The sequence below is a fragment of the Sus scrofa genome, chromosome 14 (assembly GCF_054392235.1).
Source record: "Sus scrofa isolate SSC_HxYL_T2T_F1_AM1 chromosome 14, Sscrofa_HxYL_maternal_Yorkshire_Landrace_v2.0, whole genome shotgun sequence".
In the NCBI taxonomy this organism is placed as follows: domain Eukaryota; kingdom Metazoa; phylum Chordata; class Mammalia; order Artiodactyla; family Suidae; genus Sus; species Sus scrofa.
In genome coordinates, this window is record NC_139396.1 from 14,773,577 (window position 1) to 15,061,934 (window position 288,358).

The following is a 288,358-nucleotide window of genomic DNA, read 5'->3' on the forward strand; positions in this document are numbered from 1 at the left end:
TTTCCTTCTGTTGGTGCTGGGGGTAATTTCATAGGAATTTCTTTACTAGTTTGAGCAGGGGAAGAAATTCATGAGTAGACCAGAAGAAGCAGAATTATTGTAGAATGGATTCTGGCAATCTCTACACAGGACTACTGTTATTTTATCAACATGTGATAAAATAAGGTTATATTTTATTGAAATGACTCTCTCCAGCATTGACAGCCACAACTACAGGGAAACTTAAGTTTTAATCCTACGATGGGTGGAGGAAAAAACGTCAAGCAGAGACCTGCCTTCTCCCACAAGAATAAGAGATCATAATAAAGGCGTTCATTCCTTCTATTCCAGCAGCAAGATTTAAACCCTGCATTTGGAAACAGAGCATGGAAACAGATACTCCTGTTGGCGCAAAGTTACACAATTTTTTTTGAATGGCTGCATCGAAGGCATATGGAACCTCCCAGGCCAGGGACTGAATTCCAGCCGGAGCTGCAACCCCATGTCTTGCAGCAAGCCAGATCCTTTAACCCACTGCACCAGGCCAGGAATCAAACTGGTGCCTCTGCTTCGATTAGTTAGATTCTAAACCCACCTTGTCACAGCAGGAACTCCTACATACTTTCTTTTCATTTTTTCATGTTTCATTTCTTTTTTGGCTGTCCTGAAGGCAAATGGAGTTTCTGGGCCAGGGATCAGATCCAAGCCACAGTTGTGACCTGTGCTACTGGTGTGGCAACATTGGATCTTTAACCCACTGTGCCGGGTCAGGGATCAAACCTTTGTCCTGGTCCTGCAGAGATGCCACCAATCCCATTGTGCTTTTTAAATGCCAACTTTTCTACATTTCACACCAGTAAAGCTGCACTTAAATTGATGTTACTTATAATTGTCATGAGATGAGTGATGTAGCTCCACAGTTTATTACTGCATCTCCAATTCCTAGAAATGTCACTTCATTGAAATGCCCAGTAAACGACTGACTTGTATTACTTTAACGATTCTCCTATTAATACTCTTAGAATTGATTTCCAGTTTGGAAGTATTACTACAGTGAGAAGTGAATTACTATAATATCCTCTTTTTTATGTTTTTATTTTCTTTTGCTAACATGTTCTCAACTTTAGAAATTCTTCTCTGAATGGTTTCACAGATGCGAACTTCAGGACAGAGGTGGAAGAGTGAGAGTCTACTGCTGCAGAAGAAACAGAAGGACAGATTCCTTTTTTTGGCCCTTTTGTCTCTTAGGGCCACACCCACTGCATATGGAGGTTCCCAGGTTAGGGGTCCAACTGGAACTGTAGCCACCGGCCTATGCCAGAGCCACAGCAATGCAGGATCTGAGCTGTGTCTGCAACCTACACCACTCTCATGGCAATGCTGGATCCTTTAGCCCACTGAGTGAGGTGAGGGATCGAACCCACATCCTCATGGATGCTAGTCGGATTCACTAACTACTGAGCCATGACAGGAACTCCAGGACAGGTTCCTTTTGAGGTAACATGATACCATGAATAAATTAGTACATTTGTCACCTTTTAAAATTACAATGGCTAGCCTCATGGGGAAATTGGAAGAGATGAATATCTACTTCCTAAAATATCTTGGCCTCCTTCAATTTAGTTTCCTGAATGAGGTGGTGAGTCAGATGAGCTCTGAAGTCCATTTGAGCTCAAGGTTTTTATTCTTCTTGACCTGATAGTGCCAGGGAAGGTGGCAGCATTTCAGGGCTGATGCAGGCGCACTGGGTTTATGGAAGCCAAGATGATAAGCCTCACATGAGCTCCATGGGATGAGGTTCTGCTCTCAGGACATGCTGGCAGCCACCCCCACTTAGGACATAACCTGAATTTTAATGACTGAAGACATAGGTACCCTGTGGATATTTTCATAAATGCCAAAGTTCACACATTGTGGCTGATTGACTATAATGGCTAATAAACTTCAACAGAGTTTTTGCAAGGAACTGTATCTTATGATGAACACCATACTAGATGCTGATTGTCTGTTATTATTAATGGTATCTTCCTGAAATGTATTATGAATATTTATTTAGTCATGAACTATTCATAATTCATGGGATATCATATATGTTTGTAATCTTTGTGATATTCTTTCCTCCCAGAACAAAAAGTTAACTCTGTGTCAAAGAAGCCTTGCTTTGATAAGATTTCTGTGGAAATAGTCAATATTGATGTTCCTCCAGCAGATGTATTTTCACCAACTTATCTTCTATTATTAAAAATTTCTTCTATTATGAAAAATATTTTATATTGATATACAAGTGTGTGCACCCATGGGTTTCAGCTTTCAGCAGTGACCTAAGTTTGTGTTGATTCTCTTGTGTTATGTCAAAGAACTCCAAGCCATTATTAGTATTTTACTTCATTTTAAAGTAAAAGTGGGAGCTCCTCTTGTGCCTCTGTGTGTTAAGAACCCAACATAGTGTCCATGAGTCCCTGGCCTCGCTCAGTGGGTTAAGGATCCAGCATTACCTCAAGTTGTGGCATAGGTTACAGGTGTGGCTCTGATGTGGCATTGCTGTAGCTGTGGTGTAGGCTGGCTGCTGCAGCTCTGATTCGACCCCTAGCCTGGAAACTTCCATATGCCACAGGTTGGGTCCTAAAAAGAAAAAAAAGTAATAATAAATAAATTAAAAATAAAAATAAAATGATGGTGTTTGTTATGAAGTGTCAGGTTGTTTTAGGGATGATGATGTGCTACCAAACCATCTTTCAACATTAACAGCTTAAAAGAATGCTCATAGATATATTTCTTCAAGTCAATCTTTGAGAAATCAGATTTCCCCATAAACACAGAGCTTTGACATTCTAGTATATAATATAATTTATTTAATTCTACTTTCATACTTGAAATAATCACGAGGGTTGGTAGATGCTGCATTTCTGAAACCCTGACATTAATTTAAGGAACTCAGCTGAAAAGATAAGGTTTCAGAAAATTGCAAGTGATGTAATGTTAACAGTTCATAGGACTCTGATACAGATCACCAGTTTGCATTCTCCTCCAATAGAAAAACTCACCACATTTCATCTTCCTCATGACTACAGGTGTTGAAGAGTAATCATGTTAAGGAAATGTCTATTCAAGTCTTTCGCCAATTTTTTAAGTAAGAGTTGCTTTTTGTTGTTGAATTATACAAGTTATTTCTACATTCTCTATATCAAACACTTCTCAGGGATGTGGTTTGCAAATATTTTCTTCTATTCTGTAGGTTATCTTTTTACTTTCTTGTTTATGCCATTTGCTGCACAAAAGTTTTTAATTTTGATGAAGATCAGTCTTTTTGTCTAAATAATATTAAGAGCTGATTTCTCATCAGAAACCATGGAGGCAGTAGTGTTGCAAGAAAATGGCATGTTAATGGATGGTCATGTCTTGGGTCTTGGGTAAATTTCTGGGAGAGGCTTCCAAGTGAGGGCTCGTGGCTTTGCGCAGGAGAGAAAAGAGCAAGCCATAGTAAAGAGGAAGTGAACTTATTTAGAAAGATACATATTCCATAGACAGAATGAGGACTTTCTCAGAAAGGGAGAGCTGGCTTGACATGTGGGGTTGTTAGTTTTTATGGTCTGGATAATGTTATGGGCTAACAAGTGGGAGGATTATTCCAATGATTTTGGGGAAGGGGTAGGCATTTCCAGGAATTGGGCCACTGCCCAGTTTTTTGGCCTCTAATGGTCAGCCTTGGAACTGCCATGGCACCTGTAAGTATGTCATTCAGCATGCTAATGTGTTACAATGAGCATGTAATGAGTTTCAAGATCTACTGGAAGTTGAATCTTCTACCATCTTTGGCCTAATAGGCTCTCACCACTTTTTGTCAATGTTCTAACCACTGTTCTTCTCAATGGCTGTCATTCTTTTAATGGTCGTGCCTTCCCCTCCCCTCCTGTTTCGGTAGGAGGATATATTCAAAGTTCTGAGAGAAAAATAAAAGTCAAATGAAGTATTCTATATCCAATAAAACTATCCTTCAAAGACAAAGGGGAAATGAACTTATTTTGAGCTCAACAAAAACAAATAATTCATTCGTTATAGACCTGCCTTACTAAAGGGGTGACATCAGTAAAAAATGTCAGATTAGATAGTTCCAGGGGCCTATCCCTCCATAGAAACACTGAAAAAAATCAAGCAAAAAATGTAAGAGTCACCATAGTCAGAATTGTTGAAAACGGAGGCTTACAGCAACAAAGAGAAAAATGAATCAAAAAAAGCCAACTTTAAAATGGTAGGAATGCATTGCAACATTGTTACTTGTCCTTGACCTGCACCATTCCCCACCCTTGGTAGCAGTCTTGAAGAAAGCAGCCTTCAACCTTTGTCCCTGGCTAAAGGGAGTAGAGAAGACCTTATTTACAGTGACTCATGTTTGTCTGCTTTGACCTGTCTTAGGTATCACCTGAAAGATTGATAGAAGGTGCTTGTCTGTTTAACATAATTTGGAATTTGCTCAGGCCAGAAAATTGGCTACACAGGTAGCATTCCTCAAAAAATTGTACAACAAATGAACAAAATACTGTAGCTTAGGGCAAAAGATATGGTTGAGAGATAATAATAAACCTGCCAAAAGCTTAGGGAAAGAGTTTCTCTGAGAAATTAGGGCATTCAAATGTACTTGTGTATGGTGGTACATTTATGTGTATAGACATGCATATAACCTAGGCATGACACATGCTCAGAAAGGACCTGAGAAGAGTCTGAGCCTTCCTTTCTGGCTGATCTCTAAGGTCAGCACAAACAGGAAGTGAAGGTGAAGGCAGAGTTGTAACTTGCCTGGCTAGGCAATAAAGGAGTGCCTAAATACAGAATCAATGTGAGAAAACCGGGAGAGATTTTTATTTTCCTTTTTTCATTTTTAGGCATTGGTGGACTTTTAGCTTCCTAAGAACTTTTCAAAGCCCCTGTGAATATTTTATCCCCCAGTTTTTTCTTTTATATTTTTTGGCTGGTCTATTGTCTGTCCCCACTAGTATTCCCTGCCTCAGGCAGCTGTAAATTTAAACAATAGCCTGTAATTTTTGAGACAAGTGCTCTCAAAGAAGCCTTTTGACAGTGGTTGAACTCTCACTAAGGTCAAATACATAGCCTTAAAGTAGGGGTTCCAAGGAATCATCAGTCAGATCAAATAATGGTAATTCTCTGGTAATGGAGCTTAGGAAAAACTCTAACCCTCGTTCTGCCCCCTCCTGGAGCTGGCAGCCTGCTAGTTTTCACTGTGATTGGGAGCTGTTAGTTTTCAAAGCTACCATGGATCTGGAGAGTGGAGGATGGGGCTGGTGCCAGTTAAAACACACCAAAACAAACTTATAAGCTTTTGCACAGCAGAGGAAACCATCAACAAAATGAAAAGGCAACCTAATGAATGGGAGAATATTTGCAAACCACATCAGAAAAGGGATTAATATTCCAAATACATAAAGAATTCATGCAACATTAGGAAGTAATGTGAAACAAGAAAAAAAACAAACTAGGCGTTCCCATTGTGCTCAGTGGTTAAAGAACCTGACTAGTACCCATGAGGATGTGGGTTCAATCCCTGGCCTGGATCATTGGGTTAAGGATCTGGCATTGCCATGACCTGTGGTGTAGGTCACAGAGGAGGCTCAGATCTGGCGTAGCTGTGGCTGTGGTGTAGGCTGGCAATTTACAGCACTGATTCAACTCTTAGGCTGGGAACCTCCATATGCCATGGGTGTGGCCCTAAAAAGCCAATAAAGAAAAACAAACAAAAAAAACAAAGAAACAAAAAACCCTCTGATTTTAAAATGGGCAGAGGACCTGAATAGACAGTTTTCCAAAGAATTCATACAACTGGTCAACAGAGGAAAAAGTGCTCAACATGATTAATCATCAGGGAAATGCTAATAAAAACCACAAAGGGATAGCACCTCGCACCTGTTAGAATGACTGTTATCAAGAAGACAAGAAATAAAAAATGTTGGTGAGGATGTGGAATAAAAGGAAAACTTGTACACTGCTGATGGGATTGTAAATTGGTACAGACCCCATGGGAAAAAAAGTAGAGTTCCTTGAACAATTAAAAATAGCACTACCATATGAACAAGCACAACAGAAAATGGGCAGAAGGTCTAAACAGACAATTCTCCAAAGAAGACATACAGATGGCCAACAACACACATGAAAAGATGTTCAACATCACTAATTCTTTGAGAAATGCAAATCAAAACTACTAAGAGGTACCACCTCACACCAGCCAGAATGGCCATCATCAAAAAGTCTACAAACAATACATGCTGGAGAGGGTGTGGAGAGAAGGAACCCTATTAGATTGTTGGTGGGAATGTAAATTGGTGCAACCACTCTGGAAAACATTATGGAGATTCCTCAAAAAACTAAAAATAGAACTACCATTTGATCCAGCAATCCCACTCCTGGGCATCTATCCAGAGAAAACCATGACTCAGAAAGATACATGTGGAGTTCCCTTCATAGCTCAGCAGAAATGAATCTGACTAGCATCCATGAGGATGCAGGTTCAATCCCTGGCCTTGGTCAGTGGCTTAAGGATCCAGTGTTGCCATGAGCTGTGGTGTAGGTTGCAGACGTGGCTCGAACCTGGCATTGCTGTGGCTGTGGTGTAGGCCAGCGGCTTTAGCTCTGATTGGACCCCTAGCCTGATAACCACCATATGCCTCTGGTGTAGTCCTAAAACACACACACACAAAAGACATATGTACTCCAATGTTCATTGCAGCACACTATATACAAAAACTAAGACATGGAAGTAACTGAAATGTCCATCGACAGAGGAGTGGATAAAGATGTGGTACATACATACGATGGACTATTACTCAGCCATAAAAAGGAATGCAATAATGGCATTTTCAGCAACATGGATGGACCTAGAAATTATCATGCTAACTGAAGTTAGTCAGACAGTGGGATACCAATATCATATGCTATTACTTCTATGTGGACTCTATAAAAAGCATACAGTGAACTTCTTAGCAGAACAGATTCTGACTCACCGACTTTGAAAAACTTATGGCTTCTAAAGGAGACAGGTTGGGGGAGGGGAGGGATGGGCTGGGGTTTGGGATGGAAATGCTGTAAAATTGGGTTGTGATGATCATTGTACAACTATAAATATTATAAAATCCTTTCAGTTACAATAACCAAAAAAAAAAGCTACCATATGATCCAGCAATCCCATTTCAGGGTGTTTATCTGAAGGAAATGAAACCACTATCTCAAAGAGATAGCTGCACCCCTGTGTTCATTGCAGCATTATTCACAGTAGCCAAGACATGAAAACAACCAAAGTTACACACACACACACACATGTACATACATTAAGTGTGTGTTTGTGTTTTTGGGACTGCACCAGAGGCATGTAGAGGTTACCAGGCTAGGTGTCAAATCAGAGCTGTAGTCACTGGCCTACACCATAGCCACAGCAATGCCAGATTCCAACCACGTCTGTGACCTACAACCTAGGAGATATATATTTGGTTTATATATATATATATATCTATCTAACATGATATATATATATATCATGCATGTGTATATATATCTATATGTAGAATGTTATGTGTGTGTGTGTGTGTGTGTAATGGTATATTATTTGGCCAAAAAAAAGAAGGAAATTCTGCCCTTTGCAACAACATAGATGGACCTCAAGGGCATTATGGTAAGTGAGGCAAATCAGATAAAGACAAATACTATATAATCTCACTTATATGTGGAGTGAAAAACAAACAGGAAAAGAAACCCAAAGCAACCCCCCCAAAAAAAAAACCTCATAGATGACAGAAGACAGATTGGTGGTTGCCTGAGGTGGACGGTGGAGGAAGTGGGTGAACACGGTCAAAAAGTACAAACTGGAAAGTTATAAAAATGCATAAGTCCTAGGAACGTAATTTACATCCTGTTGACTTAACAATATTCTATTGTATAATTGAAAGTGGTAAAAAGGGTAGATCTTAGAAGTTCTCATCATAAGAAAAAAATTGGGAGTTTCCGTCATGGCTCAGTGGGTTAGGAACCCGACATAGTGTCCGTGAGGATGCGGGTTCAGTCTCTGGCTTTGCTCAGTGGGTTGAGGATCTGGCATTGCCACAATCTGTGGCATAGGTTGCAGATGCAGCTCAGGTCTGCTATTGCTGTGGCTGTGGCGTAGGCTGTCAACTATAGCTCTGATTCAACTCCTAGCCTGGGAACTTCCATATGCCACAGGTGCAGCTCTAAAAAAGAAAAGAGAAAAAAAAATATAGCTATGTGTGCTGATGGATGTTAACTAAACTTACCGTGGTTATCATTTTGCAATATATGCATATATCAAAATGAATACACTATTATATGTAAGCTGTATCTCAATGTTGTAAAGACCTCCATAGCCCACCTTAAAGAATATAGAAATAACAATGAAAATTCAGGTAGCAAAGTTAACCTGGGAGGAAATTTACTGGTGGCCTCCAGCATGTCCCAAGAGGGAATATACAGCTGCCCACCAAACCAAATGTGTATATAGCCTTAGCCACAGCAATACGTACATATCTAAGCAGATCTAACTGTATGCTGCATCCTCATGAATATTAGTTGGGTTCAATTCCACTGTGCCACAATAGGAACGCCTATAATTTTTTTCCTTTTAACTTCATTATGAGCAAACACACATATAATTTTTTCCAGACCTCTTTAGTCAGGAGCAGAATAGCTGAACGATGTGGAATATTCATTCCTAATAGCAGGAAAGCACATTTTTCCCCCCTACCAGGAAAATTTTATTTTCTTTCTTTTTATTTATTTATTTGTTTGTTTGTTTATTTATTTATTTTTTAGGGCTGCACCCATGACATATGGAGGTTCCCAGGCTAGGGGTTGACTCAGAGCTGCAGCTGCAAATCTGTATCACAGCCACAGCAACATGGGATCTGAGCTGCATCTGTGACATATACCACAGCTCACAGCAATGCCAGATCCTTTAATCCACTGAGCAAGGTCAGGGATCCAACCCACATACTCATGAATACTAGTCAGGTTTGTTACCACTGATTCACAATGGGAACTCCTAACTTTCCTTTTTAAATTGAGGTATAATTGACCTATAACCTTATATTATTTTCAGATTAAAATATGATTCTATATTTGTATATATTATGAAATGATAACCACAATAAGTCTAGTAAATATCCATCCCCATACATAGCTACAATATTTTTAAGGACTATTTTTTTCTTTTTAGGGCCACACCCCCAGCATATGGAGGTTCCCAGGCTAGGGGTCTAATTGGAGCTGCAGCTGCTGGCTTATACCACAGCCACAGGAAAGCCAGATCTGAACCACATCTGTGAGCTCATGGCAATGCTGGATCCTTAACCCACTGAGTGAGGCTAGGGATCAACCCTGCAACCTCATGGATCCTGGTTGGATTCGTTTCCACAGCACCATGACAGGAACTCTAATAAGGGCAAGATCTACTCTCTTATCAATTTTCAAATATGCAATGCAGTATTAGTAACTGTAGTCACTAGGCTTATTACATACTCACAACTTATTTAATAACTTGAAGTTTATACTGTTTGATACATTTTACAAATTTCTCCACCCCAGCCCCTTGCCTCTGCCAACCACCAATATGTTCTCTGTATCTAACTCAGTTTGTGTGTGTATGTGTTGTTTTGTCTTGTTTTTAGACTCCACATATAAGTGACATTACATGGTATTTGTATTTCGCACTTAGCATAATGCCTTTAAGATTATACATACATATGTATATGTATGTATCACATTTTCTTCATCCACTGTTGATGGACACTTGTTTCCATGTTCTGGCAATTGGGAATAATGCTGCAATGAACATGGGGGTGCAGATGTCTCTTTGAAGCAATGACTTCATTTATTTCAGGTAAATATCCTGAAGTGGGATTGCTGGATCATATGGTAGTTCTATTTTTAGTTCTTTGAGGAACCTATGTACTGTTTTCTATAGTGGTTTTATGAATTTACATTCCTACCAACAGTGCACACGTGTTCCCTTTCTCCATATCATCGCCAACATTTGTTACTTAATTCTTTAATAAAAAATTTTTAATTGGAGTATAATTGTCCTACAACACTCTGTTAGTTCCAGGTGCATAACGTCGTGATTCAATATTTCTATACATTAGAAATGATTACCATGATAAACTAGCTACCATCTGTCACCATTCAAAGATAATACAATATAGTAACAATATTTCCCATGCTGTATATTTCAACACCATGACTCATGTATTTCGTAACTGAAAATGGGTGCATCTTAGTTTCATTCACCTATTGCACTCATCCCCTCCACACTCCCCTCTGGTAACCACCTATTTGGACTCTGTATCTATAACTCTGTTTATGTCTGTTCATTTATTTTTCAGGTAGTGTAACTGCACAGTATGTCTTCCTCTGTCTGGCTTATTTCACTTAACATAATACTCTCCAGGTCCATCTATGTTGTCACAAATGTCAAGATTTCCTTTTTGTGGCTAATAGTCCATTGTTTATATATATCACATCTTCTCTATCCGGTCATCTGTTGATGGACACTTTGGTTGTATCTATATTTTCGCTATGGTAAATAATGCTGCAGGGAACCCAAGGGTGCACATCTCTTTCCGAATTAGTGTTTTTTTTTTTCTTCTGAAAAATATCCTGAAGTGGGTTCGCTGGATTATTATGATAGTTCTATATTTAGTTTTTAAAGGAAACTCCATACTGTTTTCTATAGTTGTTTTACTGATCTACATTCCCACCAAGTGCACAGAGGTTCCCCTTTTTACACATTCTTGCCATTCTAATAGGTATAAGTTGACCTCTTGTGTGCGTTTTCTATTCCCCTACTAATTAATTACTGATGTTGAGAACTGTTCATGTATCTATTGATTATTGGCATTGGAAACTGTCTATTCAGGGCTTCCATCCATCTTTTAAATCAGATGACATTTTTTGCTATTGAGTAGTATGAGTTCCATTTATTTTGAATATTAACTCATCAGATAGATGGTTTGCAAATATTTTCTCCCATTATGTAGGCTGCCTTTTCATCTTGTCAGTCGTTCCTTTGGCTGTGCAAAAGCTGTTGAGTCCGATATAGTCCCATTTATTTATTTTTAGTTTTGTTGCCTTTGCTTTTGGTGTGCCAAGACCAATGGCAAGGAGCTTACCACCTATATTGTGGTTTCAGATCTTACTTCAAGTCTTTAATACATTTTGAGTTAAATTTATGTATGGTGTAAGATAGGAGTCTAGTTTCACTTTTTTTGCACAAGGCCATCTGGTCACCCAACACCATTTATTGAAGAGACTGTATGTTTTTAGCTCATTTATCATAAATTAATTGACTACACATGGGTGCGTTTAGCTATTTTGTTCCACTGGTATAAGTATGTGTTTTTATGCCAGTACCATATTGATTTGGTTACTAAACTTTTGTGATAAATTTTGAATTTATGTGAAAAGTGTCATTGGAATTTTGAGATGAGTGGTGTTGAATCTATAAATGGCTTTGGGTGGTATAGAAAAACTTAACAATTTTATTCTTTCTGACCATGAATATGGGATATATTTCCATTTTTTGTATCATTTTCCATTTCTTTCATCAATGACATATAATTTTCATTACATAGAAATTTCACCCCCTTGGTTAAATTTATTCCAAAGTATTTCACTGTTTTTGATGTTGTTGCAAAGAGGACTATATTCTTTGTATCTTTTTCAGATATTTGCTTTGTTTGCATATAGAAAAAAAGCTAAGTTCTGTATATTGATTTTGTATCCTGCAACTACATGTTGATTAGTTTTAACAAGTTTACTTGTTGGAGACCTTAGGATTTTCTATCTACAAGGTCATATCATGTGCAAACAGAGACAATCTTAACTTCCTGTCTAATGCAGATGTTTTTATTTCTTTTTTTATGCTTAATTGCTCTGGCGAGGATTTCTAGTACTATGTTAAATAGGAATGATAGGAGTGAGCATCCTTGTCCTGTTTCGAATCTTAGAGGAAGAACTGTAAACTTTCACCATTGAGGATGTTAGCTGAGGGCTTTTCATATACTGTCTTTATTACTTCTATACTCAGTTTGTGGAGAGTTTGTTTGGTCTTTTTAGGGCCACATCTGTGGCATATGAAAGTTCCCAGGCTAGGGGTCAAACTGGAGCTGTGGCTGCCAGCATACACCACAGCCACAGCAATGCAGGATCCGAGCTGCATCTGTGACCTACACCACAGCTCATGGCAACACCAGATACTTAGCCCACTGAGCAAGGCCAGGGAGTGAACTGGCATCCTCATGGATACTACTCAGGTTCATTACCACTGAGCCACAATAGGAACTCTGAAAAATAATATTTTTAAAAAAGAACAAACTACATCCAAAGTTAGCAGAGGGAAGGTACTAACAAAAATCAGAGCAGAATTAGGTAAAGTAGAGACCAGAACAACAATAGAAAAAAATTCAACAGCATATTAAAAGGAACATACACTGGGAGTTCCCATCATGGCTCAGTGGAAACAAATCCAACTAGGAGCCATGAGGTTGCAAGTTTGATCCCTGGCCTCGCTCATTGGTTTAAGGATCCATCATTGTCATGAGCTGTGGTGTAGGTCACAGACATGGCTTGGATCTGGCATTGCTGTGGCTGTGGCTGTCAGCTCTAGCTCTGATTAGCCTGGGAATCTCCATATGTCATGGGTGTGGCCATAAAAAGCACAAAAAAAAAAAAAAGGATCATACACCATGATCACACGGGATTTACCCCTGGGATGCAAGGTGGTTCACTATATGCAAATAAATAGATACAATACACCACACTAATAGAATGAAAGCTAAAAGTCCAATAATCATTGCACTAAGTGGGGGAAAAGCAACATCCTTTAACTGTAGCTACTATACTTTCATGACCACTACTCTCTCATGGCCATACACACACACATGAATATTCCTAATCTTTAAATATATACAGACCCCCAAACACTATTCATCATCCTTGCATTTCCAGAATACAACATTACCACTACAAGCCCCAAATATTTCCAAACATGAAAATCCCAGCATCCTGGGAAATCACTGTGAACGTTTCCAACAGCCCCAAACCCCATGAATTCATACATGCACTGACGGACATACCCAGTACATACACCTGGACACAAGGACAATTCTCCAACATATCATATATGAATACACATAAAACCCCTTGAAAGTCCCAAAGGACACATCTCAAACCTCCACACCCCTAAATATTCACATAGAACCATACCACATACCTCCAGTACAACTACAATTCTGCCACTCTTCTGCATACACATAACTCCATTACTACATTAATGCAAAAAAAATTTGCAGGTACAAAAATAACCTCCTAATGAAAAATGCAAATAGATACCATAGAAAATATTCATCCAATCTGCTATGCTCCTTGAATACACACAGAAACTCAACAAACATGTTTCTCACCACAAGCCCCAAATACACCCACAATTACCCAGCACACTACATATATGGAAACATACCACCGTGTACCCTCAAATGCACATAAAGCTTCACGTTGCCTATATATACGTAATCCCACATTCCTAAATAATTACAATGAAATAACTCCAGTCATCTTCCAAAATACAAATTCATAATAACCTCACACCACACAACCCACACAATCCATTCATCTGCACATATACAGCATATTACCAGTCCCATAAAATAGTCATAGACCTACCCTCACACACCCCAAACCACAAAATTCCTGAAAAACCACCATAAGAAACACATGCACTAATACACAATTCCCAGAGTTCCCATTGTGGCACAGTGATGAAAAGATGTTCAACATCACTCATCATTAGAGAAATGCAAATCAAAACCTCTATGAGGTATCACCTTACACCAGCCAAAATGGCCATCATCAAAAAGTCTACAAACAATAAGTGCTGGAGAGGGTGTGGAGAAAAAGGAACCCTAGTACACTGTTGGTGGGATTGTAAATTGGTGCAACCACTGGGGAAAGCAGTGCGGAGATTCCTCAGAAAATGAAAAATAGAACTACCATTTGGTCTAGCAATCCCACTCCTGGGCATCTATCTAGAGAAAACCATGACTCGCAAAGACACATGTACGCCAATGTTCATCGCAGCACTCTTTTCAATAGCCAAGACACGGAAACAACCTAAATGTCCATCGATAGAGGAGTGGATCAAGAAGAAGTGGTACATATACACAATGGAACATTACTCAGCCGTTAAAAGGAACTAAATACCATGGCCATCTGTATGTCTTCTTTGGAGAACTGTCTGTTTAGATCTTCTGCCCATTTTTTGATGGGGTTGTTTGTTTGTTTGTTTGTTTTGGTATGGAGCTGCAGAAAGTGTTTATACATTTTGGAGATGAAGCCCTTGTCAGTCTAGTCATTTCCGAAGATTTTCTCCCATTGTGTGGGTTGTCTTTAAGTTTTGTTTAGGGTTTCCTTCGCTGTGTAGAAAATTCTAAATTTCATTTAGTCCCATTTGTTTCATTTTGCTTTTACTGTCATTGCTCTAAGAGGTGGATCTGAGAAGATGTTGCTCTTGTTTATGTCAGAGAGTCTTTGGCCTAGTTTTATGGTGTCTGGTCTTCTATCTAGGTCTTGAATCCATTGGGAGTTTATTTTTGTGTATGGTGTTAGGGAGTGTTCTAATTTCATTCTTTTCCATGTGGCTGTCCAGTTTTCCCAGCACCACTTATTGAACAGGTTGTCTTTTCTCCATTGGGTATTCTTGCCTCCTTTGTCATTGAGTAGTTGGCTGTAGGTGCATGGGTTGAATTCTGGGCTTTGTATCCTTGTTCCACTGATCTATTTCTGTCTGTGTGCCGGTACCATATGGTTTTGATGATTGTTGCTTTGTAGTAGAGTCTGAAGTCCGGGAGCCTGATTCCTCCAGCTCCATTTTTCTTTTTCAGTATATCTTTGGCTATTCTGGGTCTTTTGTGCTTCCAAACAAACTTTAAAATATTTTGTTTGAGTTCTGTGAAAAATGTCCTTGGTAATTTGATAGGGACTGCATTGAATCTGTAGATTGCTTTGGGTAGTATAGTCATTTTGATAATTTTTTTTTTTTTGTCTTTTGTTGTTGTTGCTATTTCGTGGGCCGCTCCCACGGCATATGGAGGTTCCCGGGCTAGGGGTTGAATCGGAGCTGTAGCCACCGGCCTACGCCAGAGCCACAGCAACGTGGGATCTGAGCCGCGTCTGCAACCTACACCAAAGCTCACGGCAACACCGGATCGTTAACCCACTGAGCAAGGCCAGGGAGCAAACCTGCAACCTCATAGTTCCTAGTTGGATTCATTAACCACTGAGCTATGTCGGGAATGCCCTCATTTTGATAATATTGACTCTTCCAATCCAAGAACATGGTACGACGTTCCATCTATTTGTGTCATCTTTGATTTCTTTCATCAGTGTCTTATAGTTTTCAGAGGACAGGTCTTTTCTCTCTTTAGGTAGGTTTACTCCTAGGTATTTTATTCTTTTGGCTGTGATGGTAAATGGGATTGTTTCCCTAATTTCTCTTTCTGCTCTTTCATTGTTAGTGTATAGCAATGCCATCAATTTCTGTGTATTAATTTTGTATGCTGCGACTTTGTCAAATTCATGGATGAGCTCCAACAGTTTTCTGGTAGAGTCTTTAGGATTCTCTAGGCGTAGTATCATGTCACCTGCAAATAGCGATAGTTTTACTTCTTCCTTTCCAATTTGGATTCATTTTATTTTTATTTTTTTCCCTGATTGCTGTGGCTAGGACTTCCAAAACTATGTTGTTTGGCCTGGGGCTTCTCAGCACTGATGTGTGGGGCCAGATTTTCTCAAAATGGCCACTTGCAGAGAAACGCAGCTGCTGATGAACATTCCTGAGAGCTTTGCTTCCAATGCCCTTCCCCCAAAATGAACCACATTCAACCCTGTTTTCCCAGGAGGTCCTCCAAGAACTGCAGTCATGTTTGACCCAGATTACTATAGAGACTTTGCTTTGCCCTGGGACCCAGTGCATGAGAAAGTCTGGGTGTGCCTTTTAAGAATGGGGTCTCCATTTCCCCCAGTCCCATGGAGCTCCTGTGCACAAGCCCCCTGGCCTTCAATGCCAGATGCTCCAGGGGCTCTTTCTCCCAGTGCCAGATCCCCAGGCATGGGAGTTTGATGTGGGGCTCAGAACTCTCACTCTTGTAGGTGAGTCTCTGTGAACCAGTTACTTTCCTGTCTGTGGATCTTCCCACTGGGAGGTATGGGGTTGCATATATCCTGTAATCAACCCACCACCTCTTGATGTGTCCTCCTCTTTGTCTTCTGGAATAGGATATCTTTTTGAAAGTTTCTGGTCCATTTGGTTGAAAATTGCTCAGCATTTGGTTGTAAATTTTATTGTTTTTAGGAGAGAAATTGATCTCCAGTCCTTCTATTCAGCCATCTTATTTCTGTCTCCTACCCAGTTGATTCTTACCTAATGTATTTCTTGATTGTTATTGAACTCTTGCATCACTTGCCAATATATGCTAGGATATCTGTTTTTGTTTTTGATTTTTGGTGGCATGGCCAGTCCAAAGCATGTCTATGGCCAGAGAATGAACAGCCTGTCACAACTGTAACCAAAGCTACAGTAGTGACAACCATGGACCCTTAACAAGCTGAGCCAGGAGGAAACTCCAATTCTGTCATTTCTTGAGAGTATTAGACTACAAATCAATGCTTATTGTTAGATTCAGCAAAGTTGCCTCCATCACTGACAATAATATGCAGTTTGAACATGTGTTGATTGACATTTTTATGTTAAAATGGAAGACACTGGTGAAACTATGAGGATGTACAATAGATCTTTATTCATTTTCCACTCAATTTCCAGTGTCCTGAGCTATTTCTTGTGAACTGGATGAGCATTCTCAAACTGGAAAACCTTCCTTCTAGCTTTCATATGCTTTAGAATGCAAACACTAGACTGGCACCCGTTTAATCATTCACACATTTTATTCACCTGCCTCATGGTAGGGCCGGAAATCACTGAAGCCTTCATGCAACCTGCTCCACAGTGGTGCCAACAACCCTGGTGTAAACACTGCAAGGACACCGAGCTCCAGTTGGTGGTGGTGGGGGAGGGGCACAGGGCGGTGGTGAACTCACTGGGACAAGGCCACAAATAACCCACAGAGTGACTCAGAGTGCACAGCAGGACACCCAAGAGGTGAAAAGTCCCTTTTCCTTACTTCTGCCTTCAAATAATTGATTCTAAATGCTGCCATGATTGGCCCCGCCCCCAGCCGGGATGACCGTTGGAACCCCACCCTCCACGCTGGCACGTGTGTTACTGGCTTCCCAAGTGGTCAGGCCTCAACAGATGCTCTGAGCAGCTGGAGGACAGTGGTGCGCATGCGGGGAGCCCCGCCCCTAGTGGGTGTGCACATGCGTGCAGGGGTGGGGCCTTGCGGAGCTGTCCTTGGAGGTTGCTATGAAAGAGGAAAGCAACGGAGGATTGGGATCCCCTGGGAAGATTTTATGGCAAGGTCTTCTCAGAACTTTTGTGGTCCTCTCTTCTTAAAACTAGGGGTTGTGAGATGAGCCCCTGGGATTTTAAAGTTGCAAACGTGAAATCCATTCATTTAGATATGACCCTTGTGAAAGAGTTTTGGAGAGCACCAGCCTAAGCACAGTATCTTCAAACTGGGGCAAGTGCTTTCACGCCCTTTGGGCTGCAGTTTCTTGGGTTTCCTTAGTTTTTTTCTCCCCAGAAATAGTAGATGCTTTTTCCTAGCAAGCCTGATAGTTCCATTAAAGAACAATTCTAGTGAAGAATTTTAGACCTGAGAAACACCCTAAGAGCTACTGTCTCTTGGCTCCTCCATTCCTAGAGTTTTTCCAAATGAATTGATTCTGCTATAATATTTTTACTTAGTGAGTTTTTTTTAAATACGTGGGGGTTCTTCAATAGATGTGGATTCATAGATGTTGCCTTTGCAGGGTTTTTGTTGTAACTTTGAGCAAGTTTTGACAGTTTGGGTCAATTCCAGTTGACATAGCATTCCCAAATTTTATTCTCCCCTCCTACTTTTCAGGAATATATTACACAATTTCAGTTGGAAAAAAAAAATAGTAGTGGAATCAACGTACTGACTTGAGTTTGTTATACTTGCCAAAGAAATTTCAATCATCAGATTCTTTCACTGGTCATTCATTTCTACTGCATAGAATACCTCTGAAGATCCCTCACATCTAACACCACCAAAGGCTCTAAGCTCAGAGACTGAACATTCTACAAGACACAAACATTGTATCTCACCATACCGCTAATATTCCATGCTTGTGTAGAATATCATGTGTTTTCGGAGGTCTGTGATCCATATACAGATTTTTTTTTTCTCAGCAGTCAATACCACACCCCCAGTTTCTTGCAGGAATAGTCAGACATCATTGTCCAAAGGAGTTTTATCTATGCCCTTCTGTTGTCTGTCTCCCCAAGTTACATCTGGACTAATTTGATTATATCTGTGGTCTAGGATTTTGATATAGCACAAAAGTGATTATAGAATTGGAACTGGATAATTTTTCACAAGTTTTTGCAGGTTTTTATGTCAGTAGTCCAGAGAAGACTCATTGAAATTCTGTGTCAGAGCCATGAGTGAGAATCGTTTATTAACTACTGACTGACTAGACAAGAGGAGGAAGCAACAAGGAAACCTGCCTTTCTGGAGTGCCAGGGTACATTATTTTGCCACACTATTCCCCTAATATGAAGCTATTGGTTAATAATTTAAAGTTTTCCATGATAAATGCTCAAGCCATGAGAAATGTCTCCAAACTGTGTATTTTCTCAACACTTAGTTTGTTTTTTTTTAAAGTTCACCATGATTTGCCTTGAATTGCTCTCACCTCATCTTCTCAGCTAAGGTCAAGGTAGAGTACACAGAATAGTTACCAAAGAGAATGAAAGAGAGGAGTGTTGCAGTTCTCATTGTGGCTCAGAAGTTACGAACCTGACTAGTATCCACGAAGACTTGGGTTCAATCCCTGGCCTCTCTCAGTGGGTTAAGGATCCAGTGTTGCCCCAAGCTATGGTGTAGATCGCAGATGTGGCTTAGATCCAGCATTGTTTTGCTGTGCCTGTGGCATGGGCCAGCATCTGCAGCTCCAATGATTCAACCCTTAGCCTGGGAACTTCCATATGCTTAGGTTGCAGCCCTAAAAGAAGAGAGAGAGAGAGAGAGAGAGAGAGAGAGAGAGAGAGAGAGAGAGAGAGAGAGGAAGTACCTGTAAGAAGACAGTTCCGTACTGCAGACCACTAAATGCCTTGGAAATATTAAAATGGATAAACACTGTGTAAGTCACTCCCTTCAAGTGGCCAAGAAAACACTCTCTGAAAGTACCAAATATATACCATTTTCAAATTTAGAAAAAAAAAACCCTTAGAAATCACAAGTAAATTGGTCAGGAGTTTAGAAATGCCTTTCCTACACAACTGCTAGAAAGAAGAGGAAAGAACCTGGGCCTGGCTTCAAAATTCAATGCCTTTCTTCAATAGCCACCATTTTGCATGCAACTTTTTTTTTTTTTTTGCAAGGAGCAAGAAACATTTAGCAGACAGTAAAGCTTGAAATTCAAGAGATTTGCTTGGAATCCTCTGAAGTCTTCACCTCTCATCTCCCTTGACCAATTTCCTACCAATCTTCTTCTATGAAACACAAATACTCTTTCATTTTGACACATAAACCCAGTGCTGAATGATAGCTCTTCCAAATCCCATATCATCAAAAGAGGCTGAAGGTGTGTGTGTGTGTGTGTGTGTGTGTGTGTGTGTGTGTGTGTGTGCACAACTAGGGTGTCTTCTATTGGAGCCAAGTGGCACATTCAAGAATCTTTAATCCAGTTAAGGATTCTTACAATGAGTAATTAAATATTTAGTTTACTGTGCTATACTTTTTTTTGAAGAGTTGCCAGATAAAGTACGAGATCTAAGTTTAATAATAAATTTCAGATAAAAATGAAAAAATGTTCAGTAAAACTATGTCCAAAATATTGAATGGGAAATGATTATACTAAAACACAACATATTGTTTACCTGAAGTTCTAATTCATTTGGGTACTTACTATTTTAATTAAATACACCTGACCATTTTATTCTTTCCAAAACTTTTGATTTTAAGGGGTGTAGAAATTCTTGTTCTGGAAGTCTACTCCCATCTAGAAAGGAATCTCGTTAATGTAAGAAGAGAGTCATTGTAAACATCTGCAAATGTATTGAAAATATATTAAGTTTGAATCAAAGAAAACCCTGCATTTTAAAAAATGCAAATATATTGCATTCTAAATTCTTTGCATAACACATCTATGGAAGGATTTAAATAAACACTACTTCCCTGTGGGAAAGAGGACTGGGTGGACAGGGGAAAGAGGTGGGAGGACGCATGACTCAACACTGCATATTCCATTTTGCACAATTGGATTGTGATCCATGAGAAGGTATTATTAGTTTAAAATATTAAATTATTTACAGGGAAAAAGTTAAATATTTAACAATAATAATTTCTGGTCTTGGACTTGTGGGCTGCACAACCACGTTTTTGACACACTGGGGCTCTCCAGAACAAAGGAATATTAGGCTGGTCCTGCTGGATATTGGTTGGAGCACAAGGACTTCTTCACTAGGAATTATATACCTACAGCCATGAACATATTGGATCTGCTGAGAAGATCCTAATTTCAAATACTTTGTTCCATGGCACCATCACTACAGAAGTGTTTATCAGATGATAAATTGTGAATTTTGTTCAGAAAGTCTAGCCTCTGTTGAAGTAAGTTAAGAGCCAGATAGGAAGCAGAGTGGGTTGAGGGACAAAAAATTGGGTTGATGGATAAAGAAGTGAAAGGAAACATCAAGTCAAACCTTGGTGCTCTGACTCTGAAAACCAATTCATAGATTGCCTGAAGAGGCACTCAACAATTTATGAGTGATTTTTTTTCTATTTCTTTAATTTTGTATCTATATGAGTGATAGATGTTCACTAAATTTATTGTGATGATCATTTTATGATTGTATGTAAGTGAAATCATTAAGCTCTATGCCTTAAACTTTAAAAAAACTGAAAAAAGAGAGCTAATGGATTGAGTTTTTTCTTTTTTTTTTGTCTTTTGTTCTTGTTGTTGTTGTTGCTATTTCTTGGGCCACTCCCGCGGCATATGGAGGTTCGCAGGCTAGGGGTTAAATCGGAGCTGTAGCCGCTGGCCTACGCCAGAGCCACAGCAACGTGGGATCCGAGCCGTGTCTGCAACCTACACCCTTAACAAGAGGGGAAATTGGGTAGGGGGATACGCAAAGTCTTTGTATTATTTTGCAACTTACTCATACATCTAAAACTCTCCCAAAATAGAAGTTTGATTTAAATACAAACATAAACAAATGAATGAAGAAAAATGTACTGGAAATCATTGAAACGTCGCTTGTGATACGTGAACTTCATGGTATAGAAATAATTTTTCAATGGAATTATTTTAAAAGTTAATAGGGGAGTTTCCGGTGTGGCTCATGGTTAATGAATCCGACTGAGAATCATGAGGCTGCGGGTTCCATCCTTGGCCTTGCTCAGTGGGTTAAGGACCCGGTGTAGCGTGAGCCGTGGTGTAGGTCGCGGACGCGGCTCGGATCCCGCATTGCTGTGGCTCTGGTGTAGGCCAGCGGCTACAGGTCCAATTGGACCCCTAGCCTGGGAACCTCCATATGCCACGGGAGCGGCCCTAGAAATGGCGAAAAGACAAAAAAAAAAGTTAATAGGAAGGTCACGTGGGATCAAGGCTGGGTTGGGGCGGGGTCAAGGCGCGGTGGGGGCGGGGTCAAAGCCTTGGCCAGGGCGGGGGCAGGGTCCAGGCCCAGGGCTGAGTCAGGCCCGGTTCAGGCCCAGGTCCACAACACTGACAATGGTCTCAGAGGCGAGGCTTCCGCAAGTAGGAAGCCAGCCTGCGGGCCTCCTCTGGCTGCAGCTGGTGCTGCTGCCGCCATGGTCGCCCACCACCACCCTAAACCTGCGAGGGTCCTGCGCCGACCCCGGCCCAGCTCCTGCAGCCGTGCGAGTGGTGGAGGGTGGGCCTCTGACTCCGGAAGCACAGCCATTGGCCTGGGCAGCCACAGGTGCGTGGGGGCCTCTGTGTGGGGCTGAGAAGGTGGGCCTGCAGGGCCTGAGGGGGCTTGACTGTGACCAGGGCTTGGTGCCCAGGGTCACTGAACCTCTTCTTTTGTTTGCGGTCAGGTCCATCTAACCAGGCAGCCCAGAGACCACCTTAACACAGGTGGGTCACAGGACCCCTACTGAGGGGCCTCTGGGATGGAAACTGCCCCAGGACCCTTGTGGGGCTGTGCAAGTGGGCACTGGCAGGGTCCAGCCTGAGGCTGGGTGGAGGAAAGCCCAGGACTGCTGAGTGAGGAGCCCTGAGTCCCTGGGGCCCAGGCCCTAGAGCAGGATGCCTGCTCTAAGGGCCCTGGCCTCACCCCTGCCCTCAGGTGTGGGTCCTAGAACCATGGCTGTCTTCATTAGCCCACTCCCTCTTATTTATTTAATTTTTTGGCCACTGCATAGAGTGTTTTTTAATCAGTTAATTTCTTTTTTCCGCTGCTGGCTGCAGCTTAATGTGGGATTCCCAGTTCCTGGACCAGGCATTGAACCCTGGCCGTAGTGGTGAAAGCACCAAGTCCTAACCACTAGACCACCAGGGAACGCCCACCCCTCTTATTTATAAATGGAGAATCCTGAGTCAGAGGCAGGGAGGGAGTGACTTTCCCCAGGTTGATGCTGAAGCTCAGTCTCTGTGGACATGCTCTGAATTGAATCTCAGAGACAGAGTTGTGGGTGAAGTAGAAAAGAACAGCTTTATTGCTTTGCCAGGCAGAGGGGGCCACAGTGGGGTAACAGCCTCAAGGCTGTGTGCCCCCACCTCGAGGGCTGAGTGAGGTTCAAAGAGCAGGGCTTGATCAGCTTGTAGACTTTCTTCGGATTGGTGGGTGGTGAGGTACTTGGGAGTCAACCTCATCCACCTTCTGGTTCCACCTTGTTTGGGTCTATGTGCTTGTGTGCAGTATATAGGTAACTTCTTCCACCTGGTGGGGTTTCAGTATCTGCAAAACATTTCCAAGGACATGGCTCAGAATATTATCTGTAGTCCTTGAGGAGGAGCTAAATATTCTTACTCTGTTTAATCGTTAAAATATTATTTTGCTTTGCTTGACTATTTTCCTTTCTTCCTGCACTTTTCCACTTCTCCAGGTAAATGTACTCTGTGACTAAAGTTTTCTACAGACAAAAGGCAGGCAGAGGACATGGGTGGGGGTCTATTAGGGGAGGGCCTCATGGGGTCCTGCTAAGTTACACGGTCACACATCACCACAGACTCCTGCCTGCAGATCTGCTTCTCTAAGATACTGGGGCAAAGTGGAGGGGCACCGGCCCTTAGAAGCTATGATTTGAGTGCATAATGTTGGCAACTTCGGAGACCTTGAGTTGTTGTGGTGTGTTAGTTCAGGGAAATAAGGCCTGGCACATGGCCAGCCCTTGGCAGACTGCCTCAGTGATGTCCAGCTCAGCGGATATGCTGCCATGAGCTGTTGCCACCTTTGGTCACCCTTGGCATCTCACCACAGCCCTGGGCCTTCATGCTCAGAAAGCCTGCTCCATTGTGCTCTGCTGTCAAATTCTCAGTGGCAGCTGGTAAAGGCAGAGTCCAGGCAGCCGTGTCCTTTTGGCCAGGCCACTGGACACTTGCCCTTGGTTTTCCCATCTGTGAAGTGGAGGGGGCCTCCCTGGTAGTGGCATTTGGGGTCTCACCCATGTCTCTATTGTAGGTGGCAGGGGAGTCTCCACAGCGTGCGGGAAACCCAAGGTGATGTGGCGGATCTCTGGTGGTCAGGATGTGGTGGCTGGCCAGTGGCCATGGCAGGCCAGCCTGATGTACCAGGGCTTGCATGTCTGTGGATCTGTCCTCATCAACTCCCGCTGGCTGGTTTCTGCTGCCCACTGCTTTCTCAAGTGAGTCCTCTTTCCTAGGGTGCCAGCAGAGGCACTGGCAGGGGAGGAGATGGAGGGGATGAGGAGTGAGGGTGTCCCACCCCGGCTCCTCTGGGCTTTCCTCTGGGGCTGTCTGTGGCCCACAGGTCCATGTCATTCCTGCCTTTGACCTGTGTACATTCTACCTGGACTGTCCTCCTGGCTCCCTTTCCCAGACCCTCCCCAGACTCTGTCCTCAGCCCCTGGGCCTGTCTCCCAATACAGATGTGCCCCAGAAGAGTAGCAGTGTCCATTCTGGCTGCCATGCAGTGTGGACCAATCTCAGATCACAGTTTCTCAAGGTCCCCACATTTCCAGGTTTCTGAGTCTAGGCAGGGACATGGGACCTCATGTCTGGCAAGCAGCTGAATGGCTCTACTTTTTACTCTTGCAAAACTGTGTGCCCAGGAGGAATCATGGTCACTAGTGTGCATGTGGGAGATGTGGTGCCAGGCTGTGCGGGTGGGAGATGGGGCACCCTGGGAGAGTGATGTGGCTGCTCAGGAGTCTGACACACCTGGCCCTCCTGGGTCTGCTCAGTGACCAGCTTGTGAACAGATGAGGAGGCATCCCCAGGGAGGTGGAACATCACAGCCCAGGTCTGGGAGCTGGAGCTTTGGGAGCTCAGAATCTGATCAGCACCTACTCTACGGGAGCAGCTGTGTTCAGGGCAAATGCAAGGTTCTGTTTCCTACACTCAGTTGCTCTTTTACCTTACAGATCTTTGGCAAGTGCTTCTAACTGAGCAGAGAAACAGCTATTGGGCAGGAGGGTGGTTAAAGAAGGGAGGGGTCAGGAAAATTGTGGGGCCATAAGGTGGGTTGTAGGAGCCTTGGGAAGGTAAAAGTAGAGCTGGGATCAATCCAGAACATCTCCTGTAAACACTCCAAGGGCCTTCATTTGATGAGCCCAGCAAAGACCTTTCCAGCACAAGGATTCAATGCTCCTCTGATTCTTGGATATGGTGGAGAAACCATATGTCTGAGGTTGTAAGTAGAATATCAGTCTCAAGAAAGAAGTGCTCCTGAACTTTAGGAATGCAGAGACCAAGGCTGGCACCATGGGGGGGTGCAGGGGTCCAGGTGGATGTCAGCAGTTAGATGAATATGCAGGGGAAGAGACCTAGCCCACACTCAGGGATGATGGTGACAGCATGCTCTTCCTCCTCCAGAAAATCCCATGCTCCAGAGAACTACCGGGTCCTGTTAGGAAGCACGCAGCTGTTTGAACACACTCAGCACACCCTGGAGATGCCCGTGAGCCGGATTGTCATGCACCCAGACTTTGAGAAGCTTCATCCCTTCGGAAGTGACATAGCCATGTTGCAGCTGCTCTTTCCTGTGAACTTCACTTCCTACATCATCCCTGCCTGCCTCCCAGCCCCTGGCTTGCAGCTGCTTAATAATGCATCCTGCTGGATAACTGGCTGGGGGATGCTCAACGAGGAAAGTGAGGGGGTAGGGGAGAGGCTGGGATGGGAGGGCAGATAAGGGGGAAGCAGGGAGGAGGAAGAAGGGAAGGAGGACAGAGGAGGGGAGGAGGGAAGTAGGGGTGCCCAGGCAAAACAACCGCTGGACCTTGGTCCACTGTGCCTCATTTCCAGAGGACTGAACCATTCTGGTTCTAGTTCTGAAAGTGTGTGATTCTAAAATTCAGTGTTCCCTAAGTGCAAAGCTCTGAAAATCTGGGAATCTTTGACTGTTGGATGTTAAGAACTCAGGTTCTTGGAACCTGTCAGCTTCTTGATTTCAAGGCTTTAATCAGCTATAGATCTAAGATGGCTTGATTCAACTCAGAGGTCATGCTTGGGGCCTGGCCCCTTCTAGGCCACTGAGGAACCAAGATTTCCCATTGGAGGCACTTAGGAAAAATGGAAAGAAAACATATTTATGACTTCTGACCTGTGAGCCTCCAAGGTCAAGTTAGAATGACTACAACTTGAGTGTTTCACTCTTTGAACCTCACTTTGCTCTTCTCCCAACCCAGGTCAGCTGTCTACTTTGTGGGTGTATTAGGTGAACTGAGTAACAGAAAAAGTTTGTGTTTTTCTGAGATTGAAAGGGGAGAAATGCAGGCAAAAACTCATGAGTAAGAGTCTTTATTAAAGAAAAGAGTGTTTATGGTTTGGCACAAGCTTATGTGGCAGAGTTAGGGGGAAAAGAATGTGTATTTGCAATTATTTGTAAGGTTGTAATTTGGTAGGTGTTTCTCAGGATAGGAGATCAGGAGAGGCATTTTGATCAGAACTTGTCTTCACTGGGTGGGATGTGCCAGCATTGCTGGCCCTTCTCAATAGTGTATCAGTAACAATCCCCAACCACAGGACAGACAACCAGGTCCCCAGCATTGTCACATACACACACACACACACACACGCACAGTCTGGTTCTTCCTTGAGGACAGGGACTCTGTCTTTCTTGTTTTAATATCCCAGCCTATGCCCCAGGGCCTGGCAGCGGGGTAGGTGGCAATGCTGCCACCCTGGTCCTGTAGACCACCCGTTCTTGCATGGACCTCCAGACTGGTCTGCTAGCTCCCACCCTGTGTGCCCTACTTTAGTCTCCACATAACTGCCTGAGTGTTTGCTTTGAAGCAGGTGTTGTGCCAGTTCCCTGCTCTTTCTCCTCAGTGCCTTCTCATTTATGCTTAGAAAACTGTCCAAATGTCCCACCTTGGCTCTCAGGCCCTGTGCAATGTTGGCCCCCATTCCTCTCTGCTCAGCTCCTACTGCACCCTCACCCACGCCATCCCAGCCACCAGGCCCCTTCCTGCCTTGAATATCCTGAGGCTGTCCCCACCTCAGGACCTTTACCTTGGCTGTTTCCCCAGCCTCACAGGCTCTCCCTGCTAATCTGGGTGACTCATTTCTTTGATATACAACTCAGCTCCTCCTCTGAAGAGTTTTCCTTGATGTGAAACCTAAAACAGGCAATGCATAATGTCACATTTCCCTGTTGTATTTCCTTACCACACTTCTCAGAGCTAAATAATCCTACTTATTTACTTCACTTACCCTGTTTCCCCAACTAAAAATGTTCCCCTCTATCACTAGTGTCTAAACAATAGCTAACCTGAAGACAGATGAATAAATGAGTGATTGAATGAGAGGATGGATGGGGGATGGATAGGAGGGAAGATGAGTGCCTGGAGGGGAAGATGGTTGAGTGGGTGGGAAGAGGGATGGAGAGAGTGGATATATTGATTGATGGAGGGAGAATGGGGAGATAGATCCAAAGATGGATAGGCCAGCAGATAGATGGAAGGCTGAGTGGATGAATGGGGCATGAGACAAGATGGGTAGATGATGGACGGAGGAATTAGTGGAGGGAAGGAAAGGTAATGATTGACAAGTGGAAGTGGAAAGGATGGTTTGTGAGAGGGTAGGTGGGTTGGTGAATGGTTGCTAAGCATCAGTGATTGGCATGCATTGGTAGGATTTGCCTGGGTTGCTGAATGGTTGCTAAGCATCAGTGATTGGCATGCATTGGTAGGATTTGCCTTTTTTCTTTATGGACTACGAGTGGTGTGGTCTATTGCTATGAGAGAGGTGGTGGGAATAGGATGAGTTTGGAAACGTTTGAGAAACAGGGGAGGCCTTATTAGGCATAGGTAGAAGACTGATAGAGAGCTGAAAGCTCAGCTTTGCTGAGAAAACCCTATGATTCAGGGGTGGTGGTGAGCAGTAAGGCAGAAGAGCCTGTAGCTAAGCTCTAGCAAACTTCACTGACTTCCTTCTTATCCTCACAGCGCCTCTGCCCACACCCTTCCATCTCCAGGAGGCTAAGGTGGGCCTCATTGAGAACCAGTTCTGTAATCTGGTATATGGACACAGGCTCAGCAAGAACTTCTCCGTGTATGAGGAGATGCTGTGTGTTGGGGACTTCTCTACAGGAAAGGCCATCTGCCATGTGAGTGAGGTCATTTCCCTTCTTCCCTGGCCTGTTCTCATGGCCTCAGTTTCCATGGTGGGAGGCTGTGTTGCCTCCACTCTCTTTGTGGAGACCCCTGGTACCTTCTGTTTCATCCCTCTACCTATGTTCCCAGGCTCTATCTCTTGGTAGTGTCCCCCAGGCTAGCCCCTTCCTCAGCCCATTGCACAGGAGGACATCTACTACTGGCAGGACACTCCAGCAGCATCTATTTTCGAGGCATATTTTAAAACCCTTATTGAAATATACATACAGAAGAAGGCATTCATACTCTTTCCCTACGTGTGTAGTTGCATGAACTTTCACAGTGCTACACCCCAGGTGGCCAACACTCCTCTCCCCTTCTTGTCACCAACACTCAATGGAAACTCTCATCTTCACCTTAACACTTTATATTAGATTCTGAATTTTCCATAAGTAGAACTTATTTCCAGTTGTCAGATTTTCACGTCTTAACATTATGTTTGTGAGGTCCATCCACACTGTCACACGTAGGTATAGTTTGTTCAGCCTCATTGCCCTGCAAGACACTATCGTGTGAATTGAATTCGATGGGCAGTTCTGCTCTCGATGGATATTTTAGTAGCTTCCAAGTTTTTCATTTCATTTCACTTCCAGAGGTTTTCTATTTGATTTCACAGAAGCCGCTGAGGAGAACTGTTAGATTAAAAGCTATCTGCATGTTCAGCTTTGGCAGATGTTACCAAACATCTCCGGAGGGGTTGCACCAGTTCCACACATTCCAGCAGTGGCTGAGAGTTTACAAGCTCACCAACACTTGGCGCTTTCCATCCTTCCTAATGGTGATGATTTATTGTGGTTTGCATTTTCCTGATGACGGATGAAATATACTTCCGTACGTTTATTGCCGTTGAATATCTTCTTCCTAATTTACCTTCCGTTTTTTTCCCCCTGTGTCTTTTTCTTTAGGGGCTCTTGGTACATGTGTCTATTATGTACATTCCAGACATGAGTGTACTGTTGAATTGTGAAGATGTCTATCCACTCTCTGTAGTGTCCTATTTTAGAAGTGGGCAAACAGGCCCAAAGAGGGAAAGCACTCCCATAAAATAAGGAGGGCCTGCGTGTTCTGACTCCAAGCTTCACCTGGCCTCCAGGCCTTCACCACATCCCCTCAGGGCCCAGCACCCTGAGCTGGCATTGGGTGCCAAGCTCTTACACAGATGGCATCGTGGAGTGGAGGGCAGAGGGTGAGGGTTCTGGAGTTAGAGGCACTGCTCTGCCCTTGGGTGGTCTTTTCACCATCTGAGCCTGTGTCTTATTCACGGTGTAGGAGTCTGAGGCCTCCTTCATGGGATTGTTGAAAGGGTGGTGTAGGGGGTTGGATAGTGTCCCCTAAGTTTGTATCCATTTGGAATCTCAGGATGTGACCTTCTCTGGAAATAAGTCTTTGCAGCTGTGATTAGTTAAGGATCTTGAGATGTGACCATTGTAAATTTCAAGTGGGCCCTGTACCAATGACTTGTGTGAAGAGGGCTAGACACAGAGACACTTGCTTTCAGCCTTCCAGCTTCCAGAACCGTGAGAGGATACATTTGCATTGTTTTTATAGTTACCCAGTTTGTGGCACTATGCCTTGGCACCCCAGGAGATGCACACAGGAGGGACAAGATGACTGGGATTGTGACTTTGGCCTAGCCCATGAGAAGGCCACATGGATAGCTATCTTCATGGCAGGCCAGTGAGCTGCTGGTAGAAGGCAGACCCATATTTCTTGGTTCCCAGTTCTTAAACAGTAGTATAGATTTGTAGCTGCCTGGCCTGGTCTGGCCTCCTCACAGAGCCAGCTCCACCCAGAAGTGGAACAAGTGTTCAGCCCCCACCCTGCCCAGTCCACATCCGGCTGTCACCATGGACATCCCTTAGAGCCTTGTCCACCTCCCTTCTCCTGCAGGAATTATGCCAGTGGAGCTCAAGGCCAGAGCCTTGTGTCTGCTCACCTGCTGGATATTCGTAGTGCCCCTCGACCCCACCCTTCCTCTGGTTTCTCTCCTGAGCTGGACACTCGGGAGTCCCAGCAAATGACCCCCCTCCTGCCTCCCCTTTCACCTACCACCGCCTGACTGAGAGATTCCACCTAGATTCATCTTCTGCCATGTCACCTGCTCTGGACCCCACCCTCCAACCTGGGGCTCCCACCTCTCCCCACAAGGGCCCCTCCCTCTGCACAGGGGGTCCAGAAACAGGTCTGAGGAGAGAGAGCCTGCCAAGGCACTCAATGCTCAGACTGTGGGGCAAGACAGACCTGGTTCCATTGACTGGGATTGTGGCCTTAGCTAAGTCTCCTCACCCATGAAATGGAATTGCTCATGGCCTCCACTGAAGAAGGTTCCTATAGAAATGCAGCACTGTGCCTGGCATTCAGTAGGTACTTAACAAGTTTTGGCTTCCAGTCTCCTGACCTGGTTTGCCTCCCTCTCTCTGGATTGTACCTGGCTTAGGCCCAACGTCTTGCTGAAGGTGGAATTCACTGCTCTGGCCCTGCCCAACACAGACACACAGACACACACACACACACACACACACACACACACACACACACACATGCATGCACATGCATACACATGCAAGAGTGCACACGCAAGGTTTGCTTTGTATCTACAGTAGTGCAAACTGTAGCTCACGTTTCATGTGATACCTTAGATTTGGGGTTTCTCCCTTCTTCCCTTCCTTTCTTTCTTCCTTCCTTTTCCTTCCTTTCTTTTATTCCTGCCCTACCTGCAGCATATGGAAGTTCCCAGGCTAGGGGTTGAATGGAAGCTGCAGTTTCCAGCCCTTGCCACAGCCACAGCAATGCCAGATCTGAACCACTTCTAGGACCTATGTCACAGCTTGTGGCAATGCCAGATCCTTAACCCACTAGGCAAGGCCAGGGATTGAACCTGCATCCTCATTTGTACTAGTCAGGCTCTTAACCTGCTGAACCACAATGGGAACATCTCAATTTTTTAAAGACCTCCAGAGTCCACCTTAAAGAATATAGAAACAATAATGAAAAGTCAGGTAGTGCAGTTAACCTTGGAGGAAATTTATTGGTGTAGTCGCATCACCACCTCTCAACGGGCGCCCCCTGAGGCTATGAGAGCTGTACCGACATCTGCCCTAGAAAAGTGGATGCAGCAGAACAGATGGTCCCAGAGGAGGCTCTCTCCTGCCTTCTGAGAGCTCTCCAGGGGTCAGGAGGCTATTGGAGCCTGACTCAGAATCCGTCATCATTTCCGCAACTGCATGGGTCCCCTGTGTGAATCCCTGAGGGCTGCAGTGAACAGGGAAAGGCCTTCCACTGGCCTCACACAGCTGGGAGGGGGTCCACCGTGCAGAGGGCTGAGGCTACCCCAGGTGGGGACCACAGAGGGGAAGGGCTGAAGTAATGATGGCACGTTCCCAAGAAGGTGCCTTACTTGGAGCTGCTGTGACAAATCCCCTCCAAGTGAATGGCTAAACCCACGGAAATTTATCTTATATTTCTGGAGGTCAAAAGTCTAACATCAAGGTGTTGGCCAGGTGGGTTCCTTCAGGAGGCTTTCCTAGGGGAGAATGTTTTCTTGGTTTTCCCAGCTTTTTAGAGGCCACCCTCATTCCCTGGCTCACAGCATTTCCGTCCTCAAAGTGCAACACCTCTGCCTCTGCTTCCATCACATCTTCTGCTCTGACTCTGACCTCCTGCGTCTCTCTTTCCTTATGAGGATCTTGATTACATTGGACCACCCAGAGAATCCAGGAAAACCTTCTTAGCTCAAGATCCTCAACTCCATCACTGCTGCAGAGTCCCCTTTGCCACATGAGCTAATAGCCACAGGTTCCAGGGATGAGGATGGGCATCTCTGAGGGTTGTTTTTGGCCAGCCACACCATGTACCCTTCGCTCCCCTTCAACCTGCCACTTCCCCCACCCCGCCCTCTCAGCTGGAGATCTTGCTTGTTTCACTGAGAACCCCAAAAGCAGCCAATCAGACTAGAGTCATTCGTCCTGACAACCCTACACACCGTCTATCCCAGCGTCTTCCCTCTCTCCTCAGCCTCAAGTTCCATCCCTGCCATGGCCAGAGTCTCTCCTGCTCCATGTCCTCTGACGCCCCTTCCACGGCTCCTGTGTAAATGCGCACCATCTACTGCTCAGTTTCTTTACCTCCCTTCCCCCAAAGACTCCTCCCAACAGTCCTGAATCTAACCCACTCCACCTAGGAGTGTCCCCAGCTTGCTATCCAAAACCTCAAGGCCACCATCCCCAATAGCTTGTCTCACCAGAACCGCCTGTGGATCTGAGTCCTCCTCTCACTTGGCACTTAAGCAAGTCTCCCTCCTGTTTCCTGGGCCCAGGCACTCACCAGATGCTCTGCTCTATGCCTGGTCCCCTCCCCTCCCACCTCTAAATGCTGGGGCCCCAGGGCTCCATGCTCAGCCTGCTTCTATCCCTCTGCACTTCCCCCCATGGTTAATGACAGAGAGGCTCAGATTTGACAGGTCCTATAGGCAGCTTCAAACTATTGTTCCAAATCTGACTGTTCTTACCACCTGGCCCCTCTCCATCAGTAATCTCTCCTGTAGCTGCCTCCCAGCTGGTTCATTCTCCACACAGCACTGGACTGATCCAGGCACTAGACATGACCTAGACAGTTCTCCATGGGGATCAAATCCTACCCTCTGCCATAGGCCCTGAGACCCCTCGTCCCATATACTTTCCTCACTCCCCACATGTCACTGCTCTTCCTCCCACCCACCTGGCATACCCCTCCTTCCCTGGTCTGCACTTACTCCTCCCAGTGCTCCTGCTTCAGAAAGTTCAGTTGTTTCCCGCTTGGAAACTCTACCTTGTGTTTCCTAGTGCAAGAAGAGTAGCCTTTCACCTCCACTTGATGAAGTGCACTTTCCTTCCTGTCCTGACCCTCCCATGGCTTGTTTCCACATGTCACATCTGCCAATGGCAGGCTGGTTGGCTTATTGACAAAAGCACCACAAAGGAGGAGACCCTGTGCCCAGGGCAGAGGCTTCCTGGCTGCTTGCTGCACATGTTGGATGGGTAAGTGGAGGAGCAGCAAGCGTGACTAAGGCCCCTGCCCCTCTACCCCCAGCCACAAGGACCAGACCCTCCCTTTGGCTGATGACATGAGGAGATTTCCAACCAGATGGCCCTGCCCTGAGAGCATGAACTCTAGTAAGTCCCAGCAGATTTCTTTCTAACCCCCACCGACTCCCTGAGCAATAGAGGTTGCCTCCGCCAGGCCAGGGTATGGGCATCTTCTGAAATTGCTCAACCAAGGTGTTGAAAGTAAACCAAATGACTAAATGAATGAAAAATGAAGAGGGTCCAGGTAAGGGGTGTGCTGGTGCAGCCCAGGGTCTTGCAAGAGCTGAGGTCTGCAGGGGCTTGAGCTGGCCAGGCTCCACTCCCAGACCAACTCTCTTGGGCACTGTGGGTGTAGCTGTCCCTTCTCTTCCTTGGACAGTGCCTTGTCAGGGATATCCAGGCTGTCTCTGGGCACAGGCGTCCATATGATCATAGACTGAAACCTGTGATTGTCCTGAGGGTCAATCAGGAGCTTCCTAAATCATGATGCCATTGCCTCCCTGCATGGCTTAAACAGGCTGGTCTGCTGTGGGATGCTGGTGTTTGGACCTTCCCAGAAGTCCACCTGAGGGACCGTAGATGGCAGAGACTCCTCTGACCTAACTCAGTTGCTCACAGTAACTCCCCTCTCTTTCCTAGGGCGATTCCGGGGGGCCCCTCGTCTGTGACCTCCTCAGTTCATGGGTTCTGGTGGGGCTGGCCAGCTGGGGCTTGGACTGCCGACATCCCACCTACCCCAGCATCTTCACCAATGTCAGCTACTTCTCCCATTGGATTGACGAGATCCAGAAGTGCACACCCCTCCCTGAGCCCATGGCCCCTCCTCCTCACACCCAGGTTCCATCCCAGTCTCTGCAGGCTGCTGGCTCGCCTGGGCCTGGCACAGCCTTTGTGCCTTCAGAGACCTGGACCCTGCTGCTGTTTGTGCTCCGGGTCCCGTGGCAGGCCTGGTGCTGACCCGCCAAGCTCCTGTGCTACTGTCTCTGCCTCAGAGTCCAGTCTCTTCTCTGGAAACTGCGGTCCCTCCCCCCCCAGCTCCATCAGCTTTCCATGGCCCCATCTTGGCATTTCCGTCCAACAGTGGCCACCCCACAAACCAAGCCTGCAATCCCAAATAAACAAATGAAAGACTCCTCCTGCTCCTGCCTTGGGGCCCTACAGCCCCTCCTGACCTCCATCAGTACCTCTTCCATTGAGGTCCACTGTCTGACTCCATGGACAAGGAAACAGGCCCTGGCAGAGAAGCTGTCTCAGGAGGAAGGCAGGGGTGAGGATGCTGGTGGAGCCCAGCTGGGGACAGAGAGGGTGTCTTCACTTGCAGGCTCCATCCTGTGGTGGGAGTGTACAGGCCTTCAGAGAGAGTATATCAGTCAGCTCCAGCTGCCATCACAAATCCCACGGGCAATGGGGCTTAAACAACAAGAATGTATCAAGTAACTGTTGAGATCAAGATATGCACATGGTTGGTTTGCCCTGAGGCCTCTCTCCTTGGCTTCTAGATGCCCATCTTCTGCCTGTGCCCTCACATCAGCATCCCTCTGTGTGTTTCTGGGTCTAAATTTCCCCTTTTTATAGGGGCACCAGTCATATTGTATTAGGGGCCACCTTAGTGACCTCATTTTAGCTGTTTCTTTAAAAACTCTCCTCTAGGTGTTCCCGTTGTAGTGCAGCGGAAATGAACCTGACTAGTATCCATGAGCGTTCATGATTGATCCCTGGCCTCGCTCACTAAGTTAAGGATCCAGTGTTGCTGTGAGCTGTGGTGTAGGTCACAGACAAGACTTAGAACTGTCATTGCTGTGGCTGTGGCTGTGGCCTGCAGCTGCAGCTCTGATTTGACCCCAAGCCTCAGAACTGCCATATGCTGTACCTGCACCTCTTGAAAATGAGCAAGTTCCCCTAAAAAAAGGACCCTTAGCTACATCCGTGGACCATCCTTGCTCTCTCCTGCCTGCTGCTGAGTAGGAAAATGTTGGGGATCCAGAACTCCTCCAATGACTGGTGTGCTAGCAATAGCTTCTGTGACAGCAGGAAGCTCCTCCCCCCCAGGCAGAGGCGGTCAGGGGACCGTAGGTGATGGCTCTGTGCTCTGTGCCCCCTTTCAAACCCTTTGCATCCCTGCCATCTGAGGAAGGCAGGCAGTGCCTGGGAAATCACCCTGGTTACAGATGCGTCACTTGGCCTGTGTGGCAAGCGGTCACCTGTGAGCCAGAGGGCCCGAATCCCCTCTGGAACACACTGCTCCATACCCACCACTTAAAAATGCCCTTCAAACAAAGCACATTGGCTGCACAATTGTAACAGCTGTATCGTTAAGATATGATGTCTGTGATTTAGAAAAGGGTTACTCCTTGCCTTGTTCTTAGAGAAACATACCATGATTTGGTAAGGAGAAGAACCCAGACTAGGCGGCCCACAGCCTCTGTCAAGTGTGTTCCTTCAGCCAATGCTCTGGTTCCATGTTGAGGGTTTTGGGGTTGAGCCTTTCCCTGTTGTCAATGGGCAGGCTTCCCCTTGGTGTATATCATATACAAAGGTTGCCCAGCACCTGCCTCTATTTCAGACAAGCTCCAGTCATGCTGCCGCTGGAATTAGGAACCTCCTTTACCCACCCTGTGGACAGTGGTCATTTCTCTGATTCTGTGAGTGTATCATCCATTAAACCACTATTGATTTTATTTATTTATTTTTTGTCAAGTTAGGCTCCACCTACAGCACATAGATTCCCTGGCTAAGGGTCAAATGTGAGATACAGCTGATTCTATTGAATGAAATTTCTATTAATTTCTCTTTCATTCTTTTTCTTATTCTCTTTTTTGTGTGGGGGGGTGTACTCTCAACATATGGAAGTTCCCAGGCTAGGGGTGGAATTGGAGCTCCATCTGCTGGCCGATGCCACAGCTACAGCAATGCAGGATCAAACCTACATGACACCTACACCACAGCTCATGGCAGCACCGCATCCTTAACCCACTGAGCAAGGCCAGGGATTGTACCCATGTCCTCATGGATAGAAGTTGGGTTCATTACCTCAGAGCTGTGACAGGAACTCCCTCTATTTCATTCCTTTTATTGCTTGAAGAACATTAGTGTAATTACTCATTTACAGTCCAAGCACCTTAATGTTAATCTTAGACTTTTTTCAGTTTTGTTTTTGTTTTTTTTTTTTCCTTTTTGGGGGGCCACATTCATGGCATATGGAAGTTCTTTGGAACAATGCTGGATACCTAACCCTCTTCCCCACAGCAGGAAATCTATTCCTGGTCTTTTTAAAATCCTAGGTCTTGCTCTTCCTAAAGCTATTTGGATGTTGATGCCAGTAGGCTGGTGAGGTTAGCATCAGGAAGTTTGACAAGATGCAACACTCAGAGTTCCCATCACGGCTCACTGGAAACAAATATGAAACAAATCTCCACCTTGTGGATGTTGGTAATTTCTATGATTCTGTGAATGTATTGTCCATTAAACCACGGTTTGATTATTATATTGATTGATTGATTGTCATTTTAGGGCCACACCTGCAGCATATGGAAGATCCAGCCTAGGGGTCAAATCAGAGAATGCCAGATCCAAGCCACATCTGTGACTTACACCACAGCTCATGTTAACACTGGATCCTTTAACACATTGAATGAGGCCAGGGATTGAACCTGCATCCTCATGGACACCAATCAGATTCTTCATCTGCTGAGCCACATGGAATCTCCCTAAAATATTATTTGGTTATGGTCTGTTCAACTTTCATTTCTGCAATTTCTATTGCATTCAATTTTGTCTTTTCTTTTTTGGTCTTTTTATGGCCACACTCTTCAACATATGGAGGTTCATAGGCCAGGGGGCTAATCAGAGCTACAGCCACAGCAACACCAGATCTGAGCTGCTATGTGATCTACACCACAGCTCAAGCCAACGCAGTATCCTCAACCCACTGCGTGAGGCCAGGGATCAAGCCCGCATCCTTACAGATGCTGGTCAGATATGTTTCCGCTGAGCCACGATGGGAACTCCCAATTTTTTCTTTTTTTTTAAGGCTGTGTTGTGGCATATGAAAGTTTCTGGATAGGGGTCAAATCAGAGCTGCAGCTGCTGCACTATTCCACAGCCACAGAAAAGCAGGATCTGAGGTGTGTCTGACACCTACACCACAGCTGACAGCAGTGACAGAAACCAAACCTACTAAGCGATGCCAGAGATCAAACCCATGTCTCCATGGACACTAGTCAGGATTCTTACAGCTGAGCTACAACAGGAACTCCCATTATTTCATTTTTTATGGATTGAATAACATTAGTGAATTCCTCATGTACAGCCCCTGCACCTTGACATTAATTCTAGACTTTTCAGGGGTTTTGTTTTTGTTTCTTCTTTTTTGGGGGCTGCACCTGTGGCATATGGAAGTTCCCAGAGACAACCCTATATCCTTAACCCTCTTCACCACAACAGAAACACTACGCCTGGTCTAGTGAAAGTCCTAGGCATTGCTCACTTGAAAGCTACCAGGGGGTTGATGCCAGTGGGCTGGTGAGGGTGGGACCACTGAGCTTGACAAGATGAAATACTCCACCCAAGACATTAATAGGCCATGAAATTCCACTCCCCATTCCCTTTGCTTCATCCTCATTGGGACTATGAGGCATCTGCTTCCACCATATTGTACACTGCAGAAATCCAGCTGAGACTATTGGATGTTCTCCCACCCACAAGGCAGTGAAGCAGAAAGTCCCGTCCTGACAGACAAGCCTTTTCTTCTCTGGCTAAGCCACCCACACGGGACACCCTGGATGATTGGAGAATCACCCCAGCCTGTCATGTGGCCACTTCAGAGAGGCAGAGAGAAACTCTCTAGAGGTAAGGGCTGCCTCCAGCCTCCATTCTCATGACTGGTGAGTGTCCAGAGGGCGGAACGGCACAAAAGCAGCTCTCCATCTCCAGTTCCTCAGCAGCAGCCAGGCCTCCACACTGAGCCTGCTTTCTAGACTTGGCAGCTTCCAGGGGGCCTGAGCTGAGGCCCATTCTCTGGGGCACGGGGGTCTGGGAAGCTTGCTGGGCCCTCTGCCCTGCAGTGCAGACAAGACCCGAGGCAGGGACAGGGCTCTGTGGCAGCCCCCAGGGCAGCCGGCTGTGGTGAAGGCCCAAGAGGAAGGCCAGGCTGGGGAGCTCCTCCTCATCCTCACTGAACCCGTGACCCAGCCCTGGGGCTCCACTAAGAGGAGAGGCCTCCCTGAGAACCTTGCTGGCCCTGGGTCCTGATGGAGGGCCCGAGTGCTTGGTGCCCTGGCGAGGAAATGGCTGTGCAGTTCCAGCCTGAGGGGGCTCCTGATATCCTGGAGAGGGCACAGAGCCTTTGTGCCTGAACAGGCCCCTGTCTGTTTGGGGGTGCCTTAGATGGCCATGGAAATCCATCTGGGGTGTACAGGTTTCATCTCTGACCCTGGGCTGTGGGCCTTGCTCATTCCTCTGGGCATCTTGTTGGGCCACAGACTCTGAAGGTCTTGAGTCCATGTGGGGTGCCCTGTGATTGGGAGTGGCTGGCACCCCGTCGTCCTCCTCCAAGGCCAGGACTTGTGTCTGCACCAGCTGGTGGGAGAGAGGTGGACAGTGACTTCTCTGCACCCTCCAGGGAGAGCCGGGGCTTATGGGCAGGGGGAGGTGAGATGGGACTCACATCCACAGACAGACCCTGTGGCCCTCCTGCCTTCCTCCTGCACCTTCTCCCCAGCAGGGTCCTTGCCCTGTCCCAGGCTCCCCTCCTCCCCTTCCATTCCTCCTGGCCTGCACCCACCTGGGCAGCCTCCCGGGTGCAGGGCCTCTCTGTCAGGGGAGGGAGGGACAGAGCCTTCAGGGCCTCCTGCTCTAGGGCCCTCCCCGGCCCTGGCTGACCTGGGTCCTTTCCTCCTGGATTTCCAGGGTCACCTGGCTACCCCCCCTGCCCCCAGTCTCCCTAGTGTCAGTCCCTCACCTGGCCACCTCTTCAGGGGAGAGTCCTTCCTCCTGCTCCTCAGCAAGGCCTGAGAGATCCAGCTCTGGTTCTGGGGTAAGCAACTCTGGCAGGAATCATGGGTGAATGAACAACTCCACCTGGAATGGAAGGAAGAGGCTGTGAGCAGCCTTGGCAGGAGTGCCCTGGGAGGCGGGAAGGCCTGGGAGAAATGTGACTAGCAGAGGCCAATCCAGAGTCCCCCTCACAAAGGGGGAGCTTTCAAACTCCCATAGGTATTTTCTCCTCTCACATAAACACACACACACACACTCACAAGCAGGTGCACATGCAGACACATGGGCTCCAAAGCACAAACACATAGGCACCGACACAGACACAGAAAGGCCTCCAAAGAGAGAGAGAGACACACATGGACAACTTACACATCCACATATACACATCCTATGCACCAAAGTACACTCAGACACACAGGAAGACACACAGATGTCAGGGTCAAGGACCAGAGTATAAATCCCATTATCCTGGGCCAAAGCCAGAACTAGGGTGCTAAGAGCATCTCTCCCTGGAATCCTGGAGTCTCAGACTCCAGGCCCAGCCCACCTTGGTGTCAAAGTCCTCCTGGGAACACAGCTTGTCCACGTAGCTGAGGAGATACGGGTCTGGGAAGCAGCCGTCCTCGTCCTGTGGCAGCTCATATCCATCCTCTCGACATTCCGTATCTGACTCCCCTGTGGCTGAGGGGCCAGGACCCACCAGTGCCTGCGGGATGTCCCCATGCTCCCTGCGAGCCTCAGGGGGAATCTCCTTGGGGGCCCTGTTCTCCAGCAGCTGCCAGGCTCTGTGTGGCCTTGGGTGGGTGTGCTGGACCCTGAGGCCGTGATTCTTGGAGCACAGGCTGAGGCAGAGCAGGAGGAAGGGAAAGTGAGGGGACCCAGTGCCCAGATGCTGACCCCTGAGCAGGCACAGGGGAGGGCATGGTTGTGGGGCAATGGATATGCCTGTGGGCAGGGGGAGGAGCAGCTAGAGCCTCAGGTTTTGTGGGAGGTCAGATTCAAGTCAGGGACAGGTAAAAGTCAGGTGTGAGAACGTGTGGAACATCTAATGATCAAGGGTCTCCCCACCAGCACACTTGTTAGGCAGATTTCACAGGGGCCCCTTAGACAGGGAGGAGGGTGATGAGGTTCTAAATGGACCATGTCCACACCGCAGAGGGGAAAAGGGGGACTGAGACCCCTCGGGGGCTATCCCTGTTGAAAGACCAATGCCCCCTTGAGGGAAAAGGACCAATCTGGGAACAGGGACCAGGCCTAGGCCTCTCTTACCTGTGCCTTGACGTCCAGCAGGAAGGTGATTCACAGACTGAGTGCCCATTTTGCGGGATGTGGGTTCCTGAGGAGCCAGCTTTGGTGGAGCTGGAGGAGGCATGCCCTGTGCCCGCGTTCTGCAGGACACGTTCCCCATCCTGATCTCATCCTCTGCCTCAAATTGCAGGAACCTGGGGGGTGTTGAGGGACAGGCCCCAGTGAGAAAACCACCTGGGCTCTGGAGCCCACCCAGGGCAGCAGGACCGAGGGGGTGAGGAGAGGGTGTCCTTGGGACTGTCAGGGCCCTGTGAGGTGCTGTCGCAGCAGGGAGCTGCTCTGGTGCAGGTCCAAGATCTGGGCCTCCTCCTGCCTGACCAGCCCTGGAGCTGGAGGGCATGGCCCAGCAGAGACCCAGGTCAATCTCTGGGACCAGGCTTAGGGACACCTGGTGGGCGGTGTGGACCCCTGCTCATGTGCCCCCGGACCTTGTCTGACCCAAACAATGGAGATGGCCAGTGGTCTGGTCAGGCACGTATCCCCACAGAGCCCTTGCCCAAACCCAGAACCTGGGGCTGGGAGTGAGAGTGCGGGAAAGCACGCATGAGACAGGGCCCAGCACAGGCTGGAGTGGGGATCCTACCCTTAGAGGTGAGGCATCTCTTGCCACTGAGAGCTAGCTGCTCCTTTGGAAACTAGGATATTCACATGCAGAAATGTCAGGGAGGGCCAGAGACCCGTGGGCTTCCCCAGGGATGGCCAGTTGCCCATTCCAGCCACTGCTGATGAGGAGAGGCCTACCACATGCTAGGTCAGTGATGGCCAGGCACCCAGCATGAAGGGGTGCCAGGCTGCCGGGTGGAGTCCTCACCCCTGCACAGCCCCCATGCCTTCAGGGGACCCCCTCCTGGGCTGCCGTGCTCCCCAAGGCCATCCTGAGGCCTCCCCACATCAGCATCACGCAGTACAGAGATCCTGGGACAGACAGACTGGAAGAGCCAAGCTCTCCAGGTGGCAGAGGGGATTCTGGAGGCCAATAGGATTTGGGGATTCAGGGAACAGGAGGTGTCAGGTGCCAGCCTCCTCTTGCATCCTCTCTGATTGCTAGCACCAGAGCCAGATCCTGCCCTGGGGCCTGCCCATCACCCACCACCCACCCCACCATGTCGCCCATGGCCCAGGACCCTGACTCACTTTGCTGCCATTTCATAAAAGGCCATCCTCTCAACGGTGCTCATGTGCTGCCATTCCTGCATGGCCTGCCGCATGCCCTCCTCCAGCGTCATGGTGGGCTTCAGGCGAGCCAGGGTGCAAAGCACTGGGCTGTAAGCCCTCAGGGTCAGTCTCTTGGTACAGCCCAGCCCCCAACTGCCCAACCCCACCCAGCTCCAAGGCCTCCATGGGCCCCACCCCTGCCAAACCCAGGCTCAAGAGGGGGAGACGAGGGTGTCTGGAGAGCAAACGCAAGCCTTCCTGGTGTCTGGTGCCACCACCTCCCACTCACCAGAGGATGCTTGTACACTCCCAGGCTATAGCTGGGACACTGTGTGGCGGGGAGCAGGTTGCCATCTCATATAAAATGCAGCCCCATCAATGAGGGAGGGAAGGCACCAGTCTACCTGCTAACAGGTCTGAGAATTCCAAGGATTCTTCTGCCGAGGTCTCTGCACTAGATGGCCTAGTCCCCCTTTTCGGAGGGACCTCAGGTCTAGGAGGGATGTTCCTGCCAGGCTCACAGCTCTAGGAGGATAGACCCTTGCCCTTAGGACAGCTCGACCACCTCCCCGTTCACACTGGAAGTCTTCAGAACAACAAGGACCGGGCATGCAGAAAGCTCCGTCCTGGGCCTGAATGTCCTAAGCCTTATCTGAAGTGATTCCCACTGGCTGCCAGAGGCCCAGGTCCATGTTGAAAGGAGGTAGCACCAGAGAAGCAGGTCCCATTCAAACTCTGGCTCCTCACATCCGAGCAGGACCCTCTCGGACTGCTCTCCTGCACTCAATGTTATCATGGCAGTGCAGAAAGTGAGACAACGGGTCTTGCATGGTGGTGGTAGCTGAGCTAAGGCACGGACGGGATGTCATGGACTGGACGTGGGACACATCTGAGTGCAGACGTGCCTCCTCATAGCATGGACATTGCTGTCAACCCTCCTTCTCTCGAGGTGAAAGGATGCCTGGAAACCTAAGCAGGGAGTCCATGCCAAGGTCCTGTATATGCGAAGGCTCCAGCTGAGCTAATGAGGGTCTGAGAGGTCACTTACATGAGAAAGCAGGAGAGAGCTTCCGCATCGGGGCTCTGGGGCAGGTGGCTGCGGGCCAGGGACTTGAAGCGCTGCCAGCGTCGGAAGTTCTGATAGACGCTCTTATGGTGAGAGGCGTCCTCCTGAGGGCCCGTGTGCTGGGAGGCATGCAGGCTGCCTGCCCCAGAGGTGCCATGTGGCCACGGCCCAGAGCTCCCTGGGGGCAGGATGAAGGCCATCTGGACAGCTGGCGGTGCAGCTTGAGGAGGAAGGCCTGGGGCCAAGCCTCCCTTGCCAGCCTGAGCTGCTGCAATAGCTGGGGCAGCCACCCCACTGTCCCCCACAGGGCTTGCTATGCAAAGGGGTGCAGGACACAAAGCACTCCCCATGAGGGCACTGGAAGCATTCCCATTGAGGGGGGCCTGAGGGCGCCCAAAGGCCTGAGACTGGTGGGGCAACGCTGACCTCCCTCCTGACCAGACTGGGACAGGGATGTTGCCAAGCCCTGGGGCAATGGGGCCATGGTCAGCAGGAGTCACCCGAGGTGTCATGGGGTGAGGTGGCTGCAATAGGGTGCTTCCATGCAGGAGTAATGGGGCCATGGGCGGTGGCAGGTGCTGCTCCCAAGCCTGCTGGGGTTGGGAGCCAGGAGTGGGGGGAGGATAGGAGCGTGAGGCCCCAGGGGTCATGACCACATCCGTGCCCAGCAGTAGAGATGCTGTGGAGAGAAAGGAAAGGGTTGAATGGAAGAGGAGAATGGGCGACATGGACGGAAGCTCTCTGGGGACTCAGAGGGCACACCTCAGTGGGAGAGGGCATTTGGCCCGAGGAACCTGTGTGTTGTGCAGATGTCGTGGCGGGATTTTCACGGTCTTCATCACCGCACCAAGTTGCCTGCCCCTGTCTACCGAGAAATGCTCAGCTCAGCAGCAGGGATTGGAGAGCCTCCCTGAGGAGCTCCCTGACACCTCGTCCTCACAGGCTGTCCCCACGTCCTGGACCTGAGAGGCCATCTACTCAGAGCATGCCCCTCAGCAAGGTCACTGGCAGGTAAGGGCCTTCTCCAAGGTCCTTCCAGGCACCGTGAGGCCTTTGATGGACCTCCACAGTCTAAAATCGAAGGGCCTCATATCCTCCTTAACCCTTCCTCTCGGGATGCTCAGCACACATCTGTTCTGTCTTTCATTCCTGACCTCACACAACACCTCTCAAAGGCTGCGAAGATCACTCTGCACACAGAACCCTTAGACAAACGCAGAGCAGCCCCACCAAGCATGCACCTGCCTCTCCGAACCACTCAGAGTGGACACTTCACGGGGGCTAAGGTGTGCCACCCCATCCCGATGGCCCTGAATCCCTCCCACCATGCAGTTCTGCTCCTCAGAGAGAAGTCTGAGAAGCTGGTGTGTGTCCCCTGCATTTTTGCCATTTCCCATCCAGGGTTGGCTCCCGAAGAGGAGCACGGGTCCAGGGCGGCTCATGTGACTTGGGTCATGGGAGTAGAGGCTGCCTGGGGTCCTTCCCCTTCCAGCTCCCAATAATGGAAAGTGAGGACAACCTGAGAAGCAGGCAGGAGTCAGGTGCCATTGTGAGAAAACCGCCCATTCAGGAGAACGAGGTACATACCACGAGGCACCGAATTGACCTCCACAGGTGTTCTAGGAGGTTTCAGAGTAGCAGACTAGATCATCTTCCTGCTTCTGTGCTACACTGCTTCACCACCCCACTTTACAAAGGAAGCAGCCTTCATAGGCATTCCACCTCCACCAGCCTCTCTCCACATGCAGTAGTAGTGACTTGAAATAGGAACACACACTTCATCTCAAAGTCAGGCCTCAGCTTCTGCCGTGAGACACCTGACATGCTGCGCCATGTCTGCAGAGACGTATTTCCACAAAAGGGAAACCAATACAGAACACCTCAGGCCCACGAGTCCTAGCTTGGGTGAAGTCACCTGGTTGCCCATCCCTTGTGGAATCCAAGGCCACAGTTACCTGACCTGAGAAGTGAGTTCTGGGCGGGATGGAGGGAAACGTTCTGGGCCGTGGCAGCGAGAGTCACATCCTGCCCAGCTCAGAGCAGACCCTTTCCTGAGCATGTGGCCACAGACAACACCCACCAGCACTGAATCATTTTCTGACTATACCCTCCCATTCCACGCCCCCATTAGCCAGAGTATGCTCCAGTTCCAACCCCTTAGAGAGGTCTGGTGAGGCGAGCTTCAGATGCCTGAGGACCACAAGGCGGGGCTAGGCTTTCCCCATGACCCACCCAGGGCCAGCCACAGGACACTGGCTCCACACATGTTCCAAGTGGCTTGTCTCCCTTCTAGAAACCGCCAACCTGCCTGCTGCCATCCTGCCTCCCCAGCCAGAGCAAGGCCTCTTGAACCACCTCCAAGCAGCTGTCCTCCCCAGGGCAGCCTCAGGTTTCTACAGGCTCCCCAGCTGAGATGTCCCTGGGGTGCAGTGCTCTCGCCTTCCTCTCCTTCAGTCCAACTCCATGTCCACAGTGAAGGGTCCCAACGGAAACCCAGGGTTTTGAGGGAGGCACTTTCTCTTGGAAAACAGCCCCTGTGTAGAGGCTTACGGCCTTCTGAAGCCATTCCCACAGGCATGGGCCTGGACCACCATGGGCTGGTAGCATCAAGAGCAGGACCTTACTAATGTTTCTTTGTGCCGAAAGACCCAGTCTATCAACCATTTGTCACACAGCCTACTGTCCAAGACCAGAAATCTTTACTACTTTTTCCTGTATTATTACATTGCTGGTAAATATTTTATGTTTTACCTTTTAAATCATTTAATGTAACATTTGAACAAATCATACTTCTCAGGGATCACAATCCACTTGTGCAAAGAAGAATATTTATATAATATATAGCAGAAAGGATTCTTTCCACTAGAAATCAGTGTTAACTGTTTCACTAAAATGTTTTTAGAGCTGTTTTTTGCAAGTAAAATTGAATGCAATCCACGTTTATTTTTTTACATAGTATATATCTTTTATTTTTTATTTTTTTCATTGTTTTATATATTTGTAAAAGTCTTTATTGTCCAGCTTAAGGGAGGACAGCTGGTGTTTCAGACCTGATTCTGCCTTTGTTATTATTATTTTTTAATAGTTATTTCCCCAATACAATTTTTTTTCTACTGTACAGCCTGGTGACACAGTTACACATACATGTACACATTCTATTTTCACACATTATCCTGCTCCATCATAAGTGACTAGACATAGTTCCCAGTGCAGCACAGCAGGTTCTCATTGCTAATCCATTCCAAAGGCAATAGTTAGTATCTATTAACCCAAGCTCCCCAACCACCCCATCATTTTCATTTAAAAAAATATTTCTTTCTTCCTGGTTGAAAATTAAAATATTCACAGAGAACTACATCTTAGACTTGTGATGGAGCATGATGGATGGAACTAGAGACTCTCATTCTGAGTGAAGAAAGTCCGAAAGAGAAAGCCCAATACCATATGATATCACTTATATCTGAAATCTGATATATAGCACAAAGGAACCTTTCCACAGAAAAGAGAATCATGGACTTGGAGAATAGACTTGTGGTTGCCACGGGGAGGGGAAGGGAGTGGGAGGGACTGGGAGCTTGGGGTAAATAGATGCAGAACTTTGCCTTAAAGAACTAAAGGTCCTAGAGATCAGTTTTTCCCCTTCTTATTTATTTGTCCTTTTGGGGGCCACACCTGCTGCATATGGAAGTTCCTAGGCTAGGAGTCACATCAGACCGGCAGCTTCATGCCTATGCCACAGCCACAGCAATGTGGGTATTCAACATGGACAGCTGGTTGGTAGGTAGGTTGCACCTGTTTGTATTCATGGTTTGGATGTGTATAGAGTTGGAGTGTTACCAGCTAGGGTTCTTGGCCTTCCTTAATCAAGAGCAATTGATAAGATGCCAGAAGAGAAAATCAGGAAGGCTTTATTCAGGACACCTGCTTCAGCAGAGAGGTGCAGAAGCAATCACCAGGTTGCCTTGTTCACCTGCTCACTGAGCAGGGGTGAGCTTGTTCCTTCTATGGGGTGAGCGTAGGGGCATGTCCAGGGGTTGGGCCAGGGGGGTGGCTGAGGTGGTTTTCCCTCCCCTTTAGTGGTGGTGCATGTAGGGGGTGTGCATGGTACCCTGCTTTTGCTCTCTGTTCTTCAGAAGTGGAAGTTTTTTTTTTTTTCTCACAATTTGTCCCAAATGAGCAAGCACATAGTTCTTTCTCATCCTTTATACTTTTGCTGTATTTCATTCTCCAGGAGATGTTTGTCCAGGTGCAACCACTGCAGCCCCTGCAGCCAAGGGTGCCAGGTCCCAACCTGTATCAGTAAGAGAGGCAGTTGGATATTCAAGGTATATAGGACTTTGTCTGTAAAACTTTAGACTATGTGTATATCTAGGTATGTAAATTTAGGTGGCCTGTTTCTACAGTTATCAGGCTGAGTGTAGAAATGTGCATGTGTGTCCAATACGTATATATTTACACACACACACACACACACACACGTGTGATGTCCTTTGCTTACATAACTGAGGTGAGAGTTGAGGATCCCACTCAGAGTGTAAGTGGATTGTGTGGATTCCATATTCATATGGAAAGGTGTGGACTTCACTGGAACTGGTTCATACTAGCTTGGGAGAGTCAGCTCTGTGTTTGGTAACATCAGGTTGGTAGTTTGAATTCTCTCGTGCTTGGAATATTTTTTTTAGACCATGTGGATACCATAAATGAAGTCTTACCTGACTTTCCTAGAGATAAGCATTTACCAGCACACTGCTCATCTGTGTCTGGATGTATGTATGTGTCAAGCAAGAATTTTCAGGCATCAGTTTATATGTACGTATGGGACATTTTATGTGAATTGTGAGTGGGGGATCTGGGGCTTCTATGTGTGTACTGACCCTTCATTCTGAATCACTGCATTGCTCCTGTCAGGTTGAGTCATTCTTTCGGGTCAAAGAATTCCCCCCTCCCCCAGTGCTGGTGACTTCCAGTGGAAATGATGCAGATGGATTTAGGGGCATCTGTACCTTAGGCGGGTGGACACGCCTTCAACATTTGTATGGTCCTAGAATCTGGGGCCCTAGAAGGGTGAGCCTGGTGGACAGATGGCCATGTAGAGCAGATCCTTCACAGGTGTGTGGTTGGCATGACAAGCAGCAGTCAGGAAGTCATGGGGATTCATGGATAAGTGATAAGGTGGGCAAGTGCTCTCTCAGGAAAATCCCCTGAGAATCCGTTGGGCAGTCACAGGTGTTTCTGGCTCTTCTGTGGCACAGCTGGTAGGCAAGGACACCCTGCACATGCAGTCCAGGTGGTTCAAGTCTCTAGAGCCATGTGTCCCTGTGCCCAGTTGCCCCAGTGTGGTGGGAACTACTGTTGGTCAGGCTGGTAAGCTGTATCAATAATTCTCCACCAACCTATCTGTATGGAATCCTAGGTCCTCAGGGATAGGCAGCACCTCAGGGATCAGTGAGCTGACAAGGACAAAGGTGGGGAGGCATTGTCTCTAAGGGAGGCTTGAGGAGTGAGGCCTGGAGAGCCTGGGGAGTCCTACTCTGAGGAGATATGGCTTCAATATTCCCAAACCCTTTAGACATGGTCATTGTTCTTTTCTGAAGGTTCAGGATTCTTCTGGCAGTGGGAAGATCATCCCAGTCTCGTGGTTCTCAGATCGGATGACTTGAGCCTTTTTTCCTGCTATTCTACCTCCAACTGCAAACCCATCAGGGAGGCCCATGATCACTGTGTCCACTAGCTGACCCTACAGCCACCTCCTGCCTCCCCTGGATCCATCTGTTTTGACGCAGCCCATGGATTCCATGCTGGGAACTGCTCGTGAGAGCTATAGCTCTCCATTTGGCTTGGAATGAGTTTTCAGTCCCCATTCTTTGGGATTTGCTGGTTCAGCCTTTTCCCCAGTCCAAGAGTCCCTGGAGTTGGTGGTGGAGCATCCCAGGCCTTCTTGTGCATCTGCATCTCTAGGTGCAGTGCTCAGAGGGAAGTTCATAGCAACACAGGCCTTCCTCGACAGAGAAGAAAAATCTCAAATTGAAAACTGAACCCACCACCTAAATGAATTAGATAAAGAAGAACAGACAAAACCTAAAGTCAGCAGAAGGAAGGTAATCATAAAGATCTAAGAGGAAATCAATAAAGTAGAGATTCAAAAAACAATAGAAAAAATCCATCAAACCAAGAGCTGGCTCTTTGAAAAGATAAACAAAATAGACAAACCTCTGGCTAGACTCACCAAGAAGAGGAGAGGGAAGAAACCCAAATAAACAAAATGAAAAAGGAGAAGTCACAACTGATGCTACAGAAATACAAAAAAAACATAGACTACTATCAATAATTATATGCCAACAAATTCAACAACCTAGAAGAAATGGACATCTTTCTAGAGACTTACAGCCTGCCAAAACTGAATCAAGAAGAAATAGATCAACTGAACAGACGGATCACTAGAAATGAAATTGACTATGTCATAAAAACATCCCCTACAAATAAAAGTCCAGGACCATATGGCTTCACAGGAGAATTCTACCAAACACACAAAGAGGAAATCCTACCCTTCCTCCTTAAATGTTCCCAAAAGGTTGAAGAAGAAGAAACACTCCCAAAGACATTCTGTGATGCTACCGACATGCTAATTCCAAAAACAGACAAAGATGCCTCCAAAAAAGAAAATTATCAGCCAATATCCTTGCTGGATACAGATGCAAAAATTCTCAACAAAATTTTAGCTAACCAAATCCAGCAACATATCAAAAAGATCGTACACCATGACCAGGTGGAATTCATCCCAGGTTCACAAGGACCGTTCAATATACACAAATCAAACAATGTCATACACCACATTAATAAAAGTCAGAAACCACATGATCATCTCAATAGATGCAGAAAAAGCATTTGACAAAGTCCAACATCCATTCATGATCAAAACTCTTACCAATGTGGGTCTAGAGGGAACATTCCTTAACATAATCAAAGCCATTTATGACAAACCCACAGCAAACATAATAGTCAATGGAGAAAAACTGAAAGCCTTCCCACTAAATCTGGAACAAGACACAGATGCCCACTCCCACCACCACTGTTATCATAGTGCTGGAAGTCCTAGCCACAGCAAGCAGACAAACAAAAGAAACAAAAGGCATCCGAATAGGAAGAGAAGTGGTAAAACTGTCACTGTATGCAGAGGACATGATACTATATATAGAAAGCCCCAAGAACTCAACCCAAAAACTACCTGAACTGCTCAACAAATTCAGCAAAGTAGCAGGATATAAGATTAACATTCAGATATCACTCGCATTTCTGTATACTAACAGTGAAATAGTAGAAAAGGAATACAAAAATATGATACCTTTTAAAGCTGCACCCCAAAAAAGTCAATCATCTGACCAAGGTGGTGAAAGACTTATATGCTGAGAACTATGAAACATTAAACAAGGAAATTAAGAAGATGTAAAGAAATGGAAAGACATTCCATGCTTCTGGATTGGAAGAATTAATATTGTAAAAATGGCCATACTACCCAAAGCAATCTACAGATTCAATGCAATCCCTATCCAGTTACCCACACCATTTTTCAGAGAACTAGAACAAACTATCCCAAAATCTATATGGAACCACAAAAGACCCAGAATTGCCAAAGCAATTCTGAGGAACAAAAACCAAGCAGGAGGCATAACTCTTCCAGGCTTCAGGCAATATTACAAAGCCACAGTCATCTAGACAGTGTGGTACTGGTATCAAAACAGACAGACAGACCAATGGAACAGAAGAGAGAACTCAGAAATAAACCCAAACACCTACGGGCAATTAATCTTTGACAAATGAGGCAAGAACATAAAATGGGGAAAAGACAGTCTTTTCAGCAAGTACTTCTGGGAAACCTGGACAGCTGCATGCAAATCAACAAAATTAGAACATACCCTCACACTATGCACCGAAATAAACTCAAAATGGCTGAAAGACTTAAATGTAAGAGAAGACACCATCAAACTCCTGGAAGAGAATATAGACAACACAATCTCTGACATCAACCTTACAAATGTTTCTCAGGTCCGTCTCCCAAAGCAACAGAAATCAAAGCAAAAGTAAACCAATGGGACCTAATCAGCAAGCTTCTGCACAGCAAAGGAAACAAAAAGGCAACTTACAGAATGGGCGAAAATAGTTTCAAATGATGCAACTGACAAGGGCCTCATCTCTAAAATAGACAAACAACTTATGCACCTCAACAGCAAAAAAACCCAACAACCCAATGGAAAAATGGGCAAAAGACCTGAAGAGACATTTCTCCAAGGAAGATATACAGATGGCCAAGAAGCACATGAAAGAATGATCAACATCGTTGATTATAAGAGAAATGCAAATCAAAACTACCATGTGATACCACCTCGCACCAGTCAGAGTGGCCATCATTCATAAGTCCACAAGTAACAAAGTCTGGAGGGGGTGTGGAGAAAAGGGAACCCTCCTGACCTGTTGGTGGGAATGAATGTAAGCTGGTACAGCCACTATGGAGAACCGTATGGAGGGAGATACCTTAGAAATCTATACCTAGAACTACCCTATGACCTGGCAATCCCACTCTCAGGCATATATCCAGACAAAACTTTCCTTGAAAAAGACACATGAACCCACATGTTCATTACAGCACTACTCACAATAGCCAAGACATGGAAACAGCCCAATTGTCCATTAACAAGTGATTGGAGTAGGAAGATGTGGTATATATACACAATGGAATCCTACTCAGCCATAAAAGAGAACAAAATAATGCCTTTTCCAGCAACATGGCTGGAACTAGAGGCTCTCATCCTGAGTGAAGTAAGTCAGAAAGAGAAAGGAAAATACCATGTGATATCACTTATATCTTGAATCTAATATATGGCACAAAGGAATCTTTCCATGGAAAAGAAAATCATGGACTTGGAGAATAGACTTGTGGTTGCCAAGGGGGAGGGGCAGGGAGTGGGATGGATGGCGTGCTTGGGTTAACAGATGCAGACTATTGCCTTTTCTTTTTTTTTTTGTCTTTTTGCTATTTCTTTGGGCCGCTCCCTCAGCATATGGAGGTTCTCAGGTTAGGGGTCGAATCAGAGCTGTAGCCACTGGCCTACACCAGAGCCACAGCAACGCGGGATCCGAGCCGCATCTGCAACCTACACCACAGCTCACGGCAATGTTGGATTGTTAACCCACTGAGGAAGGGCAGGGACTGAACCCGCAACCTCATTGTTCCTAGTCGGAGTCATTAACCATGGCGCCACGACGGGAACTCTGACTATTGCCTTTGGAATGGATTAGCAGTGACATCCTGCTGTGTTGCACTGGGAACTATGTCTGGTGACTTATGACAGAGGATGATAATGTGAGAAAAAAATGTATACATGTATGAGTAACTGGGTCGCCATGCAGTATAGTATAAAATTGACAGAACACTGTAAACCAGCTATACTGCTAAAACACAAAAATCATTATACAAACAAATATTTAAAAAGTAAAATAAAATAAAATAAAATAAAAATTTCTCTGAGGAAAAAGAAAAGAAAAGAATATCCTTGGTTACCAAAGGAGACAGGTTGGGAGGAGACAGCATGGGGCTTAGGGTTAGAAATGTTGTAAAATTAGGTTGTGATGATGGTTGTACAACTATAAATATAATAAAACTCAATGAATTAAAATATAAAATAATTAAAAACCATGTTTTAAAAAATATGAGAAGGCAGAATTTCATTATGCCCGTAACCACAATTCATTGTACTGACATTTTAGTGGGGATGGATAATGAATGGGGCAATCTGAGCCACTAGGCATCACTTGTACTAGGAGAAGCAGTAACTGGGACGTCCAAGTAAGTGATATTGGCACTCCAAAAAAAAAAAAAAAAAAGTAACTGAGTAAATCTGAAGATCTAATTGGGTTCATTAAAAGACTCATGTATCAGGGAGCATCCCACCTGGCAAACAGAGAGCTCCTCCAAGGGGTTACACACTATGAAAGTCTTTTATAGTAAGAAGGGTAGGACAAGGGGAAAATGACATCAATAGGAAAAAAAGACAAAGAAAGAAAAGTTCACTGGAGAAAAGTAAAAGTTCAGGTGATGTTGGCTTCTTATTGGCTACACTGTAGCATTTTTTTAATTGGGAGGGTTTGCTTTTGCATAAGAAGGCAGTCTTCCCTCCTCCTGCTGGGGTAGAAACCAAGTGAACTTCCTGTTTGGGAATGCAAGGTTCCTAGCTTCCTGCTGGGGTCAGTAATTGACATTCTCCTTTTAGGGTAATTACCATGAAGGGTAAGGTGTGAGAGCTCCCTCTACAGGCCTTCTCAACTCCAAGTTGAGTTAAGGTACCGTAAATTCATGTTCACAGCTCTCCTTGATCTTCAAAGATCAAGATCTTTCTCTGAAAGGGTCACTGATCAAAAGTCAGGTTTTCCAAATTCAGTAGTCCTCACCTCTCAGCGGCAGGAAGCCTCCATCCTGGGTAATGTGTCCCACATAGATGGGAAAGTGTACAGACCAGAAACCACTTAAGGCCACATTTGAGGAACAAGTAAGGACAGGAGGGAGAACTGTCAGGCATTTTGTAAGCATCACAGATCATCTCAAAGTGCTGTCACCTTTATAACCTTTCCAGGCCTCTGTCAGAACTGGATCCAACGTCTTGGTCAAAAGCATCCTGGCAATCATTTTAAACACTGACAGATCCTCCCTCTGACAACTGGCATGCTCTGGAAAGGGCACAGAGCTCTGCCTGAGGACATCTCCAACACTGACTAGGTCACCATGGGTAGAAACAGCATAACTAGCTTGGAAATCCCTTCTCAATTGTAAGCATAACTCATCAACACACAAGATTTGATTGGGATTGGTTTAGAGATATCATTAATCAGGACAGTGTCACAAAATGGGACAATATTACCTCATTGTCATAGTGCTTTCCTTGTTGAGATAAAAGTAGTAGTGTAGCAGGTCTGAGAGCATTGCAATGTTTAAGATATAGATGAGGTGGTGAGAGCACAAGGATCTCATAGGAAGTTAATCTACCTGCAGGAAAACACTGAGTCATTTCACAGTTAAGAAGACTGGAGAGTGTGTGGCATTTGCCAAGGCTTTCGCTAACTTTGCAGGTCTGGCTGTCACTTCAAGACAACGGAGACAGGCATGAGCAACAGAATCAAGTTGCATGCTACAACAGGCAGTAGGGCTACATTTACTACATGCTTCCATAACTCCCAGGGCCTAGTTATCCCTTTCCTGCACAAATAAAGTAAAATGCTTGAATAGTTGAATAACCCTAAGGCAGGTGGCTCTTGTAGCAGTAGTTTTCACTTTAGAAAAGCCTGCTCATGTTTATCTTCCCAAGGATGGGGTTAAGGAACTAGAACTTCAGTAAGTTCATAAAATTTGGAACCCAGAGTTTGCAATAACCAGCTAAATCTAGAAATCCACAATGCTGTCCCTCAGTTGTGAGCCTGGGAATGTCCTGTGTGAGCTTAATTCTTGTGGAAGTCAGCTGGATTCCTTTAGTGTTTAGATTATGCCCTATATAATGTCCAGTGTTCAGATAACTGAAATTTTCTCTATGTGCTCTTTTTCAGCTACCTATTGCAGCAAATAAAGGGAAGCTTTCATGCATGCCTCATAGAATTGTATAGTAGCAGAGTACACCATGAGATCATCTGCATCTTGTAAAATGGGTGATTTCTCAGGGAACTAGAAAACACTTAAAACGTTAGCTTTTTTCTTTTCCTTTTTAGGGCTGCACATGCCACACATGGAGATTCCCAGGCTAAGGATCTAATTGGAGCTACAGCTGCCAGCTTACACCACAGCAATGTTAGATCCAAGCTGCATCTGTGACCTATACCAGAACTCACAGCAATGCCAGATCCTTAACCTACTGAGTGAAGCCAGAAATTGAACCCACAACATCATGTTCCCTAGTCGGGTTTGTTTCTGCTGTGCCACAATGGGAACTCTATAGAAGGTACTTAAATCTTGGTGAGTTACTTGGGGGAAGAAAGAAGGGGCCTCAGGAAACACTTGAGGCAAAACCGTCTAGGTCTACTCCTGATTGTTCCAAGGAAAGACACATAGACATAGATATTGGCTGTTGGATCTACAGGGATGCTGAAGTCATTTGAACAAAAGTCTACAAAAGTAAACCATTTCAAGTCAGTTAAAACTTGTGGCAGAAGGGTGTCCAGTTTTGGAACAACTGGTAAATGGAGGATGACTACTTTATTAATAGCCCCCAGCTCCTGGGCAAACACCTATCCCATTAGGTTTCCAAATAGGCAAGACTGGCCTGTGGCAGGAACTCACACAGGACATGAGAAACCCCTGAGCAAATAAGCCTCCTACAATGAGTGTGAGGCCTTGTATTGCCTCAGGCTTTAACGGTTATGGAGGAAACTTAGGGAGAGGTTTAGCCACATCTATCTGAATTGTTATAGGTTCTGCATTTTTTATTCTTCCAATGTCAGGGTCAGAAGTAGCCCACACATTTTCAGACATCTCAATTCAATTAGAGAACTTTTGTTGAGCTTCTTCCTCTTTTATGTTCAGGACAGAGTATAAGGGATATAAATGATCAGGGTTGGGGATGATCAAGAAATTTTAAGGTGAGATCTCCATCACAGGGAAAACATAGTAGCCCTTTTACATTAGAAAGGAGATCTCTGTCACATAGATTAACTGGGCTATAGTGCATAGCAAAACAGAATAGTGGCTGAGATAAAAGTTCTCTCTGAACTTATTAGATACCCGCACTCTGGAAACATCCTTCTTACTCTGAGGGGTGTACTGTTTTATGAGGATGGAATTTAAAGTAGAAGGCACAGCTATGGTCGGGGTAGCATGTTAAGAGTTGGCTATGTTTACAGTTAGGCTTAGGGTTTCACGTAGATTTCAAATGAAAGAATGAGTGGGGTTTCAAGTACTGAGTATAGCTCTTGTATCAACTAAAATTGAGCCAGGTTTTCTATTAATTGTCGTTTTCCTTTCTTCTAGGTTGTTTCATGTAATTGCTGGTAATAGAACCTCTGGTGTTCTGTCAACTATGGTAAGGGTTGATGGGGGAGCCCTCACATTGAGGTAGGTATGAGAGTATCTCCTGTGAAGAGTCTGCACAAGACCTTTGAGGACAGCTTTTTTTTCCCAGTGGCTAGCTGATTACAAATGAAACACCAACGCTGGGTCACTGAAATGATCATGGACCCCTAGGAGGGGGTCATGGGCAAGGTGCAAGTATTCTTTTGTGTCTCTTCCCTTGGATCTGTTGGAGATATAAAGCTCATAGCTTGGTGGTTTTTGTTTGTGATCTTGCTGCCAGGTCCTTTACAAAATGCTCAACTAGCGTCAGGAGTTCAGGTAGGCCTATAGCCTCCCATCTTATTTTCTGTCTTTTCTGTATCAATCTGCTAATCTCAGAAGTTAATCGATTCATGAATAGGGAAGCTGAAGCAGGCCGAGTGGCCTTTTAATTGTATGGAATCCCAAATGCTATAAAATGAGATTCCACAAGGCTCCAAAGGCTGCCACAGATTCACCCTTCTTTGTGGCTATGATTGAATAGTTGACCTATGGGTGTGAACTGGGAAGATTTTAGGAATGGCTCATAAAATGTTAGTTGTTGGAGTTCCTGTCATGGCTCAGTGGTTAATGAATCCGACTAGGAACCAAATGAGGTTGCAGGTTTGATCCCTGGCCTTGTACAGTGGGTTAGGGATCCCGCATTGCCATGAGCTGTGGTGTAGGTTCCAGATGTGGGTCGGATCCCTCTGTTGCTGTGGCTGTGGCCAGTGCCTACAGCTCCAATTTGACCCCTAGCCTGGGAGCCTCCATAGGCCATGGGAGCGGCCCCAGAAATGGCAAAAAGACAAAAAAAGTTATTTGTTATTTTTCAAGCCTGTTCAGGTTGAGGCTCTTGAATATCATCCTAGAGGTCACTAACAGTTCACTGTATGGAATCCAGGGGCTGAGTCACAATAGAGGGGTCTATTTTGGGAAGGGAAGCAGGAGGCTGTAGGGTCAGCTGGTGGACACAGTGACCATATGGCTCCCTGTTGGGTTGATGGCTGGATGTGGAATAAAGAAAAATAGGGTCAGGTCATCTGATCTGAGAACCAAGATCTTGGGATGAACTTCCCGTAGATAGAAGTACCCTGAACCTTCAGAAAAGAACAGGGACCATGTCTAAAGGTTTGGGAATATCAGAGCCATATCTTCTCAGAGAAGGACTCCCCAGGCTCTCCAGGCCTCACTCCCAAGCGTCCCTTAGAGACAAGGCCTCCCCACCTTTGTCCTTGTCAGCTCACTGACCCTAGATGTCCTGCCTATCCCTGAGGACTTAGGTTTCCATAGAGATACAGTAGTGGAGAATTGTTCATACAGCTTACCAGCCTGACCTACAATACTTTCCAACACCCTTGGGCAGCTCTAGAGACTTGAACCATCTGGACCCCATGTGCACGGTGTCCTTGCTTACCAGCTGTGCCACAGAGGAGCCAGAAATCCCTGTGCTTGCTGAACTGAATCTCACGGGGTTTTCCTGGGAGAGCACTTGCCTACCTTATCTTTTATCCATGAATCCCCACAACTTGCTGACTGCTGCTTCTCATGCCAACCACACTCCTGTGAAGGTTCTGCTGTACAGGGTTAATGCCATCAGCCTCACCCTTCGAGGGCCCCAGATTCTAGGACCATACAATGCTGAAGATGTGTGCACCTGCCTAAGGTACAGACACCCCTAAATCCATTTGCATGATTTCCACTGGAATTCACCAGCATTTGGAGGAAGGAATTCTTTGACCCGAAAGAATGACTCAACCTGACAGGAGCAATGCAGTGATTCAGAAAGAAGGGCCAATGCACACATCAAAGGGCCCAACACCCTGGATGCCCCACTCACAATTCACATACAATGTCCTATATGACAGGAGAACTCACCTAAAACAGTCAACAATGAAACAGATCTCTTCTGTCAAACAGAGCTGGAGTTCAAAAGAGAAATAGTGAAAATACTGAAGGAATTAAGAGAAGATATGAACAGTAATGCAGATATCCTCAGAAAGGAACTAGAAAATATAAGGAGGAGCCAAGAAAAACTAGAACATTCATTTGCAGAGATGCAAACTGAACTAGGGGCAGTAAAAACCAGAATGAATAATGCAGAAAAACGAATCAGTGATATGGAAGATAGAATAATGGAAATCACTCAATCCGGTCAACAGACAGAAAACTGAATCAAAAAACTGGAAAGCAATATAAGAGACCTATGGGATAATATAAAGCAGGCCAATCTACGCATAATAGGAATTCCAGAAGGAGTAGAAAAAGATAAGGGGATGGAATATATATTTGAAGAAATTATCGCTGGAAACTTCCCAAATCTAAAGGATACTGGGTTCAAGATACAAGAAGCACAGAGGGCCCCAAACAAACTGAACCCAAACAGACCCACACCAAGACACATCATAATAAAAATGGCAAAAGTTAGTGATAAAGAGAGGATCCTAAAGGCAGCAAGAGAAAAACAGAATGTTACCTACAAGGGAACTACCATAAGAATATCAGCTGATTTCTCTACAGAAACTCTACAGGCCAGGAAGGAATGGCAAGAGATATTTAAAGTGCTAAAAGGAAAAAAATATGCAACCTAGAATACTCTATCCAGCAAGAATATCATTTAAAATAGAAGGGGAAATAAAAATTTTTTCCAACAAACAAAAACTTAAAGAATACAGCAACACAAACCCCAGGTTAAAGGAAATATTGAAAGGGCTTCTCTAAACCAAAAAGAAAGGTAGGAAAGGGAAGAAAAAAGAAAAGAAAAAAAAAGAAGAAGAAGAGGAAGAACTAGGACTGAGGAAACCGCAATCAGAGAGCAGTCACTCAAATAAGCCAGCATACAGATTTAATCATGAACATGCTTCAAACATAATAAAATTAAAAAGAAAAAAATAAAAAAGAGTCATCAAAACCATAAAATTTGGGCAAGGGATGTTAGGAAGTAAATAACCCTTTTTGTTTGTTTGTATGTTTCTCTTCTTAATTTTAATATAGTAATGAAGAGTTTGAACTTACAGGACCATCAGGCTAAAACACACAATTATGGGAAGGGGTTAGCATACTTAAAAAACAGGGCAACCACAAGCCAAAACCAAATATTGAATTTGTAAAAAAAAAAAAAATACACTCAAGCAGATAATAACAGGAGACCATCCATTCAAAAAAAAAAAAAAAGAAAGGAAGAATGGAGAACCATAGAATCAACTGGAACACGAGGTTCAAATGGCAATAAATAATCATCTATCAATTATCACCTTAAATGTCAATGGACTGAATGCCCCAATCAAAAGACACAGAATGGCTGAGTGGATAAAAAGGCAAAAACCTTCAATATGCTGCCTACAAGAAACTCACCTTAGGACAAAGGAGACATATAGATTGAAAGTGAAAGGGTGGGGAAAAATATTTCACGCCAATAGACATGACAGAAAAGCAGGAGTCGCAATGCTCATGTCAGACAAAATAGACTCTAAAACGAAAGACATAAAGAAAGACAAAGAAGGACACTACTTAATGATTAAGGGATCCATCCAAGGAGAGGATGTTACTATCATCAACATATATGCCCCAAATATAGGAGCACCCAGATACATACAACAAATATTAACAGACATAAAGGGAGATATTGATGAGACTACAATCATAGTATGAGACTTTAATACCCCCTCACATCAATGGACAGATCCTCTAGACAGAAAACCAATAAAGCAACAGAGATCCTAAAGGAAACAATAGAAACGTTAGACTTAATTGATATCTTCAGGACACTACATCCAAAAAAATCAGAATACACAATCTTCTCAAGTGCACATGGAACATTCTCAAGAATCGACCACATATTGGGACACAAAGCTAACCTCAACAAATTTAGGAACATAGAAATTATCTCAGGTATCTTCTCTGACCACAACACCATGAAATTAGAAATCAACCATGGGAAAAGAAATGAGGAAAAAACCTACTACATGGAGAGTAAACAACATGCTACTAAAAAACCAATGGGTCAATGAGGAAATCAAGAAGGAAATTAAAAACTACCTTGAAACAAATCATAATGAAGACACAACCTCTCAAAATCTATGGGATGCTGCGAAAGCAGTGCTCAGAGGGAAATTTATAGCAATACAGGCCTTTCTCAAAAAAGAAGAAAGATCCCAAATTGACAACTTAACTCTCCACCTAAATGAATTGGAAAAAGAAGAACAAAAAAGACCTAAAGTCAGCAGAAGGAAGGAAATTATAAAGATCAAAGAAGAAATCAATAAAATAGAGACTCAAAAAACAATAGAGACAATTAATAAACCCAAGAGCTGGTTCCTTGAAAAGGTGAACAAAATTGACAAACCCCTGGCCACACTCACTAAAAAGAGGAAAGAACCCAAATAACAAAAATTGTAATTGAAAAAGGAGAAATCACAACGGATACAGCAGAAATACAAAAAACCATAAGAGAATACTATGAACAACTGTATGGCAACAAGTTTGACAATCTGGAAGAAATGGACAATTTTCTAGAATCTTACAGCCTGCCAAAACGGAATCAAGTAGAAACAGACCAACTGAACAGACCAATCACTAGAAATGAAATTGAAGATGTCATAAAAACACTCCTTACAAATAAAAGTCCAGGGCCAGATGGCTTCACAGGCGAATTCTATCAAACATATAAAGAGGAATTGGTGCCCATCCTCCTTAAACTCTTTCAAAAGGTTGAAGAAGGAATACTCCCAAAGACATTCTATGAGGCCACCATCACCCTCATTCCAAAACCAGACAGAGATACCACCAAAAAAGAAAACTATCGCCCAATATCATTGATGAATATAGATGCAAAAATTCTCAACAAAATCTTAGCCAACCGAATCCAACAACATATCAAAAAAATTATACACCATGACCAGGTTCACAAGGATGGTTCAACATACGCAAATCAATCAACGTCATACACCACATTAACAAAAGAAAAGTCAAAAATCATATGATCATCTCAATAGACGCAGAAAAAGCATTTGACAAAGTTCAACATCCATTCATGATCAAGACCCTCGCCAAAGTGGGTATAGAGGGAACATTCCTGAATATCATCAAAGCCATTTATGATAAGCCCACAGCAAATATAATACTCAATGGGGAAAAACTGAAAGCCTTCTCACTCAAATCTGGAACAAGACAGGGATGCCCACTCTCACCAAAACATCGTTTTGGAAGTCTTAGCCACAGCAATTAGACAAACAAAAGAAATAAAAGGCATCCATATAGGAAGAGAAGAGATCAAACTGTCACTGTATGCAGATGACATGATACTATACATAGAAAACCCTAAGGACTCAACCCCAAAACTCCTTGAACTGATTAATAAATTCAGCAAAGTGGCAGGATATAAATTAACATTCAGAAGTCAGTTGCATTTCTGTATACCATAAAAAAAAACTTAAGAAAAGGAATACAAAAATATGATACCTTTTAAAATTGCACCTCACAAAATCAAATACCTCGGAATACACCTGACCAAGGAGGTAAAGGACCTATATGCCGAGAACTATAAAACTCTAATCAAAGAAATCAAAGAAGATGTAAAGAAATGGAAAGATATTCCATGTTCAAGGATTGGAAAAATCAATATTGTAAAAATGGCCATACTACCCAAAGCAATCTACATATTCAATGCAAAACCTATCAAATGACCCAGGACATTTTTCACAGAACTAGAACAAACAATCCAAATATTTATATGGAACCACAAAAGACCCAGAATCGCCAAAGCAATCCTGAGAAACAAAAACCAAGCAGGAGGCATAACTCTCCCAGACATCAAGAAATACTACAAAGCCAGAGTCATCAAAACAGTGTGGTACTGGTATCAAAACAGACAGACAGACCAATGGAACAGAAGAGAGAACCCGGAAATAAACCCTGACACCTATGGTCAATTAATCTTTGACAAGGGAGGCAAGAACATAAAATGGGAAAAGGAAAGTCTATTCAGCAAGCATTGCTGGGAAACCTGGACAGCTGCATGCAAAGCAATGAAACTAGAACACACCCTCACACCATGCACAAAAATAAACTCCAAATGGCTGAAAGACTTAAATATAAGACAGGACACCATCAAACTCCTAGAAGAAAACATAGGCAAAACACTCTCGGACATCAACATCATGAATATTTTCTCAGGTCAGTCTCCCAAAGCAATAGAAATTAGAGCAAAAATAAACCCATGGGACCTCATCAAACTGAAAAGCTTTTGCACAGCAAAGGAAACCCAAAAGAAAACAAAAAGACAACTTTCAGAATGGGAGAAAATAGTTTCCAATGATGCAACTGACAAGGGTTTAATCTCTAGAATATATGAGCAACTTATACAACCCAACAGCAAAAAAGCCAATCAATCAATGGAAAAATGGGCAAAAGACCTGAATAGACATTTCTCCAAAGAAAAAATGCTCAACATCGCTGATTATAAGAGAAATGCAAATCAAAACTACCATGAGATACCACCTCACACCAGTCAGAATGGCCATCATTAATAAATCCACAAATAACAAGTGCTGGAGGGGCTGTGGAGAAAAGGGAACGCTCCTGCACTGTTGGTGGGAATAGAAACTGGTACAGCCACTATGGAGAACAGTTTGGAGATACCTTAGAAATCTATACATAGAACTTCCATATGACCCCGCAATCCCACTCTTGGGCATCTATCCGGACAAAACTCTGCTTAAAAGAGACACATGCACCCGCATGTTCATTGCAGCACTATTCACAATAGCCAGGACATGGAAAGAACCCAAATGTCCATCGACAGATGATTGGATTGGGACGATGTGGTATACATACACAATGGAATACTATTCAGCCATAAAAAAGAATGACATAATGCCATTTGCAGCAACATGGATGGAACTAGAGGATCTCATACTGAGTGAAATGAGCCAGAAAGACAAAGACAAATACCATATGATATCACTTATAACTGGAATCTAATATCCAGCACAAATGAACATCTCCTCAGAAAAGAAAATCATGGACTTGGAGAAGAGACTTGTGGCTGCCTGATGGGAGGGGGAGGGAGTGGGAGGGATCGGAAGCTTGGGCTTATCAGACACAACTTAGAATAGATTTACAAGGAGATCCTGCTGAATAGCATTGAGAACTATGTCTAGATACTCATGTTGCAACAGAAGAAAGGGTGGGGGAGAAAATGTAATTGTAATGTATACATGTAAGGATAACCTGATTCCCTTGCTGTACAGTGGGAAAATAAAAAAAAATATTTAAAAAAAAAGAATATTATAAGAGACAAACAAGGTCATTACATAATGATCAAAGGATCAATCCAAGAAGCATGCATAGGGATGTTAAATACATATACACCCGAAAGATGGTTACCTCAAAACATAAGGCAACAGCTGTTAACCTGACCAAGGAGGTGAAAGACTTCCATGCTGAGAACTCTACAACTTCACTCAAGACACTTAAAGAGGATTCAAAGAAACAGAAAGATGTTCCACACTCCTGGATTGGAAGAATTAATATCATTTACATGACCCTCCTACCCAAATCAATCAACAGATTCAAGGCAATCCCTATCAAATTACCCATGCCATTTTTCACAGAACTAGAACAAACAATCCAAAAATTGATATGGATCCATAAAAGACTCAGAATTGCCAAAGCAATCCTGAGGAACACAAACCAAGCAGGAGGCATAACTCTCTCAGACTTCAGACAATATTACAAAGCTACAATCATCAAGACAGTGTGGTACTGGTACCAAAACAACATACACTCCAATGGAACAGAATACAGAACCCAGAAATAACCCCAGACAACTATGGTCAAACAATCTTTGACAAATGAGGCAAGAATACAAAATCAGAGAAAGATTGTCTCCTCCCCAAGTGGTATGGAGAAAGCAGAACAATTCCACGTAAATCAATGGAACTAGAACACACTCTCATACCATACACAAAAATAAACTCAAAATGGCTTAAAAACTTAAACATAAGATAAGACATCATAAAACTCCTGGAAGAGATCATAGGCGAAACATTCCCTGACATCAAACATTGAAAGGTTTTCTTAGGTCGGTCTCCCAAAGCAACAGAATGAAAAAACAAAAATAAACCAATGGGAGCTAATCAAGCCCACGAGCATTTGCACAGCAACGGAAACCTTAAAAAAAAAGCAAAAAGACAATCTATGCAATGGGAGAAAAGAGTTTCAAATAATGTAACTGACAAGAGCTTAATTTCCAAAACATACAAACAACTTATACAACTCAACAGCAAAAACAAAACAAACAAACAAACAAAACCCAGTTGAAAAATGAGGAGAAGGGGACTGGATTAAGATGGCAGGACAGAAGGAATGGAGTTCACCTGCTCTCTTCAAAACAACAAAATTACCACCAAATGCTGAACAACCTTCAACAAAATGGATTGGAAACTTTCAAAAAAGATATCCTACTTCAAGAAACAAAGAGGAAACCACATCAAGATGGTAGGAAGGCCTATTATGTGACATACACAAGCCCATGAGCATCATGTGGGCAGCACACAGACTGGAAAGGAACTGTGTCACAGAGACCCACCTATAGGAGCGAGAGTTCTGAGTCCCACATTGGATCCCCATACCTGGGGGTATGGCATTGGGAGAAAGAGCCCCCAGAGCATCTGGCATTGAGGGTAGTAGGGCTTCTGTGCTAAAGCTCCATGGGACTGGGGGAGACAGAAACCCCATTCTTGAAAGGTACACACAGGCTTTCATATCCACAGGGTCCCAGACAAAGTAGAGACTCCATGGGAATCTGGGGAGGCCTGACTGCAGTTCTTGGAGGATCTCCTGGGAAAACAGGGAGTGACTGTGGATCACTGCTGGGGAAGGACACTGGAAGCAAAAGTCTCAGGAGTGCTCACTGGCATGTGTTCCTCTAGAGGTGGCCATTTTGGGAAAATCCGGCCCCACCTATCAGCGCTGAGAAGCCCCAGGTCAAACAAGAATCCAGGTGAGATCACAGCCCCACCCATCAGTAAACAGGCTGCCTAAAGACACCCTAATCACACAACTGCCTCTAATCTCACCCAGAGCAAAGACCCATCCTCCAGAGGGATAAGAAGCAGCTCCACCTACCAGTGGGCAGGCACCAGTCCTTTCCATCAGAAAGCCTATAGCAAGCCCCCATATCAACTTCAGCCACAAAGGGTGCGGACTTCAGAAGAAAGAGGGGCTACCACATTGTTTTCTGGAAAAAGGAGACCACACCAAAAACCTATAAAAATGTAAAGGCAGAGAACCATAACCCAGATGGATAGAGAAAAACCCCAGAAAAACAGCTAAGTGATCTGGAGAGTATCAGCCTCCAGGAAAAAGACTTTAGACTGATGATCATAATGTGATGCAGGGCATTGGAAACAGATGGGAGGCAAAGACTGATAATTTACAGGAAACACTGAGCAAAGAAATACGAAATTTAAGACTGAAGCAAGCAGAGATGAAAAATACAATACCTGAAATATAAAATTCATTAGAAGCAGCCAACAACAGAATACATGAGGCAGAAGAATGAACAAGTGAGGTGGAGGACACACTATTGGAAATCACTGATGTGGAACAGAAAAACAAAAAAGATTGAATAGATTGGAAGACAGTCTAAGAGAACTCTAGGCCAACATTACATGCACCAACATCTGCATTATAGGGGTGCCAAAAGAAGAAGAGAGAGAGAAAAGGCCAGAGAACCTATTTGAAGAGATAATAGGCCAAAACTTCCCTACCATGGGGAAGGAATCACTCACTGAAATCTAGGAAGCACATTGAGTACCATATGAAATAAACCCAAGGAGGAACACCCCAAGACACATATTCATGAAACTGGACAAAATTAAAGACAAAGAGAACATATGGAAAGCATCTAGGGAAAACAAACACATAACATACATGGGAATCCTGAAAAGCTTTTCAGCTGATTTTTCAGCAGAAGCTCTGCAGGCCAGAAGGGAGTGGCACGATATACTTAACAAGATGAAAGGAAAAATCTCCAACCAAGATTACTCTACCCAGCAAGGCTTTCATTCTGATTTGAAGGAGAAATCAAAAGCTTTACAGAAAAACAACAGTTAAGAGCCTTCAGCACCACTAACCCAGATTTACAACAAATACTGAAAGAACTTCCTGAGGCAAAGAAAAGGCCACAACTAGAAACCAAAACACTACAAATGACAAGGATCACCAGTAAAGGCATAGACACAGTAAAGGCATAGACACAGTAAATGTAGGAAATCATCCACGCTTCAATATGCTACCAAAACCAGAAATTGGGAGAAGAGGAGGGTACAAATGCAGGACACTGGAGATGCACTTCCAATTAAGAGACCAACAACTTAAAACAATCAGAGAGAGAGAGACGCCTATCTCAAAACTTCAGGGTAACTACAGGACCAAAACCTACAATAGATACACACACAAATAAGAGCAATCAACTCAAATACAATGCTAAATGTATTCATCAATCCACAAAAGGAGAGAACAAGAGAAGAAGGGAAGAAAAAAGAGCAACAGCAACAAATCCAAAACAGTTAATGAAATGGCAATAAGAACATACAAATCAGTAAATAGCTTACATGTAAACGGACTAAATGCCCCAACCAAAAGATCTAGACTGGCTGAATGGATACAAAAACAAGACCCATACATATGCTGTCTTCAAGAGACCCACTTCACTTTCTAGGGACACATACAAATTGAAAATGAGAAGATGGAAGAAAATATTCCATGCAAATGGCAATCAAAAACACTGGAGTAATGATACTCATATCAGACAAAATAGGCCTTAAAATAAAGAATATGATAAGAGACAAAGATGGGCATTACATAATGATCAAAGGACCAATCCAGGATCACTTTAATATATAAGGCAACTGCTAACAACCTTAAAAGGAGAAATTAACAACAATACCATAGAGCAGGGGACTTTAACACCCCACTTACTGCAGTGGACAGATCATCCAGACAGAAAATCAACAATCAACAAGAAAACTCAGGCCCTAAATGAAGCATTACACCAGATGGAATTAATAGAGAGTTATAGGACATTCCATCCAAAAGCAGCAGAATACAATTCTCAAGTGCACACGGAATTTGCTCTAGGAATGATCACATTCTGGGCCACAAATCAAGCCTTGGTAACTTTAAGAAAATGGAAATCATATCCAGCATCTTTTTCCAAACACAACGCTATTCAACTTGAAATCAACAAGAAAAAAATTGCCAAAAACCACACACACACAAAGACATGGAGGCTAAACAACATGCTACCAAACAACCAATGGATCATCGAAGAAATCAAAGAGGAAATTCAAAAATACCTAGAAGGAAATGACAATGAAAATAAAACACTCCAAAAACTATGGGCTATAGCAAAAGCAGTTCTAAGAGGGAAGTTTATAGCAATACAAGCATACCTTAGGAAACAAGAGAAAGCTCAAATAAACAATCTAACTTCACATCTAAAGCAGCCTGAGAGAGTGTAACAGACAAGACCTAAAGATATAAGAAGGAAAGAAATAATAAAGATCAGAGCAGAAATGAATGAAATAGAAATGAAGAAAAACATAGAAAAGAGCAATAAAAATAAAAACTGGTTCTTTGAAAAGATCAACAAAATTGAAAAACCCTTAGTCAGACTTATCAAAAAAAAAAAAAGAGGACTCAAATCCATAAAATTAGAGATGAAAAAGGAGAAGTTACAAAGGACATCACAGAAATACAGAGGATCCTACGAGACTACTACATACCAATAAATCTATACCAATAAAAGGGAAATCCTAGAAGAAATGGACAAATTATTAGAAAACTACAATCTTCTAAGACTAAACCAAGATGAACTAGAAAAGACGAATGGACCAATCACAAGCACAGAAATTGAAACTGTGATTTAAAAAATTCCAAAAAATAAAAGTCTAGGACCAGATGGCTTCACAGGGAATTCGATCAAACATTTAGAGAAGAGATAACACCTATTCCTCTGAAACTATTCCAAAAACTTTCAGAGGAAGGAACGCTTCCAAACTCATTCTAGAAGTCCACCATCACCCTGATATCAAAACCAGACAAAGATGCCACAAAAAAAGAAAACTACTGGCCAATATCTCCAATGAATCTAGATGCAAAAATCCTCACCAAAATACTAGCAAACCAAATCCAACAGTACATTGAAAGGTTTGTACATTATGATCAAGTGGGATCTGTCCCAGCAATGCAAGGATTCTTCAATATCCACAAATCCAACAGTATGATACACCACATTAACAAACTGAAGAATAAAAACCATATCATCCTCTCCATAGGTGCAGAGAAAGACTTTCACAAAATGCAACACCCATAAAATCCCTTCAGACATGGGTACAGAAGGAACCTACCTCAACATTCTAAAGGGCATATATGACAAACACACAGCTAACATCATTGTGCATGGTAAAAAGCTGAAAGAATTCCCTCTGTGGTGAAGGATGTCTGCTCTCACCACTAATATTCAACATAGTTTTGGAAGTCTTGGGCATGGCAATCAGAGAAGAAAATGAAATAAAAGGAATCCAAATTGGAAAGGAAGAGGTACAACTCTATTTGCGGAGGCATGATACTATACCTAGAAAATCCTCAAGATGCTACCTGAAAACTGTTAGCATTCATTGATGAATTTGGAAAAGTCACAGAATACAAAATTAATACACAGAAATTCATGGCATTTCTATATACTAAGAATGAACGATCAGAAAGAGAAATTCAGGAAACAATCCCATCAACGTCACATCAATGAGAATGAAATTCATAGGAATAAACCTACCTAAAGAGACAAGAGACCTGTACTCTGAAGACTATAAGACACTGATGAAAGACATCAAAGGTCACACAAACAGATGAAAATACCATCTTTTTGGATTGGAAGAATCAATATTATCAAAATTACTGTACTACCCAAGGCAATCTGCAGATTCAATGCAATCCCTATCAAACTACCAAGGACAGTTTTTGTAGAACTAGAAGAAAATATCTAAAAGTTTGTTTGAAAGCATGAAAGACTCAGAATAGCCAGACATCCTGAGAAAGCAAAACAGAGCTGGAAGAATCAAGTTCCCTGACTTCAGATTATTCTACTAAGCATCAAAACCATATGGTACTGGCACCAAGACAGAAATGTACATCAGTGGAACAGGATAGAAAGCCCAGAATTAAACCCACATGCCTACAGTCAACTAATCCTATGGCAACAGAAGCGAGAACATACAATAGAGAAAAGACTGTACCTTCAATAAATGATGCCATGAAACCTGGACAGCCACATGGAAAAGAATGAAATCAGAATACTTCCTAACGCCACACACAACAATAAATGCAAAATGGATGAAAGACCTAAATAGAAGACGAGATAACATAAAACTCTTGAAGGAAAACATAGGCCAAACACTCTCTGATATAAACCAAAGCAATATCTTCTCATTATCCTAGAGTAATAACAATAAGAACAAAAAAATCAATGGGACTTAATTAAATTTAAAAGTTTCTGCACAGCAAAGGAAACCCTAAACAGAACAAAAAGACAACCCAAAGAATGGGAGAACATATTTGCAAATGAAGAGACTGACAAGGGGTTCATCTCCAAAATTTATAGTTACCCCTGCAGCTCAATTACAAACAAGAAAATAACCGCATCAAAAAATGGGCAGAAGACCTAAACCGACAATTCTCCAAAGAAGACATAACAGATGGCCAAAAAACACATGAAAAGATGTTCAACAGCACTAATTATTAGAGAAATGCAAATCAAAACTACTAGGGGAACTACTTTACACCACCCAGCATGGCCATCATTAAAAAGTTTACAAACTGGAAATGCTGAAGAGGGGTGGAGAAAATGGAACCCTTATCATACTTTTGGTGGGAATGCAAATTGGTGCAATACTATGGAAAAGAGTGTGGAGATTCCTCAGAACACTAAAAATAGAATTACCCTTGATCCAGCAATCCTACTCCTGGGCATCTCTCCAGAGAAAACATGACTTGAAAAGATACCTGTACTCCAATGTTCATTGCAGTACTAGGTACAATACCCAAGCCATGCAAACAACCTAAATGTCCATCGGCAGTGGAGGAGATAAAGAAGATGTGGTCCATATACACAATGGAATATTACCCAATCATACAAATGAATGATGGGAGTTCCCACAGTGGCCCAGTGGTCATGAATCTGGCTGGTATCCATGTAGATGCAGGTTTGAACCCAAGCCTTCTTCCATGAGTCAGGGAGCTGGCATTGCTGTCAAATGTGGTGTAGGTCATAGATGTGGCTGATGCCATGTTGCTTGGACTGTGGTGTAGACCAGCAGCTGCAGCTGTGGTTTCCCTAAATGGAAACTTCCATATGCCCTAGGTTTGGCCCTAAAATGCAAAAAAATAAAATAAAATAAATCATAAAGAATGAAATAGTGCCATTTACAGCAGCATGGATGGACCTAGAAATTATTGTTCTAAGTGAAGTTAGTCAGACAGTGAAAGACAAACATCATATGACATCACTTATAGGTGGAATCTAAAAAAGGGATTCAATGAATATCTTTGCAGAGCAGAAATAGACTAACAGCCTTTGGAAAACTAATGGTTTCCAAAGGAGACAAGTTGGGGAGTAGGTGGGGTGGGCTGGGTGTTTGGGATGGAAATGCTGTAAAATCAGGTTGTTATGTTTGCTGAAAAACTATAAATGTAATAAAATTCAATATAGCCCTGGGAACTATGTCTAGACACTTATGATGGAGAATAATGTGAGAAAAAAGATATATATGTAGGTGAGACTGGGCCACCTTGCCATAGAGTAAAAAATTGACAGAATCCTGAAAAACAGCTGTAATGGAAAAAAACATTATAATCTAAAATCAATGAATTAAAAATAATAAAAAAACAAACAAATGAATACATACATACATACATACATAAACTTAGAAGGTTTTGCACAGGAAAGGAGACCCTAAACAACAAAAAAAAGACAACCCATGGAATGGGAGAAAATATTTGCAAATGAAGCAACTGACAAGGGATTCATCTCCAAAATTTATAATCACCTCCAAAAAAATGGGCAGAAGACTTAGACAATTCTCCAAAGGAGACAGACAGATGGTCATAAAGCACAAGAAAAGATGTTTAACATCACTACTTATTAAAAAAAAATACAAATCAAGATACAATGAGGTAGTCCCTCATACCCACCAGGATGGTCATCATCAAAAAGTCTGCAATAAATAAGTGCTGTAGAGGATGTGGAGAAATGGGAACCCTCTTAACAGTGTTGGTGGGAATGAAAATTGATACAGCCACTGTGGAAAACACTATGATCATGTCTCAAAAAAACTGAAAACAGAATTATCATATGATCCAGAAATCCCACTCCTGGGCATCTATCCAGAGAAATCCATGACTTGAAAAGACCTAGGCACCCAAGTGTCCACTGAAGCACTTTACAATAGCCAAGATCTGGAAGCAACCTAAATGTCCATCAACAGAAGAATGGATAAAGAAGAGGTGGTACATAAACACCATGGGATATTAGCCATTAAAACGAAAGAACTAATAGCACTTGCAGCAACATGGACGGATATAGACAGTATCATGCTAAGTGAAGTTAGTAAGACAGTGAGACACCAATATCATATGCTATCACTTATATGTGGGATCTAAAAAAATATGGATACAACTTCTGTGTAGAACAGAAAATGACTCATAGACTTTGAAAAACTTTCCGTTACCAGGTGGGATTCACCCCAGGTTCACAAGGATGGTTCAACACACTCAAATCAAACAATGCCATGCACCACATTAACAAAAAAGTCAGAAACCACATGATCATCTCAAAAGATGCAGAAAAAGCATTTGACAAAGTCCAACATATATTCATGATCAAAACTCTTAATAAAGTGGGTCTAAGAGGGAAAAATCCTTAACATAAATAAAGCCATTTATGACAAACCCGCAGAAAATATAATACTCAATGGAGAAAAGCTGAAAGCCTTCCCATGAAAATATGGAGCAAGACACGGATGCCCACTCTCAGCACCAATGGTATTCAACATATTACTAGAAGTTCTATCCACAGCAAACACACAAACAAAAGAAATAAAAGCCATCCAAATAGGAAGAGTAGTGGCTAAAACTGTCAAGTGTAAAATAATCACAGTAAACCTAGTTAATACCCATTACCACAAAGAGTTACACATTTTCTTTCTGTGATAAGGACTTTTTTTTTTCCTTTTGGCTGTGCCTGTGACATGCAGAAGTTTCTGAGCCAGGGATTGAACCTGCGCCACAGCAGTGACCTGAGCCACAGCAATGATACCACTGGATCCTTAACCCACTCTCCACTAGGGCATCCAAGGACTCTTAAGATCCATTCTCTCAGCTACTCTCCAGCACACAACGTGGTATTAACTGCAGTCACCATGCTGTACATTACCGTCCATGATTTATTTATTTTATTTTACTATTATTATTTATTACTCATCTGTAATTGCACAATGACCATAATAATCCAATTTCACTGGATTTCCATCCACAGCCCAAGCACATCCCCCCACCCCCCAAACTGTCTCCTCCGGAGACCATTATTTTCTTTCTTTCATTTATCAATCTGCTAAAAGGGAAGCTGAAGCAGGCTGAGTGACCTTTTAAATGTATGGAACCCCAAATGCTACAAAACGAGATTCCACAGGCTCCAAAGGCTGCCACAGATTCACCCTTCTTTGTGACTATGATGGAATTGTCCACCTATCAGTGTGAGCAGGGAAGATGTTAGGAATGGCTTATAAAAAGTTACTATTTTGCAAGCCCATTCAGGTTGAGGCTCTTGAATATCATCCTAGAGGTCACTAACAGTTCACTGTATGGAATCCAGGGGCTGAGTCAAAATAGAGGGGTCTATTTTGGGAAGGGAAGCAGGAGGCTGTAGGGTCAGCTGGTGGACATGGTGAGCATATGGCTCCCTGTTGGGCTGATGGCTGGATGTGGAATAAAGAAAAATAGGGTCAGGTCATCTGAGAACCAAGGACCTGAGATGAACTCCCCATTGTTAGAAGCATCCTGAACCTTCAGAAAAGAACAGGGACCATGTCTAAAGGTTTGGGAATATCAGAGCCATATCTCCTCAGAGAAGGACTCCCCAGGCTCTCCAGGCCTCACTCCCCAAGCCTCCCTTAGAGACAAGGCCTCCCCACCTTTGTCCTTGTCAGCTCACTGACCCTAGAGGTCCTGCCTATCCCTGAGGACTTGGGTTTCCACAGAGATATGGTGGTGGAGAATTGCTCATACAGCTTACCAGCCTGACCAACAGTAGTTCCCACCACACTGGGGCAACTGGGCACAGGGACACATGGCTCTAGAGACTTGAACCATCTGGACCCCATGTGCACGGTGTCCTTGCATACCAGCTGTGCCACAGAAGAGCCAGGAATACCTGTGCTTGCCCAACTGATTCTCAGGGGGTTTTCCTGGGAGAACACTTGCTCACCTTACCTCTTATCCATGAATACCCATGACTTCCTGACTGCCGCTTGTCGGCCAACCACACACCTGAGAAGGTTCTGTGCTAGAGAGTGATCTGCAATCAGCCTCACCCTTCTAGGGCCCCAGATTCTAGGACCATACAAATGCTGAAGGTGTGTCCCTGCCTAAGGTACAGATACCCTAAATCCATCCACATGATTTCCACTGCAATTCACCAGCATTTGGAGGGAGGAATTCTTGACCCTAAAGATTGAATCAACCTGAGAGGAGCAATGCTGTGATTCAGAATGAAGGGCCAAGGCACACATAAAATGGCACATCGCCCAGGATGCCCCACTCACAATACAAATATAATGTGATATACACACACACCAATGATGCCTGAATATTCTGGCTTGCCACATAATTAAGTCATAACACACGGATGAGTGATATGCTCTAAATGCATTTTTGAAGCTCTTCAAGAAACTCAGGTGACATTTCAGATGTGATATCTGCATGGTATGAATATTCCAAACATGAGCAAACTCAAATTACAAAGCTGAGGTAACCGAACACAGAGCCGATTATCCCAAGCTAGTCTGAACCAGTTCCAGTGCCCTTTCATATATGCATGTGCACACAATCCACTTACACTCTGAGGAGGACCTCAACACCCACCAGGGGATGTAAGCAAAGGACATCACACATACGTATGTGTGTGTGTGTGTGTGTGTGTGTGTGTCTTCTGAGCACACATGTACCTTTTAATCCTCAGTGTGAATCACCATACAAACTGACCGCCTAAGTTTACATATCTCAATAGACACAAATTCTAAAGTTTTACAGACAAATTCCTACTCACCTGGAATTTTCCACTGCCTCTCCTACTGAGACAGGTTGGGACCTGGCACCCTTGGCTGCGGTGGCTGCGGTGGCTGCAGTGGCTGCAGGGAATGCACCTGGACAAACATCTCCTGGGGAACAAAATACAGCAAAAGTATAAACAATGAGAAAGAACTCTGCTTGCACATTGCGGACAAATCATGAGAAAAATACAACTGCCACTTCTGAAGAACAGAGAGCAAAAGCAGAGGACTATGCATGCCCCCTACATGCACCACACTAAAGGGGTGGGGTGGGCAAGCCCCCTCAGCCACCCCCCGGCCCAATCCCTGGACATGCCCCTATCCTCACCCCATAGAAGGAACTAGCTCACCGCTACTCAGTGAGAAGGTGAACGAGGGAACCTGGTGATTGCTTCAGTGCCTCTATGCTGAAGCAGGTGTCCTGAATAAAGCCTTCACTGGGTTTCTCCTCCAGCATCTCATCAACTGCTCTTGATTAAGGAAGGCCAAGAACTCTAGCTGGTAACACTCCAACTCTATACACATCCAAAACATGGGCCTGAATAAAACAGGTGCAACCTACCTACCAACCAGTTGTCCATGTGGAATACCTACATGTACAGGCTCACGAAAACCAGCAAGTCCTCAGTTGTCTCATGCATAGCCCGTATGCCATGCCATAGCCCTAAAACACAGCCAATCCAGGACTCCTGAACACACACACAGCCTACACCGTTTCTTGGTTTCCAAACACACAAACAGACTTCTCACACCTCTCAGAATACATACCACATAAGCTCCAGGAACTCAAATACACACACAGCCACAATTAGCCTACACTGACTAAGATACATATACAAATGTCAAACACCTATGGACACACACATCCAGATATTCCCAACCCTTGGACATACAGATGCCCCAAACACTAGGCGTGATGCCACCTCTTCAAAATACAACCACCCTCCTCCTCCCCCAACATAGACACCAAAGGGCACTCTAAGTGTATGTGTGTCAAATGTATGTATGTTTTTACCCTCCCCTGGATAGACACAGACAGACCATCTCTTAGTACCTATTAACAAACACATTAGCAACAAACACATAACACCTTAGCATTCTCCAAAGGAACATACTTTGCACACTCCTAACAACTCCAAGCCATGCGAACAAGACTTGGGCAGTCATGCACCTGGTGATAGACCTACAAACATGGATATGCAAGTAAGACCCATGGACATATCTCCAGAAAACCACATATGAAATGACTTCCATCTATCAAATGATAAGAGGAGCCAGCTCACACACCTGCATCTACTAACACATAACCATAGCCCATATTTCTCCTACACATCAATGCAAGTCTCCAACTCCCCTGAATAAACACAGAACCTCATCTCTCCATTAGAAACACACATACGAACTCCTGGAAGAGCACATAGGCAAAGCATTCTCTGACATCAACCTCATGAATATGTTCACAGGTCCTTCTCCAAAGGCAACATAAAGAAGAGCAAAAATAAACCAATGGGACCTAGTCAAACTCACAAGCTTTTGCACAGCAAAGGAAACCAGCAAGAAAACACAAAGACAACTTTCACAATGGGAGAAAATAGTTTCAAACAATGCCATGGACAAGGGCTTCATCTCTAGGATATACAAGCAACATATGCAACTCAACAGCAGAAAAGCCAACCACCCAATGGACAAATGGGCAAAAGACCTGAAGAGACATTGCACCAAGGAACATACACAGATGGCCAACAAGCACCTGAAGCAATGCTCAACATCCCTGATTATTAGAGAAGTGCAAACCAAAATGACCATGAGATACCACCTCACACCAGTCACAATGGCCATCATTCATCAGTCCACAAATCGCAAGTGCTGGAGGGGGTGTGGAGAAAAGGGAACCATCCTGCCCTGTTGGTGGGAATGTAAGCTGGTACAGCCACTATGGAGAACCACATGGAGGTACCTTAGACATCTATACCTAGAACTACCCTATGACCCCGCAATCCCACTCTTAAGCATACATCCGGACAAAACTTTCCTTGAAAAAGACACATGCACCTGCATGGTCATTACAGCTCTATTCACAATAGCCAAGACATGGGAACCAACCCAAATGTCCATCAACAGATTATTGGATTGGGAAGATGTGGTATACATACACAATGGAATCCTACTCAACCATAAAAAAGGACATGAGGCCATTTGTGTCACCATGAATGGAACTAGAGACTCTCATCCTCAGGGAAATAAGTCAGAAAGAGAAACACAAAGACCATAGGACATCACTTAAAACTAGAATCTAATATACAGCACAAATGAACATTTCCACAGAAGAGAAAATAATAGACTTGGAGAATGGACTTGTGGCTGCCCGGGGAGAGAGGGAGGGAGTGGGAGGGATTGGGAGCTTGGGGTTAACAGGTGCAAACTATTGATCTTGGAATGGATGTACAATGAGATCCTGCTGTGTGGCATTAAGAATTCTGTCTAGATACTTACACTGCCACACAACAATGCGATGAAAACCTGTGCATACATGTATGTGTAACTTGGTCACCATGCTGTACAGCGGAAAAAAAATAAATGAATAAATAAATAATAAATAACAAAGAAACACACATGTGCACTTCCCCAAATATTTAGGCCTAAAATATCCCTACTGAAAAATACAAGTGCATAGCCCCAGCAAATATGCTACCAAATGACCATGCCCCTTGAATACACACACAAACTCATACAAACAACTCCTCTCCACAAGCCCCAAATATACCCACAATTACCCAGGACACTACAAATATGGCAACATATAACCTCTATGCATTTGGTTCCAAATACACATATAATACATGCTCTGCATATACATAAAATCACACTCCCCCCCCAGCCTTCATGCAAATACAGAAGCACAGAAACACAGGACAGCCACCTATGGAATATTCACCAGTCTCATAAAAGTTTCAGACTTGCCCTAAACACATCAAAAGACACACACACAGCTCCTGAAAAACTGCTACACAGAAAAGCCAAGAAGCATACAACATGCTACAAATACACAAATAATCATCCTAAAGATAAGGATAGATTCGGACACTTAAAATACATGAAAAGTCCCACTGGGGGTGAAAGACAAGGTTTAACAGAGTTTGGGGAACTGGTGTAAGCTGAGGAGCACTCAAGGAATGGAACCCAGCTATGATCTACACTAACTTGAAGGAAGACCAGGGGCCTGTATGTGTCAGACATGCTGAAGCCACAAACCCCCATACTTAAAACATAGGACAACACATAGGAAGAGTAAATCCTGTTGCATGAAGTCATGGAGTTAGCAGTTCTTGAAAAGCAGCATTTTTTCACATACCCACGACAGAAATATAGATGACAGGGGACAAAACTAGGTAAATGGGGACATTAGCTGGAAACCTGAGATGAATTGCCATATTGTACATGTTACCACACTCCTGGTAATACACACAGGACTTCAATAGCATTGTTGACTGACCTGGTTAAGCCATGTAGGGGCAAAGTGAGGGACAAAAGATGTAAGCCTTGACATCTGCCCCCAAATGAGGAAGAAGGCAGACTTCTCCCTTCTCCTCTTTTCCTTGGATTATAGAAATGGAGCTCTCTTGGTTCTTGGGGCTGCTCTGCTCCCTTGCCAGCCTACTTCTCTCTCTCTCACAAGTGTCTTATGCTAAAAAACTCGCTCATTGCCTGCTGCTTTGTCTCAAGCTGAATTCATTCTGCAATGAGTCAGAAAAGCCTGAGCATCATGAGTCCTGACACTGGGAGAGAGGTTTTTCCTTAGAAGACAGTGGTTTTGAGGAGTTTGAGTCATTCTTTTGTGGCACAGAAGGTTAAGGATCCAACTTTGTCACTGCAGCCATCCAGATCGCTGCTGTGGCATTCAATCCTGGGCCTGGGAACCTCCACATGTGGCAGATAATATCAAAAAAAGGAAAAAAAATAATCATTGTGTTCCAGTCCACTCCTAACCTGGGATCCTGGGTTCAAGTGCCAAGCTACCGTGCAGGTTGATTCAAGTCCCACTCTCAATTTTGGCTGGGTTGAAGTCCCGGCCACAGAGTTTCACTACATTCCCCACATATACAACATAAATGGATTGTACACCCAAACGAACAGACCCCCGTAATGACCAAACATGGCCCTTATGCATAGGCAGATAATCCAAGTCCACCATTAGACACACAATCCCAAAACTCATGGGTGAAAACACCACGTGCCAAATATTCCCCTGAACACCAACTTACAAACACCTAAACACCAACTCCTTGAGTGTGCCTCTGTTACATCTCAAAACCCTTCAAATATAACACTCACCCTTAAAAACGTTCACCAAAACACAGGCATGAACTCCCCTTATACACACATATCCATAGACCTAACCAACCCAGATATCTGACCACCCACCAGACTCCCAACAACCTATTAAATATGTCTGAACCCCATCTAGGCTTGTGCATCATTCATGATTTACATCAGACTACAAAGAGATGGTGAGCACTACATTCAGGAAAGTTGTCCCCACCATGGACCCAAGCATGCCTTTTGAATATGAGCATTGACAGTAATTTTTATGTTCTGAAGGAGACACCAATGAAACTATGATCATGTACCTTGGCTCTTCACTGATTTTCCAGTGACCTGCGCTACTTCCTGGGAAGTGCATGAGGGTTTTCCAATTGGAAATGTTTCTGTCTAGCTTTGCTACTCTTGAGAACTGCATGCTGGATTGGCACACATTTGAATGGCCCACAAACTTTATGCACCTGCCTCTGGAGGCCCTGCAATCACTCAAGTCTTCATGCAGCCCGACCCACAGTGCTGCCAATAAACTGTGGTGAAACACTGCTCCGGACCTTAACTCCATGCTGGCATGAACCCACACAGAGGAGGGCCCAGATATCCTACAGAGTGTAAAAGAGTGCTGAGGGCTCACACCCAACACGTGAAAAGTCCCCATATGCCTTACCAGGACCTTCACAGAATTAAGCAGAAAGGCCACCATGACAGGCCCCACCCCCAGGCGGGCCACCCATTGGGAAACCACCCTCTGCCCTCATGCATGTGCTACTGGATTCCCAATCAGACCCGCCTCAACAGATGCTAGGAGCGGTTGGTGGAGGGTAGTCCCTGCACCTGACAGCCCTAGCCACTAGCGGACATGTGCATGCTTGCTGGCATGGGATGTGTGAATACCTAGCCCAGGAATTCTTTCAAGAGAGGAATATAATGGAGAATTGGCATCCTCTGGGGAGTTTTTTTGATATGTCTTCTCATTGCGATCTTTCTGACCTTCTCCTCTTCAACCTCTCTCTTGTGAGATGATCTCCCACATTCAAATTGCAAACTTGAAAACCGTCCATTTAGATATGATCCCCATGAAAGAGTTTGGAGAGCTCCAGCCTAAGCACGGTATCCTCAATTTGGGCCAAGGGCATTCTGCCCTTTGGGCTGCAGTTCCTTAGTTTTGCTTACTGTTTTTTCTAGAAATATTAGGTCCTTTTACCTAGCAAGCCTTAGGGTTCCATTAAAAAGAATTTCTAGCAATGAATTGTAGACATGGAAAACACTCTGAGAGAACTTTCTCCTGTTTCCATGCCTAGAGCTTTTCCAAATGCATTTATTCTACTCAAATGTTTTGCTCTCAGTGTAGTTAGTTAATGCATGGAAGTTTTTCAATAAAGGTTGATTCATAGGTGTTTCCTTTGTAAGGTTTTGGTTATCCTTGTGAAGTAAACTTGACAATCTTGGCCAATTACAGCACAGCAGGTACTTTGGGAACAATTGTACTCTCCCTCCCTACTTCTTTGACTACATCACAGAATTTCCGTTGGCAATCAACCAACCAACAAATAGGAGCAGATTCAACTTACTGACCTGACATTGTCATACTTTGCAAAGAAATGTGAACCATCAGGACCGTTCTCCGGTTAGCTGCAACGTTGGAGCATTTCTTCATCAACAGGATACCTCTCATGAGCCCTTACATCTAACAACACCCAGAGCTCCCAAGGGCACAGACTTGAAACGTCCACAAGACACAAACCTGGAATCTCTCAGTGCCTTTAAATTTCCATCAGCAAGTGGGAGATTACCTGTCTTCTGATGCTTGTGATCCATTTCCAGAGATGTTTCTCCTCAGCTGTCAGTGCCTGTCCTGAAGCTCTCTGCAGGAATAATCAGAGATAAGGGTCCAAAAGACATTGAGACACCCACATGCATGACTGGTTTTCCCTAATTACATTTCAGCTAATTTGATTATCTCTGCCTCTAGGATGTAGGGTTTTGAGGTAGTAAACAAAAATTGATTGCAGAATTGGGAATGTCACTTTTCCACAATGTGATTTTCTATCAGGGTCCCTGAGAAGATGCATTCAAATACTATATCAGAGCTATGAGTGAGGATCTTATAAATAATCAGTTGAATGGCTGAAAAAGGGGAGGAGACAACAAGAAGCCTGCCCTTCTTGAGAGCCTGGGTACAATGCTTGCCTCACCAATCCTCTCATATGAAGTTATTGGTTGAAAAACATTTAAAATTTTCATTATAAGAGCTCAAATACAGAGAAATATTTCCAAATTGTTTATTTTTTCAATCCCCCATCAAGAGGTACTTGATAGAAAGCTCACCATGATATTGCTTGAAATCCTCTCACCTCAGCTTCTCACTCTCTTTTGAGTCCATTTTTCTTTGCAAGGGCTAAGAAGCTTCTGAAGCATCTTCCCAAGTCTTTTTCTCAATGTGGGACACTCCTTATAAACCTCTCTTGCCTTCCCCGACACCCTAACATCAGTAGGAATTGTAGTGGTGCTACAGCAGAGAATGAATTTCACCTCCCAAGAGATTTGGTTGCAGTCCTATTAGGTTTCCACCCCTTATCTCCCTTGGCAAGTTTCCTAATTGTCCTCTCTTCTCACCACACAAAACATGACTACTCATTCATATCATTAGGAGAGTGATAAGGTGACATTAATTCCCAACATGAAAATAAGAGTCAGAGAACTGTTTTTCATTTGTCTCTGTTTTGTTTTCTAAGGGATGCAGATGGGACCCTGGGTAATGATGAGCCTAGATTCTCAAGAGGAAGGTTATGGGATGCAGACAGGAAATTCACAAGCTTATAAGCAGGGCTTGCAGGCCAGGTCTTAGATGGGATTGGCTTTGTCCAAAAGGAGAGTGGACATTGCTGGATAAAATACTGGCACTCTCTCAAGGTGCACATGCATTTCATGCGTAGTTGATTTTTTAAATCCTAGAAATACAAGGAGTTTCCAATGTGGCTCAGCAGAAACGAACCTGGCAAGTATCCATGAGGATGTGGGTTTGATCCCTGGCCTCCATCAGTGAAATAAGGATCTGGTGTTGCCTTGAGCTATGCTGTAGGTCACAGACACAGCTTGCATCCCACATTGCTGTGGGTGTGCATAGGCCTGCAGCCGTAGGTCCGATTTGACTCCTATTCTGGAACTCACATATGTTGCAGGTCTGGCCCTAAAAAGGAAAATAAATTAAAGACCAAAAAAAAAAAAAAACAGATCTCTGGGATATTTAGTACATTAACTTGTCTTCTTGTCCCTTATTTCTGTCCTTAACCCCACGAAGCACAAACACTCAATACTCTATCTGCCTCTTCCATTGACATTTCATCCTGCAGATTTGGGGTCCCTTTGTCATTTTATTTTGGGTTGGACCAAAATGCACATTTCAGTTTCTAGTCCAAGTTCTCATCCTCTCTAGAACTGCTCACTACTAAACGCCTAATATGTTACCCTTTTTGGCTAGTCTTGCCAGATAAATGCTGATTCAAAGTGAAAGGTAAATTTCAGATAAATAGGGAAAGAACTTTCAGTAAAGATATGTCCAAAATGTTGCATAGGACAGAGTTAAGGCTAAAGGCAGGCACTGTGTATAGGAAATGAAAAATTCAAATGGAGCTGGATATTTACTTTTGATATTGCCTGGGTTTGAACACTCAGTTCTTTCAGTTCCTTGAATTTCAAGAAAATGTAGAAACTCCCATAATAAAGGTTAGTCCAGTAACAGAGGAGCCACAATGGCAGTATGAAGGCGACAAAAATAATATACTCAGATATACGGAGACAAGATTTAATTTTCTATTTTTCCTTTTTACTTTTTTTCAAGATGAACTCTTACCTTATAATTGTTAAGTTTTCCATTGCAGTTGATTTACAATGCTTTGTCTATTTCAACTGTACAGCAAAAGGACCCTGTCATACAGACACACACATACACATACATATACACATATATTATACATATATAATTGCTTTCTCACATTATCCTCCACCATTTTGCATCCCTGTGCACATTTTAATTTTCAGAGACAAAGAAATAATTTTTGAAAAGGCAAATGGATTGCACTCAATGTTCCTTGCCCAAAAGATCTCTGAAAAGATGTGAATGAAACAGGTATCTCTGATCCCTGGTGGGAAAGAGGACTGAGTGGACAGGGGAAAGAGGGGGGAGGAGGACTCAACACTGCATATTCTATCTCGCACAAGTGGACTGTGATCCCTGAGAAGGGAGGATTTGTGGAGAATATTATATTCAATCATTAAAAAGGTAAAACATACAATACTTATCAGCAATGTCATAATACGGGAAACACGTCAGACTGATCTCTGGTCTTGGACACGTGGGCTGTGCAGCGGCTTTTTGGATAGGCTGGGCCTTTCCAGCACAAGGGAACATGAGGAAGGTGGGTCCTGCTGGATGCTGGTTGGCACACAAGACGGCTTCCTTAGGAAAGATGGACACACACCAATCACAAATGGTGGGTCTGCTGAGAGAAGCCAAACCATAAACATTGGGTTCCAGGTGGCCATGAAAACCCAAGTGGTTATCAGATGATAAATAGTAAAATTTGTTCAGAAAGTCTGGCCTCTGGGAAGGAAGCCAAGAGCCAGGAGGGAAGCTGAGCAGGTTGAAAGACAACAAACAAGTTGATGAATAACAAAGGGAAAGGGAACATCAAGACAAACCTTGGTGCTGTGACTCTGAAAACCAACACATACATTGCCTGACGAGGCACTCGACAATTGTCTGGCCCCTGCATAAGGTGGAAGAAACGTCTGGTTCTTGCCTCCCTGCAGAGGCCAGAATGGAATGGCACCCCACCCCCACCCAGGCTCACCTGCCCTCGGCCCCTCCCCCACTGCAGAATGACTGGAGGCCCGCATTCTACTGTTGAGATTCAAACTTGGGCTCCTTTACTTGCGTCCTGAGCATCTGTTGGGGCAGGTTCCTTGCTGGGTCCTGCTCTTGACTGTCCACGTTGAGGCCACCAGCCCGTGGTGGTCCAGGCCCATGCCTGTGGGAATGGCTTCAGAAGGCGGTAAGCCTCTAGACAGGGGCTGTTTTCCAAGAGAAAGGGCCTCCCTCAAATCCCTGGGTTTCCGTTGGGACCCTTCACTGTGGACATGGAGTTGGACTGAAGGAGAGGAAGGCGAGAGCATTGCACCCCAGCGAGATCTCACTTGGGGAGCCTAAGGTCGTATAGAAATCTGAGGCTGCCCTGGGGAGGACAGCTGCTTGGAGTTGGAAAATGAGAATCTGCTCTGGTTGGTGAGGCAGGATGGCAGCAGGCAGGTTCGCGGTTTCTAGAAGGGAGACAAGCCACTTGGAACATGTGTGTAGCCAGTGTCCTCTTGCTATTCAATTTTATAACAAAACTTACTAATTTCAACCAAAAGAGGTGAGTCGTTTGAAACGGGGAAAAGATTAAATTTTAGAAAATTTGTAAGAAATGACATCTTGTGGAGTTCCCACGGGGGTGCAGCAGGTGAAGGATGTGGCATTTCCACAGTTCCAGCTTAGGTGGGATTCAGTCCCTAGCCTGTTTCTCTATGCTGCAGTTACAGCCAAAAAAAAAAAAACCAGAAAACCTGACATTTCATTGTACTCATGCCTACAGAATCTAGGCAGAGAGGCTGTTTTCACAACTAGACAATTAATTGTTATTCCTAAGCCATTCATTCCTTAACAGTTCTAATCTTTTATATGTGTTAATCTCTCTTTAAGAAACATAAGAATCTTGCCAATACCTACGGTTTTATCAATGAACCCATTTTATCAACTGTCAGTGCCATGGCTATACATGTAAGAAATCTAAAATATATATGTGTGTATTGCATATCCCGAGTTTGCTATTTTTCTGTCTTTTGCTTCTTAGGGCCACACCTACAGCATAGGGGAGTTCCCAGGCTATGGGTCTAATCAGAGCTACAGCTGCTGATCACAGCCACAGCAATGAGGTATCCAAGCCATGTCTATGACCTACACCAGAGCTCACAGCAATGCCGGATCTCTGACCCATTTAGTGAGGCCAGGGATCAACCCTGCATCCTCGTGGATACCAGTCAGATTTGTTTCCACTGTGCCACAACAGGAATTCCTTGGGTTTGCTATTTTTCATATCACACTCTCCCTCCCTCAATCAATCCAATGGTGCTGGGGGGTGATCAGTCTTGACACAGACACCTTTCCTGGGTTCCCCTCACAGAGCCCTGTTCTGGACCCCATACCCACTTCAGCCACCCCTCTCTCCTCACTCCTTTCTGCAGTGAGCTGCTCTAGGCCCCACCGGACAGCTGCTAACATACTCTACATGGATGAAACATCGCAGTAGGTTATGTGACAGCAGGTTATCTGGTAGAGCTGCATGAACCAGAGGGACTCAACTCTTGGCCACGCTCAGGCTGCACACACCCCAAACACTTTGCTTCCTGATAGCAGTGACTTTCAAACAAGATTCTTACTCAAGTCCCAGAGAATAATGCAGACATGGGTGCTAGCTGCATGTACATTTCATAAGAAAGGACTTATGATCTTACAATAAATCTAACCACACATTATAAAATTCATCAACCAATAAATGAATCATCTCAGGGACATCTACAGTACAAATACTTTCATCTCAGTCTTTCAGAGGTTTCTTAAAATAGTTTTGGAATTTATTTGACCAGGGGGAAGGGTTGGTCAGGGGATTTAGAAAGAGCCCATCACACATTCCCCATCGGAAAACAATGTCCTGGAAGGCAGCAACAATGGCTTCCTGCCACCAGCACAAGAGCAACAAGACTAGGGTCAACTCTGCACCCCCTGAAAACATGCCCAGTAACTGGTAGAGAGTATTTATGCTCCAAAAATATGAGACTCCCTCCCCCAGTATGAGGATACTCCAAGAATCACTCACAGAGTCCCATCCTCTCAGTTTACAATAAAGAAACAATGGCTGGAAGAAGTGGAGTCATTGGACCAAGGTCACCCAGTAGCTTGGAGTCCAAGTAAATAAATTTATTTAGCAAACAAGGGTCTGGAAACCAGTGCAGTAAAGTCCTCATCATCAGAGTGACTTTATCATTCTTCAGCCAGCCAGACATATATTTGTTCTATTAAACTTTCACCACACAGCCTTGGCTTTAATAATGTCACATGCATTCCTCTTCTCTCCCCAGAAGAGTGATGCTCTTTGAGGCACAAGATTCCCTCCAAATTCCATGTTAACAGTCCAGGAGAGCCTGGCTCTGCTGGGTGAGGAAGGACCATCACCTGACTGAGTGCTGCTGGAGGCAGCAAGCCAGCTGAGCAATGCCTCAGGTCCTGAGTGGACTCACTGGGAAGGCTGGTCTTGGCACTCATCAGGGGCTGTCGCAGCAGCTGCATGTCTGTCATATCCACATTAGGTGTCCAGGGCTGATTGAGGGGCCAGAGTGTAGGAGGAGGCTGAGTTTTGGCTGTACTCTTAAGACCTAGGAGAGGTACAGGACAACACCCACACCCTCACTTCAACACTGGGAGAAAGCCTGAGACCAAAGTGAACCATGAAGGTCAAGGGTGGATGCTGCAGGAATAAGGGGATAAAGCTCTGTCTTCCTCATTGAGCACCCTTGCTGGGTAGATCTCTCCTCTGGGACTGTGACCCTCTCTCTAAACCAAACTGTCACCAGTCTGAGGTCTTATGTGAAGATGGATCTTCCACATATCAAATTAGGTTTTAGGCTTAACAAGTGTCTTCTTGGCACATACTTAGTGGGATGACATTAGTGATGGGGGCCAAAACCCTGCTGTAAGCCATGGTGCTCCATGGCCTGCAGGGTCCTTCGGTGGGGGAGAACTGTGGTCCAGTGACTGCAGGGGCCTACTTGCCATGGGCAGAGACCCAGGATGTCAGTCATCACATATGTGTTTCATCAGAGGGGTCACGTGCTTCATGGTAGGCGAACCAGGAAGGAGCATGTGCTAGGAGCTAGGATGCAAGGGCAAGGCTGTCTAACCTCAGTTACTGACCGCAGCTGCATTTTCCATGGGCCACATGCTGTTGGAACTAGACTTTGGTGCAAGCAAGTTTAGAGGGGTTCTCCATGGTGGGAGCTGTGTTCTCTCCTGATGGCACTCTGCCCATGCCAGCCTTGTGGTGTGAAGACAGAATGAGGATTGGGTGGGCTCAGTTTCTCAGCTGTGAAACCTGTATAAAAGGAGCTGAAACTCAGATATTCAGGCTTATGGACTGTCAGTGAGACTATGCTCCTTACCTCTGATCCTTTCCTTCTTCCTCATCCTACTTCTTCACCAGTGAGCCTGAAAAGTAGGCATGGATATAGGAATGGAGGATGGAGGCTCCAGCCCAGCAGCACAGTGGTGCTGACCAGTGAGGCATGGAAGTCCTCATGTGTTGCCGAGGCTCATCGTCCAGCATAGATGCAGGCAAAGCCCAGTGAAGATTTCAAAGTCAAGAGGAGAGTGTACTCAGAAGGCTGTGCCTGGACATCTCTGACTCTAGAATGAAGCTTCTCAGAGGCAGAGGGGAAACCAGTCAGTTGGTTAGAGAAAAGCCTTTAGCTCTGCCACTTAAACTAACAGACTTACAAATTACCTGACAGGCTTTGGGACAACACGAGGAAGCCTCAGAAGACTAGCGTCAACTTCCTAGCAAGTTTTGTTCTAACAAGAGGGGGAGGAATCCCTGTATTTTAGCAAATAGCTGGGAGAGGAGGAACGAGCTAAGTGAAAAGGCAGATGAGGCTGGCAGCCCCGGGCAATCTTCAAAAAATTCCTGGGAGATACCCAGGGGGAGCGAGGAAGCTGTTGATGGGAGGTTCTGTTCCTGGTGGGGGTGGGGGGGTTGCTGTTCTGCTGCAGAACTTGGAAAGCTGTGTCAAGCCATGGTGATTAATTTAGCTTGGCTTGGTCTTTCTCAGGTCGAGCATTTGACAGGCACCTGCAGAGCTCTCTCTGGACCCCAGAGAGCTCAGACTACAAATCATCATTACCAAAAGGTTCACAGCTTAGGTTAAGAAATGAGAAGGGACTAGGTCCATCTTCAGCAGATGAAGAAACCAGGAGGCACTCTTTTCTGCACAGAAGCCAAAGACAGCAGCCTTAAAATGTCTTGGGCCAGTTTGAAGAAGTATAGGGAAAAGAGCAATGGTTGTAAGGAAAGCAGGGCCCTCAATTTTGTTTGGAAGTTGCTTATTATAATTGCGGATTCCATCATCATCTGGGGTGTGGGAACCCTTGAGAATAGAAAAGGGGATTTCGGAAGTTTTAACGCACAGCCTATACATGGTGAAGAGATAGGAAATGCCATGAAACCTGAAGGTGCCACCAATGCAAGTTACACACTTGTTAGCTGACAGTGGGGCTTTGGATGCCATTTTTCAGGGTGAAAGGCAGTCTGTCTAAAGGGTAGAAGGTGTCCCTAGAACATAGAAACTCTGTGTCACAACCCATTGACCGGAGACAGCTTTTAATTGACCGTGGATGTTTGAGGCTAGAGTCTGGTGAATTTATGCACTTTTAATGGCAACTTGGAGGAGCTGAACCAGGACATGTGCTGCTCTTTTCTCTCTTTGACTCCTTGTCCATCGTCCTCCTCTACACACTGCAAGCCTTCTGCCATAGTCTGTAACTGGTGACAACCGTGCAGATTTAAACTGCAAGAGAAGCATCAGGCTCTGCAAACTCCGCATTTCCAAAATCGCTGTTTGGACTGTAAGCTGACCAAATAGGCACATTTAGGATTTGGGCTCCTGTTTCTGATCCAGAAATGCAGGCCTGGGAAAAGATGCTTCTCTATCTTGACACAAAGCTTTGTCTTGACAATTCATTGGAGCGTTGAGAAAATGGAACACAGAAGTCTGAGAGTTGGTGCAGCCCAATTTGGAAGCACGGGGAGGCTCCACATCCATTCCGGGGAAAATGAATTATGCTGCAGGTTCCAAAGAAGATCCTGACATTATCAGGAGCCGCTCTCACTAGGGCCCTCTGGTCAGGACCAGCCAGAGGAAGAAAAAGGAGGAGAGAAGAGATGCTTTTCAGGTATCTTAGGTCTTGAGTTGATGATGGGAGGGAGCTGGGTGAGAAATTTTACAAATTTATAACACATTGTTATGATCCCTCACCTCCTCAGCTCCTGTCTGCTTGACAAGGACAATACCCCTTCATGAAACTATGAAATAAAATGGTAAGTGGCCTCACAATGAAATTACCTGAAGCAATGGCCTGATATGTTACAGAGTGTTGGGAGCAACATTAAAAAGGCATTTGTAACTGGCCACCTCCATGGCTCCAAGTGGAAGCTGATGCAGGCCTTCTCAGTCCCAGGGCTTTTGTGAGAGTTGGCCCCTCATGACCACTCTTGGCAAGCCAGGCCTGGGACCCTGGGGACCCCACCTGGGAAAAATTCCTTTTAAAGAGTCACAGCCCCTCTAACATGGACATTCTAGCAAGAGTCACGTCTGGGCAGAGGGTCAGAGGCATTCGCACCTGGGAGAGGACGAAGGAGGAGCCCAGCACCAAAGGGGGCTGGAAGTTGGCAACTGTCCCCACAATAATCTAATTATTACTCTGCTCCTGTCCCCTCCTGAATAACTTTTTTATTGAAGTAGAGTTGATTTCCAATGTTGTGTGTCAGGTGTGCAGAAAAGTGATTCCATTATACCCCTGCATGTGTATATCTAGTCTTTTCCAGATTCGTTTCCATTACAGGTTCGTACAAGATGCTGATAGGTTGTCTATTTGATATTTAGTAGTGCTGATACCGTCCTCAATCTACCATAACTGGGCGCATCTGAATGACACCCAACGCCCCTCCTTCCTGAAGGCTTTCCTCTCAAGCTGGATGCCTGTCAAGATTCCTGCGCTGTGTGACAGCCCTCTCACTGCTGGCCCTGCAGTCAGCCCCTTCTCCACTTCCTCTAGCTGTCCTCTCACCTCATCACCATCCACCCCGCCTTATTCCCACCTCATTACCGACCTCCCACTTCATCACAGCTGTCACCATCCCATCGTCACCCTCCTCCTTCACCCCCATCCTCCCACCTCACCGCAGATCTCCTAACCACCCTCTCAGCTCAACTCCACCATCCTCCCACCTCATCTCCGTATTCCCACCTCTTCGATGTCCTCCCCACTTCATCACTGGCATCCTCCCACTTCACCACCACCCCCCCATCTCATCACCAACCTCCCATCTCATCACCATCCTCCCATCTCATCACCATCCTCCCCACCTCACCACCACCCTCACATCTCATCTCCGTCGTCCCCACCGCCCCCTCACTCCCTCAGCACCACCACCTGCTCCCCACTGGTTCTTCTGACGCCCTGGACGCCTCTGCCCCCCCCCCAGGCCTCCTTCTTCTCCTCAGCAGTTCAACTGTCACCTACAAAGCCCATTAACAATTCCCTGCTCATAAAAGTACAGTCTGGGAAATAAAGCAAAGTCTACCTTTTCTTTTCCTTTGTGCTTGGCCGGGTTTCAGTTGCTTGCAGGGTGCAGTGCAGAGACACCACGCCTGCACTGCAGACCCCAGTCAGGGAAGCAGCTGCGCCAGCCGTTAAAAAACGGTTCCTGAGGAAACTAAGAGCAACACCGCGATTCAAGATGGCAGCAGAATGTGAACTAGGCTGTGCCTGGGATTGGGTGTGAGCCGTGTGCCCCCGCCTCCCGCGGCCTGCCGAGGCCCCGCCCCCCCCCCAGGAAACAGCCTGCCAAGTCCCCGCTTCCCCCGCTCGGCCTGCAGAAGCCGCGACCCCCAGTCACATAGCCTGCCGAGGCCCCGCCCACCTGGCACATGGCCTGCCGAGGCCCCGCCTCCCTGGCACGTGGCCTGGTGAGGCCCCACCTGTCAGCGCGCGACCAGCCGAAGCCCCGCCTCCCCGCGCGTGACCTGCCGAGGCCCCGCCCCCCATGAAACGGTCTGCCAAGGCCCCGCCTCCCCTGCTTGGCCAGCAGAAGCCTCGCCACCCAGTCGCATCGCCTACCGAGGCCCCGCCCCCCTGGCACAGGGCCTGCGGAGGCTTCTCCTCCCTGGCACGCGGCCTGCGGAGGCCCCGCCTTCCCGCGCAGGGCTTGCAGGAGCCGTGCCCACCTGGCGCTTGGCCTGCTGAGGCCCCGCCCCCCCAGTACTTGGCCTGCCTAGGCCCCGCCTCCCCGCGCGGCCCGCAGAATCTGCTCCCCCAAGTCACATAGCCTGCGGAGGCCCCGCACCCCCGGCGCAGGGCCTGCCATACCCTGCCTCCCCGCGCGCGGCCTGCAGAAGCCTTGCCCACCTGGCACGTGGCCTGCCGAGGCCCTCCCCTCTTCTGCGCGAGTCCCGCAGAAGCCGCGCCCCCCAGTCACACAGCCTGCCGAGGCCCCGCCCCCCCGTACAAGGACTGCCAAGGCCCCGCCTCCCTGGCACGCGGTCTACCGAGGGTCCCCCTGTCAGCGCGCGGCCTGCCGAAGCCCCGCCTCCCCGCGCGCTGCCTGCCGAGGCCCCGCCCCCCCCACGTCATGGCCTGCCGAGGCCCTGCCTCCTCGCATGGCCTACCGAGGGGGTTCCCCCCCCCACCGCACAGGGCCTTTTTTTTTTTTTTGGCTTTTTAGGGCGGCAACCACAGCATATGGAGGTTCCCAGGCTAGGGGTTGAATCGGAGCTGTAGCTGCCAGCCTACACCACAGCCATGGCAGCATGGGATCTGAGCCACATCTGTGACCTACACCACAGCTCATGGCAATGCTGGATCCTTAACCCACTGATCAAACCTGCAAGCTCATGGTTCCTAGTTGTTTCCATTGCACCATGACGGGAAGTCCAGAAATTCAAACAATTAAAGTTAAAAATTGGAAAATATTTTAATCATTAAATTGTTAATGTTTTCTCTTTGTTCCTCCTTTGGAACGTGACATCTTTTCTTTTGTCCCAAGATATATGTATCAGATCTTCTGGCTACTGACTGACAACTAGGAGGTATATTTAGTTTTAGTCATTGATGATGGAAAACAACTGTTCACATGAAAGCTCTTCCAAACGTGGAGGGAGTCTTTGTGTGATGTTTTTATTTTTAGGCTAACTGTGCATTGATGTGCTTGAGAATTCTGGAATGCCAGTCTTGCTATATTTAGTTTTCAGTATCATATAGTGTTGTTCTGTCGGTTGCTTTTTATTCTTTTTGTCTTTTTAGGGCTGCACCTGCAGCATATGGAAGTTCCCAGGCTAGGGGTAGAATGAGAGCTGCAGCTGCCCCTCCACCACAGCCATAGCCACAGAAATGTGGGGTCCAAGCCTCATCTGCAACCTACACCACAGCTTACAGCAGTACTGGATCCTTAACCCACTGAGCGAGGCCAGGGATGAAACCCACATCCTCATGGTTCCTAGTCAGATTTGTTTCCACTGAGCCATGACAGGACCTCTATTCTTTCTGAATAATCTCTGTTCTCTGAGACATGAGCTGGTCACCAGTGCTGACCTCCTCCCAGTGATGGTCTTGCTGTTTAACCAGCAGGAATCAACTGTTGAATATTGATGTGAGGGGGAAGAAGGAAACTAGTGGAAGAACACTGGGATGTCATGATTGGACAAAGATCATGCTGGCACAATAGCACAAGATAGAAAAAGAACCGTAATTACCCCAGGTGGGAGAGAAAGTGCTGGGAAACACTGAAGTAGCAATTACAGTATTGATTCTTGGATGCCCTGTGCCATGGGCCTGCTGGCACCCGTGCTTTTTATTGTGCCATTCCAGCTTTCAGAATCCTGGGGGAGACCGTGGAATCAGTTGTTTCCATCTCTGCCAATGGCCATGACAGGGCACAGGCCTTGGCCAAGCCTGGCCCATGGTGGCGCTGCTGGGCACAGCCCTGGGAAAGAGGGTGTTCTGAGCAGGGCAGCTGCAGATGTGCAACAGAAACTGTTGACATCCACAAGCCCAAATTAGCTTCTTTGTAAAACTGGGTTCCCCAAAGACTGAACGAGATGCTCCACGTGGAAGTTCTCTGTGTGCAGCCCAAGCCCTGAGCATGACTCAGGTCCTAAGCATAGTTTGGGTCCCAATCAGGGGATGGTATTGGGTCCTGCCTGGGTCCCAATCAGGGGATGGTATTGGGACCTGCTTCCCTGTCCAGCCTTCCTCAGTTGAGCTGTAGGTAACCACTGAAGTGCTTCAGACAGACTGCACCAGCATCACACCCCACCCCACCCTCAGTGCTCCTGGTGATGGGGGGCCAGCCCCCAGGTGTCTCCCCACCCATGCTCAGACTCTGCTCTCCTCCATGAGACAGGACACACCTTCTCCTCTGTGGTGGAGTATTACCTCTGTGTCTCTTGGCTCCTGTACTCTGCTTCCTGTAAGGATGAGGATCAGACCCTTTTTGGCTGTATGTCCCCAGTGCACAGTGGGTGATGGGTGAACGAATGAAAATAGCATTTAGGAAATAAATGGGCCCTCCCTAAGTTGTTCCATTCATTGTGTTGTTGCCCAGGGCATGGAGGTCTGGTCAAGCCCTTTAGAGCCCATGGCTCTGGTGAATTTGGTGACCTACCCGTGACTGCAGCTGGTTGTCACCATGGATGAGCAGGGCCTGATCAAAGTATGGAAAGCAGAGAACAGGTGTGAGCAGGCCTCCTTCTGCCTGCCTAGCTCCTCGTCTGCATTGGAGGCCTGTGACATTCCAGAGGGCCCCCTCCTGCTGAGGAGTGACCCCACTCTCAGGAGCCTCTGCTCTTTCCCAGGGTCTGTGGACACTTGCATCAGACCTGCCGTGTTGGGTGGCATCTCAAGCCAGGCCTTCCATGTGGCAGACCAAGTGATCACCCTGTTTTGTTCTGTCCCCCTAGCTTCTTGCCTGCCGCAAGAGGGCAGACTCCTCGTCCCCCTTCAGCTCTAGCATGCTGGCGGCCTGCTGCTTGCCCAGTTTCTGCAGCCTCTTGCTCTCTCACAGTGAGGTCCAGCCTTATGGGCTGCCTGTGCTTCTTTTTTTTTTTTTTTTTTTTTTTTTTTTTTTTTTTTTTGCTTTTAGGGCCACATATGCAGCATTTGGAAGTTCCCAGGCTATGGGTAGAACAAGAGTTGCATCTCCTGGCCTACACAAAGCCACAGCAACACAGGATCCTAGCCACATCTGTGACCTACACCGCAGTTCACAGCAACGCTGGACTCTTTGTCCCATTAAGCAAGGCCAAGGATGAAAGCTGTGTCCTCATGGACACTAGTCAGGTTCGTTACCATTCAGCCATGGTGGGAACTCCTACCTGCACATTTTGTCTGCACACCCCAGCTTTTCTGTTTCCTGGTCTCCCTCAGAGTCTTTCCTCCTCTTGCAGTTCCTTCTCACTACTGCATGCTCCCCTTTTTCAAGTCTCAGTGAGGGCCCAACGTAACAGCTGTTCCTTTTTTTTTTTTCTTTCTTTTTAGGGCCACACCCACAGCATGTGGAGCTTCTCCAGGCTAGGGGTTGAATTGGAGCTACAGCTGCTGGCCTATGCCACAGCCACAGCAACTTTAGATCCTAGCTGTGTCTGGGACCTACACCACAGCTCATGGCAATGCCAGATCCTTAACCCACTGAGCAAGGCCAGAGGTCGAACCTGCAACCTCAAGGTTCCTAGTCAGATTCGTTTCCGCTGTGCCATGACAGGAACTCCAGTGTGAGGGCCCAACTTAAAGGAAAACTGAAGCATGTTGGACAGGATGCAGGCATTTGCCTGAGGTGATGAAGGCCTGTTGCGAGGACATTTGGTTGAGAGATGATTCTTAATCACTGGGAGGGAGCATTTGACTCCTGAGAAAGAGTGAAAGTGAGTGTGTGCTAGCAGATCAAGGAGTAGCCCTCACCTGGGGCAGCATAATCCTCTTAGAGGGAAGAGGTCTTTGAAAGTGTGGGCAAGCTGGCCTCCCAGACATCAGGATGGGCAGGCATCCAAGGACAGTTTCCTATGTGAACAGAACTAACTCTGTAAAGGACCTAAGCTCATAAACAAAAAAAGCAGGAGCTGATGACAGATTTTCTTTCTTTCTTTCTTTCTTTCTTTCTTTTTTTTTTTTTTTTTTTTTTTGTCTTTTTGCCATTTCTTGGGCCGCTCCTGTGGTATATGCTAGGTTCCCAGGCTAGGGGTCTAATTGGAGCTGTAGCCGTCAGCCTATGCCAGAGCCACAGCAACTCGGGATCTGAGCAGCGTCTGTGACCTACACCACAGCTCACGGCAACACTGGATCGTTAACCCACTGAGCAAGGGCAGGGATCGAACCCGCAACCTCATGGTTCCTAGTCAGATTCATTAACCACTGCGCCATGACGGGAACTCCCCTGATGACAGATTTGTTATAAACAATTCTGTCGTTGTTTAAAGGAGACTTTGGAATAATAAGTGTAAATAAAAAGCAACTGGGGAATACATGGTCTAGATGAAGAGGAAGTGCTGTGGTTCTCCCCTGGGAATGGCAGACCACACGAATCACACTTACTTGTTGGTGAAGGACAGTTAGAAAAATTAGAATATACATCAAGTCAGAGAGCCAAAAAGAGTGAAGTTTCTAAGCCAAGATTCCAAGTGCTGAACCTGACACTGGGGCTGCTTTTGCCCTGGAGGTGTTCACTCCAAGGCTAAGAGGCAGAGCAGAGCTTTGACAGACAAATAGACAAGGGTTGGGGCCCTGTGAATCATCTTACTTTGGGAGGGTTGTCATGTCTGAAAGGGAACAGTCCCTGTGTTGGCTGCAGCTGCCCAGTTACCAGGAGGGAGTAAATGGAAATCCTTTCTGGAAGAAGATAACATCACCCCAGGCTTCTCTTTTCCACACACACTTAAAGGTAAATAGGCACATGAGATAAGAATGTGAACTAGAACCTATAGCATCAACAGCAATGTCAGTAGAGCCCCAGGGGCTTCAGATACTGCAGTTAATAGACACAGACAACAGCACACCTGTGGTGGTTCTGATGCTCAGCGAGATACATTTCAAGAGAATTTAAAGCCATGAGAAATGGTATAACAGATTTGGAAAAGAACCAAGTAGAAAGAAATTCTCAAACCAAATAACAAAGGTTAGGCCTCAGTGGATGATTTAGCAGCACAGGGGACAGTTGACTCACAAAAAGCCTGGGGAGGGTCAGGGGAGCTCGTGGGCCACCAGGTGTGTTCTGTGTCTAAACTTGGGTGGTGACATAAATATTTACTTTGTGATCACTTACTGAGCTCTTGTGTTTAAGTTCTGTGTGGTTTTCCATGTGCATTCTCTGTATCACTTAAGGAGTTAAGAATTTAACAATTAAAGAACTGGAAGATAAAAGTATCAGGAGTGGTTAGTTGAAAGAGAGGCTGAGAGACAGAGACCAGTGCTTCTGAGACTTGAATGGGGTGTGAATCACCTGTGGATCTTGTTTGAGTGAAGGTTCTGATCCACTGGGTCCCTGGGGACATCCGAGATTCTGAGTTTTTTAGAAGCTTCTTCAGAATATTGATGCTATCAGGTTACAGACCTCACTTTCAGTGACAAGGCCATCAAGGATCCATGCAAAATTTTAGTATTTATTTATTTGATGTCTTAGGAGCAGGTGAGGCAGGGGGACATAAACATTTGAAGAGATGATGGTAGATGTTTTTCCGAAATGACCAAAGATGTTAATCCATGGAATCAAGAAGGCCCTGCAAACCCCCAGCAGGGGAAATAAAAATAAATCTGCAGCTAGACCTATCAGAGTGACCTGTGACAATGGAAACCTAAGAAAACTCTACCTAACCGTAGCCAGAGGAAATAAAACTACCTTCAGTGTAATACTAATGAGACTTCTTCAGGCAGAGGGAAAAGGATCACAGATAAAATTTCAGAGAAGCAGGAAGGATTGATGAGCAACGGCCATGATGAAGGAAACATGAGGAAATCTAAATTAATATCCACTGTATAAAATAGCAACAACAATGCCTTGTGGACTGTTAACTATATGCAGAAGTAAACTACGTGACTTTAGCATTTAGGTTTGGAGAAGGTTATGAGGAACTGAAAAGTCCAAGTTCCTTGAATTATCCGAGAAGATTAAATGAACAATTAGCAGTATCCTTTATAAGGCAGGCTACACACAGTAATCTCTCGTCTAACTCCCAGAAGACCAGTATATAGCATATAGCTTCTGAATCCTGAGAGGAAGATGAATGTGTCTTGTGGTGGGGCAGGATCCACCCAGACCCGAAATTTGCCTTGGTTATCAAGCCTGATGATGCCACACATGACCACGGGGTGTGAAAGGTTAATCTGTTCTTTAGAGAGCAGGGTGGGCTTCCAGGAGGCAGCTCTGGGAATGGCTGAGGGAGCAGGGAGGAGTTCCAGGTTCTGGTTTTCCCAGAGGTTTGGGGAGTGGGGCTTGAGGGAGGGTTCTCACTCCTGGGCCAGGATTTCCTGGTTTGAATTCTCTGCAGGTTCCCCTTATCAGCTTGCCCCTGGGGAAGAGAGAGGGATGGGCCTTAAAAGCTATCACTGTCAAATATTGAAAGTGGACTCCAACCCTTTATTATGACTCACTTCTGATGTTTGATGACTGAAAGCCTCATGTTTCATTTCCCTGAACCTGAACTTGTGTTGGTAAGCCACATGGTGCTCTGTGAGGCCTGGCATCTAAGGCTAGCAGATGGGGGCAGGTTCCCTTCAGTGACTTGCTCAAGAGGTCAGGGTTGTGTGTTTTTAAAGTGAAATGAGTTCCCATCATGGCACAGTGGAAAGGAATCTGACTAAGAACCATGGGGTTGTGGGTTTGATCCCTGGACCCACTCAGTGGGTTAATGACCTGGCATTGCCATGAGCTGTGGTGTAGTTTGCAGATGTGGCTCGGATCCCATGTTGCTGTGGCTATGGTGTCGACTGGCAGCTGTAGGTCTGATTAGACCCCCAGCCTGGAAACCTCCACATGCTGTGGGTGTGGCCCTAAAAAACAACATAGATAAATAAGAAACAGTAAAGTGAAGTGAGTGTCTTAATCCCTGTCAGTCAGGAGTTTAGGGTGCCTGGAATGTGCAGAGACAGATGTTAATGTTGTTTCTGTTTGGGGTGTCTGGGAGGCAAGAGGTCCTGAGGTCTTCATCCCAGAGGGGAAACCTTGGGTGAGTTTTGTTTCTGCACTTGCTGGCCGCATGGCCATACCACTGGCAATGGCCCAGGAGTGTGGACATGCACCTCCAGGGCTAGGAGTTGGCGGAGATGGAAGGCAAAGAGGACAACCTGAAGGTAAGCCATTTGTGTGGAGTGCTGGTTGTGTCCTTTGTGTGGGATCTGGGAAGCGCAGTGCTCTAGAAGTGCCCATGGCATAGGATGCTGGCAGTGCTGTACAGTGTGAGAATTCTCTTTCTCCATGTACTCATAGGGTGGCCTTCTCTAGTGTCATTGCCTGTGGCAAGGGTCTGAGGGTGGCAGGAAGCTACTTCCTTCTGGGAGAATGTGCCCCAGATGGCCAGGCTTGCCTGCATCCTGAAGAGGTCATTTCTGTCATAGCAGAGAGGCTTCTGTGGCTGTGCTGAGCCTGAGCCAGAGCCTCAGAATGTGGCCTTATTTGGAAATGGTACCTTTTCTTTGTACTTAATGATCTCAAGAGGAAATCATCTTGGATTTCGTTTGGGCCCTTAATCTCATGGGTGGTATCTTTGTAAGAAGAGGAGAGGACACAGAGATACACACTCAGAGAAGCCAGGCGCAGACAGAAACAACCCTGGATCTGCTGTTACAAGCCAAGGATAGCCCTAGAGCCATTAGAGGAAGGATGGCCCTGCTGGCTATTGATTTGAGGCTTCTGGCTTCTAGAACTGTGAGAGAATAAACTTTTGCTGACTTTTTTGGTTTGTTTTGCTTTATTTTTAGGGCCACACTGGCAGCATGTGGAAGTTTCCAGGCTAGGGGTCAAATCAGAGCTGTAGCTGCCAGCCTACACCACAACCACAGCAACCCGGGATCCAAGCTGCATCTGCGATCTACACCACAGCTCACGGCAACACCAGATCCTTAACCTGCTGAGGCCAGAGATCGAACCTATGTGCTCATGGTTACTCGTTGGGTTCATTCCTGCTGTGCCACAGTGGGAACTCCTAAATTTTTGCTTTTTTAAGCCACTGATTTTATTACTGCAGCCCTAGGAAACTAATATAAGACTCATCTAAAACAGAACACTTAGGAAGGGTGGAATTGAAAGGATGGGAAAATGAACTATTGCATTTGGGGTGGATAAGCAGTGAGATTCTGGTGTATAGCACAGTGAACTGCATCTAGACACTCACTTGTGATGGAAGCTGACAATGTGAAAAAAAAGAATTTGTGTGTGTGTGTGTATGACTGAGTCACTTTACAGCATAAATCAACAGAACAATGTAAATCAACTATAACAGAAAAATAAAACCTAAAGCAAAATAAATAAATAAATAAATAAATAGAAGGATGGGAAAATGGTGTGCCCTGGGGATGAGAACCAGAAGCAAGCTGACCCAGCTAGTAATGCTAGATGGGAGGGCTGGAAGGTCCTAGTCTTTCCTGGATATTAGGGGTCATCTCCAGATAATAATTAAGTCAACCTCCCAGGAAGATACAGCCATGCTACTTTAGGATGCACCTCAATATACGGCCGAAAAATATATTGAGTAAACGTGTGGAATTTCAGGAGAAGTGGTCAAAGCTTATAGCATCATGAGAAATTTCTGTTACCCAGCTAAAGAGAGATGACCTGGGTGGGCTCTAACTCCATGAGTGCTTTAAGGGCACAGGGTTTATTCTGGCTGGTAGCAGAAGACGAAGTCGGAGACTCAAAGGTCTGGGGGCCTTGTGTGAACCAGGTGCTGGCCACCATGCTGTGGGTGGGCCTGGGAGCAAGAACTGGCCCTGGCCCCAGCTGGCCAGGCAACCTCAGTTCTGCACCCACAGTGTCCTGAACTGCTAACAACCTGAAAAGGCCTCCAAATGCGTACCCAGCACCTTGACTCCTTGGCTCAGCTTTGTGAGTTTTCCCCTGTCCCAGGCATTATTTCGAAGATGTTCTCTGTGTATGTCAGTGGCTTATTTCAAGTTGAATTATATTTGTGAGCAAGGTCAGTGTCAAGTTTCTTTCTTTCTGCTTTTTTTTTTTAGTGCTGTACCCTTGCATATGGACATTCCCAGGCTAGGGATAGAATCAGAGCTGCAGCTGCCACCCTATGCCTCAACCACAGCAACACCAGATCCGTGCTACATCTGCAACCTACACCATAGCGCCCAGCAGTGCCAGATCCTTAATCCACTGAGCAGGGCCAGGGTTTGAATCCACATCCTCATGCATACTAGTCGGGTTCATGACCACTGAGCCACAAGGGAACTCCAGGGTTCCTTTTTATTTACAAATGGATATCCAGAATTTGTGGGAAAGACCATCCTTTCCTCATCGAATTACATCATCACCTTCATTTATGAAAATATCAGCTGTCTGTGTCACATGTATTATATGTTGAATGTGTGGGTCACTTTCCACTTATCTGTATGTCTGGCCTTATGACGGTCGCACAGGGTCTTGTTTCCTGCAAAGTATAGCTAAATTGTGACCTCCAGCATTTTTTTTGAAAATATATCCATTTCCCTAAAATTTTTCAAGACAGCTTGTCAATTTCTACAAAACTGCTTCCTGGGATTTTGGTTACTTTGAATCTATTGATTGATTTCAGGACAACCAATATCTTAAGAAGCAGTGAACATGGCATAAATGTCCGCATTTCTGTAGGTTTTCATCATCTGGTGCTGGATACTTTTTTGTGGGGTAATTTTCTTTGTCTTCTATAGAAATTGGTTTGCTCAGGCTTTTCTGTCTCCTAAGATCATTTTGATATGTTGTATTTTCCTAGGAAACTACCCAGTGTATCTAGGTTTTCAATTTTCTATGCACACAATTCTGTAGAATATTCTCTTGATAATTTTTCTTTAAATTCCCTCTGCTTAAAAAATTTTCCCCCGTGTTATTTCTTTTTGTGTATACGAACTTTCTCCCATTTTTTTTGTGATTATACTAATGTCTTGTCTGTTAAATATTGCTATTGATTACTAGTTTTATATCATTGTGACCAGAGGATATTGTTTTTATTAATTCACCATACATAAAGTTTAAAAAAAATTATTTCTTTTTATGGCTGCATGCCCAGCATATGTAAGCTCCTGGGCCAAGTGTTGAATATAAGCTGCAGCTGTAGCAATGCCTGATCCTTTAACCCACTGTGCAGGAATCACACCTGCACCTTTGCAGCAACCAGTCACATTCTTTCTTTTTTTTCTCTTTAGGGCCCCACCTATGGCATATGGAAGTTCCCAGGCTAGGGGTTGAATCAGAGCTCTAGCTGCCCGCATGCACCACGGCCACAGTAAGAGCAGATCTGGGCCACATTTGCGACCTGTATCACAGCTCATGGCAATGCCAGATCCTTAACCCACTGAGCGAGGCCAGGGATCGATCCCATGTCCTCATGGATACTAATTGGTTTCATTACTGCTGAGCCACAAGGGGAACTCCCATATTCTTCATCTTGTGCCAACCTTTATTCAGTTTTTCTAACTGTGTGTGCTTGTGAGGACTGTGCTCTCCATTATTAGGGTGCAGAGGTCCAAAGGTAGTCATTCTTTTTTTTTTTTTTTTTTTTTTTTGCCTTATTAAGATTGTACTTGCAGCATATGGAAGTTCCTGGGCTATGGGTCAAATCAGAGCTGCAGCTTCCAGCCTACACCACAGTCACAGCAATGCCAGATCCAAGCTGCATCTGTAAACTACACCACAGCTTGTGGCAATGCCAGATCCTTAACCCACTGAGCAAGGCCAGGGATCAAACCTGCAATGAATACTAGTTGGGTTCTTAACCCTCTGAGCCACAACAGAAACTCCTAGTCATTCTTAATTATGTTGTTTATGTCATATTTATTTACTTTTTATCTACTTGGCTTGTCTTAGGCTGAGAATTATATTATTCTTTATATATATATATATATATATATATATATATATATATATATATACTGTTTTTTGCTTTTTAGGGCCACACCCATGCCATATGGAGATTCCCAGGCTAGGGGCCTAATCAGAGCTGTAGCTGCTGGCATACACCACAGCCATAGCAATGTGGGATCCAAGCCACGACTGCAACCTACACCACAGCTCATGGCAACACTGGATCCTTCACCTACTGAGCAAGGCCAGAGTTCAAACCTGTGTCCTCATGGATGCTAGTCAGATTCGTTAACCACTGAGCCGTGATGGGAACTCCACCATATTATTATTATTATTTTAATAATATATTTAAACACATAATTTATTAATTATCAGTGAATTTCATTCCACTCTTTCTTGTATCTGCTCTGTAAATGTGATTGGGGTGTTTGATTCCTAGGTATGTCTAAGTATTATTACTTCATTGTGAATTACAGCTTTTAGCATGGCAAAGGGTCTTCACTTTTGTTTCATTTCCTACTTGGGGCCTGAATCCTGTATCTCTTCTGCTAATCAGGATCACTACTCATGTTTTCTAAGGCTTGGCATGTGCCTGGCACCTTTCCTCTCATATTCCACCACCTTTCCGCTTTGCCCTTTTTTTTTCCTTCCATGCCATATGGAAGTTCCCAGGCCAGGGGTCGAATTGGAGCTGCAGCTGCCAGCATATGCCATAGCCATAGCAACTCTGGCCCCGAGCCGCATCTGTGAACTACACCACAAGCTTAGTGCACCACTGGATCCTTAAACAAGGCCAGGGATGGAACCCACCTCCTCATGGATACTAGTCAGGTTCTTAACCTGCTGAGCCACAATGGGAACTCCCACCTTTCTGCTTTGATCCATTCTCTTGAATATAGATGTTTGTAGGTATCGTCATAGCTCAACTTTCCCAGGAGTTTATATACCCTTTCAGTACATGATTCAGGTTTTCTTTGACCTCCAGAAAGTTTCATTGTACATGGACTGTAAATGCCAGGCTGTTAATTATTTAACTTCTCCTCTCTAGGAGCTTCATTTATGCGTTTATTTGATCTTCCTCGCTTATCTTCTTGGACACTTTCTCTCTGATTCACTTTAGCTCTTTATTCAGTTTTTGTCCCCTGGCTTGCAGGCCACCTGTGCCGAGGGGGCACTCTACATGCTGACGGTGCCCCAGCTGCAGCTGCTCTCCAGGGTGAGCATGTTTCCCAACAGCCCCGCCAGTCTCCTTTGCTCTCCTGACTGGCCGTGGGTGTTTGCGTCAACCCCACATTCAGACTTGGGCCCAAAGGTCAGTAGTGGGGCTGTGTTCCTTGCCCACGGGACTTGGCTTTGTGCACTCAAGGTGGCAGGTCCTGTGCCCTAGGCTTGTAGGGTACATCTCGGGGGCAGCTTCGTGTGTAACACCAAGCCCCTTAGCCCATGGGGATGATGACGATGAGTGACGGTGGTGGCTGAGAGCAGTGGTGGCCTTCACGGGCCACCAGCTGACTTAACACAATGCTGGCTTCTCCCTGGAGCCTCTGCTGTTTCCATGCTGCCCTGTTGCCCACAGGTTGGAAGGGGTCAGCTCCCTGGCTAGAGAGGGCAGAGTTCAATATTGAAGGGGTTTGGGGCCTTAGAGACTTCTTGGTGGAAAGGCTCATGAGGTATTTGGTGGCCTGAGAACTGTCTTCAGCAAGAGTGAGGAAGAGAGGGTCCAGGCCGGGCATGGAGGAGATGCTGACAGTGCAGGTACAGCATCCATTACCTGGAGGCCTGCACGTAGCTGGCCCATGTGAGGGGCTGCATCTGCCAGCGATTCATGGGCTCAGAGATGTTCGTTCTGAGTGCCAGGGGTTGTATTTGAAAATTAGACTAGGGTGAAAAGCAGGCAGCTGGAGAAGATCTCTAAGATGTACTTGGGCTGGTGGCCAAGGAAGGACAGCAAGAGAGAGCAGTGGCAGAGCAGGACAGACTGGCGGTGCTGGAGCCTGTAGCCAGGGGAGGCTGGTGGTTGAAGAGGGCAGCCAGCAGAGAGAGGCCACAGGATCCATGGGCAGCACCGAGAAGCGGGTGTTTGGAAGCAGCCTGCAAGGAGATAGGAGAGGAATTACCGAGGAAGACATTGGAGGCAAAAGCAAGATGGTGACATGCAGCTGCTCAAAAACAGAAAATCCGTTTATTTGATTCACCCATCACATCGCCCTCCCTGGGACCAGTGTGCCACCATGTTCCCAGCAGGGCCACACTAGGGCTGGATTAACCTCACTTTGTGGTTGGTGTGGTCACGAAAGGAGGGTCCACAGGTGGCACAGGCCACTCCTGTAAGACCCAAGTAAGGTCATGGTGGTTGGGTCTGTGGGAGCGGTTTTCATAGTGCTCCCAGGTTGGAGAAGTCCCCTCCCTCACCGGTGAGGAGACGTGAGACGGTGTTGACATGTGGCAGTCTCTCCCCAGGTGTTCCACACTCACTCTTTGCTGTGTCCATCAGAGGATGAGCCTTCTGCCTCCCATCTGGCAGATGTCCAGGGCCTGTTGGGCCCCTGACAAGGCAGCCCGGCTAATGGTGATGCACAGAAATGACAATGGCATGCAGTTTGTTGTCACCACCTATAAGCTAGGGGCCAAGAAGTCCAGGGATCAAGTGGACTGTGGGTAAGGATCCCCGTATTAGGGCTGTCACCTCCATGCCTTATGATGCTTCAAGCACAGATTGCTCATGTTTCCTTTGGGGCACTTTTCTTTCCTCTCAGTGAATCATAGTGAGCCAACAAAGGTTTTCTTTTTTTTTTTTTCTTTTTGCTATTTCTTTGGGCCTCTCCCACGGCATATGGAGGTTCCCAGGCTAGGGGTCCAATCAGAGCTGTAGCCACTGTCCTACGCCAGAGCCACAGCAACGTGGGATCCGAGCCACGTCTGCAACCTACACCACAGCTCACAGCAACGCCGGATCGTTAACCCACTGAGCAAGGGCAGGGACCGAACCCGCAACCTCATGGTTCCTAGTCGGATTCGTTAACCACTGCGCCACGACGGGAACTCCAACAAAGGTTTTCTTGTTGGGATTTATGTAACGGCTGAGCAGTTGGGCGTGTGCTGTGTAGTGGACCCTGTGCCTGGCCCTGGGCCTCAGACGTCACCTACGGTCCACTCTCTCCCCTCTCCTGACTGGTCTCCCTGCTGCATTCATCCCTCTCTTTCACAACTAGGTCAGAGTCACTGTTCTCAGCACTGAGTGCACACAAAGGTGAATAAAAGCCACAACTCTCTCTTCCCTAATGAACTCCTCATCCAGTAGGAAAATAAGACCCACATCCATCTCCTTTTTTGTCTCCTCTATTTCCCAAACCCTGCATCCCTCTGATAGGCTTTCCCTGTGGTCCTTAGCATTTTTTCTTTTGTATTATGTTCATTTGTTTTCCTGTCATCATTTGACCATAAATTTTACTCTGAGCTTCCTGGCAGCCAAGGAAAAAAGGGATACAGGATGTGTAATGTAATCCTTTGTCTGATGTGAGAAAACACATGACTTCTTCAGAAGAGGTCATTTTATGTTCCTGGTGCTAAATTCCATAAGGAAATGATCAAATAAAAAAAATTTTTTTAACAAGTAACACTATACAGTATAAAAGTATCTTCACCAAGTTTTTGGCAGATGTCATAAAAGTCGTAGTTCTCATGTGGCCATTTCTTACATCATCCTGTCTTAGATGGGGAAGGGGAGAAAGCAGGGTAGAAGCCTCATCCTTGGGTCATTTCCACTGTCATGTCATCTTGGGCCTTCCCAGCCCCTGTACGGCATCGCAGTCAGTATCTCAGAGCCGGTGCCTGGGGGACTTAGGAGAACAAATGCATGGGTCAGGACTGAACACAGCTGTGACCACAAAGCCATTTCTTTTTCCACCATCTTAGGTGAGGCATGTCTGTTCTAGACCCGCAGCTGCTACTAAGAAATGACAGTCTGTGTGTCTTTATTTCAAAAAGGAGAACAGATCACAAGTTTCCTCCTGCCAGAGACCATGATGCCTCCTCACATCATGAAGGGCCACGGCTCTCAGGTGATCCTGCTGGTGTCCGGGTCAGAGCTGGTGCTCTTCACCATCCACGGCCTGCAGCTGGTGACCTTTCAGGACCACCAGAGGTCCATCACATCCATGGGGGTGGTGAGCGTGGCGCCCGCCCACCTGCCTGTGTCGAGGCTCTGAGCTTTGGAGCCCACGTCCCTGCCTCACTTGGTTTTTCATTTCAAGGACCAGAGTCAAGTCATCACCTGTTCCTTTGACCTCTCCTTGAGAGCGTATGTGTGGAACAAGGAAAAGAACTTTCCCATCCTCAAGAGCTGCTGTCATTGACTTGGTGGGTCCCACAGATGGGCCAGCTAAATGCTCTGATTTTTAAACTGTTACCTGAAAAAATGGCCTGCTGGCCTCCCAGCAGGACACTTTAAAGGATATCATTGGAAAGGATGTAAATGGGACTTGGGGTCTTAGCCCAGCCTGCCCCTCACTATCTGGGGACCTGAGGCAAATCACTGCTCAGATTCTCTTTCCTCTGTTTAAAAAGAGAGATCCCATGCTCTGTGTTATCACCTTGACTGTACAAAAACACCACCTGCAGTTAGCATCACCCACATTTCTCAAATGAAGCAGAGGCTGTTTTGCCCAAAGTCCCACAGGGATGCACAGTGAAACCCGGGGTGGGCCTCCATGAGCCCTACCGCCCAGCTGTTACCTCTCTCCATAACCCACCCAATCCCAGAGCCATTTACCAAACCCAGGTGGCAGTGGGACTCAGTGGGGATGAGATTGTAAAAGTTAGAATGCAGTTTTGTGTTGAGGTTTAAAATTAGAAATTTGTGATGACTTATGTTTTTTTCTTATCAGAATAAGTCCTGCAAAGTAAGGAAAGGGCTTCCAGATTTTATACTCCACCTGGGTATACAATCACTATGTTGTGTGGTGAGATCACTGACCTCATAGCCATGAGTTGTCACAAGGTATGTATGGGACAAGTTCAACCTCCTGTGACAAACATCTCACAGTATTAAATGAAAAAAATACAATGACTCAAAGTAAATTTTTTGGTCTTTTTGCCATTTCTAGGGCCACACCTGTGGCATATGGAGGTTCCCAGGCTAGGGGTCTAATTGGAGCTGTAGCCGCCGGCCTACACCAGAGCCATAGCAACGTGGGATCTGAGCCGCACCTGCAACCTACACCACAGCTCACAGCAACGCCGGATCCTTAACCCACTGAGAGAGGCCAGGGATCGAACCTGCAACCTCATGGTTCCTAGTCAGATTCATTTCTGTTGCAGCAGAATGGGAAATCCCTAAACATATCATTTTAAATCTCTTTAATTCAATAAGAAAAAGTCATACAAAGAATAGAAAATAGGTGGTGCTTCATAATACCAGAAATAAAAATGGCCAAAATGAAAATTTACTTAAAATCATTAATATTCAAGAAATTGTATTTTACCTCTCTATACACTCAGTTTGGCGAACATTGAAAACCTTTAGAGTTATGAGTGTTGGTGAGGCATATTGCAACAAGAACTCATTCAGCACTGGAGGTAATGCATATTAATCTGGCATTTGGAAAACAATTAGTTATAAAATGGTAATATTGGATATATTTGTATCACCACTCCTAGGAATCTTTGAGAAGCTCTTGTACGTGAGAATCATGACAGTATGAACAAGATTATTCATAGAAGCATGCATAGTAGTCCCGAATTGGAAACAACTCAAGTATTCTTAAGTAGTAAAATGGATAAATATGCTGCAGTGGAGTTAAGCAGTAGTGTGTATATACACCTACATATATAGAGTGGAAAATTACTCGGCCATAAAGAAAGAATGCAATCTCTTGTGATTTGGATGTGACATCATGGATGGACCTAGAGGATATTATGCTAAATGAAATAAGTCAGAGAAAGAAAAATGATGTATGATTTTGCTTATATGTGGAATCTAAAAAACAAAGCAAATGAAAATATGAACAACATAAAAACACTCCTAAATAAGGTGGTGGATTGAGTGAAACAGGTTAGGAGGATTAAGAGGTTTAACTTCTAGTTACAATATAAATGAGTGATGAGGATGAAATGTACAGCATGTGCAATATAGTCAGTAATATTGTAATTTGTATGGTGTCATATTGTAACTAGACTTATCATAGTAATCATCTTGTAATGTATAGAAATATTGAATCACTATGTTGTGTACCTGGAACTAAAATAATATTGTAGGAGTTCCCGTCGTGGCGCAGTGGTTAACAAATCCGACTAGGAACCATGAGGTTGCGGGTTCGGTCCCTGCCCTTGCTCAGTGGGTTAACGACCCGGCGTTGCCGTGAGCTGTGGTGTAGGTTGCAGACGCGGCTCGGATCCCGCGTTGCTGTGGCTCTGGCGTAGGCCGGTGGCTACAGCTCCGATTCGACCCCTAGCCTGGGAAACTCCATTTGCCGCGGGAGCAGCCCAAGAAATAGCAACAACAACAACAACAACAACAACAAAAAGACAAAAGACAAAAAAAAATAAAAAATAAATAAAATAAAATAATATTGTAGGTCGATTATGCTTCAGTTTAAAAAAAAACAAATTCTTTGAAATGATCAATAGCATTGATAAGCCTCTAGCCAGGCTGACTAAGAAAAAAAGAGAAAATACAAATTACTAAGATCCAAAATGAAAGAGGGACATTAATATAGATCCCATGGATTTTAAAAGGATAATTAAAGAATGCTATGAACAAACCTATGTCCACACATCTATTAATCTGGATTAAATGGAGTAATTCCTTGAAAGATACATCTGCCAAAACTCTTCCAAGAAGAAAAAGACTGAATAGGCCTTTATCTATTAAAGAAATTGAATCAATAATTAATAACCTTTCAAAACAGAAAACAGCAAGCCCACATAGGTTCACTGGTAAATTCAAACATTTAAGGAAGAAATTATGCCAATTCTATACAATCTCTTCAAGAAGACAGAAGCAGAGGGGACATCTCCTAACTCATTATCCAAGGCCAACATTACCTTAAAACCAAAACCAGATAGTCTTAAAGGAAAACTACGGACCAATATCTCTCATGAACACAAATGCAGAAATCTTCAACAAAATATTAGCAAATCGAAACTGAAAATGTATGAAGAGAATTTTACATGATAACCATGTGTGATTTATGCCAAGTCTGCAAGGTCAGTTTAACATTTGGAAATTCATTTAATGTAATCCATCACATTAATATGCTAAAGAAGAAAATTTAGGAGTTCCCATTTGGCTCGGGTTAAGAATGCAACATAGTGTCTGTGAGAATGTGAGTTCAACCCCTGGTTTTGCTCAATAGGTTAAGGATCTAGCATTGCTGTGGCTGTAGCTGTGGCATAGGCCCTCAGCTGCAGCTTAATTCAACCCCTAGCCTGGGAACTTCTATTTGCCACAGGTGTGGCCTTAAAAGAAAAAAAAAGAAAAATTGCATGATCATATCAACGGATACAGAAAAGTATCTGATAAAATCCAACACTCTTTTTTTTAAAGTTGATAAACATAATAAAATTAGTTTAATATTGTATATGCAGGTCATATTCTACTATTTGGCACCTAATATTATGAAGCAGGGTTTTGTGCCACATCATACAGTAATGTTTGGAAACATAATATTTAAAAACTGGGCAATTTCCTGCTTAATGTATCAACTATATTTTTGAACATTTGTTTCTTTTTTTTCTATGATAAATAACTCCGCATGGAAATTCTCATACGTCCTTATATCTTTGATTAACTCTCCAAATACCTCTTAGCAAACTAGAAATAGAGGGAATTTCACAACTTGATAAAGAACATCTACACAAAATCAACAGCTAACTCATACTTAATGGTCAGTTGCCTGAAGCTTTTCTACTCAGAGCAGGAATAAGGCAGATGTCCTCTCTCTCCACTCCTTTTCAAAATTATACCAGAAGTTCTAGATAATTCAGTAATATCAAAAAGGAAATAAAAGCTATATAGGATGGACAAGAAGAAGTAAAACTGTCTGTTCATTGATGACATGATTGTCTATATAGAAAATACAAAAGAATTAACAAAAAAAGTTCTGGGACTTTTTCTTATAGCAAGATCACAGGATACAAGTTTAATGTGCTAAAACTAACACTTTCTTTGTAGTAGCAATAAACAAGTAGAATTTGAAATTTAAAACACATTGCCATTTACATTAGCCTCAAGAAATCAAATACTTAGGTATAAATCTAACAAAATTCATTCAAGATCGATACAAGAAAAACTATAAAACTCTGATGAAAAAAATAAAGAACTAGGTAAATGTAGAGATATTTCATGTCCATGCATGGGAAACTCAATATTGGCAAGATGTTGGCCCTTTGAAACTTGATTTATAGATTCAATGCAGTCTCTTCGAAAATGCTGGCCTTATTTTGTGGATATTAACTAAGTGATTCTAAAGTTTATCCAGAATGGAAAAAGACCCAGAATAGCCAGTATTGAAGGAGGAGAGTAAAGTTGGAGGACTGACACTGCCTGACTTCAAGACTTATGATAAAGCTATAGTAATCAAGACCACGTGGTACTGGTGAAAGAACGGTCAAACAGATCATTGAAACAGAATAAAGAACCCAGAGAGAGACTCACGTAAGTGTAGTGAACTGATCTTGAAGAAATACAATGGAGAAAAGATGGTCTCTTCAACAAATAGTGCTAGAACAACTAGATAGCCATATATATCCTCGTATTTAAAAACATAAGAATCTAGGGATAGAACTTACACATTTAAAAAATATGATTGATTTATAATGTTCTGTCAATTTCTGCTGTACAGCAAAATAACCCAGTCACACACACACACACACACACACACATATATATATATATATATATATATATATATATATATATATATACACCTTCTTTTTCTCACATTATCCTCCATCATGTTCCATCACAAGTGATTAGATATATAGTTTTCTACGCTATACAGCAGGATCTCCTTGCTTATCCATTCCAAATGCAAGAGTTTTCATCTACTAACCTGAGATTCCCAATTCATCCCAGTCCCTCCCCAGCCCCACTACATACACTCTTCTGTCCTACATGTCCATGATCTTTTCTGTTTTGTAGATAGATAATTGCTGCCATATTTTAGACTCCACATGTAAGTTATATCATATGGGGTCTGTCTATCTCTTTATGACTTACTTCACTCAGTAGAAGAGTCTCTAGGTACATACATGTTGTTGCAAATGGCATTATTTGGTCCTTTTTATGGCTGAGTAGTATTCCATTGTATATATGCACCGCATCTTCCTAAACACCCATTCAGATGGGCAATTAGATTGTTTCCATGTCTTGGCTATTGTGAATAGTGCTGCCATGAGCATACAGGTGCATGTATCTTTTTCATTGAATTTTTTTTTGTCTGGATATATGCTCAGGAGTAGGTCATACTCAGGAGTAGTTCCATATTTAGTTTTCTGAGATATTACCTTATTGTTTTTTATACTGGTTTTACCTATTTACATTCTCATCAACAGTGTAGGAGGGTTCCCTTTTCTCCACATCCTCTCCAGCAGTTGTTATGTGTTGACTTGTTAATGATGGCCACTCTAACTGGCGGGAGGTGGTATCTCATTGTAGTTTTGATTTGCATTTCTCTAATAATTAGTGATGCTGAGCATTTTTTCTTGTGCCTGTTGGCCATCTATATGCCTTCTTTGGAGAAATGTCTTTTTAGGCCTTCTGCCCATTTTTCAATTGGGTTGTTTGTTTTTTTGCTATTGAATTGTATGAGTTGTTTGTATATTTTAGAGATTAAACCTTTGTCAGTTGAGTCCGTTGCAAAATTTTTCTCCCATTCTGTAGGTTGTCTTTTTTTAGAAATGATTTCCTTTGCTGTGCAGAAGCTTTTGAGTTTAATTAGGGCCCACTGGGTGTCATACAGTTTTTGTAGTATACTATATTCTTCTTCTTTTTACAATCCTTTAAAAATTTGTAAAAACTTTTTAAAATTATTTTAGCTTATGGCCTCTACAGAAGCAGTTGATGAGCAGGATTTGGCCTGTGAGTTATAGTATCCTGATCCCTGGACAAAAAATTTCAAAATTAATTGATATAAAAAAGAAAATTGAAATCAATCAAAAAACTCCAAATCCATTCATCATAAAAACTCTATTAGGAGTTCCCTCTGGCACAATGGGATTGGCAGCATCTCTGCAGTGCCAGGATGCTGGTTTGATCCTTGTCCGGCACAGTGGGTTAAAGAAGCTGGCATTGCCACAGCTCTGGTGTAGGTCGCAACTTTGGCTCAGATCTGATCCCTGGCCCGGGAATTCCATAAGCTGCAGGGTGCTACCCCCCAAAAAACCCCTCTAGTATATTAGGAATAGAAAGGAACTTCCTTAATAAATGGTACCTACAAAAAATCTATAATTAACATCAGGATTAGTATGAAAGGTTTCATATTTTACCCCAGGATCAAGAACAAAGCAAAGATATACATTTTTTTTAACATCATAGGCTGACTAGCCAGTATGATAAAGCAAGGGGAGAAAAAACCATATAGACTGGAACGGATGACATGATCATTAAAGTAGAAATCTCTAGAGTCTATTTTTAAAGGCTACTAGACTTAACAAGTGAATTTAGCATAGTTGCCTAATAAAAGGTCAACATATGGAGTTCCTGGTGTGGCACAACAGGGATCAGCAGCATCTTGGGAGAACTGGGTCGAGGTTCCATCTCCCGTTTGGCACAGTGGGTGAAGGATCTGGAATTGCTGCTGCTGTGACTTAGGTCACAACTCTGGCTTGGATCTGATCCCTGGCCCAGGAACTTCATATGCTGCAGGGTGGCCAGAAATGAAAAAGAAAAAGAAAAGGTCAACATACAAAAATTAAAATGCAATTTATACAATAGTAATGTATAAATCTGTCTTTAAAATACCTTTTATTTAAAAAAAGGAAATACTTTGATATAAACCTGAAAATGTGTGCAGGAGCTATATGCTTAAAAATAAAAAAAAAGCTAATAAAGAAGATCAAAAGACATCTAAAAATCAAAATAAATGGAGAGATATATTATGATCATGGATTGAAAAATTAAATATGGTTAAGATGCTAATTTTAAAAAAAGTGATCTATAGATTTAACACAACTCCAGTCAAAACCCCAGGATCACTCATTGTATATATTGACAACTTAATTTTAAATTCTATATAGAAAGTGAGAGGAACTTGAACAGCCAAAATAATTTTGAAAAGAAGAAAATCTGATTTTAAGACTTACTATAAAATCACAGTTATCAAGACAGTATGGTAATAGTAAGAGGTTAACCACACACAAACACATAGATCAAAGGAACAGGACAGATTGTAGGTGTGAATCCACACAAATGTAAGCTTTTTCATTGAGTACATTTACATAACATGAAATTCATCATTTTAACTCTTTTTTCTTTTTTAAGTCATTTTAGGGCCTCACCTGTGGAATATGGAGGTTCCCAAGTTACGGGTGAAATTATACCTATGGCTGCCAGCCTGCACCACAGCCATAGCAATTCAGAATTTGAGCCATGTCTACAACACCACAGCTCATGGCATTGCTGGATCCTTAACCCACTCAGCGAGGCCAGGGATCAAGCCTGTGTCCTCATGGATTCTAGTCAGATTCGTTTCTGCTGAGTCATGATGGGAATTCCTCATTATTTTAACCATTTTTAAGAGTACAGTTCAATGCTATCTTTGGTATTAAGGTCTGTAGTAATTTCCTCACTTTTGTTTCTTATTTTAATTGGAGTCTTTTCTCAAAGATTTGTCAATTTTGTTGCTCTTTGAAAATATCTTAGGTTCATTTATTTTCCCTCTTGTTTCTCTGTTCTTTATCTCCACTCTAATCTTCATTATTACCTTCCTTCTGCTAGATTTGAGTTTTTCCAAGTGCTTTAAGGTGCCAATTTAAGTGGCTAATTTGAGACTTTTTTTTTAATGTAGGAACATAGGCATTTAAAGCTACAAATTTCGGAGTTCCTGTCGTGGCGCAGTGGTTAACGAATCTGACTAGGAACCATGAGGCTGCAGGTTTGGTCCCTACCCTTGCTCAGTGAGCTGTGGTGTAGATTGCAGACGCGGCTTGGATCCCGCGTTGCTGTGGCTCTGGTATAGGCCCGTTGCTACAGCTCTGATTGGACCCCTAGCTTGGGAACCTCCATATGCTGCGGGAGTGGTCCAAGAAATGGCAAAAAGACAAAAAAAAAAAAAAAAAAAAGCTACAAATTTCCTTCTGAGCATATTTCACTGCATCACAAAAATTTTGGTACAGCATGTTTACGTTTCTTTCATTTGTGTCTTCTAATTTGTCTTGTGATCTTTCCTTTAGCCCACTGGTTGTTTAAGAGCATGTTACTGTGTGCATATTTGTGAATTTTCCAGTTTTCCTTCTGTTGGTGTTGGGGGTAATTTCATAGGAATGTCTTCACTAGTTTGAGCAGGGGAAGAAATTCATGAGTAGACCAGAAGAAGCAGAATTCTTGTAGAATGGATTCTGGCAATCTCTACACAGGACTACTGTTATTTTATCAACATGGGATAAAATAAGGTTATGTTTTATTGAAATGACTCTCTCCAGCATTGACAGCCACAACTACAGGGAAACTTAAGTTTTGATCTACGATGGGTGGAGGAAAAAACGTCAAGCAGAGACCTGCCTTCTCCCACAAGAATAAGAGATCATAATAAAGGCGTTCATTCCTTCTACTCCAGCAGCAAGATTTAAACCCTGCATTTGGAAACAGAGCATGGAAACAGATACTCCTGTTGGCACAGAGTTACACAATTTTTTTTAAATGGCTGCATCGAAGGCATATGGAAGTTCCCAGGCCAGGGACTGAATTCCAGCCACAGCTGCAACCCCATGCCTTGCAGCAAGCCAGATCCTTTAACCCACTGCACCAGGCCAGGAATTGAACTGGTGCCTCTGCTTCGATTAGTTAGATTCTAAACCCACCTTGTCACAGCAGGAACTCCTACATACTTTCTTTTCATTTTTTCATGTTTCATTTCTTTTTTGGCTGCCCTGAAGGCGTATGGAGTTTCTGGGCCAGGGATCAGATCCAAGCCACAGTTGTGACCTGTGCTACTGGTATGGCAACATTGGATCTTTAACCCACTGTGCCGGGCCAGGGATCAAACCTTTGTCCTGGCCCTGCAGAGATGCCACCAATCCCATTGTGCTTTTTAAATGCCAACTTTTCTACATTTCACACCAGTAAAACTGCACTTAAATTGATGTTACTTATAATGGTCATGAGATGAGTGATGTAGCTCCATAGTTTATTACTGCATCTCCAATTCCTAGAAATGTCACTTCATTGAAATGCCCAGTAAATGACTGACTTGTAGTAGTTTAACGATTCTCCTATTAATACTCTTAGAATTGATTTCCAGTTTGGAAGTACTACTACAGTGAGAAGTGAATTACTACAATATCCTCTTTTTTATGTTTTTATTTTCTTTTTCTAACATGGTCTCAACTTTAGAAATTCTTCTCTGAATGGTTTCACAGATGCGAACTTCAGGACAGAGGTGGAAGAGTGAGAGTCTACTGCTGCAGAAGAAACAGAAGGACAGATTCCTTTTTTTGGCCCTTTTGTCTCTTAGGGCCACACCCACTGCATATGGAGGTTCCCAGGTTAGGGGTCCAACTGGAACTGTAGCCACCGGCCTATGCCAGAGCCACAGCAATGCAGGATCTGAGCTGTGTCTGCAACCTACACCACTCTCATGGCAATGCTGGATCCTTTAGCCCACTGAGTGAGGTGAGGGATCGAACCCACATCCTCATGGATGCTAGTCGGATTCACTAACTACTGAGCCATGACAGGAACTCCAGGACAGGTTCCTTTTGAGGTAACATGATACCATGAATAAATTAGTACATTTGTCACCTTTTAAAATTACAATGGCTAGCCTCATGGGGAAATTGGAAGAGATGAATATCTACTTCCTAAAATATCTTGGCCTCCTTCAATTTAGTTTCCTGAATGAGGTGGTGAGTCAGATGAGCTCTGAAGTCCATTTGAGCTCAAGGTTTTTATTCTTCTTGACCTGATAGTGCCAGGGAAGGTGGCAGCATTTCAGGGCTGATGCAGGCGCACTGGGTTTATGGAAGCCAAGATGATAAGCCTCACATGAGCTCCATGGGATGAGGTTCTGCTCTCAGGACATGCTGGCAGCCACCCCCACTTAGGACATAACCTGAATTTTAATGACTGAAGACATAGGTACCCTGTGGATATTTTCATAAATGCCAAAGTTCACACATTGTGGCTGATTGACTATAATGGCTAATAAACTTCAACAGAGTTTTTGCAAGGAACTGTATCTTATGATGAACACCATACTAGATGCTGATTGTCTGTTATTATTAATGGTATCTTCCTGAAATGTATTATGAATATTTATTTAGTCATGAACTATTCATAATTCATGGAATATCATATATGTTTGTAATCTTTGTGATATTCTTTCCTCCCAGAACAAAAAGTTATCTCTGTGTCGAAGAAGCCTTGGTTTGATAAGATTTCTGTGGAAATAGTCAATATTGATGTTCCTCCAGCAGATGTATTTTCACCAACTTATCTTCTATTATTAAAAATTTCTTCTATTATGAAAAATATTTTATATTGATATACAAGTGTGTGCACCCATGGGTTTCAACTTTCAGCAGTGGCCTAAGTTTGTGTTGATTCTCTTGTTTTATACCAAGAACTCCAAGCCATTATTAGTATTTTACTTCATTTTAAAGTAAAAGTGGGAGCTCCTCTTGTGCCTCTGTGTTTTAAGAACCCAACATAGTGTCCATGAGTCCCTGGCCTCGCTCAGTGGGTTAAGGATCCAGCATTACCTCAAGCTGTGGCATAGGTTACAGGTGTGGCTCTGATGTGGCATTGCTGTAGCTGTGATGTAGGCTGGCTGCTGCAGCTCTGATTTGACCCCTAGCCTGGAAACTTCCATATGCCACAGGTTGGGTCCTAAAAAGAAAAAAAAGTAATAATAAATAAATTAAAAAATAAAAATAAAATGATGGTGTTTGTTGTGAGGCGTCAGGTTGTTTTAGGGATGATGATGTGCTACCAAATGATCTTTGCACATTAACAGCTTAAAAGAATGCTCATAGATATATTTCTTCAAGTCAATCTTTAAGAAATCAGATTTCCCCATAAACACAGAGCTTTGAAATTCTAGTATATAATATAATTTATTTAATTCTACTTTCATACTTGAAATAATCATGAGGGTTGGTAGATGCTGCATTTCTGAATCGCTGACATTAATTTAAGGAACTCAGCTGAAAAGATAAGGTTTCAGAAAATTGCAAGTGATGTAATGTTAACAGTTCATAGGACTCTGATACAGATCACCAGTTTGCATTCTCCTCCAATAGAAAAACTAACCACATTTCATCTTCCTCATGACTACAGGTGTTGAACAGTAATCATGTTAAGGAAATGTCTATTCAAGTTTTTTGCCAATTTTTTAAATGAGTTGCTTTTTGTTGTTGAATTATACAAGTTATTCCTACATTCTCTATATCAAACACTTCTCAGGGATGTGGTTTGCAAATATTTTCTTCTATTCTGTAGGTTATCTTTTTACTTTCTTGGTTATGCCATTTGCTGCACAAAAGTTTTTAATTTTGATGAAGATCAGTCTTTTTGTCTAAATAATATTGAGCTGATTTCTCATCAGAAACCATGGAGGCAGTAGTGTTGCAAGAAAATGTCATGTTAATGGATGGTCATGTCTTGGATCTTGGGTAAATTTCTGGGAGAGGCTTCCAAGTGAGGGCTCGTGGCTTTGTGCAGGAAAGAAAAGAGCAAGCCATAGTAAAGAGAAAGTGAACTTATTTAGAAAGATACATATTCCATAGACAGAATGAGGACTTTCTCAGAAAGGGAGAGCTGGCTTGACATGTGGGGTTGTTAGTTTTTATGGTCTGGATAATTTTATGGGCTAACAAGTGGGAGGATTATTCCAATGATTTTGGGGAAGGGGTAGGCATTTCCAGGAATTGGGCCACTGCCCAGTTTTTTGGTCTCTTATGGTCAGCCTTGGAACTGCCATGGCACCTGTAAGTATGTCATTCAGCATGCTAATGTGTTACAATGAGCATGTAATGAGTTTCAAGATCTACTGGAAGTTGAATCTTCTACCATCTTAGGCCTAATAGGCTCTCACCACTTTTTGTCAATGTTCTAACCACTGTTCTTCTCAATGGCTGTCATTCTTTTAATGGTCATGCCTTCCCCTCCCCTCCTGTTTCGGTAGGAGGATATATTCAAAGTTCTGAGAGAAAAATAAAAGTCAAATGAAGTATTCTATATCCAATAAAACTATCCTTCAAAGACAAAGGGGAAATGAACTTATTTTGAGCTCAACAAAAACAAATAATTCATTCGTTATAGACCTGCCTTACTAAAGGGGTGACATCAGTAAAAAATGTCAGATTAGATAGTTCCAGGGGCCTATCCCTCCATAGAAACACTGAAAAAAATCAAGCAAAAAATGTAAGAGTCACCATAGTCAGAATTGTTGAAAACGGAGGCTTACAGCAACAAAGAGAATAATGAATCAAAAAAATCCAACTTTAAAATGGTAGGAATGCATTGCAACATTTTTACTTGTACTTGACCTGCACCATTCCTCAGCCTTGGTAGCAGTCTTGAAGAAAGTAGCCTTCAACCCTTGTCCCCGGCTAAAGGGAGTAGAGAAGACCTTATTTACGGTGACTCATGTTTGTCTGTTTGACCTGTCTTAGGTATCACCTGAAAGATTGATAGAAGGTGCTTGTCTGTTTAACATAATTTGGAATTTGCTCAGGCCAGAAAATTGCCTACACAGGTAGCATTCCTCAAAAAATTGTACAACAAATGAACAAAATACTGTAGCTTAGGGCAAAAGATAAGGTTGAGAGATAATAACAAACCTGCCAAAAGCTTAGGGAAAGAGTTTCTCTGAGAAATTAGGGCATTCAAATGTACTTGTGTATGGTGGTACATTTATGTGTATAGACATGCATATAACCTAGGCATGACACATGCTCAGACAGGACTTGAGAAGAGTCTGAGCCTTCCTTTCTGGCTGATCTCTAAGGTCAGCACAAACAGGAAGTGAAGGTGAAGGCAGAGTTGTAACTTGCCTGGCTAGGCAATAAAGGAGTGCCTAAACACAGAATCAATGTAAGAAAACCGGGAGAGATTTTTATTTTCCTTTTTTCATTTTTAGGCATTGGTGGACTTTTAGCTTCCTAAGAACTTTTCAAAGCCCCTGTGAATATTTTATCCCCCAGTTTTTTCTTTTATATTATTTGGGTGGTCTATTGTCTGTCCCCACTAGTATTCCCTGCCTCAGGCAGCTGTAAATTTAAACAATTGCCTGTAATTTTTGAGACAAGTGCTCTCAAAGAAGCCTTTTGACAGTGGTTGAACTCTCGCTAAGGTCAAATACATAGCCTTAAAGTAGGGGTTCCAAGGAATCATCAGTCAGATCAAATAATGGTAATTCTCTGGTAATGGAGCTTAGGAAAAACTCTAACCCTCGTTCTGCCCCCTCCTGGAGCTGGCAGCCTGCTAGTTTTCACTGTGATTGGGAGCTGTTAGTTTTCAAAGCTGCCATGGATCTGGAGAGTGGAGGATGGGGCTGGTGCCAGTTAAAACACACCAAAACAAACTTATAAGCTTTTGCACAGCAGAGGAAACCATCAACAAAATGAAAAGGCAACCTAATGAATGGGAGAATATTTGCAAACCACATCAGAAAAGGGATTAATATTCCAAATACATAAAGAATTCATGCAACATTAGGAAGTAATGTCAAACAAGAAAAAAAACAAACTAGGCGTTCCCATTGTGCTCAGTGGTTAAAGAACCTGACTAGTACCCATGAGGATGTGGGTTCAATCCCTGGCCTGGATCATTGGGTTAAGGATCTGGCATTGCCATGACCTGTGGTGTAGGTCACAGATGAGGCTCAGATCTGGCGTAGCTGTGGCTGTGGTGTAGGCTGGCAATTTACAGCACTGATTCAACTCTTAGGCTGGGAACCTCCATATGCCATGGGTGTGGCCCTAAAAAGCCAATAAAGAAAAACAAACAAACAAACAAAAAAAAAACAAAGAAACAAAAAACCCTCTGATTTTAAAATGGGCAGAGGACCTGAATAGACAGTTTTCCAAAGAATTCATACAACTGGTCAACAGAGGAAAAAGTGCTCAACAAGATTAATCATCAGGGAAATGCAAATAAAAACCACAAAGGGATAGCACCTCGCACCTGTTAGAATGACTGTTATCAAGAAGACAAGAAATAAAAAATGTTGGTGAGGATGTGGAGTAAAAGGAAAACTTGTACACTGCTGATGGGAATGTAAATTGGTACAGACCCCATGGGAAAAAAGTAGAGTTCCTTGAACAATTAAAAATAGCACTACCATATGAACAAGCACACCAGAAAATGGGCAGAAGGTCTAAACAGACAATTCTCCAAAGAAGACATACAGATGGCCAACAACTCACATGAAAAGATGTTCAACATCACTAATTCTTTGAGAAATGCAAATCAAAACTACTAAGAGGTACCACCTCACACCAGCCAGAATGGCCATCATCAAAAAGTCTACAAACAATACATGCTGGAGAGGGTGTGGAGAGATGGAACCCTATTAGATTGCTGGTGGGAATGTAAATTGGTGCAACCACTCTGGAAAACATTATGGAGATTCCTCAAAAAACTAAAAATAGAACTACCATTTGATCCAGCAATCCCACTCCTGGGCATCTATCCAGAGAAAACCATGACTCAGAAAGATACATGTGGAGTTCCCTTCATAGCTCAGCAGAAATGAATCTGACTAGCATCCATGAGGATGCAGGTTCAATCCCTGGCCTTGGTCAGTGGCTTAAGGATCCAGTGTTGCCATGAGCTGTGGTGTAGGTTGCAGACGTGGCTCGAACCTGGCATTGCTGTGGCTGTGGTGTAGGCCAGCGGCTTTAGCTCTGATTGGACCCCTAGCCTGATAACCACCATATGCCTCTGGTGTGGTCCTAAAAAACACACACACAAAAGATATATGTACTCCAGTGTTCACTGCAGCACACTATATACAAAAGCTAAGACATGAAGTAACTGAAATGTCCATCGACAGAGGAGTGGATAAAGATGTGGTACATATTACTTAGCCATAAAAAGGAATGCAATAATGGCATTTTCAGCAACATGGATGGACCTAGAAATTATCATGCTAACTGAAATTAGTCAGACAGTGGGATACCAATATCATATGCTATTACTTCTATGTGGAATCTATAAAAAACATACAATGAACTTCTTAGCAGAACAGATACTGACTCACCAACTTTGAAAAACTTATGGCTTCTAAAGGAGACAGGTTGGGGGAGGGGAGGGATGGGCTGGGGTTTGGGATGGAAATGCTGTAAAACTGGGTTGTGATGATCATTGTACAACTATAAATATTATAAAATTCTTTCAGTTACAATAACCAAAAAAAAGCTACCATATGATCCAGCAATCCCATTTCAGGGTGTTTATCTGAAGGAAATGAAACCACTATCTCAAAGAGATAGCTGCACCCCTGTGTTCTTTTGCAGCATTATTCACAATAGCCAAGGCATGAAAACAACCATAGTTACACACACACACACACACACACGTACACACATTAAGTGTGTGTTTGTGTTTTTGGGACTGCACCAGAGGCATGTAGAGGTTACCAGGCTAGGTGTCAAATCAGAGCTGTAGTCACTGGCCTACACCATAGCCACAGCAATGCCAGATTCCAACCACGTCTGTGACCTACAACCTAGGAGATATATATTTGGTTTATATATATATCATGTATGTGTATATATATCTATATGTAGAATGTTATGTGTGTGTGTGTGTGTGTGTGTGTGTGTGTGTAATGGTATATTATTTGGCCAAAAAAAGAAGGAAATTCTGCCCTTTGCAACAACATAGATGGACCTCAAGGGCATTATGGTAAGTGAGGCAAATCAGATAAAGACAAATACTATATAATCTCACTTATATGTGGAGTGAAAAACAAACAGGAAAAAAATCCAAAGCAACCCCCCCAAAAAAAAACCTTATAGATGACAGAAGACAGATTGGTGGTTGCCTGAGGTGGACGGTGGAGGAAGTAGGTGAACACGGTCAAAAAGTACAAACTGGTAGCAACAACAACAACAACAACAAAAGACAAAAAGACAAAAAACAAAGTACAAACTGGAAAGTTATAAAAATGCATAAGTCCTAGGAACGTAATTTACATCATGTTGACAACAATATTCTATTGTATATTTGAAAGTGGTAAAAAGAGTAGATCTTAGAAGTTCTCATCATAAGAAAAAAATTGGGAGTTTCCGTCATGGCTCAGTGGGTTAGGAACCCGACATAGTGTCCGTGAGGATGCGGGTTCAATCTCTGGCTTTGCTCAGTGGGTTGAGGATCTGGCATTGCCACAATCTGTGGCATAGGTTGCAGATGCAGCTCAGGTCTGGTATTGCTGTGGCTGTGGCTGTGGCTGTGGCATAGGCTGTCAACTATAGCTCTTATTCAACTCCTAGCCTGGGAACTTCCATATGCCACAGGTGCAGCTCTAAAAAAGAAAAGAGAAAAAAAATATAGCTATGTGTGCTGATGGATGTTAACTAAACTTACTGTGGTTATCATTTTGCAATATATGCATATATCAAAATGAATACACTATTATATGTAAACTGTATCTCAATTTTTTAAAGACCTCCATAGCCCACCTTAAAGAATATAGAAACAACAATGAAAATTCAGGTAGCAAAGTTAACCTGGGAGGAAATTTACTGGTGGCCTCCAGCATGTCCCAAGAGGGAATATACAGCTGCCCACCAAACCAAATGTGTATATAGCCTTAGCCACAGCAATACGTACATATCTAAGCAGATCTAACTGTATGCTGCATCCTCATGAATATTAGTCGGGTTCAATTCCACTGTGCCACAATGGGAATGCCTATAATTTTTTTTCCTTTTAACTTCATTATGAGCAAACACACATATAATTTTTTCCAGACCTCTTTAGTCAGGAGCAGAATAGCTGAACGATGTAGAATATTCCTAACAGCAGGAAAGCACATTTTTCCCCCCTACCAGGAGAATTTTATTATCTTTCTTTTTATTTATTTATTTGTTTGTTTGTTTATTTATTTTTTAGGGCTGCACCCATGGCATATGGAGGTTCCCAGGCTAGGGGTTGACTCAGAGCTGCAGCTGCCAATCTGTATCACAGCCACAGCAACATGGGATCTGAGCTGCATCTGTGACATATACCACAGCTCACAGCAATGCCAGATCCTTTAATCCACTGAGCAAGGTCAGGGATCCAACCCACATACTCATGGATACTAGTCAGGTTTGTTACCACTGATTCACAATGGGAACTACTAACTTTCCTTTTTAAATTGAGGTATAATTGATCTATAACCTTATATTATTTTCAGATTAAAATATGATTCTACATTTGTATATACTGTGAAATGATAACCACAATAAGTCTAGTTAATATCCATTCCCATACATAGCTACAATATTTTTAAGGACTTTTTTTTTTCTTTTTAGGGCCACACCCCCAGCATATGGAGGTTCCCAGGCTAGGGGTCTAATTGGAGCTGCAGCTGCTGGCTTATACCACAGCCACAGGAAAGCCAGATCTGAACCACATCTGTGAGCTCATGGCAATGCTGGATCCTTAACCCACTGAGTGAGGCTAGGGATCAACCCTGCAACCTCATGGATCCTGGTTGGATTCGTTTCCACAGCACCATGACAGGAACTCTAATAAGGGCAAGATCTACTCTCTTATCAATTTTCAAATATGCAATACAGTATTAGTAACTGTAGTCACTAGGCTTATTACATACTCATAACTTATTTAATAACTTGAAGTTTATACTGTTTGATACATTTTACAAATTTCTCCACCCCAGCCCCTTGCCTCTGCCAACCACCAGTATGTTCTCTGTATCTATGAACTCAGTTTGTGTGTGTATGTGTTGTTTTGTCTTGTTTTTAGACTCCACATACAAGTGACATTACCTGGTATTTGTATTTCGCACTTAGCATAATGCCTTTAAGATTATACATATATATGTATATATATATGTACGTGTATGTATCACATTTTCTTCACCCATTGTTGATGGACACTTGTTTCCATGTTCTGGCAATTGGGAATAATGCTGCAATGAACATGGGGGTGCAGATGTCTCTTTGAAGCAATGACTTCATTTATTTCAGGTAAATATCCTGAAGTGGGATTGCTGGATCATATGGTAGTTCTATTTTTAGTTTTTTGAGGAACCTATATACTGTTTTCTATAGTGGTTTTATGAATTTACATTCCTACCAACAGTGCACACGTGTTCCCTTTCTCCACATCATCACCAACATTTGTTACTTATTTCTTTAATTAAAAATTTTTAATTGGAGTATAATTGTCCTACAACACTCTGTTAGTTCCAGGTGCATAATGTCGTGATTCAATATTTCTATACATTAGAAATGATTACCATGATAAACTAGCTACCATCTGTCACCATACAAAGATAATACAATATAGTAACAATATTTCCCATGCTGTATATTTCAACACCATGACTCATGTATTTCGTAACTGAAAGTGGGTACATTTTAGTTTCATTCACCTATTGCACTCATCCCCTCCACACTCCCCTCTGGTAACCACCTATTTGGACTCTGTATCTATAACTCTGCTTATGTCTGTTCATTTATTTTTCAGGTAGTGTAACTGCACAGTATGTCTTCCTCTGTCTGGCTTATTTCACTTAACATAATACTCTCCAGGTCCATCTATGTTGTCACAAATGTCAAGATTTCCTTTTTGTGGCTAATATTCCACTGTTTATATATATCACATCTTCTCTATCCAGTCATCTGTTGATGGACACTTTGGTTGTATCTATATTTTGGCTATGGTAAATAATGCTGCAGGGAACACAAGGGTGCACATGTCTTTCTGAATTAGTGTTTTTTTTTTTCTTCTGATAAATATCCTGAAGTGGGTTTGCTGGATTATTGTGATAGTTCTATATTTAGTTTTTAAAGGAAACTCCATACTGTTTTCTATAGTTGTTTTACTGATGTACATTCCCACCAAGTGCACAGAGGTTCCCCTTTTTACACATTCTTGCCATTCTAATAGGTATAAGTTGACCTCTTGTGTGCGTTTTCTATTCCCCTACTAATTAATTACTGATGTTGAGAACTGTTTATGTATCTATTGACTATTGGCATTGGAAAACTGTCTATTCAGGGCTTCCATCCATCTTTTAAATCAGATGACTTATTTTTTGCTATTGAGTAGTATGAGTTCCATTTATTTTGAATATTAACTCATCAGATAGATGGTTTGCAAATATTTTCTCCCATTACGTAGGCTGCCTTTTCATCTTGTCAGTCGTTCCTTTGGCTGTGCAAAAGCTTTTGAGTCTGATATAGTCCCATTTATTTATTTTTAGTTTTGTTGCCTTTGCTTTTGGTGTGCCAAGACCAATGGCAAGGAGCTTACCACCTATATTGTGGTTTCAGGTCTTACTTCAAGTCTTTAATACATTTTGAGTTAAATTTATGTATGGTGAAAGATAGGAGTCTAGTTTCATTTTTTTTTTTTTTTTGCACAAGGCCATCTGGTCACCCAACACCATTTATTGCAGAGACTGTATGTTTTTAGCCCATTTATCATAAATTAATTGACTACATATGGGTGCGTTTAGCTATTTTGTTCCACTGGTATAAGTATGTGTTTTTATGCCAGTACCATACTGTTTTGGTTACTAAACTTTTGTGATAAATTTTGAATGTATGTGAAAAGTGTCATTGGAATTTTGAGATGAGTGGTGTTGAATCTATAAATGGCTTTGGGTGGTATAGAAAAACTTAACAATTTTATTCTTTCTAACCATGAATATGGGATATATTTCCATTTTTTGTGTCATTTTCAATTTCTTTCATCAATGACATATAATTTTCATTACATAGAAATTTCACCCCCTTGGTTAAATTTATTCCAAAGTATTTCACTGTTTTTGATGTTGTTGTAAAGAGAACTATATTCTTTGTATCTTTTTCAGATGTTTGCTTTGTTTGTATGTAGAAAAAAAGCTAAGTTCTGTATATTGATTTTTGTATCCTGCAACTTCATGTTGATTAGTTTTAACAAGTTTACTTGTTGGAGACTTTAGGATTTTCTATCTACAAGGTCATATCATGTGCAAACAGAGACAATCTTAACTTCCTGTCTAATTCAGATGTTTTTATTTCTTTTTTTCTGCTTAATTGCTCTGGTGAGGATTTCTAGTACTATGTTAAATAGGAATGATAGGAGTGAGCATCCTTGTCTTGTTTCCAATCTTAGAGGAAGAACTGTAAACTTTCACCATTGAGAATGTTAGCTGAGGGCTTTTCATATACTGTCTTTATTACTTCTATACTCAGTTTGTGGAGAGTTTGTTTGGTCTTTTTAGGGCCACACCTGTGGCATATGACAGTTCCCAGGCTAGGGGTCAAACTGGAGCTGTGGCTGCCAGCCTACACCACAGCCACAGCAATGCAGGATCCGAACTGCATCTGTGACCTACACCACAGCTCATGGCAACACCAGATACTTAACCCACTGAGCAAGGCCAAGGATTGAACTGGCGTCCTCATGGATACTACTCAGGTTCATTACTGCTGAGCCACAATAGGAACTCTGAAAAATAATTTTTTTAAAAAGAACAAACTACATCCAAAGTTAGCAGAGGGAAGGTACTAACAAAAATCAGAGCAGAATTAGGTAAAGTAGAGACCAGAACAACAATAGGAAAAAAAATTCAACAGCATATTAAAAGGAACATACACCAGGAGTTCCCATCATGGCTCAGTGGAAACAAATCCGACTGGGAGCCATGAGGTTGCAAGTTTGATCCCTGGCCTCACTCAGTGGGTTAAGGATCCAGCATTGTCATGAGCTGTGGTGTAGGTCACAGACATGGCTTGGATCTGGCATTGCTGTGGCTGTGGCTGTCAGCTCTAGCTCTGATTAGCCTGGGAATCTCCATATGTCATGGGTGTGGCCATAAAAAACACACACACAAAAAAAAAGGATCATACACCATGATCACACGGGATTTACCCCTGGGATGCAAGGTGGTTCAATATATGCAAATAAATAGATACAATACACCACACTAATAGAATGAAAGCTAAAAGTCCAATAATCATTACACTAAGTGGGGAAAAAGTAACATCCTTTAACTGTAGCTACTATACTTTCATGACCACTACTCTTTCATGGCCATACACACACACATGAATATTCCTAATCTTTAAATATATACAGACCCCCAAACACTATTCATCATCCTTGCATTTCCAGAATACATTACCACTACAATCCCCAAATATTTCCAAACATGAAAATCCCAGCATCCTGGGAAACCACTGTGAACGTTTTCCAACAGCCCCAAACCCCGTGAATTCATACATGCACTGACGGACATACACATAAACCAGTACATACACCTGGACACAAGGACAATTCACCAACATATCATATATGAATACACATAAAACCCCTTGAAAGTCCCAAAGGACACATCTCAAACCTCCACACCCCTAAATATTCACATAGAACCATACCACATACCTCCAGTACAAATACAATTCTGCCACTCTTCTGCGTACACATAACTCCATTACTACATTAATGCAAAAAAAATTTCCAGGTACAAAAATAACCTCCTAATGAAAAATGCAAATAGATACCATAGAAAATATTCATCCAATCTGCTATGCTCCTTGAATACACACAGAAACTCAACAAACATGTTTCTCACCACAAGCCCCAAATATACCCACAATTACCCAGCACACTACATATATGGAAACCTACCACCGTGTACCCTCAAATGCACATAAAGCTTCACGTTGCCTATATATACATAATCCCACATTCCTAAATAATTACAATGAAATAACTCCAGTCATCTTCCAAAATACAAATTCATAATAACCTCACACCCAAAACCCACACAATCCATTCATCTGCACATATACAGCATATCACCAGTCCCATAAAATAGTCATAGACCTACCCTCACACACCCCATACCACAAAATTCCTGAAAAACCACCATAAGAAACACATGCACTAATACACAATTCCCAGAGTTCCCATTGTGGCACAGTGATGAAAAGATGTTCAACATCACTAATCACTAGAGAAATGCAAATCAAAACCTCTATGAGGTATCACCTTACACCAGCCAGAATGGCCATCATCAAAAAGTCTACAAACAATAAGTGCTGGAGAGGGTGTGGAGAAAAAGGAACCCTAGTACACTGTTGGTGGGATTGTAAATTGGTGCAACCACTGTGGAAAACAGGTTGGAGATTCCTCAGAAAATTAAAAATAGAACTACCATTTGGTCTGGCAATCCCACTCCTGGGCATCTATCCAGAAAAAACCATGACTCTCAAAGACACATGTACGCCAATGTTCATCGCAGCACTCTTTTCAATAGCCAAGACATGGAAACAACCTAAATGTCCATCGATAGAGGAGTGGATCCAGAAGAAGTGGTACAAATACACAATGGAATATTACTCAGCCATTAAAAGGAACTAAATACCATGGTCATCTGTATGTCTTCTTTGGAGCACTGTCTGTTTAGATCTTCTGCCCATTTTTTGATGGGGTTGTTTGTTTGTTTGTTTGTTTTTTGGTATGGAGCTGCAGAAGGTGTTTATACATTTTGGAGATGAAGCCCTTGTCAGTCGAGTCATTTCCCAAGATTTTCTCCCATTGTGTGGGTTGCCTTTAAATTTTGTTTAGGGTTTCCTTTGCTGTGCAGAAACTTCTAAATTTCATTTAGTCCCATTTGTTTCATTTTGTTTTTACTGTCATTGCTCTAAGAGGTGGATCTGAGAAGATGTTGCCCTTGTTTATGTCAGAGAGTCTTTGGCCTAGTTTTATGGTGTCTGGTCTTCTATCTAGGTCTTGAATCCATTGGGAGTTTATTTTTGTGTATGGTGTTAGGGAGTGTTCTAATTTCATTCTTTTCCATGTGGCTGTCCAGTTTTCCCAGCACCACTTATTGAACAGGCTGTCTTTTCTCCATTGGGTATTCTTGCCTCCTTTGTCATTGATTAGTTGGCTGTAGGTGCATGGGTTTAATTCTGGGCTTTGTATCCTTGTTGCACTGATCTATTTCTGTCTTTGTGCCAGTACCATATGGTTTGGATGATTGTTGCTTTGTAGTAGAGTCTGAAGTCTGGGAGCCTGATTCCTCCAGCTCCATTTTTCTTTTTCAGGATATCTTTGGCTATTCTGGGTCTTTTTTTTTTTGTGCTTCCAAACAAACTTTGAAATATTTTGTTTGAGTTCTGTGAAAAATGTCCTTGGTAATTTGATAGGGATTGCATTGAATCTGTAGATTGCTTTGGGTAGTATAGTCATTTTGATAATTTTTTTTTTTTGTCTTTTGTTGTTGTTGCTATTTCTTGGGCCGCTCCCGCGGCATATGGAGGTTCCCAGGCTAGGGGTTGACTCGGAGCTGTAGCCACCGGCCTACGCCAGAGCCACAGCAACATGGGATCTGAGTGGTGTCTGCAACCTACACCACAGCTCACGGCAACGCCGCATCTTTAACCCACTGAGCAAGGGGAGGGACTGAACCCGCAACCTCATGGTTCCTAGTCGGATTCGTTAACCACTGCACCACGACAGGAACTCCTCATTTTGATAATTTTTAAAAAATATTTTCTAGGGCTGCACCCACAGCATATGGAAGTTTCCACACTAGGGGTCTAATCAGAGCTATAGCTGCTGGCCTATGCTAGAGCCACAGCTACATGGAATCCAAGCATCTGGGACCTATGCCACAGCTTACAGCAATGCCGGATCTTTAACCCACTGAGCAAGGCCAGGGAACAAACCTGAAACCTCATGGTTCCTAGTTGGATTCATTAACCACTGAGCTATGTCGGGAATGCCCTCATTTTGATAATATTGACTCTTCCAATCCAAGAACATGGTACGACTTTCCATCTATTTGTGTCATCTTTGATTTCTTTCATCAGTGTCTTATAGTTTTCAGAGGACAGGTCTTTTGTCTCTTTAGGTAGGTTTACTCCTAGGTATTTTATTCTTTTGGCTGTGATGGTAAATGGGATTGTTTCCCTAATTTCTCTTTCTGCTCTTTCATTGTTAGTGTATAGCAATGCCGTTGATTTCTGTGTATTAATTTTGTATGCTGCGACTTTGCCAAATTCATGGATGAGCTCAACAGTTTTCTGGTAGAGTCTTTAGGATTCTCTAGGTATAGTATCATGTCATCTGCAAATAGCGATAGTTTTACTTCTTCCTTTCCAATTTGGATTCCTTTTATTTTTACTTTTTTCTCTGATTGCTGTGGCTAGGACTTCCAAAACTATGTTGTTTGGCCTGGGGCTTCTCAGCACTGATGTGTGGGGCCAGATTTTCTCAAAATGGCCACTTGCAGAGAAACGCAGCTGCTGATGAACATTCCTGAGAGCTTTGCTTCCAATGTCCTCCCCCCACAATGAGCCACATTCAACCCTGTTTTCTTAGGAGGTCCTCCAAGAACTGCAGTCATGTTTGACCCAGATTACTATAGAGACTTTGCTTTGCCCTGGGACCCAGTGCATGAGAAAGTCTGGGTGTGCCTTTTAAGAATGGGGTCTCCATTTCCCCCAGTCCCATGGAGCTCCTGTGCACAAGCCCCCTGGCCTTCAATGCCAGATGCTCCAGGGGCTCTTTCTCCCAGTGACAGATCCCCAGGCATGGGAGTTTGATGTGGGGCTCAGAACTCTCACTCTTGTAGGTGAGTCTCTGTGAACCAGTTACTTTCCTGTCTGTGGATCTTCCCACTGGGAGGTATGGGGTTGCATATATCCTGTAATCAACCCACCACCTCTTGATGTGTCCTCCTCTTGTCTTCTGGAGTAGGATATCTTTTTGAAAGTTTCTGGTCCATTTGGTTGAAAATTGCTCAGCATTTGGTTGTAAATTTTGTTGTTTTTAGGAGAGAAATTGATCTCCAGTCCTTCTATTCAGCCATCTTATTTGTCTCCTACCCAGTTGATTCTTACCTAAAGCATTTCTTGATTTTTATTGAACTCTTGCATCACTTGCCAATCTATGCTAGAATATCTGTTTTTGTTTTTGTTTTTTGGTGGCATGGCCAGTCCAAAGCATGTCTATGGCCAGAGAATGAACAGCCTGTCACAATTGTAACCAAAGCTACAGTAGTGACAACCATGGACCCTTAACAAGCTGAGCCAGGAGGAAACTCCAATTCTGTCATTTCTTGAGAGTATTAGACTACAAATCAATGCTTATTGTTATATTCAGCAAAGTTGCCCCCATCACTGACAATAATATGCAGTTTGAACATGTGTTGATTGACATTTTTATGTTAAAATGGAAGACACTGGTGAAACTATGAGGATGTACAATAGATCTTTATTCATTTTCCACTCAATTGCCAGTGTCCTGAGCTATTTCTTGTGAACTGGATGAGCATTCTCAAACTGGAAAACCTTCCTTCTAGCCTTCGTACGCTTTAAAATGCAAACACTAGACTGGCACCCATTTAATCGTTCACACATTTTATTCACCTGCCTCATGGTAGGCCCGGAAATCACTGAAGCCTTCATGCAACCTGCTCCACAGTGGTGCCAACAACCCTGGTGTAAACTCTGCAGGGACACCGAGCTCCAGTTTGTGGCGGTGCAGGAGGGGCACAGGGCGGTGGTGAACTCACTTGGACAAGGCCACAAATAACCCACAGAGTGACTAAGAGTGCACAGCAGGACACCCAAGAGGTGAAAAGTCCGTTTTCCTTACTTCTGCTTTCAAATAATTGATTCTAAAAGCTGCCATGATTGGCCCCGCCCCCAGCCGGGATGACCGTTGGAACCCCACCCTCCACGCTGGCACGTGTGTTACTGGCTTCCCAAGTGGTCAGGCCTCAACAGATGCTCTGAGCAGCTGGAGGACAGTGGTGCGCATGCGGGGAGCCCCGCCCCTAGTGGGTGTGCGCATGCGTGCAGGGGTGGGGCCTTGCGGAGCTGTCCTTGGAGGTTGCTATGAAAGAGGAAAGCAACGGAGGATTGGGATCCCCTGGGAAGATTTTATGGCAAGGTCTTCTCAGCACTTTTGTGGTCCTCTCTTCTTAAAACTAGGGGTTGTGAGATGAGCCCCTGGGATTTTAAAATTGCAAACGTGAAATCCACTCATTTAGATATGACCCTTGTGAAAGAGTTTTGGAGAGCACCAGCCTAAGCACAGTATCTTCAAACTGGGGCAAGTGCTTTCACGCCCTTTGGGCTGCAGTTTCTTGGGTTTCCTTAGTTTTTTTCTCCCCAGAAATAGTAGATGCTTTTTCCTAGCAAGCCTGATAGTTCCATTAAAGAACAATTCTAGTGAAGAATTTTAGACCTGAGAAACACTCTAAGAGCTACTGTCTCTTGGCTCCTCCATTCCTAGAGTTTTTCCAAATGAATTGATTCTGCTATAATGTTTTTACTTAGTGAGTTTTTTTTAAATACGTGGGGGTTCTTCAATAGATGTGGATTCATAGATGTTGCCTTTGCAGTGTTTTTGTTGTAACTTTGAGCAAGTTTTGACAGTTTGGGTCAATTCCAGTTGACATAGCATTCCCAAATTTTATTCTCCCCTCCTACTTTTCAGGAATATATTACACAATTTCAGTTGGAAAAAAAAATAGTAGTGGAATCAACGTACTGACTTGAGTTTGTTATACTTGCCAAAGAAATTTCAATCATCAGATTCTTTCACTGGTCATTCATTTCTACTGCATAGAATACCTCTGAAGATCCCTCACATCTAACACCACCAAAGGCTCTAAGCTCAGAGACTGAACATTCTACAAGACACAAACATTGTATCTCACCATACCGCTAATATTCCATGCTTGTGTAGAATATCATGTGTTTTCGGAGGTCTGTGATCCATATACAGATTTTTTTTTTTCTCAGCAGTCAATACCACACCCCCAGTTTCTTGCAGGAATAGTCAGACATCATTGTCCAAAGGAGTTTTATCTATGCCCTTCTGTTGTCTGTCTCCCCAAGTTACATCTGGACTAATTTGATTATATCTGTGGTCTAGGATTTTGATATAGCACAAAAGTGATTATAGAATTGGAACTGGATAATTTTTCACAAGTTTTTGCAGGTTTTTATGTCAGTAGTCCAGAGAAGACTCATTGAAATTCTGTGTCAGAGCCATGAGTGAGAATCGTTTATTAACTACTGACTGACTAGACAAGAGGAGGAAGCAACAAGGAAACCTGCCTTTCTGGAGTGCCAGGGTACATTATCTTGCCACACTATTCCCCTAATATGAAGCTATTGGTTAATAATTTAAAGTTTTCCATGATAAATGCTCAAGTCATGAGAAATGTCTCCAAACTGTGTATTTTTTCAACACTTAGTTTTTTTTTTTTTTTAAAGTTCACCATGATTTGCCTTGAATTGCTCTCACCTCATCTTCTCAGCTAAGGTCAAGGTAGAGTACACAGAATAGTTACCAAAGAGAATGAAAGAGAGAAGTGTTGCAGTTCTCATTGTGGCTCAGAAGTTACGAACCTGACTAGTATCCACGAAGACTTGGGTTCAATCCCTGGCCTCTCTCAGTGGGTTAAGGATCCAGTGTTGCCCCAAGCTATGGTGTAGATCGCAGATGTGGCTTAGATCCAGCATTGTTTTGCTGTGCCTGTGGCATGGGCCAGCATCTGCAGCTCCAATGATTCAACCCTTAGCCTGGGAACTTCCATATGCTGAGGTTGCAGCCCTAAAAGAAGAGAGAGGGAGGGAGGGAGAGAGAGAGAGAGAGAGAGAGAGAGAGAACCTGTAAGAAGACAGTTCTGTACTGCAGACCACTAAATGCCTTGGAAATATTAAAATGGATGAACACTGTGTAAGTCACTCCCTTCAAGTGGCCAAGAAAACACTCTCTGAAAGTACCAAACATAGACCATTTTCAAATTTAGAGTTAGAAAAAAAAACCCTTAGAAATCACAAGTAAATTGGTCAGGAGTTTAGAAATGCCTTTCCTACACAACTGCTAGAAAGAAGAGGAAAGAACCTGGGCCTGGCTTCAAAATTCAATGCCTTTCTTCAATAGCCACCATTTTGCATGCAACTTTTTTTTTTTTTTTGCAAGAAGCAAGAAACATTTAGCAGACAGTAAAGCTTGAAATTCAAGAGATTTGCTTGCAATCCTCTGAAGTCTTCACCTCTCATCTCCCTTGACCAATTTCCTACCAATCTTCTTCTATGAAACACAAATACTCTTTCATTTTGACACATAAACCCAGTGCTGAATGATAGCTCTTCCAAATCCCATATCATCAAAAGAGGCTGAAGGTGTGTGTGTGTGTGTGTGTGTGTGTGTGTGTGTGTGTGCAACTAGGGTGTCTTCTATTAGAGCCAAGTGGCACATTCAAGAATCTTTAATCCAGTTAAGGATTCTTACAATGAGTAATTAAAAATTTAGTTTACTGTGCTATACTTTTTTTTGAAGAGTTGCCAGATAAAGTACGAGATCTAAGTTTAATAATAAATTTCAGATAAAAATGAAAAAATGTTCAGTAAAACTATGTCCAAAATATTGAATGGGAAATGATTATACTAAAACACAACATATTGTTTACCTGAAGTTCTAATTCATTTGGGTACTTACTATTTTAATTAAATACACCTGACCATTTTATTCTTTCCAAAACTTTTGATTTTAAGGGGTGTAGAAATTCTTGTTCTGGAAGTCTACTCCCATCTAGAAAGGAATCTCGTTAATGAGAGTCTCGTTAACGAAGAGAGTCATTGTAAACATCTGCAAATGTATTGAAAATATATTAAGTTTTAATCAGAGAAAACCCTGCATTTTAAAAAATGCAAATATATTGCATTCTAAATTCTTTGCATAACACATCTATGGAAGGATTTAAATAAACACTAGTTCCCTGTGGGAAAGAGGACTGGGTGGACAGGGGAAAGAGGTGGGAGGACGCATGACTCAACACTGCATATTCCATTTTGCACAATTGGATTGTGATCCATGAGAAGGTATTATTAGTTTAAAATATTAAATTATTTACAGGGAAAAAGTTAAATATTTAACAATAATAATTTCTGGTTTTGGACTTGTGGGCTGCACAACCACGTTTTTGACACACTGGGGCTCTCCAGAACAAAGGAATATTAGGCTGGTCCTGCTGGATATTGGTTGGAGCACAAGGACTTCTTCACTAGGAATTATATACCTACAGCCATGAACATATTGGATCTGCTGAGAAGATCCTAATTTCAAATACTTTGTTCCATGGCACCATCACTACAGAAGTGTTTATCAGATGATAAATTGTGAATTTTGTTCAGAAAGTCTAGCCTCTGTTGAAGTAAGTTAAGAGCCAGATAGGAAGCAGAGTGGGTTGAGGGACAAAAAATTGGGTTGATGGATAAAGAAGTGAAAGGAAACATCAAGTCAAACCTTGGTGCTCTGACTCTGAAAACCAATTCATAGATTGCCTGAAGAGGCACTCAACAATTTATGAGTGATTTTTTTTCTATTTCTTTAATTTTGTATCTATATGAGTGATAGATGTTCACTAAATTTATTGTGATGATCATTTTATGATTGTATGTAAGTGAAATCATTAAGCTCTATGCCTTAAACTTTAAAAAAACTGAAAAAAGAGAGCTAATGGATTGAGTTTTTTCTTTTTTTTTGTCTTTTGTTCTTGTTGTTGTTGTTGCTATTTCTTGGGCCACTCCCGCGGCATATGGAGGTTCGCAGGCTAGGGGTTAAATCGGAGCTGTAGCCGCTGGCCTACGCCAGAGCCACAGCAACGTGGGATCCGAGCCGTGTCTGCAACCTACACCCTTAACAAGAGGGGAAATTGGGTAGGGGGATACGCAAAGTCTTTGTATTATTTTGCAACTTACTCATACATCTAAAACTCTCCCAAAATAGAAGATTGATTTAAATACAAACATAAACAAATGAGTGAAGAAAAATGTACTGGAAATCATTGAAACGTCGCTTGTGATACGTGAACTTCATGGTATAGAAATAATTTTTCAATGGAGTTATTTTAAAAGTTAATAGGGGAGTTTCCGGTGTGGCTCATGGTTAATGAATCCGACTGGGAATCATGAGGCTGCGGGTTCCATCCTTGGCCTTGCTCAGTGGGTTAAGGACCCGGTGTAGCGTGAGCCGTGGTGTAGGTCGAGGACGCGGCTCGGATCCCGCATTGCTGTGGCTCTGGTGTAGGCCAGCGGCTACAACTCCAATTGGACCCCTAGCCTGGGAACCTCCATATGCCACGGGAGCGGCCCTAGAAATGGCGAAAAGACAAAAAAAAAGTTAATAGGAAGGTCACGTGGGATCAAGGCTGGGTTGGGGCGGGGTCAAGGCGCGGTGGGGGCGGGGTCAAAGCCTTGGCCAGGGCGGGGGCAGGGTCCAGGCCCAGGGCTGAGTCAGGCCCGGTTCAGGCCCAGGTCCACAACACTGACAATGGTCTCAGAGGCGAGGCTTCCGCAAGTAGGAGGCCAGCCTGCCGCCCTCCTCTGGCTGCAGCTGGTGCTGCTGCCGCCATGGTCGCCCACCACCACCCTAAACCTGCGAGGGTCCTGCGCCGACCCCGGCCCAGCTCCTGCAGCCGTGCGAGTGGTGGAGGGTGGGCCTCTGACTCCGGAAGCACAGCCATTGGCCTGGGCAGCCACAGGTGCGTGGGGGCCTCTGTGTGGGGCTGAGAAGGTGGGCCTGCAGGGCCTGAGGGGGCTTGACTGTGACCAGGGCTTGGTGCCCAGGGTCACTGAACCTCTTCTTTTGTTTGCGGTCAGGTCCATCTAACCAGGCAGCCCAGAGACCACCTTAACACAGGTGGGTCACAGGACCCCTACTGAGGGGCCTCTGGGATGGAAACTGCCCCAGGACCCTTGTGGGGCTGTGCAAGTGGGCACTGGCAGGGTCCAGCCTGAGGCTGGGTGGAGGAAAGCCCAGGACTGCTGAGTGAGGAGCCCTGAGTCCCTGGGGCCCAGGCCCTAGAGCAGGATGCCTGCTCTAAGGGCCCTGGCCTCACCCCTGCCCTCAGGTGTGGGTCCTAGAACCATGGCTGTCTTCATTAGCCCACTCCCTCTTATTTATTTAATTTTTTGGCCACTGCATAGAGTGTTTTTTAATCAGTTAATTTCTTTTTTCCGCTGCTGGCTGCAGCTTAATGTGGGATTCCCAGTTCCTGGACCAGGCATTGAACCCTGGCCGTAGTGGTGAAAGCACCAAGTCCTAACCACTAGACCACCAGGGAACGCCCACCCCTCTTATTTATAAATGGAGAATCCTGAGTCAGAGGCAGGGAGGGAGTGACTTTCCCCAGGTTGATGCTGAAGCTCAGTCTCTGTGGACATGCTCTGAATTGAATCTCAGAGACAGAGTTGTGGGTGAAGTAGAAAAGAACAGCTTTATTGCTTTGCCAGGCAGAGGGGGCCACAGTGGGGTAACAGCCTCAAGGCTGTGTGCCCCCACCTCGAGGGCTGAGTGAGGTTCAAAGAGCAGGGCTTGATCAGCTTGTAGACTTTCTTCGGATTGGTGGGTGGTGAGGTACTTGGGAGTCAACCTCATCCACCTTCTGGTTCCACCTTGTTTGGGTCTATGTGCTTGTGTGCAGTATATAGGTAACTTCTTCCACCTGGTGGGGTTTCAGTATCTGCAAAACATTTCCAAGGACATGGCTCAGAATATTATCTGTAGTCCTTGAGGAGGAGCTAAATATTCTTACTCTGTTTAATCGTTAAAATATTATTTTGCTTTGCTTGACTATTTTCCTTTCTTCCTGCACTTTTCCACTTCTCCAGGTAAATGTACTCTGTGACTAAAGTTTTCTACAGACAAAAGGCAGGCAGAGGACATGGGTGGGGGTCTATTAGGGGAGGCCTCATGGGGTCCTGCTAAGTTACACGGTCACACATCACCCCAGACTCCTGCCTGCAGATCTGCTTCTCTAAGATACTGGGGCAAAGTGGAGGGGCACCGGCCCTTAGAAGCTATGATTTGAGTGCATAATGTTGGCAACTTCAGAGACCTTGAGTTGTTGTGGTGTGTTAGTTCAGGGAAATAAGGCCTGGCACATGGCCAGCCCTTGGCAGACTGCCTCAGTGATGTCCAGCTCAGCGGAGATGCTGCCATGAGCTGTTGCCACCTTTGGTCACCCTTGGCATCTCACCACAGCCCTGGGCCTTCATGCTCAGAAAGCCTGCTCCATTGTGCTCTGCTGTCAAATTCTCAGTGGCAGCTGGTAAAGGCAGAGTCCAGGCAGCCGTGTCATTTTGGCCAGGCCACTGGACACTTGCCCTTGGTTTTCCCATCTGTGAAGTGGAGGGGGCCTCCCTGGTAGTGGCATTTGGGGTCTCACCCATGTCTCTATTGTAGGTGGCAGGGGAGTCTCCACAGCGTGCAGGAAACCCAAGGTGATGTGGCGGATCTCTGGTGGTCAGGATGTGGTGGCTGGCCAGTGGCCATGGCAGGCCAGCCTGATGTACCAGGGCTTGCATGTCTGTGGAGCTGTCCTCATCAACTCCCACTGGCTGGTTTCTGCTGCCCACTGCTTTCTCAAGTGAGTCCTCTTTCCTAGGGTGCCAGCAGAGGCACTGGTAGGGGAGGAGATGGAGGGGATGAGGAGTGAGGGTGTCCCACCCCGGCTCCTCTGGGCTTTCCTCTGGGGCTGTCTGTGGCCCACAGGTCCATGTCATTCCTGCCTTTGACCTGTGTACATTCTACCTGGACTGTCCTCCTGGCTCCCTTTCCCAGACCCTCCCCAGACTCTGTCCTCAGCCCCTGGGCCTGTCTCCCAACACAGATGTGCCCCAGAAGAGTAGCAGTGTCCATTCTGGCTGCCATGCAGTGTGGACCAAGCTCAGATCACAGTTTCTCAAGGTCCCCACATTTCCAGGTTTCTGAGTCTAGGCAGGGACATGGGACCTCATGTCTGGCAAGCAGCTGAATGGCTCTACTTTTTACTCTTGCAAAACTGTGTGCCCAGGAGGAATCATGGTCACTAGTGTGCATGTGGGAGATGTGGTGCCAGGCTGTGCGGGTGGGAGATGGGGCACCCTGGGAGAGTGATGTGGCTGCTCAGGAGTCTGACACACCTGGCCCTCCTGGGTCTGCTCAGTGCCCAGCTTGTGAACAGATGAGGAGGCATCCCCAGGGAGTTGGAACATCACAGCCCAGGTCTGGGAGCTGGAGCTTTGGGAGCTCAGAATCTGATCAGCACCTACTCTACGGGAGCAGCTGTGTTCAGGGCAAATGCAAGGTTCTGTTTCCTACACTCAGTTGCTCTTTTACCTTACAGATCTTTGGCAAGTGCTTCTAACTGAGCAGAGAAACAGCTATTGGGCAGGAGGGTGGTTAAAGAAGGGAGGGGTCAGGAAAATTGTGGGGCCATAAGGTGGGTTGTAGGAGCCTTGGGAAGGTAAAAGTAGAGCTGGGATCAATCCAGAACATCTCCTGTAAACACTCCAAGGGCCTTCATTTGATGAGCCCAGCAAAGACCTTTCCAGCACAAGGATTCAATGCTCCTCTGATTCTTGGATATGGTGGAGAAACCATATGTCTGAGGTTGTAAGTAGAATATCAGTCTCAAGAAAGAAGTGCTCCTGAACTTTAGGAATGCAGAGACCAAGGCTGGCACCATGGGGGGGTGCAGGGGTCCAGGTGGATGTCAGCAGTTAGATGAATATGCAGGGGAAGAGACCTAGCCCACACTCAGGGATGATGGTGACAGCATGCTCTTCCTCCTCCAGAAAATCCCATGCTCCAGAGAACTACCGGGTCCTGTTAGGAAGCACGCAGCTGTTTGAACACACTCAGCACACCCTGGAGATGTCCGTGAGCCAGATTGTCATGCACCCAGACTTTGAGAAGCTTCATCCCTTCGGAAGTGACATAGCCATGTTGCAGCTGCTCTTTCCTGTGAACTTCACTTCCTACATCATCCCTGCCTGCCTCCCAGCCCCTGGCTTGCAGCTGCTTAGTAATGCATCCTGCTGGATAACTGGCTGGGGGATGCTCAACGAGGAAAGTGAGGGGGTAGGGGAGAGGCTGGATGGGAGGGCAGATAAGGGGGAAGCGAGGAGGAGGAAGAAGGGAAGGAGGACAGAGGAGGGGAGGAGGGAAGTAGGGGTGCCCAGGCAAAACAACTGCTGGACCTTGGTCCACTGTGCCTCATTTCCAGAGGACTGAACCATTCTGGTTCTAGTTCTGAAAGTGTGTGATTCTAAAATTCAGTGTTCCCTAAGTGCAAAGCTCTGAAAATCTGGGAATCTTTGACTGTTGGATGTTAAGAACTCAGGTTCTTGGAACCTGTCAGCTTCTTGATTTCAAGGCTTTAATCAACTATAGATCTAAGATGACTTGATTCAACTCAGAGGTCATGCTTGGGGCCTGGCCCCTTCTAGGCCACGGAGGAACCAAGATTTCCCATTGGAGGCACTTAGGAAAAATGGAAAGAAAACATTTTTATGACTTCTGACCTGTGAGCCTCCAAGGTCAAGTTAGAATGACTACAACTTAAGAGTGTTTCACTCTTTGAACCTCACTTTGCTCTTCTCCCAACCCAGGTCAGCTGTCTACTTTGTGGGTGTATTAGGTGAACTGAGTAACAGAAAAAGTTTGTGTTTTTCTGAGATTGAAAGGGAAGAAATGCAGGCAAAAACTCATGAGTAAGAGTCTTTATTAAAGAAAAGAGTGTTTATGGTTTGGCACAAGCTTATGTGGCAGAGTTAGGGGGAAAAGAATGTGTATTTGCAATTATTTGTAAGGTTGTAATTTGGTAGGTGTTTCTCAGGATAGGAGATCAGGAGAGGCATTTTGATCAGAACTTGTCTTCACTGGGTGGGATGTGCCAGCATTGCTGGCCCTTCTCAATAGTGTATCAGTAACAATCCCCAACCACAGGACAGACAACCAGGTCCCCAGCATTGTCACATACACACACACACACACACACACACACACACACACACGCACAGTCTGGTTCTTCCTTGAGGACAGGGACTCTGTCTTTCTTGTTTTAATATCCCAGCCTATGCCCCAGGGCCTGGCAGCGGGGTAGGTGGCAATGCTGCCACCCTGGTCCTGTAGACCACCCGTTCTTGCATGGACCTCCAGACTGGTCTGCTAGCTCCCACCCTGTGTGCCCTACTTTAGTCTCCACACAACTGCCTGAGTGTTTGCTTTGAAGCAGGTGTTGTGCCAGTTCCCTGCTCTTTCTCCTCAGTGCCTTCTCATTTATGCTTAGAAAACTGTCCAAATGTCCTACCTTGGCTCTCAGGCCCTGTGCAATGTTGGCCCCCATTCCTCTCTGCTCAGCTCCTACTGCACCCTCACCCACGCCATCCCAGCCACCAGGCCCCTTCCTGCCTTGAATATCCTGAGGCTGTCCCCACCTCAGGACCTTTACCTTGGCTGTTTCCCCAGCCTCACAGGCTCTCCCTGCTAATCTGGGTGACTCATTTCTTTGATATACAACTCAGCTCCTCCTCTGAAGAGTTTTCCTTGATGTGAAACCTAAAACAGGCAATGCATAATGTCACATTTCCCTGTTGTATTTCCTTACCACACTTCTCAGAGCTAAATAATCCTACTTATTTACTTCACTTACCCTGTTTCCCCAACTAAAAATGTTCCCCTCTATCACTAGTGTCTAAACAATAGCTAACCTGAAGACAGATGAATAAATGAGTGATTGAATGAGAGGATGGATGGGGGATGGATAGGAGGGAAGATGAGTGCCTGGAGGGGAAGATGGTTGAGTGGGTGGGAAGAGGGATGGAGAGAGTGGATATATTGATTGATGGAGGGAGAATGGGGAGATAGATCCAAAGATGGATAGGCCAGCAGATAGATGGAAGGCTGAGTGGATGAATGGGGCATGAGACAAGATGGGTAGATGATGGACGGAGGAATTAGTGGAGGGAAGGAAAGGTAATGATTGACAAGTGGAAGTGGAAAGGATGGTTTGTGAGAGGGTAGGTGGGTTGGTGAATGGTTGCTAAGCATCAGTGATTGGCATGCATTGGTAGGATTTGCCTGGGTTGGTGAATGGTTGCTAAGCATCAGTGATTGGCATGCATTGGTAGGATTTGCCTTTTTTCTTTATGGACTACGAGTGGTGTGGTCTATTGCTATGAGAGAGGTGGTGGGAATAGGATGAGTTTGGAAAAGTTTGAGAAACAGGGGAGGCCTTATTAGGCATAGGTAGAAGACTGATAGAGAGCTGAAAGCTCAGCTTTGCTGAGAAAACCCTATGATGCAGGGGTGGTGGTGAGCAGTAAGGCAGAAGAGCCTGTAGCTAAGCTCTAGCAAACTTCACTGACTTCCTTCTTATCCTCACAGCGCCTCTGCCCACACCCTTCCATCTCCAGGAGGCTAAGGTGGGCCTCATTGAGAACCAGTTCTGTAATCTGGTATATGGACACAGGCTCAGCAAGAACTTCTCCGTGTATGAGGAGATGCTGTGTGTTGGGGACTTCTCTACAGGAAAGGCCATCTGCCATGTAAGTGAGGTCATTTCCCTTCTTCCCTGGCCTGTTCTCAGGGCCTCAGTTTCCATGGTGGGAGGCTGTGTTGCCTCCACTCTCTTTGTGGAGACCCCTGGTACCTTCTGTTTCGTCCCTCTACCTATGTTCCCAGGCTCTATCTCTTGGTAGTGTCCCCCAGGCTAGCCCCTTCCTCAGCCCATTGCACAGGAGGACATCTACTACTGGCAGGACACTCCAGCAGCATCTATTCTGGAGGCATATTTTAAAACCCTTATTGAAATATACATACAGAAGAAGACATTCATACTCTTTCCCTAAGTGTGTAGTTGCATGAACTTTCACAGTGCTACACCCCAGGTGGCCAACACTCCTCTCCCCTTCTTGTCACCAACACTCAATGGAAACTCTCATCTTCACCTTAACACTTTATATTAGATTCTGAATTTTCCATAAGTAGAACTTATTTCCAGTTGTCAGATTTTCACGTCTTAACATTATGTTTGTGAGGTCCATCCACACTGTCACACGTAGGTATAGTTTGTTCAGCCTCATTGCCCTGCAAGACACTATCGTGTGAATTGAATTCGATGGGCAGTTCTGCTCTCGATGGATATTTTTGTAGCTTCCAAGTTTTTCATTTCATTTCACTTCCAGAGGTTTTCTATTTGATTTCACAGATTCCCCTGAGGAGAATTGTTAGATTAAAAGCTATCTGCATGTTCAGCTTTGGCAGATGTTACCAAACATCTCCGGAGGGGTTGCACCAGTTCCACACATTCCAGCAGTGGCTGAGAGTTTACAAGCTCACCAACACTTGGCGCTTTCCATCCTTCCTAATGGTGATGATTTATTGTGGTTTGCATTTTCCTGATGACGGATGAAATATACTTCCGTACGTTTACTGCCGTTGAATATCTTCTTCCTAATTTACCTTCCGTTTTTTTCCCCCTGTGTCTTTTTCTTTAGGGGCTCTTGGTACATGTGTCTATTATGTACATTCCAGACATGAGTGTACTGTTGAATTGTGAAGATGTCTATCCACTCTCTGTAGTGTCCTATTTTAGAAGTGGGCAAACAGGCCCAAAGAGGGAAAGCACTCCCATAAAATAAGGAGGGCCTGCGTGTTCTGACTCCAAGCTTCACCTGGCCTCCAGGCCTTCACCACATCCCCTCAGGGCCCAGCACCCTGAGCTGGCATTGGGTGCCAAGCTCTTACACAGATGGCATCGTGGAGTGGAGGGCAGAGGGTGAGGGTTCTGGAGTTAGAGGCACTGCTCTGCCCTTGGGTGTTCTTTTCACCATCTGAGCCTGTGTCCTATTCATGGTGTAGGAGTCTGAGGCCTCCTTCATGGGACTGTTGAAAGGGTGGTGTAGGGGGTTGGATAGTGTCCCCTAAATTCGTATCCATTTGGAATCTCAGGATGTGACCTTCTCTGGAAATAAGTCTTTGCAGCTGTGATTAGTTAAGGATCTTGAGATGTGACCATTGTAAATTTCAAGTGGGCCCTGTACCAATGACTTGTGTGAAGAGGGCTAGACACAGAGACACTTGCTTTCAGCCTTCCAGCTTCCAGAACCGTGAGAGGATACATTTGCATTGTTTTTATAGTTACCCAGTTTGTGGCACTATGCCTTGGCACCCCAGGAGATGCACACAGGAGGGACAAGATGACTGGGATTGTGACTTTGGCCTAGCCCATGAGAAGGCCACATGGATAGCTATCTTCATGGCAGGCCAGTGAGCTGCTGGTAGAAGGCAGACCCATATTTCTTGGTTCCCAGTTCTTAAACAGTAGTATAGATTTGTAGCTGCCTGGCCTGGTCTGGCCTCCTCACAGAGCCAGCTCCACCCAGAAGTGGAACAAGTGTTCAGCCCCCACCCTTCCCAGTCCACATCCGGCTGTCACCATGGACCTCCCTTACAGCCTTGTCCACCTCCCTTCTCCTGCAGGAATTATGCCAGTGGAGCTCAAGGCCAGAGCCTTGTGTCTGCTCACCTGCTGGATATTCATAGTGCCCCTCGACCCCACCCTTCCTCTGGTTTCTCTCCTGAGCTGGACACTCGGGAGTCCCAGCAAATGACCCCCCTCCTGCCTCCCCTTTCACCTACCACCGCCTGACTGAGAGATTCCACCTAGATTCATCTTCTGCCATGTCACCTGCTCTGGACCCCACCCTCCAACCTGGGGCTCCCACCTCTCCCCACAAGGGCCCCTCCCTCTGCACAGGGGGTCCAGAAACAGGTCTGAGGAGAGAGAGCCTGCCAAGGCACTCAATGCTCAGACTGTGGGGCAAGACAGACCTGGTTCCATTGACTTCGGTTGTGGCCTTAGCTAAGTTTCCTCACCCATGAAATGGAATTGCTCATGGCCTCCACTGAAGAAGGTTCCTATAGAAATGCAGCACTGTGCCTGGCATTCAGTAGGTACTTAACAAGTTTTGGCTTCCAGTCTCCTGACCTGGTTTGCCTCCCTCTCTCTGGATTGTACCTGGCTTAGACCCAACCTCTTGCTGAAGGTGGAATTCACTGCTCCGGCCCTGCCCAACACAGACACACACACACACACACACACACACACACACACACACACACATACATGCATGCACATGCATACACATGCAAGAGTGCACACGCAAGGTTTGCTTTGTATCTACAGTAGTGCAAACTGTAGCTCACGTTTCATGTGATACCTTAGATTTGGGGTTTCTCCCTTCTTCCCTTCCTTTCTTTCTTCCTTCCTTTTCCTTCCTTTCTTTTATTCCTGCCCTACCTGCAGCATATGGAAGTTCCCAGGCTAGGGGTTGAATGGAAGCTGCAGTTTCCAGCCCTTGCCACAGCCACAGCAATGCCAGATCTGAACCACTTCTAGGACCTATGTCACAGCTTGTGGCAATGCCAGATCCTTAACCCACTAGGCAAGGCCAGGGATTGAACCTGCATCCTCATTTGTACTAGTCAGGCTCTTAACCTGCTGAACCACAATGGGAACATCTCTTAATTTTTTAAAGACCTCCAGAGTCCACCTTAAAGAATATAGAAACAATAATGAAAAGTCAGGTAGCGCAGTTAACCTTGGAGGAAATTTATTCGTTTAGTCGCATCACCACCTCTCAAGGGGCGCCCCCTGAGGCTATGAGAGCTGTACCGACATCTGCCCTAGAAAAGTGGATGCAGCAGAACAGATGGTCCCAGAGGAGGCTCTCTCCTGCCTTCTGAGAGCTCTCCAGGGGTCAGGAGGCTATTGGAGCCTGACTCAGAATCCGTCATCATTTCCGCAACTGCATGGGTCCCCTGTGTGAATCCCTGAGGGCTGCAGTGAACAGGGAAAGGCCTTCCACTGGCCTCACACAGCTGGGAGGGGGTCCACCGTGCAGAGGGCTGAGGCCACCCCAGGTGGGGACCACAGAGGGGAAGGGCTGAAGTAATGATGGCACATTCCCAAGAAGGTGCCTTACTTGGAGCTGCTGTCACAAATCCCCTCCAAGTGAATGGCTAAACCCACGGAAATTTATCTTATATTTCTGGAGGTCAAAAGTCTAACATCAAGGTGTTGGCCAGGTGGGTTCCTTCAGGAGGCTTTCCTAGGGGAGAATGTTTTCTTGGTTTTCCCAGCTTTTTAGAGGCCACCCTCATTCCCTGGCTCACAGCATTTCCGTCCTCAAAGTGCAACACCTCTGCCTCTGCTTCCGTCACATCTTCTGCTCTGACTCTGACCTCCTGCGTCTCTCTTTCCTTATGAGGATCTTGATTACATTGGACCACCCAGAGAATCCAGGAAAACCTTCTTAGCTCAAGAGCCTCAACTCCATCACTGCTGCAGAGTCCCCTTTGCCACATGAGCTAATAGCCACAGGTTCCAGGGGTGAGGATGGGCATCTCTGAGGGGTGTTTTTGGCCAGCCACACCATGTACCCTTCGCTCTCCTTCAACCTGCCACTTCCCCCACCCCGCCCTCTCGGCTGGAGATCTTGCTTGTTTCACTGAGAACCCCAAAGCAGCCAATCAGACTAGAGTCATTCGTCCTGACAACCCTACACACCGTCTATCCCAGCGTCTTCCCTCTCTCCTCAGCCTCAAGTTCCATCCCTGCCATGCCCAGAGTCTCTCCTGCTCCATGTCCTCTGACGCCCCTTCCATGGCTCCTGTGTAAATGCGCACCATCTACTGCTCAGTTTCTTTACCTCCCTTCCCCCAAAGACTCCTCCCAACAGTCCTGAATCTAACCCACTCCACCTAGGAGTGTCCCCAGCTTGCTATCCAAAACCTCAAGGCCACCATCCCCAATAGCTTGTCTCACCAGAACCGCCTGTGGATCTGAGTCCTCCTCTCACTTGGCACTTAAGCAAGTCTCCCTCCTGTTTCCTGGGCCCAGGCACTCACCAGATGCTCTGCTCTATGCCTGGTCCCCTCCCCTCCCACCTCTAAATGCTGGGACCCCAGGGCTCCATGCTCAGCCTGCTTCTATCCCTCTGCACTTCCCCCCATGGTTAATGACAGAAAGGCTCAGATTTGACAGGTCCTATAGGCAGCTTCAAACTATTGTTCCAAATCTGACTGTTCTTACCACCTGGCCCCTCTCTATCAGTAATCACTACTGTAGCTGCCTCCCAGCTGGTTCATTCTCCACACAGCACTGGACTGATCCAGGCACTAGACATGACCTAGACAGTTCTCCATGGGGATCAAATCCTACCCTCTGCCATAGGCCCTGAGACCCCTCGTCCCATATACTTTCCTCACTCCCCACATGTCACTGCTCTTCCTCCCACCCACCTGGCATACCCCTCCTTCCCTGGTCTGCACTTACTCCTCCCAGTGCTCCTGCTTCAGAAAGTTCAGTTGTTTCCCGCTTGGAAACTCTACCTTGTGTTTCCTAGTGCAAGAAGAGTAGCCTTTCACCTCCACTTGATGAAGTGCCCTTCCCTTCCTGTCCTGACCCTCCCATGGCTTGTTTCCACATGTCACATCTGCCAATGGCAGGCCTGTTGGCTTATTTACAAAAGCACCACAAAGGAGGAGACCCTGTGCCCAGGGCAGAGGCTTCCTGGTTGCTTGCTGCACATGTTGGATGGGTAAGTGGAGGAGCAGCAAGCGTGACTATGGCCCCTGCCCCTCTACCCCCAGCCACAAGGACCAGACCCTCCCTTTGGCTGATGACATGAGGATATTTCCAACCAGATGGCCCTGCCCTGAGAGCATGAACTCTAGTAAGTCCCAGCAGATTTCTTTCTAACCCCCACCGACTCCCTGAGCAATACAGGTTGCCTCTGCCAGGCCAGGGTATGGGCATCTTCTGAAATTGCTCAACCAAGGTGTTGAAAGTAAACCAAATGACTAAATGAATGAAAAATGAAGAGGGTCCAGGTAAGGGGTGTGCTGGTGCAGCCCAGGGTCTTGCAAGAGCTGAGGTCGGCAGGGGCTTGAGCTGGCCAGACTCCACACCCAGACCAACTCTCTTGGGCACTGTGGGTGTAGCTGTCCCTTCTCTTCCTTGGACAGTGCCTTGTCAGGGATATCCAGGCTGTCTCTGGGCACAGGCGTCCATATGATCATAGATTGAAACCTGTGATTGTCCTGAGGTCAATCAGGGGCCTCCTAAAACATGATACCATTGCCTCCCTGCATGGCTTAAACAGGCTGGTCTGCTGTGGGATGCTGGTGTTTGGACCTTCCCAGAAGTCCACCTGAGGGACCGTAGATGGCAGAGACTCCTCTGACCTAACTCAGTTGCTCACAGTAACTCCCCTCTCTTTCCTAGGGCGATTCCGGGGGGCCCCTCGTCTGTGACCTCCTCAGTTCATGGGTTCTGGTGGGGCTGGCCAGCTGGGGCTTGGACTGCCGACATCCCACCTACCCCAGCATCTTCACCAATGTCAGCTACTTCTCCCATTGGATTGACGAGATCCAGAAGTGCACACCCCTCCCTGAGCCCATGGCCCCTCCTCCTCACACCCAGGTTCCATCCCAGTCTCTGCAGGCTGCTGGCTCGCCTGGGCCTGGCACAGCCTTTGTGCCTTCAGAGACCTGGACCCTGCTGCTGTTTGTGCTCTGGGTCCCGTGGCAGGCCTGGTGCTGACCCGCCAAGCTCCTGTGCTCCTGTCTCTGCCTCAGAGTCCAGTCTCTTCTCTGGAAACTGCGGCCCCTCCCCCCCCAGCTCCATCAGCTTTCCATGGCCCCATCTTGGCATTTCCGTCCAACAGTGGCCACCCCACAAACCAAGCCTGCAATCCCAAATAAACAAATGAAAGACTCCTCCTGCTCCTGCCTTGGGGCCCTACAGCCCCTCCTGACCTCCATCCGTACCTCTTCCATTGAGGTCCACTGTCTGACTCCCTGGACAAGGAAACAGGCCCTGGCAGAGAAGCTGTCTCAGGAGGAAGGCAGGGGTGAGGATGCTGGTGGAGCCCAGCTGGGGACAGAGAGGATGTCTTCACTTGCAGGCTCCATCCTGTGGTAGGAGTGTACAGGCTTTCAGAGAGAGTACATCAGTCAGCTCCAGCTGCCATCACAAATCCCATGGGCAATGGGGCTTAAACAACAAGAATGTATCAAGTAACTGTTGAGATCAAGATATGCGCATGGTTGGTTTGCCCTGAGGCCTCTCTCCTTGGCTTCTAGATGCCCATCTTCTGCCTGTGCCCTCACATCAGCATCCCTCTGTGTGTTTCTGGGTCTAAATTTCCCCTTTTTATAGAGGCACCAGTCGTATTGTATTAGGGGCCACCTTAGTGACCTCATTTTAGCTGTTTCTTTAAAAACTCTCCTCTAGGTGTTCCCGTTGTAGTGCAGCGGAAATGAACCTGACTAGTATCCATGAGCGTTCATGATTGATCCCTGGCCTCGCTCACTAAGTTAAGGATCCAGTGTTGCTGTGAGCTGTGGTGTAGGTCACAGACAAGACTTAGAACTGTCATTGCTGTGGCTGTGGTGTAGGCCTGCAGCTGCAGCTCTGATTTGACCCCGAGCCTCAGAACTGCCATATGCTGTACCTGCACCTCTTGAAAATGAGCAAGTTCCCCTAAAAAAAGGACCCTTAGCTACATCCGTGGACCATCCTTGCTCTCTCCTGCCTGCTGCTGAGTAGGAAAATGTTGGGGATCCAGAACTCCTCCAATGACTGGTGTGCTAGCAATAGCTTCTGTGACAGCAGGAAGCTCCTCCCCCCCAGGCAGAGGCGGTCAGGGGACCGTAGGTGATGGCTCTGTGCTCTGTGCTCCCCATTTCAAACCCTTTGTATCCCTGCCATCTGAGGAAGGAAGGCAGTGCCTGGGAAATCACCCTGGTTACAGATGTGTCACTTGGCCTGTCTGGCAAGAGGTCACCTGTGAGCCAGATGGCCCAAATCCTCTCTGGAACACACTGCTCCATACCCACCACTTAAAAATGCCCTTCAAACAAAGCACATTGGCTGCACAATTGTAAGAGCTGTATCGTTAAGATATGATGTCTGTGATTTAGAAAAGGGTTACTCCTTGCCTTGTTCTTAGAGAAACATACCATGATTTGGTAAGGAGAAGAACCCAGACTAGGCGGCCCACAGCCTCTGTCAAGTGTGTTCCTTCAGCCAATGCTCTGGTTCCATGTTGAGGGTTTTGGGGTTGAGCCTTTCCCTGTTGTCAATGGGCAGGCTTCCCCTTGGTGTATATCATATACAAAGGTTGCCCAGCACCTGCCTCTGTTTCAGACAAGCTCCAGTCATACTGCCGCTGGAATTAGGAACCTTCTTTACCCACCCTGTGGACAGTGGTCATTTCTCTGATTCTGTGAGTGTATCATCCATTAAACCACTATTGATTTTATTTATTTATTTTTTGTCAAGTTAGGCTCCACCTACAGCATATAGATTCCCTGGCTAAGGGTCAAATGTGAGCTACAGCTGATTCTATTGAATGAAATTTCTATTAATTTCTCTTTCATTCTTTTTCTTTTTCTTTTTTTTTGGGGGGGTGTACTCTCAACATATGGAAGTTCCCAGGCTAGGGGTGGGATTGGAGCTCCATCTGCTGGCCGATGCCACAGCTACAGCAATGCAGGATCAAACCTACATGACACCTACACCACAGCTCATGGCAACTTCGGATCCTTAACCCACTGAGCAAGGCCAGGGATCGTACCCATGTCCTCATGGATAGAAGTTGGGTTCATTACCTCAGAGCTGTGACAGGAACACTCTCTATGTCATTCCTTTTATGGCTTGAAGAACATTAGTGTAATTCCTCATTTACAGTCCAAGCACCTTAATGTTAATCTTAGACTTTTTTCGGTTTTATTTTTGTTTTGTTTTTTTTCCTTTTTTTTTTGGGCCACACTCGTGGCATATGGAAGTTCTTTGGAACAATGCTGGATACCTAACCCTCTTCCCCACAGCAGGAAATCTATTCCTGGTCTTTTTAAAATCCTAGGTCTTGCTCTTCCTAAAGCTATTTGGGTGTTGATGCCAGTAGGCTGGTGAGGTTAGCATCAGGAAGTTTGACAAGATGCAACACTCAGAGTTCCCATCACGGCTCACTGGAAACAAATACGAAACAAATCCCCACCTTGTGGATGTTGGTAATTTCTATGATTCTGTGAATGTATTGTCCATTAAACCACGGTTTGATTATTATATTGATTGACTGGTTGTCATTTTAGGGCCACACCTGCAGCATATGGAAGATCCAGGCTAGGGGTCAAATCAGAGAATGCCAGATCCAAGCCACATCTGTGACTTACATCACAGCTCATGTTAACACTGGATCCTTTAACACATTGAATGAGGCCAGGGATTGAACCTGCATCCTCATGGAAACCAATCAGATTCTTCATCTGCTGAGCCACATGGAATCTCCCTAAAATATTATTTGGTTATGGTCTGTTCAACTTTCATTTCTGCAATTTCTATTGCATTCAATTTTTTCTTGTCTTTTTTGGTCTTTTTATGGCCACACTCTTCAACATATGGAGGTTCATAGGCCAGGGGGCTAACCAGAGCTACAGCCACAGCAACACCAGATCTGAGCTGCTATGTGATCTACAGCACAGCTCAAGCCAACGCAGTATCCTCAACCCACTGCGTGAGGCCAGGGATCAAGCCCGCATCCTTACAGATGCTGGTCAGATATGTTTCCGCTGAGCCACGATGGGAACTCCCAATTTTTTCTTTTTTTTAAGGCTGTGTTGTGGCATATGAAAGTTTCTGGATAGGGGTCAAATCAGAGCTGCAGCTGCTGCACTATTCCACAGCCACAGCAAAGCAGGATCTGAGGTGTGTCTGACACCTACACCACAGCTGACAGCAATGACAGAAACCAAACCTACTAAGCGATGCCAGAGATCAAACCCATGTCTCCATGGACACTAGTCAGGATTCTTACAGCCGAGCTACAACAGGAACTCCCATTATTTCATTTTTTATGGATTGAATAACATTAGTGAATTCCTCATGTACAGTCCCTGCACCTTAACATTAATTCTAGACTTTTCAGGGGTTTTGTTTTTGTTTCTTCTTTTTTGGGGGCTGCACCTGTGGCATATGGAAGTTCCCAGAGACAACCCTATATCCTTAACCCTCTTCACCACAACAGGAACACTACGCCTGGTCTAGTGAAAGTCCTAGGCATTGCTCACTTGAAAGCTACCAGGGGGTTGATGCCAGTGGGCTGGTGAGGGTGGGACCACTGAGCTTGACAAGATGAAATACTCCACCCAAGACATTAATAGGCCATGAAATTCCACTCCCAATTCCCTTTGCTTCATCCTCATTGGGATTATGAGGCATCTGCTTTCACCATATTGTACACTGCAGAAATCCAGCTGAGACTATTGGATGTTCTCCCACCCACAAGGCAGTGAAGCACAACGTCCTGTCCTGACAGACAAGCCTCTTCTTGTCTGGCTAAGCCCCCCACACGGGACACCCTGGATGATTGGAGAATCACCCCAGCCTGTCATGTGGCCACTTCAGAGAGGCAGAGAGAAACTCTCTAGAGGTAAGGGATGCCTACAGCCTCCATTCCCATGACTGGTGAGTGTCCAGAGGGCTGAACGGCACAAAAGCAGCTCTCCATCCCCAGCTCCTCAGCAGCAGCCAGGCCTCCACACTGAGCCCGCTTTCTACACTTGGCAGCTTCCAGGGGGCCTGAGCTGAGGCCCATTCTCTGGGGCACGGGGGCCTGGGAAGCTTGCTGGGCCCTCTGGCCTGCAGTGCAGACAAGACCCGAGGCAGGGACAGGGCTCTGTGGCAGCCCCCAGGGCAGCCGGCTGTGGTGAAGGCCCAAGAGGAAGGCCAGGCTGGGGAGCTCCTCCTCATCCTCACTGAACCCGTGACCCAGCCCTGGGGCTCCACTAAGAGGAGAGGCCTCCCTGAGAACCTTGCTGGCCCTGGGTCCTGATGGAGGGCCTGAGCGCTTGGTGCCCTAGCGAGGACATGGCTGTGCTGTTCCAGCCTGAGGGGGCTCCTGATATCCTGGAGAGGGCACAGAGCCTTTGTGCCTGAACAGGCCCCTGTCTGTTTGGGGGTGCCTTAGATGGCCATGGAAATCCATCTGGGTTGTCCAGGTTTCATCTCTGACCCTGGGCTGTGGGCCTTGCTCGTTCCTCTGGGCATCTTGTTGGGCCACAGACTCTGAAGGTCTTGAGTCCAGGTGGGGTGCCCTGTGACTGGGGGTGACTGACACCCTGTCATCATCCTCCGAGGCCAGAACTTGTGTCTGCACCAGCTGGTGGGAGAGAGGTGGACAGTGAAAGCTCTGTACCCTCCAGGGAGAGCCGGGGCTTATGGGCAGGGGGAGGTGAGATGGGACTCACATCCACAGACAGAGCCTGTGGCCCTCCTGCCTTCCTCCTGTACCTTCTCCCCAGCAGGGTCCTTGCCCTGTCCCCAGCTCCCCTCCTCCCCTTCCATTCCTCCTGGCCTGCTCCTACCTGGGCAGCCTCACGGGTGCAGAGCCTCTCCGTCAGGGAAGGGAAGGACAGAGCCTTCAGGGCCTCCTGCTCTAGGGCCCTCCCCGGCCCTGGCTGACCTGGGTCCTTTCCTCCTGTATTTCCAGGGTCACCTGGGTTCCCCCCCTGCCCCCAGTCTCCCTAGTGTCAGTCCCTCCCCTGGCCACCTCTTCAGGGGAGAGTCCTTCCTCCTGCTGCAGCTCCTCAGCCAGGCCCGAGAGATCCAGCTCTGGTTCTGGGGAAAGCAACTCTGCCAGGAATCGGGGGTGAATGACTGCCTCCACCTGGAATGGAAGGAAGAGGCTGTGAGCAGCCTTGACAGGAGTGCCCTGGGAGGCGGGAAGGCCTGGGAGAAACGTGACTAGCAGAGGCCAAACCAGAGCCCCCCTCACAAAGGGGGAGCTTACAAACTCCCATAGGTATTGTCTACTCTCACATAAACACACACACACTCACAAGCAGGTGCACATGCAGACACATGGGCTTCAAAGCACCAACACATAGGCACCGACACAGACACACAAAGGCCTCCAAAGAGAGAAACACACACATGGACAACTTACACATCCACATATACACATCCTATGCACCAAAGTACACTCAGACACACAGGAAGACACACAGATATCAGGGTCAAGGACCAGAGCCTAAATCCCATTATCCTGGGCCAAAGCCAGAACTAGGGTGCTAAGAGCATCTCTCCCTGGAATCCTGGAGTCTCAGACTCCAGGCCCAGCCCACCTTGGTGTCAACGTCCTCCTGGGAACACAGCTTGTCCACGTAGCTGAGGAGATACGGGTCTGGGAAGCAGCCGTCCTCGACCTGTGGCAGCTCATATCCATCCTCTTGACATTCCATATCTGACTCCCCTGTGGCTGAGGGGCCAGGACCCACCAGTGCCTGCGGGATGTCCCCATGCTCCCTGCGAGCCTCAGGGGGAATCTCCTTGGGGGCCTTGTTCTCCAGCAGCTGCCAGGCTCTGCGTGGCCTTGGGTGGGTGTGCTGGACCCTGAGGCCGTGATTCCTTGGAGCACAGGCTGAGGCAGAGCAGGAGGAAGGGAAAGTGAGGGGACCCAGCGTCCAGATGCTGACCCCTGAGCAGGCACAGGGGAGGGCATTGTTGTGGGGCAATGGATATGCATGTGGGAAGGGGGAGGAGCAGCTAGAGCCTCAGGTTTTGTGGGAGGCCAGATTCAAGTCAGGGACAGGTAAAAGTCAGGTGTGAGAACGTGTGGAACATCTAATGATCAAGGATCTCCCCATCAGCACACTTGTTAGGCAGAGTTCACAGGGGCCCCTTAGATGGGGAGGAGGGTGATGAGGTTCTAAATGGAACAGGTCCACACCCCAGAGGGGAAAGTGGTGACTGAGACCCCTCGGGGGCTATCCGTGTTGAAAGACCAATGCCCCCTTGAGGGAAAAGGACCAATCTGGGAACAGGGACCATGCCTAGGCCTCTCTTACCTGTACCTTGACGTCCAGGGGGAAGGCGATTCACAGACTGAGTGCCCCTTTTGCGGGATGTGGGTTCCTGAGGAGCCAGCTTTGGTGGAGCTGGAGGAGGCATGCCCTGTGCCCACGTTGTGCAGGCCACGTTCCCCATCCTGATCTCATCCTCTGCCTCAAATTGCAGGAACCTGGGGGGTGTTGAGGGACAGGCCCCAGTGAGAAAACCACCTGGGCTCTGGAGCCCACCCAGGGCAGCAGGACCGAGGGGTTGAGGAGAGGGTGTCCTTGGGGCTGTCAGGGCCCTGTGAGGTGCTGTCAAAGCAGGGAGCTGCTCTGGTGCAGGTCCAAGATCTGGGCCTCCTCCTGCCTGACCAGCCCTGGAGCTGGAGGGCATGGCCCAGCAGAGACCCAGGTCAATCTCTGGGACCAGGCTTAGGGACACATGGTGGGCGGTGTGGGCCCCTGCTCATGTGCCCCCAGACCTTGTCTGACCCAAACAATGGAGATGGCCAGTGGCCTGGTCATGCATGTGTCCCCACAGAGCCCTTGCCCGAGCCCAGAACCTGGGTTTGGGAGTGAGAGTGCATGAAAGCACGCATGAGACAGGGCCCAGCACAGGCTGGAGTGGGGATCCTACCCTTAGAGGTGAGGCATCTCTTGCCACTGAGAGCTAGCTGCTCCTTTGGTTTTGTTTGGAAACTAGGAGATTCACATGCAGAAATGACAGGGAGGGCCAGAGACCCATGGGCTTCCCCAAGGATGGCCGGTTGCCCATTACAGCCACCGCTGATGAGGAGAGGCCGACCACACGCTAGGTCAGTGACGGCCAGGCACCCAGCATGAAGTGGTGCCAGGTTGATGGGTGGAGTCCTCACAACTGCACAGACCCCATGCCTTCAAGGGACCCCCTCCTGGGCTGCCGTGCTCCCCAAGGCCATCCTGAGGCCTCCCCACATCAGCATCACGGTAGGGCAGAGCTCCTGGGACAGGCAGGCTGGAAGAGCCAAGCTCTCCAGGTGGCAGAGGGGATTCTGGAGGCCAATAGGATTTGGGGATTCAGGGAACAGGAGGTGTCAGGTGCCAGCCTCCTCTTGCATCCTCTCTGATTGCTAGCACCAGAGCCAGATCCTGCCCTGGGGCCTGCCCATCACCCACCACCCACCCCACCATGTCCCCCATGTCCCAGGACCCTGACTCACTTTGCTGCCATTTCATAAAAGGCCATCCTCTCAACGGTGCTCATGTGCTGCCATTCCTGCATGGCCTGCCGCATGCCCTCCTCCAGCGTCATGGTGGGCTTCAGGCGAGCCAGGGTGCGAAGCACTGGGCTGTAAGCCCTCAGGGTCAGTCTCTTGGTACAGCCCAGCCCCCAACTGCCCAACCCCACCCAGCTCCAAGGCCTCCATTGGCCCCACCCCTGCCAAACCCAGGCTCAAGAGGGGGAGACGAGGGTGTCTGGAGAGCAAAGGCAAACCTTGCTGGTGCCTGGTGCCACCACCTCCCACTCACCAGAGGATGATTGTCCACTCCCTGGCTATAGCTGGGACACTCTGGCTGGGGGGGTTTGCCATCTCATATAAAATGCAGCCCCATCAATGCGGGAGGGCAAGCGCCAGTCTACCTGCTAACAGGTCTGAGAAGCCCAAGGATTCTTCTGCCCAGGTCTCTGCACTAGATGGCCTATTCCCCCTTTTCGGAGGGACCTCGGGTCTAGGAGGGATGTTCCTGCCAGGTTCACAGCTCTAGGAAGATAGACCCTTGCCCTTAGGACAGCTCGACCACCTCCCCGTTCACACTGGACTTCTTCAGAACAACAAGGACCGGGCATGCAGAAAGCTCTGTCCTGGGCCTGAATGTCCTAAGCCTTATCTGAAGTGATACCCACTGGCCGCCATAGGCCCAGGTCCATTTTGAAAGGAGGTAGCACCAGAGAAGCAGGTCCCATTCACACTCTGGCTCCTCACATCTGAGCAGGACCCTCTCGGACTGCTCTCCTGCACTCCATGTTATCATGGCAGTGCAGAAAGTGAGACAACTGGTCTTGCATGGTGGTGGTAGCTGAGCTAAGGCACGGACGGGATGTCATGCACTGGACGTGGGACACATCTGAGTGCAGACGTGCCTCCTCATAGCATAGACATTGCTGTCAACCCTCCTTCTCTCGAGGTGAAAGGATGCCTGGAAACCTAAGCAGGGAGTCCATGCCAAGGTCCTGTATATGCGAAGGCTCCAGCTGAGCTAATGAGGGCCTGAGAGGTCACTTACATGAGAAAGCAGGAGAGAGCTTCTGCATCGGGGCTCTGGGGCAGGTGGCTGCGGGCCAGGGACTTGAAGCGCTGCCAGCGTCGGAAGTTCTGATAGATGCTCTTATGGTGAGAGGCATCCTCCTGAGGGCCCGTGTGCTGGGAGGCATGCAGGCTGCCTGCCCCAGAGGCGCCATGTGGCCATGGCCCAGAGCTCCCTGGGGGAAGGATGAAGGCCATCTGGGCAGCTGGTGGTGCAGCTTGAGGAGGAAGGCCTGGGGCCAAGCCTCCCTTGCCAGCCTGAGCTGCTGCAATAGCTGGGGCAGCCACCCCACTGTCCCCCACAGGGCTTGCTCTGCAAAGGGGTGCAGGACACAAAGCACTCCCCATGAGGGCCCTGGAAGCATTCCCATTGAGGGGGGCCTGAGAGCGCCCAAAGGCCTGAGACTGGTGGGGCAATGCTGACCTCCCTCCTGACCAGACTGGGACAGGGATGTTGCCAAGCCCTGGGGCAATGGGGCCATGGTCAGCAGGAGTCACCCGAGGTGTCATGGGGTGAGATGGCTGCAATAGGGTGCTGCCAGGCAGGGGTAATGGGGCCATGGGTGGTGGCAGGTGCTGCTCCCAAGCTGGCTGGTGTTGGGAGCCAGGAGGGGGGGGATGACAGGAGCGTGAGGCCCCAGGGTGCATGACCACATCCGTGCCCAGCAGTGGAAATGCTGTGGAGAGAAAGGAAAGGGGTGAATGGAAGAGGAGAATGGGCGACATGGACGGAAGCTCTCTGGGGACTCAGAGGTCACACCTCAGTGGGAGAGGGCATTTGGCCCGAGGAAGCTGTGTGATGTGCAGATGTCGTGGCGGGATGTTCATGGTCTTGACTTCCCTGCCCCTGTCTACCGAGAAATGCTCAGCTCAGCAGCAGGGATTGGAGAGCCTCCCTGAGGAGCTCCCTGACACCTCGTGCTCACAGGCTGTCCCCACGTCCTGCACCTGAGAGGCCATCTACTCTGAGCATGCCCCTCAGCAAGGTCACTGGCAGGTAAGGGTCTTCTCCAAGGTCCTTCCAGGCACCATGAGGCCTTTGATGGACCTCCACTGTCTAAAGTCGAAGGGCCTCACATCCTCCTCAACCCTTCCTCTCGGGATGCTCAGCACACATCTGTTCTGTCATTCTTTCCTGACCTCACACAACACCTCTCAAAGGCTGCGAAGATCACTCTGCACACAGAACCCTTAGACAAACACAGAACAGCCCCACCAAGCATGCACCTGCCTCTCCGAACCACCCAGAGTGGACACTTCACGGGGGCTAAGGTGTGCCACCCCATCCCAATGGCCCTGAATCCCTCCCACCATGCAGTTCTGCTCCTCAGAGAGAAGTCTGAGAAGTCGGTGTGTGTCCCCTGCATGTTTGCCACTTCCCATCCAGGGTTGGCTTCCAAAGATGAGCACGGGCCCAGGGCGGCTCATCTGACATGGGTCATGGGAGTAGAGGCTGCCTGGGGTCCTTCCCCTTCCAGCTCCCAATAATGGAAAGTGAGGACAACCTGAGAAGCAGGCAGGAGTCAGGTGCCATTGTGAGAAAACCGCCCATTCAGGAGAAGGAGGTACATGCCACGAGGCACCGAATTGACCTCCACAGGTGTCCTAGGAGGTTTCAGAGTAGCAAACTAGATCATCTTCCTGCTTCTGTACTACACTGCTTCACCCCGCCACCTTTACAAAGGAAGCAGCCTTCATAGGCATTCCACCTGCACCAGCCTCTCTCCACATGCAGTAGTAGTGACTTGAAATAGGAACACACACTTCATCTCAAAGTCAGGCCTCAGCTTCTGCCGTGAGACACCTGACATGCTGCGCCATGTCTGCAGAGACGTATTTCCACAAAAGGGAAACCAATACAGAACACCTCAGGCCCACGAGTCCTAGCTTGGGTGAAGTCACCTGGTTGCCCATCCCTTGTGGAATCCAAGGCCACAGTTACCTGACCTGAGAAGTGAGTTCTGGGCGGGATGGAGGGAAACGTTCTGGGCGGTGGCAGCGAGAGTCACATCCTGCCCAGCTCAGAGCAGACCCTTTCCTGAGCATGTGGCCACAGACAACACCCACCAGCACTGAATCGTTTTCTGACTATACCCTCCCATTCCATGCCCCCATTAGCCAGAGTATGCTCCAGTCCCAATCCCTTAGAGAGGTCTGGTGAGGCGAACTTCAGATGCCTGAGGACCACAAGGCGGGGCTAGGCTTTCCCCATGACCCATCCAGGGCCAGCCACAGGATACTGGCTACACCCACGTTCCAAGGAGCTTGTCTCCCTTCTAGAAACCTCCAACCTGCCTGCTGCCATCCTGCCCCCCCAACCAGAGCAAGGCCTCTTGAACCACCTCCAAGCAGCTGTCCTCCCCAGGGCAGCCTCAGGTTTCTACAGGCTCCCCAGCTGAGATGTCCCTGGGGTGCAGTGCTCTCGCCTTCCTCTCCTTCAGTCCATCTCCATGTCCACAGTGAAGGGTCCCAACGGAAACCCAGGGATTTGAGGGAGGCCCTTTCTCTTGGAAAACAGCCCCTGCCTAGAGGCTTACCTCCTTCTGAAGCCATTCCCACAGGCATTGGCCTGGACCACCATGGGCTGGCAGCATCAAGAGCACGACCTTACTAATTTTCCTTTGTGCCAGAAACACCCAGTCTATCAACAATTCGTCACGCAGCATACTGTCCAAGACCAGAAATCTTTACTACTTTTTCCTGTATTATTATATTGCTGGTAAATATTTTATGTTTTACCTTTTAAATTATTTAATGTAACATTTTAAACAAATCATACTTCTCAGGGATCACAATCCACTTGTGCAAAGTAGAATATTTATATAATATATAGCAGAAAGGATTCTTTCCACCAGAAATCAGTGTTAACTGTTTCATTAACATCTTTTTAGAGCTGTTTTTTGCAAGTAAAGTTGAATGCAATCCATTTTTTTTAAAAAATAGTATATATCTTTTATTTTTTTATTTTTTTCATTGTTTTATATATTTGTAAACATTATTGTCCAGCTTAATGGAGGACAGCTTGTGTTTCAGATCTGATTCTGCCTTTGTTAGTATTATTTCTTAATAGTTATTTCCCCAATACAATTTTTTTTTTACTGTACAGCCTGGTGACACAGTTACACATACATGTACACATTCTATTTTCACACATTATCATGCTCCATCATAAGTGACTAGACATAGTTCCCAGTGCGACACAGCAGGATCTCATTGCTGATCCATTCCAAAGGCAATAGTTAGTATCTATTAACCCAAGCTCCCCAACCACCCCATCATTTTCATTTAAAAATTATTTCTTTCTTCCTGGTTGAAAATTAAAATATTCACAGAGAACTACATCTTAGACTTGTGATGGAGCATGATGGATGGAACTAGAGACTCTCATTCTGAGTGAAGAATGTCCGAAAGAGAAAGCCCAATACCATATGATATCACTTATATCTGAAATCTGATATAAAGCACAAAGGAAACTTTCCACAGAAAAGAGAATCATGGACTTGGAGAATAGACTTGTGGTTGCCACGGGGAGGGGAAGGGAGTGGGAGGGACTGGGAGCTTGGGGTAAATAGATGCAGAACTTTGCCTTAAAGAACCAAATGTCCTAGAGATCAGTTTTTCCCCTTCTTTTTATTTATTTGTCCTTTTGGGGGCCACACCTGCTGCATATGGAAGTTCCTAGGCTAGGAGTCACATCAGACCTGCAGCTTCATGCCTATGCCACAGCCACAGCAATGTGGGTATTCAACATGGACAGCTGGCTGGTAGGGAGGTTGCACATGTTTGTATTCATGGTTTGGATGTGTATAGAGTTGGAGTGTTACCAGCTAGGGTTCTTGGCCTTCCTTAATCAAGAGCAATTGATAAGATGCCAGAAGAGAAAATCAGGAAGGCTTTATTCAGGACATCTGCTTCAGCAGAGAGGTGCAGAAGCAATCACCACCTTCCCTTGGTCACCTGCTCACTGAGCAGGGGTGAGCTAGTTCCTTCTATGGGGTGAGCGTAGGGGCATGTCCAGGGGTTGGGCCAGGGGGGTGGCTGAGGTGGTTTTCCCACCCCTTTAGTGGTGGTGCATGTAGGGGGTGTGCATGGTACCCTGCTTTTGCTCTCTGTTCTTCAGAAGTGGAAGTTTTTTTTTTTCTCACAATTTGTCCCAAATGAGCAAGCACATAGTTCTTTTTCATCCTTTATACTTTTGCTGTATTTCATTCTCCAGGAGATGTTTGTCCAGGTGCAACCACTGCAGCCCCTGCAGCCAAGGGTGCCAGGTCCCAACCTGTATTAGTAAGAGAGGCAGTTGGATATTCAAGGTATATAGGACTTTGTCTGTAAAACTTTAGACTATGTGTATATCTAGGTATGTAAATTTAGGTGGCCTATTTGTAGAGTTATCAGGCTGAGTGTAGAAATGTGCATGTGTGTCCAATACGTATATATTTATACACACACACACACACACACACACACACACACACACACGTGTGATGTCCTTTGCTTACATAACTGAGGTGAGAGTTGAGGATCCCACTCAGAGTGTAAGTGGATTGTGTGGATTCCATATTCATATGGAAGGGTGTGGACTTCACTGGAACTGGTTCATACTAGCTTGGGAGAGTCAGCTCTGTGTTTGGTAACATCAGGTTGGTAGTTTGAATTTTCTCGTGCTTGGAATATTTAGACCATGTGGATACCATAAATGAAGTCTTACCTGACTTTCCTAGAGATAAGCATTTACCAGCACACTGCTCATCTGTGTCTGGATGTATGTATGTGTCAAGCATGAATTTTCAGGCATCAGTTTATATGTACGTATGGGACATTTTATGTGAATTATGAGTGGGGGATCAGGGGCTTGTATGTGTGTACTGACCCTTCATTCTGAATCACGGCATTGCTCCTGTCAGGTTGAGTCATTCTTTCGGGTCAAAGAATTCCCCCCTCCCCCAGTGCTGGTGACTTCCAGTGGAAACGATGCAGATGGATTTAGGGGCATCTGTACCTTAGGCGGGTGGACACGCCTTCAACATTTGTATGGTCCTAGAATCTGGGGCCCTAGAAGGGTGAGCCTGGTGGACAGATGGCCATGTAGAGCAGATCCTTCACAGGTGTGTGGTTGGCATGACAAGCAGCAGTCAGGAAGTCATGGGGATTCATGGATAAGTGATAAGGTGGGCAAGTGCTCTCTCAGGAAAATCCCCTGAGAATCCGTTGGGCAGTCACAGGTGTTTCTGGCTCTTCTGTGGCACAGCTGGTAGGCAAGGACACCCTGCACATGCAGTCCAGGTGGTTCAAGTCTCTAGAGCCATGTGTCCCTGTGCCCAGTTGCCCCAGGAGGGTGCAAACTATTGTGGGTCAGGCTGGTAAGCTGTATCAATAATTCTCCACCAACCTATCTGTATGGAAACCTAGGTCCTCAGGGATAGGCAGGACCTCAGGGATCAGTGAGCTGACAAGGACAAAGGTGGGGAGGCCTTGTCTCTAAGGGAGACTTGAGGAGTGAGGCCTGGAGAGCCTGGGGAGTCTTACTCTGAGGAGATATGGCTCCAATATTCCCAAACCCTTTAGACATGGTCATTGTTCTTTTCTGAAGGTTCAGGATTCTTCTGGCAGTGGGAAGATCATCCCAGTCTCACGGTTCTCAGATCGGATGACTTGAGCCTTTTTTCCTCCTATTCTACCTCCAACCGCAAACCCATCAAGGAGCCCCATGATCACTGTGTCCACCAGCTGACCCTACAGCCACCTCCTGCCTCCCCTGGACCCATCTGTTTTGACGCAGCCCATGGATTCCATGCTGGGAACTGCTCGTGAGAGCTATAGCTCTCCATTTGGCTTGGAATGAGTTTTCAGTCCCCATTCTTTGGGATTTGCTGGTTCAGCCTTTTCCCCAGTCCAAGAGTCCCTGGAGTTGGTGGTGGAGCATCCCAGGCCTTCTTGTGCATCTGCATCTCTAGGTGCAGTGCTCAGAGGGAAGTTCATAGCAACACAGGCCTTCCTCGACAGAGAAGAAAAATCTCAAATTGAAAACTGAACCCACCACCTAAATGAATTAGATAAAGAAGAACAAACAAAACCTAAAGTCAGCAGAAGGAAGGTAATCATAAAGATCAAAGAGGAAATCAATAAAGTAGAGATTCAAAAAACAATAGAAAAAATCCATCAAACCAAGAGCTGGCTCTTTGAAAAGATAAACAAAATAGACAAACCTCTGGCTAGACTCACCAAGAAGAGGAGAGGGAAAAAACCCAAATAAACAAAATGAAAAAGCGGAAGTCACAACTGATGCTACAGAAATACAAAAAAACATAGACTACTATCAATAATTATATGCCAACAAATTCAACAACCTAGACGAAATGGACATCTTTCTAGAGACTTACAGCCTGCCAAAACTGAATCAAGAAGAAATAGATCAACTGAACAGACAGATCAATAGAAATGAAATTGACTATGTCATAAAAACATCCCCTACAAATAAAAGTCCAGGACCATATGGCTTCACAGGAGAATTCTACCAAACACACAAAGAGGAAATCCTACCCTTCCTCCTTAAATGTTCCCAAAAGGTTGAAGAAGAAGAAACACTCCCAAAGACATTCTATGATGCCACCGACATGCTAATTCCAAAAACAGACAAAGATGCCACCAAAAAAGAAAACTATCAGCCAATATCCTTGCTGGATACAGATGCAAAAATTCTCAACAAAATTTTAGCTAACCAAATCCAGCAACATATCAAAAAATCGTACACCATGACCAGGTGGGATTCATCCCAGGTTCACAAGGACCGTTCAACATACACAAATCAAACAATGTCATACACCACATTAATAAAAGTCAGAAACCACATGATCATCTCAATAGATGCAGAAAAAGCATTTGACAAAGTCCAACATCCATTCATGATCAAAACTCTTACCAACGTGGGTCTAGAGGGAACATTCCTTAACATAATCAAAGCCATTTATGACAAACCCACAGCAAACATAATAGTCAATGGAGAAAAACTGAAAGCCTTCCCACTAAATCTGGAACAAGACACAGATGCCCACTCCCACCACCACTGTTATCATAGTGCTGGAAGTCCTAGCCACAGCAAGCAGACAAACAAAAGAAACAAAAGGCATCCGAATAGGAAGAGAAGTGGTAAAACTGTCACTGTATGCAGAGGACATGATACTATATATAGAAAGCCCCAAGAACTCAACCCAAAAACTACCTGAACTGCTCAACAAATTCAGCAAAGTAGCAGGATATAAGATTAACATTCAGATATCACTCGCATTTCTGTATACTAACAGTGAAATAGTAGAAAAGGAATACAAAAATATGATACCTTTTAAAGCTGCACCCCAAAAAAGTCAATCATCTGACCAAGGTGGTGAAAGACTTATATGCTGAGAACTATGAAACATTAAACAAGGAAATTAAGAAGATGTAAAGAAATGGAAAGACATTCCATGCTTCTGGATTGGAAGAATTAATATTGTAAAAATGGCCATACTACCCAAAGCAATCTACAGATTCAATGCAATCCCTATCCAGTTACCCACACCATTTTTCAGAGAACTAGAACAAACTATCCCAAAATCTATATGGAACCACAAAAGACCCAGAATTGCCAAAGCAATTCTGAAGAAAAAAAACCAAGCAGGAGGCATAACTCTTCCAGGCTTCAGGCAATATTACACAGCCACAGTCATCTAGACAGTGTGGTACTGGTATCAAAACAGACAGACAGACCAATGGAACAAAATAGAGAATCCAGAAATAAACCCAAACACCTATGGGCAATTAATCTTTGACAAATGAGGCAAGAACATAAAATGGGGAAAAGACAGTCTTTTCAGCAAGTACTGCTGGGAAACCTGGACAGCTGCATGCAAATCAACAAAATTAGAACATACCCTCACACTATTCACCGAAATAAACTCAAAATGGCTGAGAGACTTAAATGTAAGACAAGACACCATCAAACTCCTGGAAGAGAATATAGGCAACACATTCTCTGACATCAACCTTACAAATGTTTCTCAGGTCCGTCTCCCAAAGCAACAGAAATCAAAGCAAAAATAAACCAATGGGACCTAATCAACAAGCTTCTGCACAGCAAAGGAAACAAAAAGGCAACTTACGGAATGGGCGAAAATAGTTTCAAATGATGCAACTGACAAGGGCCTCATCTCTAAAATAGACAAACAACTTATGCAACTCAACAGCAAAAAAAACCAACAACCCAATGGAAAAATGGGCAAAAGACCTGAAGAGACATTTCTCCAAGGAAGATATACAGATGGCCAAGAAGCACATGAAACAATGATCAACATCGTTGATTATAAGAGAAATGCAAATCAAAACTACCATGTGATACCACCTCGCACCAGTCAGAGTGGCCATCATTCATAAGTCCACAAGTAACAAGTGCTGGAGGGGATGTGGAGAAAAGGGAACCCTCCTGCCCTGTTAGTGGGAATGAATGTAAGCTGGTACAGCCACTATGGAGAACCATATGGAGATACCTTAGAAATCTATACCTAAAACTACCCTATGACCTGGCAATCCCACTCTCAGGCATATATCCAGACAAAACTTTCCTTGAAAAAGACACATGAACCCACATGTTCATTACAGCACTACTCACAATAGCCAAGACATGGAAACAGCCCAATTGTCCATCAACAGGTGATTGGAGCAGGAAGATGTGGTATATATACACAATGGAATCCTACTCAGCCATAAAAGAGAACAAAATAATGCCTTTTGCAGCAACATGGCTGGAACTAGAGGCTCTCATCCTGAGTGAAGTAAGTCAGAAAGAGAAAGGAAAATACCATATGATATCACTTATGGCTTGAATCTAATATATGGCACAAAGGAATCTTTCCATGGAAAAGAAAATCATGGACTTGGAGAATAGACTTGTGGTTGCCAAGGGGGAGGGGCAGGGAGTGGGATGGATGGCGTGCTTGGGTTAACAGATGCAGACTATTGCCTTTTCTTTTTTTTTTTGTCTTTTTGCTATTTCTTTGGGCCGCTCCCTCAGCATATGGATGTTCTCAGGTTAGGGGTCGAATTGGAACTGTAGCCACTGGCCTACGCCAGAGCCACAGCAACACAGGATCTGAGCCACGTCTGCAACCTACACTACAGCTCATGGCAATGCCGGATCGTTAACCCACTGAGCAAGGGCAGGGACTGAACCCGCAACCTCATGGTTCCTAGTCGAATTCCTTAACCACAGCGCCACGACGGGAACTCTGACTATTGCCTTTGGAATGGATTAGCAATGACATCCTGCTGTGTTGCACTGGGAACTATGACTTATGACAGAGGATGATAATGTGAGAAAAAAGAACGTATACATGTATGAGTAACTGGGTCGCCATGCAGTATAGTATAAAATTGACAGAACACTGTAAACCAGCTATACTGCTAAAACACAAAAATCATTATACAAACAAATATTTAAAAAGTAAAATAAAATAAAATACACTAAAAATTTCTCTGAGGAAAAAGAAAAGAAAAGAATATCTCTTGGTTACCAAAGGAGACAGGTTGGGAGGAGACAGCATGGGGCTTAGGGTTAGAAATGTTGTAAAATTAGGTTGTGATGATGGTTGTACAACTATAAATATAATAAAACTCAATGAATTAAAATATAAAATAATTAAAAACCATGTTTTAAAAAATATGAGAAGGCAGAGTTTCATTACGCCCGTAACCACAATTCATTGTACTGACATTTTAGTGGGGATGGATAATGAATGGGGCAATCTGAGCCACTAGGCATCCACTTGTACTAGGAGAAGCAGTAACTGGGACGTCCAAGTCAGTGATATTGGCACTCCAAAAAAAAAAAAAAAAAGTAACTGAGTAAATCTGAAGATCTAATTGGGTTCATTAAAAGACTCATGAATCAGGGAGCATCCCACCTGGCAAACAGAGAGCTCCTCCAAGGGGTTACACACTATGAAAGTCTTTTATAGTAAGAAGGGTAGGACAAGGGGAAAATGACATCAATAGGAAAAAAAGACAAAGAAAGAAAAGTTGACTGGAGAAAAGTAAAAGTTCAGGCTTCTTATTGGCTACACTGTAGCATTTTTTTAATTGGGAGGGTTTGCTTTTGCATAAGAAGGCAGTCTTCCCTCCTGCTGGGGTAGAAACCAAGTGAACTTCCTGTTTGGGAATGCAAGGTTCCTAGCTTCCTGCTGGGGTCAGTAATTGACATTCTCCTTTTAGGGTAATTACCACAAAGGGTAAGGTGTGAGAGCTCCCTCTACAGGCCTTCTCAACTCCAAGTTGAGTTAAGGTACCCTAAATTCATGTTCACAGCTCTCCTTGATCTTCAAAGATCAAGATCTTTCTCTGAAAGGGTCACTGATCAAAAGTCAGGTTTTCCAAATTCAGTAGTCCTCACCTCTCAGCGGCAGGAAGCCTCTATCCTGGGTAATGTGTCCCACATAGATGAGAAAGTGTACAGACCAGAAACCACTTAAGGCCATGTTTGAGGAACAAGTAAGGACAGGAGGGAGAACTGTCAGGCATTTTGTAAGCATCACGGATCATCTCAAAGTGCTGTCACCTTTATAACCTTTCCAGGCCTCTGTCAGAACTGGACCCAACGTCTTGGTCAAAAGCATCCTGGCTATCCTTTTAAACACTGACAGATCCTCCCTCTGACAACTGGCATGCTCTGGAAAGGGCACAGAGCTCTGCCTGAGGACATCTCCAACACTGACTAGGTCATCATGGGTAGAAACAGCATAACTAGCTTGAAAATCCCTTCTCAATTGTAAGCATAACTCATCAACACACAAGATTTGATTGGGATTGGTTTAGAGATATCATTAATCAGGACAGTGTCACAAAATGGGACATTATTACCTCATTGTCATGGTGCTTTCCTTGTTGAGATAAAAGTAGTAGTGTAGCAGGACTGAGAGCATTGCAATGTTTAAGATATAGATGAGGTGGTGAGAGCACAAGGATCTCATAGGAAGTTAATCTACGTGCAGGAAAACACTGAGTCATTTCACAGTTAAGAAGACTGGAGAGTGTGTGGAATTTGCCAAGGCTTTCGGTAACTTTGCAGGTCTAGCTGTCACTTCAAGACAACGGAGACAGGCATGAGCAACAGAATCAAGTTGCATGCTACAACAGGCAGTAGGGCTATGTTTACTACATGCTTCCATAACTCCCAGGGTCTAGTTATCCCTTTCCTGCACAAATAAAGTAAAATGCTTGAACAGTTGAGTAACCCTAAGGCAGGTGGCTCTTGTAGCAGTAGTTTTCACTTTAGAAAAGCCTGCTCATGTTTATCTTCCCAAGGATGGGGTTAAGGAACTAGAACTTCAGTAAGTTCATAAAATTTGGAACCCAGAGTTTGCAATAACCAGCTAAATCTAGAAATCCACAATGCTGTCCCTCAGTTGTGAGCCTGGGAATGTCCTGTGTGAGCTTAATTCTTGTGGAAGTCAGCTGAATTCCTTTAGTGTTTAGATTATGCCCTATATAATGTCCAGTGTTGAGATAACTGAAATTTTCTCTATGTGCTCTTTTTCAGCTACCTATTGCAGCAAATAAAGGGAAGCTTTCATGCATGCCTCATAGAATTGTATAGTGGCAGAGTACACCATGAGATCATCTGCATCTTGTAAAATGGGTGATTTCTCAGGGAACTAGAAAACACTTAAAACGTTAGCTTTTTTCTTTTCCTTTTTAGGGCTGCACGTGCCACACATGGAGATTCCCAGGCTAAGGATCTAATTGGAGCTACAGCTGCCAGCTTACACCACAGCAATGTCAGATCCAAGCTGCATCTGTGACCTATACCAGAACTCACAGCAATGCCAGATCCTTAACCTACTGAGTGAAGCCAGAAATTGAACCCACAACATCATGTTCCCTAGTCGGGTTTGTTTCTGCTGTGCCACAATGGGAACTCTACAGAAGGTACTTAAATCTTGGTGAATTACTTGGGGGAAGAAAGAAGGGGCCTCAGGGAACACTTGAGGCAAAACTGTCCAGGTCTACTGCTGATGGTTCCAAGGAAAGGCACATAGACATAGATATTGGCTGTTGGGTCTACAGCGATGCTGAAGTCATTTGAACAAAAGTCTACAACAGTAAACCATTTCAAGTCAGTTAAAACTTGTGGCAGAAGGGTGTCCAGTTTTGGAACAACTGGTAAATGGAGGATAACTACTTTATTAATAGCCCCCAGCTCCTGGGCAAACACCTATCCCATTAGGTTTCCAAATAGGCAAGACTGGCATGTGGCAGGAACACACAGAGGACATGAGAAACCCCTGAGCAAATAAGCCTCCTACAATGAGTGTGAGGCCTTGTATTGCCTCAGGCTTTAATGGTTATGGAGGAAACTTAGGGAGAGGTTTGGCCACATCTATCTGAATTGTTATAGGTTCTGAATTTTTTATTCTTCCAATGTCAGGGTCAGAAGTAGCCCACGCATTTTCAGACATCTCAATTCAATTAGAGAACTTTTGTTGAGCTTCTTCCTCTTTTATGTTCAGGACAGAGTATAAGGGATATAAATGATCAGGGTTGGGGATGATCAAGAAATTTTAAGGTGAGATCTCCATCACAGGGAAAACATAGTAGCCCTTTTACATTAGAAAGGAGATCTCTGTCACATAGATTAACTGGGCTATAGTGCATAGCAAAACAGAATAGTGGCTGAGATAAAAGTTCTCTCTGAACTTATTAGATACCCGCACTCTGGAAACATCCTTCTTACTCTGAGGGGTGTACTGTTTTATGAGGATGGGATTTAAAGTAGAAGGCACAGCTATGGTCGGGGTAGCATGTTAAGAGTTAGCTATGTTTACAGTTAGGCTTAGGGTTTCACGTAGATTTCAAATGAAAGAATGAGTGGGGTTTCAAGTACTGAGTGTAGCTCTTGTATCAACTAAAATTGAGCCAGGTTTTCTATTAATTTTCATTTTCCTTTCTTCTAGGTTGTTTCAGGTAATTGCTGGTAATAGAACATCTGGTGTTCTGTCAACTATGATAAGGGTTGATGGGGGAGCCCTCACTTTGAGGTAGGTATGAGAGTATCTCCTGTGAAGAGTCTGCACAAGACCTTTAAGGACAGCTTTTTTTTCCCAGTGGCTAGCTGATTACAAATGAAACACCAACGCTGGGTCACTGAAATGATCATGGACCCCTAGGAGGGGGTCATGGGCAAGGTGCAAGTATTCTTTTGTGTCTCTTCCCTTGGATCTGTTGGAGATATAAAGCTCATAGCTTGGTGGTTTTTGGTTTGTGATCTTGCTGCCAGGTCCTTTACAAAATGCTCAACTAGCGTCAGGAGTTCAGGTAGGCCTATAGCCTCCCATCTTATTTTCTGTCTTTTCTGTATCAATCTGCTAATCTCAGAAGTTAATTGATTCATGAATAGGGAAGCTGAAGCAGGCCGAGTGGCCTTTTAACTGTATGGAACCCCAAATGCTATAAAATGAGATTCCACAAGGCTCCAAATGCTGCCACAGATTCACCCTTCTTTGTGGCTATGATTGAATAGTTGACCTATGGGTGTGAACTGGGAAGATTTTAGGAATGGCTCATAAAATGTTAGTTGTTGGAGTTCCTGTCATGGCTCAGTGGTTAATGAATCCAACTAGGAACCATGAGGTTGCAGGTTTGATCCCTGGACTTGTTCAGTGGGTTAGGGATCTGACATTGCCATGAGCTGTGGTGTAGGTTCCAGATGTGGGTCAGATCCCTGTGTTGCTGTGGCTGTGGCCAGTGCCTACAGCTCCAATTTGACCCCTGGCCTGGGAGCCTCCATAGGCCATGGGAGCGGCCCCAGAAATGGCAAAAAGACAAAAAAAGTTATTTGTTATTTTTCAAGCCCGTTCAGGTTGAGGCTCTTGAATATCATCCTAGAGGTCACTAACAGTTCATTGTATGGAATCCAGGGGCTGAGTCACAATAGAGGGGTCTATTTTGGGAAGGGAAGCAGGAGGCTGTAGGGTCAGCTGGTGGACACAGTGACCATATGCCTCCCTGTTGGGTTGATGGCTGGATGTGGAATAAAGAAAAATAGGGTCAGGTCATCTGATCTGAGAACCAAGATCTTGGGATGAACTTCCCATAGATAGAAGTACCCTGAACCTTCAGAAAAGAACAGGGACCATGTCTAAAGGTTTGGGAATATCAGAGCCATATCTTCTCAGAGAAGGACTCCCCAGGCTCTCCAGGCCTCACTCCTAAGCCTCCCTTATAGACAAGGCCTCCCCACCTTTGTCCTTGTCAGCTCACTGACCCTAGATGTCCTGCCTATCCCTGAGGACTTAGGTTTCCATAGAGATACAGTAGTGGAGAATTGTTCATACAGCTTACCAGCCTGACCTACAATACTTTCCAACACACTTGGGCAGCTCTAGAGACTTACACCATCTGGACCCCATGTGCATGGTGTCCTTGCTTACCAGCTGTGCCACAGAAGAGCCAGAAATACCTGTGCTTGCTGAACTGAATCTCATGGGGTTTTCCTGGGAGAGCACTTGCCTACCTTATCTTTTATCCATGAATCCCCACAACTTGCTGACTGCTGCTTCTCATGCCAACCACACTCCTGTGAAGGTTCTGCTGTACAGGGTTATCTGCCATCAGCCTCACCCTTCGAGGGCCCCAGATTCTAGGACCATACAATGCTGAAGGTGTGTCCACCTGCCTAAGGTACAGACACCCCTAAATCCATTTGCATGATTTCCACTGGAATTCACCAGCATTTGGAGGAAGGAATTCATTGACCTGAAAGAATGACTCAACCTGACAGGAGCAATGCTGTGATTCAGAAAGAAGGGCCAATGCACACATCAAAGGGCCCAACACTCTGGATGCCCCACTCACAATTTATATAAAATGTCCTATATGACAGGAGAACTCACCTAAAACAGTCAACAATGAAACAGATCCTTTCAGTCAGACAGAGCTGGAGTTCAAAAGAGAAATCGTGAAAATACTGAAGGAATTAAGAGAAGATATGAACAGTAATGCAGATACCCTCAGAAAGGAACTAGAAAATATAAGGAGGAGCCAAGAAAAACTAGAACATTCATTTGCAGAGATGCAAACTGAACTAGGGGCAGTAAAAACCAGAATGAATAATGCAGAAGAACGAATCAGTGATATGGAAGATAGAATAATGGAAATCACTCAATCTGGTCAACAGACAGAAAACCGAATCAAAAAACTGGAAAGCAATATAAGAGACCTATGGTATAATACAAAGTGGGCCAATCTACACATAATAGGAATTCCAGAAGGAGTAGAAAAAGATAAGGGAATGGAAAATATATTTGAAGAAATTATCACTGGAAACTTCCCAAATCTAAAGGATACTGGATTCAAGATACAAGAAGCACAGAGGGCCCCAAACAAACTGAACCCAAACAGACCCACACCAAGACACATCATAATAAAAATGGCAAAAGTTAGTGATAAAGAGAGGATCCTAAAGGCAGCAAGAGAAAAACAGAATGTTACCTACAAGGGAACCCCCATAAGAATATCAGCTGATTTCTCTACAGAAACTCTACAGGCCAGGAGGGAATGGCAAGAGATATTTAAAGTGCTCAAAGGAAAAAATATGCAACCTAGAATACTCTATCCAGCAAGAATATCATTTAAAATAGAAGGGGAAATAAAAATTTTTTCCAACAAACAAAAACTTAAAGAATACAGCAACACAAAACCCAGGTTAAAGGAAATATTGAAAGGGCTTCTCTAAACCAAAGAGAAAGGAAGGAAAGGGAAGAAAAAATAAAAGAAAAAAAAAAAGAAGAAGAAGAAGCGGAAGGACTAGGACTGAGGAAACCACAATCAGAGAGCAGTCACTCAAATAAGCCAGCATACAGATTTAATCATGAACATGCTTCAAACAAAATAAAATTAAAAAGAAAAAAATAAAAAAGAGTCATCAAAACCATAAAATGTGGGCAAGGGGTGTTAGGAAGTAAATAACACTTTTTGATTGTATGTTTCTCTTCTTAATTTTAATATAATAATGAAGAGTTTGAACTTACAGGACCATCAGGCTAAAACACACAATTATGGGAAGGGGTTAGCATACTTAAAAAACAGGGCAACCACAAGCCAAAACCAAATATTGCATTTGCAAAATATGAAAAAAAAATACACTCAAGCAGATAATAACAGGAGAACATCCAACCAAAAAAAAAAAAAAAAAAAAAAGAAAGGAAGAATGGAGAACCATAGAATCAACTGGAACACGAGGATCAAATGGCAATAAATAATCATCTATCAATTATCACCTTAAATGTCAATGGACTGAATGCCCCAATCAAAAGACACAGAGTGGCTGAGTGGATAAAAAGGCAAAAAACTTCAATATGCTGCCTACAAGAAACTCACCTTAGGACAAAGGATACATATAGATTGAAAGTGAAAGGGTGGGGAAAAGTACTTCATGCCAATAGACATGACAGAAAAGCAGGAGTCGCAACGCTCATATCAGACAAAATAGACTTTAAAACAAAAGACATAAAGAAAGACAAAGAAGGACACTGTTTAATGATTAAGGGATCCATCCAAGGAGAGGATGTTACTATCATCAACATATACGCCCCAAACATAGGAGCACCCAGATACATACAACAAATATTAACAGACATAAAGGGAGATATTGATGAGAATACAATCATAGTAGGAGTCCTAAATACCCCCCTCACATCAATGGACAGATCCTCTAGACAGAAAACCAATAAAGCAACAGAGATCCTAAAGGAAACAATAGAAAAGTTAGCCTTAATTGATATCTTCAGGACACTACATCCAAAAAAATCAGAATACACATTCTTCTCAAATGCTCATGGAACATTCTCAAGAATCAACCACATATTGGGACATAAATCGAATCTCAACAAATTTAGGAGCATAGAAATTATCTCAAGTATCTTCTCTGACCACAATGCCATGAAATTAGAAATCAACCACGGGAAAAGCAAAGAGAAAAAACCTACTACATGGAGACTAAACAACATGCTACTAAAAAACCAATGGGTCAATGAGGAAATCAAGAAGGAAATTAAAAACTACCTTGAAACAAATGATAATGAAGACACAACCTCTCAAAATCTATGGGATGCTGCGAAAGCAGTGCTCAGAGGGAAATTTATAGCAATACAGGCCTTTCTCAAAAAAGAAGAAGGATCCCAAATTGACAACTTAACCCTCCACCTAAGTGAATTAGAAGAAGAAGAACAAAAAAGACCTAAAGTCAGCAGAAGGAAGGAAATTATAAAGATCAAAGAAGAAATCAATAAAATAGAGGTTCAAAAAACAATAGAGAAAATTAATAAAACCAAGAGCTGGTTCTTTGAAAAGCTGAACAAAATTGACAAACCCCTGGCCAGACTCACTAAAAAGAGGAGAGAAAGAACCCAAATCACCAAAATTATACATGAAAAAGGAGAAATCACAACGGATTCAGCAGAAATACAAAAAACCATAAGAGAATATTATGAACAAGTATACGGCAACAAGTTTGACAATCTGCAAGAAATGGACACTTTTCTAGAATCTTACACCCTGCCAAAACGGAATCAAGAAGAAACAGACCAATTGAACAGACCGATCACAAGAAATGAAATTGAAGAGGTCATAAAATCACTCCCTACAAATAAAAGCCCAGGACCAGATGGCTTCACGGGTGAATTCTATCAAACATATAAAGAGGAATTGGTGCCCATCCTCCTTAAACTCTTTCAAAAGGTTGAAGAAGAAGGAATACTCCCAAAGACATTCGATGATGCCACCATCACCCTCATTCCAAAACCAGACAGAGATACTACCAAAAAAGTAAACTATCGCCCAATATCATTGATGAATATAGATGCAAAAATTCTCAACAAAATCTTAGCCAACCGAATCCAACAACATACCAAAAAAATTATACACCATGACCAGGTTGGGTTCATCCCAGGTTCAAAAGGATGGTTCGACCAACGCAAATCAATCAGCATTATACACCACATTAACAAAAAGAAAGTTAAAAATCATATGATCATCTCAATAGACGCAGAAAAAGCATTTGACAAAGTTCAACATCCATTCATGATCAAGACCCTCGCCAAAGTGGGTATAGAGGGAACATTCCTGAATATAATCAAAGCCATTTATGATAAACCCACAGCAAATATAATCCTCAATGGGGAAAAACTGAAAGCCTTCTCACTCAAGTCTGGAACAACACACAGATGCCCACTCTCACCACTGCTCTTCAACATCGTTTTGGAAGTCTTAGCCACAGAAATTAGACAAACAAAAGAAATCAAAGGCATCCATAGAGGAAGAGAAGAGATCAAACTGTCACTGTATGCAGATGACATGATTCTATACCTAGAAAACCCTAAGGACTCAACCCCAAAACTCCTTGAACTGATTAATAAATTCAGCAAAGGAGCAGGATATAAGATTAACATTCAGAAGTCAGTTGCATTTCTGTATACCAGCAATGAAACATTAGAAAAGGAATCCAAAAATACGATACCTTTTAACATTGTACCACACAAAATCAAATACCTCGGAATACACCTGACCAAAGAGGTAAAGGACCTATATGCCGAGAACTATAAAACCTTAATCAAAGAAATCAAAGAAGATGTAAAGAAATGGAAAGATATTCCATGTTCCTGGATTGGAAAAATCAATATTGTAAAAATGGCCATCCTACCCAAAGCAATCTACAGATTCAATGCAATCCCTATCCAATGACCCAGGACATTTTTCACAGAACTAGAACAAACAATCCAAACATTTATATGGAACCACAAAAGACCCAGAATCACCAAAGCAATCCTGAGAAACAAAAACCAAGCAGGAGGCATAATTCTCCCAGACTTCAAGAAATACTACAAAGCCACAGTCATCAAAACAGTGTGGTACTGGTACCAAAACAGACACACAGACCAATGGAACAGAATAGAGAACCCGGAAATAAACCCTGACACCTATGGTCAAGTAATCTTTGACAAGGGAGGCAAGAACATCAAATGGGAAAAGGAAAGTCTATTCAGCAATCATTGCTGGGAAACCTGGACAGCTGCATGCAAAGCAATGAAACTAGAACACACCCTCACACCATGCACAAAAATAAACTCCAAGTGGCTGAAAGACTTAAATATAAGACAGGACACCATCAAACTCCTAGAAGAAAAGATAGGCAAAACACTCTCTGACATCAACAGCATGAATATTTTCTCAGGGCAGTCTCCCAAAGCAATAGAAATTAGAGCAAAAATAAACCCATGGGACCTCATCAAACTGAAAAGCTTTTGCACAGCAAAGGAAACCCAAAAGAAAACAAAAAGACAACTTACAGAATGGGAGAACATAGTTTCCAATGATGCAACTGACAAGGGCTTAATCTCTAGAATATATAAGCAACTTATACAACTCAACAGCAAAAAAACCAATCAATCAATGGAAAAATGGGCAAAAGACCTGAATAGACTGTTCTCCAAAGAAGACACACAAATGGCCAACAAACACATGAAAAAATGCTCAACATCGGTGATTATAAGAGAAATGCAAATCAAAACTACCATGAGATACCACCTCACACCAGTCAGAATGGCCATCATTAATAAATCCACAAATAGCAAGTGCTGGAGAGGGTGTGGAGAAACGGGAAGCCTGCTGCACTGTTGGTGGGAATGTAAACTGGTATAGCCACTATGGAGATCAGTTTGGAGATACCTTAGAAATCTATACATAGAACTACCATATGACCCCGCAATCCCACTCTTGGGCATCTGTCTGGAAAAAACTCTACTTAAAATAGACACATGCACCCGCATGTTCATTGCAGCACTATTCACAATAGTTAGGACATGGAAACAATCCAAATGTCCATCGACAGATGATTGGATTCGGAGGATGTGGTATATATACACAATGGAATACTACTCAGCCATAAAAAAGGATGACATCATGCCATTTGCAGCAACATGGATGGAACTAGAGAATCTCATACTGAGTGAAATGAGCCAGAAAGATAAAGACAAATACCATATGATATCACTTATAACTGGAATCTAATATCCAGCACAAATGAACATCTCCTCAGAAGAGAAAATCATGGACTTGGAGAAGAGACTTGTGGTTGCCTGATGGGAGGGGGAGGGAGTGGGAGGGATCGGGAGCTTGGGCTTATCAGACACAACTTATAACAGATTTACAAGGAGATCCTGCTGAATAGCATTGAGAACTATGTCTAGATACTCATGTTGCAACAGAAGAAATGGTGGGGGAAAAACTGTAATTGTAATGTATATATGTAAGGATAACCTGACCCCCTTGCTGTACAGTGGGAATATAAAAAAATTATAAGAAAAAACATAAGAAACAAAAATGTAGACAATAAGAAAGATTAAAAATAATAATAATAATATTGAAAATCAATGTCCAAAAAAAAAAAATGTCCTATATGTACATACCAAGTGATGCCTGAATAGTCTGGCTTGACACATACTTCCAACTAAACACACAGATGAGTGGTATGCTGTAAATGCTTATATAAAGCTCTTTAAAAAGTCAGGTAAGACTTCATTTATGATATCTACATGGTATAAGTATTCCAAGCATGAGCATATTCAAACTACCAACTTGATGTAACTGAACACAGAGATGACTTCCCAAGCTATTATGAACTAGTTCTGCAACTACTAACAAATAACCACAGCCCATGTTTCTCATACCTATAAATGCAAGTCTCCAACTTCTCCGAATAAACACAGAAACTCATCTCTCCTTTAGAAACACACATACTCAATTCCCCAAATATTTAATCCTAAAATGTCCCTACTGAAAAATACAAGTGCATAGCCCCAGCAAATATTCCTCCAAATGACCATGCCCCTTGAATACACCCTCAAACTCATACACACAACTATTCTCCATGAGCCCCAAATGTACCCACAATTACCCAGGACCCCACAAATATGGCAGTGTATCACCCTATGCCTTTTGTTCCAAATACATATATAATACACTCTCTGCATATACAGAAAATCACACCCCCCCTTCCATCATGCAGAATATAGAAGTACAGAAACACAGCACACCTACCTATATAATATTCACCAGTCCCATAAAATAGTCAGACTTGCCCTGTACACATCAAAATACACATACGCAGCTCCTGAAAAATTACTACACAAAAAAGCAAATAACCACACAACATGCTGCAAATACACAAATAATCATCCTAACGTGAAGGATAGATTCAGATACTTAAAATAGATGAAAAGTCCCACTGGAGATTAAAGACAAGGTTTAAGTTTAGGAAACTGTTGTAAGCTAATGAGCACTCAAGAAAAGTAACCCAGCTGTGATTACAACGGCCTTCACAGAATTAATTCCAACCACAGACATGACCGGCCCTGCCCCCAGGAAGGCCACCCCTTGGGAAACTGCCCTCTGCCCTCGTGCATGTGCTACTGGCTTCTCAAGCAGACCAGCCTCAACAGACCCTAGGAGCAGTTGGAGGATGGTAGTCACTGCACCAGACAGCACCGCCACCGGTGGGCATGTGCATGCTTGCTGGCATGGGATGTGTGAATAGCTAGCCCAAGGCGTCCTGCAAGAGAGGAATATTATGGAGGATTGGCATCCCCTGGGGAGATTTCTTGCAATGTGTTCTCATTGGGATCATTTGTGGCCATCTCTGTTTAAAACTGTCTCTTGAGGATGAGATTAAGATGGCGGAATAGAAGGACTGGAGCTCAACTTCTCTCCTAAAAACAACAAAATTCACAACTAAAGACTGAGCACTCTTCACCAAAATGGATCAGAAACCTTAAAAAAGATACCCTACTCCAAAAGAAAAAGAGAAGGCCACATCAAGAGGTAGGAGGGGCAATTTCACGATATAAACAACCCCATACCTCCTGGGGGGGAACATCCACAGACTGGAAACTAACTGGTTCACAGAGACTCACCTACAGGAGTGAGAGTTCTGAGCCACACATCAAACCCTCACATGTGGGGGATCCAGCACAGGGAGAAAGAGCCCCAGAGCATCTGGCATTGAAGGCCAGTGGTGCTTGTGTGCAAGAGCTCCATGGGACTAGGGGAAATGGAGACCCCATTCTTAAAAGGCACACCCAGACTTTCACATACACTGAGTCCCAGGGCACAGCAAAGTCTCCAAGGGAATCTGGGTCAAACCTGACTGCAGTTCTTGGAGGACATCCTTGGAAAACAGGGGTGAACGTGGCTTGTTGTGAGGGAAGGACATTGAAAGCAAAGGCTCTTAGGAATATTCAGCAGCAGTGCCTTTCTCTGGAGGTGTCCATTTTGGGAAAATATGGCCACACCCATCAGCCAGCTGTTGAGAAGCCCCAGGGTGAACAACAACCCAGGTGGGATCACAGCCCCACCCCTCAGTAAACAGGCTACCTAAAGACCCCTCAGGCACACAGCTGCCTCCAATCTCATCAGTAAGCTAAGCCACACCCACCAGAGGGAGTAGAATCAGCTCCTCCTACTGGGGGCAGGCATCAGCCCCTCCCATCAGGAAGCCTACAGCAAGCCCCCATGCTGACTTCAGCCACAGGGGGGAAGACATCAGAAGTAAGAGAGGCTACAACTCTATTATCCATAAAAAGGTCACCACACCAAAAACATATAAAAATGAAAAGACAGAGAACTATAAGTTGGATGAGGGATTAAGGAAAACTCCAGAAAATCAGCTAAGTGAGGAGGAGATTCTTAGCCTCCAGGAAAAAGAGTTTAGAATGTTGTTGCTGAAGATAATGCAAGATATTGGGAATAAACTGGAGGCAAAGATGGATAACTTACAGGAAACACTGACCAAAGAGATACAAGATATACAGTTTAAACAAGAAGAGATGCAAAATACAATCACTGAAATTAAAAATTCACTAGAATCAGCTAACAGCAGAATACAGGAGGCAGAAGATGGAATAAGCGAGGTGGAGGACAGATTAGTGGAAATGATGGACACAGAACAGAAAAGAGAAAAAAGATTGAAAAGAAATGAAGAGAGTCTCAGAGAACTCTGGGACAACGTGAAATGCACCAACATCCGTATTATAGGGGTACCAGAAGGAGAAAGAGAGCAGGGGACAGAAAAAATATTTCGAGAGATAATAGCCGAAAACTTCCCTAACAGGGGGAAGGAATCACTCATTCACATCCAGGAAGCACAACGAGTACTATATAAAATATACCCAAGGAGGAATACACCAAGACACATACTAATCAAACTGACCAAAATTAAAGTCAAAGAGAAAATCTTGAAAGCATCTAGGGAAAAGAAGCAAATAACATACAAGGGAACCCCAATAAGGCTATCATCAGATTTTTCAGCAGAAACTCTTGCAGACCAGAAGGGAGTGGCATGATATACTCAATGTGATGAAAGGAAAAAACCTCTAACCAAGAATACTCTACCCAGCAAGGCTCTCATTCAGATTTGAAGGAGAAATCAAAACCTTCACAGATAAACAAAAGTTGAGAGAATTCAGCAACACTAAACCAGCCTTACAACAAATACTAAAGGAACTTCTTTAGGCAGAAAAGAACAAGAGAAGAAGGAAAGGAAAAAGAGCAGCAAAAACAAATCCAAAGTAATTAATAAAATGGCAATAAGAACATACATATCAATAATTACCTTAAATGTGAATGGACTAAAAGCCCCAACCAAAAGACATAGACTGGCTGAATAGATACAACAACAAGACCCATATATATGCTGTCCTCAAGAGACCCACTTCACTTCTAGGGACAAATACAAATTGAAAGTGAGAGGATGGAAGAAAATATTCCATGCAAACGGGGATCAAAAGAAAGCTGGAGTAGCAATACTCATATCAGACAAAATAGACTTTAAAGTAAAAAATATTTTAAGGGAAAAAGAAGGACATTACTTAATGATCAAAGGATCAATCCAAGAAGATGATATAACAATTTTAAATATCTATGCACCCAACAGTTTCACCACAATATATAAAGCAACCACTAACGACCTTAAAAGGAGAAATCGACAATAACTCAATCATAGTGGGGGACTTTAACACCCCACTTACAGCAATGGACAGAAAACCAGACAGAAAATCAATAAGGAAACACAGGCCCTGAATGAAGCATTAAACCAGATGGACTTAATAGATATTTATAGGACATTCCATCCAAAAGCAACAGATACACATTCTTCTCAAGTGCACATGGAACATTCTCTAAGATTGAGCACATCCTGGGCTACAAATCCAACCTCAGTAACTTTAAGAAAATTGAAATCATATCAAGCATCTTTTCCAACCACAATGCTATATGCCTGGAAATCAACAACAACAAAAAAACTGCAAAAAAACACAAACACGTGGAGACTCAACAACATGCTACTAAACAACCAATGGATTGCTGAAGAAATCAAAGAGGAAATTAAAAATTACCTAGCGAAGATATGACACTCCAAAACCTATGGGATGGAGCAAAAGCCGTTCTAAGAGGAAAGTTTATAGCAATACAAGCCCACCTCAGGAAACAAGAAAAAGCCCAAATAAACAAGCTAACTTTACATCTAAAGCAGCTCGAGAGAGAAGAACGGACAAGACCTAAAGTTAGTAGAAGGAAAGAAATCATAAAGATCAGAGCAGAAATCAATGAAAGAGAAACAAAACCATTGAAAAGATCAATGAAACGGAAAGCTGGTTCTTTGAAAAGGCCAACAAAATTGATAAACCCTTAGCCAGACTTATCAAGGCACAAAGAGAGAGGACTCAAATCAATAAAATTAGAAATGAAAAAGGAGAAGTAACAATGGGCATCACAGAAATACAAAGGAGCATAAGAGACTACTATATGCAACTATATGCCAATAAAACGGAAAACCTAGAAGAAATGGACAAATTCTTAGAAAAGTACAATCTTCCAAGACTAAACCACGATGAAATAGAAAAGATGAATGGATGAATCACAAGAACTGAAATTGAAACTGTGATTAATAAGCTTCCAACAAACAAAAGTCCCAGACCAGATGGCTTCATAGGCAAATTCTATCAAACATTGAGAAGAGCTAACACCGATCCTTCTGAAACTATTTCAAAAAATTGCAGAAGAAGGGATACTCCCAAACTCATTCTATGAGGCCACCATCACCCTGGTACCAAAACCAGACAAAGACTCCACAAAAAAAGAAAACTATATGCCAATTCCACTGATGAACGTCGATGCAAAAATCCTCAACAAAATCCTAGCAAACCACATCCAACAATACATTAAAAGGATTGTACATCATGATCAAGTGGGATTTATCTCAGGGATGCAAGGGTTCTTCAATATCTGCAAATCCATCCGTGTGATACACCACATGAACAAACTGAAGAATAAAAATCATATGATCCTCTCAATAGACGCAGAAAATGCCTTTGACAAAATCCAACTCCCATTTCTGATAAAATCCCTTCAGAAAGTGGGCATAACGGGAACTTACCTCAACATGATAAAGGCCATATAGGAGAAACCCACAGCGAACATCATTCTCAATGGTGAAAAGCTGAAAGAATTCCCGCTGAGATCAGGAGCAAGACAAGGATGTCCGCTCTCACCACTATCCTTCAACATAGTTCTAGAAATCCTAGCCACAGCAATCAGAGAAGTAAAAGAAATAAAAGGGATACAAATTGGAAAGGAAGAAGTAAAACTATCACTGTTTGCAGATGACATGATACTATACCTAGAGAATCCTGAAGACTCTACCAGAAAACTGTTAGAGCTCATCCATGAATTTGTCAAAGTCGCAGGATACAATATCAATACACAGGAATTGATGGCATTTCTACACACAAGCAATGAAAGAGCAGAAAGAAAAACTAGGCAAGCAATCCCGTTTACCATTGAATCCAAAAGAATAAAATACTTAGGAGTAAACCTACCTAAAGAGACAAAAGACCTGTACTCTGAAAATTATAAGACACTGATGAAAGAATTCAAAGATGACACAAATAAATGGAAAGATATACCATGCTTGTGGATTGGAAGAGTTAATATTATCCAAATGACTATACTACCCAAGGCAATCTACAGATTCAATGCAATCCCTATCAAATTACCAAGGACATTCTTCACAGAACTCAAACAAAATATTTTAAAGTTTGTTTGGAAGCACAAAAGACCCAGAATAGCCAAAGACATCCTGAAAAAGAAAAATGGAGCTGGAAGAATCAGGCTCCTGGACTTCAGACTATACTACAAGGCAAAAGTCGTCAAAACTGCATGGTACTGGTACAAGGACAGAAATATAGATCAGTGGAACAGGATAGAAAGCCCAGAATTCAACCCAAGCACCTACAGACAACTCATCTATGACAAAGGAGGCAAGAATAGACAAAGGAGAAAGGACAGCTTGTTCAATAAGTGGTGCTGTGAAAACTGGATAGCCACATGGAAAAGAATGAGATTAGAACACTCCCTAACACCATACACAAAAATAAACTCCCAATGGATTCAAGACCTAGATAGAAGACCAGACACTATCAAACTCCTAGAGGAAAACATAGGCCAAACACTCTCTGACATAAACGACAGCAACATCTTCTCAGATCCACCTATTGGAGTATTGACAATAAAAAGAAAAATAAACAAATGGGATCTAATCAAACTGAAAAGTTTCTGCACAGCAAAGGAAACCCTAAACAACACAAAAGGACAACCCACAGAATGGGAGAAAATCTTTGTGAATCAACTGACAAGGGATTAATCTCCAAAATTTATAAACAACTTCTGCAGATCCATACCAAAGAAACAAACAAGCTTATCAAAAAATGGGCAGAAGATCTAAACAGACAGTTCTCCAAAGAAGACATACATATGGCTAAGAAACACATGAGAAGATGTTCAATGTCACTCATTATTAGAGCGATGCAAATCAAAACCACTCTGAGGTACCACCTTACACCAGCCAGAATGGCCATCATCCAAAAGTCTACAAACAATAAGTGCTCGAGAGGGTATGGAGAAAAAGGAATACTAGTACACTGTTGGTGGGATTGTCAATTGGTGCAACCACTGTGGAAAGCAGTATGGAGATTCCTCAGAAAATGAAAAATACAACTCCCATTTGATCCAGCAATCCCACTCCAGGGCATCTATCCAGAGAAAACCATGACTCGCAAAGACACATGTACTCCAATGTTCATTGCAGCACTATTTACAATAGCCAAGACATGGAAACAACCTAAATGTCCATCAGCAGAGGAGTGGATCAAGAAGATGTGGTACATGTACACAATGGAATATTACTCAGCCATTAAAAGGAATGAAATACCAGCATTTTTAGCAACATGGATGGACCTAGAAACTATCATGCGAAGTGAAGTCAGCCATACAATGAGACACCAACATCCAATGCTTTCACTGACATGTGGAATCTGAAAAATGGACAGACTGAACTTCTTTGCAGAACAGATGCTGACTCACAGATATTAAAAAACTTACAGTCTCCAGAGGAGACAGTTTGGGGGGTGGGGGGATGTGCCTGGGCTGTGGGATGGAAATCCAGTGAAATCAGAGTGTTATGATCATTATACAACTACAGATGTGATAAATTCATTTGAGTAATAAAAAAATGGAGAAAAGATTGCAACACAGAAAAAAAAAGAAAACAGATTCTTTTCCATTATAAGATGTTGAGTATATAGCTCCCTGTGCTACACAATAGGTATTTGTTGTTTACCTATTTTATACATGTGTGTATATGTTACTCCCAAACTCCAGATTTATCTCTCCCCCACTATCCCCTTTGGTTTCCATAAGTTTGTTTTCTATACCAGTGAGTCTTTATCTGGTTTGTAAATCAATTCATTTGTATCATTAAAACAAAAAACAAAAACAAACAAAAAAATAAAACTGTCTCTTGAGAGATGAGCCCCCATGATAAAATTGCAAACATGAAACTCATGCATTTAGATATTATCCCCATGGAAGAGTTTGGAGAGCTCCAGCCTAAGCACGATATCCTCAAATTGGGCCAAGTACATTCAAGCCCTTTGGGCTGCAGTTCCTTAGGTTTCCTTACTGATGTTGTTGTTGTTGTTGTTGTTTTCCCTAGAAATAGAAGGTTCTTTTCCCTATCAAGCCTGAGGGGTCCATTAAAAAGAATGTCTAGCAATGAATTTTAGACATGGAAAACACTCTGAACAAAATTTCTCCTGGTTCCATGCCTAGAGTTTTTCCAAATGCATTTGTTCTCCTTGAATGTTTTTTTTTTCCTCAGGGTAGTTAGTTAATGCCTGGAGGTTTTTTAATAAAGGTGGATTCACAGGTGTTTCTTTTGTAAGGTTTTGGTTATTCTGGCTATGCTGGTGAACTAAACTTGACCCTCTTGGGCAATTACAAAACAGCAGGTACTTTGGGAACAATTTTACTCTCCCTCCCTACTTTTTTGACTACATCACAGAATTTCAGCTGGCAATCAACCTACAAATAAGTAGGAGCAGATTCACTGTACTGACCTGACATTGTAATGTGTGCTAAAGAAACCTGAACCCTCAGATCCCTTTTATGGTCAGTTGCAACATCAGAGCATTTCTTACTCCACAGGATACCTCTCAAGACCCTTACATCTAACAACATGAAAAGCCCCCAAGGGCACAGACTTGAAACGTCCACAAGACACAAACCTGGTATTTCTCTGTGTCCTTAATGTCCATGCAGAAGTGGAAGATTCACTGTCTCCTGATGCTAGTGATCCATTTCCAGAGATGTTTCTCCTCAGTTGCCACTGCCTGCCCTGAAGCTCCTGGCAGGAATAATCAGAGATCAGGGTCCAAAGGACATTGAAATACTCACTTCCATGACTGGTTTTCCCTAATTATATGTCAGCTAATTTGATTATCTCTGCCTCTAGGATGTAGAATTTTGATGTAGTAAAAAAATTGATTGTAGAATTGGGGATGTCACTTTTCCACCATGCATTTTATGCTATCATTGTCCCTGGGAAGACTCATCAAATACTATATCAGAGCTATGAGTGAGGATCTTGTAAGTGATTGATTGAATGGCTGAACAAGGGGAGGAAACAACAAGGAGCCTGCCCTTCTTGAGAGCCTGTGTAGAATGCTTGCCTCACCAATCCTCTCATATGAAGGTATTGGTTGAAAAACATCTAAATTTCTCATTATAAAAGCTCAAATACAGAGAAGTAGTTCCAAGTTATTTTTTTCAACCCCCCAGCAAGAGTTTCTTGATACAAATCTCACCATTATATTGCTGGAAATCCTCTCACCTCAGCTTTTCACCCTCTTCTGAGTCCATCTTCCTTTGCAAGGGGCAAGAAGCTTCTGAAGCATCCACACAAGTCTTTTTCTCATTGTGGAACAGTCCTTTAAACCTCTCTCTTTCCTTCCCCAACGCCCTAACATCAGTAGGAGTTGTAGTGGGGCTACAGCAGAGAATGAATTTGGCCTCCCAAGAGATTTGGTTGCAGTCCTATTAGATTTCACCCCTCATCTCCCTTGATGAGTTTCCTAAGAGTCCTCTCTTCTCACCACACAAAACATGAATACTCATTCATATCATTTGGATAGTGATAAGCTGACATTAATTCCCAACATGATAATAAGGCTGAGAGAACTTTTTCTTATTTGTGTCTCTGTTTTGTTTTCTAAGGGATGCTACCATGATTCCCATGCAGTCAGGACCATAGGTAATGATGAACCTAGATTCTAAAGTGGAAGGCTATGGGATGCAGACATGAAATTCACCAGCTTATAAGCAGGGCTTGCAGGCCAGGACTTAGATGGGATTGGCTTTGTCCAAAAGGAGAGGGGACATTGGTGGGTAAAATACTGGCACTGTGCCAAGGGAGTTGATTTTTTAAATCCTAGAAATACGAGGAGTTCCATTGTGGCTCAGCAGAAATGAACCTGACAAGTATCCACGAGGATGTGGGTAGGATCCCTGGCCTCCCTCAGTAGAATAAGGATCTGGTGTTGCTTGAGCTATGCAGTAGGTCACAGACACAGCTTACATCCCACATTGCTGTGGCTGTGTGTAGGCCTGCAGCTGAAGGTCTGATTTGACTCCTACTCTGGAACTTCCATATGCTGAAGGTCTGGCCCTAAAGAGAAAAATAAATAAAAAGAAGGGACTCCCCCCCCCACCACAGATCTCTAGGATATTTACTTCTTTAACATATGGAAAGAGAAGATTTGTCTCCTTGCCCCTTACTTCTGTCCTTAACCCCACTAAGCACAAATACTCGGTAGTATATCCTGGCTCTTCCATTTCCATTTCATCCAAAGAGCCTGCAGATTTTGGATCCTTTTGACAATTTATTTAGTGTTGGACCAAAAGGTACATGTCAGTCTCTACTCCCAGTTCTCATCCTCTCAAGAATTGCCCACAACTAATAGTCTAATGTGTTACCCTTTATGGCTAGTGTTCCAGATAAATGCCCATTCTGAGGGAAAGGTAAATTTCAGATAAATACGGAAAGTACTTGCAGTAAAGATATGTCTGAAATGTTGCACAGGGTATAGTTAAGGCTAAATTAATGCAGTATTTATGTGAAATGAAAAATTCAAATTTAGCTGGACATGTACTATTATTATTGCCTGCCTATGACCAACCTGATCTTTCAGTACGTTGAATTTCAATAACTGTAGAATTTCTGGTTATAAAAATTAGGCCAGAAATAAAGGAGCCAGGATATAAGGATGAAGACAACTTTAAATATACTCAAATATATCAGATTATATTTTAATTTTCTTTTTAATTTTAAAAGATAAACTATGTTGTTATTTACAGAATGACTTTTATTTTTTTTCCACTACAAGTGGTTTACACTGCTCATTCAAATTTCAATTGTTAACACTTAATTGTTTCCATCATACTTGATTTAAAATGCTTTGCTGTATTCTGGTGTAAAGTACCCCACTAAGAAGGATATATATTCGGTCTCTTACATTACCACAATCATTATCCATCACAATGGAAAATCCAGGGATACATATTTGGGATAGAGGATCTGTATGATAAAACGAAACAAGACCTACAACAATGCGGACACGTATTATACCCATGCATGGGAAGACACAACAGAGAAAATGGTCAAAATCCAACAGAAGTTTTTTTTTTTTTTTTGTCAACATGGACAAACCTATTCTAAAATGTATAAAGAAAAGATAAAGGAGCCAGAACATCAAACATAATTTTGAGAAAGCACATTAAAGTGGGAGGTGATTCGGCTTATGAGAACGCTCTATGGAGGGCAGCTTGGCATTGCTGGAGGGATAGAGGCAGACAGAGTTCAGTGTACAGAGAGAGAATGCATAAATAGATCCATAGCAATACACCAACCTGGGATGTTCTAATACAGAAGCTCAAGGGCAGTTGAATGGAATAGGGATAGGGTTTTTATCCCATACGAAAATGAACTCATCATGGAACATTCAGTGCAAATGTAAAATTTGTATAAATACAAACGATGCAACCTTTGCCACACCTAAGAAAAAACAATTGGAGCAAACCTCTGGGTCCTCGGGCTTGGCAAAGGGGTCTTCCACATGACAAGAAAAACAGTACCCCAAAAGGGAAGGAAAGAACAGAAAGTTGGACTTCATCAAAAGGAAAGAAAGGCCCTTCAAAACATACATGCACCCCAATGTCCACTGAAGCACCATTTCCAATAGCCAAGACAAGGGAGCAAGCTATATGTCCATCGGCCGAGGCATGGATAAAGAGGATGAGGTTCATATGTACGGGGGGACGTCACACAATCATACAAGAGAATGGAATCATGAACGCTGCAGCAGCAAGGATGGACCTGGAAATTATCATCCTAAGTGAAGGTAGACAGGGAAAGACAAACATCGTATGATACCACTTCTAAGTGGAACCAAAAGAGAGGACACAAATGAACATGTGCACGGAACAGAAACAGACTCCCAGCCTTGGAAAACCGGATGGGTCCCAAAGGAGCCAAGTCCACGGCAGGAGGGACTGGGGGTTTGGGACTGGCTTCTGCACACGGAGTACATGGAATGACCGGCCAACAGGAACCTGTGGTAGAGCCCAGGGAACTCTAGCCAACAGTTAGTGATAGTCGATATGGGCATAGAATCTGAGGGAGAAGGGGGGTGTGTGTATGTATGACCGAATCACTTTGCGACACAGCAGGAAATAGCACAACATGGTACCTCACTGTCCTTTCAATCAAGTTCCTAGGCTTGGCATCTGAACAATCTATCGATCGATCGGAGCTTTGGCAGCTCGCCTACACCACAGCCACAGCAATGCCACATCCAAGCCGGGTCTGAGACCTACACCACAGCTCATGGCCACATTGGATCCTTCCCTTCCTGAGCGAGGCCAGGGATCAAACCTGAACACTCATGGTTCCTTCTCGGGTTCAGTACCAGGGCACTACCACAGCAAGCCCTGCAGCAGAGTTTGTACAGAAAGAGCTGAAATCAGGTCACTAAGGTGGCCCCGAATACAATAGGATGGGTGCCCCTATACTAAGGGCAAATTTAGAAACTGAGTCCCACAGAGGGAGCTGATGTGAGGGTGCAGGCAGGAGATGAGCATCTGGAATCCAAGGAGAGAAGCCTTAGAGCCAAACCAGCTTGTTTATACCGGGATCTCAGAAGGCTGGGCACCAAAACGGTGAGTTGATACATTCTTGTTATTTAAGCCCCATTGTCCATGGGATTGGTGAGGGCAGCTAGAGCTGACCGATTCCATCCGAAGGCCTGGGCACTCCCAGGGCAGGAAGGAGTCTCAAGGGAAGACACCCTCTCTGTCCCCAGCTGGGCTCCACCAGCATCCCCACCCCTACCTTCCTCCTGGGACACTCTCCCTCTCATGTCCTCTCCCCTTGTCCAGGGAGTCAGATGGAGGACCCCAACAGAAGAAATTAGGATGGATGACAGCAGGGGCCGTAGGGCCCCAAGGCAGCAGCATGAGGAGACTTTCCTTTGGTTATTGGAGATTGCAGGCTTGGTTTGTGGGGTGGCCATGCTTGGACAGGAAGGCCAAAATGGGGCCCTCGAAAGCTGATGGAGCTGGTGGGGGAGGGATGGCTGTTTGCCAAATGGAGACTGGAGTCTGAGGCAGAGACAGGAGCACAGGAGCTCGGGGGGTCTGCACCAGGCCTGCTGCAGGACCTCTAGCATGAACAGCAGCAGGGACCAGTCTCTGGAGGCACAAAGCCTGTGCCAGGCCCAGGAGAGCCAGCAGCCTGCAGAGACTGCGATGGAGCCTGGGTGTGAGGAGGAGGGACCGTGGGCTCAGGGAGAGGCATGTGCTTCTGGATCTCATTGGTCCCATGGGAGAAGCAGGTGATATTGGTGAAGATGCTGGGCTAGGGGCCATGTCAGCCGTCTAAGCCCCAGAGGGCCATCCCCACGAGACACCCTGAAAAAGGGATGCGACCCCCTGGAATCACCCTAGGGAGGACAGGGGACTTAGGCTGCAAGCAACAGAGCTAGGTCAGAGGAGTCTCTGCCATGCATGGTCACTCAGTTGTACTTCTGGGAAGTTCCAAAGCCTGGCATCCCATGGCTGATGAGCCTGTGTAAGCCATGCAGGCAGGCACGGGCGTCCTGATGTAGGAAGCTCCTGACTGACCCTCAGGACAATCACAGGTTTCAATCTATCAGCAGATGGGCCTGTGTGCCTGCAGAACCCCTGGAGGTCCAGAAGAAGGCACTGTCCAAGGCCGAGAAGGGACATATGTCCCAACAGGGCCCAACAGAGCTGGTCTGGCAGTGGAGCCTGGCCAGCTCAAGCCCCTGAAGACCTCAGCTCTGGCAAGGCCCTGGGCTGCAAAAGCGCACCCCTAACTGGGACCCTCTTCCTTTCTCATTCCTTTAGACATCTGGTGTTCTCTCAAGGTTTTGGTTGAGCCTTTGCAGAAGATGCCCATACCGAGCCCTGGTGGAGGCAGCCGGTCTTGCTCAGGGGGTCAGTGGGGCTTAGAAACAGAGCGGCTGGGACTTCCTAGAGTTAGTGTGCTCAGGGCCGGGCCATCTGGTGGGAAATCTCCTCATGTCATCAGCCAAAGGGAGGATCTGGTCCTTGTGGCAGGGGCCATTGCCAGATTCCAGGGCACCACAACAGGGAGTCCTGCAATCGAGGTTTTAAAGCAACAACTACAGGAGAGTGATAGCAAGATACGGGAAGGACAGAGAGCCCCAAACAAGTTGAACCCAAACAGGCACGCAGCAAGACCTATTCTGATCAATATGGCCAAAGGTAAACAGAAAGGGAGGAAGCCAAAGGCAGCAAGAGAACAGCAAGGCATTCATGATGAGGGAACCCCAATAAGGTTATCAGCAGTTTTCTCTACAGAAACACTCCAGGCCAGAAGGGGGTGGCGAGACCCATTGAAAGCACTGAAAGAAAGAACAAATAGTCTGCCTCCTCCAAATACCCTATCCAGCAAGACTATCATTTCAAATCGAAGGGGAAATCACGAATTTCTCCAACAAACCAACACTGAAAGAGTACTGCAATAAAAAACCCATTCTGAAAGAAATACTCTAAGGCTTCTCCAACTCAAAAAAAGGAAAATAGAAAAAACCATTGGAAAGCAGTGACTTAGAGAAGCCAGTACACAGATCTAACCATGAAGATGTCAAAAACATAAAATGAAATAAACTACATCAAATCATACAATGAGGGCGAGGAATGGAAGAAAATGTAGATCCTTTGTCTTGTTTCAATGACGCGTTTGGTCCTATGTAACGGTCAGGCTAAAGTGAGCAGACAAACGAAGGGGTTAACATAATAACAAAACAGGGCAACCCCAAACCAAAAGCCAACACTACATTCAAAAATCGGAAAAGGAAAGGACTCCAGCAGAGAATCAACGGAACCCATCCACTCAAAGGAAAAGAAAGAAGAAAAGAGAAACATAGACTCAACGGGAAAACAAGGCTTCAAATGGCAATCAAGAAACATCTATCAATGCCCACCTGAATTGTTCCGGGACCGAATGCTCCCATCAAAAGACACAGAGTGCCAGATTGGGTACCAAAGCAAAAACCGTCAATCTGCTGCCTAGACAAGCTCACCCGAGGGCAAAGGACACGTATAGATTGAAAGGGAGGGGATGTGAAAAGATATTTCATGCCAATGGACAAGACAGGAGATCAGGAGTAGCGCTGCTCATATCCAACAAAATCGCCTTTAAAACGAAGGCCATCGAGAAAGGCAAAGAAGGACACTAGTTCACGGTTAAGGGATCCTTTCAAGAAGAGAATACCACACACTTATATCTGGAATCTAATATACGGCACAAATGAACCTTTCCACAGAAAAGCAACTCATGGACTTGCAGAATAGACTTGTGGTGGCCAAGGGGGAGGGAGTGGGGTGGATGGGGAGCTTGGGGTAATGCCTTCCCACTATTGCCTTGGGAATGGATTAGCAATGAGATCCTGCTGTGTAGCGCTGGGTACAATGTCTAGTCACGTTTGACGGAGCATGATAATGTGAGAACATAGAATGGCTACAGGTATGTGTAACGGGGTCACCATGTTGTACAGTAGAAAACAAGATTGTATCGGGGAAATAACAATTAAGAGCCAAAGAGGACGCGGTATATACACACAATGCAATACTCCTGCACCATCAAACAGAGCAACCTAATGCCATCTGCAGCAACATGGATGGAACGAGACCCTCTCATCCTGAGTGAAGGAAGTCCGAAAGAGAAGGATGACAACCATACGACATCACTCATATGAGGAGTCTCATATACAGCACAAAGGAACCTTTCCACCTAAAGGAACTCATGCACTTGGAGAATAGACTTGTGGTTGCCTAGAGCGAGGGGAGGGAGTGGGATGGATGGGGAGCTTGGGGTTATTGGATGCAAACGACTGCTTTTGGAAGGGATTAGCAAGGAGATCCTGCTGTGTAGCACTGAGAACGAGGTCGACTCACTTATGATGGAGCATGATAATGGCACAAAGACGAATTATACACGTATGGGGAACTGGGTCACAATGCTGGACAGTGGAAAAAATTGTCTCGGGGAAATAACAATCAAAAAACACCCAACAAACACCCCACTAGAGGCAGTCATCAAACCACAAGAGCTGAGAACAAGAGAGGATGGGAAAAGACCAACAAAACCCAATCTGACACAGCTAATAACATGGCCATAAGAACATACAGATCAAGAAGCACCTTCAATGGAAAGGCACAAAATGCCCCAACCGAAAGACATCGACTGGCTGCATGCATACACAAAGAAGACGCATCTCCCTCTCTCTGGGTCTAGATCGAGATCTCCATCTCATTCTCCATCTCGACCTCCATCTCGATCTCGATCCAGATAGGTAGAGGGATAGACAGATAGGTAGACCTGCTGTCTTCAAGAATCCCCCCTCATTTTTAGGGACATATACAAATTGAAAGTGAGAGGATGGAAGAAAATAGTTCTCGTGCGTGGGAATTAAAAGAGAGACGGAGTAGAAACACCCCCATCAGACAAAAGAGACCTTCAAATTAAGCATATTAATCAGACACAAAGAAGGTCATTACGTAACGGTCAAGGATCAATCCAAGGAGAGGAGATGGGAATTGGAAACCTATATGCACCCAATACAGGATCCCCGCAATGTAGAGGGCAACTGCTACAACCGTAAACGGAGAAATGGACACTAACACAGTCAGAGCAGGGGGCCTTCACACCCGACTCCCATCAACGCACGGGTCCTCCAGACATAAAATCAACAAGGGAACCCAGGCCTTCAATAATGCATTGGACCACAGGGCACTTCCTCCATATGTAGAGCGCTTTCCATCCCAATGAAGCAGGATACACACTCCTCTCAAGGGCACACCCGACATTCCCTAGGACAGATCACATGCTGCGTCACCAAGCAAGCCACTGTACAAGGAAGGAAATTGAAATCATATCCCACAGCTTGTATGAACCCAACGCTATGAGGCTCAAAATCAACCACCAAGAAAACAATGGCAGCAAACACCAACGCACGGAAACTCGACAACATGCTACTCAACAACCAAGGGAGTGCTGGAGAAACCAAAGAGGAAATTTGAAGATCCCAAGAAGCAAGTGACACCAAAGACATAACAATCCAAAGCCTATGGGACACAGCAAAGTCAGGTCGAAGAGGGACCTTTCCAGCAATACAAGCCTACCTCAGCCAACAAGGAAAACCACCAACAAACAACCTGGCCTTACGCCCAAAGCAACCAGAGAAAGACAAACACAAGGAAAGACATCCTAATGATCAGAGCAGAAAGGAAAGAGCAGCGAAGAAAACCATCGGAAAGATCAATGCAGCTACAACGGCTTCTTTGAATACATCCACCATATGGATAAACCCTTAGCCAGACTCATCAGGGAAAAAAGAGTGGACTCAAATCAATAACCATCAAAATGCACGCCAGCTTCCAATGGACATCCCAGAATACAGAGGATCAGAGGAGACTACTAAAAGCAACTATATGCCAAGAGAACAGACTTCCTAGACGAAAAGGACACCTTCCTAGCCAAGTACAATCTGCCAAGACTAAACTCCGATGACCTAGAAAAGATAACTGGGCTGATGCAAAGAACAGAAAATGACATTATGAGGAAAAAACTTCCAGCAGGCATTCCCGTCGGGGCTACATTGGAATGAACCTGACCCGTATAGGAGAGAAGGCAGGTGCAATCCCTGGATCCAGGATTGCCTTCAGATATGGAGCAGGTCCCAGATGCAGCTCGGATGTGGCCTTGCTGTGGCCGTGGCTGGCAGCTGCAGCTGCAGCGCCAATTCCACCATAGCCAGGGCATTTCCCAATGCCATGGGTCTGCCCTGAAAAGACAAGAAAAGGCCAACCCCCCACTCCACCCACTTCCCCACAAACAAAACTACAACACCTGAGGTCTTCACATGCACATACCCAACAGGGGCCTGAACACAAACACCGACCATTGGTACACAATGACTACCTCGTATACAGGCTCACTACCACCAGCTCCTACACAGTCATTTCACGCACAGCCCATAGGCAAGGCCACAGTCCTACAGGACTTCTAGGCCAGGATTCCAGAACACACACACATCGCCTATGAGATTTCTTTGTTTCCAAACACACACACCTACCTCTGACATCCCTCCAAATACATACTACAGAAGCCCCAGGACCTCAAATACACACACAGCCACAATCCGCCTACACGTACTAATACACATGTACACGTCTCAAACACCTATGGACACACACAGACAAATATTCCCAACCCTTGAACATACAGATGCCCCAAACACTACACATGGTGCCACCTCTCCAGAACACAACCGCCCTGCCCCTCCCCCAACATAGACACAAAAGGACACTGCACGTGTGTGGGTGTCAACAGCATATGTATTTCAGCCCTCACCCTCAATGAGGACACACCATCTCTTCTTACCTAGGATCTGTAGAAACACCTCGGCATTCTGCCAAGAAGCAACGTGGCACACTCCCAACACCTCCATACCATAGGAACACAACCTGGTCATTCATGCACCTGGTGATAGACACACAAACAAGTATTCACACGTAGGACACATGGACCTATCGCCAGCAAACCACATAGGAAATGACTTCCACATATCCAATGATCCTAGGACCCAGCTCATCCATCTGCAAACTCGTAACACATAACCACAGCACATATTTCTCACTCCAAGAAATGCACGTCTCCCACGCCCCTGTAGAAACACAGAACCTCATCTGTCCAGCAGACGCACACTTCCCCACGTCCCCACATATATAAGCCTAACATGTCCCTCCTGAAAACTACAAGTACACAGCCCCAGAAAATATGCCTTCAAATGCCCATGCCCCTGGAACACACACTCAAACACATTATACACACCACTCTCCAAAAGACCCAAGCAGACACGCAATTACTCAGTATACAACACAAGTGCAAACCTAACACCCTACGTCCTTTCCTCCAAACACGCATAAAACACACTCTCGGCATATCCATAAACCCACAGACCCCAAGGCTCCATCCAAGGGCATGCACTCTTCCAGCGTGCAGAATCCAGAAGCATACCAATACGGCATGCCCACCTATATAGCATTCACCTGTCCCAGAAGATAGGCCGACTCGCCCTCTACACATCAAAAGACACATGCACAGCTCCGGAACATGTGCTACACACAAAAAAGCAAAGAGCCATATGACAGGCCATGAACACACAAATAGTCATCCTAAAGAGAAGGATAGAGGAGGATCCTTAAAGAGCAGAAACCGCCCACTGGGGATGGGTTAAAGACAAGCTTTCAAGGGGTCTTTGAAATGGTCTAAAGCTGATGATCACTCAAGAAAAGGAACCCAGCCATGACTTACCCGACTTGAAGGAAGACCGCATGCATCGAAGTGCCAGACACGCTCAAGACAAAACCCCCAAGACTTCAAGCACAAGACAACAGATATGGAGGTCGAGTCCTGCTGCATGAAGTCAAGGAGAGAAGAGTCCTGGACAAGGAGCATTTCTGCACCTCACCCAGACAGAAACACAGGGGAGAGGGGACACGCCTAGGTAAAAGACGACAGGAGATGGAAACCTGAGATGAATTACACCAGTTGATATACGACCAAACTCCTGGGAATACACACCGATTTGAACAAGCACTGTGACAGCCCAGGGCACACCATCCATATAGGGCACAATGAGGAGCTGGAGATGGAAGCCTTGATATCCACCCCCAAATGAGGAAGAAGGCAGTCTTCTCCCCTCCCCACTGGGCCTTGCATTCTAGAAATGTAGCTCTCGTGGTTCTTGGGGCTGCTCTACCCCCTGGCCAGCTAACGAGTATCTCCCCCCAGGGTCTTATGCGCTGAAATTCACTCTTTACCTGGGGCTTTGCTTCATGCCAAATTCTTCCCGCCACGAAGCAGAAGAACCAGAGCTTCATCAAATCCTGACACCTGGTGAGGGGTCTGACAGTGCAAAGACAGTGGGGTTGAGCAGGTCGAGGTGTTCGTTTGTGGCACGGAAGGCTAAGGATTCTGAGTGTTCACTGCAGTGGTCCCGATTGCTGCTGTGGCACTCCATCCTAGGATGGGGAAACTCCACATGGGGCAGATGCCACCAAAAAGAAGAAGTCTGTGCGCTCGAATCCTCTCTGAACCTGGGATCCTGGCTTGAGGTGCCAAGCTGAGGGCAAGGTAGATTCCAGTCCCACTCTCAATTTTGGCTGGGGTCAAGTCCCAACCACGAAGTTTCACTACAGGCCCCAAAGGTACAAATACACGGATCGGCCCCTGGACTTCCCTAACATTGCCCTGAGGCCTAGGCAGATAATCCTACCACGTCCACCATGAGACACACAATCCCCAACTTCATGGCGGAAAACATCCATGAAAAATAGGCCCCTGAACACCAACTTACAAACACCTAAATGTCAGCTCCTGGACTATGCCTCTGTCACATCTCAGCACCCTCCAAAGACAAACGCTCACCCAAACACAGGCATGATCTCCCCTTACACACATATCCATAGACAAAACCCAACCAACCCTCACATTTGACACATTACCAGATTCACGACAACCAGGTGGCCTTGTACCAATGCCACCTAGGCTTGCAAATCCATCACGATTTACATCCGACTACAACTAGGTGGTCAGCACTACTTCATTCAGCAAGGCTGCCCCCAACAGAGACCCAAGCATGCCATTTGAACAGAAGTGCTGACTGACATTGGTATGTGAAAAAGGAAGACACCAGTGAAACTAGGAGCCTGGATGGTACATCTTCACTCCTTTTCCCGTGCCCTGAGCTACTTCTTGTGAACCCCATGAGGGTTTTCAAATTGGAAATTCTTCCTTCGAGCTTTCCTATGCTTTGGAACCGCGGGCACACTGGAATGCCACCCATTTTAATCACTCACACACTTTAGTCCCCTGCCTGCATAGGCCCCACAGTCCCTCAAGTCTCCCAGCAGCCTGATCCACAGTGCTGCTAAAAGCTGTGGTGGAAACACTGCTCCGGACCTGAGCTCCATGCGGGCATGAACCCACATGGAGGAGGGCACAAGGCGTCTGCAGTGTGCACAAGAGCACAGAGCGGTCACACCCAATGGCGGAACAGTCCCACATTCCTTAGCAGGGCTGTCATGGAATGAACGCTAAAGGCAACCATGACGGGCCCCACCCTCAGGCAGGCCACCCCTTGGGAAACCACCCTCTTTGCTCGAATGTGCGCTACTGACTACCCAAGCGGACCCTCCTCAACAGACACTAGGAACAGTTGGAGGACGGTAGTCTCTGTGCACAACAGCTCAGTCAGCAGGGGACAGGTGGGAAGAGGAGGGAGGGAAGGAAGCATCAGAAGAGCTGGCCCAGGAGCTCCCTACAAGACAGGAATGTCATGGAGGATTTGCATTCGCTGCAAAGCTCTCTGGGGTTGTCTTCCTGTCTTCTCCCTGGGAGCTTCTGTGGCCATCTCTTCTTAAACCCTATCTCTTGGGAGATGAGCCCGCATGGTCACACTGCATCGGCGAAACCCATGCATTTAGATAGGATCCCCATACAAGAGTTTGCAGAGATCCAGCCTAAGCACAGAATCCTCAAAGTGGGCCAAGGACATTCATGCCCTTTGGGCCACAGCACCTTAGGCTGTGTGGACTCTTTGGGTTGGGATTTGCTTGTCTAGAAAGAGAAGGGTCTTTCCCCTAGCAAATTGGATGGATCCATTAAAGAACCATTCTAGCACGCAGTTGGAGATCTGGGAACCTCTCTTCAGAGATGGTGCTCCTGTCGCCATGCCTAGAGAATTTCCAAATGCCTCGATTCTCCACACATGTTTGTTCTTCATGTCTTTCTTTAATACATGGAGCTTGTTCAATAAAGGTTGGTGCACAGGTGTGTCTCCTTTGTACCGTGCTGGTTGTCCTGGTTATGCTGGTGAGCTAAACTTGACCCTCTTGGCCAGTCACAAGACAGCAGGTACTTTGGGAACACTATTCCTCTCCCTCCCTACGTTTGGCACGGCATCATGGAAGTTCAGGTGGCCATCCACCCACAAAGAAGTAGGAGCAGATTCAACATACTCACCTGACTTGGGAATGCTCGCCAAAGAAACTTGAACCCTCAGATCCCTTTTCTTGTCCATGGCAACATCACAGCATTTCTTCCTCCACAGGACACCTCTCAAGACCCTTACATCTCTCTGATGACACCCAGAGCTCCCAAGGGCACAGACTTGAAACGTCCACAAGACACAAACCTGGGATCTCTCGGTGCCTTTCAATTTCCATGTTGGAGTGAAAGGTTCACTGTCTCCTGATGCTAGTGATCCATCTCCAGAGATGTTTCTCCTCAGCCGCCAGTGCCTGCCCCGAAGCTCTCTGCAGGAACAATCAGAGGTCATGGTCCAAAGGACGTTGAGACACCCACTTCCATGACTGGTTTCCCTAATTACAGTGCCGCTGATTTGACAACCTCGGCCTCTCTGATGTCGGGATGTAGGGTTCTGAGGTAGTATAAAATAATGAACAACAGAAGGAGTTCTTGTCATAGTGCATCAGAACCGAATCTGACTAGGAACCATGAAGTTGCGGGTTCCATCGCAGGCCTCGCCCGGTGGGTTAAGGATCAGGTGTTGATGTGAGCTGCGGTGTAGGTTGCCATCACGGCTGGGATCTGGCATTGCTGTGGCACTGGCATAGGCCAGGGGCCACAGCTCTGTTTGGACCCCTAGCCTGGGAATCTCCCGATGCCATGGATGCGGCCCTCAGAAGTCCAAAGTCAGTCAAAAATGATGGAAGAATCGGGAGCACATCGTTTCCACAGTGCAATTTTTGTATCAGTGTCCCTGAGAAGACTCATGCCAATAGGACATCTGGGGAGGGGGTGGGGTGGATTGGGAGATTGGGGTAAGTGATCCAAAGATTGGCTTTGCCAATTAGATCCTGCTGTGTAGCACTGGGAACTCTGTCTAGTCACTTGTGATGGAGCATGCTCATGTGTGAGACTAGAATGTGTACATGTGTGTATACCTGGGTCACTGTGCTCTACAGTAGCAAAACCATTGTCTTGGGGAGAAAAGCCCACAAATACTACGTCTGAGCTATGCGTGACAATCTTGTAACAAATTGCAGGAGTGGCTGAAGAAGGGGAGGAAGCAACAAGGATGCCTGGCCTTCCTGAATGCCTGGGTACAATGGGTGCCTCAGCAATCTTCTCATATGAAGGTCTTGTTTGAAAACCCTTGAAATGTTTCTTCAGTATAAAAGCTCCAATAGAGAGCCCTATTCCCATGGTGCTCAGTTCTGCAGTGCCCCATCCAGAATTTCCTCCTACACAGCTCACCATGGCATTGCAGGAGATACTCTCGCCTCAGCTTCTCACCCTCTTTGGAGTCCTTGTTCCTTTGCAAGGGGCAAGAAGCTTCGGAAGCACCCACACAAGTCCTTCTTCTCAATCTGCAACAATACTTTCAACCTCTCCTTCCTTGCCCAACACCCTAACAGCAGGAGTAATTTTAGTTCTGCTACTGCACAGAGGGAATCCTGCCTCCCAAGAGATTTGCTTGCAGTCCTAGGAGGTTTTCACCCCTCACCTCCCTTGATGATGTTCCCGAGACCTCGCCTCTCACCACACAAGACGGACATACGCATTCCTATCATTTGCATCGTGATAAGCTGACCTTAACTCCCAATCTGAACGTTTCTTCAGGTGTGTTTCCCTTTGGCTGTGTCAGGGATGCTACGTTGATTCCCATGCAGACAGCACCATAGGCAAGGACGAGCCTCGATGCTCAAGAGCAAGGGTATGGGATGCACACAGGAAATGCACCAGCTTTTAAGCAGGGCTTGCAGGGGAGGACTTTGATGCGAGTGGGTTTGGACACGTGGAGATTGGACATTGGTGGATAAAAAGCTGGCACTGTGTCAAAGGGCACACCCACATCACGGGCGGTCGATGTTTTCACACCTACAAAAGCCAGCAATTCCCATCATGGCTCAGCAGACATAAACCCCCCTAGGATCTGTGAGGATGCACACTCCATGCCAGCCTCCTTCAGTAGAATAAGGATCCGGGGTTGCCCTGAGCTGTGGTGTAGGTCCCAGGCGCAGCTTGGATCCCACATTGCTCTGGCTATGGGAGAGGCGCCTGCTTGTGCAGGTCCGATGTGACTCCTAGCCTAGGAACATCCACAGGCAGCACGTGTGTCCCCCAAAGGAGAAAGCAATTAAACCAAGAGACCCCCCACACACACATCTGGTTCTTTCACATAAGGAAAGAGAAGATTTTTTCTAATTCTCCCTTACTTCTGTCCTTAACCACATAAAGCTCAAAGACGCAATAGTATATCTTGGCTCTTCCATTGCCATTTCATCCAAAGAGCCTGCAGATTTGGGGTCCCTTTACCATTTTCTTTTGGGTTGGACCAAAAGGCACCTTTCGGTCTCCACTCCAAGTTCTCATCCCCTCAAGAACTGCCCACTCCCTGTAGCCTAATATGGTACCCTTATGGGCAAGTCTTGCCAGATGCATGCTGATTCCGAGGGAAAGGTAAACTTCAGATACACAGGGAAAGTACTTGCAGTAAAGATATGTCCAAAATGGTGCACGGGACACAGGTCAGGCTAAATGCAGGCACTGTGTATGGGAAATGAAAAACTCAAATGGACCTGCACATTTACTATTGTTATTGCCTGGCTTTGAGCACTCTGCCCTTTCAGCACATTGAATTTCAAGAGAATGGAGGAACTCCCATGTTAAAAATGCATCCAGTAACAGAGGAGCCACAATATCAGTAGGAAGGCAACAAAAGTAAAGACACTCAGGTCTACGGGGCTGCAATTTAATTTTCTAGTTTCCTTTTTTACTTTTTCTCAAGAGGAACTCTTTGATCTTACAAGAGGTTAGGTTTTCCACTGCAGTTGATTTACAATGTTTTGTCTACTTCTGCTGCGTAGCCAAAGGACCTTGTCGTACAGACAGAGGTATGTATATATGATATATGATACATATATATCTATACAGGATACATATGTAATCACTTTCTCACATTATCCCCCAACCTTTTCCATCACAAGTCCAAGATGGAGTTCCCTGTGCACATGGTACATTTCAACCTGAGACAAAGGAATACTACCTGCAAAGGCAAACGGATGGCATTCAAAGTTGCTTGCCCAAAAGATCTCTGAAAAGATGTGAATGAAACAGGTATCTCTGATCCTTGGTGGGAACGAGGACTGAGTGGACAGGGGGCAGAGGGGAGAGGAGGACTCAGGACTCCATATGCTATTCGGCACACGTGGACTGTGATCCCTGAGAGGGGAGGATTGTTGAAAATGTTACATTCAAACATTTAACAGGGAAAAGCTCCAAGACTTACCAGCAATGTCATCATACGGGAAACACGTCAGACTGATCTCTGGTCTTGGACACGTGGGCTGTGCAGCAGCTTTTTGGATAGGCTGGGCCTTTACAGCACAAGGGAACATGAGGAAGGTGGGTCCTGCTGGATGCTGGTTGGCACACAAGGACGGCTTCCTTAGGAAAGACGGACACACACCAATCACAAATGGTGGGTCTGCTGAGAGAAGCCAAACCATAAACACTGGGTTCCAGGTGGCCATGAAAACCCAAGTGGTTATCAGATGATAAAAGGTGAATTTTGTTCAGAAAGTCTGGCCTCTGGGGAAGGAAGCCAAGAGCCAGGACGGAAGCTGAGGGGGTTGAAAGACAACAAACAAGTTGATGAATAACAAAGGGAAAGGGAACAACAAGACAAACCTTGGTTCTGTGACTCTGAAAACCAACACATACATTGTCTGACGAGGCACTGGACAATTGTCTGGCCCCTGCATAAGGTGGAAGAAACGTCTGGTTCTTGCCTCCCTGCAGAGGCCAGCATGGAATGGCACCCCACCACCACCCCCACCCAGGCTCACTGCCCTCGGCCCCTCCCCCACTGCAGAATGACTGGAGGCCCGCATTCTACTGTTGAGATTCAAACTTGGGCTCCTTTACTTGCGTCCTGAGCATCTGTTGGGGCAGGTCCCTCGCTGGGTCCTGCTCTTGACTGTCCACGTTGAGGCCACCAGCCCGTGGTGATCCCGGCCCATGCCTGTGGGAATGGCTTCAGAAGGCGGTAAGCCCCTAGGCAGGGGCTGTTTTCCAAGAGAAAGGGCCTCCCTCAAATCCCTGGGTTTCCGTTGGGACCCTTCACTGTGGACATGGAGTTGGACGGAAGGAGAGGAAGGCGAGAGCACTGCACCCCAGGGACATCTCAGCTGGGGAGCCTGTAGAAACCTGAGGCTGCCCTGGGGAGGACAGCTGCTTGGAGGTGGTTCAAGAGGCCTTGCTCTGGTTGGGGGGGCAGGATGGCAGCAGGCAGGTTGGCGGTTTCTAGAAGGGAGACAAGCCACTTGGAACGTGTGTGTAGCCAGTGTCCTGTGGCTGGCCCTGGGTGGGTCATGGGGAAAGCCTAGCCCCGAATTGTGGTCCTCAGGCATCTGAAGCTCGCCTCACCAGACCTCTCTAAGGGATTGGAACTGGAGCATACTCTGGCTAATGGGGGCGTGGAATGGGAGGGTATAGTCAGAAAACGATTCAGTGCTGGTGGGTGTTGTCTGTGACCACATGCTCAGGAAAGGGTCTGCTCTGAGCTGGGCAGGATGTGACTCTCACTGCCATGGCCCAGAACGTTTCCCTCCATCCCGCCCAGAACTCACTTCTCAGGTCAGGCAACTGTGGCCTTGGATTCCACAAGGGATGAGAACCAGGTGACTTCACCCAAGCTAGGACTCGTGGGCCTGAGGTGTTCTGTATTGGTTTCCCTTTTTTGGAAATACGTCTCGTAGACATGGCGCAGCGTGTCAGGTGGCTCACGGCAGAATTGAGGCCTGGCTTTGAGATGAAGAGTGTGTTCCTATTTCAAGTCACTACTGCTAGATCTGGAGAGAGGCTGGTGGAGGTGGAATGCCTATGAAGGCTGCTTCCTTTGTAAAGGGGGGGGGGTGACGCAGTGTAGCACAGAAGCAGGAAGATGATCTAGTCTGCTACTCTGAAACCTCCTAGGACACCTGTGGAGGTCAATTCGGTGCCTCGTGGCATGTACCTCCTGCTCCTGAATGGGCGGTTTTCTCACAATGGCACCTGACTCCTGCCTGCTTCTCAGTTTGTCCTCAATTTCCACTATTGGGAGCTGGAAAGGGAAGGACCCCAGGCAGCCTCCACTCCCATGACCCATATCACATCAGCCGCCCTGGGCCCCTGCTCATCTTCAGAAGCCAACCCTGGATGGGAAGTGGCAAAAATGCAGGGGACACACACTGACTCCTCAGACTTCTCTCTGAGGAGCAGAACTGCATGGTGGGAGGGATTCAGGGCCATCGGGATGGGGTGGCACAATTTAGCCCCCGTGAAGTGTCCACTCTGGGTGGTTCGGAGAGGCAGGTGCATGCTTGGTGGGGCTGTTCTGTGTTTGTCTAAGGGTTCTGTGTGCAGAGCGATCTTCTCAGCCTTTGAGAGGTGTTGTGTGAGGTCAAGAAAAAAGACAGAACAGATGTGTGCTGAGCATCCAGAGAGGAAGAGTGGAGGAGGAGGTGAGGCCCTTCGACTTGAGACAGTGGAGGTCCATCAAAGGCCTCACGGTGCCAGGAAGGAACTTGGAGAAGGCCCTTACCTGCCAGTGACCTTGTTGAGGGGCATGCTCAGAGTAGACGGCCTCTCAGGTGCAGGACGTGGGGACAGCCTGTGAGGATGAGGTGTCAGGGAGCTCCTCAGGGAGGCTCTCCAATCCCTGCTGCTGAGCTGAGCATTTCTCCGTAGACAGGGGCAGGTAACTTGGTGTGGGGGATCAAGGTCACCAGGGAAGTCATTCTCAACCGCAGGTCAGACCATGAAAATCCCTCCACGACATCTGCACAACACACAGGTTCCTCGGGCCAAATGCCCTCTCCCACTGAGGTGTGCCCTCTGAGTCCCCAGAGAGCTTCCGTCCATGTCGCCCATTCTCCTCTTCCATTCACCCCTTTCCTTTCTCTCCACAGCATTTCCACTGTTGAGCACGGATGTGGTCATGCACCCTGGGGCCTCACGCTCCTATCCTCCCCTCACTTCTGGCTCCCAACACCAGCCAGCTTGGGAGCAGCACCTGCCACCACCCATGGCCCCATTACTCCTGCCTGGCAGCACCCTATTGCAGCCAGCTCACCCCATGACACCTCGGGTGACTCCTGCTGACCATGGCCCCATTGCCCCAGGGCTTGGCAACATCCCTGTCCCAGTCTGGTCAGGAGGGAGGTCAGCATTGCCCCACCAGTCTCAGGCCTTTGGGTGCCCTCAGGCCCCCCTCAATGGGAATGCTTCCAGGGCCCTCATGGGGAGTGCTTTGTGTCCTGCACCCCTTTGCATAGCAAGCCCTGCGGGGGACAGTGGGGTGGCCTCCCCAGCTATTGCAGTAGCTCAGGCTGGCAAGGGAGGCTTGGCCCCAGGCCTTCCTCCTCAAGCTGCACCACCAGCTGCCCAGATGGCCTTCATCCTGCCCCCAGCGAGCTCTGGGCCGTGGCCACATGGCACCTCTGGGGCAGGCAGCCTGCATGCCTCCCAGCACACGGGCCCTCAGGAGGACGCCTCTCACCATAAGAGCGTCTATCTGAACTTCCGACGCTGGCAGCGCTTCAAGTCCCTGGCCCGCAGCCACCTGCCCCAGAGCCCCGATGCGGAAGCTCTCTCCTGCTTTCTCATGTAAGTGACCTCTCAGGCCCTCATTAGCTCAGCTGGAGCCTTCACATATACAGGACCTTGGCATGGCCTCCCTGCTTAGGTTTCCAGGCATCCTTTCACCTCGAAAGAAGGAGGGTTGACAGCAATGTCCATGCTATGAGGAGGCACGTCTGCACTCAGATGTGTCCCACGTCCAGTCCATGACATCCCGTCCGTGCCTTAGCTCAGCTACCACCACCATGCAAGACCAGTTGTCTCACTTTCTGCACTGCCATGATAACATTGAGTGCAGGAGAGCAGTCCGAGAGGGTCCTGCTCAGATGTGAGGAGTCAGAGGAGCCAGAGTTTGAATGGGACCTGCTTCTCTGGTGCTACCTCCTTTCAACATGGACCTGGGCCTATGGCAGCCAGTGGGTATCACTTCAGATAAGGCTTAGGACATTCAGGCCCAGGACAGAGCTTTCTGCATGCCCGGTCCTTGTTGTTCTGAAGAAGTCCAGTGTGAACAGGGAGGTGGTCGAGCTGTCCTAAGGGCAAGGGTCTATACTCCTAGAGCTGTGAACCTGGCAGGAACATCCCTCCTAGACCCGAGGTCCCTCCGAAAAGGGGGACTAGGCCATGTAGTGCAGAGACCTGGGCACAAGAATACTTGGGCTTCTCAGACCTGTTACCAGGAAGACTGGCGCCTGACTTCCTTATTGAGGGGGCTGCATTTTATATGAGATGGCAACCCGCCCCCAGCCAGAGTGTCCCAGCTATAGCCAGGGAGTGGACAAGCATCCTCTGGTGAGTGGGAGGTGGTGGCACCAGGCACCAGGAAGTCTTGCCTTTGCTCTCCAGACACCCTCGTCTCCCCCTCTTGAGCGTGGGTTTGGCAGGGGTGGGGCCCATGGAGGCCTTGGAGCTGGGTGCGGTTGGGCAGTTGGGGGCTGGGCTGTACCAAGAGACTGACCCTGAGGGCTTACAGCCCAGTGCTTCGCACCCTGGCTCACCTGAAGCCCACCATGACGCTGGAGGAGGGCATGCGGCAGGCCATGCAGGAATGGCAGCACATGAGCACCGTTGAGAGGATGGCCTTTTATGAAATGGCAGCAAAGTGAGTCAGGGTCCTGGGCCATGGGGGACATGGTGGGGTGGGTGGTGGGTGATGGGCAGCCCCCAGGGCAGGATCTGGCTATGGTGCTAGCAATCAGAGAGAATGCAAGAGGAGGCTGGCACCTGACACCTCCTGTTCCCTGAATCCCCAACCCCTATTGGCCTCCAGAATCCCCTCTGCCACCTGGAGAGCTTGGCTCTTCCAGCCTGCCTGTCCCAGGAGCTCTGCCCTACCGGGATGCTGATGTGGGGAGGTCTCAGGATGGCCTTGGGGAGCACGGCAGCCCAGGTGGGCGTCCCCTGAAGGCATGGGGGCTGTGCAGGGGTGAGGACTCCACCCGGCAGCCTGGCACCCCTTCATGCTGGGTGCCTGGCCATCATTGACCTAGTGTGTCCTAGGCCTCTCCTTATCAGCGGTGGCTGGAATGGGCAACCGGCCATCCTTGGGGAAGCCCATGGTTCTCTGGCCCTCGCTGTCATTTCTGCATGTGGATCTCCTAGTTTCCAAACAAAACCAAAGGAGCAGCTAGCTCTCAGTGGCAAGAGATGCCTCACCTCTAAGGGTAGGATCCCCACTCCAGCCTCTGCTGGGCCCTGTCTCATGCGTGCTTTCCCTCACTCTCACTCCAAAAACCCAGGTTCTGGGTTCGGGCAAGGGCTCTGTGGGGACACGTGCCTGACCAGACCACTGGCCATCTCCACTGTTTGGGTCAGATAAGGTCAGGGGGCACATGAGCAGGGGCCCCCACCACCCACCATGTGTCCCTAAGCCTGGTCCCAGAGATTGACCTGGGTCTCTGCTGTGCCATGCCCTCCAGCTCCAGGGATGGTCAGGCAGGAGGAGGCCCAGATCTTGGACCTGCACCAGAGCAGCTCCCTGCTGTGACAGCACCTCACAGGGCCCTGAGAGCCCCAAGGACACCCTCTCCTCACCCCCTCGGTCCTGCTGCCCTGGGTGGGCTCCAGAGCCCAGGTGGTTTTCTCAATGGGGCCTGTCCCTCAACACCCCCCAGGTTCATGCAATTTGAGGCAGAGGATGAGATCAGGATGGGGAACGTGGCCTGCACAACGTGGGCACAGGGCATGCCTCCTCCAGCTCCAACAAAGCCTGCTCCTCAGGAACCCACATCCCGCAAAAGGGGCACTCAGTCTGTGAATCGCCTTCCCCCTGGACGTCAAGGCACAGGTAAGAGAGGCCTAGGCATGGTCCCTGTTCCCAGATTGGTACTTTTCCCTCAAGGGGGCATTGGACTTTCAACACGGATAGCCCCCGAGGGGGTCTCAGTCCCCCTTTTCCCCTCTGCGGTGTGGACCTGTTCCATTTAGAACCTCATCACCCTCCTCCCTGTCTAAGTGGCCCCTGTGAAATCTGCCTAGCAAGTGTGCTGGTGGGGAGACCCTTGATCATTAGATGTTCCACACGTTCTCACACCTGACTTTTACCTGTCCCTGACTTGAATCTGGCCTCCCACAAAACCTGAGGCTCTGGCTGCTCCTCCCCCTTCCCACAGGCATATCCATTGCCCCACAACAATGCCCTCCCCTGTGCCTGGTCAGGGTCAGCATCTGGGCGCTGGGTCCCCTCACTTTCCCTTCCTCCTGCTCTGCCTCCTACTGTGCTCCAAGGAAACACGGCCCCAGGGTCCAGCACACCCACCCAAGGCCACGCAGAGCCTGGCAGCTGCTGGAGAACAAGGCCCCCAAGGAGATTCCCCCTGAGGCTCGCAGGGAGCATGGGGACCTCCCGCAGGCACTGGTGGGTCCTGGCCCCTCAGCCACAGGGGAGTCAGATATGGAATGTCAAGAGGATGGATATGAGCTGCCACAGGACGAGGACGGCTGCTTCCCAGACCCGGATCTCCTCAGCTACGTGGACAAGCTGTGTTCCCAGGAGGACTTTGACACCAAGGTGGGCTGGGCCTGGAGTCTGAGACTCCAGGATTCCAGGGAGAGATGCTCTTAGCACCCTAGTTCTGGCTTTGGCCCAGGATAATGGGATTTATGCTCTGGTCCTTGACTCTGATATCTGTGTGTCTTCCTGTGTGTCTGAGTGTACTTTGGTGCATAGGATGTGTATATGTGGATGTGTAAGTTGTACATGTGTGTGTGTGTGTCTCTCTCTGGAGGCCTTTGTGTGTCTGTGTCAGTGCCTATGTGTTGGTGCTTTGGAGCCCATGTGTCTGCATGTGCACCTGCTTGTGAGTGTGTGTGTGTGTTTATGTGAGAGTAGACAATACCTATGGGAGTTTGAAAGCTCCCCCTTAGTGAGGGGGTCTCTGGATTGGCCTCTGCTAGTCACATTTCCCCCAGGCCTTCCCGACTCCCAGGGCACTCCTGCAAAGGCTGCTCACAGCCTCTTCCTTCCATTCCAGGTGGAGGCAGTCATTCACCCCCGATTCCTGGCAGAGTTGCTTTCCCCAGAACCAGAGCTGGATCTCTCGGGCCTGGCTGAGGAGCTGGAGCAGGAGGAAGGACTCTCCCCTGAAGAGGTGGCCATGGGAGGGACTGACACTAGGGAGACTGGGGGCACGGGGGGAACCCAGGTGACCCTGGAAATACAGGAGGAAAGGACCCAGGTCAGCCAGGGCCGGGGAGGGCCCTAGAGCAGGAGGCCCTGAAGGCTCTGTCCCTCCCTCCCCTGACGGAGAGGCCCTGCACCCGGGAGGCTGCCCAGGTGGGTGCAGGGCAGGAGGAATGGAAGGGGAGGAGGGGAGCTGGGGACAGGGCAAGGACCCTGCTGGGGAGAAGGTGCAGGAGGAAGGCAGGAGGGCCACAGGCTCTGTCTGTGGATGTGAGTCCCATCTCACCTCCCCCTGCCCATAAGCCCCGGCTCTCCCTGGAGGGTACAGAGCTTTCACTGTCCGCCTCTCTCCCACCAGCTGGTGCAGACACAAGTTCTGGCCTCGGAGGAGGATGACGGGGTGCCAGCCACTCCCAATCACAGGGCACCCCACCTGGACTCAAGACCTTCAGAGTCTGTGGCCCGACAAGATGCCCAGAGGAACGAGCAAGGCCCACAGCCCGGGGTCAGAGATGAAACCTGTACACCCCAGATGGATTTCCATGGCCATCTAAGGCACCACCAAACAGACAGGGCCCTGTTCAGGCACAAAGGCTCTGTGCCCTCTCCAGGACATCAGGAGCCCCCTCAGGCTGGAACTGCACAGCCATGTCCTCACCAGGGCACAAACCGCTCGGGCCCTCCATCAGGACCCAGGGCCAGCAAGGGTCTCAGGGAGGCCTCTCCTCTTAGTGGAGCCCCAGGGCTGGGTCACGGGTTCAGTGAGGATGAGGAGGAGCTCCCCAGCCTGGCCTTCCTCTTGGGCCTTCACCACAGCCTGCTGCCCTGGGGGCTGCCACAGAGCCCTGTCCCTGCCTCGGGTCTTGTCTTCACTGCAGGGCAGAAGGCCCAGGAAGCTTCCCAGGCCCCCTTTCCCCAGAGAATGGGCCTCAGCTCAGGCCCCCTGGAAGCTGCCAAGTCTAGAAAGCCGGCTTGGTGTGGAGGCCTGGCTGCTGCTGAGGACCTGGTCAGGCCTAGGGCTGACCTGCGAGGCTCTGGGAGGCACACGCTGACTCTGTGGCTGGTTGACCCTTCCCAGCCAAAAAGGAGCAGGTGTGACCCATGTGTCACATGGAGAAAGAGGATGCGGCACTGCAGCCATTAGGGAAGAGTGGGCCAGCCTTCCAAGGCCAGTCCAACAGGGCAGCCCCCATGGAAGCCTTGGGCACCTCCAGGTCATAGCAACCATCCTGGCTGCCATAGGGGTGGGGAGGAAGGACAGAATGACCAGAGCCAGGAGGGGGTGGGGGTGGGTGGGGTTAGGTGGTGGGGACTTGGGTCTGGGTGTGTGTGGGTGGGCACAGTAGCTCCTTTGCGATGGGGGATGTAAAACATGGATAAAATCACTCTGTTGTGAAATGCACTTGGTCCACTGTCATCTTACATGTGCCTGTGTCCTCAGAGATGGGTCCTCTGAGGACAGAGAGGGGATCTGAGAGGGACGAAGCATGTGTGAGATCCCAGGCAGTCTGGATCCACAGGTGAATGACTAAGTCTTTCCTCCACAGAGACAAGGATGCCCAGGCTGCTCCTGGGAGCACACAGCTCTCACTAGCCCCAGGGACAGCCTCATCATCCCTGTCTATCCAGCCTGCTGGGCTAGGGGGCTTCTGGGTCATCGGTTCCATGCTCTGCATCCCTGAACATTCTGGGGATGGAGAGCTGCTTTTGTGCCATTCAGCCCTCTGGACACTCACTAGTCGTGAGAATGGAGGCTGGAGGCAGCCCTTACCTCTAGAGAGTTTCTCTCTGCCTCTCTGAAGTGGCCAGATGACAGGCTGGGGTGATCCTCCACTCCTCCAGGGGGTCCCGTGGGGGTGGGCTGTCCAGAGAGGAAAAGGCTTGGCTGTAGGGACAGGACTTTCTTCTTCAGTGCCTTGTGGGTGGGGGACCATCCTATCGTCTTGGTGGGATTATTGCCATGTGCTAAATGGTGGAGGCAGCGGCCTCTTAGTCCCGGTGAGGACAAAACAAAGGAGGGAGTGAGTGACTTTAATCTCATGGCCTGTTAATGGCTTGGGGGGAGGTTCCATCATGTGAAGCTCAGTGGTCCCAACCTCACCAGCCCACTGGCATCCACCCCCAGGGAGCTTTTGATACAAGAAGACCTGGGACTTTACGTGATCAGGGATACGTTTTGGATTGGGGTGAGGAGGGTGAAGGATTTTGGGTTGTCCCTGGGAACGTCTGTGTGCCACAGGGGCAGCCACCACTTACAAAATAAAAAACAAGCCAACAAAAAAAGGAAAAAGAAAAATGCCCCAAATGCAAAAATCTAGGATTCATGCCAAGGTGCAGGCACACTGAAAGTGAGCCATTCACTCATGCTTTTCAATCCATTACAACATGAAAGAGCAGGAGTTCGTGTGGCTCGGCTCTAAGGACACTGATTAGGATCCATGCGGACGGGGTATGAGACATGGCATGGCTTACTGGGCTAAGGTTCTGGCATTGCCGTCAGCTGTGGTGTAGGTATGAGACATGCCTCAGATCCTGTATTGCTGTGGCTGTGCCATAGGCCAGCAGGTGCAGCTCGGATTCGACCCCTGGCCTGGAACAGCCCACAGGCCCCAATGCAGCCGACTCAAAATGGAAAAGAAAAGAATGCAATAGAATTTGCAGAAAGGAAAGATGTACAGACCATCACCAAATAGTATTTTAGGGAGATCCCATTATGGCTCAGAAGATGAAGAATCTGACTGCTATCCATGAGTACGTGGGTTTGAGCCCTGGCCTTGTGCAGTGGGTTAAGGAATCCAGCATTGCCTTGAGCTCTGGTGTGGGCTACGGATGTGGCTTGGATCTGGCATTGCTGTGGCTGTAGCGTAGAACAGCAATGCCAGCTCTGATTCGACCCCGAGTCAGGGAACTTCCCTATGCTGCAGTTAGCGCCCTCAAATGCCAATCAGAGACTCCATCTATCTACGCATCCCTCCATCCAACAAGGAAACAGTGGATTAATGGATGGCACATTCACCGCATCACAGAAATGGCCGCCATGCCCAGGGTGGGTGAAGGAGCTTCCCAATTTCAGGGGCTGGATTGGTGCAGCTTGTGTGAGATGGAGACAGGGGCTGGACACTCTTTGTCTATGACAGACACCAAGGGGAAGCTGACCCTCTGATACCAGGGAAAGGCTCACCTCCAAACCCCTCAAGGGGGAGTCAAAGCATTGGCTGAAGAAACCCATTTGACTTAGGATGTGGGGCCCCTGGCCTGGGTTCTGCCTTTCCAATGCCATGTGTCTCCAAGACCAAGGCACCATGTGTCCTGTGTCCCAGACACAGACAGCATACATTCAGTGTCCAGCCATTCCAATGGCCAGGCCATCGTGCCTTATTGGAAGGGCCTGTTTGGGTGGTGGGGACACAGCAGTGTGTTCCAGAGGGGATTCGGGCCCTCTGGCTCACAGGTGACCTCTCTCCAGACAGGCCAAGTGACACATCTGCAACCAGGGTGATTTCCCAGGCACTGCCTTCCTTCCTCATATGGCAGGGATGCAGAGGGTTTGAAAGGAGGCACAGAGCACAAAGCCATCACCTACAGTCTCCTGACTGCCTCTGCCTGAGGGGGAGGTGCTTCCTGCTGTCACAGAAGCTATTGCTAGCATACCAGTCATTGGAGGAGTTCTGGATCCCCAACATTTTGCTACTCAGCAGCATGCAGGAGGGAGCAAGGATGGTCCTTGGAAGGAGCTAAGAGTGTTGGGTGAGGGGAAACTTGCTTATTTTCAAGAGGTGCTTCTTAGTCAGTCGGGGTAAGGATGCCCTTCCTTTCAGGAAGTGCTTTGGAAGAGGTTTGACAAAGAAAGCCTGGCAACCGCATGGGTTGGGAGGAAGCAACAGGGAGGGATGGAAATATTGCTTGCTGAAGATGAGAAAGGGCAGTTCTGACTTGCTCAAGACCACCTCCTTGCAGCTGGGTGGTGGGCCTTCTTCCTTGGGACATCACGGTCCCTGCCAACAGCCAGGGACTGTGGCTGACAGAGCTGGGGAGTGCCTCCTGGTGCTTCTGTTATCAGCCTTCAGAGCCTGGTGGCTGCACCCACAGCTCAGACCTGCCCTGGGCTGTAGGAAAGAGGCTGGAGCTTAGCCCACTGGGAGTGCTGATCCCCCAGCCAGGGACTGCACCCGGCTCCTGCCTGTCAGCCTTCTGGTGGTAGCCAATGCCCACATGGGAATACAGCTACTCTGTTCATGCCATAGAAACCAGCAGAGCGCTGCATCTGGGCCCCCTCCTGGACCCTGGCTCTCTCTCTACTTGTAAGCTGATCCAGACAACAATGGGCAGGGGTGGCTGTGAACTGGCCCTGTCAGACACATCTTCAGAAGCCTGGCATTTCCATGTTCAGGTAATCCCCTTATGGTTACAGTGTAAGGGAAATAGGCAGAGCACTCCTCTGTCACAGTCATATTGGAGCCGTTCCTGCCTGGGATGTTTGGAGAACCTATACGATAAGGAAACAAAGAGCCACTGCAATTCACTCCACTGGGCCCAAAGCATATGCTGTCCATTGCAGAACAACGAGAATGAGAAGAAAGGAAGCCTCCAGATATGTGCACATGGAGATGCACCCTTCGAACGACTCCATGCTCAAAGAGGCCTCTCCAGGAGAACTTGGAAAATATATAGAACGGTAGGCAAAGGAACGTGCAGTACCTAACAGGTGGTAGGATCCAGACAAACTGGTGTTAAGAGGGAAGCAATTGGCATGAAATGCTTATAGAATACAAAACATGCAAGGTCTCCCATCCACAACCTACGTTTTCACACAAGGCATCAAGAAAATACAAATCACAAAATACAACAAACGCAGGAACAAAGAAGCTCACGACAATACCCTATGTTCAGAGGGACTCTAGCCAAGGAACACTAGCTTGGCTTACTATGCACAACCATCAACTTTATAGGCTGCATGAAGACATTACATGGTCTACATGGTCACAATGGCGCTTGCAGAACATGGGCCACACCCAATCATGTAGGAAACGCTCAGAAATCTAGGAAGAGAAGGACACTCCTTGAACCCCGTAGAGAACATCTCGACAAAAAGCTACACCAAGCCTCCTGCGTGATGGTGAAAGAATGAACGTCTTCCTCCTCCATCCAAAACAGGTCAGAAAGGTCTTTCTCATTTCTCCTTTTCTACTTAGTACTGTAGCTACGAGCCAGGGCAGCATGGCAGGAAAAACAAAGAAAGACCTACAGATGAGACAGGCACAAACATAATTCTCCATGCTCATGGATAGCATGGCTACCTCCATGGGAAGGCCAACCAAATCTCCAAGACACACGGAAGAGATGGAGGTCACTTTATCAAAGTCTCAGTATACAAGGTCGACACGAAAACCTTCATCATGTGTGTAAATCCCACAAAAGAACGTGGTACCAAAACGATAAACACCATGCAATACACAAGATTTGCCAAAACCTTGAAGCATTTGGTTATACCGGTCATTCTATGGCTGCACCCACGGCATACGGAAGGTCCCAGGCAAGGGGGTCAACCTGGAGCTACAGCTACCAGCCTACAGCAAAGCCCCACCAACACCAGGTCCAAGCCACACTGCCGCTGGTGGCACCACGGGACCCTCATCCCACTGAGCCAGGTCAGGCATTGAACCCACATCCTCCTGGACACTCTTTCAGGTTCGTCACAAACTGAGCCACAATGGGAAATCCGGGGATACATATTTGATATAGAGCATCTGTATGATAAAACAAAACAAGACCTACAACAATGCGGACACGTATTATACTCATGGATGGGAAGACTCAACACAGAATATGGCCAAATTCCAACAGAAGTTTTTTTTTTTTTGTCTTTGGCCCACATGGATGAAATTATTCTAAAATGTATAAAGAAAAGATAAAGGAACCAGAACATCAAACATAATTTCGAGAAAGCACATTAAAGTGGGAGGTGATTCGGCTTATGAGAACGCTCTATGGAGGGCAGCTTGGCATTGATGGAGGGATAGAGGCAGACAGAGTTCAGTGTACAGAGAGAGAATGCAGAAATAGATCCATAGCAATACACCAACCTGGGATGTTCTAATACGGAAGCTCAAGGGCAGTAGAATGGAATAGGGATAGGGTTTTTATCCCATACGAAAATGAACTCATCATGGAACATTCAGTGCAAATGTAGAATTTGTATAGATACAAAGGATGCAACGTTTGCCACACAAGAAAAAACAATTGGAGCAAACCTCTGGGTCCTCGGGCTTGGCAAAGGGGTCTTCCACATGACAAGAAAAACAGTACCCCAAAAGGGAAGGAAAGAACAGAAAGTTGGACTTCATCAAAAGGAAAGAAAGGCCCTTCAAAACATACATGCACCCCAATGTCCACTGAAGCACCATTTCCAATAGCCAAGACAAGGGAGCAAGCTAAATGTCCATCGGCCGAGGCATGGATAAAGAGGATGAGGTTCATATGTACGGGGGGACATCACACAATCATACAAGAGAATGGAATCATGAACGCTGCAGCAGCAAGGATGGACCTGGAAATTATCATCCTAAGTGAAGTTGGACAGGGAAAGACAAACATCGTATGATACCACTTCTAAGTGGAACCAAAAGAGAGGACAGAAATGAACGTGTGCACGGAACAGAAACAGACTCCCAGCCTTGGAAAACCGGATGGGTCCCAAAGGAGCCAAGTCCGGGGCAGGAGGGACTGGGGGTTTGGGACTGGCTTCTGCACACGGAGTACATGGAATGACCGGCCAACAGGAACCTGTGGTAGAGCCCAGGGAACTCTAGCCAACAGTTAGTGATAGTCGATATGGGCATAGAATCTGAGGGAGAAGGGGTGTGTGTGTATGTATGACCGACTCACTTTGCGACACAGCAGGAAATATCACAACATGGTACCTCACTGTCCTTTCAATCAAACGGAAGATAACTACATCAATACCGCTGGAATAGGCAACAACAACATCAGCAACAATGAAAAGATAAGCGTTCTTCCCCATGACAGCCAAAACACTACCCCAGACAGAAAACGGACCTCATCAAATGGAAACATTTTCCTAGGTGAAAAGAAGGTACAGGTTTGGAGAAACCACCTGCCAACCACACATCTGACCCAAGTCTGGTGTCTCGAGGGAATAAGGCACTGCCAAGACACGACCATAACGGCGGGACCTATTCCACCACAAAATGGGCAAACGTTAGGAAGAGATAGGTCACCCACCATAGCACTGTGAGTCCTGAAGGCTGGGTCCACTGTGAGGCTTCCCAGGATCCTGCTGGCTACATGAGAACACTGGGTCAGGCAGAGGGCAGGAAGGATTGCAACAACACTGCTTCCAGGAACTCCCTCGGGTTGGCCCGAGACAGCTAAGCCGAAAAGGAGACATCAGGCTCCAAGTGCTGGACGGGTGGACCCCTTGGGCCAGGCTGGCTGGGGCCCTTGGACCGAAGGCAGCTGTTCATGTGGGGGTGGGGGCCAGAAAGGTGGGCAGTGAGTTGTTCCGCTTCAGGCTATGGAGAGCAGGGCCATGGGCATGCTGAAAGAGGGTGCTGGGAATCCAATGTAGGAGCAGAGTTCTATGAGGCCTGTACCTCATCTCACAGCCTGGCGCTGGAGCTCCTCTCTCAGCTTCCCTCTCAGTCACCTAGACACCGTTCCTTCAAGAGCCTTATATGCCACGGGCTGGAACCCCATGCCTCATGGCCTTGGGTCATGGGCTCTGATCCGGCTCGAGTGCCCTGCACTCTGGAAACGTCCCTCCCTCACTTTGGGGAGTCGATCCTCCTTCATCCCAACTCCAACCCAGGACTGAGGTTCCTTTCCTTTACAAAAGACCCTTCATCCCTGGCACTGGAGACACCTGCCAAAAGGGGCTACAACTCTATCACCCGAAGTTTTTATGTGGAAGGTTTCTCCCCCAGGACCTCCGAACATGACCTTAGGTGGAGCTGTCTTTTCTTTGTCTTTCCATTGCCTACGTTTGTTTGTTTGGATGGGGCTGCTGGGGCGGCATATGGAAGTTCCCAGGCTTGGCATCCGAACGATCCATCGATCGATCAGAGCTTTGGCAGCCGGCCTACACCACAGCCACAGCAATGCCACATCCAAGCCGGGTCTGAGACCTACACCACAGCTCATGGCCACATTGGATCCTTCCCTTCCTGAGCGAGGCCATGGATCGAACCTGAACACTCATGGTTCCTTCTCGGGTTCAGTTCCAGGGCACCACCACAGCAAGCCCTGCAGCAGAGTTAGTACAGAAAAAGGTGAAATCACGTCACTAAGGTGGCCCCGAATACAATAGGATGGGTGCCCCTATAGAAAGGGCAGATTTAGACCCTGAGTCCCACAGAGGGAGCTGATGTGAGGGCACAGGCCGGAGATGGGCCAAGGAATCCAAGGAGAGAGGCCTCAGGGCTAACCCAGCTTGTTTATACCGGAAACTCAGAAGGCTGGGCTCCAAAACGCTGACTTGATAAATTCTTGTTATTTAAGCCCCATTGTCCATGGGATTGGTGAGGGCAGCTAGAGCTGACCGATTCCTTCCGAAGGCCTGGGCACTTCCAGGGCAGGAAGGAGTCTCAAGGGAAGACAACCTCTCTGTCCCCAGCTGGGCTCCACCAGCATCCCCACTCCTACCTTCCTCCTGGGACACTCTCCCTCTCATGTCCTCTCCCCTTGTCCAGGGAGTCAGATGGAGGACCCCAACAGAAGAAGTAAGGACGGATGACAGGAGGGGCCATAGGGCCCCAAGGCTGCAGCAGGAGGAGACTTTCCTTTGGTTATTGGAGATTGCAGGCTTGGTTTGTGGGGTGGCCATGCTTGGACAGGAAGGGCAAGATGGGGCCATGGACAGCTGATAGAGCTGGTGGGGGAGTGGTGGCTGTTTGCCAAATGGAGACTGGAGTCTGAGGCAGAGACAGGAGCACATGAGCTCGGGGGGGTCTGCACCAGGCCTGCTGCAGGACCTCGAGCATGAACAGCAGCAGGGGCCAGTCTCTGGGGGCACAAAGCCTGTGCCAGGCCCAGGAGAGCCAGCAGCCTGCAGAGACTGCAATGGAACCTGGGTGTGAGGAGGAGGGACCGTGGGCTCAGGGAGAGGCATGTGCTTCTGGATCTCATCGGTCCCATGGGAGAAGCAGGTGATATTGGTGAAGATGCTGGGGTAGGGGGCATGTCAGCCGTCTAAGCCCCAGCGGGCCATCCCCATGAGACACCCTGAAAATGGGAGGTCACAGATGAGGGCAGCCCCCTGGGACCACCCTACAGAGGACAGGGGACTTAGGCTGCAAGCAACAGAGCTAGGTCAGAGGAGTCTCTGCCATGCACGGTCACTCAGTTGTACTTCTGGGAAGTTCCAAACACTGGCATCCCATGGCTGATGAGCCTGTGTAAGCCATGCAGGCAGGCATGGGCATCCTGATGTAGCAAGCTCCTGACTGACCCTCAGGACAATCACAGGTTTCAATCTATCAGCAGATGGGCCTCTGTGCCTGCAGAACCCCTGGAGGTCCAGAAGAAGGCACTGTCCAAGGCCGAGAAGGGACATATGTCCCAACAGGGCCCAAGAGAGCTGGTCTGGCAGTGGAGCCTGGCCAGCTCAAGCCCCTGAAGACCTCAGCTCTGGCAAGGCCCTGGGCTGCACCAGCACACCCCTAACCGGGACCCTCTTCCTTTCTCATTCCTTTAGACATCTGGTGTTCTATCAAGGTCTTGGTTGAGCCTTTGCAGAAGATGCCCATACCCAGGCCTTTTGGAGGCAGCCGGTCTTGCTCAGGGGGTCAGTGGGGCTTAGAAACCGAGCAGCTGGGACTTCCTAGAGTTAGTGTGCTTAGGGCCGGGCCATCTGGTGGGAAATCTCCTCATGTCATCAGCCAAAGGGAGGGTCTGGTCCTTGTGGCAGGGGCCATTGCCAGATTCCAGGGCACCACAACAGGGAGTCCTGCAATCGAGGTTTTAAAGCAACAACTACAGGAGAGTGATAGCAAGATACGGGAAGGACAGAGAGCCCCAAACAAGTTGAACCCAAACAGGCACGCAGCAAGACCTATTCTGATCAATATGGCCAAAGGTAAACAGAAAGGGAGGAGGCCAAAGGCAGCAAGAGAACAGCAAGGCATTTATGATGAGGGAACCCCAATAAGGTTATCAGCAGTTTTCTCTACAGAAACACTCCAGGCCAGAAGGGGGTGGCGAGACCCATTGAAAGCACTGAAAGAAAGAACAAATAATCTGCCTCCTCCAAATAACCTATCCAGCAAGACTATCATTTCAAATCGAAGGGGAAATCACGAATTTCTCCAACAAACCAACACTGAAAGAGTACTGCAATACAAAACCCATTCTGAAGGAAATACTCTAAGGCTTCTCCAATTCAAAAAAAGAAAAAAGAAAAAAACCATTGGAAAGCAGTGACTTAGAGAAGCCAGCATACAGATCTAACCATGAAGATTTCGAAAAGATAAAATGAAATAAACTACATCAAATCATACAACGAGGGCGAGGAATGGAAGAAAATGTAGATCCTTTTTCTTGGTTCAGTGACGCGTTTGGTCCTATGTAACGGTCAGGCTAAAGTGAGCAGACATACGAAGGGGTTAACATAACAACAAAACAGGGCAACCCCAAACCAAAAGCCAACACTACATTCAAAAATCGGAAAAGGAAAGGACTCCAGCAGAGAATCAACGGAACAGAACCCATCCCCCCAAAGGAAAAGAAAGGAGAAGAGAGAAACATAGAATCAACGGGAAAACAAGGCTTAAAATGGCAATCAAGAAACATCTATCAATGCCCACCTGAATTGTTCCGGGACCGAATGCTGCCATCAAAAGACACAGAGTGCCAGATTGGGTACCAAAGAAAAACCTTCAATCTGCTGCCTAGAGAAGCTCACACGAGGGCAAAGGACACATATAGATTGAAAGCGAGGGGATGGGAAAAGATATTTAATGCAATGGACAAGACAGGAGATCAGGAATAGCGCTGCTCATATCCAACAAAATCGCCTTTAAAACGAAGGCCATCGAGAAAGGCAAAGAAGGACACTAGTTCATGGTTAAGGGATCCATTCCAGAAGAGGATACCACACACTTATATCTAGAATCTAATATACGGCACAAATGAACCTTTCCACAGAAAAGCAACTCTTGGACTTGCAGAATAGACTTGTGGTGGCCAAGGGGGAGGGGAGGGGGAGGGAGTGGGGTGGATGGGGAGCTTGGGGTTAATGCCTGCCCACTATTGCCTTGGGAATGGATTAGCAATGAGATCCTGCTGTGTAGCACTGGGTACAATGTCTAGTCACGTTTGACGGAGCATGATGATGTGAGAACATAGGATGCCTACATGTATGTGTAACGGGGTCACCACGTTGTGCAGTAGAAAACAAGATTGTATCGGGGAAATAACAATTAAAAGCCAAAGAGGACGCGGTATATACACACAATGGAATACTCCTGCGCCAACAGAGCACCCTAATGCCATCTGCAGCAACATGGATGGAACGAGATCCTCGATCCTGAGTGAAGGAAGTCCGAAAGAGAAGGACTACTACCATACGATATCACTCATATGAGGAGTCTCATATACAGCACAAAGGAACCTTTCCACCTAAAGGAACTCGTGCACTTGGAGAATAGACTTGTGGCTGCCTAGAGCGAGGGGAGGGAGTGAGATGGATGGGGAGCTTGGGGTTATTGGATGCAAACGACTGCTTTTGGAAGGGATTAGCAAGGAGATCCTGCTGTGTAGCACTGAGAACGAGGACGACTCACTTATGATGGAGCATGATAATGGCACAAAGACGAATTATACATGTATGGGGAACTGGGTCACAATGCTGGACAGTGGAAAAAACTGTCTCGGGGAAATAACAATCAAAAAACACCCAACAAACACCCCACTAGAGGCAGTCATCAAACCACAAGAGCAGAGAACAAGGGAGGACGGGAAAAGACCAACAAAACCCAATCTGACACAGCTAATAACATGGCCATAAGAACATACAGATCAAGAAGCACCTTCAATGGAAATGCACAAAATGCCCCAACCGAAAGACATCGACTGGCTGCATGCATACAAAAAGAAGACGCATCTCCCTCTCTCTGGGTCTAGATCGAGATCTCCATCTCATTCTCCATCTCGATCTCGATCCAGATAGGTAGAGGGATAGACAGATAGGTAGACCTGCTGTCTTCAAGAGACCCCCTTCAGTTTGAGGGACACATACAAATTGAAAGTGAGAGGATGCAAGAAAATATTCCTCCTGCGTGGGAATTTAAACAGAGGCAGAGTAGAAACACCCCCATCAGACAAAAGAGACCTTCAAATTAAGCATATTAATCAGACACAAAGAAGGTCATTACGTAACGGTCAAGGATCAATCCAAGGAGAGGAGATGGGAATTGGAAACCTATATGCACCCAATACAGGATCCCCGCAATGTAGAGGGCAACTGCTACAACCGTAAACGGAGAAATGGACACTAACACAGTCAGAGCAGGGGGCCTTCACACCCGACTCCCATCAACGCACGGGTCCTCCAGACATAAAATCAACAAGGGAACCCAGGCCTTCAATAATGCATTGGACCACAGGGCACTTCCTCCATATGTAGAGCGCTTTCCATCCCAATGAAGCAGGATACACACTCCTCTCAAGGGCACACCCGACATTCCCTAGGACAGATCACATGCTGCGTCACCAAGCAAGCCACTGTACATGGAAGGAAATTGAAATCCTATCCCACAGCTTGTATGAACCCAACGCTATGAGGCTCGAAATCAACTACCAAGAAAACAATGGCAACAAACACCAACGCACGGAAACTCGACAACATGCTACTCAACAACCAAGGGAGTGCTGGAGAAACCAAAGAGGAAATCTGAAGATCCCAAGAAGCAAGTGACACCAAAGACATAACAATCCAAAGCCTATGGGATGCAGCAAAGGCAGATCGATGAGGGACCTTTCCAGCAATACAAGCCTACCTCAGCCAACAAGGAAAACCACCAACAAACAACCTGGCCTTACGCCCAAAGCAACCAGAGAAAGACAAACACAAGGAAAGACATCCTAATGATCAGAGCAGAAAGGAAAGAGCAACGAAGAAAACCATCGGAAAGATCAATGCAGCTACAACGGCTTCTTTGAATACATCCACCATATGGATAAACCCTTAGCCAGACTCATCAGGGAAAAAAGAGTGGACTCAAATCAATAACCATCAAAATGCACGCCAGCTTCCAATGGACATCCCAGAATACAGAGGATCAGAAGAGACTACTAAAAGCAACTCTATGCCAAGAAAACAGACTTCCTAGACGAAAAGGACACCTTCCTAGCCATGTACAATCTGCCAAGACTAAACTCCGATGACACGGAAAAGATAACTGGGCTGATGCCAAGAACTGAAAATGATGTTGTGAGGAAAAAACTTCCAGCAGGCATTCCCGTCGGGGCTACATTGGAATGAACCTGACCCGTATAGGAGAGAAGGCAGGTGCAATCCCTGGATCCAGGATTGCCTTCAGATATGGAGCAGGTCCCAGATGCAGCTCGGATCTGGCCTTGCTGTGGCCGTGGCTGGCAGCTGCAGTGCCAATTCCACCATAGCCAGGGCATTTCCCAATGCCATGGGTCTGCCCTGAAAAGACAAGAAAAGGCCAACCCCCCACTCCACCCACTTCCCCACAAACAAAGCTATACCACCTGAAGTCTTCACATGCACATACCCAACAGGGGCCTGAACACAAACACTGACCAGTGGTACACTTTGACTACCTCGTATACAGGCTCACTACCACCAGCTCCTAACAGTCGCCTCACGCACAGCCCATAGGCAAGGCCACAGCCCTACAGGACTTCTAGGCCAGGATTCCAGAACACACACACATCGCCTATGAGATTTCTTTGTTTCCAAACACACACACCTACCTCTGGCATCCCTCCAAATACATACTACAGAAGCCCCAGGACCTCAAATACACACACAGCCACAATCCGCCTACACGTACTAATACACATGTACACGTCTCAAACACCTATGGACACACACGGACAAATATTCCCAACCCTTGAACAAACAGATGCCCCAAACACTACACATGGTGCCACCTCTCCAGAAGACAACCGCCCTGCCAGGACACTGCACCTGTGTGGGTGTCAACTGCATATGTATTTCAGCCCTCACCCTCAATGTGGACACACCATCTCTTCCTACCTAGGACCTGTAGAAACACCTCGGCATTCTGCCAAGAAGCAACGTGGCACACTCCCAACACCTCCATACCATAGGAACACAACCTGTTCATTCATGCACCTGGTGATAGACACACAAACGAGTATACACACGTAGGACACATGGACCTATCGCCAGCAAACCACATAGGAAATGACTTCCACATATCCAATGATCCTAGGACTCAGCTCATCCATCTGCAAACTAGTAACACATAACCACAGCACATATTTCTCACACCAAGAAATGCACGTCTTCCACGACCCTGTAGAAACACAGAACCTCATCTCTCCAGCAGACGCACACTTCCCCACGTCCCCACATATATAAGCCTAACATGTCCCTCCTGAAAACTACAAGTGCATAGCCCCAGCGAATATGCCTCCAAATGCCCATGCCCCTGGAATACACACTCAAACACATTATACACACCACTCTCCAAAACACCCAAGCAGACCCACAATTAATCTGTACATGACACAATTGCAAACCTAGCAGCCTACGTCCTTTCCTCCAAACACGCATAAAACACACTCTCGGCATATCCATAAACCCACACTCCCCAAGGCTCCATCCAAGGGCATGCACTCTTCCAGCGTGCAGAATCCAGAAGCATTCCAATACGGCATGCCCACCTATATAGAATTCACCTGTCCCAGATATAGGCCGACTCGCCCTCTACACATCAAAAGACACATGCACAGCTCCGGAACATGTGCTACACACAAAAAAGCAAAGAGCCATATGACAGGCCACGAACACACAAATCATCATCCTAAAAGGAAGGACAGAGGAGGATCCTTAAAGAGCAGAAACCGCCCACTGGGGATCGGTTAAAGACAAGCTTTCAAGGGGTCTTCGAAATGGTCTAAAGCTGATGATCACTCAAGAAAAGGAACCCAGCCATGACTTACCCGACTTGAAGGAAGACCGCATGCATCGAAGTGCCAGACACGCTCAAGACACAACCCCCAAGACTTCAAGCACAAGACAACAGATGTGGAGATCGAGTCCTGCTGCATGAGGTCAAGGAGAGAAGAGTCCTGGACAAGGAGCATTTCTGCACCTCACCCAGACAGAAACACAGGGGAGAGGGGACACGCCTAGGTAAAAGAGGACAGGAGATGGAAACCTGAGATGAATTACCCCAGTTGATATACAACCAAACTCCTGGGAATACACACCGATTTGAACAAGCACTGTGACAGCCCAGGGCACACCATCCATATAGGGCACAATGAGGAGCTGGAGATGGAAGCCTTGATATCCACCCCCAAATGAGGAAGAAGGCAGTCTTCTCCCCTCCCCACTGGGCCTTGCATTCTAGAAATGTAGCTCTCTGGGTTCTTGGGGCTGCTCTGCTCCCTGGCCAGCTTATGTGTATCTCCCCCCAGGGTCTTATGCTCCGAAACTCACTCTTTACCTGGGGCTTCGCTTCATGCCAAATGCTTCCTGCCACGAAGCAGAAGAACCAGAGCTTCATCAAATCCTGACACCTGGTGAGGGGTCTGACAGTGCAAAGACAGTGGGGTTGAGCAGGTCGAGGCGTTCGTTTGTGGCATGGAAGGCTAAGGGTTCTGAATGTTCACTGCAGTGGTCCCGATTGCTGCTGTGGCACTCCGTCCGTGGACGGGGAAACTCCACATGGGGCAGATGCCACCAAAAAGAAGAAGTCTGTGCGCTCGAATCCTCTCTGAACCTGGGATCCTGGCTTGAGGTGCCAAGCTGAGGGCAAGGTAGATTCCAGTCCCACTCTCAATTTTGGCTGGGGTCAAGTCCCAACCACGAAGTTTCACTACAGGCCCCAAAGGTACAAATACACAGATCGGCCCCTGGACTTCCCTAACATTGCCCTGAGGCCTAGGCAGATAATCCTACCACGTCCACCAGGAGACACACAATCCCCAACTTCATGGCGGAAAACATCCATGAAAAATAGGCCCCTGAACACCAACTTACAAACACCTAAACGCCAGATCCTGGACTATGCCTCTGTCACATCTCAGCACCCTCCAAAGACAAACGCTCACCCAAACACAGGCATGATCTCCCCTTACACACATATCCATAGACAAAACCCAACCAACCCTCACATTTGACGCATTACCAGATTCCCGACAACCAGGTGGCCTTGTACCAATCCCCCCTAGGCTTGCAAATCCATCACGATTTACATCTGACTACAACTAGGTGGTCAGCACTACATTCAGCAAGGCAGCCCCCAACAGAGACCCAAGCATGCCATTTGAACAGAAGTGCTGACTGACATTGGTATGTGAAAAAGGAAGACACCAGTGAAACTAGCAGCCTGGATGGTACATCTTCACTCCTTTTCCCGAGCCCTGAGCTACTTCTTGTGAACCCCATGAGGGATTTCAAATTGGAAATACTTCCTTCGAGCTTTCCTATGCTTTGGAACGGCGGGCACACTGGAATGCCACCCATTTTAATCACTCACACACTTTAGTCCCCTGCCTGCATAGGCCCCACAGTCCCTCAAGTCTCCCAGCAGCCTGATCCACAGTGCTGCTAAAAGCTGTGGTGGAAACACTGCTCCGGACCTGAGCTCCATGCGGGCATGAACCCACATGGAGGAGGGCACAAGGCATCTGCAGCGTGCACAAGAGCACAGAGCGGTCACACCCAATGGCTGAAAAGTCCCCATATTCCTTAGCAGGGCTGTCATGGAATGAACGCCAAAGGCCACCATGACGGGCCCCACCCTCAGGCAGGCCACCCCTTGGGAAACCACCCTCTTTGCTCGAATGTGCGCTACTGACTACCCAAGCGGACCCTCCTCAACAGACACTAGGAGCGGTTGGAGGATGGTAGTCTCTGTGCACAACAGCTCAGTCAGCAGGGGACAGGTGGGAAGAGGAGGGAGGGAAGGAAGCATCAGAAGAGCTGGCCCAGGAGCTCCCTCCAAGACAGGAATGTCATGGAGGATTTGCATTCGCTGCAAACCTCTCTGGGGTTGTCTTCCTGTCTTCTCCCTGGGAGCTTCTGTGGCCATCTCTTCTTAAACCCTATCTCTTGGGAGATGAGCCCGCATGGTCACACTGCATCGGCGAAACCCATGCATTTAGATAGGATCCCCATACAAGAGTTTGCAGAGATCCAGCCTAAGCACAGAATCCTCAAAGTGGGCCAAGGACATTCATGCCCTTTGGGCCACAGCACCTTAGGCTGTGTGGACTCTTTGGGTTGGGATTTGCTTGTCTAGAAAGAGAAGGGTCTTTCCCCTAGCAAATTGGATGGATCCATTAAAGAACCATTCTAGCACGCAGTTGGAGATCTGGGAACCTCTCTTCAGAGATGGTGCTCCTGTCGCCATGCCTAGAGAATTTCCAAATGCCTCGATTCTCCACGCATGTTTGTTCTTCATGTATTTCTTTAACACATGGAGCTTGTTCAATAAAGGTTGGTGCACAGGTGTGTCTCCTTTGTACCGTGCTGGTTGTCCTGGTTATGCTGGTGAGCTAAACTTGACCCTCTTGGCCAGTCACACGACAGCAGGTACTTTGGGAACACTATTCCTCTCCCTCCCTACGTTTGGCACGACATCATGGACGTTCAGGTGGCCATCCACCCACAAAGAAGTAGGAGCAGATTCAACATACCCACCTGACTTGGGAATGCTCGCCAAAGTAACTTGAACCCTCAGATCCCTTTTCTGGTCCATGCCAACATCACAGCATTTCTTCCTCCACAGGATACCTCTCAAGACCCTTACATCTATCTGATGACACCCAGAGCTCCCAAGGGCACAGACTTGAAAATTCCACAAGACACAAACCTGGGATCTCTCGGTGCCTTTCAATTTCCATGTGGGAGTGGAAGGTTCACTGTCTCCTGATGCTAGTGATCCATCTCCAGAGATGTTTCTCCTCAGCCGCCAGTGCCTGCCCCTAAGCTCTCTGCAGGAACAATCAGAGCTCATGGTCCAAAGGACGTTGAGACACCCACTTCCATGACTGGTTTCCCTAATTACAGTGCCGCTGATTTGACAACCTCTGCCTCTCTGATGTCGGGATGTAGGGTTCTGAGGTAGTATAAAATAATGAAGAACAAAAGGAGTTCATGTCATGGTGCATCAGAACCGAATCTGACTAGGAACCATGAAGTTGCGGGTTCCACCCCTGGCCTCGCCCGGTGGGTGTTGAGGTGAGCTGCGGTGTAGGTTGCCATCACGGCTGGGATCTGGCATTGCTGAGGCACTGGCATGGGCCAGGGGCCACAGCTCTAATTGGACCCCTAGCCTGGCAATCTCCCGATGCCATGGATGCGGCCCTCAGAAGTCCAAAGACAGTCAAAAATGATGGAAGAATTGGGAGCACCTCGTTTCCACAAGGCAACTTATGTGTCAGTGTCCCTGAGAAGACTCATGCCAATATGACATCTGGGGAGGGAGTGGGGTGGATTGGGAGCTTGGGGTGAATGGATGCAAAGGATTGGCTTTGGCGTGGATTAGCAATGAGATCCTGCTGTGTAGCACTGGGAACTTGTGATGGAGCATGCTCATGGGAGAGACTAGAATGTGTACATGTGTGTGTACCTGGGTCACCATGCTGTACAGTAGCAAAACCATTGTCTTGGGGAAAGAACAATTAAAAACCAACCAAACAAGAAACCCCCACAAATACTACATCTGAGCTCTGCGTGAGAATCTTGTAACAAATTGCAGGAGTGGCTGAAGAAGGGGAGGAAGCAGCAAGGAAGCCTGGCCTTCCAGAATGCCTGGGTACAATGGGTGCCTCAGCAATCTTCTCATATGAAGGTCTTGTTTGAAAACCCTTGAAATGTTTCTTCAGTATAAAAGCTCCAATAGAGAGCCCTATTCCCATGGTGATCAGTTTTGCAGTGCCCCATTCCAGAGTTTCTTCCTACAAAGCTCGCCATGGCATTGCAGGAGATACTCTCGCCTCAGCTTCTCACCCTCTTTGGAGTCCTTGTTCCTTTGCAAGGGGCAAGAAGCTTCGGAAGCACCCACACAACTCCTTTTTCTCAATCTGCAACAATCCTTTCAACCTCTCCTTCCTTGCCCAACACCCTAACATCAGGAGGAATTGTAGTTCTGCTACTGCACAGAGGGACACTTGCCTCCCAAGAGATTTGCTTGCAGTCCTAGGAGGTTTTCACCCCTCACCTCCCTTGATGATGTTCCCGAGACCTCGCCTCTCACCACACAAGACGGACATATGCATTCCTATCATTTGCATCGTGATTAGCTGACCTTAACTCCCAATCTGAATGTTTCTTCAGGTGTGTATCCGTATGGCTGTGTCAGGGATGCTACGTTGATTCCCATGCAGACAGCACCATAGGCAAGGACGAGCCTCGATGCTCAAGAGCAAGGGTATGGGATGCACACAGGAAATGCACCAGCTTTTAAGCAGGGCTTGCTGGGGAGGACTTTGATGCGAGTCGGTTTGGACACGTGGAGATTGGACATTGGTGGATAAAAAGCTGGCACTGTGTCAAAGGGAACACCCACATCATGGGCAGTCGATGTTTTCACACCTACAAAAGCCAGCAATTCCCATCATGGCTCAGCAGACATAAACCCCCCTAGGATCTGTGAGGATGCACACTCCATGCCAGCCTCCTTCAGTAGAATAAGGATCCGGGGTTGCCCTGAGCTGTGCTGTAGGCCCTGTAGACACAGCTTGGATCCCACATTGCTCTGGCTATGGCAGAGGCCTGCTCGTGCACGTCTGATATGACTTCTAGCCTAGGAACATCCACAGGCAGCACGTGTGTCCCCCAAAGGAGAAAGCAATTAAACCAAGAGACCCCCCCCCCACACACACACATCTGGTTCTTTCACATAAGGAAAGAGAAGATTTTGTCTTCTCCTCCCTTACTTCTGTCCTTAACCACATAAAGCTCAACGACGCACTAGTATATCTTGGCTCTTCCATTGCCATTTCATCCAAAGAGCCTGCAGATTTGGGGTCCCTTTGCCATTTTCTTTTGGGTTGGACCAAAAGGCACCTTTGGTCTCCACTCCAAGTCCTCCTCCCCTCAAGAACTGCCCACTCCCTGTAGCCTAATATGGTACCCTTATGGGTGAGTCTTGCCAGATGCATGCTGATTCCAAGGGAAAGGTAAACTTCAGATACACAGGGAAAGTACTTGCAGTAAAGATATGTCCAAAATGGTGCACGGGACACAGGTCAGGCTAAATGCAGGCACTGTGTATGGGAAATGAAAAACTCAAATGGAGCTGCACATTTACTATTGTTATTGCCTGGCTTTGAGCACTCTGCCCTTTCAGCACATTGAATTTCAAGAGAATGGAGGAACTCCCATGTAAAAAATGCATCCAGTAACAGAGGAGCCACAATATCAGTAGGAAGGCAACAAAAGTAAAGACACTCAGGTCTACGGGGCTGCAATTTAATTTTCTAGCTTCCATTTTTACTTTTTCTCAAGAGGAACTCTTTGATCTTACAAGAGGTTAGGTTTTCCACTGCAGTTGATTTACAATGTTTGATCTACTTCTGCTGTGCAGCCAAAGGACCCTGTCCTACAGACAGATGTATGTACATATGATATATGATACATATATATCTATATAGGATACATATGTAATCACTTTCTCACATTATCCCCCAACCTGTTCCATCACAAGTCCAAGATGGAGTTCCCTGTGCACATGGTACATTTCAACCAGAGACAAAGGAATGCTACCTGCAAAGGCAAACGGATGGCAATCAATGTTGCTTGCCCAAAAGATCTCTGAAAAGATGTGAATGAAACAGGTATCTCTGATCCTTGGTGGGAACGAGGACTGAGTGGACAGGGGAAAAATGGGGGAGGAGGACTCTGCACTCCATCTTCTACTCAGAACTCCTGGACTGTGATCCCTGAGAAGGGAGGATTTGTGGAAAATGTTACATTGAAACATTTAAAGGGTAAAAGCTCCAAGACTTACCAGCAATATCATCATATTGGAAACACGTCAGACTGATCTCTGGTCTTGGACACGTGGGCTGTGCAGCGGCTTTTTGGATAGGCTGGGCCTTTCCAGCACAAGGGAACATGAGGAAAGTGGGTCCTGCTGGATGCTGGTTACCACACAAGGACGGCTTCCTTAGGAAAGACGGACACACACCAATCACAAATGGTGGGTCTGCTGAGAGAAGCCAAACAATAAACATTAGGTTCCAGGTGGCCATGAAAACTCAAGTGGTTATTAGATGATAAATGGTGAATTTTGTTCAGAAAGTCTGGCCTCTTGGGAAGGGAGCCTGGAGCCAGGACGGAAGCTGAGCAGGTTGAAAGACAACAAACAAGTTGATGAATAACAAAGGGAAAGGGAACATCAAGACAAACCTTGGTGCTGTGATTCTGAAAACCAACACGTAAATTGCCTGACGAGGCACTCGACAATTGTCTGGCCCCTGCATAAGGTGGAAGAAACGTCTGGTTCTTGCCTCCCTGCAGAAGCCAGCATGGAATGGCACCCCACCCCCACCCAGGGTCACCTGCCCTCGGCCCCTCCCCCACTGCAGAATGACTGGAGGCCCGCATTCTACTGTTGAGATTCAAACTTGGGCTCCTTTACTTGCGTCCTGAGCGTCTGTTGGGGCAAGTCCCTCGCTGGGTCCTGCTCTTGACTGTCCACGTTGAGGCCACCAGCCCATGGTGGTCCCGGCCCATGCCTGTGGGAATGGCTTCAGAAGGCGGTAAGCCCCTAGGCAGGGGCTGTTTTCCAAGAGAAAGGGCCTCCCTCAAATCCCTGGGTTTCCGTTGGGACCCTTCACTGTGGACATGGAGTTGGACGGAAGGGGAGGAAGGCGAGAGCACTGCACCCCAGGGACATCTCAGCTGGGGAGCCTGTAGAAACCTGAGGCTGCCCTGGAGAGGACAGCTGCTTGGAGGTGGTTCAAGAGGCCTTGCTCTGGTTGGGGAGGCAGGATGGCAGCAGGCAGGTTGGCGGTTTCTAGAAGGGAGACAAGCCACTTGGAACATGTGTGGAGCCAGTGTCCTGTGGCTGGCCCTGGGTGGGTCATGGGGAAAGCCTAGCCCCGCCTTGTGGTCCTCAGGCATCTGAAGCTCGCCTCACCAGACCTCTCTAAGGGATTGGAACCGGAGCATACTCTGGCTAATGGGGGCGTGGAATGGGAGGATATAGTCAGAAAACGAGTCAGTGCTGGTGGGTGTTGTCTGTGGCCACATGCTCAGGAAAGGTTTGCACTGAGCTGGGCAGGATGTGACTCTCGCTGCCACCACCCAGAACGTTTCCCTCCATCCCGCCCAGAACTCACTTCTCAGGTCAGGCAACTGTGGCCTTGGATCCCACAAGGGATGGGCAACCAGGTGACTTCACCCAAGCTAGGACTCGTGGACCTGAGGTGTTCTGTATTGGTTTCCCTTTTGTGGAAATACGTCTCTGCAGACATGGTGCAGTTTGTCAGGTGTCTCACGGCAGAAGCTGAGGCCTGGCTTTGAGATGAAGAGTGTGTTCCTATTTCAAGTCACTACTACTACATGTGGAGAGAGGCTGGTGCAGGTGGAATGCCTATGAAGGCTGCTTCCTTTGTAAAGGGGGGGGGTGAAGAGGTGTACCACAGAAGCAGGAAGATGATCTAGTCTGCTACTCTGAAACCTCCTAGGACACCTGTGGAGGTCAATTCGGTGCCTCGTGGCATGTACCTCCTGCTCCTGAATGGGCGGTTTTCTCACAATGGCACCTGACTCCTGCCTGCTTCTCAGGTTGTCCTCACTTTCCATTATTGGGAGCTGGAAGGGGAAGGACCCCAGGCAGCCTCTACTCCCATGTCCCATGTCAGATGAGCCGCCCTGGGCCCGTGCTCATCTTTGGAAGCCAACCCTGGATGGGAAGTGGCAAACATGCAGGGGACACACACCGACTTCTCAGACTTCTCTCTGAGGAGCAGAACTGCATGGTGGGAGGGATTCAGGGCCATCGGGATGGGGTGGCACACCTTAGCCCCCGTGAAGTGTCCACTGTGGGTGGTTCGGAGAAGCAGGTGCATGCTTGGTGGGGCTGTTCTGTGTTTGTCTAAGGCTTCTGTGTGCAGAGCGATCTTCTCAGCCTTTGAGAGGTGTTGTGTGAGGTCAAGAAAGAAAGACAGAACAGATGTGTGCTGAGCATCCAGAGAGGAAGGGTTGAGGAGGATGTGAGGCCCTTCGACTTTAGACAGTGGAGGTCCATCAAAGGCCTCACGGTGCCTGGAAGGACCTTGGAGAAGGCCCTTACCTGCCAGTGACCTTGCTGAGGGGCATGCTCAGAGTAGATGGCCTCTCAGGTCCAGGACGTGGGGACAGCCTGTGAGGATGAGGTGTCAGGGAGCTCTTCAGGGAGGCTCTCCAATCCCTGCTGCTGAGCTGAGCATTTCTCGGTAGACAGGGGCAGGTAACTTGGTGCCTGGGTCAAGACCATGAAAATCCCTCCACGACATCTGCACAACACACAGGTTCCTCGGGCCAAATGCCCTCTCCCACTGAGGTGTGCCCTCTGAGTCCCCAGAGAGCTTCCATCCATGTCGCCCATTCTCCTCTTCCATTCACCCCTTTCCTTTCTCTCCACAGCATCTCCACTGCTGGGCACGGATGTGGTCATGCACCCTGGGGCCTCACGCTCCTATCCTCCCTTCACTCCTGGCTCCCAACACCAGCCAGCTTGGGAGCAGCACCTGCCACCGCCCATGGCCCCATTACTCCTGCCTGGCAGCACCCTATTGCAGCCAGCTCACCCCATGACACCTCGGGTGACTCCTGCTGACCATGGCCCCATTGCCCCAGGGCTTGGCAACATCCCTGTCCCAGTCTGGTCAGGAGGGAGGTCAGCATTGCCCCACCAGTCTCAGGCCTTTGGGTGCCCTCAGGCCCCCCTCAATGCGAATGCTTCCAGGGCCCTCATGGGGAGTGCTTTGTGTCCTGCACCCCTTTGCATAGCAAGCCCTGCGGGGGACAGTGGGGTGGCCTCCCCAGCTATTGCAGTAGCTCAGGCTGGCAAGGGAGGCTTGGCCCCAGGCCTTCCTCCTCAAGCTGCACCACCAGCTGCCCAGATGGCCTTCATCCTGCCCCCAGCGAGCTCTGGGCCGTGGCCACATGGCACCTCTGGGGCAGGCAGCCTGCATGCCTCCCAGCACACGGGCCCTCAGGAGGACACCTCTCACCATAAGAGCGTCTATCTGAACTTCCGACGCTGGCAGCGCTTCAAGTCCCTGGCCCGCAGCCACCTGCCCCAGAGCCCCGATGCGGAAGCTCTCTTGCTTTCTCATGTAAGTGACCTCTCAGGCCCTCATTAGCTCAGCTGGAGCCTTCGCATATACAGGACCTTGGCATGGACACCCTGCTAATGTTTCCAGGCATCCTTTCACCTCGAGAGAAGGCGGGTCGACAGCAATGCCCATGCTATGAGGAGGCACGTCTGCACTCAGATGTGTCCCACGTCCAGTGCATGACATCCCGTCCTTGCCTTAGCTCAGCTACCACCACCATGCAAGACCAGTTGTCTCACTTTCTGCACTGCCATGATAACATTGAGTGCAGGAGAGCAGTCCGAGAGGGTCCTGCTCAGATATGAGGAGCCAGAGGAGCCAGAGGGTGAATGGGACCTGCTTCTCTGGTGCTACCTCCTTTCAACATGGACCTGGGCCTATGGCAGCCAGTGGGTATCACTTCAGATAAGGCTTAGGACATTCAGGCCCAGGACAGAGCTTTCTGCATGCCCGGTCCTTGTTGTTCTGAAGAAGTCCAGTGTGAACGGGGAGGTGGTCGAGCTATACTAAGGGGAAGGGTCTATCCTCCTAGAGCTGTGAGCCTGGCAGGAACTTCCCTCCTAGACCCGAGCTCCCTCCGAAAAGGGGGACTAGGCCATCTAGTGCAGAGACCTGGGCACAAGAATCCTTGGGCTTCTCAGACCTGTTACCAGGTAGACGGGCGCCTGCCCTCCCTCATTGAGGGGACTGTATTTTATATGAGATGGCAACCTGCTTCCCGCCACACAGTGTCCCAGCTATAGCCTGGGAGTGGACAATCATCCTCTGGTGAGTGGGAGGTGGTGGCACCAGACACCAGGAAGGCTTGCGTTTGCTCTCCAGACACCCTCGTCTCCCCCTCTTGAGCCTGGGTTTGGCAGGGTTGGGGCCCATGGAGGCCTTGGAGCTGGGTGGGGTTGGGCAGTTGGGGGCTGGGCTGTACCAAGAGACTGACCCTGAGGGCTTACAGCCCAGTGCTTCGCACCCTGGCTCGCCTGAAGCCCACCATGACGCTGGAGGAGGGCATGCGGCAGGCCATGCAGGAATGGCAGCACATGAGCACCGTTGAGAGGATGGCCTTTTATGAAATGGCAGCAAAGTGAGTCAGGGTCCTGGGCCATGGGCGACATGGTGGGGTGGGTGGTGGGTGATGGGCAGGCCCCAGGGCAGGATCTGGCTCTGGTGCTAGCAATCAGAGAGGATGCAAGAGGAGGCTGGCACCTGACACCTCCTGTTCCCTGAATCCCCAACCCCTATTGGCCTCCAGAATCCCCTCTGCCACCTGGAGAGCTTGGCTCTTCCAGCCTGCCTGTCCCAGGAGCTCTGCCCTACCATGATGCTGATGTGGGGAGGTCTCAGGATGGCCTTGGGGAGCACGGCAGCTCAGGAGGGGGTCCCCTGAAGGCATGGGGGCTGTGCAGGGGTGAGGACTCCATTCGGCATCCTAGCACCCCTTCATGCTGGGTGCCTGACCGTCACTGACCTAGTGTGTCCTAGGCCTCTCCTCATCAGTGATGGCTGGAATGGGCAAACGGCCATCCTTGGGGAAGCCCATGGGTCTCTGGCCCTTCCTGTCATTTCTGTATGTGAATCTCCTAGTTTCCAAACAAAACCAAAGGAACAGCTAGCTCTCAGTGGCAAGAGATGCCTCACCTCTAAGGGTAGGATCCCCACTCCAGCCTGTGCTGGGCCCTGTCTCATGCGTGCTTTCCCGCACTCTCACTCCCAAACCCAGGTTCTGGGTTCGGGCAAGGGATCTGTGGGGACACATACCTGACCAGGCCACTGGCCATCTCCACTGTTTGGGTCAGACAAGGTCAAGGGGCACATGAGCAGGGTCCCCCACCACCCACCAGGTGTCCCTAAGCCTGGTCCCAGAGATAGACCTGGGTCTCTGCTGGGCCATGCCCTCCAGCTCCAGGGCTGGTCAGGCAGGAGGAGGCCCAGATCTTGGACCTGCACCAGAACAGCTCCCTGCTGTGACAGCACCTCACAGGGCCCTGACAGTCCCAAGGACACCCTCTCCTCACCCCCTCGGTCCTGCTGCCCTGGGTGGGCTCCAGAGCCCAGGTGGTTTTCTCACTGGGGCCTGTCCCTCAACACCCCCCAGGTTCCTGCAATTTGAGGCAGAAGATGAGATCAGGATGGGGAACGTGGCCTGCACATCGCGGACACAGGGCATGCCTCCTCCAGCTCCACCAAAGCTGGCTCCTCAGGAACCCACATCCCGCAAAAGGGGCACTCAGTCTGTGAATCACCTTCCCCCTGGAGGTCAAGGCACAGGTAAGAGAGGCCTAGGCATGGTCCCTGTTCCCATATTGTTCCTTTTCCCTCAAGGGGGCATTGGACTTTCAACACGGATAACCCCTGAGGGGGGCTCAGTCCCCCTTTTCCCCTCTGGGGTGTGGACCTGGTCCTTGTAAACCTCATCACCCTCCTCCCTGTCTAAGGGGCCCCTGTGAAATCTGCCTAGCAAGTGTGCTGGTGGGGAGACCCTTGATCATTAGATGTTCCACAGGTTCTCACACCTGACTTTTACCTGTCCCTGACTTGAATCTGGCCTCCCACAAAACCTGAGGCTCTGGCTGCTCCTCCCCCTTCCCACATGCATATCCATTGCCCCACAACAATGCCCTCCCCTGTGCCTTCTCAGGGGTTAGCATCTGGGCACTGGGTCCCCTCACTTTCCCTTCCTCCTGCTCTGCCTCAGCCTGTGCTCCAAGGAATCACGGCCTCAGGGTCCAGCACACCCACCCAAGGCCACGCAGAGCCTGGCAGCTGCTGGAGAACAAGGCCCCCAAGGAGATTCCCCCTGAGGCTCGCAGGGAGCATGGGGACATCCCGCAGGCACTGGTGGGTCCTGGCCCCTCAGCCACAGGGGAGTCAGATATGGAATGTCGAGAGGATGGGTATGAGCTGCCACAGGACGAGGACGGCTGCTTCCCAGACCCGGATCTCCTCAGCTACGTGGACAAGCTGTATTCCCAGGAGGACTTTGACACCAAGGTGGGCTGGGCCTGGAGCTGAGACTCCAGGATTCCAGGGAGAGATGCTCTTAGCACCCTAGTTCTGGCTTTGGCCCAGGATAATGGGATTTATGCTCTGGTCCTTGACCCTGACATCTGTGTGTCTTCCTGTGTGTCTGAGTGTACTTTGGTGCATAGGATGTGTATATGTGGACGTGTAAGTTGGACATGTGTGTGTCTCTCTCTCTTTGTAGGCCTTTGTGTGTCTGTGTCGGTGCCTATGTGTTGGTGCTTTGGAGCCCATGTGTCTGCATGTGCACCTGCTTGTGAGTGTGTGTGTGTGTTTATGTGAGAGTAGACAATACCTATGGGAGTTTGAAAGCTCCCCCTTAGTGAGGGGGTCTCTGGATTGGCCTCTGCTAGTCACATTTCCCCCAGGCCTTCCCGACTCCCAGGGCACTCCTGCAAAGGCTGCTCACAGCCTCTTCCTTCCATTCCAGGTGGAGGCAGTCATTCACCCCCGATTCCTGGCAGAGTTGCTTTCCCCAGAACCAGAGCTGGATCTCTCGGGCCTGGCTGAGGAGCTGCAGCAGGAGGAAGGACTCTCCCCTGAAGAGGTGGCCAGGGGAGGGACTGACACTAGGGAGACTGGGGGCAGGGTGGGAACCCAGGTGACCCTGGAAATACAGGAGGAAAGGACCCAGGTCAGCCAGGGCCGGGGAGGGCCCTAGAGCAGGAGGCCCTGAAGGCTCTGTCCCTCCCTCCCCTGACGGAGAGGCCCTGCACCCAGGAGGCTGCCCAGGTGGGTGCAGGGCAGGAGGAATGGAAGGGGAGGAGGGGAGCTGGGGACAGGGCAAGGACCCTGCTGGGGAGAAGGTGCAGGAGGAAGGCAGGAGGGCCACAGGCTCTGTCTGTGGATGTGAGTCCCATCTCACCTCCCCCTGCCCATAAGCCCCGGCTCTCCCTGGAGGGTGCAGAGCTTTCACTGTCCGCCTCTCTCCCACCAGCTGGTGCAGACACAAGTTCTGGCCTCGGAGGATGATGACAGGGTGTCAGTCACCCCCAGTCACAGGGCACCCCACCTGGACTCAAGACCTTCAGAGTCTGTGGCCCGACAAGGTGCCCAGAGGAACAAGCAAGGCCCACAGCCCGGGGTCAGAGATGAAACCTGTACACCCCAGATGGATTTCCATGGCCATCTAAGGCACCACCAAACAGACAGGGGCCTGTTCAGGCACAAAGGCTCTGTGCCCTCTCCAGGACATCAGGAGCCCCCTCAGGCTGGAACTGCACAGCCATGTCCTCGCCAGGGCACCAAGCGCTTGGGCCCTCCATCAGGACCCAGGGCCAGCAAGGGTCTCAGGGAGGCCTCTCCTCTTAGTGGAGCCCCAGGGCTGGGTCACGGGTTCAGTGAGGATGAGGAGGAGCTCCCCAGCCTGGCCTTCCTCTTGGGCCTTCACCACAGCGTGATGCCCTGGGGGCTGCCACAGAGCCCTGTCCCTGCCTCGGGTCTTGTCTGCACTGCAGGCCAGAGGGCCCAGCAAGCTTCCCAGGCCCCCGTGCCCCAGAGAATGGGCCTCAGCTCAGGCCCCCTGGAAGCTGCCAAGTCTAGAAAGCGGGCTCGGTGTGGAGGCCTGGCTGCTGCGGAGAACCTGGCCAGGCCTAGGGCTGACCTGCGAGGCTCTGGGAGGCACACCCTGGCTCTGGGGCTGGTTGACCCTTCCCAGCCAAAAAGGAGCAGGTGTGACCCATGTGTCACACGGAGGAGAAGGAAGCGGCACTGCAGCCAGTAGGGAATGGTGGGCCAGCCCTCCAGGCCAGTCCAACTGGGCAGCCCCCATGGAAGCCTTGGGCTCCTCCAGGTCCCAGCAACCATCCTGGCTGCCATAGGGGTGGGGAGGAAGGACAGAATGACCAGAGCCAGGAGGGGGTGGGGGTGGCTGGGGTTAGGTGGTGGGGACTTGGGTCTGGGTGTGTGTGGGTGGGCACAGTAGCTCCTTTGCGATGGGGGATGTAAAACATGGATAAAATCGTTCTGTTGTGAAATTCACTTGGTCCACTGTCGTCTTGCATGTGCCTGTGTCCTCAGAGATGGGTCCTCTGAGGACAGAGAGGGGATCTGAGAGGAACGGAGCATGTGTGAGATCCCAGGCAGTCTGGATCCACAGGTGAATGACTAAGTCTTTCCTCCACAGAGACAAGGATGCCCAGGCTGCTCCTGGGAGCACACAGCTCTCACTAGCACCAGGGACAGCCTCATCATTCCTGTGTCTCCAGCCTGCTGGGTTAGGGGGCTTCTGGGGCATCAGTTCCATGCTCTGCATCCCTGAACATTCTGGGGATAGAGAGCTGCTTTTGTGCCATTCAGCCCTCTGGACACTCACCAGTCATGAGAATGGAGGCTGGAGGCAGCCCTTACCTCTAGAGAGTTTCTCCCTGCCTCTCTGAGGTGGCCAGATGACAGGCTGGGGTGATCCTCCACTCCTCCAGGGGGTCCCGTGGGGGTGGCCTGTCCAGAGAGGGAAAGGCTTGGCTGTAGGGACAGGACTTTCTGCTTCAGTGCCTTGTGGGTGGGGGACCATCCTATCGTCTTGGTGGGATTATTGCCATGTGCTAAATGGTGGAGGCAGCGGCCTCTTAGTCCCGGTGAGGACAAAACAAAGGAGGGAGTGAGTGACTTTAATCTCATGGCCTGTTAATGGCTTGGGGGGAGGTTCCATCATGTGAAGCTCAGTGGTCCCAACCTCACCAGCCAACTGGCATCCACCCCCAGGGAGCTTTTGATACAAGAAGACCTGGGACTTTACGTGATCAGGGATAAGTTTTGGATTGGGGTGAGGAGGGTGAAGGATCTTGGGTTGTCCCTGGGAACGTCTGTGTGCCAGAGGGGCAGCCACCACTTACAAAATAAAAAACAAGCCAACAAAAAAAAAGAAAAAGAAAAATGCCCCAAACGCCAAAAATCTAGGATTCATGCCGAGGTGTAGGCACACTGAAAGTGAGCCATTCACTCATGCTTTTCAATCCATTACAACATGAAACAGCAGGAGTTCGTGTGGCTCAGCTCTAAGGACACTGATTAGGATCCATGGGGACGTGGGGATGAGACATGGCATGGCTTACTGGGCTAAGGTTCTGGCATTGCCGTCAGCTGTAGTATAGGTAAGAGACATGCCTCAGATCCTATATTGCTGGGGCTGTGCCATAGGCCAGCAGGTGCAGCTTGGACTCAACCCCTGGCCTGGAACAGCCCACAGGCCCAAAAGCAGCCGACTCAAAATGGAAAAGAAAAGAATGCAATAGAATTTGCAGGAAGGAAAGATGTACAGACCATCACCAAATAGTATTTTAGGGAGATCCCATTATGGCTCAGAAGATGAAGAATCTGACTGCTATCCATGAGTACGTGGGTTTGAGCCCTGGCCTTGTGCAGTGGGTTAAGGAATCCAGCATTGCCTTGAGCTCTGGTGTGGGCTACGGATGTGGCTTGGATCTGGCATTGCTGTGGCTGTAGCGTAGAACAGCAATGCCAGCTCTGATTCGACCCCTAGTCAGGGAACTTCCCCATGCTGCAGGTGGGGCCCTCCAATGCCAATCAGAGACTCCATCTATCCATGCATCCCTCCATCCAACAAGGAAACAGTGGATTAATGGATGGCACATTCACCGCATCACAGAAATGCCCGCCATGCCCAGGGTGGGTGAAGGAGCTTCCCAATTTCAGGGGCTGGATTGGTGCAGCTTGTGTGAGACAGAGACAGGGGCTGGACACTCTTTGTCTATGACAGACACCAAGGGGAAGCTGACCCTCTGATACCAGGGAAAGGCTCATCTCCAATCCCCTCAAGGGGGAGTCAAAGCATTGGCTGAAGAAACCCATTTGACTTAGGATGTGGGGCCCCTGGCCTGGGTTCTGCCTTTCCAATGCCATGTGTCTCCAAGTCCAAGACACTGAGTCCCCTGTGTCCCAGTCACAGACAGCACACCTTCAGTGTCCAGCCATTCCAACGGCCAGGCCATCGTGCCTTATTGGAAGGGCCTGTTTGGGTGGTGGGGACGCAGCAGTGTGTTCCAGAGGGGATTCGGGCCCTCTGGCTCACAGGTGACCTCTTTCCAGACAGGCCAAGTGACGCATCTGTAACCAGGGTAATTTCCCAGGCACTGCCTTCCTTCCTCAGATGGCAGGGATGCAAAGGGTTTGAAAGGGGGCACAGAGCACAGAGCCATCACCTACAGTCTCCTCACCGCCTCGGCCTGGAGGGGAGGAGCTTCCTGCTGTCACAGAAGCTATTGCTAGCATACCAGTCATTGGAGGAGTTCTGGATCCCCAACATTTTGCTACTCAGCAGCATGCAGGAGGGAGCAAGGATGGTCCTTGGAAGGAGCTAAGAGTGTTGGGTGAGGGGAAACTTGCTTATTTTCAAGAGGTGCTTCTTAGCCAGTCGGGGTAAGGATGCCCTTCCTTTCAGGAAGTGCTTTGGAAGAGGTTTGAAAAAGAAAGCCTGGCAACCGCATAGGTTGGGAGGAAGCAACAGGGAGGGATGGAAATGTTGCTTGCTGAAGACGAGAAAGGGCAGTTCTGACTTGCTCAAGACCACCTCCTTGCAGCTGGGTGGTGGGCCTTCTTCCTTGGGACATCACGGTCCCTGCCAACAGCCAGGGACTGTGGCTGACAGAGCTGGGGTGTGCCTCCTGGTGCCTCTGTCATCAGCCTTCGGAGACTGGTGGCTGCACCCACAGCTCAGACCTGCCCTGGGCAGTAGGAGAGAGGCTGGAGCTTTGCCCACTGGGAGTGCTGATCCCCCAGCCAGGGACTGCACCTGGCTCCTGCCTGTCAGCCTTCTGGTGGTAGCCAATGCCCACATGGGATCACAGCCATAGAAAGCGGCAGAGCGCTGCATCTGGGCCCCCTCCTGGACCCTGGCTCTCTCTGTACTTGTAAGCTGATCCAGACAACAATGGGCAGGGGTGTCTGTGAACTGGCCCTGTCAGACACATCTTCAGAAGCCTGGCATTTCCATGTTCAGGTAATCCCCTTATGGTTACAGTGTAAGGGAAATAGGCAGAGCACTCCTCTGTCACAGTCATATTGGAGCCGTTCCTGCCTGGGATGTTTGGAGAACCTATACGATAAGGAAACAAAGAGCCACTGCATTTCACTCCACTGGGCCCAAAGCATATGCTGTCCATTGCAGAACAACAAGAATGAGAAGAAAGGAAGCCTCCAGATATGTGCACATGGAGATGCACCCTTCGAACGACTCCATGCTCAAAGAGGCCTCTCCAGGAGAACTTGGAAAATATATAGAACGGTAGGCAAAGGAACGTGCAGTACCTAACAGGTGGTAGGATCCAGACAAACTGGTGTTAAGAGGGAAGCAATTGGCATGAAATGCTTATAGAATACAAAACATGCAAGGTCTCCCATCCACAACCTACGTTTTCACACAAGGCATCAAGAAAATACAAATCACAAAATACAACAAACGCAGGAACAAAGAAGCTCACGACAATACCCTATGTTCAGAGGGACTCTAGCCAAGGAACACTAGCTTGGCTTACTATGCACAACCATCAACTTTATAGGCTGCATGAAGACATTGCTGAGGAAAACCTACATGGTCACAATGGCGCTTGCAGAACATGTGCCATACCCATTCATGTAGGAAACACTCAGAAATCTAGGAAGAGAAGGACACTCCTTGAACCCCGTAGAGAACATCTCGACAAAAAGCTACACCAAGCCTCCTGCGTGATGGTGAAACAATGAACGTCTTCCTCCTCCATCCAAAACAGGTCCGAAAGTTCTTTCTCATTTCTCCTTTTCTACTTAGTACTGTAGCTACGAGCCAGGGCAGCATGGCAGGAAAAACAAAGAAAGACCTACAGATGAGACAGGCACAAACATAATTCTCCATGCTCATAGATAGCATGGCTACCTCCATGGGAAGGCCCACCAAATCTCCAAGACACACGGAAGAGATGGAGGTTACTTTATCAAAGTCTCAGTATACAAGGTCGACACAAACACCTTCATCATGTGTGCAAATCCCACAAAAGAACGTGGTACCAAAACGATAAACACCATGCAATACACAAGATTTGCCAAAACCTTGAAGCATTTGGTTATACCGGTCATTCTATGGCTGCACCCACGGCATACGGAAGGTCCCAGGCAAGGGGGTCAACCTGGAGCTACAGTTACCAGCCTACAGCAAAGCCCCACCAACACCAGGTCCAAGCCACACTGCCGCTGGTGGCACCACTGGACCCTCATCCCACTGAGCCAGGTCAGGGATTGCACCCACATCCTCCTGGACACTCTTTCAGGTTCGTCACAAACTGAGCCACAATGGGAAATCCGGGGATACATATTTGATATAGAGCATCTGTATGATAAAACAAAACAAGACCTACAACAATGCGGACACGTATTATACTCATGGATGGGAAGACTCAACACAGAATATGGCCGAATTCCAACAGAAGTTTGTTTTTTTTTTTGTCTTTGGCCCACATGGATGAAATTATTCTAAAATTTATAAAGAAAAGATAAAGGAACCAGAACATCAAACATAATTTCGAGAAAGCACATTAAAGTGGGAGGTGATTCGGCTTATGAGAACGCTCTATGGAGGGCAGCTTGGCATTGCTGGAGGGATAGAGGCAGACAGAGTTCAGTGTACAGAGAGAGAATGCAGAAATAGCTCCATAGCAATACACCAACCTGGGATGTTCTAATACGGAAGCTCAAGGGCAGTAGAATGGAATAGGGATAGGGTTTTTATCCCATACGAAAATGAACTCATCATGGAACATTCAGTGCAAATGTAGAATTTGTATAGATACAAACGATGCAACGTTTACCACACCTAAGAAAAAACAATTGGAGCAAACCTCTGGGTCCTCGGGCTTGGCAAAGGGGTCTTCCACATGACAAGAAAAACAGTACCCCAAAAGGGAAGGAAAGAACAGAAAGTTGGACTTCATCAAAAGGAAAGAAAGGCCCTTCAAAACATACATGCACCCCAATGTCCACTGAAGCACCATTTCCAATAGCCAAGACAAGGGAGCAAGCTAAATGTCCATCGGCCGAGGCATGGATAAAGAGGATGTGGTTCATATGTACGGGGGAACATCACACAATCATACAAGAGAATGGAATCATGAACGCTGCAGCAGCAAGGACGGACCTGGAAATTATCATCCTAAGTGAAGGTGGACAGGGAAAGACAAACATCGTATGATACCACTTCTAAGTGGAACCGAAGGAGAGGACACAAATGAACGTGTGCACGGAACAGAAACAGACTCCCAGCCTTGGAAAACCGGATGGGTACCAAAGGAGCCAAGTCCGGGGCAGGAAGGACTGGGGGTTTGGGACTGGCTTCTGCACACTGAGTGCATGGAATGACCGGCCAACAGGAACCTGTGGTAGAGCCCAGGGAACTCTAGCCAACAGTTAGTGATAGTCGATATGGGCATAGAATCTGAGGGAGAAGGGGTGTGTGTGTATGTATGACCGAATCACTTTCGACACAGCAGGAAATATCACAACATGGTACCTCACTGTCCTTTCAATCAAACGGAAGATAACTACATCAATACCGCTGGAATAGGCAACAACAACATCAGCAACAATGAAAAGATAAGCGTTCTTCCCCATGACAGCCAAAACACTACCCCAGACAGAAAACGGACCTCATCAAATGGAAACATTTTCCTAGGTGAAAAGAAGGTACAGGTTTGGAGAAACCACCTGCCAACCACACATCTGACCCAAGTCTGGTGTCTCGAGGGAATAAGGCACTGCCAAGACACGACCATAACAGCGGGACCTATTCCACAAGAAAATGGGCAAACGTTAGGAAGAGATAGGTCACCCACCATAGCACTGTGAGTCCTGAAGGCTGGGTCCACTGTGAGGCTTCCCGTGATCCTGCTGGCTACATGAGAACACTGGGTCAGGCAGAGGGCAGGAAGGATTGCAACAACACTGCTTCCAGGAACTCCCTCGGGTTGGCCCGAGACAGCTAAGCCGAAAAGGAGACATCAGGCTCCAAGTGCTGGACGGGTGGACCCCTTGGACCGAAGGCAGCTGTTCATGTGGGGGTTGGGGCCAGAAATGTGGGCAGTGAGTTGTTCCGCTTCAGGCTATGGAGAGCAGGGCCATGGGCGTGCTGAAAGAGGGTGCTGGGAATCCAATGTAGGAGCAGAGTTCTATGAGGCCTGGACCTGATCTCACAGCCTGGCGCTGGAGCTCCTCTCTCAGCTTCCCTCTCAGTCACCTAGACACCGTTCCTTCAAGAGCCTTATATGCCACGGGCTGGAACCCCATGCCTCATGGCCTTGGGTCATGGGCTCTGATCCGGCTCGAGTGCCCTGCACTCTGGAAACGTCCCTCCCTCACTTTGGGGAGTCGATCCTCCTTCATCCCAACCCCAACACAGGACTGAGGTTCCTTTCCTTTACAAAAGACCCTTCATCCCTGGCACTGGAGACACCTGCCAAAAGGGGCTACAACTCTATCACCCGAAGTTTTTAGGTGGAAGGTTTCTCCCCCAGGACCTCCGAACATGACCTTAGGTGGAGCTGTCTTTTCTTTGTCTTTCCATTGCCTACGTTTGTTTGTTTGTATGGGGCTGCTGGGGCGGCATATGGAAGTTCCCAGGCTTGGCATCCGAACGATCCATCGATCGATCAGAGCTTTGGCAGCCGGCCTACACCACAGCCACAGCAATGCCACATCCAAGCCGGGTCTGAGACCTACACCACAGCTCATGGCCACATTGGATCCTTCCCTTCCTGAGCGAGGCCATGGATCGAACCTGAACACTCCTGGTTCCTTCTCGGGTTCAGTTCCAGGGCAACACCACAGCAAGCCCTGCAGCAGAGTTTGTACAGAAAGAGCTGAAATCAGGTCACTAAGGTGGCCCCGAATACAATAGGATGGGTGCCCCTATAGAAAGGGCAGATTTAGACCCTGAGTCCCACAGAGGGAGCTGATGTGAGGGCACAGGCCGGAGATGGGCCAAGGAATCCAAGGAGAGAGGCCTCAGGGCTAACCCAGCTTGTTTATACCGGAAACTCAGAAGGCTGGGCTCCAAAACGCTGACTTGATAAATTCTTGTTATTTAAGCCCCATTGTCCATGGGATTGGTGAGGGCAGCTAGAGCTGACCGATTCCCTCCGAAGGCCTGGGCACTCCCAGGGCAGGAAGGAGTCTCAAGGGAAGACACCCTCTCTGTCCCCAGCTGGGCTCCACCAGCATCCCCACCCCTACCTTCCTCCTGGGACACTCTCCCTCTCATGTCCTCTCCCCTTGTCCAAGGAGTCAGATGGAGGACCCCAACAGAAGAAGGAAGGACGGACGACAGGAGGGGCCATAGGGCCCCAAGGCAGCAGCATGAGGAGACTTTCCTTTGGTTATTGGAGATTGCAGGCTTGGTTTGTGGGGTGGCCACGGTTGGCAGCCGGCCTACACCACAGCCACAGCAATGCCACATCTTGGAAGGCCAAGATGGGGCCCTGGAAAGCTGATGGAGCTGGTGGGGGAGCTGTTTGCCAAATGGAGACTGGAGTCTGAGGCAGAGACAGGAGCACAGGAGCTCGGGGGGGTCTGCACCAGGCCTGCTGCAGGACCTCGAGCATGAACAGCAGCAGGGGCCAGTCTCTGGGGGCACAAAGCCTGTGCCAGGCCCAGGAGAGCCAGCAGCCTGCAGAGACTGTGATGGAACCTGGGTGTAGGAGGAGGGACCGTGGGCTCAGGGAGAGGCATGTGCTTCTGGATCTCATTGGTCCCATGGGAGAAGCAGGTGATATTGGTGAAGATGCTGGGGTAGGGGGCATGTCAGCCGTCTAAGCCCCAGCGGGCCATCCCCATGAGACACCCTGAAAATGGGAGGTCACAGATGAGGGCAGCCCCCTGGAACCACCCTAGAGAGGACAGGGGACTTAGGCTGCAAGCAACAGAGCTAGGTCAGAGGAGTCTCTGCCATGCACGGTCACTCAGTTGTACTTCTGGGAAGTTCCAAACACTGGCATCCCATGGCTGATGAACCTGTGTAAGCCATGCAGGCAGGCATGGGCGCCCTGATGTAGGAAGCTCCTGACTGACCCTCAGGACAATCACAGGTTTCAATCTATCAGCAGATGGGCCTCTGTGCCTGCAGAACCCCTGGAGGTCCAGAAGAAGGCACTGTCCAAGGCTGAGAAGGGACATATGTCCCAACAGGGCCCAAGAGAGCTGGTCTGGCAGTGGAGCCTGGCCAGCTCAAGCCCCTGCAGACCTCAGCTCTGGCACGGCCCTGGGCTGCACCAGCACACCCCTAACCGGGACCCTCTTCCTTTCTCATTCCTTTAGACATCTGGTGTTCTCTCAAGGTCTTGGTTGAGGCTTTTCCGAAGATGCCCATACCCAGGCCTTGTGGAGGCAGCCGGTCTTGCTCAGGGGGTCAGTGGGGCTTAGAAACAGAGCGGCAGGGAATTCCTAGAGTTAGTGCTCTCAGGGCCGGGCCATCTGGTGGGAAATCTCCTAATGTCATCAGCCAAAGGGAGGGTCTGGTCCTTGCGGCTGGGGGAGAGGGGCAGGGGCCATGGCCAGTTTCCAGGGCACCACAACAGGGAGTCCTGCAATCGAGGTTTTAAAGCAACAACTACAGGAGAGTGATAGCAAGATACGGGAAGGACAGAGAGCCCCAAACAAGTTGAACCCAAACAGGCATGCAGCAAGACCTATTCTGATCAATATGGCCAAAGGTAAACAGAAAGGGAGGAGGCCAAAGGCAGCAAGAGAAAAGCAAGGCATTCATGATGAGGGAACCCCAATAAGGTTATCAGCAGTTTTCTCTACAGAAACACTCCAGGCCAGAAGGGGGTGGCGAGACCCATTGAAAGCACTGAAAGAAAGAACAAATAATCTGCCTCCTCCAAATACCCTATCCAGCAAGACTATCATTTCAAATCGAAGGGGAAATCACGAATTTCTCCAACAAACCAACACTGAAAGAGTACTGCAATACAAAACCCATTCTGAAGGAAATACTCTAAGGCTTCTCCAATTCAAAAAAAGAAAAAAGAAAAAAACCATTGGAAAGCAGTGACTTAGAGAAGCCAGCATACAGATCTAACCATGAAGATTTCGAAAAGATAAAATGAAATAAACTACATCAAATCATACAACGAGGGCGAGGAATGGAAGAAAATGTAGATCCTTTTTCTTGGTTCAGTGACGCGTTTGGTCCTATGTAACGGTCAGGCTAAAGTGAGCAGACATATGAAGGGGTTAACATAATAACAAAACAGGGCAACCCCAAACCAAAAGCCAACACTACATTCAAAAATCGGAAAAGGAAAGGACTCCAGCAGAGAATCAACGGAACCCATCCACCCAAAGGAAAAGAAAGGAGAAAAGAGAAACATAGAATCAACGGGAAAACAAGGCTTCAAATGGCAATCAAGAAACATCTATCAATGCCCACCTGAATTGTTCCTGGACCGAATGCTCCCATCAAAAGACACAGAATGCCAGATTGTGTACCAAAGCAAAAACCTTCAATCTGCTGCCTAGACAAGCTCACACGAGGGCAAAGGACACGTATAGATTGAAAGGGAGGGGATGGGAAAAGATATTTCATGCCAATGGACAAGACAGGAGATCAGGAGTAGTGCTGCTCATCTCCAACAAAATCACCTTTAAAACGAAGGCCATCGAGAAAGGCAAAGAAGGACACTAGTTCACAGTTAAGGGATCCATTCAAGAAGAGGATACCACACACTTATATCTGGAACCTAATATACGGCACAAATGAACCTTTCCACAGAAAAGCAACACATAGACTTGGAGAATAGAATTGTGGTGGACAAGGGGTAGGGGAGGGGGAGGGAGTGGGGTGGATGGGGAGCTTGGGGTTAATGCCTGCCCGCTATTGCCTTGGGAATGGATTAGCAATGAGATCCTGCTGTGTAGCGCTGGGTACAAGGTCTAGTCACGTTTGACGGAGCATGATGATGTGAGAACATAGGATGCCTACATGTATGTGTAACGGGGTCACCACGTTGTGCAGTAGAAAACAAGATTGTATCAGGGAAATAACAATTAAGAGCCAAAGAGGACGCGGTATATACACACAATGGAATACTCCTGCGCCAACAGAGCACCCTAATGCCATCTGCAGCAACATGGATGGAACGAGATCCTCGATCCTGAGTGAAGGAAGTCCGAAAGAGAAGGACGACTACCATACGACATCACTCATATGAGGAGTCTCATATACAGCCCAAAGGAACCTTTCCACCTAAAGGAACTCATGCACTTGGAGAATAGACTTGTGGCTGCCTAGAGCGAGGGGAGGGAGTGAGATGGATGGGGAGCTTGGGGTTATTGGATGCAAACGACTGCTTTTGGAAGGGATTAGCAAGGAGATCCTGCTGTGTAGCACTGAGAACGAGGACGACTCACTTATGATGGAGCATGATAATGGCACAAAGACGAATTATACATGTATGGGGAACTGGGTCACAATGCTGGACAGTGGAAAAAACTGTCTCGGGGAAAGAACAATCAAAAAACACCCAACAAACACCCCACTAGAGGCAGTCATCAAACCACAAGAGCAGAGAACAAGGGAGGACGGGAAAAGACCAACAAAACCCAATCTGACACAGCTAATAACATGGCCATAAGAACATACAGATCAAGAAGCACCTTCAATGGAAATGCACAAAATGCCCCAACCGAAAGACATCGACTGGCTGCATGCATACAAAAAGAAGACGCATCTCCCTCTCTCTGGGTCTAGATCGAGATCTCCATCTCATTCTCCATCTCGATCTCGATCCAGATAGGTAGAGGGATAGACAGATAGGTAGACCTGCTGTCTTCAAGAGACCCCCTTCAGTTTGAGGGACACATACAAATTGAAAGTGAGAGGATGCAAGAAAATATTCCTCCTGCGTGGGAATTTAAACAGAGGCAGAGTAGAAACACCCCCATCAGACAAAAGAGACCTTCAAATTAAGCATATTAATCAGACACAAAGAAGGTCATTACGTAACGGTCAAGGATCAATCCAAGGAGAGGAGATGGGAATTGGAAACCTATATGCACCCAATACAGGATCCCCGCAATGTAGAGGGCAACTGCTACAACCGTAAACGGAGAAATGGACACTAACACAGTCAGAGCAGGGGGCCTTCACACCCGACTCCCATCAACGCACGGGTCCTCCAGACATAAAATCAACAAGGGAACCCAGGCCTTCAATAATGCATTGGACCACAGGGCACTTCCTCCATATGTAGAGCGCTTTCCATCCCAATGAAGCAGGATACACACTCCTCTCAAGGGCACACCCGACATTCCCTAGGACAGATCACATGCTGCGTCACCAAGCAAGCCACTGTACATGGAAGGAAATTGAAATCCTATCCCACAGCTTGTATGAACCCAACGCTATGAGGCTCGAAATCAACCACCAAGAAAACAATGGCAACAAACACCAACGCACGGAAACTCGACAACATGCTACTCAACAACCAAGGGAGTGCTGGAGAAACCAAAGAGGAAATCTGAAGATCCCAAGAAGCAAGTGACACCAAAGACATAACAATCCAAAGCCTATGGGATGCAGCAAAGGCAGATCGAAGAGGGACCTTTCCAGCAATACAAGCCTACCTCAGCCAACAAGGAAAACCACCAACAAACAACCTGGCCTTATGCCCAAAGCAACCAGAGAAAGACAAACACAAGGAAAGACATCCTAATGATCAGAGCAGAAAGGAAAGAGCAACGAAGAAAACCATCGGAAAGATCAATGCAGCTACAACGGCTTCTTTGAATACATCCACCATATGGATAAACCCTTAGCCAGACTCATCAGGGAAAAAAGAGTGGACTCAAATCAATAACCATCAAAATGCACGCCAGCTTCCAATGGACATCCCAGAATACAGAGGATCAGAAGAGACTACTAAAAGCAACTCTATGCCAAGAAAACAGACTTCCTAGACGAAAAGGACACCTTCCTAGCCAAGTACAATCTGCCAAGACTAAACTCCGATGACACGGAAAAGATAACTGGGCTGATGCCAAGAACTGAAAATGATGTTGTGAGGAAAAAACTTCCAGCAGGCATTCCCGTCGTGGCTACATTGGAATGAACCTGACCCGTATAGGAGAGAAGGCAGGTGCAATCCCTGGATCCAGGATTGCCTTCAGATATGGAGCAGGTCCCATATGCAGCTCGGATCTTGCCTTGCTGTGGCCGTGGCTGGCAGCTGCAGCTGCAGCACCAATTCCACCATAGCCAGGGCATTTCCCAATGCCATGGGTCTGCCCTGAAAAGACAAGAAAAGGCCAACCCCCCACTCCACCCACTTCCCCACAAACAAAGCTATACCACCTGAAGTCTTCACATGCACATACCCAACAGGGGTCTGAACACAAACACTGACCAGTGGTACACTTTGACTACCTCGTATACAGGCTCACTACCACCAGCTCCTAACAGTCGCCTCACGCACAGCCCATAGGCAAGGCCACAGCCCTACAGGACTTCTAGGCCAGGATTCCAGAACACACACATATCGCCTATGAGATTTCTATGTTTCCAAACACACACACCTACCTCTGGCATCCCTCCAAATACATACTACAGAAGCCCCAGGACCTCAAATACACACACAGCCACAATCGGCCTACACGTACTAATACACATGTACACGTCTCAAACACCTATGGACACACACGGACAAATATTCCCAACCCTTGAACAAACAGATGCCCCAAACACTACACATGGTGCCACCTCTCCAGAAGACAACCGCCCTGCCAGGACACTGCACGTGTGTGGGTGTCAACTGCATATGTATTTCAGCCCTCACCCTCAATGTGGACACACCATCTCTTCGTACCTAGGACCTGTAGAAACACCTCGGCATTCTGCCAAGAAGCAACGTGGCACACTCCCAACACCTCCATACCATAGGAACACAACCTGGTCATTCATGCACCTGGTGATAGACACACAAACAAGTATACACACGTAGGACACATGGACCTATCGCCAGCAAACCACATAGGAAATGACTTCCACATATCCAATGATCCTAGGACTCAGCTCATCCATCTGCAAACTAGTAACACATAACCACAGCACATATTTCTCACACCAAGAAATGCACGTCTCCCACGACCCTGTAGAAACACAGAACCTCATCTCTCCAGCAGACGCACACTTCCCCACGTCCCCACATATATAAGCCTAACATGTCCCTCCTGAAAACTACAAGTGCATAGCCCCAGCGAATATGCCTCCAAATGCCCATGCCCCTGGAATACACACTCAAACACATTATACACACCACTCTCCAAAACACCCAAGCAGACCCACAATTAATCTGTACATGACACAATTGCAAACCTAGCAGCCTACGTCCTTTCCTCCAAACACGCATAAAACACACTCTCGGCATATCCATAAACCCACACTCCCCAAGGCTCCATCCAAGGGCATGCACTCTTCCAGCGTGCAGAATCCAGAAGCATTCCAATACGGCATGCCCACCTATATAGCATTCACCTGTCCCAGAAGATAGGCCGACTCGCCCTCTACACATCAAAAGACACATGCACAGCTCCGGAACATGTGCTACACACAAAAAAGCAAAGAGCCATATGACAGGCCACGAACACACAAATCATCATCCTAAAAGGAAGGACAGAGGAGGATCCTTAAAGAGCAGAAACCGCCCACTGGGGATCGGTTAAAGACAAGCTTTCAAGGGGTCTTCGAAATGGTCTAAAGCTGATGATCACTCAAGAAAAGGAACCCAGCCATGACTTACCCGACTTGAAGGAAGACCGCATGCATCGAAGTGCCAGACACGCTCAAGACACAACCCCCAAGACTTCAAGCACAAGACAACAGATGTGGAGATCGAGTCCTGCTGCATGAGGTCAAGGAGAGAAGAGTCCTGGACAAGGAGCATTTCTGCACCTCACCCAGACAGAAACTCAGGGGAGAGGGGACACGCCTAGGTAAAAGACGACAGGAGATGGAAACCTGAGATGAATTACCCCAGTTGATATACAACCAAACTCCTGGGAATACACACCGATTTGAACAAGCGCTGTGACAGCCCAGGGCACACCATCCATATAGGGCACAATGAGGAGCTGGAGATGGAAGCCTTGATAGCCACCCCCAAATGAGGAAGAAGGCAGTCTTCTCCCCGCCCCACTGGGCCTTGCATTCTAGAAATGTAGCTCTCTGGGTTCTTGGGGCTGCTCTGCTCCCTGGCCAGCTTATGTGTATCTCCCCCCAGGGTCTTATGCTCCGAAACTCACTCTTTACCTGGGGCTTCGCTTCATGCCAAATGCTTCCTGCCACGAAGCAGAAGAACCAGAGCTTCATCAAATCCTGACACCTGGTGAGGGGTCTGACAGTGCAAAGAGAGTGGGGTTGAGCAGGTCGAGGCGTTCGTTTGTGGCATGGAAGGCTAAGGGTTCTGAATGTTCACTGCAGTGGTCCAGATTGCTGCTGTGGCACTCCATCCTAGGATGGGGAAACTCCACATGGGGCAGATGCCACCAAAAAGAAGAAGTCTGTGCGCTCGAATCCTCTCTGAACCTGGGATCCTGGCTTGAGGTGCCAAGCTGAGGGCAAGGTAGATTCCAGTCCCACTCTCAATTTTGGCTGGGGTCAAGTCCCAACCACGAAGTTTCACTACAGGCCCCAAAGGTACAAATACACAGATTGGCCCCTGGACTTCCCTAACATTGCCCTGAGGCCTAGGCAGATAATCCTACCAAGTCCACCAGGAGACACACAATCCCCAACTTCATGGCGGAAAACATCCATGAAAAATAGGCCCCTGAACACCAACTTACAAACACCTAAACGCCAGATCCTGGACTATGCCTCTGTCACATCTCAGCACCCTCCAAAGACAAACGCTCACCCAAACACAGGCATGATCTCCCCTTACACACATATCCATAGACAAAACCCAACCAACCCTCACATTTGACGCATTACCAGATTCCCGACAACCGGGTGGCCTTGTACCAATCCCCCCTAGGCTTGCAAATCCATCACGATTTACATCTGACTCCAACTAGGTGGTTATCACTACATTAAGCAAGGCTGCCCCCAACAGAGACCCAAGCATGCCCTTTGAACAGAAGTGCTGACCGACATTGGTATGTGAAAAAGGAAGACACAAGTGAAACTAGCAGCCTGGATGGTACATCTTCACTCCTTTTCCCGTGCCCTGAGCTACTTCTTGTGAACCTCATGAGGGTTTTCAAATTGGAAATTCTTCCTTCGAGCTTTCCTATGCTTTGGAACGGCGGGCACACTGGAATGCCACCCATTTTAATCACTCACACACTTTAGTCCCCTGCCTGCATAGGCCCCACAGTCCCTCAAGTCTCCCAGCAGCCTGATCCACAGTGCTGCTAAAAGCTGTGGTGGAAACACTGCTCCGGACCTGAGCTCCATGAGGGCATGAACCCACATGGAGGAGGGCACAAGGCATCTGCAGCGTGCACAAGAGCACAGAGCGGTCACACCCAATGGCTGAACAGTCCCCATATTCCTTAGCAGGGCTGTCATGGAATGAACGCCAAAGGCCACCATGACGGGCCCCACCCTCAGGCAGGCCACCCCTTGGGAAACCACCCTCTTTGCTCGAATGTGCGCTACTGACTACCCAAGCGGACCCTCCTCAACAGACACTAGGAGCGGTTGGAGGATGGTAGTCTCTGTGCACAACAGCTCAGTCAGCAGGGGACAGGTGGGAAGAGGAGGGAGGGAAGGAAGCATCAGAAGAGCTGGCCCAGGAGCTCCCTACAAGACAGGAATGTCATGGAGGATTTGCATTCGCTGCAAAGCTCTCTGGGGTTGTCTTCCTGTCTTCTCCCTGGGAGCTTCTGTGGCCATCTCTTCTTAAACCCTATCTCTTGGGAGATGAGCCCCCATGGTCACACTGCATCGGTGAAACCCATGCATTTAGATAGGATCCCCATACAAGAGTTTGCAGAGATCCAGCCTAAGCACAGAATCCTCAAAGTGGGCCAAGGACATTCATGCCCTTTGGGCCACAGCACCTTAGGCTGTGTGGACTCTTTGGGTTGGGATTTGCTTGTCTAGAAAGAGAAGGGTCTTTCCCCTAGCAAATTGGATGGATCCATTAAAGAACCATTCTAGCACGCTGTTGGAGATCTGGGAACCTCTCTTCAGAGATGGTGCTCCTGTCGCCATGCCTAGAGAATTTCCAAATGCCTCGATTCTCCACGCATGTTTGTTCTTCATGTATTTCTTTAACACATGGAGCTTGTTCAATAAAAGTTGGTGCACAGGTGTGTCTCCTTTGTACCGTGCTGGTTGTCCTGGTTATGCTGGTGAGCTAAACTTGACCCTCTTGGCCAGTCACAAGACAGCAGGTACTTTGGGAACACTATTCCTCTCCCTCCCTACGTTTGGCACGACATCATGGACGTTCAGGTGGCCATCCACCCACAAAGAAGTAGGAGCAGATTCAACATACCCACCTGACTTGGGAATGCTCGCCAAAGTAACTTGAACCCTCAGATCCCTTTTCTGGTCCATGCCAACATCACAGCATTTCTTCCTCCACAGGATACCTCTCAAGACCCTTACATCTCTCTGACAACACCCAGAGCTCCCAAGGGCACAGACTTGAAACGTCCACAAGATACAAACCTGGGATTTCTCGGTGCCTTTCAATTTCCATGTGGGAGTGGAAGGTTCACTGTCTCCTGATGCTAGTGATCCATCTCCAGAGATGTTTCTCCTCAGCCGCCAGTGCCTGCCCCTAAGCTCTCTGCAGGAACAATCAGAGCTCATGGTCCAAAGGACGTTGAGACACCCACTTCCATGACTGGTTTCCCTAATTACAATACTGCTGATTTGACAACCTCTGCCTCTCTGATGACGGGATGTAGGGTTGTGAGGTAGTATAAAATAATGAACAACAGAAGGAGTTCGTGTCATGGTGCATCACAACCGAATCTGACTAGGAACCATGAAGTTGCGGGTTCCACCCCTGGCCTCGCCCGGTGGGTGTTGAGGTGAGCTGCGGTGTAGGTTGCCATCACGGCTGGGATCTGGCATTGCTGAGGCACTGGCATGGGCCAGGGGCCACAGCTCTGATTGGACCCCTAGCCTGGCAATCTCCCGATGCCATGGATGCGGCCCACAGAAGTCCAAAGACAGTCAAAAATGATGGAAGAATTGGGAGCACCTCGTTTCCACAAGGCAACTTTTGTGTCAGTGTCCCTGAGAAGACTCATGCCAATAGGACATCTGGGGAGGGAGTGGGGTGGATTGGGAGCTTGGGGTGAAGGGATGCAAAGGATTGGCTTTGGCGTGGATTAGCAATGAGATCCTGCTGTGTAGCACTGGGAACTTGTGATGGAGCATGCTCATGGGAGAGACTAGAATGTGTACATGTGTGTGTACCTGGGTCACCATGCTTTACAGTAGCAAAACCATTGTCATGGGGAAAGAACAATTCAAAACCAACCAAACAAGAAACCCCCACAAATACTACATCTAAGCTCTGCGTGAGAATCTTGTAACAAATTGCAGGAGTGGCTGAAGAAGGGGAGGAAGCAACAAGGAAGCCTGGCCTTCCTGAATGCCTGGGTACAATGGGTGCCTCAGCAATCTTCTCATATGAAGGTCTTGTTTGAAAACCCTTGAAATGTTTCTTCAGTATAAACGCTCCAATAGAGAGTCCTATTCCCATGGTGCTCAGTTTTGCTCTGCCCCATCCAGAGTTTCTTCCTACAAAGCTCACCATGGCATTGCAGGAGATACTCTCGCCTCAGCTTCTCACCCTCTTTGGAGTCCATGTTCCTTTGCAAGGGGCAAGAAGCTTGGGAAGCATCCACACAACTCCTTCTTCTCAATCTGCAATAATCCTTTCAACCTCTCCTTCCTTGCCCAACACCCTAACAGCAGGAGGAATTGTAGTTCTGCTACTGCACACAGGGACTCTTGCCTCCCAAGAGATTTGCTTGCAGTCCTAGGAGGTTTTCACCCCTCACCTCCCTTGATGATGTTCCCGAGACCTCGCCTCTCACCACACAAGACGGACATACGCATTCCTATCATTTGCATCGTGATTAGCTGACCTTAACTCCCAATCTGAATGTTTCTTCAGGTGTGTATCCGTTTGGCTGTGTCAGGGATGCTACGTTGATTCCCATGCAGACAGCACCATAGGCAAGGACGAGCCTCGATGCTCAAGAGCAAGGGTATGGGATGCAGACAGGAAATGCACCAGCTTTTAAGCAGGGCTTGCTGGGGAGGACGTTGATGCGAGTGGGTTTGGACACGTGGAGATTGGACATTGGTGGATAAAAAGCTGGCACTGTGTCAAAGGGAACACTCACATCATGGGCAGTCGATGTTTTCACACCTACAAAAGCCAGCAATTCCCATCATGGCTCAGCAGACATAAACCGCCCTAGGATCTGTGAGGATGCACACTCCATGCCAGCCTCCTTCAGTAGAATAAGGATCCGTGGTTGCCCTGAGCTGTGCTGTAGGTCCCAGACAGAGCTTGGATCCCACATTGCTCTGGCTAGGCAGAGGTCTGCTCGTGCAGGTCCGATGTGACTCCTAGCCTAGGAACATCCAGAGGCAGCACGTGTGTCCCCCAAAGGAGAAAGCAATTAAACCAAGAGACCCCCCCCCCAAATCTGGTTTTTTCACGTAAGGAGAGAGAAGATTTTGTCTTCTCCCTTACTTCTGTCCTTAACCTCATAAAGCTCAACGACGCACTAGTATATCTTGGCTCTTCCATTGCCATTTCATGCAAAGAGCCTGCAGATTTGGGGTCCCTTTGCCATTTTCTTTTGGGTTGGACCAAAAGGCACCTTTGGTCTCCACTCCAAGTTCTCATCCCCTCAAGAACTGCCCACTCCCTGTAGCCTAATATGGTACCCTTATGGGTGAGTCTTGCCAGATGCATGCTGATTCCGAGGGAAAGGTAAACTTCAGATACACAGGGAAAGTGCTTGCGGTAAAGATATGTCCAAAATGGTGCACGGGACACAGGTCAGGCTAAATGCAGGCACTGTGTATGGGAAATGAAAAACTCAAATGGAGCTAGCTGCACACTTACTGTTGTTATTGCTTGGCTTTGAGCACTCTGCCCTTTCAGTACATTGAATTTCAAGAGAATGGAGCAACTCCCATGTTAAAAATGCATCCAGTAACAGAGGAGCCATAATATCAGTAGGAAGGCAACAAAAGGAAAGATACTCAGGTCTAAGGGGACGCAATTTAATTTTCTCGTTTCCTTTTTTACTCTTTCTCAAGAGGAACTCTTTGATCTTACAAGAGGTTAGGTTTTCCACTGCAGTTGATTTACAATGTTTTGTCTACTTCTGCTGCGTAGCCAAAGGACCTTGTCGTACAGACAGATGTATGTATATATGATATATGATACATATATATCTATGTAGGATACATATGTAATCACTTTCTCACATTATCCCCCAACCTTTTCCATCACAAGTCCAAGATGGAGTTCCCTGTGCACATGGTACATTTCAACCAGAGACAAAGGAATACTACCTGCAAAGGCAAACGGATGGCATTCAAAGTTGCTTGCCCAAAAGATCTCTGAAAAGATGTGAATGAAACAGGTATCTCTGATCCTTGGTGGAAACGAGGACTGAGTGGACAGGAGAAAGAGGGGAGAGGAGGACTCAGCACTCCATATGCTATTCGGCACACGTGGACTGTGATCCCTGAGAAGGGAGGATTTGTTGAAAATGTTACATTCACAAACATTTAACAGGGAAAAGCTCCAAGACTTACCAGCAATGTCATCATATGGGAAACACGTCAGTCTGATCTCTGGTCTTGGGCACGTGGGCTGTGCAGCGGCTTTTTGGATAGGCTGGGCCTTTCCAGCACAAGGGAACATGAGGAAGGTGGGTCCTGCTGGATGCTGGTTGGCACACAAGGACGGCTTCCTTAGGAAAGACGGACACACACCAATCACAAATGGTGGGTCTGCTGAGAGAAGCCAAACCATAAACATTGGGTTCCAGGTGGCCATGAAAACCCAAGTGGTTATCAGATGATAAATGGTGAATTTTGTTCAGAAAGTCTGGCCTCTGGGGAAGGAAGCCAAGAGCCAGGACGGAAGCTGAGCAGGTTGAAAGACAACAAACAAGTTGACGAATAACGAAGGGAAAGGGAACATCAAGACAAACCTTGGTGCTGTGACTCTGAAAACCACTACATACATTGCCTGAAGAGGCACTCGACAATTGTCTGGCCCCTGCATAAGGTGGAAGAAACATCTGGTTCCTGCCTCCCTGCAGAGGCCAGCATGGAATGGCACCCCACCCCCACCCAGGCTCACCTGCCCTCGGCCCCTCCCCCACTGCAGAATGACTGGAGGCCCGCATTCTACTGTTGAGATTCAAACTTGGGCTCCTTTACTTGCGTCCTGAGCATCTGTTGGGGCAGGTCCCTCACTGGGTCCTGCTCTTGACTGTCCACATTGAGGCCACCAGCCCATGGTGGTCCAGGCCCATGCCTGTGGGAATGGCTTCAGAAGGCGGTAAGCCTCTAGACAGGGGCTGTTTTCCAAGAGACAGGGCCTCCCTCAAATCCCTGGGTTTCCGTTGGGACCCTTCACTGTGGACATGGAGTTGGACTGAAGGAGAGGAAGGCGAGAGCACTGCACCCCAGGGACATCTCAGCTGGGGAGCCTGTATAAACCTGAGGCTGCCCTGGGGAGGACAGCTGCTTGGAGGTGGTTCAAGAGGCCTTGCTCTGGTTGGGGAGGCAGGATGGCAGCAGGCAGGTTGGAGGTTTCTAGCAGGGAGACAAGCCACTTGGAACGTGTGTGGAGCCAGTGTCCTGTGGCTGGCCCTGGGTGGGTCATGGGGAAACCCTAGCCCCGCCTTGTGGTCCTCAGGCATCTGAAGCTCGCCTCACCAGACCTCTCTAAGGGATTGGAACTGGAGCATACTCTGGCTAATGGGGGCGTGGAATGGGAGGGTATAGTCAGAAAACGATTCAGTGCTGGTGGGTGTTGTCTGTGGCCACATGCTCAGGAAAGGGTCTGCTCTGAGCTGGGCAGGATGTGACTCTCGCTGCCACGGCCCAGAACGTTTCCCTCCATCCCGCCCAGAACTCACTTCTCAGGTCAGGTAACTGTGGCCTTGGATTCCACAAGGGATGGGCAACCAGGTGACTTCACCCAAGCTAGGACTCGTGGGCCTGAGGTGTTCTGTATTGGTTTCCCTTTTGTGGAAATACGTCTCTGCAGACATGGCGCAGCATGTCAGGGGTCTCACAGCAGAAGCTGAGGCCTGACTTTGAGATGAAGAGTGTGTTCCTATTTCAAGTCACTACTACTACATGTGGAGAGAGGCTGGTGCAGGTGGAATGTCTAGGAAGGCTGCTTCCTTTGTAAAGGTGGGGGGGGGTGAAGCTGTTTGGCACAGAGGCAGGAAGATGATCTAGTCTGCTACTCTCAAACATCCTAGGACACCTGTGGAGGTCAATTCGGTGCCTCGTGGCATGTACCTCCTTCTCCTGAATGGGCGGTTTTCTCACAATGGCACCTGACTCCTGCCTGCTTCTCAGTTTGTCCTCACATTCCATTATTGGGAGCTGGAAGGGGAAGGACCCCAGGCAGCCTCTACTCCCATGACCCTTGTCACATGAGCCGCCCTGGGCCCGTGCTCATCTTCGGAAGCCAACCCTGGATGGGAAGTGGCAAACATGCAGGGGACACACACCGACTTCTCAGACTTCTCTCTGAGGAGCAGAACTGCATGGTGGGAGGGATTCAGGGCCATCAGGATGGGGTGGCACACCTTAGCCCCCGTGAAGTGTCCACTGTGGGTGGTTCGGAGAGGCAGGTGCATGCTTGGTGGGGCTGTTCTGTGTTTGTCTAAGGGTTCTGTGTGCAGAGCGATCTTCTCAGCCTTGAGAGGTGTTGTGTGAGGTCAGGAAAAGAATGACAGAACAGATGTGTGCTGAGCATCCCGAGAGGAAGGGTTGAGGAGGATGTGAGGCCCATCGACTTTAGACAGTGGAGGTCCATCAAAGGCCTCACGGTGCCTGGAAGGACCTTGGAGAAGGCCCTTACCTGCCAGTGACCTTGCTGAGGGGCATGCTCAGAGTTGATGGCCTCTCAGGTCCAGGACGTGCGGACAGCCTGTGAGGACGAGGTGTCAGGGAGCTCCTCAGGGAGGCTCTCCAATCCCTGCTGCTGAGCTGAGCATTTCTCGGTAGACAGGGGCAGGGAACTGGGTGCGGGGGATCAAGGTCACCAGGGAAGTCATTCTCAACTGCAGGCCAGACCATGAAAATCCCGCCACGACATCTGCACAACACACAGGTTCCTCGGGCCAAATGCCCTCTCCCACTGAGGTGTGCCCTCTGAGTCCCCAGAGAGCCTCCATCCATGTCGCCCATTCTCCTCTTCCATTCACCCCTTTCCTTTCTCTCCACAGCATCTCCACTGCTGGGGACGGATGTGGTCATGCACCCTGGGGCCTCACGCTCCTATCCTCCCCCCACTCCTGGCTCCCAACCCCAGCTAACTTTGGAGCAGCACCTGCCACTATTACTCCTGCCTGGCAGCACCCTATTGCAGCCATCTCACCCCATGACACCTCGGGTGACTCCTGCTGACCATGGCCCCATTGCCCCAGGGCTTGGCAACATCCCTGTCCCAGTCTGGTCAGGAGGGAGGTCAGCATTGCCCCACCAGTCTCAGGCCTTTGGGCGCCCTCAGGCCCCCCTCAATGGGAATGCTTCCAGGGCCCTCATGGGGAGTGCTTTGTGTCCTGCACCCCTTTGCATAGCAAGCCCTGCGGGGGACAGTGGGGTGGCCTCCCCAGCTATTGCAGCAGCTCAGGCTGGCAAGGGAGGCTTGGCCCCAGGCCTTCCTCCTCAAGCTGCACCGCCAGATGCCCAGATGGCCTTCATCGTGCACCCAGCGAGCTCCGGGCCGTGGCCACATGGCACCTCTGGGGCAGGCAGCCTGCATGCCTCCCAGCACACGGGCCCTCAGGAGGACGCCTCTCACCATAAGAGCGTCTATCTGAACTTCCGACGCTGGCAGCGCTTCAAGTCCCTGGCCCGCAGCCACCTGCCCCAGAGCCCCGATGCAGAAGCTCTCTCCTGCTTTCTCATGTAAGTGACCTCTCAGGCCCTCATTAGCTCAGCTGGAGCCTTCACATACACAGGACTTTGGCATGGACTCCCTGCTTAGGTTTCCAGGCATCATTTCACCTCGAGAGAAGGCGGGTCGACAGCAATGCCCATGCTATGAGGAGGCACGTCTGCACTCAGATGTGTCCCACGTCCAGTCCATGACATCCCGTCCGTGCCTTAGCTCAGCTACCACCACCATGCAAGACCAGTTGTCTCACTTTCTGCACTGCCATGATAACATTGAGTGCAGGAGAGCAGTCCGAGAGGGTCCTGCTCGGATGTGAGGAGCCAGAGTTTGAATGGGACCTGCTTCTCTGGTGCTACCTCCTTTCAACATGGACCTGGGCCTATGGCAGCCAGTGGGAATCACTTCAGATAAGGCTTAGGACATTCAGGCCCAGGACAGAACTTTCTGCATGCCCAGTCCTTGTTGTTCTGAAGAAGTCCAGTGTGAACAGGGAGGTGGTCGAGCTGTCCTAAGGGGAAGGGTCTATCCTCCTAGAGCTGTGAGCCTGGCAGGAACTTCCCTCCTAGACCTGAGGTCCCTCCGAAAAGGGGGACTAGGCCATGTAGTGCAGAGACCCGGGCAGAAGAATCCTTGGGCTTCTCAGACCTGTTATCAGGTAGACTGGCGCCTGCCCTCCCGCATTGAGGGGGCTGCATTTTATGTGAGATGGCAAAGCGCCCCCCAGCCAAAGGGTCCCAGCTATAGCAAGGGAGTGGACAATCATCGTCTGGTGAGTGGGAGGTGGAGGCACCAGGCACCAGGAAGGCTTCTCTTTGCTCTCCAGACCCCCTCATCTCCCCCTCTTGAGCCTGGGTTTGGCAGGGGTGGGGCCCATGGAGGCCTTGGAGCTGGGTGCGGTTGGGCAGTTGGGGGCTGGGCTGTACCAAGAGACTGACCCTGAGGGCTTGCAGCCCAGTGCTTCGCACCCTGGCTCGCCTGAAGCCCACCATGACGCTGGAGGAGGGCATGCGGCAGGCCATGCAGGAATGGCAGCACATGAGCACCGTTGAGAGGATGGCCTTTTATGAAATGGCAGCAAAGTGAGTCAGGGTCCTGGGCCATGGGCAACATGGTGGGGTGGGTGGTGGGTGATGGGCAGGCCCCAGGGCAGGATCTGGCTCAGGTGCTAGCAATCAGAGAGGATGCAAGAGGAGGCTGGCACCTGACACCTCCTGTTCCCTGAATCCCCAAATCCTATTGGCCTCCAGAATCCCCTCTGCCACCTGGAGAGCTTGGCTCTTCCAGCCTGCCTGTCCCAGGAGCTCTGCCCTACCGTGATGCTGATGTGGGGAGGCCTCAGGATGGCCTTGGGGAGCACAGCGGCCCAGGAGGGGGTCCCCTGAAGGCATGGGGGCTGTGCAGGGGTGAGGACTCCACCCGGCAGCCTGGCACCCCTTCAAGCTGGGTGCCTGGCCATCACTGACCTAGCGTGTGGTAGGCCTCTCCGCATCAGCGGTGGCTGGAATGGGCAACCGGCCATCCCTGGGGAAGCCCATGGGTCTCTGGCCCTCCCTGTCATTTCTGCATGTGAATCTCCTAGTTTCCAAACAAAACCAAAGGAGCAGCTAGCTCTCAGTGGCAAGAGATGCCTCACCTCTAAGGGTAGGATCCCCACTCCAGCCTGTGCTGGGCCCTGTCTCATGCGTGCTTTCCCGCACTCTCCCCCCAGGCCCAGGTTCTGGGTTCAAGCTAGGGCTCTGTGGGGACCCGTGCCTGACAAGGGCAGTGGCCATCTCCATTGTTTGGGTCAGACAAGGTCCGGGGGCACATGAGCATGGGCCCCCACCACCCACCAGGTGTCCCTAAGCCTGGTCCCAGAGATTGACCTGGGTCTCTGCTGTGCCATGCCCTCCAGCTCCAGGGCTGGTCAGGCAGGAGGAGGCCCAGATCTTGGACCTCTGAGACAGAAGTTCCCTGCTGTGACAGCACCTCACAGGGCCCTGACAGCCCCAAGGACACCCTCTCCTCACCCCCTCGGTCCTGCTGCCCTGGGTGGGCTCCAGAGCCCAGGTGGTTTTCTCACTGGGGCCTGTCCCTCAACACCCCCCAGGTTCATGCAATTTGAGGCAGAGGATGAGATCATTATGGGGAACGTGGCCTGCACAACACGGGCACAGGGCATGCCACCTCCAGCTCCACCAAAGCTGGCTCCTCAGGAACCCACATCCCGCAAAAGGGGCACTCAGTCTGTGAATCACCTTCCCTCTGGACGTCAAGGCACAGGTAAGAGAGGCCTAGGCCAGGTCCCTGTTCCCAGATTGGTCCTTTTTCCTCAAGGGGGCATTGGTCTTTCAACACGGATAGCCCCTGAGGGGGTCTCAGTCACCACTTTTCCCCTCTGCGGTGTGGACCTGGTCCATTTAGAACCTCATCACCCTCCTCCCTGTCTAAGGGGCCCCTGTGAAATCTGCCTAACGAGTGTGCTGGTGGGGAGACCCTTGATCATTAGATGTTCCACACGTTCTCACACCTGACTTTTACCTGTCCCTGACTTGAATCTGGCCTCCCACAAAACTTGAGGCTCTGGCTGCTCCTCCCCCTTCCCACAGGCATATCCATTGCCCCACAACAATGCCCTCCCCTGTGCCTGCTCAGCGGTCAGCTTCTGGGTGCTGGGTCCCCTCACTTTCCCTTTCTCCTGCTCTGCCTCAGCCTGTGCTCCAAGGAATCACGGCCTCAGGGTCCAGCACACCCACCCAAGGCCACGCAGAGCCTGGCAGCTGCTGGAGAACAAGGCCCCCAAGGAGATTCCCCCTGAGGCTCGCAGGGAGCATGGGGACATCCCGCAGGCACTGGTGGGTCCTGGCCCCTCAGCCACAGGTGAGTCAGATATGGAATGTCGAGAGGATGGATATGAGCTGCCACAGGACGAGGACGGCTGCTTCCCAGACCCGGATCTCCTCAGCTACGTGGACAAGCTGTGTTCCCAGGAGGCCTTTGACACCAAGGTGGGCTGTGCCTGGAGTCTGAGACTCCAGGATTCCAGGTAGAGATGCTCTTAGCACCCTAGTTCTGGCTTTGGCCCAGGATAATGGGATTTATGCTCTGGTCCTTGACCCTGACATCTGTGTGTCTGAGTGTACTTTGGTGCATAGGATGTGTATATGTGGATGTGTAAGTTGGACATGTGTGTGTCTCTCTCTCTTTGTAGGCCTTTGTGTGTCTGTGTCAGTGCCTATGTGTTGGTGCTTTGGAGCCCATGTGTCTGCATGTGCACCTGCTTGTGAGTGTGTGTGTGTGTTTATGTGAGAGTAGACAATACCTATGGGAGTTTGAAAGCTCCCCCTTTGTGAGGGGGACTCTGGAATGGCCTCAGCTAGTCACGTTTCCCCCAAGCCTTCCCGTCTCCCAGGGCACTCCGGCCAAGGCTGCTCCTACCATCTTCCTTCCATTCCAGGTGGAGGCGGTCATTCACCCCCGATTCCTGGCAGAGTTGCTTTCCCCAGAACCAGAGCTGGATCTCTCGGGCCTGGCTGAGGAGCTGCAGCAGGAGGAAGGACTCTCCCCTGAAGAGGTGGCCAGGGGAGGGACTGACACTAGGGAGACTGGGGGCACGGGGGGAAATCAGGTGAGCCTGGAAATCCAGGAGGAAAGGACCCAGGTCAGCCAGGGCTGGGGAGGGCCCTAGTGCAGGAGGCCCTGAAGGCTCTGTCCCTCCCTCCCCTGACGGAGAGGCCCTGCACCCAGGAGGCTGCCCAGGTGGGAGCAGGCCAGGAGGAATGGAAGGGGAGTAGGGGAGCCGGGGACAGGGCAAGGACCCTGCTGGGGAGAAGGTGCAGGAGGAAGGCAGGAAGGCCACAGGGTCTGTCTGGGGATGTGAGTCCCATCTCACCTCCCCCTGCCCATAAGCCCCGGCTCACCCTGGAGGGTGCAGAGCAGTCACTGTCCACCTCTCTCCCACCAGCTGGTGCAGACACAAGTCCTGGCCTTGGAGGATGATGACAGGGTGTCAGTCACAGGGCACCCCACCTGGACTCAAGACCTTCAGAGTCTGTGGCCCAACAAGATGCCCAGAGGAACGAGTAAGGCCCACAGCCCGTGGTCAGAGATGAAACCTGGACACCCCAGATGGATTGCCATGGCCATCTAAGGCACCCCCAAACAGACAGGGGCCTGTTCAGGCACAAAGGCTCTGTGCCCTCTCCAGGATATCAGGAGCCCCCTCAGGCTGGAACTGCACAGCCATTTCGTCGCCAGGGCACCAAGCGCTCGGGCCCTCCATCAGGACCCAGGGCCAGCAAGGTTCTCAGGGAGGCCTCTCCTCTTAGTGGAGCCCCAGGGCTGGGTCACGGGTTCAGTGAGGATGAGGAGGAGCTCCCCAGCCTGGCCTTCCTCTTGGGCCTTCACCGCAGCCTGCTGCCCTGGGGGCTGCCACAGAGCCCTGTCCCTGCCTCAGGTCTTGTCTGCACTGCAGGGCAGAGGGCCCAGCAAGCTTTCCAGGCCCCTGTGCCCCAGAGAATGGGCCTCAGCTCAGGCCCCCTGGAAGCTGCCAAGTCTAGAAAGCGGGCTCGGTGTGGAGGCCTGGCTGCTGCTGAGGACCTGGCCAGGCATAGGGCTGACCTGCGAGGCTCTGGGATGCACACCCTGGCTCTCGGGCTGGTTGACCCTTCCCAGCCAAAAAGGAGCAGGTGTGACCCATGTGTCACACGGAGAAGAAGGAAGCGGCACTGCAGCCAGTAGGGAACGGTGGGCCAGCCCTCAAGGGCAGACCAACTGGGCAGCCCCCATGGAAGCCTTGGGCTCCTCCAGGTCCTAGCAACCATCCTGGCTGCCATAGGGGTGGGGAGGAAGGACAGAATGACCAGAGCCAGGAGGGGGTGGGGGTGGGTGGGGTTAGGTGGTGGGGACTTGGGTCTGGGTGTGTGTGGGTGGGCACAGTAGCTCCTTTGCGATGGGGGATGTAAAACATGGATAAAATCGTTCTGTTGTGAAATGCACTTGGTCCACTGTCGTCTTGCATGTGCCTGTGTCCTCCGAGATGGGTCGTCTGAGGACAGAGAGAGGATCTGAGAGGAACGGAGCATGTGTGAGATCCCAGGCAGTCTGGATCCACAGGTGAATGACTAAGTCTTTCCTCCACAGAGACAAGGATGCCCAGGCTGTTCCTGGGAGTACACAGCTCTCACGAGCCCCAGGGACAGCCTCATCATCCCTGTGTCTCCAGCCTGCTGGGCTAGGGGGCTTCTGGGGCATTGGTTCCATGTGCTGCATCCCTGAACATTCTGGGGATAGAGAGCTGCTTTTGTGCCATTCAGCCCTCTGGACACTCACCAGTCATGAGAATGGAGGCTGGAGGCAGCCCTTACCTCTAGAGAGTTTCTCCCTGCCTCTCTGAGGTGGCCAGATGACAGGCTGGGGTGATCCTCCACTCCTCCAGGGGGTCCCGTGGGGGTGGCCTGTCCAGAGAGGAAAAGGCTTGGCTGTAGAGACAGGACTTTCTGCTTCAGTGCCTTGTGGGTGGGGGAACCATCCTATCGTCTTGGTGGGATTATTGCCATGTGCTAAATGGTGGAGGCAGCGGTCTCTTAGTCCCGGTGAGGACAAAACAAAGGAGGGAGTGAGTGACTTTAATCTCATGGCCTGTTAATGGCTTGGGGGGAGGTTCCATCATGTGAAGCTCAGTGGTCCCAACCTCACCAGCCAACTGGCATCCACCCCCAGGGAGCTTTTGATACAAGAAGACCTGGGACTTTACGTGATCAGGGATAAGTTTTGGATTGGGGTGAGGAGGGTGAAGGATCTTGGGTTGTCCCTGGGAACGTCTGTGTGCCAGAGGGGCAGCCACCACTTACAAAATAAAAAACAAGCCAACAAAAAAAAAGAAAAAGAAAAATGCCCCAAACGCCAAAAATCTAGGATTCATGCCCAGGTGCAGGCACACTGAAAGTGAGCCATTCACTCTCGCTTTTCAATCCATTACAACATGAAAGAGCAGGAGTTCGTGTGGCTCGGCTCTAAGGACACTGATTAGGATCCATGGGGACGTGGGCATGCGACATGGCATGGCTTACTGGGATAAGGTTCTGGCATTGCCGTCAGCTGTGGTGTAGGTATGAGACATGCCTTAGATCCTGTATTGCTGTGGCTGTGCCATAGGCCAGCAGGTGCAGCTTGGACTCAACCCCTGGCCTGGAACAGCCCACAGGCCCCAATGCAGCCGACTCAAAATGGAAAAGAAAAGAATGCAATAGAATTTGCAGGAAGGAAAGATGTACAGACCATCACCAAATAGTATTTTAGGGAGATCCCATTATGGCTCAGAAGATGAAGAATCTGACTGCTATCCATGAGTACGTGGGTTTGATCCCTGGCCTTGTGCAGTGGGTTAAGGAATCCAGCATTGCCTTGAGCTCTGGTGTGGGCTACGGATGTGGCTTGGATCTGGCATTGCTGTGGCTGTAGCGTAGAACAGCAATGCCAGCTCTGATTCGACCCCTAGTCAGGGAACTTCCCCATGCTGCAGGTGGGGCCCTCCAATGCCAATCAGAGACTCCATCTATCCATGCATCCCTCCATCCATCAAGGAAACAGTGGATTAATGGATGGCACATTCACCGCATCACAGAAATGCCCGCCATGCCCAGGGTGGGTGAAGGAGCTTCCCAATTTCAGGGGCTGGATTGGTGCAGCTTGTGTGAGACAGAGACAGGGGCTGGACACTCTTTGTCTATGACAGACACCAAGGGGAAGCTGACCCTCTGATACCAGGGAGAAGCTCATCTCCAATCCCCTCAAGGGGGAGTCAAAGCATTGGCTGAAGAAACCCATTTGACTTAGGATGTGGGGCCCCTGGCCTGGGTTCTGCCTTTCCAATGCCATGTGTCTCCAAGACCAAGGCACTGAGTCCCCTGTGTCCCAGTCACAGACAGCATATCTTCAGTGTCCAGCCATTCCAATGGCCAGGCCATCGTGCCTTATTGGAAGGGCCTGTTTGGGTGGTGGGGACGCAGCAGTGTGTTCCAGAGGGGATTCGGGCCCTCTGGCTCACAGGTGACCTCTTTCCAGACAGGCCAATTGACATATCTGTAACCAGGGTGATTTCTCAGGCACTGCCTTCCTTCCTCAGATGGCAGGGATGCAAAGGGTTTGAAAGGGGGCACAGAGCACAGAGCCATCACCTACAGTCTCCTCACCGCCTCGGCCTGGAGGGGAGGAGCTTCCTGCTGTCACAGAAGCTATTGCTAGCATACCAGTCATTGGAGGAGTTCTGGATCCCCAACATTTTGCTACTCAGCAGCATGCAGGAGGGAGCAAGGATGGTCCTTGGAAGGAGCTAAGAGTGTTGGGTGAGGGGAAACTTGCTTATTTTCAAGAGGTGCTTCTTAGCCAGTCGGGGTAAGGATGCCCTTCCTTTCAGGAAGTGCTTTGGAAGAGGTTTGAAAAAGAAAGCCTGGCAACCGCATAGGTTGGGAGGAAGCAACAGGGAGGGATGGAAATGTTGCTTGCTGAAGATGAGAAACGGCAGTTCTGACTTGCTCAAGACCACCTCCTTGCAGCTGGGAGGTGGGCCTTCTTCCTTGGGACATCACGGTCCCTGCCAACAGCCAGGGACTGTGGCTGACAGAGCTGGGGAGTGCCTCCTGTTGCCTCTGTCATCGGCCTTCGGAGACTGGTGGCTGCACCCACAGCTCAGACCTGCCCTGGGCAGTAGGAGAGAGGCTGGAGCTTTGCCCACTGGGAGTGCTGATCCCCCAGCCAGGGACTGCACCCGACTCCTGCCTGTCAGCCTTCTGGTGGTAGCCAATGCCCACATGGGATCACAGCCATAGAAAGCGGCAGAGCGCTGCATCTGGGCCCCCTCCTGGACCCTGGCTCTCTCTGTACTTGTAAGCTGATCCAGACAACAATGGGCAGGGGTGGCTGTGAACTGGCCCTGTCAGACACATCTTCAGAAGCCTGGCATTTCCATGTTCAGGTAATCCCCTTATGGTTACAGTGTAAGGGAAATAGGCAGAGCACTCCTCTGTCACAGTCATATTGGAGCCGTTCCTGCCTGGGATGTTTCGAGAACCTATACGATAAGGAAACAAAGAGCCACTGCATTTCACTCCACTGGGCCCAAAGCATATGCTGTCCATTGCAGAACAACGAGAATGAGAAGAAAGGAAGCCTCCAGATATGTGCACATGGAGATGCACCCTTCGAACGACTCCATGCTCAAAGAGGCCTCTCCAGGAGAACTTGGAAAATATATAGAACGGTAGGCAAAGGAACGTGCAGTACCTAACAGGTGGTAGGATCCAGACAAACTGGTGTTAAGAGGGAAGCAATTGGCATGAAATGCTTATAGAATACAAAAGATGCAAGGTCTCCCATCAACAACCTACGTTTTCACACAAGGCATCAAGAAAATACAAATCACAAAATACAACAAACGCAGGAACAAAGAAGCTCACGACAATACCCTATGTTCAGAGGGACTCTAGCCAAGGAACACTAGCTTGGCTTACTATGCACAACCATCAACTTTATAGGCTGCATGAAGACATTACTGAGGAAGACCTACATGGTCACAATGGCGCTTGCAGAACATGTGCCATACCCATTCATGTAGGAAACGCTCAGAAATCTAGGAAGAGAAGGACACTCCTTGAACCCCGTAGAGAACATCTCGACAAAAAGCTACACCAAGCCTCCTGCGTGATGGTGAAAGAATGAACGTCTTCCTCCTCCATCCAAAACAGGTCAGAAAGGTCTTTCTCATTTCTTCTTTTCTACTTAGTACTGTAGCTACGAGCCAGGGCAGCATGGCAGGAAAAACAAAGAAAGACCTACAGATGAGACAGGCACAAACATAATTCTCCATGCTCATGGATAGCATGGCTACCTCCACGGGAAGGCTCACCGAATCTCCAAGACACACGGAAGAGATGGAGGTTACTTTATCAAAGTCTCAGTATACAAGGTCGACACAAAAACCTTCATCATGTGTGTAAATCCCACAAAAGAACGTGGTACCAAAACGAAAAACACCATGCAATACACAAGATTTGCCAAAACCTTGAAGCATTTGGTTCCATCGGTCATTCTATGGCTGCACCCACGGCATACGGAAGGTCCCAGGCAAGGGGGTCAACCTGGAGCTACAGCTACCAGCCTACAGCAAAGCCCCACCAACACCAGGTCCAAGCCACACTGCCGCTGGTGGCACCACGGGACCCTCATCCCAATGAGCCAGGTCAGGCATTGAACCCACATCCTCCTGGACACTCTTTCAGGTTCGTCACAAACTGAGCCACAATGGGAAATCCGGGGATACATATTTGATATAGAGCATCTGTATCATAAAACAAAACAAGACCTACAACAATGCGGACACGTATTATATTCATGGATAGGAAGACTCAACACAGAATACGGCCAAATTCCAACAGAAGTTTTTTTTTTTGTCTTTGGCCCACATGGATGAAATTATTCTAAAATGTATAAAGAAAAGATAAAGGAACCAGAACATCAAACATAATTTCGAGAAAGCACATTAAAGTGGGAGGTGATTCGGCTTATGAGAACGCTCTATGGAGGGCAGCCTGGCATTGCTGGAGGGATAGAGGCAGACAGAGTTCAGTGTACAGAGAGAGAATGCAGAAATAGCTCCATAGCAATACACCAACCTGGGATGTTCTAATACGGAAGCTCAAGGGCAGTAGAATGGAATAGGGATAGGGTTTTTATCCGATACGAAAATGAACTCATCATGGAACATTCAGTGCAAATGTAAAATGTGTATAAATACAAACGATGCCACGTTTACCACACCTAAGAAAAAACAATTGGAGCAAACCTCTGGGTCCTCGGGCTTGGCAAAGGGGTCTTCCACATGACAAGAAAAACAGTACCCCAAAAGGGAAGGAAAGAACAGAAAGTTGGACTTCATCAAAAGGAAAGAAAGGCCCTTCAAAACATTCATGCACCCCAATGTCCACTGAAGCACCATTTCCAATAGCCAAGACAAGGGAGCAAGCTAAATGTCCATCGGCCGAGGCATGGATAAAGAGGATGAGGTTCATATGTACGGGGGAACATCACACAATCATACAAGAGAATGGAATCATGAACGCTGCAGCCGCAAGGATGGACCTGGAAATTATCGTCCTAAGTGAAGGTGGACAGGGAAAGACAAACATCGTATGATACCACTTCTAAGTGGAACCAAAAGAGAGGACACAAATGAACGTGTGCACGGAACAGAAACAGACTCCCAGCCTTGGAAAACCGGATGGGTACCAAAGGAGCCAAGTCCGGGGCAGGAAGGACTGGGGGTTTGGGACTGGCTTCTGCACAATGAGTGCATGGAATGACCGGCCAACAGGAACCTGTGGGTAGAGCCCAGGGAACTCTAGCCAACAGTTAGTGATAGTCGATATGGGCATAGAATCTGAGGGAGAAGGGGTGTGTGTGTATGTATGACCGAATCACTTTCGACACAGCAGGAAATATCACAACATGGTACCTCACTGTCCTTTCAATCAAACGGAAGATAACTACATCAATACCGCTGGAATAGGCAACAACAACATCAGCAACAGTGAATAGATAAGCGTTCTTCCCCATGACAGCCAAAACCCTACCCCAGACAGAAAACGGACCTCATCAAATGGAAACATTTTCCTAGGTGAAAAGAAGGTACAGGTTTGGAGAAACCACCTGCCAACCACACATCTGACCCAAGTCTGGTGTCTCGAGGGAATAAGGCACTGCCAAGACACGACCATAACAGCGGGACCTATTCCACAAGAAAATGGGCAAACGTTAGGAAGAGATAGGTCACCCACCATAGCACTGTGAGTCCTGAAGTCTGGGTCCACTGTGAGGCTTCCCGGGATCCTGCTGGCTACATGAGAACACTGGGTCAGGCAGAGGGCAGGAAGGATTGCAACAACACTGCTTCCAGGAACTCCCTCGGGTTGGCCCGAGACAGCTAAGCCGAAAAGGAGACATCAGGCTCCAAGTGCTGGACGGGTGGACCCCTTGGGCCAGGCTGGCTGGGGCCCTTGGACCGAAGGCAGCTGTTCATGTGGGGGTTGGGGCCAGAAAGGTGGGCAGTGAGTTGTTCCCCTTCAGGCTATGGAGAGCAGGGCCATGGGCATGCTGAAAGAGGGTGCTGGGAATCCAATGTAGGAGCAGAGTTCTATGAGGCCTGGACCTCATCTCACAGCCTGGCGCTGGAGCTCCTCTCTCAGCTTCCCTCTCAGTCACCTAGACACCGTTCCTTCAAGAGCCTTATATGCCACGGGCTGGAACCCCATGCCTCATGGCCTTGGGTCATGGGCTCTGATCCGGCTCGAGTGCCCTGCACTCTGGAAACGTCCCTCCCTCACTTTGGGGAGTCGATCCTCCTTCATCCAAACCCAGGACTGAGGTTCCTTTCCTTTACAAAAGACCCTTCATCCCTGGCACTGGAGACACCTGCCAAAAGGGGCTACAACTCTATTACCCGAAGTTCATATGTGGAAGGCTTCTCCCCCAGGACCTCAGAACATGGCCTTAGGTGGAGCACTCTTTTCTTTGTCTTTCCGTTGCCTACGTTTGTTTGTTTGTATGGGGCTGCTGGGGCAGCATATGGAAGTTCCCAGGCTTGGCATCTAAACGATCCATCGATCGATCAGAGCTTTGGCAGCCGGCCTACACCACAGCCACAGCAATGCCACATCCAAGCCGGGTCTGAGACCTACACCACAGCTCATGGCCACATTGGATCCTTCCCTTCCTGAGCGAGGCCAGGGATCGAACCTGAACACTCCTGGTTCCTTCTCGGGTTCATTTCCAGGGCACCACCACAGCAAGTCCTGCAGCAGAGTTTGTACAGGAAGAGCTGAAATCAGGTCACTAAGGTGGCCCCAAATACAATAGGATGGGTGCCCCTATAGAAAGGGCAGATTTAGACCCTGAGTTCCACAGAGGGAGCTGATGTGAAGGCACAGGCAGGAGATGGGCATCTGGAATCCAAGGAGAGAGGCCTCAGGGCCAACCCAGCTGGTTTATACCGGGATCTCAGAAGGCTGGGCTCCGAAACGGTGAGTTGATACATTCTTGTTATTTAAGCCCCATTGCCCGTGGGATTGGTGATTGCAGCTGGAGCTGATCGATTCCCTCCGAAGGCCTGGGCACTCCCAGGGCAGGAAGGAGTCTCAAGGGAAGACATCCTCTCTGTCCCCAGCTGGGCTCCACCAGCATCCCCACCCCTACCTTCCTCCTGGGACACTCTCCCTCTCATGTCCTCTCCCCTTGTCCAGGGAGTCAGATGGAGGACCCCAACAGAAGAAGGAAGGACCGATGACAGGAGGGGCCGTAGGGCCCCAAGGCAGCAGCAGGAGGAGACTTTCCTTTGGTTATTGGAGATTGCAGGCTTGGTTTGTGGGGTGGCCACTGTTGCACAGGAAGGCCAAGATGGGGCCCTCGAAAGCTGAAGGAGCTGGTGGGGGAGGGGTGGCTGTTTGCCAAATGGAGACTGGAGTCTGAGGCAGAGACAGGAGCACATGAGCTCGGGGGGGTCTGCACCAGGCCTGCTGCAGGACCTCGAGCATGAACAGCAGCAGGGGCCAGTCTCTGGGGGCACAAAGCCTGTGCCAGGCTCAGGAGAGCCAGCAGTCTGCAGAGACTGCAATGGAGCCTGGGTGTGAGGAGGAGGGACCGTGGGCTCAGGGACAGGCATGTGCTTCTGGATCTCATCGGTCCCATGGGAGAAGCAGGTGATATTGGTGAAGATGCTGGTGTAGGTGTCATGTCAGCCATCTAAGCCCCAGTGGGCCATCCCCACGAGACACCCTGAAAAAGGGAGGTCACAGATGAGGGCACCCCCCTGGAATCACCCTAGGGAGGACAGGGGACATAGGCTGCAAGCAACAGAGCTAGGTCAGAGGAGTTGCTGCCATGCACGGTCTCTCAGTTGTACTTCTGGGAAGTTCCAAACCCTGGCATCACATGGCTGATGAGCCTGTGTAAGCCATGCAGGCAGGCATGGGCGTCCTGATGTAGGAAGCTCCTGATTGACCCTCAGGATAATCACAGGCTTCAATCTATAAGCAGATGGGCCTCTGTGCCTGCAGAACCCCTGGAGGTCCAGAAGAAGGCACTGTCCAAGGCCGAGAAGGGACATATGTCCCAACAGGGCCCAAGAGAGCTGGTCTGGCAGTGGAGCCTGGCCAGCTCAAGCCCCTGCAGACCTCAGCTCTGGCAAGGCCCTGGGCTGCACCAGCACACCCCTAACCGGGACCCTCTTCCTTTCTCAATCCTTTAGACATCTGGTGTTCTCTCAAGGTCTTGGTTGAGGCTTTTCCGAAGATGCCCATACCCAGGCCTGTTGGAGGCAGCCGGTCTTGCTAAGGGAGTCAGTGGGGCTTAGAAACAGAGCGGCAGGGAATTCCTAGAGTTAGTGCGCTCAGGGCCGGGCCATCTGGTGGGAAATCTCCTAATGTCATCAGCCAAAGGGAGGGTCTGGTCCTTGCGGCTGGGGGAGAGGGGCAGGGGCCATTGCCAGTTTCCAGGGCACCACAACAGGGAGTCCTGCAATTGAGGTTTTAAAGCAACAACTACAGGAGAGTGATAGCAAGATACGGGAAGGACAGAGAGCCCCAAACAAGTTGAACCCAAACAGGCACGCAGCAAGTCTTATTCTGATCAATATGGCCAAAGGTAAACAGAAAGGGAGGAGGCCAAAGGCAGCAAGAGAACAGCAAGGCATTCATGATGAGGGAACCCCAATAAGGTTATCAGCAGTTTTCTCTACAGAAACACTCCAGGCCAGAAGGGTTGGCGAGACCCATTGAAAGCACTGAAAGAAAGAACAAATAATCTGCCTCCTCCAAATACCCTATCCAGCAAGACTATCATTTCAAATCGAAGGGGAAATCACGAATTTCTCCAACAAACCAACACTGAAAGAGTACTGCAATACAAAACCCATTCTGAAGGAAATACTCTAAGGCTTCTCCAATTCAAAAAAAGAAAAAAGAAAAAAACCATTGGAAAGCAGTGACTTAGAGAAGCCAGCATACAGATCTAACCATGAAGATTTCGAAAAGATAAAATGAAATAAACTACATCAAATCATACAACGAGGGCGAGGAATGGAAGAAAATGTAGATCCTTTTTCTTGGTTCAGTGACGTGTTTGGTCCTATGTAACGGTCAGGCTAAAGTGAGCAGACATACGAAGGGGTTAACATAACAACAAAACAGGGCAACCCCAAACCAAAAGCCAACACTACATTCAAAAATCGGAAAAGGAAAGGACTCCAGCAGAGAATCAACGGAACAGAACCCATCCCCCCAAAGGAAAAGAAAGGAGAAGAGAGAAACATAGAATCAACGGGAAAACAAGGCTTCAAATGGCAATCAAGAAACATCTATCAATGCCCACCTGAATTGTTCCGGGACCGAATGCTGCCATCAAAAACACAGAGTGCCAGATTGGATACCAAAGAAAAACCTTCAATCTGCTGCCTAGAGAAGCTCACACGAGGGCAAAGGACACATATAGATTGAAAGCGAGGGGATGGGAAAAGATATTTAATGCAATGGACAAGACAGGAGATCAGGAATAGGGCTGCTCATATCCAACAAAATCGCCTTTAAAACGAAGGCCATCGAGAAAGGCAAAGAAGGACACTAGTTCATGGTTAAGGGATCCATTCCAGAAGAGGATACCACACACTTATATCTGGAATCTAATATACGGCACAAATGAACCTTTCCACAGAAAAGCAACTCTTGGACATGCAGAATAGACTTGTGGTGGCCAAGGGGGAGGGGAGGGGGAGGGAGTGGGGTGGATGGGGAGCTTGGGGTTAATGCCTGCCCACTATTGCCTTGGGAATGGATTAGCAATGAGATCCTGCTGTGTAGCGCTGGGTACAATGTCTAGTCACGTTTGACGGAGCATGATGATGTGAGAACATAGAATGCCTACATGTATGTGTAACGGGGTCACCACGTTGTGCAGTAGAAAACAAGATTGTATCGGGGAAATAACAATTAAGAGCCAAAGAGGACACGGTATATAGGCACAATGGAATACTCCTGCACCATCAAACAGAGCAACCTAATGCCATCAGCAGCAACATGGATGGAACGAGACCCTCTCATCCTGAGTGAAGGAAGTCCGAAAGAGAAGGACGACTACCATACGACATCACTCATATGAGGAGTCTCATATACAGCCCAAAGGAACCTTTCCACCTAAAGGAACTCATGCACTTGGAGAATAGACTTGTGGTTGCCTAGAGCGAGGGGAGGGAGTGGGATGGATGGGGAGCTTGGGGTTATTGGATGCAAACAACTGCTTTTGGAAGGGATTAGCAAGGAGATCCTGCTGTGTAGCTCTGAGAACAAGGTCGAATCACTTATGATGGAGCATGATAATGGCACAAAGGCGAATTATACACGTATGGGGAACTGGGTCACAATGCTGGACAGTGGAAAAAAATGTCTCGGGGAAATAATAATCAAAAAACACCCAACAAACACCCCACTAGAGGCAGTCATCAAACCACAAGAGCTGAGAAAAAGGGAGGACGGGAAAAGACCAACAAAACCCAATCTGACACAGCTAATAACATGGCCATAAGAACATACAGATCAAGAAGCACCTTCAATGGAAATGCACAAAATGCCCCAACCGAAAGACATCGACTGGCTGCATGCATACAAAAAGAAGACGCATCTCCCTCTCTCTGGGTCTAGATCGAGATCTCCATCTCATTCTCCATCTCGATCTCGATCCAGATAGGTAGAGGGATAGACAGATAGGTAGACCTGCTGTCTTCAAGAGACCCCCTTCAGTTTGAGGGACACATACAAATTGAAAGTGAGAGGATGCAAGAAAATATTCCTCGTGCGTGGGAATTTAAACAGAGGCAGAGTAGAAACACCCCCATCAGACAAAAGAGACCTTCAAATTAAGCATATTAATCAGACACAAAGAAGGTCATTACGTAACGGTCAAGGATCAATCCAAGGAGAGGAGATGGGAATTGGAAACCTATATGCACCCAATACAGGATCCCCGCAATGTACAAGGCAACTGCTACAACCGTAAACGGAGAAATGGACACTAACACAGTCAGAGCAGGGGGCCTTCACACCCGACTCCCATCAACGCACGGGTCCTCCAGACATAAAATCAACAAGGGCACCCAGGCCTTCAATAATGCATCGGCCCACAGGGCACTTCCTCCATATGTAGAGCGCTTTCCATCCCAATGAAGCAGGATGCACACTCCTCTCAAGGGCACACCCGACATTCCCTAGGACAGATCACATGCTGCGTCACCAAGCAAGCCACTGTACATGGAAGGAAATTGAAATCCTATCCCACAGCTTGTATGAACCCAACGCTATGAGGCTCGAAATCAACCACCAAGAAAACAATGGCAACAAACACCAACGCACGGAAACTCGACAACATGCTACTCAACAACCAAGGGAGTGCTGGAGAAACCAAAGAGGAAATCTGAAGATCCCAAGAAGCAAGTGACACCAAAGACATAACAATCCAAAGCCTATGGGATGCAGCAAAGGCAGATCGAAGAGGGACCTTTCCAGCAATACAAGCCTACCTCAGCCAACAAGGAAAACCACCAACAAACAACCTGGCCTTATGCCCAAAGCAACCAGAGAAAGACAAACACAAGGAAAGACATCCTAATGATCAGAGCAGAAAGGAAAGAGCAATGAAGAAAACCATCAGAAAGATCAACGCAGCTACAACGGCTTCTTTGAATACATCCACCATATGGATAAACCCTTAGCCAGACTCATCAGGGAAAAAAGAGTGGACTCAAATCAATAACCATCAAAATGCACGCCAGCTTCCAATGGACATCCCAGAATACAGAGGATCAGAAGAGACTACTAAAAGCAACTATATGCCAAGAGAACAGACTTCCTAGACGAAAAGGACACCTTCCTAGCCAAGTACAATCTGCCAAGACTAAACTCCGATGACATAGAAAAGATAACTGGGCTGATGCCAAGAACTGAAAATGACATTGTGAGGAAAAAACTTCCAGCAGGCATTCCCGTCGGGGCTACATTGGAATGAACCTGACCCGTATAGGAGAGAAGGCAGGTGCAATCCCTGGATCCAGGATTGCCTTCAGATATGCAGCAGGTCCCAGATGCAGCTCGGATCTGGCCTTGCTGTGGCCGTGGCTGGCAGCTGCAGCTGCAGCGGCAATTCCACCATAGCCAGGGCATTTCCCAATGCCATGGGTCTGCCCTGAAAAGACAAGAAAAGGCCAACCCCCCACTCCACCCACTTCCCCACAAACAAAACTATACCACCTGAGGTCTTCACATGCACATACCCAACAGGGGCCTGAACACAAACACCGACCAGTGGTACACATTGACTACCTCGTATACAGGCTCACTACCACCAGCTCCTACACAGTCGTCTCACACACAGCCCATAGGCAAGGCCACAGCCCCACAGTACTTCTAGGTCAGGACTCCAGAACACACACACATCGTCTATGAGATTTCTTTGTTTCCAAACACACACACCTTCCTCTGGCATCCCTCCAAATACATACTACAGAAGCCCCAGGACCTCAAATACACACACAGCCACAATCCGCCTACACGTACTAATACACATGTACACGTCTCAAACACCTATGGACACACACAGACAAATATTCCCAACCCTTGAACATACAGATGCCCCAAACACTACACATGGTGCCACCTCTCCAGAAGACAACCGCCCTGCCAGGACACTGCACCTGTGTGGGTGTCAACTGCATATGCATTTCAGCCCTCACCCTCAATGTGGACACACCATCTCTTCGTACCTGGGACCTGTAGAAACACCTCAGCATTCTGCCAAGAAGCAACGTGGCACACTCCCAACACCTCCATACCATAGGAACACAACCTGGTCATTCATGCACCTGGTGATAGACACACAAACGAGTATACACACGTAGGACACATGGACCTATCGCCAGCAAACCACATAGGAAATGACTTCCACATATCCAATGATCCTAGGACCCAGCTCATCCATCTGCAAACTCGTAACACATAACCACAGCACATATTTCTCACACCAAGAAATGCACATCTCCCACGCCCCTGTAGAAACACAGAACCTCATCTCTCCAGCAGACGCACACTTCCCCACATCCCCACATATATAAGCCTAACATGTCCCTCCTGAAATCTACAAGGGCATAGCCCCAGCGAATATGCCTCCAAATGCCCATGCCCCTGGAATACACACTCAAACGCATTATGCACACCACTCTCCAAAACACCCAAGCAGACCCACAATTACTCAGCACACGACACAATTGCAAACCTAGCACCCTACGTCCTTTCCTCCAAACACGCATATAACACACTCTCGGCATATCCATAAACCCACACTCCCCAAGGCTCCATCCAAGGGCATGCACTCTTCCAGCGTGCAGAATCCAGAAGCACACCAATAGGGCACGCCCACCTATATAGCATTCACTTGTCCCAGAAGATAGGCCGACTCGCCCTCTGCACATCAAAAGACACATGCACAGCTCCGGAACATGTGCTACACACAAAAAAGCAAAGAGCCATATGACAGGCCGTGAACACACAAATAATCATCCTAAAGGGAAGGATAGAGGAGGATCCTTAAAGAGCAGAAACCGCCCACTGGGGATGGGTTAAAGACAAGCTTTCACGGGGTTTTCGAAATGGTCTAATGCTGATGATCACTAAGAAAAGGAACCCAGCCATGACTTACCCGACTTGAAGGAAGACCGCATGCATCGAAGTGCCAGACACGCTCAAGACACAACCCCCAAGACTTCAAGCACAAGACAACAGATGTGGAGATCGAGTCCTGCTGCATGAGGTCAAGGAGAGAAGAGTCCTGGACAAGGAGCATTTCTGCACCTCACCCAGACAGAAACACAGGGGAGAGGGGACACGCCTAGGTAAAAGAGGACAGGAGATGGAAACCTGAGATGAATTACCCCAGTTGATATATGACCAAACTCCTGGGAATACACACCGATTTGAACAAGCACTGTGACAGCCCAGGGCACACCATCCATATAGGGCACAATGAGGAGCTGGAGATGGAAGCCTTGATTGCCACCCCCAAATGAGGAAGAAGGCAGTCTTCTCCCCTCCCCACTGGGCCTTGCATTCTAGAAATGTAGCTCTCTGGGTTCTTGGGGCTGCTCTGCTCCCTGGCCAGCTTATGTGTATCTCCCCCCAGGGTCTTATGCTCCGAAACTCACTCTTTACCTGGGGCTTCGCTTCATGCCAAATGCTTCCTGCCACGAAGCAGAAGAACCAGAGCTTCATCAAATCCTGACACCTGGTGAGGGGTCTGACAGTGCAAAGACAGTGGGTTTGAGCAGGTCGAGGCGTTCCTTTGTGGCACGGAAGGCTAAGGATTCTGAGTGTTCACTGCAGTGGTCCCGATTGCTGCTGTGGCACTCCGTCCGTGGACGGGGAAACTCCACATGGGGCAGATGCCACCAAAAAGAAGAAGTCTGTGCGCTCGAATCCTCTCTGAACCTGGGATCCTGGCTTGAGGTGCCAAGCTGAGGGCAAGGTAGATTCCAGTCCCACTCTCAATTTTGGCTGGGGTCAAGTCCCAACCACGAAGTTTCACTACAGGCCCCAAAGGCACAAATACACAGATCGGCCCCTGGACTTCCCTAACATTGCCCTGAGGCCTAGGCAGATAATCCTACCAAGTCCACCATGAGACACACAATCCTCAACTTCATGGCGGAAAACATCCATGAAAAATAGGCCCCTGAACACCAACTTACGAACACCTAAACGCCAGCTCCTGGACTATGCCTCTGTTACATCTCAGCACCCTCCAAAGATAAACGCTCACCCAAACACAGGCATGATCTCCCCTTACACACATATCCATAGACAAAACACAACCAACCCTCACATTTCACGGATTACCAGATTCCCGACCACCAGGTGGCCATGTACCAATCCCCCCTAGGCTTGCAAATCCATCACGATTTACATCTGACTACAACTAGGTGGTCAGCACTACTTCATTCAGCAAGGCTGCCCCCAACAGAGACCCAAGCATGCCCTTTGAACAGAAGTGCTGACCGACATTGGTATGTGAAAAGGGAAGACACCAGTGAAACTAGCAGCCTGGATGGTACATCTTCACTCCTTTTCCCGTGCCCTGAGCTAATTCTTGTGAACCCCATGAGGGTTTTCAAATTGGAAATTCTTCCTTCGAGCTTTCCTACGCTTTGGAATGGCGGGCACACTGGAATGCCACCCATTTTAATCACTCACACACTTTAGTCCCCTGCCTGCATAGGCCCCACAGTCCCTCAAGTCTCCCAGCAGCCTGATCCACAGTGCTGCTAAAAGCTGTGGTGGAAACACTGCTCCGGACCTGAGCTCCATGCGGGCATGAACCCACATGGAGGAGGGCACAAGGCGTCTGCAGCGTGCACAAGAGCACAGAGTGGTCACACCCAATGGCTGAAGAGTCCCCATATTCCTTAGCAGGGCTGTCATGGAATGAACGCTAAAGGCCACCATGACGGGCCCCACCCTCAGGCAGGCCACCCCTTGGGAAACCACCCTCTTTGCTCCCACGTGCGCTACTGACTACCGAAGCGGACCCTCCTCAACAGACACTAGGAGCGGTTGGAGGACGGTAGTCTCTGTGCACAACAGCTCAGTCAGCAGGGGACAGGTGGGAAGAGGAGGGAGGGAAGGAAGCATCAGAAGAGCTGGCCCAGGAGCTCCCTACAAGACAGGAATGTCATGGAGGATTTGCATTCGCTGCAAAGCTCTCTGGGGTTGTCTTCCTGTCTTCTCCCTGGGAGCTTCTGTGCCCATCTCCTCTTAAACCCTATCTCTTGGGAGATGAGCCCCACGGTCACACTGCATCGGTGAAACCCATGCATTTAGATAGGATCCCCATACAAGAGTTTGCAGAGATCCAGCCTAAGCACAGAATCCTCAAAGTGGGCCAAGGACATTCATGCCCTTTGGGCCACAGTACCTTAGGCTGTGTGGACTTTTTGGGTTGGGATTTGCTTGTCTAGAAAGAGAAGGGTCTTTCCCCTAGCAAATTGGATGGATCCATTAAAGAACCATTCTAGCACGCAATTGGAGATCTGGGAACCTCTCTTCAGAGATGGTGCTCCTGTCGCCATGCCTAGAGAATTTCCAAATGCCTCGATTCTCCACGCATGTTTGTTCCTCATGTCTTTCTTTAATACATGGAGCTTGTTCAATAAAGGTTGGTGCACAGATGTGTCTCCTTTGTACGGTGCTGGTTGTCCCGGTTATGCTGGTGAGCTAAACTTGACCCTCTTGGCCAGTCACAAGACAGCAGGTACTTTGGGAACACTATGCCTCTCCCTCCCTACGTTTGGCACGACATCATGGAAGTTCATCCACCCACAAAGACGTAGGAGCAGATTCAACATACTCTCCTGACTTGGGAATGCTCGCCAAAGAAACGTGAACCCTCAGATCCCTTTTCTGGTCCGTGGCAACATCAGAGCATTTCTTCCTCCACAGGATACCTCTCAAGACCCTTACATCTCTCTGACAACACCCAGAGCTCCCAAGGGCACAGACTTGAAACGTCCACAAGACACAAACCTGGGATATCTCGGTGCCTTTCAATTTCCATGTGGGAGTGAAAGGTTCACTGTCTCCTGATGCTAGTGATCCATCTCCAGAGATGTTTCCCCTCAGCCGCCAGTGCCTGCCCCGAAGCTCTCTGCAGGAACAATCAGAGCTCATGGTCCAAAGGACGTTGAGACACCCACTTCCATGACTGGTTTCCCTAATTACAGTGCCGCTGATTTGACAACCTCTGCCTCTCCGATGTCGGGATGTAGGGTTCTGAGGTAGTATAAAATAATGAACAACAGAAGGAGTTCGTGTCATGGTGCATCAGAACCGAATCTGACTAGGAACCATGAAGTTGCGGGTTCCATTCCTGGCCTCGCCTGGTGGGTTAAGGATTGAGTGTTGATGTGAGCTGCGGTGTAGGTTGCCATCACGGCTGGGATCTGGCATTGCTGTGGCACTGGCATAGGCCAGGGGCCACAGCTCTGATTGGACCCCTAGCCTGGGAATCTCCCGATGCCATGGATGCGGCCCTCAGAAGTCCAAAGTCAGTCAAAAATGATGGAAGATTTGGGAGCACCTCGTTTCCACAATGCAACTTTTGTATCAGTGTCCCTGAGAAGACTCATGCCAATACAACATCTGGGGAGGGAGTGGGGTGGATTGGGAGCTTGAGGTGAAGGGATGCAAAGGATTGGCTTTGGTGTGGATTACCAATGAGATCCTGTTGTGCAGCACTGGGAACTTGTGATGGAGCATGCTCATGGGAGAGACTAGAATGTGTACATGTGTGTCTACCTGGGTCACCATGCTGTACAGTAGCAAAACCACTGTCTTGGGGAAAGAACAATTCAATACCAACCAAACCAAAAATCCCCACAAATTCTACACCTGAGCTATGCATGGAAATCTTGTAACTCACTGCAAAAGTGGCTGAAGAAGGGGAGGAAGCAACAAGGAAGCCTGGCCTTCCTGAATGCCTGGGTACAATGGGTGCCTCAGCAATCTTCTCATATGAAGGTCTTGTTTGAAAACCCTTGAAATGTTTCTTCAGTATAAACGCTCCAATAGAGAGTCCTATTCCCATGGTGCTCAGTTTTGCTCTGCCCCATCCAGAGTTTCTTCCTACAAAGCTCACCATGGCATTGCAGGAGATACTCTCGCCTCAGCTTCTCACCCTCTTTGGAGTCCATGTTCCTTTGCAAGGGGCAAGAAGCTTGGGAAGCACCCACACAACTCCTTCTTCTCAATCTGCAACAATCCTTTCAACTTCTCCTTCCTTGCCCAACACCCTAACATCAGGAGGAATTGTAGTTCTGCTACTGCACAGAGGGACTCTTGCCTCCCAAGTGATTCGCTTGCAGTCCTAGGAGGTTTTCACCCCTCACCTCCCTTGATGATGTTCCCGAGACCTCGCCTCTCACCACACAAGACGGACATACGCATTCCCATCATTTGCATCGTGATTAGCTGACCTTAACTCCCAATCTGAATGTTTCTTCAGGTGTGTTTCCGTTTGGCTGTGTCAGGGATGCTACGTTGATTCCCATGCAGACGGCACCATAGGCAAGGACGAGCCTCGATGCTCAAGAGCAAGGGTATGGGATGCACACAGGAAATGCACCAGCTTTTAAGCAGGGCTTGCTGGGGAGGACGTTGATGCGAGTGGGTTTGGACACGTGGAGATTGGACATTGGTGGATAAAAAGCTGGCACTGTGTCAAAGGGCACACCCACATCACGGGCAGTCGATGTTTTCACACCTACAAAAGCCAGCAATTCCCATCATGGCTCAGCAGACAAAAATCCCCCTAGGTTCTGTGAGGATGTACACTCCATGCCAGCCTCCTTCATAGAATAAGGATCCGGGGTTGCCCTGAGCTGTGCTGTAGGTCCCAGACGCAGCTTGGATCCCACATTGCTCTGGCTATGGCAGAGGTCTGCTCGTGCAGGTCCGATGTGACTCCTAGCCTAGGAACATCCACAGGCAGCACGTGTGTCCCCCAAAGGAGAAAGCAATTAAACCAAGAGACCCCCCCACACACACACACATCTGGTTCTTTCACATAAGGAAAGAGAAGATTTTGTCTTCTCCTCCCTTACTTCTGTCCCTAACCACCTAAAGCTCAAAGATGCACTAGTATATCTTGGCTCTTCCATTGCCATTTCATCCAAAGAGCCTGCAGATTTGGGGTCCCTTTGCCATTTTCTTTTGGGTTGGACCAAAAGGCACCTTTAGTCTCCACTCCAAGTTCTCATCCCCTCACGAACTGCCCACTCCCTGTAGCCTAATATGGTACCCTTATGGGTGAGTCTTGCCAGATGCATGCTGATTCCGAGGGAAAGGAAAATTTCAGATACACAAGGAAAGTACTTGCAGTAAAGATATGTCCAAAATGGTGCACGGGACACAGGTCAGGCTAAATGCAGGCACTGTGTATGGGAAATGAAAAACTCAAATGGAGCTAGCTGCACATTTACTATTGTTATTGCTTGGCTTTGAGCACTCTGCCCTTTCAGTACATTGAATTTCAAGAGAATGGAGGAACTCCCATGTTAAAAATGCATCCAGTAACAGAGGAGCCACAATATCAGTAGGAAGGCAGCAAAAGTAAAGACACTCAGGTCTACGGGGATGCAATTTAATTTTCTCGTTTCCTTTTTAACTTTTTCTCAAGAGGAACTCTTTGATCTTACAAGAGGTTAGGTTTTCCACAGCAGTTGATTTCGAATGTTTTGTCTACTTCTGATGCGTAGCCAAAGGACCATGTCCTTCAGACAGATGTATGTACATATGATATATGATACATATATATCTATATAGGATACATATGTAATCACTTTCTCACATTATCCCCCAACCTTTTCCATCACAAATCCAAGATGGAGTTCCCTGTGCACATGGTACATTTCAACCAGAGACAAAGGAATACTACCTGCAAAGGCAAACGGATGGCAATCAATGTTCCTTGCCCAAAAGATCTCTGAAAAGATGTGAATGAGACAGGCATCTCTGATCCTTGGTGGGAACGAGGACTGAGTGGACAGGGGAAAGAGGGGGGAGGAGGACTCAGCACTCCATATGCTATTCGGCACACGTGGACTGTGATCCCTGAGAAGGGAGGATTTGTGGAAAATGTTACATTCAAACATTTAACAGGGAAAAGCTCCAAGACTTACCAGCAATGTCATCATACGGGAAACACGTCAGACTGATCTCTGGTCTTGGACACGTGGGCTGTGCAGCGGCTTTTTGGATAGACTGGGCCTTTCCAGCACAAGGGAACATGAGGAAGGTGGGTCCTGCTGGATGCTGGTTGGAACACAAGGACGGTTTCCTTAGGAAAGACGGACACACACCAATCACAAATGGTGGGTCAGCTGAGAGAAGCCAAACCATAAACATTGGGTTCCAGGTGGCCATGAAAACCCAAGTGGTTATCAGATGATAAAAGGTGAATTTTGTTCAGAAAGTCTGGCCTCTGGGGAAGGGAGCCTGGATCCAGGACGGAAGCTGAGGGGGTTGAAGGACAACAAACAAGTTGATGAATAACAAAGGGAAAGGGAACATCAAGACAAACCTTGGTGCTGTGACTCTGAAAACCAACACATACATTGCCTGACGAGGCACTGGACAATTGTCTGGACCCTGCATAAGTTGGAAGAAAGGTCTGGTTCTTGCCTCCCTGCAGAGGCCAGCATGGAATGGCACCCCACCCCCACCCAGGCTCACCTGCCCTTGGCCCCTCCCCCACTGCAGAATGACTGGAGGCCCGCATTCTACTGTTGAGATTCAAACTTGGGCTCCTTTACTTGCGTCCTGAGCGTCTGTTGGGGCAAGTCCCTCGCTGGGTCCTGCTCTTGACTGTCCACGTTGAGGCCACCAGCCCGGGGTGGTCCAGGCCCATGCCTGTGGGAATGGCTTCAGAAGGCGGTAAGCCCCTAGGCAGGGGCTGTTTTCCAAGAGAAAGGGCCTCCCTCAAATCCCTGGGTTTCCGTTGGGACCCTTCACTGTGGACATGGAGCTGGACTGAAGGAGAGGAAGGCGAGAGCACTGCACCCCAGGGACATCTCAGCTGGGGAGCCTGTAGAAACCTGAGGCTGCCCTGGGGAGGACAGCTGCTTGGAGGTGGTTCAAGAGGCCTTGCTCTGGTTGGGGAGGCAGGATGGCAGCAGGCAGGTTGGCAGTTTCTAGAAGGGAGACAAGCCACTTGGAACGTGTGTGTAGCCAGTGTCCTGTGGCTGGCCCTGGGTGGGTCATGGGGAAAGCCTAGCCCCGCCTTGTAGTCCTCAGGCATCTGAAGCTCGCCTCACCAGACCTCTCTAAGGGATTGGAACTGGAGCATACTCTGGCTAATGGGGGCGTGGAATGGGAGGGTATAGTCAGAAAACGATTCAGTGCTGGTGGGTTTTGTCTGTGGCCACATGCTCAGGAAAGGGTCTGCTCTGAGCTGGGCAGGATGTGACTCTCACTGCCACGGCCCAGAACGTTTCCCTCCATCCAGCCCAGAACTCACTTCTCAGGTCAGGCAACTGTGGCCTTGGATTCCACAAGGGATGGGCAACCAGGTGACTTCACCCAAGCTAGGACTCGTGGGCCTGAGGTGTTCTGTGTTGGTTTCCCTTTTGTGGAAATATGTCTCTGCAGACATGGCACAGTGTGTCAGGTGTCTCACGCAGAAGCTGAGGCCTGATGTTGAGATGAAGAGTGTGTTCCTATTTCAAGTCACTACTACTACATGTGGAGAGAGGCTGGTGCAGGTGGAAGGCCTATGAAGGCTGCTTCCTTTGTAAAGGGGGGGGTGAAGCAGTGTAGCACAGAAGCAGGAAGATGATCTAGTCTGCTACTCTCAAACCTCCTAGGACACCTGTGGAGGTCAATTCGGTGCCTCGTGGCATGTACCTCCTTCTCCTGAATGGGCGGTTTTCTCACAATGGCACCTGACTCCTGCCTGCTTCTCAGTTTGTCCTCACTTTCCATTATTGGGAGGTGGAAGGGGAAGGACCCCAGGCAGCCTCCACTCCCTTGACCTTGTCACATGAGCCGCCCTGGGCCCATGCTCATCGTCGGAAGCCATCCCTGGATGGGAAGTGGCAAACATGCAGG

The 288,358-nt window shown here is 47.2% G+C and overlaps 4 protein-coding genes across 4 annotated transcripts in view; 3 read left to right on the forward strand and 1 right to left on the reverse strand.

Moving 5' to 3' along the window:
• LOC146396332 (cyclin-dependent kinase 20-like) overlaps positions 1-2,243 on the forward strand; it is an 18,949-nt gene extending 16,706 nt beyond the window's left edge. The window contains exon 8 of the mRNA XM_084995452.1: positions 1,133-2,243. Within this exon, the coding sequence (XP_084851578.1) occupies positions 1,133-1,372 (240 nt within the window). The 3' untranslated portion in view covers positions 1,373-2,243. The remainder of the gene's footprint in view (positions 1-1,132) is intronic.
• Positions 2,244-17,256: 15,013 nt separating this feature from the next.
• On the forward strand, positions 17,257-34,186 carry LOC146396333 (putative serine protease 47). Its single transcript, XM_084995474.1, has 6 exons — positions 17,257-17,406; positions 21,985-22,132; positions 23,837-24,020; positions 25,210-25,487; positions 27,786-27,946; positions 33,695-34,186. Exons 1-6 carry the CDS (start codon positions 17,257-17,259, stop codon positions 34,010-34,012), a joined length of 1,239 nt encoding a protein of 412 aa, XP_084851600.1. The 3' UTR covers positions 34,013-34,186.
• Positions 34,187-36,190: 2,004 nt separating this feature from the next.
• On the reverse strand, positions 36,191-89,950 carry LOC146396334 (NUT family member 2G-like). Its single transcript, XM_084995451.1, has 9 exons — positions 89,798-89,950; positions 81,343-81,537; positions 80,141-80,212; positions 42,561-43,257; positions 41,492-41,620; positions 40,319-40,491; positions 39,597-39,891; positions 39,015-39,133; positions 36,191-38,632 (listed from the first exon to the last, which is right to left on the reverse strand). The coding sequence occupies exons 3-9, from the start codon at positions 80,163-80,165 to the stop codon at positions 38,505-38,507; spliced, it is 1,566 nt and encodes a 521-aa protein (XP_084851577.1). The 5' UTR covers positions 80,166-80,212; positions 81,343-81,537; positions 89,798-89,950; the 3' UTR covers positions 36,191-38,504.
• Positions 89,951-105,282: 15,332 nt separating this feature from the next.
• Positions 105,283-148,053, forward strand: LOC146396335 (putative serine protease 47). The gene is made up of 6 exons (XM_084995475.1): positions 105,283-105,426; positions 136,014-136,113; positions 137,865-138,048; positions 139,238-139,515; positions 141,831-141,991; positions 147,736-148,053. Exons 1-6 carry the CDS (start codon positions 105,283-105,285, stop codon positions 148,051-148,053), a joined length of 1,185 nt encoding a protein of 394 aa, XP_084851601.1.
• The last annotated feature ends 140,305 nt before the right edge of the window (positions 148,054-288,358 follow it).

Bases quoted from the DNA above. Each gene is read 5' to 3' on its own strand.
- LOC146396333 (XM_084995474.1), top strand. From the start codon at position 17,257: ATGATTGGCCCCGCCCCCAGCCGGGATGACCGTTGGAACCCCACCCTC. The intron at 17,407-21,984 runs GTGGGTGTGCAC...CTCTGGCTGCAG, and splicing joins TGCGGGGAGCCCCGCCCCTA to CTGGTGCTGCTGCCGCCATG. The intron at 25,488-27,785 runs GTGAGGGGGTAG...TTATCCTCACAG, and splicing joins GGGGATGCTCAACGAGGAAA to CGCCTCTGCCCACACCCTTC.
- LOC146396334 (XM_084995451.1), bottom strand. From the start codon at position 80,165: ATGGATCACAAGCATCAGAAGACAG. The intron at 43,258-80,140 runs GTAATCTCCCAC...TTCTCTCCACAG, and splicing joins TCACAAGCATCAGAAGACAG to CATCTCTACTGCTGGGCACG. The intron at 39,134-39,596 runs GTGGGCTGGGCC...CTTCCATTCCAG, and splicing joins AGGAGGACTTTGACACCAAG to GTGGAGTTGTTCATTCACCC.
- LOC146396335 (XM_084995475.1), top strand. From the start codon at position 105,283: ATGATGCCTCCTCACATCATGAAGGGCCACGGCTCTCAGGTGATCCTG. The intron at 136,114-137,864 runs GTGGGCCTCTGA...TCTCTATTGTAG, and splicing joins AGCCGTGCGAGTGGTGGAGG to GTGGCAGGGGAGTCTCCACA. The intron at 141,992-147,735 runs GTAAGTGAGGTC...TCTCTTTCCTAG, and splicing joins CAGGAAAGGCCATCTGCCAT to GGCGATTCCGGGGGGCCCCT.